Source organism: Pipistrellus kuhlii, unplaced genomic scaffold (assembly GCF_014108245.1).
Source record: "Pipistrellus kuhlii isolate mPipKuh1 unplaced genomic scaffold, mPipKuh1.p scaffold_m20_p_20, whole genome shotgun sequence".
Classification (NCBI taxonomy): Eukaryota; Metazoa; Chordata; class Mammalia; order Chiroptera; family Vespertilionidae; genus Pipistrellus; species Pipistrellus kuhlii.
Window position 1 is genome coordinate 15,268,314 of NW_023425516.1, and position 244,331 is coordinate 15,512,644.

Sequence of the window (244,331 nt, forward strand, 5' to 3'; positions counted from 1 at the left end):
CTTGTCATTCTCTTGGCCACCCCTCTCTTTTACAAAAAACAAAACAAAACAAAACAAAAACACAACAACAATTAAAAAAAACCTACTTTCAGTAATAATCCTAAATGACTAATAATGGCCTGGGGAAAACTAGACAATGAAAATATTATTTTATTAAACTTCATCTAAATAATGATGCCAGTACAACTTTAATGAAAAATAAAACATATTACAGTACAAAAAGATAATGGATTTAATATTTTTCATTATATTAATGTATTTAAGAAAGACTTTTATCCTACATATTGGATTAGCAAGAAAATAAATAATATAGTTTTCGGCTTTGGTCCTTAAATTCTGCAAGTTTGCCAGTTACTATCAAAACTGATTGTCTGCATATTAATGTTCAATTAGCACTACAGACAGATTTGTCTTTGGAGCACAGTCTTGGTGTTCCATGAAAAGGTGGAACTTACATGCACTGAAAGAAGCCAAAGTAAAAAGCTACATACTGTATGATTCTAACTATATTAGTGGCCTGGAGCACAAAATTCATGCATGGGGCAGGGAGAGGCCTGTCCTTCAGCCCAGCTTAAACCCTCTCCAATCTGGGACCCCTGGGGGGATGTCCCTGATCTGGCCTAAACTGGCAGTCGGACATCCCTCTCGCAATCTGGGACCACTGGTTCCTAACCACTCTACCTGCCAGCCTGGTTGTCCCCAAATGCCCCACCACCACCAGCCTGCTCGCCCACAACTGCCTCCTCCTCCCCCCTCAACTGACCCCCTATCAGCCTGCTTGCCCCCAGCTGCTCTTCCCAGCCAGCCTGATCACCCCCAACTGCCCTCCCCTGCTGGCTTAATCGCCCCTAACCACATCTGCCTCAAGCGTACCACCATGGCTTTGGCTGGAAGGATGTCCGGAAGGTCTCCCAGACTAATTAGCATATTACCCTTTTATTAGTATAGATGACATCCTGGAAAAGATGAAACAGTAAAAGATCAGTGGTTGACAGGAGTTAGGGAGGAGGGAGGAATTTATGGAACACAGGTGATTTTTATGGCAGTGAAATTATATGATACTATAATGGTGGACACGTCTTTTGTTTGTCAAAACTCAGAATGGCCTTAACTGGTTTGGCTAAGTGGATGAAGCATTGGCCTGGGAACTGAAGGGTCCCAGGTTCAACTCCGGTCGAGGGCATGTGCCTTGGTTGCGGGCATGTCCCCAGTGGGAGGTGTGTGGGAGGCAGCTGATCAATGTTTCTCTCCATCAATGTTTCTAGCTCTATCCTTTTCCTTTCCTCTATGTAAAAAACAATATCTTAAAAAATAAGAAAAAAACAAAAAAACCTCATAGAATGTACAACATAAATTGTGGACTTTGGCAGGTTTATAGAGAAAAAAAATAAAGAGACAAAGGACAATTTACCTTTCTGGATTTTTTTTTTTTTTTTTTTTTTTTTTTTTTACAATCCTCTTTAAAATCAATTGCCCCCAACAATCCTCTTTAAAATCAATTGCCGCTGAAACCGGTTTGGCTCAGTGGTAGAGCGTCGGTCTGCGGACTAAAAGGTCCCAGGTTCGATTCCGATCAAGGGCATGTACATTGGTTGCGGGCACATTCCCAGTGGGGGGTGTGCAAGAGGCAGCTGGTCAATGTTTCTCTCTCATCGATGTTTCTAGCACTCTCTCTCTCTCCCTTCCTCTCTGTAAAAAATCAATAAAATATATATATTTTTTAAAAATCAATTGCTTCCAAGTAGAATGGATTCCAAGGTTAAATTCCATTAATCTAATATAAGTCAGATCATACTGATTTGAATGTTATTCAAAGAACATATAGCAGGGGAGCTAAGTAGGGGGTGAGGGGGGAGGAACACCTGTAATAATCTGAACAATAAAGATTTTTTTTTAAAAAAAAAAAGACATATAGCGATACATGTATAGCAACTCAGGACACACAGGTATAGCCAGCAGACAAAGCTCCCTTTTTCTCATGAAATCATCTTATAAAAGGATGGCTTTGGAACTGGAGCAGATGTTAGACATTATCTCATGTTCATTCTTCCTTTCATGGGCGAAGAAATGAGGCTCATAATTGACAAGGAGATAGCTGACTGTGAACCTTGAGGTTAGCCACTTTACCAGATGCAGAATGATGTGGATACCGGCTACTATGAGGTGTTGAATCAGATACATTAAAGGAACAATTTATTGCCCTAACTGGTTTGGCCCAGTGGATAGAGCGTCGGCCTGTGCACTGAAGGGTTCCAGATTCGATTCCGGTCAAGGGCATGTACCTTAGTTGTGGACACATCCCCAGTAGGGGTGTGCAGGAGGCAGCTGATCAATGTTTCTAACTCTCTATCCCTTCCTCTCTGTAAAAAATCAGTAAAGTATATATTTTAAGAAAAGGAACAGTTTATTAACGTAAATGCTCTGCTCCACTTAAGTTCATTTCGGAACGCCCAGCAGCCTCCCACGAATGAAAATCTTTCCCAGCTACATTAGACATTTTTCTTAGATCTGTCTTTTGTACCAGGGGGAAAAACACAACACTTGTAAATTACTCTAAGGGAAACATTACTTAACATCTCTTAAGTGTCTCCTGGCAGTGATAGAGCCTTCCTTTCATTGGAAAGGAACTTAGGACAAAGGATTTGCCAGAACAACTGGAGAAAATACATACGGCCATCTTTCCAAATGGTTTTCCCTCCCTGCAGTAAAATGTATTCTGGCGTTCTAAGATGTCCAGCCTGACATTTTTTTATGAGATGGTCAATCAACTAAGGCTATGGCAACTAACTCATGCAAGCACAAAAGCAAAACCAAGAGGGCTTGCTCCAGTCAGAGTTCAGCTGCCATAAAATAAAGTTTTCTGGAGACTTTAAACAGGTTACTTTTATTTCTTTTTTCTTTTTTTCTTTTTTAAAATATTTTATTGATTTTTTATAGAGAGGAAGGGAGAGGGGTAGAGAGCTAGAAATGTTTATGAGAGAGAAACATCGACCAGCTGCCTCCTGCACACCCCCTACCGGGGATGTGCCTGCAACCAATGTACATGCCCTTGACCTGAATCGAACCCGGGACCTTTCAGTCCGCAGGCCAACGCTCTACCACTGAGCCAAACCGGCTTCAGCCACTGAGCCAAACCGGCTTTGGTGTTTTTTGGAGACTTTAATACTAGGAACAACCCCAAGAAATTCCTTTTTCTGAGTCCCAGCTTTTACTGATCCTCGTTTTATTCTGATTAACCTCTTAGATTGATTCTTTGCTGATTCTTACTCCCAGAATATCTCCCTCCCATTACTCTACCCTCCAAAACATTTGATGAATTGTAACTAATGCTACCTTATAAAAATCCTCATTTTATCTTCTTGCCACTCTGCTTGAAAATTTAAATGTAACCCTGACCGGTTTGGCTCAGTGGATAGAGCTTTGGTCTGTGAACTGAAGGGTCCCTGGTTTGATTCCGGTCAAGGGCATGTACCTTGGTTGCGGGCACATCCCCAGTAGGGGGGGTGTGCAGGAGCCAGCTGATTGATGTTTCTCTCTCATCGATGTTTCTAACTCTCTATCCCTCTCCCTTCCTCTCTGTAAAAAATCAATAAAAAAAAAATATTTTTTTTTTAAAGAAAATTTAAATGTAGCCCAGCCAGCATGGCTCAGTGATTGAGCATCGACTTATGAACCAGGAGGTCATGGTTCAATTCCCAGTCAGGGCACATACTAGGGGTGCAGGCTCCATCCCCAGTGTGCAGTGTGCAGGAGGCAGCTGATCAATTATCTTCTCATTGATGTTTCTATCTTCCTCTCTTCCATTGTGAAATCAATGAAAATATTTATTTTTATTTTTTAAAATATATTTTACTGATTTTTTAAAAATATATTTTATTGATTTTGTACAGAGAGGAAGGGAGAGAGATACAGAGTTAGAAACATCAATGAGAGAGAGTCTTCGATCAGCTGCCTCTAGCACACCCCCTACTGGGGATATGTCCGCAACCAAGGTACATGCCCTTGACTGGAATTGAACCCGGGACCTTTCAGTCCCCAGGCCGACGCTCTATCCATTGAGCCAAACCGGTTTCGGCTATTTTACTGATTTTTTACAGAGAGGAGGAAGAGAGAGGGATTGAGAGTTAGAAACATCGATGAGAGAGAAATATCGATCAGCTGCCTCCTGCACCCCCCCCACTGGGAATGCGCCCGAAACCAAGGTACATGCCCCAGACCGGAATCGAACCTGGGACCCTTCAGCCTGCAGGCCGACGCTCTATCCACTGAGCCAAACCGATTTCGGCAAATCTCCTGATCTTGTTGCCTGAATGTGTTACTAAAAATATCAACATACGTAGCAAAGTGACCATCTTATAATGGGTGGGAAGGCCAGTCCCTGGATTCATAAAGACGTGGCTTTTAATTGCCATTCCTGCCAGCTTCCAGGTGTGCAATCTTACATTAATTACATTATAGCAAATTATATCACACACGAGCTTTCTTCGCCTAGAAAAGGGGAAAAGTAATTAGATCTGCCACAACGGTGCTAGCAAGGGTTAAATAGAATTAAAACGGCAAAGTGTTTGGGACAACCTATAAATCAGAGCTGCAGTGTTCAAGCAAAGTGGAAAATCATGATCGATGTTTTATCTCAAAATCAACACAGAACAGATGCGGCCCTAACACTACACCCTCCTAATGGAATGGTCTTCCAGACTTCTATAAACAAAACCAAGAGGAAACAAACCAAACGGCTTCTCGTGTAATGGTAGTCCTTCCTTTTCTGGACACGGCTCCAAACCTTTTGTGAACGTCTTCGGTACTGGTAATTGTAGACAAAAGGAAAATGTGGAATAAAACAGTTCTCATAAATCTGGTTTTGAGTATTTCCCTGCACTGTAATCTTTCAACACATGACAGTAATGAGTGGCATATTAAAATGATAAATATAAGCAGGATGCTTAAGAAAAAAGAACAAAGTGACGGTGGTCCTCAGCCTGTTTTTGGAATAATATTTTTTTTGTTCTAAAATTTGATTTTTGTATCTATCTTTTGTAAAAAAGATTTTCCTCCTGGTTATGGAGATCACATATATCTTACTGAATTATAGTACATGACTCAGGACAATCTTTGTTCCTGCCCTAAGAAAATCACTGTTCACAGTTTAATGCATAAGCTCCCCGTTTTCCCTGGAGTACATACAATTAATTATGTAAACAAGGATGGAATCATATTAAAAGTCCTGAACTTTATTTATAAGGCAACTTTCCATGATAGGACAGAGAGAGAGAGCTCATTTTTTTTATATAATGGTTTTTATGGATGTACTCTGACTTAGGTATCCAATTCGCTATTAAAAAATGACTAAATTATTTCCAGGTGTGTGTGTCTTTCAGCAGTCCACAATGCTTGAACTGAAGTTGCTGGATCAAAGAGAATGAGCATTTTAAAATGTTACAAAATTAAAAAAACAAAACAAAGAAAAACCTAAAACAAATCAAAGTCTTATGATTATTACTAAACTGCCTTCCCTGCCGAAACCGGTTTGGCTCAGTGTATAGAGCGTCAGTCTGTGGACTGAAAGGTCCCAAGTTCGATTCCGGTCAAGGGCATGTACATTGGTTGCGGGCATATCCCCAGTGGGGGGTGTGCAAGAGGCAGCTGGTGTTTCTCTCTCATCAGACGTTTCTAGCTCTCTCTCTTCCTTCCTCTCTGTAAAAAATCAATAAAATATATTAAAAATAAACTGCCTTCCCTGAAAGATCACCCCTTGTGCCCTGGCTGGTGTGGCTCCGTTGGGTGGGTGTCATCCTGTGCAGAAAGGGTTGTGGTTTGGTTCCCAGTCAGGGCACATACTCTGGTAGAGGGCATAGAGCAGGCAGCAACTAGATGTGTATCTCTCTGTCCCTCTTTCTTCCTGTCTAACAATCAATTTTAAAAATCTTAAAAAGAATTAATAAATATGAGTATGAGTGTGGTAGTTTCATGCCAAATACTAGGTTTTTTAAAAGTTATGCTTTTAAAAAAAATGTTTTTATTTATTTCAGAGAGGGAGAGGGAGAGAGACTGAAACATCAATAATGACAGAGAAATCACTGATCTCCTGCACACCCCCTACTGGGGATCGAGCTCACAACCGGGGCATGTGCCCTTGACTCGAATCAAACCCAGAATCCTTCAGTCCACAGGCCAACGCTCTATCCAAACCGGCTAGGGCTGTAACAATCTTCTTTTAATGTCAGCATTACATGTCGCTTAAAACTGCTCTTTTAAGTCCATTGTGGTACTTCTTGCATAATTTATTCTAAGTCCTTTGGAAACTGTCCTCTCAGACACATTCAAAAACAAAACACCTACATTATGCAGCACCAAGGAGAAATATTCCGGGAGCCAGGCTTTTGGCTCCTAGTGTCCATGCTCCCCCTGCTGGCACTAGTGCGACATGCACCACAGAGAGTTGGTTTCTATCACAAAGATTCCACCATTAAAAACAAACCAGGTTTTTCAGGAACAAATTTTTACAGGCAGCCTTTGAGTTACATCGGACTTGACGTCGTTTCGTGGTTATGTCACCATCTCCCATTTACTTATAAAAAAAAAAAAAGGTTCAGTCATTTTAACGGTTGTACATATGTGCTTTATGTTTTTTAAATTACACTTTTATTGATTTCAAAGAGGGAGAGGGATAGAGAGAAACATCAGTAATGAGAGAGAATCATTAATTGGCTGCCTCCTGCACACACACCCCGCCCCCCACTGGGGATTGAGCCTGCAACCCAGGCATGTACACTTGACCAGAATTGAACCTGGAACCCTTCAGTTCCCAGACCAACTCTTTATCCACTAAGCCAAACTGCTAGGTCTGTGCTTTATGCTTTTTACTATTTATTTACCACAAGTAACGGTCAGGAATTGTTATTTTTCTTTTAAATTTTTTCACTGTTTCACTTCATTTCGGCTGTGTATGTGCTCCATGAATGACGTAGGTGCTTATGTAGGTGGGTTCTAACTTACGGCAAAAATCGCATTACGTCACGCTATAGGAATGGATCTCCAATGTAACCCGAGGACCTACTGTATTCTTTATGGATCCCAGTGGCTTTCTTTCTTCCTTTTTGACATATCTGAGAGTCTGTAATAGAAGTTCCAACCTAAACCGCCAGAATCTGATTTTAGATAATAATCTATATATATAAAAGCCTAAGTGACTGGTCAACTGTTCATTATGACACACACTGTCCAGCAGAGGTCAGACGCTCAATGCAGGAGCTGCCCCCTGGTGGTCAGTGCACTCCCATAGCAGGAGTGCTGTCCAGCTGACCGACGGGTTCCATAAACTGAACATAATATAGTCTATTCAGACAATGGACTATTTAGTCTGTTATCTGCTACAACACAGATGAAGCCTGAAGATATTATGCTAAGAAGCCAGACACAAAAGAACAAAGCTTGTTTGATTCCAATCTAGGTACTGGCAAATTCAGAAATTGAAAGTAGATTAGAGTTTACCAGGTAATGGTCAGTTTCCATTTGGGATAATGAAAACGTTTTGTAAATAAACAGAGGTGAAGGCCTGGCCAGTGTGGCTCAATGGTTGAGCATTGACCTATGAACCATGAGGTCATGGTTAGATTCCTGGTCAGGGCACATGCCTGGGCTGCTGGCTCGATCCCCAGTAAGAAGCATGCAGGAGGCAGCTGATGGATGATTCTCTCTCATCATTGTTGTTCCTATTTCCCTCTCCTTCTCTGAAATCAATAAGAATATATCTACACTAATAAAAAAGGAAGTTGCAAATTGACTGTACTTTCGGATGCCCACCAGCCAATCAGGAGTATGCAAATTAACCCAACAAAGCTGTTGGGCTAATTTGCATATGCAGGTGCCAAGCATCTGGGAGTGGGATGCTTGCATCGTTGCCATGGTGACGATGCAGGTGTTTCACACTGCCCCAGCCACTCCGGGCCTCTGGGCAGCGTGGGAAGATGGAAAGGTGGCTCCTGGCTGGAGCAAAGGCGGTGCTGGCAGCCAGGGGGAGGAAGGCCCATTCTTGCATGAATCTTTGTGCATCGGGCCTCTAGTTTAAAAATAAATAAAGAGATGACAGTTGCACAACATTGTGAATGGAATGTAATTAATGCCGGTAAACTGTACACTTAAAAATGGTTGAAATGGTAAAAGTTACGTGTATTTTACCACAATTAAAAAAAAGGGGGAGGGGGGACAAAGTAATAACTTGGACAAATCCTAAAAGCACTGTCCTAAGTGAAAGAAACCAGACACAAAAGTCACATGTTATACGACCCCATGGATGTGAATGTCCAGAATAGGCAAATCCACAGACAGAAAATAGGTCAGTGGTTACCAGGGACTAGGAGGAAGGGGTTGGAGAGGACTGGGGGAGGGGTGTGGTGTGTGTGAGTGCTAAAGAGTACACCTTTTTGGGGTGGTGAAAATTTTCTGGAATTAGTAGTGATAGTTACAAAACTTTGTGTATATACTAAAAACTACTGAATTGTATACTTTAAGAGGATGAATATTATCTACAAAAAATGTTAAGTGACTGGCAAAGGAATAACGTTTTTCTGACAACATGTTAGAAATTCCTTTATTACTACTTATTAAGCACCAGCTTAATACTGCAGAAAATTTCAAATCACCCTTTGACAGTTCGTTCTCCCCACCCCACCCCACCCCCAAATTCTTGATAATGAAACTTTCATGTAAAGACATGTTCTCTTCTCTCTTCTGTATAAAACTTTATGAAATAAAGGCAAAGAACTGTGTACGTTTTGCTGTAAAATGTGGCCCACGGTTGTGGAAACGGTCTGCCCAGCTCTCTTTACTGTCCAGGTCCTGAAAGACTCTTGTTCATGAACTGTCTCTTCACAAAGCAAGTCCACCACTAACGAGAGGGGACAAAACAGAATGCACAGTGGCAGTCAAATTACAACGCAAGTTCAAGGGAAGGCCAGAATATGGATTTACTTAATGTTAAAATTTGTGTTAGTCTGGCGGCCCTTATGTTATACACACTCCTTGAAAGCACATGTAAAAATGTAGAATTAATTTTTTTATTTAGTGACTTACAGGTTATTCAAAATTACAAAGACAGAATGGAGGTAATACATTCAAGATATCTCATGCAAAAATTTTTTTTAAAAAATCTGTCCTATATGGAATCATTATGCACAGTGATTCACTGAGACCTCCTACCATGTACAAGGCACATATTCAAAGTTTAACACTGCAATTCAGAAACTAAAGGTTTTCTTGCAATGAAAGATCTTAGTGTGATTCATTTAATGAAGACTACAGGATAAAAGGTGAGTTAGCAACTGAATAGGCAAAGAGGAGGGTCTTACCTTGCTAGGCTTATCATTCTGAGGATCAAAAACTTTCTCGCAAAGTCTCAATCCAGTCTCTTGTCTTAGCTGCTGCAAATAGGCCCTCATCACTTCTATAATAAGGAGCAGGTGGGACAACACAAAAAACTGTATCACAAATGTGCTCGTGACTGATCCGGACACTGACTTTTGCAATTTATTTCTGTACACTCAAACAGGTTAAGATATAGAAATGACAATCTAGCCCTGACTGCTTTGGGTCAGTGGATAGAGAATTGGCCTGTGGACTCAGGGGTCCCAGGTTCGATTCCGGTCAAGGGCATATACCTTGGTTGAGGGCACATGCCCAGTAGGGAGTGTGCAGGAGGCAGCTGATTGATGTTTCTAACTCTCTATCATTCTCCCTTCCTCTCTGTAAAAAAAAAAAAAAAAAAAAATCAATAAAATATATATTAAAAAAAGAAGCCAAAACCGGTTTGGCTCAGTGGATAGAGCATCGCCTGCGGACTGAAAGGTCCCAGGTTCGATTCCGATCAAGGGCATGTATGTTGGTTGTATGGTGGGGGCTGTGCAGGCAGCTGGTAGATGTTTCTCTCTCATTGATGTTTCTAGCTCTCTATCCCTCTCCTTTCCTCTCTGTAAAAAATCAATAAAAATTTTTTTTTTTAAATCTCTTGAGTGTGGCTAGTAAGAGAATATATGTGCTAATGATTCCACTCCCAATTGTATACCCATCAAGACAAGAAGAGAAGGAGGAGGGTAAAAAGTCAAATGGGGAAACCCTGTGCCACGTAGAGAGAAGTGAAGATACTGTCCTTACCGTCTTCCTGTTTGTTTGCAGGTTTGGCATAAATTGCGTTCAGGGGAAATCCAGGCTCTCCGGGAATGGGAAAATTAGTGATTCCCAGTGTATACATCTCTTTCTCACCTTGGCTTTTGGAATTGCACTAAAAAAAAAAAAAAAATTATATATACACAATATATTTTACAGGGGAAAAATAATAATGTTTTAAATAATTAAAATACAATACACAGAATTACCAAAGAAACCAATTATACTGAAATGCAATAACTATATTAAAAATTTTTTTTTATATTAATAGTTTTACATGTGCTACTTTATTCATGCACTAAATACACAAAATCTTGCCATGGCCCTAATAACTAAATTCTGAAGGAGTGACATGCAAACAATATTGAAAAAAAAAGAAAAAAAATCTTCCCCTCTAAATGCAAAATACTGTGGTTTCTATTGGAGAAAAAGTCACAGGTATTGCTAAGACAACTGTGGGTTGTTGTCCACCTTAATAATGAAAGTAAATGCTAAATTTCAGTTACAGGTTAGTGAAAAGATGGACTCTTTTCCCACTCAGGTTCATGGAGCCCTGAATTCTATCCTTGGACTCCCAAGTTAAAAACCTCTGAGGCAGCCCTAGCTGTTTTGGCTCTGTAGACAGAGCAGCAGCCTGCGGACTGAAGGATCCCAGCTTCAATTCCAGGTTGTGGGCTGTAGGGGCCGTGCAATGATTCTCTCTCATCAATGATGTTTCTACCTCTCTCTCCCTCTCCTTTCCTCTCTGAAATCAATAAAAAATATATATATATTTTAAAAAAGAACCTCTGAGCCAAAGGCTTAACAGGGATATTTTTACTCAAGATTTCTGTCTTAGGAGAAGACATACAATGCCTTATCCTCTGATTAGTCAACTGTACGGTAAGTTTTGAGATCCACATTCAGATATTTCTTTCAAGTTCATGTTCTAAGTCAGAGGAAATATGTTCTATTTGCTCCTAAAGTCTCACTAAGTCTAAAAACCTATCAGTAATTTATTTTCCTAACAGTTGATCATGCAAGTTTCATTACCTTTTGGAGTTTCTTTAGACACTCAGAAATGTAGAGAGTGATGTATATCAAGGTTCTATCAGCTTCATTCTACAGAGGAAAAAACAAAACTTAAAAACAGTCCTGGACAAAGCATATCATTTATGTGGGACAAATGAATTCAAATCTTTGTCTTTCGATTACCAACAGAAAACTGCTAAAGTATAAGTTACTATAACATCAAAAATTCCTTCTCCAGCCCTCGCTGGTTTGGCTCAGTGGGTAGAGCATCAGCCTGTGGACTGAAAGGTCCTGGGTTCCATTCCAGTCAAGGATTGCAGGCTTGATCCCCAATGGGAGACTTGCAAGAGGCGGCCAAACAATGATTCTCTCTTATCGTTGATGTTTCTATCTTTCTCTCCCTCTCCCTCCTCTCTGAAATCAATAAAAATACATTAAGAGCCGAAACCAGTTTGGATAGAGCATTGGTCTGCGGACTGAAGGGTCCCAGGTTCGATTCCAGTCAAAGGCATGTACTTTGACTGCGGGCACATCCCTAGTAGGGGGTGTGCAAGAGGCAGCTAATCGATGTTTCTCTCTCATTGATGTTTCTAACTCTATCACTCTCTCTTCCTCTCTGTAAAAAATCAATAAAATATATATTTTTTAAAAATACGTTAAGAACAGCTGGTCGATGTTTCTCTCTCATTGACATTTCTAGCTCTCTCTCTCCTTTCCTCTGTGTAAAAAAAAAAAAAAAAAAAAAAAAAAAAAAAAATCAAAAATATGTTAAGAAATAGTCCCATTCTCCAATGCAGTCTTCTGAGGCCCGCTTTGTCTGCCTTGTGCTGCTCCTGCTGTCCTCCGTCCCTCTTGCCCCTGGGTTCCCGAGGAACTGTGCCAACAGCTCCTCACTCTGTGTAGGAAGCGGAGTTGCCAGGAAAGCTGAGGTGCGCCATATGGTGGGCTAATTTTAAAAAGCCCTTTCGCTTTAGGATCTCTGCCGAGAACAGAAACACTCATGGCTCTACAGGAGGAAAAAGTATTTCATGTGTGACTTGCTCTTGAAGAGCTCCATAAGCCCAACTCTTATCCTAAAGGAAAACATGGAAAGGGTAATTGGGTGTGGATCCCATGTGGCACACACTTCAGGTCAAAGTTTACACAGATCTGCCCCGCCAGCGGGCCTCAGTGCTTGAGCATCAACCTATGAGTCAGGAGGTCGCGGTTCAATTCCCATTCAGGGCACATGCCCGGGTTGCGGGCTCGATCCCTAGAGTGTTGGGTCTGCAGGAGATAGCTGACCAATGATTCTCTCTCATCATTGATGTTTCTCTCCCACTCCCTTCCTCTCTGAAATAAATAAAAAATATACTTAAAAAAAAAGTTTACATGGATTTATAGTTTAAAAAACAAACTATACATTTCCCTATATTTCAGATCATGTGATATTCAAGCGAGAATGAAATGTGGCAGAATTATAATATGCATCTTTCAATGCATTTATTTACACCTATTACAAATAAAACATGTAAGACCATGCATTAGATACAGAAAACGCTCTGCTAATAACACAGAATATTTAGACTACAATTTGTAGGCCAAGTGTCTACAAATAAAGATTTCAGACCCTGTTTGATTAAAAAGTCAAAGTTTGGCAGGGAGTTCAAGTTTCATATTCTAGAATATTATCCATAAAATGTGTTGACATTTCTTGTTAATTTACTCATAGCGAAAGCTCAAAAATATTTTCCCATTTCCCCCTCTCCTTCTCTACCATCTTCCTCTCGGCCTGATTCCTACCAAGAACTAAGAGAAGGGGAGAAAGGGTGCTTAAAGGAAGGGTCAGGGTCATTGAAGTTTATTTCTCCATCTCAGGTCCAGGATACAGAAATGCATAAAAAATAACATAGCATATAAGATTTTCAATTATAGACTGGTACATTGTAGGTACTTAATTAATGTAGAATAAGGAAACAAAGACCAGATAATAAATCTCAGGCTTTGCAGTTTTTATTACAACCACTCAACTCAACTATTGTGGCGTGAAAGCAGCCACAGACAAAATATAAACAAATGTGTATGACTGTGTTTCAGGAAAACTTTTTTTTTACAAAAAGAAGTGGTGGGCCAGATTTGGCCTTTTGGCTGTCATTTGCCAACCTGTGGTGTAGACTTTGAAAGAAAAAATAAGAAATTCATATTGACAAAGAGTCTAACATTAAGTACTATTCTGGATTTTTTAAAATCATATAATCTCATTTTATTTGAAGCAACCTGACTGCCAGCTCGATCTTTTTTTCCCATCAGAAAATTACTTGAATATTAAAAGCTCTGTACTTTACCTTAATTTCATAGTTTTTGAAGAAGACATTGGCCTTGAAGTAATAGAGGGCTTCATCCACAATATCTGTGTCTTTTGCTAAGCAAGATATAAGGAGAGGGGGCAGAGAACATTAGCTTAATGCAAAACATAACATCTACAAAAGCTACAAAGAAAAAAATTATCCAAGATTAATGAACAAGAGTTTTGGAGATGAATAAAATAAAATGAGGCTACTGAAATATAAAGTCTTTAGAGAATTTCTAGAGAAATATATACATAATTTATTCTTATAGCTTTATTGTTTTTATAAAAATTATACATACTCATTAGAAAGATTAATACTAAACAATTAAAAAAATACATTTTTTTATTGGTTTCAGAGAGAAAGGGAGAGGGAGATATAGAAACATCAATGATGGGCTGCTTTCTGCACGCCCCCTACTGGGGATCGAGCCTGCAACCGGGCTTGTGCCCTTTGACCTGAATCCAACAGGGGACCTTTCAGTCCCCAGGCCTATGTTCTATCCACTGAGCCAAAATGGGCTAGGGCCCAAAACAATTTTTTAAATATATTTTTATTTATTTTAGAGAGGAAGGGAGAGGGAGAGAGATAGAAACATCAACGATGAAAGAGAATCACTGATCGGCTGCCTCCTGCACGCCCCCCACTGGGGATCAAGGCTGCAATCTCAGGCATGTGCCCTTGGCCGGAATCGAACCTGGAACCCTTCAGTCCTCAGGCCAATGCTCTATCCACTGGGCCAAACCGGCTAGGGCACAATTTTTCATTGTCACCCTGATCTCATGTCCCAGAAATAACTATTAACACTTGGTGAACATCATTCCAGACATCTCTCAATGCATTTATAAAAACAGACTGAGACATAAACTAACTTTAATAAAATTACTTAAAAAGCATTCAAAAGAATTTTATTTCAGTGTACCTATGACAGTTTCAGAAAAAAAACCACACCTCTCAACTGTCATTTAGGAACCCATTGGGGTTTTCATACACATCTTTCTGTTTACAAAAACTATGACTTCAAATATATTTGTACAAGCTGTTCTAGGTGGCTAGAGACTGAAAAAAGCCAGAAATACTGTTGTGACAAAGACAAATCTCATTACAAATTTTTTGGCAATTTTTTGTTTTCCTTTTTTTTATTTTAAGAAGGTCACAGTCCCAGGGGCTTGGTATCCGGCAGCTGGTTTCAGCAGAAACAGTTATTTTTATCTCTTGTCCATGCCTGCTATCCCTCTCACACAGCAGAAATGCAAAATAATCCTGCAGTTTTAATACTCTGCCAACATTCAGCAGTCATTATTTCTGCTCATTCCTCTGCTAAAGAATTTCAATAGAATTTGAACTCTAGGTGTGTATTTCTTTTTAAAAAATATATATTTTATTGATTTTTTACAGAGAGGAAGGGAGAGGGACAGAGTTAGAAACATCGATGAGAAAGAAACATGGATCAGCTGCCTCCTGCAAACCCCCCACTGGGTATATGGCCTTGACCGGAATCGAACCTGGGACCCTTTAGTCCGCAGGCCGACGCTCTATATACTGAGCCAAACCGGTATGACTGTGTATTTTTAAAAAATATATATATATATTTTATTGATTTTTTACAGAGAGAAAGGGAGAGGGATAGAGTTAGAAACATCGATGAGGGAGAAACATCAATCAGCTGCCTCCTGCACTCCTCCTACTGGGGATGTGCCTGCAACCAAGATACATGACTTTGACTGGAATCGAACCTGGGACCTTTCAGTCCACAGGCCTACGCTCTATCCACTGAGCCAAACCGGTTAGGGCTAGATGTGCATTTCTTAAAATCTATTTTCTTATCTGAAAAAAGAAACTTCCTCAAAGATTCTAACGGTGTTTACAAAAACCAGCCAGTCCTTTTAAATGTCACCATAGGTGGTAGGGAGGCTACAAGATTCGGAACCTAGGAGGATATTTGGCACATAAAAGGTGTTCAAAAGATATTTGTAAATAATTACATTAATGCTAAGAGTTATTTACCGGTAACTCCCAGCATAAGATTACATTCATCCATAATTCCAATTTGGTTGGAATCCAGTCCTCTAAGGAAGAGGAACAGGTCATTCGTTAGCTGTAGAAATCCCCAAAGAACTGCAAGGGTAGTAATTAGATTAACCCCTTGGTCAACTGCAACTTTTGAAATACCATATGGTATTTTGCACCGATCTGATATGGTTCTTTCCAAGGAATCTAAACCAACATGGACTCTTATTTTTTCTCTGCACTGTAATTCTTTTTAAAAATATATATTTTATTGATTTTGTACAGAGAAGAAGGGAGAGAGATAGTTAGAAACATTGATGAGAGAGAATCATCAATCAGCTGCCTCTTGCACACCCCCTACTGGGGACGTGCCCGCAACCAACGTACATGCCCTTGACCGGAATCGAACCCGGGATCCTTCAGTTCCCAAGCCGACGCTCTATCCATTGAGCCAAACCGGTTTCGGCTCTGCACTGTAATTCTTTTATGTCATTTTTCTTCTCTTTGGTCTGCTTTCTTTTCCCCATCTGTTCCTTTTTTCTTCATTTCAAAATCAAGTAAAGACTATAGTGACTCACCAGGTTTATTAAGTTTATTGATCTTTCAACTGGTGTTGAAAACAAAATTAAATTTATAAAGGTCAAGTCTAACAGTCTGGCAGAAGGACAGAGAGGGCTTCATTAAAAAATTATTAATTAAAACCATGGCCTTGGAAACCATGAATGGAACTCAGTGCAGACCCTTTCTGGGTGCAGGGAAACCATGTATAATATATTACAAATCATACTGGTGGCAGATTATCTCAGAATGTGTCAGAAGAGTCTCAGTGTCTAAAAATGGAGCTTCTGAACAGTAAGAAATGGTTCAGGGCGGGGAGAGGGGGGATGAGAGGAGGAAATGCGAGTATCAAGAAAGAAAGCAGATATAAAATTCAGAATTAGTAATGTTTCTTAGGACATATCTTTTAATATATAAGATTGAGCTCTGGCCCTGACCGGTTTGGCTCAGTGGATAAAGCATCAGCCTGCAGACTGAAGGGTCCCAGGTTTGATTCCGGTCAAGGGCATGTTGCAGGCACATCTCCAGTAGGAGGTGTGCAGGAGGCATCTGATCTATGTTTCTCTCTCATCGATGTTTCTTACTCTATCCCTCTCCCTTCCTCTCTGTAAAAAAATCAATAAAATATATTTTTTTAAAAGAAAAGAAAAAAAAGATTGAGCCCTGGCCGATGTGGCTCATTTGGTTGGACGTTGTCCATGTACAGAAAGGTGGCCAGTTAGATTCTGGTTGGGGCACATTCCTGGTTTGTGTTTCACTCTCACATTGATTTTTTTCTCTCTCTCCTTTTCCCTTCCTGTCTCTCTAAAAATCAATGAAAAAATATCTTCGATGAGGATTAAAAATGAAATAAATAAAAATAAAAAATTTCCCCCCAAGCTTGGTAAGAGAAGGGGTGGGAACATGGCATCCTATAGAAGTAGCAGCCTTAGATTAGTTTGTAAGAACTGACAGTGATAACAGAAAGTGTCAAGATTTAAGCACATTTTCTCTCAACAAAAAAATCCTGGAGAAATTAGCAGCAAAGATAACGACCTATTAGATGCAACATATACCCACAATCTTGGCAGGCCTAAAAAGCAATACCCACCGAACAAACAGAAAATACAACAGCAACCAGAGGCAGAGGACTGAGCCAAGAACTTCCCTGACTTAATGGCAGAGGGTTGTTGGATGCTTCACGCCAAAATCCGAAAATAATGGAAAGGGGTTTCCACTTACTCTCTCTCGGGGCGGGTCCTTTGAACTGACTTCTGATGGGCAGCAGCGCCATGTTGCCAATGAGCTTGGTGTCGGGGTCCATGAGAGAAGAGTGGTAAGCCTACAGTGGAAGCCAGATAAGAATACAGAAACAGAAGCAGAACAAATGTCAGCGGGAAAAACAAGTACATTTCTCGAAAGGGGAGAAAAAAAGAAAAAAGAAAAAAAAGAATAACCCACCCAAGATCAACCAGGGCATGAGACAGAGGGGAAGGTGGCAGCAATATGCAGAGCTGGCTCTCACTGGCTTGTGAAAACCAACTGTTAGCTCTCTAGGAATCTTCAAAAATTAAATTACATAAATTTGTAATAAATTATATTAAAAACAAAGGTAATGAAGATTCAAAGTGCAATACTCATTATTTTTTAAAAATTATTTTACTTGCCGAAACCAGTTTGGCTCAGTGGTAGAGCGTCCATCTGCGGACTGAGGGGTCCCAGGTTCAATTCCGGTCAAGGGCATGTACCTTGGTTGCGAGCACATCCCCAGTGGGGGGCGTGCAGGAGGCAGCCAATCGATGATTCTCTCTCATCGATGTTTCTAATTCTCTACCCCTCTCTCTTCCTCTCTGTAAAAAATCAATAAAATATATTTTTTTAAAAATTATTTTACTGTTGACTACGACGACCTTAAAGTTATTTATGTCTTTTGTATCTTTATGGCAGAAAGAGTACTACGTAATGAATGGGGCGCTACTACACATCTCTTTCAATTTTACATTCAGTGACATCACACTGGGAACTGGTGGGAATAGTTACTCTGCAGAAATAGGCAAACATCATATAAACCAGGAGTACCCACCCATCAGCTGCTGTTAAACCAGAACCCAAGCACTAGTTACTCTGTTCTGCCACTTCCTGGGTTTATATCTTTGACCAAGACATCACTTTTCTTAGCCTGTTTCTAGATTTGTATAGGGAGGAAATATATACTGCCTCAGTGGGGAGGTGTGAGTGAAAGGATGAGGGGAGAAAATCACATTTAGGAGAGCAATATGTATATGATTCCTAGTTCTGGCTTTTTGTAAGACAACACAGGCCCCATTCATGCATTCATTCCTTTAACAAATGATGACTAAGCACCTTCTAAATGCAAGGCTTGATCTCTTAAAGGTGCACAAGACCAGTATGGTCTCAATCCTTGAAGAACTTTCGGGCTAATGGAGAAGTTAGATATTAATTGTGTAACATCAAGATATTAAATAAGTGCTCGGTGTCCAACTGGTATGCTCATAGGTCTGTAGAATACTGGCTTAAAACCTGGCTGACCAAGGCTTTTTGCACTAGTTAAGTGTGCAACCTTTGGGTAAATTACTTAACTTCTCTCAGCCTCAGGTTCCTCCTCTGGAAAATGAGAAAACAATAACATATCTACTTCATAGGATCACTGTGAGGGTTAAATGTGGTAATTTCTATAGAGTGTGTAGCTCAGGGCCTGCTTGGAACACATCAGGAGTCAAATGGTAGCTGTGGGATTCACAGTATTTGCATCTAGAACTATGGCTTGTGCCTTTTTTTTTTTTTTTTTTTTTTTTTTTTTTTTTTTTTAAATCACAGGTATACATCATCTAAAGCAGCCTCCACCATCCCCTTCACCAGCTCCTACAGCTACGGTCTGGTTCCCCATCTATTTTCTTCACAGCATCCGTCCTATCAGAACTTACCTCCTTTATTCTAAATACACTCGTTTCCTGTCCTCCTCCCTATGAGAACGCAAACTCCGTAAGAACAGGGATTCGCTGCCTGAGTCACTGCTGTCACCGAGCTCAGTAATGTTTGTTGTTGAATAATCAATCCCATGTTGTTGAAAACCTCCTTTTCCCTAATCTGCAAAAATGGAGACCTGCCACGACGGCAATAAATCTACCCCACAGAGGCGCTATCAGAAACGAAGAGAAACCAGACCACCATTAATTTTACTCCCATTCTAATGCACAATAAAACCGAAACGTGTGGAAGCCAGGCCCGGCCCCTGAATTTGCCCTGAGGGCCCTGAACCGGCGGTGGCGCCCCGGACGGCGGCGACAGGGGAGGAAGTGGGTCTGACACAGGACGAGAAGCGGAAGGGACCCGTCCCCTGGGTAGGAGAAGGAAGTGGGATTTTAGAAGAAAAAAAAAAAAGGAGAAGCCGGACCCTGGACTAGAAAAATGAAAAATAAAAAGTGTATCCCTTGAGGCTTTGGGGACCCAGCCGGTGTCGGGCTGGGGTTGGGGTTGGGGTTGGGGTTGGGGTGGGGGTGCAGAAGGGGCAAAGATGGTGTTGGCACTGGAGAGAAGGGGCCAAAGGGCTGAGGCAGCCTCTCTCGTACCCACGGCCGACACTCCCCGGTCCTCAATCCCACAAGAACCGGCTGCCTCCCCGCTTCCCGGCTCCGGCTCCGGCTCCCTCTCCCACCGGGTGGGTCCGCCTCTCTCAGCGCACGCTCATTTCTCCCCGCTCTCCCCCATCCTCGCCATCACCTCACGCCCCTGGATCACTCGGGCTCCTTACCGGCATCTTGACGTCTCCCGGGTTTCAACTCAATTAGGAGAATCGGGTTAGAGAGAGGAGCTTCCGGTCCCCGAGCTTGGGAGGGGTAGGCGGAAGTGAACCGGAAGAGGAGCGAGAGGAAGATTGGCGCTTCCGGCCTTGAAGTCCCGCCCTTGGCTGCTGGGGCTGCGGGGACCCGAAGGGGCGCCAGGGGGCGCGCCAGCCCTACGTAGAGGGTGAATGTTGCGCATGCGTGAAGCCTGGAGCTGGAGATGGGTCTTGAGGTTGCAAATCCCTGTGAAGCATTACCTGGGTCACACTATTTTATTTTATTTTAAATATATATATCTTATTGATTTTTTACAGAGAGGAAGGGAGAGGGATAGAGAGCCAGAAACATTAACCAGCCTCCTCCTGCACACCCCCCACTGGGGATGTGTCCGCAACCAATGTACATGCCCTTGACCGGAATCGAACCCAGGACCCCCACCAGTCCGCAGACCAAAGCTCTATCCACTGAGCCAAACCCGTTTCGGCGGTACTGCAATTTTTTGTGTAATGATTAAGAAAATGGACTCTGGATTTGAATTCCAGCTCCTACTCTTATAGGCTGTGTAATTTTGGATTAATCTTTCTAGTTAATCAGTTTCCTCACCTGTAAATGGAGATAACAGTATTTAATTCAGTTTTGTGAGGATGAATGAATTGCATGTAATGTGCTTAGCACTTACATGCCTAGCACATATTAAAGGCTCAGGAATTTTTAAACTATTACTAAGAAGCATCTCATGTTAAAAGACAAATTCATTCCTGCTTTGGCCCGTTTCTTCGGCCAGTTCCTCAGACTGGAATACTTTGCTCCCAGTTCCCACACTGACTTCTAATTTTGGTCTCCTATCAGATAGCGCCTTTGAGGAGGAGCCTTCTTTGACAATGAGCCCAGAGTAGCCAGTTATCGCTTGCCCTTTCATTACTGTTTCTTCTTCCCATTCCTTATCAGAGACTTTTCTGTTATGGTTAATCTCAAGGACCCAGCTTGTCAGCTCCATAAGAATAAGGTTAAAAAAAAAAATAAGGTTTTGTTAAGTTCCTAGTTTATCTCGTGTCCGGCATCTCCTACTTGGGAAATTTTACTAATTCAAAAAATTTCCCTGAGTTATTTCAAATTATGGAGAACAAGAGTGTAATGAAAAGTTAATGCCGTCTCTTTTATTTATATACTAATGGCCTGGTGCACGAAATTTGTGCATGGGGAGGGGGTCTCTCAGTCCAGCCTACACCCTCTCCAATCTGGGACCCCTCGGAAGACATCCCTCTCACAATCTGGGACTGCTGGCTCCTAACCATTCTCCTACCTGCCTAACCACTTTGTGTGCCAGCCTAATAGCCCCTAACTGCTCCCCTGCCGGGCCGATCACCCCCAACTGCCTTCACCTGCAGGGCTGAGGGGACTGGGGGACTCCGGCTGGATGAGGTGGGGCTAAGGGGACTAGGAGCCACCATCTTTGTGAGGACATGGCAATCAAATTAGCATATCCCCTCTTTATTGGCTATGGGCACTGTCATTTGTGAGGGTGTGGTAGTCAATTAGCATATTCCCCCTTTATTAGATAGGATACATATCTTAAAAATTAGTCACTTTTCATTTTTTAATTATACAAATAATATATTTTCAATGTAAAAATTAGGAATACATATAAACAATAGTTTTATCCTTACATATTTTCACCTTTGGATATACATATTTTGTTATAATAATTCCTGCTCCTCCAAAAAGACCTTCAAAAATAACAAAACCAAACAGAAAAAAAATAAAGATAGACTGTTCCTAACTGTACCACAGGTGCTAATTTACATTATACACAAATCTATGTGAATTAATTTCAATTTCAACTTTTAAAATCTAAGTTGATGCTTAATAAATATATAACACTTTAAACAGCAGTAGTTTCAGAATAACCAAGAACTTGATTCAGGTGTGCTGTTGATAAAGAGCCACGTATTATTTTTTTTTTCATTAAAATAATCAGCTTTTTAGTATTGCATCCTTTGAGAAAAATGTTTTGCCGGTTCAGCCACAAGCTCTTCACATATGTACATTTACATATTAGTAAACTCTTCATTCATTCTGACGTTCTTGAAAATATTCATCAAACATAGAAGAAGACTCATCTTCATGTTCCTGACACAAAGGAAACACAAAATAGAAAATACATGAATTTCTCCCAGTTAGACATAGCATGTGCTTACATATTTCTCAGGTAAGGAATGCTCTCTAAAGAACTAATACTCAGTGCTAACACTCAGTGCTGGCTCTCGGTGCTGCACATAGGTAATAGTAACAATATATAGTAACAATATAATATTTAAAGTGTTTATATCTCATTAGAAGCATTTCTTCTTCTTTTTAAAAATTCTTACCTGAGTCATTTTCACTGATTTTTAGAGAGGGGAAAGGAGAAGAGAGGTAGGGAGGAAGATTTTAGGGGTTGAGGGGGAGAGAGAAAGAGAGAGAGACAGAGAGAGAGAGAGAGAGAGAGAGAGAGAGAGAGAGAGAGAGAGAGAACATCTATGCAAGAGAGAAACATTGGTCAGTTGCTTCCCATATGCACACTGGCATGGGATTAAAATCTGCACCTCAGGTATGTGCCCTGACTGGGAATTGAATCCATGACCCTTCCATGCACAGGACCATATTCCAACACACTGAGCCACAGAATAGAGCAAAACTGATATTGCTCTTTGAGCTCAGGAGTCAATTTCAGTAATCACCCAGAGAAGCCCAGGTTACTGCCACCACTAAGACAAAAATTAATTTGAGTTCCTGGGATCACACAGGAGATCAAGGAGTACAGGCAAACATTTTTACTAAAAGCCAATAAATACCCCTAAACCAGAAATTACCTTTGGTTCTTTAAATTCCAAGTCTTCTCCATACTGAATGGCAAAATCAATATGCTGTAATACAATGTTCATGCTTTCTTCATCTGATTGATCATAAGGCAAAAATCGAACCATGCTGTAGTCGTCAATCTATAAGTTGGAGATTTCAGAAAGGGTCATTCTGAAACTGTGCAACATGCTTAATTTTCAACTTATATATTTGAGGTTTATAACCATTGATCATTTGTAGGGGAGGGGAGGGATAGACAGAGACAAAATGGAAAATCCATATTCATTTTTTTTGGTCTGACTTATGAGAACACTAAACTTACTACATAACTAGATACTGTTTCATAGGCATTTATCGAATTCAACAACCACTGGAGACTTCAACAGGGCACAGACAGTTCTGAACTCCCAAAATGGCTTGGAATAATGGACATGTCATTTCATTTACTGGCTATCACCAATACCTGCTTCTAAATTAAACTGTGCGGGGGAGGAATGAAAAAAAAATCAAACTGCTGACTGGCCAGGCCACAGCCTGTCACCACCACCTCCCCATTGCAAGGAAATAGGATTGGATTGTGCTTTCCGTAATGTTGGCCACTGACTGGACATCGATGAGTAACAAAAAATGACAACAACAACAACAACAACAACAACAAAACAATATAACCAGCTTACCAGTCCACATATAGCTTTAGTCAATTTTTTGAATTTTTTGCTTCTAAAGTCACTTGTGGAATCATCTAATAAAGAATACATGTCTGGATCTAGAAACCTTTAAAAGTGAGAAAGAGACCGATGAATAAAAGGAAGAAGAAATCCGATTTACACACAGACAGAACCTCACATGTAAATAAAGCTTAGAAGATTCATTGGGTGTCCGATTGTAATGGGGGTCATGAACTCACTTCTCAATTTCCTTCTTAGCTTTCTTACTCAGCAGGTCCATCTTCGTCATGATGTTAACTTGTGGAATTTCTAGAGAGATCATAGCGCTCAGGGCCGCCAAGATGCCAGAAATAAACTGAAGAAGGAAACAGGAAAGAAAAGATAAATCAGTAGGTGCCACCAAAATTCCTTAGTCTCTGCATGAAAGAGAGAGCAGAACTGGCCTAAATCAAAGAAACACTAATCCTAAAGAAAGGACAGTCCACTAATCAGAGGCTGACCCTTGGTTTCTGAAGGTGAGGAGAAAAAAAGATGTAGACTTAATCTATGGTGGTCACAAGCCTCAATTCAGACCGTATCTTTAACCTTCCTTCCCATAAAAAATTCCTTAAGAGCTATTAATGAGAAATTAAGTTTTAGACAGTTCATAAACTAGACAAATAGCCTTCAGAGAATTAAAAATGCACATAGATAATATGCATCTGCCTCATTTTTCTTGGTAAGTTCTCCATGTAAAAATCACAATTTACCATCTGAAGTGAAAATACATTATTATAATAATTTTATAAGGAATACTAAATAACTCTGGAGTATAGTTTGCGAAATGTTCAGAATCACACAATGATTAAGGGAGCCTATTATCTGCTTGTACCCACGACTGAAATAACAACAGATTTATCCTCAAACCTTAAAAGACTCCACCATAAACTGTGAATCGACCAGAAAAACTCCACAGACTCGAAACTCCCACTGTTCTAGCTGCTGGACCAGCTGTTTCATCACAGGCAGGTGCGTGTACAGCTCGATCTGACCTGCATGAAGAAAATTGCAAGACTATTACAACCAGAAAACGTTAATAAATACAAAAAAAATTTCCCCCATAAGATGGTGTCAAGGGCATGTACATTGGTTGCGGGCACATCCCCATTAGAGGGTGTGTAGGCGGCAGCTGATGTTTCTCTCTCATTGACATTTCTAGCTCTCTATCCCTCTTCCTTCCTCTCTGTGAAAAATCAATAAAATTTATTTTTAAAAAAACACACAAACAAACAAACGAACAAACAAACCCCCTGCTGGAGTGGCACAGTGGTTGAGCATCGACCTATGAGCCAGGAGGTAACAGTTCAATTCCCAGTCAGGGCACATGCCCTGGTTGAGGGCTAAATCCCTAGTAGGAGGCATGGAGGAGGCAGCTGATCAATAATTCTCTCTCATCACTGATGGGTTTTTTCCCCTCTCCATCTCCCTTTACCTCTGAAATCAATAAAAACATATTTAAAAAAAATTAAAATTAAAAACAAACCAACAGCCCTGGCTGGTTTGACTCAGAGGACAGAGCATCAGCCTGCAGACTGAAGGGTCCTGGGTTGATTCCGGTCAAGGGCACATGCCTAGGTTGTGGCCTCGATTCCCAGTAAGGGGCATGCAGGAGGCAGCAGATCAATGATTCTCTCTCATCTTGATGTTTCTATCTCTCTTTCCCTCTCCCTTCCTCTCTGAAATCAATAAAAACATATGTATTTTAAAAACCACACCACCAACAACAAAAAAAAGGTAATAATATATTCCATTTTAAGGGGTCTTACTGGAAGCAATCACAAAATCATGAGGTTCATCACATTTTTTAGTTTTTGCCCATCAAAAGCAAGCGCTACAATTTTGTTAACCAGTGTCGCTCCAATAAATTCAATAAAAAGGAAAACAAGAAAGCGAGTGCTACAAAAGTAATGCAGTTTGGGAATATTCATCAAGATGAACACTTATGACATCTGCACCTTTCTGTGGGTGTGTGTATGTTCAATTAAAAGCAAAAGGAAAAAGTGAGAGCCACCTATGATCAAAGCTAAGTTCAGCTCAAGTCTACAATTCTTAATTTGGCTTACCAAGTCATATGGGTTTCTCTCTCCCCTACCAGCCTCACTTCCAACATTTCCCTTTGTGCACTGCGTGCTTCCGCCACAACAGCCTTTCTGCTGCCTCAAACCCACCTCCGTCCTTCCTGCCCGCAGGCCTACAACACGCTAGGACTTTTGCGTGGACCACAGTCTCCCTCACCTTCGGGGGATGGCCCAGCCTTCAGGCCACTGATCAAAGCTCCTCTCACTTCCCTGCTGTGTGATGGTCTATGCCAGCAGCCGCCAACCTTTCGGACCTCACGGACCACCAGCTGGTGACCGCTGCTCTATGCTATTCCTGCCACAGAGGAGTACTAAGTAACACTTGGGTGGTTTTTGTTTACACCGTCCAGCACTGCCACTGGACTGTGAGCCCCACCGGGGCAGAGACCATGGCTGCCTGGTCCTCTATGGTATTCTCCGTGTACAAAGGTAAGCACTCAGTCAACTCAGTGAATGAGTAGGGCCAATGAATAAGAGCTTTCACTGCAATCTGTCTAACTCCGGGCGACAAATGCTCACTGCACTTTCTCCTGCTGAGGACAGAACCCGCATGACTGTGAGGAAAAAGACACATTTTTAAAAAATATATATTTTATTGATTTTTTACAGAGAGGAATAGAGAGTTAGAAACATCAATGAGAGAGTATCATCGATCAGCTACCTCTTGCACACCCCGTACTGGGGATGTGCCCACAACTAAGGTACATGCCCTTGACCGGAATCAAACCTGGGACCCTTCAGTCTGCAGGCTGATGCTCTATCCACTGAGCCAAACCGGTTTCGGCGGAAAAAGACACATTTAAATGGCTCACCTACCTGGACAGTCAAAAAGGATGTAGTCATCCTCTACGTGGCCAAGGCAGCTCTCCAGCCAGTCGAAGTTATTGGCGAAGTACTCCATGCAAAACACCAGCCCCCCATTGGGGCCGAACCGCAGAGCATCGTCCTCCATCACGTCATCCACCTCGATCAGCTCCCGGATGTCTGAAAAGCACAGGCAGGCCACAGCATAGCAGCACATCCGTCTGAAAACCGCTATCCTCACAAGGGATAATTAACCACTATATAGAAACCCACACATAGGAGATTATTTCTGTACGTGGTTATTCCCGAGAGCAGGGACTGTGGGAAGTAATTATTATAGAGCCAGACAATAGAATCCTATGCAGCCATAAAAAGGAAAAGCTGTTTAAGTATTTGACTATCACCCAACCTCCTAGTTATACTGTTAAGTGAAAAGTGTAAGGTATAGCCGAAACCGGTTTGGCTCAATGGATAGAGCGTCGGCTTGCGGACTGAAAGGTCCCGGGTTCGATTCCGGTCAGGGGCATGTATCTTGGTTGCGGGCATATCCCCAGTAGGGGGTGTGCAAGAGGCAACTGATCGATGACTCTCTCTCATCGATGTTTCTAACTCTCTATCTATCTCCCTTCCTCTCTGTACAAAATCAATAAAATATATTAAAAAAAAAAAAGTGTAAGGTATAGAAGTCCATGTAAGAATCTATCATTTGTGTTTAAAAAAAAAAAAAAACATTAAAAGAGTTAAAAAAAAAAAAAAACATTTAGGGGGCTCACTCAGAGTATGATCAGCAGTAAAGCAGAGTCACTGTAACAGCATTAAGCATGGAAAGTACAGAAGGGAAGGGTAGGGAGGAAGGTCCTTAATTGAATTGAGTACATAAGAGATCACGAGAAAGGATACTGTTGAACATAAGTGGATGTCATCAATTGACATTTAGTCTCATGCTGTTCACCCTGAATCCAGGGGACCATCGATGGATGGACAAGAACAGACCCAGAAATAAGGAGCCACGGGTCAGACTGTTGGACCTCAGAGGGAGGGTGGGGATAAAAGGGAGAGATCAACCAAAGGACTTATGTCACACATAGGAGCCTAACCAGTGGTCAAGGACAATAGGAGGGTGGGGGCATGAGTGGGGAGGGGTGGGGGGTTAGAATGGGGGGTTGAGGTCAAATAAGTGATACCTTAATCAATAAAGAAATAAAATTTTAAAAAAAGAAACCAGGGGACCAGACTGTAGTAATATCTCAGCTTCGGGGCCCAGCAGCCAGCATTCCCAGCCTCCTCACCCCCTAATTTTCCTGAAGGAGGGGGACAGCTCCGCTCAGGACTCACCAGCCATTACGGAATAGTTAAAGTGTTCTTCTGCAGGATCAAGGTTCACGACCTGGACAGACCGATTGAGGGCTTCGCAGTGCTGGACCATGGTGGCACAGTAAGTGCTCTGCAATGCCACGTGGGTCAGGGCGTCAGAGCAGCAGCAATGCAACGTTATCCCTGCACCCCCAGCAGACTCTACACCTGGGCAGTGTCTTGTAGGGACAAAACTGGGCCTCCATCAACCCCTGGGAGCTAGACCAGGGACGGATTAGACCACATGTGTCAAACACAAGGCCCGCGGGCCAAATCCGTCCCGCCAGGCCTTGCAATGTGGCCCGCACCGCGCTGTCATCACTGCACTCCGCTGCGTTTCCATCACAATGACAGTTTATGACTGTTCAGTAAACCATTTGGCCCCCGATTTAGGCTGGATTTTAGATTTTGGCCCCTTCTCTGATTGAGTTCGACACCCCTAGATTAGACAAAACTGGACTCCAGCTCAGATAGTGTGGCTCAGTGGTTAAACATCGACCTATGAACCAGGAGGTCATGGTTTGATTCTTGGTTGGGGCACCTGGCCAGGTTGTGGGCTCATCACCAGTTTGCCAGTGTGTAAAAGGCAGCCTATCAATGATTCTCTCTCATCATTGATGTTTCTGTCTCTCCCTCTCTGAAGTCAATAAAAAAATATATTTTAAAAAACTGGATTCCAGCCAAAATCAGTGGATTGAGCATCGGCCGGCCTGCGGATGGAGAGGTCCCAGGTTCGGTTCCGGGCAGCTTATCGATGATTCTCTCTCATCGATGTTTCTAACTATCTCTCTCCCTCTCTGTAAAAAAAAAATCAATAAAACATATATATTTTTAAAAAATTGGATTCCAGCCGCCACTTAAAAGCTGTGATCCTGAGCAAAGAGCCTTTCTGTACCTCATTTCCCTTATCTGTACAGCCGGATTAATAGGGCTTATTTTAGAGGGTTGCTGTGGAAACAAATGAGGTGTTCAGCGCAGTATCTGGGGCACGAGCATACAATAAATGTAAGCAACTGCCACTCTTCTCCTTCCAAAACCACAACTAGCAGGGTCCTGAAGCCCAGACCGCAGAAGGGAGCTGCCAGGGTGTCAGGGTCCCCGTACAAAAGCCCGCCGGTCCCCTCCTCTGGACCCGAACCTCCCAGCTCTCCCCCCCCCCCCCCCCCACAACTCCTACTTTCCCCTCCTTCTTTCGCCAGATCCTCACCTTCCCGCTGCCTGCGGGGCCCATGACGAGCTGCGCATACCAAGGCATGTCGACTCCCTGAGCCCCAGGGGGTGCCCGGCCCGCAGCTGCCACCAAGCCTGGCTGCCACACTCCCTTCAGCCTTCGCGCGACGCCCCGAGTTCCGGGAACGTGAGCTGCGAACCAATCACAATCCAAAGTTTCGCTTACATGCCACACCTCCGAGTACGGAGCGCCCCGAGGGCCAAAATCCCTTGTGAAACGCGTCCTGGGAAGGGAGGGACGTGTGCGCACGCGCAGAGGTGGCTGGTCCAAACCCGCGGCGGTGAGACCGGGGAAGCCTGGTTGCCTTGGTGATAACTGTTTACGGATAACGGCCAGCGCTCCGCGTTCCTGCGCGGGGAGCCTGGGTCCCTGGTCTGCGTACTGATGGTTGACACCTACGGTGACATTCGAGATTTGCAAATTGGCTGAGGGTCTGGAATACTGAGGTGGAAGACACTTCCTGTTGTGGAGGGCATGTAATATTTCCTTTCCGTGACGCAACCGTTCCCCAAAAAGATGCAAACGTGCAAACAACGCGTAGTCCTCTGAAGAATTCCCGCTCCTCCCCAATGTGACTCTAGGATCGTGGACCTGCCCTCCCCGCTGTCCCGGAGCTATTCGGGGGCAGTGTCCGGAACGCCCCAGAGGAGGCTAGAACCCAGCATCCGCCTCTGCACCCCCAGTATCTCCCGACCTGACGCAAGCGTACTGACCCAGGAGGGGAAGAGGGAAAGCTTTTCCCCCCGCACACAGCTCGCGGTCCCCGCACCCGGGAGGAGATGCTCGGCCAGGGCCCGGTGTCCGCCTGGACGGACTGCAGCTCTTCCGCAGAGCCTCCGGCGGTGGCCAGGACCGAGGGTGGCGGAGGCGGGTGAGGCTGCGGGGCCCTGAGGGGTGAGGGAGGACGGGCACCGGCCGGGTCGTGATCCCCCATGTGGAGGAGGGGTTGGGAGCTGGCTGCTCCAATGCACTGGAGAGAGGGAGGCGGGGAGAACCTTTATTGTGGCCGGGATGGGAAAGAGGGAAGCCGACTCACTGTTTCAAAGGAAGGGTTTCTGAGGAGGGTTTGGGGCAATGACAACGCGGCGACTGCGACAGTCACCTGCGTGCGTCTTTCTGCCCCGAGGGGGCGCTGGGAGGCCTGCTGGGAAAGCGGCCTGGCTACCAGGCCGCTACGCAAACCCGGGTGAGAGGGGGAGGCTGCGGGGACAAGCGTCCTTGGCTCCATGGAGGGCTCCCAAGTCAACAAATCAGTTCCCTGTGTGTGACATGAGCCACCTTTATGTCAAGTGGGGATTCATAATCGTCAGTGAAACAGATGACTATGAATATTAGAAGTACTTGACATTTTCTTCACACAGTTCATTTCTTCATAAATCTGTTTTATTTGGAGCAGGGTTTTACTATTATTTCCTAATGCTGAAGACAGTTAAAGTCACTGCTGGAGGCAGTACCTCCTCATTTCTTTCATCAGTTATTCCCTAAAACAGAGAGCTGCTGGCTGTTTGCCAATGCGGCTCACAGCCACGGCGCCTGCTGCACCCAGGCCTTTTTATTATTTTTATTTTTTAATATATGGTGGATTGAAGACTTCTTAAAGATGAGATGGGGTGTTGTGTTTCTTTTCTGTTCCTCTCAGTGCTTAGTGAAGTGCTGGATCCTAGTATATCAGGAGAATGAACTAAGGAAGGAAGAAGGGAAGGAAGGAAGGAAGGAAGGAAGGGAGGGAGGGAGGAAGGGAGGAAGGGAGGGAGGAAGAGAGGGAAGGAGGATAAGCAAACAGCCATCAGCCCCTCACCCCGTCAGTGGGGGTCAGTTGAAGGTGATCAGGACAGGGGGGGGGGGGGGCAGATTGGAGTGAGCAGGCCAGCAGGGGGGCAGTTGGGAGAAAGCAGGCCAGTGGGGAGGAAGGATTGGGGAGAGCAGACCAGCAAGGGGGGCAGTTGGGGGTGAGCACACTGGCACGGGGGGAAGTTGGGGGTGATCAGGCTGGCAGAGGGGCAGTTGGTGAGCGAGCAGGCCGGCAGGTAGAATGGTTAGGGGCAATCAGGCAGGCAGGCAGGTAGGTTAGTGATTAGGAGCCAGCAGCCCCGGGTTGAGAGAGGGATATCCGACTGTCAGTTCGGGCTTGATCCCTGTAAACTAGCAGTAGGACATCCTTTGAGGCGTTCCAGATTGGAGAGGGTGCAGGTGGGGCTGAGGGACACTCTCCCACCCCCACGCACGAATTTCATGCACTGGGTCTCTAGTTAGGATATATAACCAGAATGACAAGAAAATTTGTAAGACATTCTGTCTGATAGAAGAATGAAAAGTATAAAGCAAATGCAATATTGTCCTTTTTTTTCATTTAAAATATTAGGTCTAGTAATAATTAATGTCGTTTTCTAATACTTTAAATCGAATTTATTTAAACAATACAACAAAATTTATATATATTTTATTGATTTTTTACAGAGAGGAAGGGAGAGAGATAGAGAGCTAGAAACATCGATGAGAGAGAAACATCGACCAGTTGCCTCCTGCACACCCACCGGGGATGTGCCCGCAACCAATGCACATGCCCCTGACCGGAATCGAACCTGGGACCCTTCAGTCCGCAGACCGACGCTCTACCACTGAGCCAAACCGGCTTCGGCAGTATACAACAAAATTTAATCAACAATATAGTTGCCGTTGTTTTCTACTACTTGTGCCCAACGCTCAGGAAGCATTTTAATCCCTCTGTTGTAAAATTCTTGTGATTTTGATGCAAAAAATTCGGTCAATGCATTTTGAGGCATTCTTCATTATTAAATTTTTTTCCAAGAAGAAAGTTTTGCAAAGAACGAAACAAATGGTAATCGGAAGTGGCAATATCAGGAGAATATGCAGGTTGAGGGAGAACTTCCCATTCCAACTGGCGCAGTTTTCCAGCAGTGATTCTTGCAGTATGCGGTCATGCGTTATCGTGGTGAAGAATTACGCCCTTCCGATTAATCAGCGCGGGTTCTTTTTCTCTTAAAGCTTGGGCTAACCTTTCCAATTGGGCACTATACACTGCACTTGTAATGGTTTGGTTAGATGGTAAAAGTTCATAATGAAGAATTCCTTTAAAATTCCACCAAACACACATCACTTTTTTCGCATGCAAGTCAGGTTTTGGCGTGGGCTGCGGAGCCTCATTTTTGTCCAACCATTGAGGCCAAATTAACATACAGCACCCATTCTTCATCTCCGGTAACAATTTGCTCTAAAAACGGCAAACGGTTTTGACGAGAGAGGAGCGAACTGCAAATTGTGACTCTTTGATTACGGTTGTTGTCGGTCAACTCATGAGGAACCCATTTTCCAAACTTTTGGACTTTGCCAAGTGCACGCAATTGATTGGAAATTGTTTTTTGTGAACAATTTAAAGTTGTCGCAAGCTCTTGTTGGGTAATTTGAGGATTTTGCACCAAAAGAGCTTGAAGAGCTTCTTGATCAAAATTGGACACACGGCCTCGACCACTCTTGTCATCTAACGAAAAATTTCCCTCGCGAAATTTCTCAAACCAACGCTGGCATTTTCTGGCGCTAACTGCATCTTGACCAAGAGCACTACAGATGTTTTTTGCAGCCTCACTTGCTTTTCTTCCTAATTGGAACTCGTAAAGCATGCAGTGCCGAATATGCTCTTCATCCGCCATCTTCTTAGCCCTAGTTTTGCAACAAAAACCAAACCAAACACAAACTTTTTCAAGCAAAACTTGTTAATTGCACTTCACACGTTCTGTAGATACCACGTGTTTGAAGGTTATGTCAATACAAGTCAACGCCAAGCAAGATTTTAAACGAATGTTTAAAAACGACATTAATTATTACTAGACCCGATACCTTCTTTAATGCTTGTAAAGCTGTCAGTTACTTGTCGTTACCACCTACTATTTACATCCTTTTTTTTTTTTTTTTTTTTTTTTTTTAACAGATCAGCTGGACATTCTTATTATCAGAATTCCAAAGGTACTGGTGAGTAGAGCACATAAATCAGATAATACCTATAATAACATGATTCAGAGAAGTCAATTCTGCTACAACTCTCACACAAAAGAGGTTTAAAAATAGATTTTATTAGCCTCCTTGGTGATCTTAGTCTTGAAGATTTCTCAGAGAACAATCAGCAGGTACTTTGTCTCCCATGAAGATATCTTACATCGGGTATTTTAAAAATAATCTTTCAAAATAGCAATGAATCTGAAAACTGTGTTTATAACTGATGTTGGTTGAAAAGAAGAGAACACAGATTGAAGGGAAATTTTTAAACAGAACAAACTCAAGGAACAAAATAATTCTTAATGCTGCTGTTTTCCTCTCCCTTGAAGTAAAGGATAGAGTGGCTGGAGTTGAGAGGATAAGATGCCCTCCCAAAGATGTCTCACTAATTTTGGGGAGGGAGCAATTTCAGTTCAATGATATATAAACCTGGATTCACTTTGCTTTTCCTTGGAAATTGTATAGTCCTAACAGTTACCTAAGAAAAACATACATACCTGTAAATATATAGATATAAAAATGCAGACATACATACAAATACACACACACACACACACACACACACACACACACACACACATATATATATATATATATAGTGTTGTTTTCAAATGGAATTGCTGATTCATATGGTCATTCTATGTTTAATATTTCGGAGAACTGCCACACTGTTTCTATAGCAGCTGCACATTTCACATTCCCACCAGCAATGCACAGGGTTCCAATTTATCCACATCCCTGCTAACACTTATTTTCTGTTTGGATTTTTTTCCTTTTTGATAGGCATCCTTATTGGGAATCTCCCTATGGTTTTGGTTTTGACTTCCCTAATGATTAGTGATAGTGAGCATCTTTTCATCTGCTAATTGACAATTCATGTGTCTTCTTTGGAGACATCCAAAGTCTATCCAAGTCCTTTTCCCATAGTTCAGTTAGGTTGTTTGTTGTTTCGAGTGTATTATTTTTAAATGTTTGATTTTCTGTAACGAAATGCTAACAAGCTTTTGAGCAATTAAAATTTTAGACCAGGCTATGATATGCATCTTAGAAATATTTATTAGCAGGGACACAAAAGATATACTCTTAGAGAATTAGCCCACATTTATGACGTCAATAAGGGTTTAAAATTATAAACTTGAGCCCTAGCTGGTTTTGCTCAGTGGATAGTGTTGGCCTGCGGACCAAAGGGTCCCAGATTCCATTCCAGTCAAGGGCACATGCCTGGGGATGCGGGCTTGATCCCCAGTAGGAGGTGTGCAGGAGGCAGCAGATCAATGATTTTCATCACTGATGTTTCTCTCTTTCCCTCTCTCTTCCTTTATGAAATCAATAAAATATATTTTTAAAAATAATAATAAACCTGAATGTTGAATTAGTGTTCATTTTATTGTTACAATTTCCAAATGATGATTTAAAGATCATAACAACATTTTCCAGGTGATTTTTCTATTTGTTGACAAACTAGTTAGTCTTTCATTATGCCAAAACTTAAATAACTAAATTTAAAGTTTAATATAAAAATTATAGTGGCCTTTGTTATCAATAACATTAAAAAACAAAACTGTGCTTATTTAATTCACTTTATTAAGTAAAAACTTTTAACTTAAAATCTGTTCTGCCAGTTTCATTTGTAATAGTCGAAAACTGGAAAAATCCAAATGTCCATCAACAGGTTTCTCTCTCACATCCATGTTTCTCGTTCTCTCTTGCTCTAAAAGCAATTTAAAAAAATTTTAACAGCCCATGCTATTACTCCAGAATAATCACTGACACATGTAAATACATAGACCTTAATAATTTGTTGAACTGATCTTTCTCATGAAATTCACATAATAATGTCCTTGCCTACAGATGGAATCAAAGATGGACACAAAATGAACTCACATATAGCCAAGCTCCAAGAGTTATGGAAAACTCCTCAAATTCAAACAATTCACATCCCTAAATCAATGACAGATGTGTCCTTTGTAAAGGTATGCTAACTACCTACCAATTCTTTACTTAAATACCAATACTCTTTGTATTCAGAGCTGGACTTTTTATTGAAGACTAGAGGCCCCGTGTGCACCGGTGGGATCCCTCGGCCTGGCCTTCGGGGATAGCGCTGAATCTGGCTCTCCACATCCCCTTTGGGCTCCCGGATTGCAAGAGGGCGGTTCTCAAGTGATGCATCCCAGAATCAGGCTCTCTCCTCTCTGGTTCTGGGTGCATCACCTGAGAACTGCAGCTGCCAAGTCACTGCAGCTTGGCAGCTCCTGCAGTGAGCATCTGCCCCAGGCAGTCAGTGCAAATCATAGCTACTGGATTGGAGAGTTGAACTGTTGCTTAGGCTTTTATATATATAGACAAGCTACTTAAGATAAATGATTTTCTTTTTAAAAAAAATATTTATTTTTTACAGAGAGGAAGAGAGGAGGGAGAGCTAGAAACATCTATGAGAGAGAAACATCAACCAGCTGCCTCCTGCATGGCCCTTATTGGGGAGGTGCCCACAACCAAGGTACATGCCTTTGACCGGAATTGAACTTGGGACCCTTCGGTCCATAGACCGACGCTCTATCCACTGAGCTAAACCAGTTTCAGCGAGAAATGATTTTCAACCTTTTATATCTCATGGCACACACAAACTAATTACTTAAAATTCTGTAGCACTGTAGCAGACCAAAAAATATATTTTTTGCTGATCTGACAAAAAAAAAAAAAAAAGGTATAGTTTTGATTCATTCACACCGGTCTGGTATTTTTGTGTTAGCTGTTGTCACTTTTACAATTTGACAATCTAAGGGAAGAGGTCAGGCTCTGGCAGGGTAACGCAGTTGGTTAGAGCACTGTCTGGATACGCCAAGGTTACAGGTTTGACCCTGTCACGGCACATACAAGAATCAACCAATGAATACATAAATAAGTGGAATAACAAATTTCTCTCTCTCTCTCTCTAATAAATAAATAAAAATTAAAAAAAAGAGGAAGGGGGCCAGTGCCTTCAACTAAATAATCAGATATCAAATTCTTGTGGCACACTGGTTGGAAATCACTGACTTAGAGGGTAAGGCACTGCAGAAGACAAGGCATCCAGCATATTGTGTAGGAATATATATATATATATATATATATATATATAATCTTTGGGTCAACCATGGATACTAGAATTTTATTATAGATTTTAAAAAATATTTTATTGATTTTTTACAGAGAGGAAGGGAGAGAGAGAGCTAGAAACATCGATGAGAGAGAAACATCGACCAGCTGCCTTTGTACATGCCCTTGATCGAAATCAAACCTGGAACCTTTCAGTCTGCAGACTGACGCTCTACCGCTGAGCCACACCGGTTTCGGCTTATTATAGATTTCTTATCATAAGAGTTCTTTCAGGGCTTTATGGCCTTCAGATTTTATGTACCTTTATGTAGGAAACTCAATGCCTCAAACATGAAGACACTTGAGGAAAGTTCTATTCTAGAGATAGAAATCCAACCTCATAAAGATTTTTCTCAAAGACTACAAAATTAGAAGGAAGTAAATTGCAATAGCCTTAATACAACTATTGTCCAATATTACCCATTAAAAATTATAGCTGGCAGGGTAGCCTCTCCAGAGCAACACAAATTAGGCTTACTAAAGATTTGTGCCAACTGGTAGTTTTCAGGCCAACCTTTTGAATTTCCTCTGGATTATTACCTATCCAGTTCAGTAAATCCTGTGTGTGTGTGTGTGTGTATACAAGTGCGCACGTGCAGGGCACATAGGTAGTGGAGTCTTGCATTTTAGGTAAGTGTTAACTTCTAAAATCAGCAAATACAGTGAAAATATTAGTCAAAATTACTTATATCAGAGCCCATCAGACTATCCCTCCATCTGTCCAACTCAGTTATCCTTATGGTTCTAGAAAAGACTTAGTTTTTTTTTGTTGTTTGTTTGTTTGTTTTAGTTAAACTAAGTAGAGTAATTGGGTTGCTTTTAGATACTATTGATACTTTATATAAAGGTGAGATGCTCATATTCACTGAGAGGCTCATGGGAATTAAGACTCACTGATTGGGGTGGTGAACATACAAAACAATACACAGATGATGTGTTATAGAATTGTACACCTGAAACCTATATCATTTTATTAACCAATGTCACCCCAATAAAGCCAATTAAAAAAAAGCACCACACACATACACGCACACACATACACCCCAAAACAGCCTCAATGTCATAACAGTGGATTCATATTTTCCTCACTCTTCTAGGGCATTGGCCCTCAAACCTCATTGAGCATCTGAATCACTTGAGTGGAAATGGCAAGCAGAGTCACATGTGCTATTTAAATGGCCATTTCTTTCTCTCTCTTCTTGGCCAAATTAATAGTTGAATTTGCTTAAGTAAAACGTACAGGTGATACACTCTGCTAAACATTCATCCTTTCAGATAAACGCCTATAAATCTTGTTCTGTCTTTTAGCATCCAGACCCCACCATAGGCCAGAAGCATTATCTGTGCAGCACTGATAAGATCTGTAATGTGAACTATCTGAGGGTGTTAATGAAGAGGCAGTACATGCATATGATCCAGCACAACTCTCACAAGCCAGGCAGGTGCACCTGCAATTAGTTTCTTACTAGTTGTCACAAGAAAAGAGAGGGTCGGTCCTCTAACTGAAGTGATTTCTATGACAGGCGTCCTCACTCATCACAGGAGCCACCTCAGTTCTCATCACTCCCAGAAGCAGCATTACCCCTGCACTACGTGGCGACACCAACTGGAGAGAGGGGACTCGGTGCCTTCCAACATCGCAGCGGCATCTGCACCTGAAATGATCATACAGCATTCCCTTTGGCGACCCGTGAGAAACAAAGGAAGGTCTGCTTCTTATTGTTTAAAAAGAGGAAAATGTACCCCAATTTCATTTGAAGGGTAGCAAAATGATATTAAAACTTATGTTCCCTATTATGTTGACCTTTGCTAAGTTCAAAAGCGGCTGGACAAAAAACACAAAAGGATGTTCTTACAGTCCCTTTATTGAGCTGACTGGGATATGCCACATCTTTTAGAACTTATTTCGTGGAATTGTCAACATTTCTTGGTCAGCTAGAGATATGGAAGACTGCCCTTTTCAGTGATTCCCATTCAAATTCAAAATAATGCAAACACTTCCAAAAGGAGAAGCATATGGTTGCTTCTGCACAGGGAAATAGTATGAACAAAAAAGGAGGGAAAATGAGATAAGAAGCCTAATTATTCAACCTGCATAATAGTTAGCTTTGCATTTCAGGGTTAATAAATCACAGGAGAATTCAGGAGGTGAAAGGGCTCTTTGGTGATGCTGGCAGCTTAACAGAGACTCTGTATAGCCTTCCACAGTCATTAGGCAGCTGTTCACTTTGCTGGTTGTGATTAAGATGCTTTTTTTTCTTATAGCTTAAAAACCGGATATGTGTCTAAAACAAGATGTAAGTCGCTGAAGATTTTTAGAAAACCAGGCAGACTGTTCATGCAATCAGGTAAATATAGAATTTGAAAAACAGGCATTTTTAAATACTTAATGCTTAAAAAATAATTAAACTCAATATAGATTAATTTATATTACAGAACCCATTGAAAATTTAGAATGTGATTTGCTTGTACTGCTCCAAATAAAACTAAACATGAATATATTTCTGCTTTCATTTAAAAGAACACACTGCTCAGAAGAGTAAGATTCAAAATATTTCTAATTATAAATTAAGATATAATGTTACCCAGCTGGCATGGCTCAGTGGTTGAATGTCCCCCTATGAACTAGAAGGTCACAGTTCGATTCCCAGTCAGGGCACATGCCCGGGTTTCAGGCTCAATCCCCAGTGTGGGATGTACAGGAGGCAGCTAATCGATGATTCTCTTATCTCTGATGTTTCTATCTCTCTCTCCCTCTTCCTTCTCTGAAATCATAAAAAAAATATATATTTTTTAAAAGGTATAATATCAAGGTTAGAGACTTAACAGAATTTATCATATCAGAACTCAGATTCACAAAAACATGCCTTTTTCCAAGCCTAGCACTTGCTTTATGAGGTAGTGCCATTTTTTTTGAAGGATAACATAGTTTGTATTGCATCAAATAGTTTACAAAGGGCTATTATCACCAATACCATTTTAATACTACTCAACAAACCAGTGGAAGCAAGCCAAGCAGGTGACAGAGCAACTCAGACAAATCTAGACTTGGGAAGGATCGGCATAAAGGATCCTTCTACAATTACGGAATAGCACAAATGAAGAAAACAAAGGGAGAAGAAAGACCAAATGCTCAGAAGTATTCCTCAGAATTGATAAATGGAAAGGATTAAGTGGAAGTTACATCATTTCCTAGTTACTACCACAGTGTGACAGTACCACTTAGCTCTGCTGTAAATACCATACTATGCCTATCTAAGAATTGAAGGAAACTGTAGGGATAAAGGCAAGTCTGGTTCCAAAAAGAACAGCTGGAGAAAACCCCAGGCAAAGGAAAGATCCCTGTGGTTCCTAAGAGAAGAGAGATAAGAAGGAACTTAAGATGGAGAGTGCTGAAACTAATTTCTCTCTAACCAATAGATTTTAAAAATAAAAGGCGCTGGCTGGAGGTAGACTGAGGCAGGGGAAAAATAGAAATGTCTGTAATAGTGTTAACAATAAAAATAAAGTTACAAAGCAAATGAAAAATAGAACTTAGTAACAGAATTTACTGTACTATTGTACATTAAATTGGCTAGAATACAGCACTGGCTATCTTTAACATTAAAAAATAAATTTTTATTGAATTGAGAGGAAGGGAGAGGGAGAGAAAGATAAAACTATCAATGATGAGAATATACCCTGACCAGAATCCAACTGTGATCTTCTGGCCGAGCAGTATTGAGTGTATTATTTTTAAAAGTAAAAGATTTGGGGGAAAGGGGAGTTAAGTTTTGAAAATGTAAGCTATCTGTTTTTGCTAAAGGTTTATTAATAAGGTAGGTCATTTTGAAGGTTGTTCTTATATACAAATCTCAATTTTTAGGATGAAATACGATTTTGTTTCCAAAACAGACATTATAAACTCTTTTTCTTATGTCTTTAGTTTCTACAAATGATTTTGAATCATACACCAATGAAGAAATAAAGGAAGATTTACTAAGTAAGTGTATGCAATCAATGTCAATTGAAGAACAGGGAGAACATCTGATGTTAACTTGACAGTCTTGTCTTATATATTGATAATGTGCCAAAGGTAGGGGTAGGGTTTGTGAATTGTGTCCTCTCTACATTTAGGATGATACTGTTATTTACCATTAAGTCATTAAGTAATTTTGGTTTGTTCAGAAACATTTAAACTATGTAATTGGTTTGATGTAGTTCCATGTTCCAATGTTATTTGTGTAATAAAGTCTCTGTGTAAATATATGCTTTTATTTCTAGCTAGATACAATTAAAATTTTTGTCACTTAAAATTGAATTATTTTTTCTTTAAATCTGACAACAACATTGTATAATTTTCTCTGTGTTTACAATAAGTCCTAAAACAGCAACATTAGAATATCTGACAAATATTTTCTTGATTGGGCAGAGGGAAAGTCTTGAAATATCCTAATATGGCATAGCATTTAATAGAGATAACACCCAGGATTGCAAAATGATGCTTAATAAATATTTGCTGCTTGAATACAACTGAAAAATGGAAATGTCAGTTTGCCCTATTTTATGAAAATTGCTACACAAACACTTGGCCTCTCAAACTAGATTAAGTTGGGGGTGGTTGTACTAATAAGAGGATTCTTTAAGTATATATTCATTCTAGGTTGCTTCCCTTCTAAACATTAGTGTTAAAAAATTTTTTTTGTTAAAACTTGAAAAATGGGGCAATTTAAAGCAACTGTTTGAAGGATCTCTCCTGATTTAATATGTCCATATGGCATATTATTTAGAAAATGAAATCAGAGTCCAACATTATGACCCAGAATATTCTAAGAAATGAGAGAACTCTAAAAAGTCAACTTTAATGCTTGTCCACAGTTTCATTTAGTCTCTCATTTTTATGGCTTTTAAAAATTAAAACAGATTATCAAGAAAGTATAAATGAAAGGCAACTTTATTTCTGGAGAAGAGAAAAATGTATACAAGAAAGTCCAGATTCTTTTCTCTCATGCACTACTTTTATAATAAAGTTCTAAATATCATCTTTGAAGATATTTACAATGATAAGTTTTTCTTAACATGTAACCATTTACTGTGGGGGGACATTTTTTCATAGAAATCATATACTTAAACTAAATAAATTCTTATAGTTTACAAGAAGCTTAGACATTGTATTAACAGAAGACGATATATTTTACTGAAAAATATTATAAAAGTGATACGATTTTGTGGCTCTTAAATGTTTAATTACTTGATTTGAACAGGGGAATTAATAAGAAACAACAACAGAAAAAATCAAGACAGGCCTGGCTTCATGATTTTTTGTATTCGATTCGTTCTACTTTCACATCATCTCCAATTAGCTGATACACATAAGTGACAACTGTAGAAGCCTGGATATCCATCAACACAAATGAAGGAATAATGTTTCTGGAAGGAGATATAAAGAATGTCAGTGTTTTGTACTAAAAAGCCACAGCACTATAAATTTCTATTTTTTTTAATTAATTTATTTATTTTTTAATATATTTTAATGATTTTTTTTTGCCCCCCTCCCTCCCTCCCTCCCACATATCCCCTCCCTCCCCAGAGTTAAATTTCTATTTAATATGACAATTTGGATTCAAGGAGAAATCTGATTGTTAAATATTAAAAAGAATAATCACCAAAAGAATATGGCCAGAAAGGCTATAATTATTTAAATGATTACATTTCTCTTTTATGAAATGTCATACAAGCAATTATTAAATTTATAACCCCCCCCTAAATTCACAAATTCCATACTACTCACGTTTCCAAGGCATTATATGCTCCAGTGGCGGAACCTGGGTTAATGTAGAATTTATTTTCATGCTCAAATGCTTCAAATTTGTGTGTGTGTCCTGAGATAAGAATGTCCACATCAAACTGCCTCTGCAACAGGGCTAGGCTGGCCATATCTCCCCATGGAATAACTTGATGTCCATGGATCAAACCAATTTTGAACTGCCCAACAGTCACAACTTTCTGTTCTGGGTAATTCAGATTCTAAAATAGAAACAGACATACTCTTGTTTAAAAAAACAACCTGCTTTTAAATATTCAGTCTCATATGGGATGTTTTCCTCCACAACCAGCACATTTATTAATTTTTAAAAATATATTTTATTGATTTTACACAAAGAGGAATTGAGAGGGATAGAGAGTTAGAAACGTCGATGAGAGAGAAACATCGACCAGCTGCCTCTTGCACCCCCGCCAAGGGGGATGTGCCCGCAACCAAGGTACATGCCCTTGACCGGAATCGAACCCGGGACCTTTCAGTCCGCAGGCCGACGCTCTATCCACTGAGCCAAACCGGTCCTGGCCAGCACATTTATTAAATATGATTTCTCCTTAGTCTCTAAGGCTGCAACTATGCACATAACTGAAATTTCTCATGCAATACCTTCTTGTGTTTATTTTTATAGAGTATGAATTCTTTTGGGCGTGCTGTAGAAAATGATTATCCCACCAAATTTCTGGGTTTCTTCTACCTAAGAATCCTAGGCATATGGCCTGTACACAGGCTTTAAGTTATATAGATGGCTTAAAGTAATTTAAAATACATAGTACTGCCCTAACCGGTTTGGCTTATTGGATAGAACGTTGGCCTGAGGATTGAAGGGTCCCAGGTTTGATTCTGTTCAAAGGCATGTACCTTGATTTCAGGCACATTCCCAGTAAGGGTGTGCAGGAGGCAGCTGATTAATGTTTCTTTCTCATTGATGTTTTTAACTTTCTCTCCCCCTCCCTTCCTCTCTGTAAAAAAATCAATAAAATATATTTAAAAATAATAATGATTCACGCCGAAACCGGTTTGGCTCAGCGGCAGAGCGGTCTGTGGACTGAAAGGTCCCAGGTTCGATTCCGGTCAAGGGCATGTACGTTGGTTGCGGGCACATCCCCAGTAGGGGGTGTGCAAGAGGCAGCTGGTCGATGTTTCTCTCTCATTGATGTTTCTAGCTTTCTATCTCTCTCCCTTCCTCTCTGTGAAAAATCAATAAAATATATTTTTTAAAAAATAATAATAATAAATTAAAAAATACATAGTACTTAGTATGAACCAGGCACTACTCTAAGGGCTTTATAAATAACAACCTACCTAATGCTTACAAACAATCCTAATGCTTACAACAATCCTGGTGGGTGTGGCTCAGTGGTTGAGTAACATATGAACCAGGAGATCACAGTTCCATTCCTGGTGGGGGCATAGGCTCAGGTTGAGGGCTCGATTCCTAGTGTGGAGCATGCAAGAAGCGCGCGCGCGCGCTCTCTCTCTCTCTCTCTCTCAATCTCTCTCTCTCTCTCTCTCTCTCTCTCTCTCTCTCTCTCTCTCTCTCTCTCTCTCCTTTTCCCTTCCTCTCTGAAATAAATAAAAATATATCTAAGGGGGGGGGGGGAACCCCTAAGAGGTAGATTCTATTCTGACCCCATTTTATGGATGAAAAAAATGAAGGCATGGAGAGGTTAAAATAACCTGCCCAAAGTCACACATTAGTAAGTGGTTGAACTACCAGGGTTTGGTAGCATGGCTCTAGGGTCTGTGACTTGAGCAAATTTGTAGCAAAAACTTGAATTCTTGCTACTGAAACTGTTTTTATTATTATTTTTTGTTAATCCTCACCCGAGGATAATTTTTAAAAATATATATTAATATATTTTATTGATTTTCTACAGAGAGAAAGGGAGAGGGATAGAAAGCCAGAAACATCGATGAGAGAAAAACATCGACCAGCTGCCTCCTACACATCCCCTACCGGGGATGTGCTCGCAACCAATGTACATGCCCTTGACCGGAATCGAACCGGGGACTTTTCAGTCCACAGACCAACGCTCTATCCACTGAGCCAAACTGGTTTCAGCACCCGAGGATAATTTTCCATTGATCTTTTAGAGAAAGACAGAAATGTCGATGTGAGAGAAATACATCAATTGGTTGCCTCCTGCATACACCCTGACCAGGATTGGGGCTAGGGAAGAGCCTGCAACCAAGGTACATGCCCTTGACCTGAATCAAACCCAAGACCCTTTGGTCTGCAGGCCAATGCTCTACTGAGCCAAACTGGCTAGGATTAAAACTATTTTTCGTAAAACACATGCCGGGACCGGTTTGGCTCAGTGGATAGAGCATCGGCCTGCGGACTGAAAGGTCCCGGGTTCGATTCCGGTCAGGGGCATGTACATTGGTTGCAGGCACGTCCTTGGTGGAGGGTGTGCAAGAGGCAGCTGATCGATGATTCTCTCTCATCAATGTTTCTAACTCTCTATCCCTCTCTCTTCCTCTCTGTGAAAAATCAATAAAATACATTAAAAACAAAACAAACAAAAAAAACCTATTTTTAGTAAAACACAAACAGAACTCCTAATGTTTTTAACAAACCAGACCTATATTCTAATTATTGACAAGAAGTTTGCCCCTTCCCTTCTCATTCCTGTCTCTCACCTCTGTGCAACCTCTAGTTTACCCAAACTTTTAAAAATCTACTAAAAACAACAACACTATGGTCATTCAGTTTGATATAAAGAGCCCCATTAAAAAGCAACAATGAAGTTAAATAATTTAGGAAACAATTTATATTAAATACAAAATAAATTTTTCAGACTCAGATTTTTAATTTAAAATCATACACTGTTAGTACTGGCAGGGGTTTTAAAAATCGTCTATTCCAATCTATTACACAGAAGGAAACTAATGCCAGAAAGAGGATGTAATGTGCCTAAAATCTCATTGATAATTAATGGGCAAAGTTGGAACCCCAGGATTTCTAACATTTTTTTCGTTTTGAAAGTCAAATGTACTGAGGAATAATTTACATAAGAGTAAAATTACCCTTTTTAGTATATAATTCAAGGTGTTTTGACAAATGCATACAGTCAAATAAGCACCACCACAATCAAGATATAGAACAAGTCTATGACCTCCTCAAAACTTCCTCCTGCCAGTACTTTAGAGTTAACCCTGGTGACCGAGAGCCATGGCAGGATCTTCAACAGATCAGAGATGTGAACTTCACTTAAAAAGATCACTCTGCTACTTGGAGAACAAACTGGAGGGAGGAAGGGTAGAATCAGGAAGTGGGAAAATAGGAAAGTGATGTGGTCCTTGGAAAACGGTAATGAGGTGAGGATGGTGGTAAGAAGTTCATAACAAAAACTTTATAAACTAAATGATAGTTCTACAAAAAATAGTGACAAAACTACTTTTACTCCGTATCAATTTAGTTAGAACAAGTATTTAATATATTTATTGAGCAATCTAAAATTCAGTGATTTTCAAACAGGAAGGAAGGGTATATATAGTAATTTTATATTTGGGTGGAGGGAGAAGAGATCTTAATAGGTGAGAAACTAGTCTAAAGGATAAAGCTTTATACATGAAAATCAAGAAAAGGAAATATGGCAAAAGAAATGGAAATACATCACCTCATCGAAATCGCCTCTCACAATATGAACATCGCCGGCGAGAGTCTTGAGATAGTCATAGCTCTCTTTGGTGCAAAGGTTTCCAGTGCAGAGAATGTGCTGAATCTTCCCTGGCACCAGCAGCTTTTTGAACTTAGCGGGCAAACTGTTGCACCGGTGTGGGATGTGCAGGTCTCCTAATACCAACACCAACTTCAAAGTGTCAAGGTGAGACAAGGTATAATGTTAAACATTGTGTCAAAGCAAGATGCTCTCTTCCAATAACCCTCTTTTGAATTAAACTAATCAGAGATCCCAGGACACAAAGGAGCAGAGGTTATTCATACAGTTCCTTATCAAAACCATTTAAACAAACACACATAGCACATATGATAACGCAGCGTTTTTCAACCGCTGTTCCGCAGCACACTGAGATGTTGCCTGGTGTGCCGTAGGTGCAGACAAGAATTTTATACTATTTTGTTAATATTTCATAATAAAGTAATTATAAAATACTTTCTTTGTGTTTATTTGATTCCTATTCAAGAGAATTACTTTATATATAGTCAATATAGGCACAGAGTTAAATTTTTTAACATTTTCTAATGGTGGTGTGCCTCGTGATTTTTTTCATGAAACAAGTGTGCCTTTGCCCAAAAAAGGTTGAAAAACACTGTGATAACGTACCCTGTTCTTAAAATCTCGTGTATTGATTCCAGTACACCAGAAAGTTGTAGGTATGATTCCCAGCCAGGACACATACCTAGGTTGCCAGTTTGATCTCAGGTTGGAGGCAACCGATCAATGTCTCTCTCTCTCACATGGATGTTTCTCTCTCACATTGATGTTTTTCCCTCCTTCCCTACTTCTCTCCTTTACTTTCTCTAAACATATCCCAGGGTGAAGATTAAAAAAAAAAAAAAAAAAAAAGTAATGATGGTGAAAAAAATTAATTCTATAATTTATGTTTACTAGCCTGACAACTATTTGGAGGAATAATAGCCAAAATTTACAATACTTGCTACTTAAAACTATTAGCTACGCATTACAGAGGAATAAAAACAACCTATGTTTCACAAAGTTTCAATGGGAAAATTGTGTACTTTTCAATTATAATCTTTATCTTCTCATTCATTAGAAATCCTCATGTCATATATTCATTGTCTAGATTAAATTGCCTATGTGCCTTCTGTTTAATTTCCAAACTTAAAATAACATTTCACAATCTTTCATGTGCATTAGAGCATTAAAAAAAGTCAGCTAAATAAGTGATGACTTTAGTAGGAAGTGGTTTAGAGTTGCAACTGTCTCAGATGACAAAAAAAATTTACACTTTAAAGAATAAAAATTTCAATCCTATAAAATTTTAATGATTTTACATGTAAATATTATTTAACTAAGTCACTTAATATTTAAAGAGGTCATCCTATCCTATATAATCAAAGCCTAATAATATGCTGTGTCCAACTTTCATTCTACCATTCAACCAGTCGCTATGACGTGCACTGACCACCAGGGGGCAGACGCTCCAACCCGTAGCTTCACGTGCTGCTGGGGTCCAGCCCACCAGGACTGGGCAAGCCGGACAGACACATCCTGGAGCCCTCCTGTGGTCCCTACCCAGGCCCGGATCTTGCACTGGTGGAGTCCCTTGGCCTGGCCTGCGCCCTCTTACAATTCATGACTCCTCGGGGGGATGTCAGAAAGCCAATTTCCGCCCGATCCCAGCAGGCCCCCTATGGTGCCTCTAGTTTAAAAATATCTGCCCTCCAAAGGACAATTATTTCATGTTGATTAGTATAAGCACCTTCATTCTATGACAGCACGTTTTCCCACACAGACATCCCATCCATAAATGTACATGCCCTTTAACTGCTTTTTAAAAAGGTATGACTATTTCTTACTATCAAAGAAAACATTAAATATCTAAAATAAGATAAAACAAAATAGTTGTAAATTGAAATTAATCAAAAATAAAATGTGCAAAATGAAAATTATTAAGCTTGATTCATTTTGCAGCAAATATCAAAATGATTACAAAGGAAAGGAACTATTCAGGATGTAGAGTAACTGCAGTAAAATTAGAGCACTTTAAAAGAAGTTGTTAAATAAATTTCTTAAGACTAGATTCAGCTGGTATTTGCTCAAGGACTTACATTGCTTCAATTCAGATGGCTAAAATATCTGTAAAACTAAAAGCACCATGAAGTTTTGACCTTCATTGGTAATGAGTATAAAAGTACCTAGAGATTTAACAATCTTCATCTTTAGAGGGAGATCCCTTCAGATATGTCTTGAAGTGCATAGTTAACATGGGAAGCTGGCATTTAAGAAAAAGGTAAAAAGATATCCTTATTAAAAAAAATTAAGAATCTCAAACTCATAAAGGGTATATGTCTATAACAGATTGAAAATGTTTGGGACTGCCCTAGGTGGTTTGGCTCAGTTGATAGAGCAATGGCCTGGTGACTGAAGGGTCCCAGGTTTGATTCTGGTTAAGGGCACTTGCTCGGTTTTCAGACTCAATCCCATTGGGGGCGTGTGGGAGGCAGCCGATTAATTATTTCCTCCCATCATTGATGTTTCTATCTCTTTCTCCCTCTCCCTTTTTATTGGAAAACCAATAAAAATATATATTTAAAAAATATATACATAGGCCTAACTGGTTTGGCTCAGTGGATAGAGCATAGGCCCGCGGACTGAAAGGTCCCAGGTTCAATTCCGGTCAAGGGCATGTACCTTGGTTGAGTGCACATCCCCAGAAGGAGGTGTGCAGGAGGCAGCTGATCGATGTTTCTAACTATCTCTCTTCCTTCCTCTCTGTAAAAAGTCAATAAAAAAATATTTAAAAAAAAATATATATATATATACACATCTATTTTAAAAAAAATATTTGGGTCTAATAGTGAAATGAGTTGTTCCATCTGAATGAACTAAAAAGAACATTAGTAAGAAATGATACTTTATAATGATTGATAACCTAAATTCTATAATTTACTGTGGATTGTGCCCGTGTGCCCAGATATCAGCATTCTAAAGATATAACTGTATGAAAGACCACACAGAAATTATTTAAAATTTCTAACTAGGGCTGTGGTTTCCTGCAAGTGACAAAGTTCTAAGGGAAATAGTGTCACATGACAAATATCAGACTCTGAGGAATGTCCTTGCCCAAATCCCACACTTTGACAGTTCAGGTTAGACATAGATTATAGTTTTTTAAGACAGCAAAAGATCCTGGAAATGGCAGTCTTGTTAAATTCAAATAAAGAACCAACCCAATCAAAGCATAGGAATTTGGCTAGTTCCTATTTGATAGACTATACAAGGGTGAAAATCCCAGTAGTCAGATACCCAACCACCATTATTAGGAGGAGCTAAGAGAAGAAACTTACTCTGTGCCCAGCCTTAGTGGAATGAAGAAGTTGATTGCAGACAGGGGGAATGAAAAAAAAGGGTGAAACATGACCAATGTTAAAAGAAAGCAACAAAAAGAAACAAACCCAAAAAAACTCATATCAAATGAATATGCAAACAATTGTTAATGATTTCTGAGTGTTATGAAAGAAAATGTTAAAAATCAGCTTTGCTCAAAATACCAAAAGAACCATTTGCTGTATTTGAAACGTGACACATACGCGCATGCATACATACTTGTAAATTTTTTTGCCTCGTCAATTTTTTTCCCTAATCTTGTTCTCCACATGACTCTCATACCCTTTCATTTCCTGCTTATTTAGCATTTTCTAAGACAATTTGGAAAATTAGTCATAGCTTTAACGAAAGCTAACATTTTCTAGATACTTATGGCCTAATTATTCCTCAAGTATATTGATTTTAATTATGTTAAAATTCTAGTTGTAAAATTATGCTGCAGTTTGGGTCCTTATTTTGTATAGATGATCTAATGTATGTAGCACTACAAATACATTATCAAGTGATGAAGTCACCAACTAAAGATGATAATAACAAACACATTCCTCCACCTAAAAATGGACCTTCCCCTCACCTGAATATGCTGCCTGTGGACTCTTGGATATTACTGAGTGTTGAATGTTTTAGTATTCTATGCCAAATAAAAAGATGGGCTAAGGCTAAATTTTGCCCAGTTCTTTCTATTTGACATGAAAAATAATGTGCTGGTGCAACTGCCCTAAAAAAGTGTTAACCTCTCAACAAAAACTGTTACATGTCAAGAAATTTTGTCTTCACAAAGTGAAGGAAAAAACAGGGGGGAAAAAGAAATTTCGTCTTCTCCCAAGGATCACTGTCTCAAAATTACTGTAAAATGTGCTGTTATTTGGAGTCTGGTTTAGAAGAAAAAATCAAAAGTAAGATGAAATCTTTTTACATTTATAAGGAAGTATATACCATAAATCTCTGTCATCTCTATAAGTCATCTCAAAAGCTATGTTTGCCATGGAACCGTGATGATCTTAAAAATACAACGGCTACCCGTCAGGAAGAAAGGTTTCTTTATATAAATCTCATCAACACAAACACCAAGATAATCAGAGTTCCTTTTGAAACTGTTCTTAACGTTTAGGGCGTCAAGAGAGAGCACCTTAGGAAACGGAGTATAGCTATGAGCGAGCCCTCACCAGTAGCAGCTTGGAGAGTTTTCCTGCAGGAAGGACTTAGGGAAGCAACCTTTGGGGGTGAGAGGGTGACGGGCCTGCTTTGGGGCAGGCTGGGGCAATCCGATGAAAGACCAAAGTAAAGCTCCCCAAACTAACCCCTTAAGCACCAAACTCTGGCCCTTTACCCAGAAAAACGTACATAGTCTCAAAATTTCCCCCAAAATTTCAAGGAGTTCACAGATCATTGAGGAATCCTACTCTAAAAAGTCGCAGTATCCACCGAAACCGGTTTGGCTCAGTGGATAGAGCGTCAGCCTGCGGACTGAAAGGTCCCGGGTTCGATTCCGGTCAAGGGCATGAACCTTGGTTGCGGGCACATCCCCAGTAGGGGGTGTGCAGGAGGCAGCTGGTCGATGATTCTCTCTCATCGATGTTTCTAGCTCTCTCTCTCTCTCTCTTCCTCTGTAAAAAATCAATAAAATATATTTTTTAAAAAAGAAAGAAAACAAGGAGTTTGGGCAATTCGAAGGGCCAAAACTGCAGTCCCCGGAGAGCACATCACCACGGTGCCATGGCAGCTGCCACCTTGTCTCAGGGCGAAAGGGACCGTTTTTACCCTCTTCCCCTAGATGGCAAACTAGACCGGGCCAGGGATTCTGCTCGCTACTTCCCGGTTTTCTTCTGAGAAGCCAGCTTTCGCCGACTGGGGGCGAGGGGGTGGGGAGATAACGTGTACACCACGACATGGAACTCGGGAGACGTCAGGAGGCGGAGGGGGGCCGTGCCTCCTCTCCGGAACGGCCGAAGCACGGGCCCCGTGGGCCTCTCCCCGCTCGGGAGGATGGGTCTCCCGGCAGCACCAGCCGGTGAGAGGGGCCTCTTTCCCCCTCGGACGTCCTGGGCATCGGGGGCGGGGGTACGAGGCCAGGGCCGGCTTCCCCCAGAAGTGGCAGCTCCCTCACCTCCCGTGCCCTCCCCCTGGGCCTTCCCAGGCCCGGCCTGAACCGCGCCACCTCCCACCCCCACAGGCCTCCGGGGTCGCCTCAGCCCTCGCCCAGAGGCTCCCGGCCGCTCCCTACGACGCAGCGCCCCGGCCGAGGGCCAGGCCTCGGCCACCGCGGCTGCCATCCTCACCATCCTGTCACTGGGCTCCGCTCAGTCACCGCAACCGCCGCCGCCCTCTTCCTCAGACGCCTCGAAGGCCCGCCCACTTCTCTCACAGCCAATGAGAAAAGGCGTCCGCAGGAGACCGCTGTACGATGACCCGCCCACTTTGTTCACAGCCAATGAGAAAAGGCGTCCGCGGGAGGCCGCTGTACGGTGGCCCGCATAGGCTCTTTCCCGCCGTAAGGCGAAGCTACTTCCGGGGAGGGAGTGGAAGTGGAAAGGGAGGGAGGAGTTCTCGAAGCTTCTGAAGGCGTGGGCAGCACCGTCCCAGTCCTTGGGACTCAGCCTGTTAGGGCCGCAGCCATGCTGAAATGTGGGATGAGCGGCAGCCAGGTTAAAGGTGGAGCGGCCTTTCTTCCCTTCCTACGGAGAAAAAGGGAAAGCCGGAGGGTTACAGGGGCGTTCCGCCATCATCTTATGCTGAACCCTTTGCTTTTTTATGCATAAGGGCCGAGGACACACAAAGTCTGGCCACGAAAATGGCCCTGTTAGTTTCTGAGGGGAAGATGAAGGCCCATGTGCTTTGATTTCTGCTTAATATTTATGTTCATAGGTGTCTACGGAATGAAGTTGAACCATCGGGACAGAGATTGGGGGGAGTGTGGGCCTCAAAATCGGGATGAACTGTGGGGCAGAGTGGAGGATAAAAAATAACGCTTGGACAGAGTATTTTAGTGTCATGGGAAAAACCAGTGTTGTTTTTTTGTTTGTTTTGTTTTGTTTTACTGTAGATCCTACCATTTTTAATTTTTTTATTATTTTATGTTGATAGTACTACAGATGTCTCCCATTCTCCCTCCACCCCCATCCTTTATCCCCCTCCACCCAGCCCCGATCCTATCATTTTTTTAAATTTATGACCTGGGACAAGCTACAGAATCACCTTAGGGCTCAGTTTCTTGTCATCAATTAGATGACAAATAGCATCTTTGCTGTAGCGATGAAAGGAAATGCATGTAAAGAGCTCAATAAATGGGAATGTTCAGCGACGATTATTATAAACTAGAGGCCTGGTGCATGAGACTCATGCACAGGTAGAGTCCCACGGTCCCTAGGCCTGGCCTGTGATTGGGGCTTTCCTTCCTTTGACTGCCAGCCAGGACCCTCCTTCTGTGCTGCCCCCTGGTGGTCAGCGCACAGCATAGCCAGCAGTTGAACTCCCAAGTGGTCAAACTCCCAATGGGTCAAATTCCCAGTGGGTGGAACTCCCGTAGGGATAATTTGCATATTAGTCTTTTATTATATAGGATGGTACTTTGTAAACATGTAAATTACTCCCCAAAAATCTGTATTTGGAAAAGCAATGGTTTCCTACAAACTGTAACCTGAAAATAATCATGGAAAGGCATCTTGCAATGTGCCTGGCTTCCCTGTGTTGAGGACTTCTATGGAGCAGTAATATGGAACAGGAAATTCTCTTTGGCAGTGTATACCTCAATTTTTAATGAGCAATTTATTTACGTGATTGTTTAATTATGTTGAATGTAAACACTGAGGGCAGGAACTATTCCTGTCTTGTTCATCCCTTTACCCCCACTGCCCTGGGGTTGTACTTGGAACATTGTAGGTGCTCATAAATATTCATTGGCTGAATGAAAGGTCTGCATTAGGCGGCTCCAGGAAAATGTGAATGTGAAGTGGGAAAAGGGACAAATGCATCTATCACTCCCCTCCCCACCCTAGTCATCCAGTCTTTCTCAGTTTGAGGTCCATACTCCCAACTCACATACTTATGATTCTTAAGCCTTATAATCTAACTCTATGTTCTGGAATTGTTTCCCTTATGTGTACTTTTCCATAAATTGATCTCTGTGTTTATTTTGCAGCATTCCATTCCATATCTGTTTGCCACATTTTTTTTTTTTTTTTTTACTTATTGCAAGTGTCATGCCAGGTCAGACCAGTCTCTCTTTCTGAAAGGACATCTGTGTTTGGTGGGAAGATTTGGCATCTTTCATGCAACCCTCAAACACCAGAGATGCATCTTGAGAGCTTCTAATTTATCTCATGACTTGCTTTCACCTTGCTACCAGTCAAGTTATTAAAAACCTTCAAACCACCCAAAAACCTTCAAACCACCCTCTCCATTCTTTCTTTGTACACTTTTTCCCAGGGTACAGTAGGGGAAGATACAAGTTGTTTTTGTTTTGTTTTTTTAATATATTTTATTGATTTTCCACAGAGAGGAAAGGAGAGGGATAGAGAGCTAGAAACATCGATGAGAGATAAACATCGACCAGCTGCCTCTTGCACACCCCCCACCGGGGATGTGCCCGCAACCAATGCACATGCCCCTGACCGGAATCGAACCTGGGACCTCTCAGTCCGCAGACTGACGCTCTACCACTGAGCCAAACCGGCTTCGGCAAGATACAAGTTTTAAGATACATTAGTATGGGAGGAAATTGGCTTGCCACAGTAGTTCCATGCAACACTGCAAACAGGAAAAATTTTGTTGGATATTATTTCATATACTCATTTTTTAAATTTATTGAGCTCGTACTACCGTTTCCCCGAAAATAAGACAGTGTTTTATATTAATTTTTTCTCCCAGAGTTGCGCTAGGTCTTATTTTCAGGGGATGTCTTATCTTTCCATGCACTAGGTCTTATTTTCAGAGGATGTCTTATTTCCTGAGAAACACGGTATTAACTTGGCACTTTGGCAATAGTATTATACTGTATTTCTTTTTAAAAAAAATTATTGTTGAAAGTATTACAGAGATTCCCTTTTTCCCCATTGGCCCTCTCCACCCTGCTCCTACCCCCCATAATGTATTCTTAAAGCAATTAGTAGTATTGGTCTATAAACACTATTCTTTTTTTTTTTCTTTTTTTTTTCTTTTTTTTTTTATATATTTTATTGATATTTTACAGAGAGGAAGGGAGAGAGATAGAGAGCCAGAAACGTCGATGAGAGAGAAACATCAACCAGCCGCCTCCTGCACACCCCCCACTGGGGATGTGCCCGCAACCAAGGTACACGCCCCCGACCGGAATCGAACCCGGGACCCTTCAGTCCCCAGACCGACGCTCTACCACTGAGCCAAACCGGTTTTGGCGATAAACACTATTCTTTATGAATTTAAGTTCAATGAATGCTGAAGTAGACCTATGATTTGTTTTTGTTTGAGAGAAAGAATATAAGCAACACCTTTCTTTTTCTCTGTAGTATTTGGGAAAGCAATCCAAGCTCTATCAAGAGTTAGTGATGAGCTGTGGCTAGACCCATCTGAAAAAGGTGTAAGTAACTCATAGACCATTAATTTAATAAGACAAAAGAAGTTTAAGATTCCAGCACAGATTGTATGTTAACTAGGAAATCCAGAAATTGTAATTATCCTTTTCACTGTTCATATTTATTGTATGTATCTAAATATACTTAGAACAGCGATTTTCAACCTTTTTCATCTCATGGCACACATAAACTACTAAAATATTTTGGCACACCAAAAAAATATATATTTTTTTGCTAATCTAACAAAAAAATAAGGAATAATTTTGATTCATTTACACTGGACAGCTATTGTGTTGGCTATTATCATATTTTTAATTTGACAATTTAAGGAAAAAGAGGTCAGTGCCCCTGAATAAAGTCATGTATTCCTTGTTTTAAAAATTCTTGCAGCACACCCATTGAAAAGCACTGATTTAGAGCATAGTAAATTTTAAAATTATGCAGATAAATACAACTAATTTAAATTAAAAGTCACAATGCTAGATATGCTTGTACAAGTGTTTTATGGGGATTGCACTGTTTTTTTGAAAATGGAAATTATTTCTATCAGTTAAAAATTGAGAGAGCCCACATAAAAATATGAATTTCCTGTTTCTCTTGAAAACTCAAGAAGATCTGACAGTTTGGGGCCTGTATTCCCAAATGGAAGTAGTTGGCTGAGACTGACTAACAGTTTCTCCTCTTAGAAAAGGCAAGAGGTTGCTGAGACTGGTTTGGTTCAGTGGATAGAGCATCAGCCTGCAGACTGAAGGGTCCCAGGTTCGATTCCGGTCAAGGGCATGTACATTGGTTGTGGGCACATCCCTGGTGGGGGGTGTGCAAGAGGCAGCTGGTCGATGTTTCTCTCTCATCGAGGTTTCTAGCTCTCTGTCCCTCTCAATTCCTCTCTGTGTAAAATCAATAAAAAATATATTAAAAAAAAAGAAAAGAAAAGGCAAGAGGTTGCCATTTTGCTAGGAACGCTTTTTACTCCCTTTTATATTGCCTTCTGCCACTTTGTACATTAAAGGTAAGGCCCCTGTAGGCATTTGCAATTTTACAATTTCAACATGCAAAATTTTAGATTTAATATCTACATATATTTAATATAGATATGTACACATGTGTGTATGCACATGCAAATTTAATATACAGTGTATAGATGCAGTCCATATAATTTGTAGCCATATAATGCAGTTAACATCTGATCACCTTATTTGAATATTTAATTGCTATATTAAACAAAATAGAATTTTTTAAATTACTAATTTAAAGAAATTTTTTCCCTTAATAGCTATTTTTCCCCCCAGCTTGCTTTAAGGTCTGTGAATTCTTGTCGCTCAGCATACGGATGTGTTCTCTTCTCTCCTGTGTTTTTCCAACATTATCATTGGTCAACCTCAGTAGAAGTGAATGGCACAAAATCAAATTTAAATTGCAAGTTGGGAATGAAGGTAAATATAAGTGGCCCTGGTTGTCTCTCTTATATTATGGAATTATTCAGTATATCAGACAGAACATCTATTCTGTACTTAATACTTGGATTAAATGCAGGTAGGACAAATCTATTCATTTATGAATATGCACACTTTTCTTTTGTTTGTTTTTAAACTAATTAAACATTGAGTATATGCTGTTCCATAATCTTATTTTTATTACAGTCAATTCTGCCCATATTCAGATGTCTGAATTCCCTCGAAAGAAATGTAGAGATGTGCAAAATATTCACCAGATCTGATAAAAGTAAAGTAGTCATTCAATTATTCTGCAGACATGGTAGGTATTATTAAAAATAATGTATTGTGTGTTTCTTGTTAATATTTTTAGGTTTAGAATATTCAAACTGCATGTCAAGAGTTCTCATTACATTACTGCTTAGACTTTGTATAGTTTTATGGTAGGGCAGTTAGAAGTACTTGAAAAAAATTATCTTATTTGTCTCTGTAGACGTATTGTGAGATGATTGATAGTATTTCTTTGTCAGTGACACAAACTTTGCCTGCATACAAACTAATTTTTAATTTAAACAATTGGTTGTTCTCAAATTAACTGGCTGATTGATATTCTATAAGAATGCCTTGGTAATAGTGTTCCTTGGTTCCTTGGAAGAAAGAATAATTCCTGCTCTAGCTGGTTCGGCTCAGTGGATAGAGAGTCAGCCTGCAGACCAATTAGATTCTGGTCAGGAGCACTTACCTTGGTTACAGGCTCCTCCCGGCCCCAGTCCTGGTCAGAGCTTGTGCAGGAGGCAACCAATCATTGTGTTTCGCTCTGACCCTCTCTTCCACTATCCCTAAAAAAAAATCAACCGAAAAATATCTTTAGGTGGTGATTAACAAACAAAAGAATATTTCCCTCTAGGAAAGAAGCATGGTAACTGGCTCAAGGTATCCCTCTCTCTTCCTCTCTGTAAAAAAATAAATAAAATATATATATTTTAAAAAGCATAGCCTTGAAAAGCAATTTAGCCTCACTGAGTTATTGTTTCCTCTTCTTAGATTAAGTACCTGTCCCATAGGGATATTGTGTGGATCAGAGGTAATGTATGTAAAATGTATACCTCAGTTCCTGGCATATAGGGCCATAGCCATTATTGCTACACATTTTTCTCAGAGGAAAATAATTCACAGGCTAGATGTTCAGCTTTATATTCCAAAGGCCCCATTCAGAATATTAGGCCTGGATGACAGATACCGAATCATAGATAGCTGAGCTATAGTGGGCAATCACTATTTTACACACAATTTAAGAAATTAACTGTATTCCAAAAGAATGTGGGAACTCTTTATTGCCTGCTTGGTGAGATGGTCTGACATATTGCCTGATGTCCACTAGGGAGCGATAAACACATTCATTCAGGAATAGTGCTTCTCAATGCTGTGTGCACCTGCCAGATATTAAATATAACTTTACTTAAAAACTTCTTAATATTTTAATTTTGAACCTAAAATTAACAGGTTGTTTATTCTTTTGCAGGTATTAAAAAGACTCACAATGTGTGTTTTCAAGAAAGTCAGCCTTTGCAAGTTCTTTTTGAAAAGAATACATGTAGTAATATACTAATGATTCAACCAAGGTAATGAATTCTCTGTTCTTTTTCTTAAAATAGTATGGTTACAGAGTAAAGAATTAATGTCCTAGAGCTTTTAAATAAGTCACATTTTTGTTTTAAAGCTGATTCTGGACTTGGGAGAAATCACCAGCTAGTATCAAGAGGAAATCTTGATAAAGATAATAGTGCATCAGCGATTTTCAACCTTTTTCATCCCACAGCACACATAAAATAATTACCAAAGTATTCCTTTTTGGTTTGCATCACACCAAAAATTATATGTTTTGTTGATTTGACAAAAAAAAAAAGAAAAGTATGATTTTGACTCATTCATGCCAGACAACTATTGTTGTATTGGCTGTTGTCATTTTTTAAAGATTTATTTTTATTGATTTCTGAGAGAAAGAGAGAGGGAGATAGAAACATCAGTGATGAGAGAAAATCATGTGCCCTGATGGGAATAAAACCCAGGACCTTTGAGCCCGTAGGCTGAAGCTCCATCCACTGAGTCAAACTGGCAAAAGTTGTTGTCATTTTTTAAAAAAATACATTTTTATTAATTTCAGAGAGGAAGGGAGAGGGAGGAGAGAGCTGTTGTCATTTTTAAAAATTTGACAATCTAAGGGAAAAGAGGTCAGTGCCCCTGACTAATCATGTATTAAAAATTCTTGTGGCACACTTGTTGAAAATTACTGTAATTGCCTAATGGTAGCAATAATAATTTAGTGGCCAAGAAAATTCTAAAAATATTCCATCAGTAGCTTTCATCATCAAATGATATCAAGAAAAAAATATATTTTCTAATATTTTGCATTTACATGGTGCCTTCTGTCTGAGTCTTAAAACACACAGCATAAGGAAATTTCAACATTTTTTATATGAACTGATTTTTTCCTTAAGTATTTCCATTTTTCCTCGAGAAAATGAGTCAATGTACTCAATTTTTCAGTTAAGCCAAACAGTTACTTTGTAAGTCAAAAGATATTTTATCCTTGTGTTTTTTTTTAAATTACCAAATAAATACATGTTCTTGAAACACATCTAAAATTTATAGAAGATTGCAAAGATTAAAAAATGAAAATCTTTCTCCTCTACCTGTCCCCTTTATTCCACTGGCAATGATAATTTCTATTAATAATTTGGTGTATATCATTCTAGTTCTTCTTTTTATAGCTATTTTGTTAAATTTATATCCATTTTCTCTGTAACTCTCCCTATAATTATTGTGATCTCTTTTTACCGCCTCTCAAATTAATATCACATACTTTATTATTCATAGTTTTTGATAATATAGTATACATATTATTTTCAAAGAAAATGTCCCACTATTATTTTTGTTTGGCAAGATTTTTTTTTCCAGTTCCTACATCAGTTCACCTAAATCTATCTTATTATTTTTAATGATGATACAATTTTTCATTGTATGACTGATTGGTAATTTACTTATTCATTATCCTCCCTCCCCACAGTTGATGCCTAAAACTGCAGATAGTACCAACCCTATATATATTGTTTTTTTCCTATGCATACAGACCTATGAGAGTTTAACTTCAAATTAGTCACAGTAAGAGGCTAACAATAATAACTAATGAAATAGAACAATTATAACAATATACTATAATAACTGTATGTGAATGTGGTGACTTGCTCAGGTCTCCCTATAGACTCAATGCTTTCTGGTGCATCATGTTGCCATCAGTCAGAACATGTTTTCTGCCCATGTTGTCCACCCACAAGTTCAATGCCTTTTCCCTCTTCACTAAGCACTACCACACCCACGGGGGCTGTAACTTTTGCAGTTCGAGGTGCAACAGGAAATTTCTTTTCCTTCTTTATAACTTCATAGGTAGGAGATTTGTTCTTACCATAGACCTTAGCAACTTCGGCATATGACTTTTTTTCTTTCCTTATCAAGGAGAATTTTTACCTCTTCACTTAAAGGAAGCATTTTTTGGCTTCTCTTTGGCATATCTGAATTGTCAGCATCACTACTTTTGCGATTTGGGGATATTAATAAGTATAATAAGCACTGCAATACCTCGACAGCCTAGCTGATGATAACTGATAGCCACTAAGTGACTAACGGGTAGGTAGCATATACAACGTGGAGACACTGGACAAAGGAGTGAGTCACATCCTGGGCAGGATGGTACCGGATGGCATGAGATTTCATCACGCTGACCGGAATGGCAAGCATTTTAAAACATAATTATTTCTGGAATTTTCCATTTAATATTTTCAGATCACAGTTGACTGGAGATAACTGAAATCCAGAAAAGTGAAATCTTGGATAAGGGGGAACTGCTGTATCGGTTCCAACTTTTTGCCATCACAAACAATGCTGCTAGTAGTACACAGGGTAATGTGTTAGTTATCTGTTGCTATGGAGCAAATTTCCTCAAATCTTGGAGCCTTAAAAAAAACAGACATTTGTTACTTCCTGCATCTGGCTCAAGGTCACCAAGGTTGAAGTTAAGCCATCAGCCAGGACTGTAGTCTTATCTGAAATCTGTGGAGGGAGTTACTTCCAAGCTCACCGACATGGTTGCTGGGAGGCCTCAGTTCCTCACCAGGCAAGCCTCTCCTTAGACTGCCTGATCATACTCACTACATGGTGATGAGAGACAGAGAGACAGAGAGGAGGAGGGGAAGGCTCCCAAGATGGAAGCCATGGTCTTTTTGTATCCTAATCTCAGAACTGCTGTTTTAGACTTCTGCCATTTTCTCTTTGCTAGAAGTGAATCTTATCTGTCCAGCCCACACTCTAGGGGAGGGGATTTATATAGGACCCGAAAACGAGGAGGTGGGAATCAGAGGGGCCTCTTCTAGGCTGCCAAACACAAATAGAGTCCTAGAGATTAAATTTCTGGCTAAAAGGCTTACTAATTTTTAAAAAAATATATTTTATTGATTTTGTACAGAGAGGAAGGGAGAGAGATACAGAGTTAGAAACATCGATGAGAGTCATCGATCAGCTGCCTCTTGCACACCCCCTACTGGGGATATGCCCGCAACCAAGGTACATGCCCTTGACCAGAATCAAACCTGGGGCCGGTTTCGGTCAAAGGCTTACTAATTTTAAATGTGCCTACACACTGATTATCAAATTGCTACCTGGAAAGTTTGTATCAATTTACATTCCCACCAACAGTGTAGGAAAATCCTTCCAAGAAAAGGATATGAACCATCTTTTAAATTTTTTCCAACATAAAAGGTAGAAAATTGTATTAATAGACTTCTTTGTTGTTTTTATTTCATTACTAGGCAGTTTGAGCATCTTCTCATATACTTACTAGCAATTGGTGTTTTTCTTCCCTAATTGCACATTCATGTCATTTTTTTTTTTATATCAGGTTGTTTGGTATCTTGTACAAAACTTCTCCCTTAACACTGGAAATGTTTCCAGATGAATTTGGTAGGCGTTCCTCACATTTTGGCATCAAGAAACACTAATACCAACATTACAAAAATTCTAAGAACCTGTGTTTTTTAAAAAAATCAAATAACACCTCAATTTCAAAAGTTGCTCAGAAGTTATAATGCAATAATAAAAAGGCAAACAACCTAACTAAAAAACAGGTAGAGGATTTGAATAGACATTTTTCCAAAGATGATATAAAATGGCCAATAAGCACATGAAAAGGTGCTCAGCGTAATTATTTTTAATATAGTTTATTAATTTTTACAGAGAAGAAGGGAGAGGGATAGAGAATTAGAAACATCGATGATTGAGAAACATCCATCAGCTGCCTCCTACACACCCCCAATTGGGGTTGTGCCCACAACCAAAGTACAAGACCTTCACTAGAATCGAACCTGGACCCTTCAGTCCTCAGGCCGACGCTTTATTCACTGAACCAAACTGGTTAAGGCGGTGCTCAGCATTATTAATCATTGGGGAAACTCAAGTCAAACAACTTGAAATCTGAATTGTATAGTATGTTAATTATATCTTAATAAATCTGTTTCTAAAATGGGAGCACAGAATGAAAAAGCACTTGGATGTCAAGATAACCTTGAAAGCAATAATTAGTAACCCAGGACAAGTAACAAAGGGAAAGAGAATATAGGCAGCAGATTGCTTGCAAACTTCTACCTTTCAGCTGGGTCTCCAGTATTTACCCCAATTGTATTAAAACGGCTCTGTTTTCTACTATTTCCCTTAGGAGTATGATCCCAGGCCAATTAAAAAAAATTGTTACACAAAAAAAGAACTAAAAGCATTTTATTCTAGTATTTGGTTTATCTTACAGCTTACATGTTTTACTAAGAATTCATTTTACTCTTGGCCTTTAAATGAAGTTACAGTTTCAAAATATAGCAGCTTACATAGAAGAAAGAGGAAAAATTTACATTTTGGGTAAATTTTTCTAAATATAGGCCAACCTATTTCTAGATTAAAGATTTGAGTCCCACCCTAGCTGGTTTGGCCCAGTGGATAGAGTGTCAGACAGTGGACTAAAGGGTCCTGGGTTCGATTCCAGTCAAAGGCACATGCCTGGGTTGAGGGCTCCATCCCTGGGGGGGGAGACATGCAGAAGGCAGCAGATCAATGATTTTCTCTCAATGCTGATGTTTCTACCTCTCTCTCCCTCTCTGAAATCAATTAAAACACACACACACACACACACACACACACACACATATATATATATATATACATATATATATATACACATATATATATATTTGAGTCCCATTTGAAAGCTGTTTATTTTCCAAAGACGGTAATATTTTTATTACATTTCCCAGAGTGCTTGCTGAGGCAATTGTTCTTTTCACATCAAGTCAAGAGGAAGTTACTCTTGCAGTTACTCCACTGGAAGTTTGCATTAAGAGTTCTACTGAGGAATCAATGGGTATGAGTTATATCTGTCATAGTGCTTTAATGTAATATTGTAATATCACTTCCTTGTTTTCTTGATGACTAACCAAGCAGTAAATATTAGTGGCATAATATTTATTTTTGTTTAAAAAGCAGAAAGATGTAGAAAGATCATTAAAATGTTTAAGAGATCCAGGAAATTTACACAATCAGTAATTAAAATGCTTTGCTTTGAAATTCCAGTTGTTTTAAAATTGGGAGAATGGTTACTAAGAAAATTTTTAAAGTTAAGATTTTAACATTTTTCTCATCCTTTGTTATACTTTGTGTTCAGCATAAAGAAAAATTAAGAGGCCAGCAATCCAATTGAGATGACCTTTGACTACATAAGAAAAAGTGTATTTGAATTGGAAATGTAAGGTATATTTCAGACAGCAAATGTATAGGGTAGAAAATATGAATAATTCTTAAGTCAGTTCTTTCAAGAGTTATCTAGATGGAATGGAGAAACTAAGGCACTATCAAATCAGTTTGGTATAAATAAAATGTATGGGGTCATTTTGGTACAAGTTGTTTGAGACTCTTTGACCTTGGATAATTTACAATATTTTGATGATAGCAGTAAAGGAAGAATACAAAGGGAGGAACTATTATTTTAAAGTGAAAAACCATGCCGAAATTGGTTTGGCTCAGTGGTAGAGTGTCGGTCTGCGGACTGAAAGATCCCAGGTTCGATTCCGGTCAGGCCCATGTACATTGGTTGTGGGCATATCCCCAGTAGGGGGTGTGCAAGAGGCAGCTGGTCGATATTTCTCTCTCATCGATGTTTCTAGCTCTCTATCTCTCTCCCTTCCTCTCTGTAAAAAATCAATAAAATATATATTTTTAAAAATAATAAAGTGAAAAAAATAGAACTGGGGATTAAGTTGTGTCAGATGACTTTCGTAGTGTTTAGTTTGTGCCAGCTTCTGTTCTAAATGGTTTTCATTTCTGAATTCATTTGATCTTTGTAACAACTCTGTGGTGTAGGTACTATTATGACCCCTCTTTTCCATCTGAAGAATATGAAGCACAGAGAAACTAAGTGACTTGCTGGTGTCACACAGTTAGTAAGTGGTGCCTGGTGACCTGAGCACAGGGCACAACTCATTTGTGCTATTATTGTTTCTCTCACATCTCCTCTACATTGTTTCTTGGCCCTCAGGAGTGCATGATCTGGGAAATATATACTTGATTAGGGAAGGGTCTGGTTTATATTCCATAATGCCATCTCTGAATAAAGATGGTCATTTAATAACAGACGCTGTCCCTCATGAACAACTTTCTAATGAGTAGTTGTAGTTATGTTTGACTAGAGACCCAATTGTTTAATTCTATTATTGAACTTATGCTATGCCAGCACCCTGGAGTGACATGAGCCTTCTTGTTTGAGATTAATATATTTGTATGGTATTTGTTTGGCCCTTAAAAAAATGTATACCATTTATCCTTTGTTCTTATCCTATATAATAAAGAGGTAGTATGCAAATTGACTATCACTCCAGCACACAAATGGCTGCCACAAGATGGCTGGCAAGGGAGGGCAGTTGGGGGCGATCAGGCCTGTAGGGGAGGGCAGTTAGGGTCAACCAGGCTGGCAGGGGAGGGCAGTTGGGAGCAATCAGGCCTGCAGGGGAAGGAAGTTGGGAAGAACAAACCCTGCAGGGAAGGACAGATGGCACAGCCCAGCCTGCAGAGGAGGGCAGTTGGGAGCAATCAGGCCTGCAGGGGAAGGAAGTTGGGAAGAACAAACCCTGCAGGGAAGGACAGTTGGCACAGTCCAGCCTGCAGAGGAGGGCAGTTGGGAGCAATCAGGCCTGCAGGGGAAGGAAGTTGGGAAGAACAAACCCTGCAGGGAAGGACAGTTGGCAGAGTCCAGCCTGCAGGGGAGGGCAGTTGGGGACAATTGGACTGGCAATGGAGTGGTTAGGGGGTGATCAGGCTGGCAGGCAGAAGTGGTTATGGGCAATCAGGCAGGCAGGCAGGCGAGCAGTTGGGAGTTGGCAGTCCTGGATTGGAGAGGGTGCAGGCTGGTTTGAGGGATAACCCCAATGCATGAATTTTGTGCACCAGGCCTCTAGTACTTACATAATTTATAATCATAAAATAATTTTTATTTATTTTTAAATATATATATATATTGATTTCAGAGAGGAAGGGAGGAGAGAGAAAAACATCAATGATGAGAGGGAATCATTGATCAGCTGCCTCCTGCATGCCCCCTACTGGGGATCAGGCCCACAACCCAGGCATGTGCCCTTGGCTGCAATTGAACCTTCAGTCATCAGGCCAACGTTCTATCCACTGAGCCAAACCAGCTAGGGCATCACAAAATAATTTTTAAAAAGCACAATACAAAAGTCACCTGAAATTCTACTATCCAGAGATGAGCACTTTTAATACCTGTTTCTATATTTCAGATCTAATAGGAGATGGGTTGTGGGAAAGTAATGAAATACCTTGAAGCTATTAAAAGTAATCTTGTATTTGTATATATACACTCTGAGAGTGTATATCAAAGATATTTATTGAAGCTAATTTTGTGGAAAACACAAGTGAAAAAGAGGCAATGGGTTTGAACAGACATTGACATGGCTTGTAATTGATGCTGGGAACTCGGCTGGATTATTGTCCAGAGTACCTGCACATTATGTGGTCTCTTCATTTATTAAAGCATGAAGTCAGCACGAGCAAGTGTTGCAGGATAGAGGAAGTGGATAGAGGATAGACAGGGAGACTATTAGTTGCTAAAAGCCTGGGCCCAGAAACCAGCACCAAATCACTTCATCATGTCCTATTGGTCAAAACAGTCAGAGAGCCCACCCACCCAGATTCTAGGAGAGGGGAAGTAGACATAGACCCTGCCTCTCAATGAAGGAATGCCATGGACTTTATGGATATGGTTAACTTACCACTAAGGTTATGTTTTTATATTCAAACTTAATGAATATCTCTAGAACTAATTGTATTCTTCATTTTCCTACTATATTGAACAGATTTGAACAGTTCTGTATACAGTGAGATGTTTGTGGGTCCACATGAGTTTGAGTTCTTTCAAATTGGGGTTGACACTGAAATAACATTTTGCTGCAAAGAATTGAAGGTAAAGAAAAATTTGTATGAAATTAAATTTTCACTGGTAGTTTTTTAAAGAAATATTTCATTTTTCTTTCTTCTTTTCCTTTTAGGGAATGCTGATATTTTCGGAAGCTACACATGCTCCTATAACCATGCATTTTGATTTTCCTGGGAAGTAGGTCCTTGGGGAACTTTTCTGAGTTTGTTTCTTTTTCTTTTGTTATATGTTAATAATAAAACCATTTTAATCACTTTGAAATTAATTCATACCTCAGGAATTCCTTAACCTCACTAGCAATACGTATCAAACTAAATTTTGAAAGATGCCATAATATATTTTTTAATTGGTAAACTTGATTGAGAAAGATATATGCTTCTGCAGAGTGAAAACATTTATAAATTTGATAGGAATAAATTGCCTAATTAGAAAATAATACATGGCTTAAATCTCTGTGAAACTGTATTTTATATGACACTCCAGGACTGAACTTTCAAATGAGATTGAGTTTGGATAGCCGTTTTATAAAATTAGATCTGATTTCAGCTCTTAAGACTGTGTTAATCGGTGAGAAGACTAAAAGGAAGTCTACTTTTACTGTTTATTTTTATTCCTGAATTAGATATAATTTCTTCATATTTTCCCAATGTCCATCAGAAAATGATTGTGATGTTTGCTCTGACTTTGCCTTTTTAGACCTTTGGCTTTAAGTATTGACCATATGCTATTGGAAGCTAACTTTATTTTGGCTACATTAGCCGATGAGCCAAGTAGAGCATCTTCTCCGCAATCATTGTGTCTATCACAAAAACGAAAAAGGTAAGGCTATGTTTTAACATTTTTATTGGCTGGGAAAAAGCCATTGCCATTTACTCTGAAACAATTGAGGAGTAAAACATTCTATCAGAAATTTTGATGGAATCAGAAAGACTTCACTGTAACAGAAATATCACTGACCTAGCTGTTTGCCCCCTGGTGATCAGTGCACATCATAGTGACTGACTGACAAGTCCTTCCAGTCATTTGTCGTAACAATTGCTTAGGCTTTTATATATTTATTTCAAAGTAAATAGTTTATTCATTTAATTTATATTAATACCTCAGGTCAGATCTGGCAGTTTCAAATTCAAAGGTTGGTAAAAAAGATAACAAGGCCATGGAGTCTATCTCAAGAAAAGTAGCACCCAGAAACCTTTATGCCGATGAGATTCTCTCAAACATCTCTACGTTGGAAAATTCTGGCAGTCCTATAATGAAAAGAGTGAATAGTGACACAGAGGAAGAGCCAGGGTCTTCATCTCTCAGGAAGGTAAAAGAAAAACATTGAGACATAACTGTGTCTCAGTCAAGAATTCTCATCATCTGTCACCCTTTTGTAGTCTCCCTGCTCCAGCCCACCCTCAATATCCTGGAGATACATTTTCTTACTTTTTGACAGTAGAGAGTTGAAACCAATCTGCGATGGAGAAAAGACTGATTTATTTTATAGACCGTTAATATGATTATTTTTTATGTGGTTGTTGTTTTGCTTAATCCCTTCATCAGAGTAATTTCTAACAGTATATTCAAGTAGGGATTTGGATCACTTATTTTAAAGAATAAATGATGATCGTGTATAGCATACATATCTTTGAATAGAAATAATATGCTAGTCATATAGTTTGTTTTCTAAAATAAACGTTCTTCTCATTTCATTTTTCAAATCTGTTTGGAAAACCATTTATTCATAGTGATACAATATAACTTTTACCCCCCAAACATCACAAATTCCTTCATAGCAAAGTCACAGTTAATAACATATAAAAACACCAACATTTTACTAGATTGATGATAAGCTTCACAGAACGCTAACATTAAGCCTTATGAAATCTACTGAGGATAAACACAATTTATTAGAAACAGAAGTATCTCAAATAATGAGTTTCAATTTTACATTTACATTAATATTTTACTTAAGACTGTTTTGCTATTGCTGTTATTATTGGTTTGGGAATATGAGTTTCTTAGTTAGAATTAGAAATCTAGAAGGAGAAATATTGTTTCTAAAAGTCACTATCTTAAGCTGTACAAAAGACTTTTTAGGGCTGTAATATTGCATGGGGATGTTGGGTGAATGTGTGGTGTGTGCAAAGCCCTCTGATGGAGGAAACATTCAGTTCCTTTAAGGAACTGAAGGCTGGCCAGTAAGGTTAGAGGGTAGATAGCCAGGGGGAAACAATGGCACAGGATGAAGCTAATGCTGAGGTTGAGAAACCCTGATGCAAAGGCTGTTGAAAGTCTAAGAGCGACCAGGAGAGTATGGCACAAGGAAGGTACGAGAACGAAGTATCTAAGTAGGAAGCAGGATGAAGACTGAAAATGGCCACTGGCTTAAGGATGTGAGGATTTTTGGTAACCATAATAAGAGTTTCTGTGAAATGGTGATGTCAGGAGCTTTTAGATAGGACTGAATAGGAGAATAAGAAAATGGAGACAGCAAGTGTAGATAACTACAGCAGAGATAAGGCAGGGAGGGAGGAACAGGATGGGACTTTTTATATATTTTAAGGATTAGAGACATTATTTCAAAATGCTTATATTCCTATCCAGTAGAGGGGAGGCTGTGAGGCTGACAAAGAGGAAAGTTTGGGCATTAGCTGGGAAGGGGGTTCACTTCTGTCCCAGGAGGAGGGAAAGGAGAGAAGATGGGAGTGAAGCAGAATTACCTGCAAATATGCCTTTGTCCTCTGTCTCTTACAACCGTGGCGTTAGTTTAAATCATCAGGCAAGGGAGTCAGAAGCAGATCACTGATCCCAAACTGTGTGCCTTTTGGGGAAGGATTCTGTTTCAGAGAATGCATTGGGCTGGTCATGAAAGTTCTGGGTGTTTCATGAACCATCGTCATTAAAGTTAGGGTGACCACACTGGCCAAGTTTCTGAAAAGGGTTATTCCCTGGAGTACTTAATGAGAACTTTTACTTTGAATAAACAGTACAGTTACTCTCCCCGCCCCCTCCCCCGCCCCTCCAGTTTACTTGCAATTTCTTTAGAGCAGTTTCTTCTGACCAGCGAGAACACTGAGACATCCCTTTCAACAGTCTGGCAACAGCAAGTGACAGTGAAGAGGAAATGAATAATGGCAGTTTTTACATATTCTAACATTTAATGACTCCATTTACTGACACACCTCAAACACATTTCACACTTAGTCTATATTGTCTTGGACTCCCTTGAAATGCAGGATGGACTTCTGTTTTTCTAAACATCTTCATCTTGTAACCACAACCATATGTAAAAATGGCTGCTGGTTAACTACATGTAATTTGCTTTAAATCCATTATACGACTTAGAAAGCAGACATTTTCTGTGCAGGAAAAAGGCTCATTAGAATTCTTCAATGCATGTTCACGTTAGAGCTTTTAGCATTTTCTTTGCCAGTTTTATAAAGGCATTTATTTTTTTAAATATATATTTTTATTGATGTCAGAGAGGGAGATAGAAACATCAATGATGAGAATCATTGATTGGCTGCCTCCTGCACGCCCCACACTGGGGATAGAGTTTGCAGCCCAGGCATGTGCCTGACAAGGAATAGAACTGTGACCTCCTCCTTTATTGGTCAATGCTCAACCACTGAGCCATGATGGACAGGCTATAAAGGTATTTAAATGTTCTTCAGCAGTCATTTGGAGTGCACCAATACTTTAAAAAAAAAAAAAATATATATATATATATATATTATTGATTTTTTACAGAGAAGGGAGAGGGAAAGAGAGCTAGAAACATCAATGAGAGAGGAACATCGATCAGCCGCCTCCTGCACACCTCCCACAGGGGATGTGCCCACAACCAAGGCACATGCTCTTGACCGGAATCGAACTCTAATATAACAATAACAATATATGATGTCTGGCCGAAACTGGTTTGGCTCAGTGGATAGAGCATCAGCCTGCGGACTGAAAGGTCCCAGGTTCGATTCTGGTCAAGGGCATGTACTTTGGTTGCGGGCACATCCCCAGTAGGGGATGTGCAGGAAGTTGATCAATGATTCTCTCTCATTGATGTTTCTAACACTCTATCCCTCTCCCTTCTTCTCTGTAAAAAAAATCAATATATATTTTAAAAAGGTCGAATTTCATGCCAAAAAAAGAGCATTTGTGGGAGGTTTTAATTCATTACTGTATTTTGAAGAAAAGTGTTACTAAAAGTTACCATATACTTCGGGAAGCTTATGGTGAACATGCTCCATCTCAAGATACTGTGAATATTGGTTTAAATACTTTAAAAGGGGTGATTTTGATGTATTGTAGAAGACAAACAATATCTAGGCCAACCAAAAGGTTTGAAGACCAACAATTACAAGCATTATTGGATGAAGATGCATGTCAAACTCAAAAACAACTTGCAGAAAGATTAAACATTGCTCAGCAAACAATTTCCAATTGTTTACAAGCAATGGGAAAGATTTAAAGGAAGGAAAATGGGAGCCACATCAACAATGAAAAACAAATGGAAAACCGTAAAGTCATCAGTCAAATGTTGCTTCAACAGCAAGAGTCTTTTTTGCATCAAATTATGACTGGTGATGAAAAGTGGATTTATTTTGAGAATCCCAAACACAGAAAAACATGGGTTGATCCATGTCAACTATCAACCTCGACTGCAAGGCCAAATTGCTTTGGAAAGAAGACAATGCTCTGTGTTTGGTGGGATCAGGAAGGTGTGGTGTATCATGAGCTTCTAAAACCAGGTGAAACTGTTAATACTGATCACTACCAACAACAAATAATCAATTTGAACCATGCTTTGATCATAAAACAACCAGAATGGGTCAGAAGACACAGCAAAGTAATTTTGCTTCATGATGACGCACCATCACACACTTCAAAACCAGTTAAAGACACGTTAAAAGACCTTGCCTGGGAAGTATTAACCCACCTGCCGTATTCACCAGACCTTGCTCCTTCAGGTGACCACTTGTTCCCATCCATGGCACACGCACTCTCTGAGCAGCACTATGAGCAGTACATAGAAGTGGAAAAATGGGGTCTCTGAATTGGTTTGCCTCAAAACAAGAGAAGTTCTATTGGGAAGGTATCCACAAATTACCTGAAAGATGGGGGAAATGTGTAGCTAGTGATGGACATTACTTAGAATAAAGCACTTTTGATGTTTCTCTTAAAATTACCTTGTTTTTATTACAAAATCTACATTATTAACTTACACCAGGTATATAGCTACTCCCTCACTTTGGAGTCTTTTTATATATTGTAAAATCTTAAATCTTATTTGTGATAGCTTTAAATTATCCTGATTTTCAGATGTGATTTTCTGCAGTGAAAAAAAAAAAAAAAGTTTAATGGAAGTGATGCCAAAAAATTATATCTGTATATCTGACATAGGGCACTTACCTCCACTGTCAAAAAAGCCTGGATTTGGAGTGAAATGAGTGTCTCTGTTCTTTTCCCCTTTAAGAATAATCTTGTTACCTGAACAGACTAAAATATCTGGCACAGAAGAATTCTTATGTAATATCTGATGATGTAAGTCTCTCCCTCCCCCAAACCTGTTTAAAAGTCAATTATAACCTGACAAACTAGACTGCTGTAACATCTTAAGTCTTTGTGAAACCACCAAATCCCAAAGAAATGTTAACTGGTAAGCAATTGTACTTCAGATTTTGTGAGGAATTCATAAACAAAGGTGGCTGAGTGGATCAGTCAACTTTAGAACTGTGAACAGACTTCTAACTAAAACCAGAATGAATTTGGCTCTGGTAGCTCAGTAATGAGTCAGAGCTACCCACAATAACCTAATAAAAACTCAAGTTCATCCCAAAATGTTCCTCAGTGAATGAAAATGGGCTTTTTGTGGAAACTGACAATACTCACATAATTGCAAGCAATTCTTTCACGTGTAGGCTAAAGATTTCTGTATCTTATGCTTATACTGGTGACTAACACTGAATTTCACATGATACGAGGGCAACTATAGATCTCCTTGCAGAGGATGAAAGTTTTTGGCTCGCTCTTGGAAAAGGGCAAGGGGTTAGGTCCTGAAGACATCACCATCAGTAATTGCCTGGATGCTGTACTAATCTGTAAAAGACAGTTATACTGTTAAACTGTATTTAATTTGGATTTTAGATTCAGAATGCTACATTTAAATGACACCAGATTTTTCTGTGCTTTCACTTAATACCATGTAGAAGATGCAAAAGCCTTCTCAGCTAGGAAACCATTTGTATTTTACATTGAATTATCTGTCCATTTTGATGAATTTTTGAGTAAAAATTGATGTAGTAAACCAGATGGTGAAAGAGGTAAGGCAGAGAACTAGTAAAAGACAAAATAATAGCTACGAAGTACAGAGTCACTGCTAGGCTAAGAGGGTTCGAAATGAGGACTTGATAGAGACCAACAAACTCAATGACAGGGCTGGCGTCTTATTTAGTTACTATTTCAATTAAAAGGAGTACACAGATTAGTATAAATACTATATTTATTAAATATCTTTACAGTTTTTTTTAAATGTATTTACAGAACTATTCCTGCATAAGTTATATTTCAGACATCCAATTCAGGTCATTGCCTCTTGGGTAAGACAAATAATGATAGTCTCAACAGAAAAAAAGCAGCTCATTAGTATATATAAATTCAAACTTGCTTCATTGTTTAGCCATCTTTGCCACAAACTACCTGATAACCGTTAACATTTTGACATTGACACTGCCAATTTTTAGTTGAGAAGTTCAATTTTACAAAGAATTTAATTTTTTATGAATAAAATCCAAATGTTTTGTTTCATATTTTCAGTTTTATAAGCAGATTTCGTTTTTTGTTTGTTTGATATTGTAAAATTTGTTAAATGCAAAAATGTGATTGTTTCCAGGGAAATTTGATGCTGTAGCTTCTACCAAAGATAGCTGGTATAAGGTGACAAGGAACCAAGAACTTATCCAAAGTACAGACACTTATAGTTCTAGTCAATCTTGTTTACAATCTCCAAAACTCTCAAAAACAAACTCAGTGAATTCCCACAATTCCTGCCTTGTTACTTGATGTGGTAGGTTGGTGGTACTGAAGGTGGTACTGAAGGCTACTGTTCTATCCAAAACAAATGCAGCTGATAGGAGAGACACTCCCATCACGCAAAGCTTGAAATCTAGTTGCTAATCTAGACACAGCCCAACCCTCAGACATACACACCTGGAATGGATTCTTTTGTGATTTAGTACCCATCGACCATGTCAAGCAGTACAGTAATTCAGGACAAATAACTTGTTTTCCCCTTCATTTCTTCTTTCACTTTTTAAGAGCCTAGGGCTCTACTGTATATCCGTTCGGTAAATATTTTTTGTGCGCAGGCAGCTTAAGTTCACAGGAAGAAATAAGGTTCTGATATGTTTAGAGTGCACATTTTAAAACAGAACAAAATAAAAATTTCAAGCATGTGATAAAAATATTGATTTTTTATAATACAGTATTGCTTTATAAATATAGATGGAAAAGCTATAAACTTTACTGGTCTTTGGTGCATCCAGAGAGAGATAATTTGCCTTTTGTAAATTAGAAATCCAAATTCTCTTTTGTTATAAAAGTCCATTACATGAGGCAAATGTGTGTGTCTTTTTTATACTGCTTGATTTAAAATACAATTAACACACACATCAAGTTCAGAATCAGACCCACCAAGTGGCATACCTCAGTCCTACCCCACAGAGGCTTGGGTCCTGTGACTGGAAAATTCCAGCATGGGTCCAACACAGCCTCTGACCACGGAGAGTGGAAGGAGAGTTACTTGATAAGCAGCACTCCAGCTGACCACTGGCAGTCAAAAAATTAAGTGCTTAACACAAAAAGGACAGGGAAAAGAGAAAATATTTTGTATTATTAAATTTACAGGCCAGGTCCAAAAGTTAGTTCCACAGTGAAACTCAATTCTTGTCCCACTAAATTCACATCACTGGAACAAACATGTTGTCAATTTCTAACAATAATTTCTCCAAAAAGACAAGTTGATAAAATAAGTTGTATTAAAACACCACCGATCTAGCTTTACAAAGATTGTGTTTGATGGGTTAAATGAGAGCAAAGCCAGTGACTTAATCAGCACTGCTCTACCAGGAATCAAATGTAGGCATTGGAAAATTAATGCAAAATATATCCAGGTCATAGGCTACACACCTCTGACCAGAAATAATTAGAAATCCAATAAAAGAACTAATGTCATCAGCCCAAGTATAAGTGTACTTCTTGGAACAAAACCTTTCTGGATGCAACTTTCTTTACTTTTTAAAATACACAGAGACTGCAAATATTTTGTGCAAAATAAATACCCCGCCACAGGCCACTCTGGCTTCTGTGTTTTATCAGAGCACAATGGGTTCTCATTACTAACACAGTCTCCCTCCACTCCCATCTCCTCTACCAAAGAACTGTTTTGTCAAGTTAGGGTAGTTAAGGCATTCTGACATGTAATTAAAGGTGATTAAAAATAGATATCTAACATTATGCCAATTTAGGAATAGTAGATAAATTACTGAACGGTTTACAAATGAATAACTCATTCTTATTATAAATGAAATGCCTGTTACAAGCATGATGCATTGAAATATAGTAATGACATGTACATGGTACATGTTAAACAATTTTAAATAAAACAAAAGCTTGACAGTTACTCAAATATACAGTACAATTTCACAAAACAAAATCTTTTAAAACAAGTTGAGGTAACCTCAAACATAAGTTTTAATGCAATAAACCAGGGAGTATGTATCTCCTTTAGAGAAAGAGACTTTCTATATTCTCCTCAAGTAGATTCTCATCAGGTTTAATTGCATTCTTATCTATACACCAATGTTACCTGACTTATATATAAAACATGGCTTTAATTTAAGGATTGCTAACTATATTTTTCTACCACCAAGTTAATGAAGAAAAAGACTGACCCAAAAATATATATCTTTACAGCAGTCGACTTAAACACAAACCTTAAAAATAAGTTTGAACTTGCAGATAATGGGAAAACTGAATGTAGGATAGTTTTATAAGGAAACTATACACTGCAAGATGGCTATTTAGAAACTGTAAACATTAAGCTTGATTCAGAAACCCCTAAATTTCTGTCTAGGGCAAATGCAAATGTCATATCATCACTAGTTTTCCTCATGGACTCTTGTGTTGCTGCTACTGCCCACAGTGCTCCTTCCACATGGACCCCCTGAATTTGGTGCATGCTATACAGAAAGCAAGGCTACTAATAAAGGGTCTGAATGAGACTAGGAGTAGCATGACCCCCAAAATTCAAAATAACAGCTGTCCATTCTCAACCCATTAGGCCTATGGGCCTAGAGCTCCCACACGGGGCATCATGTCAGACAGCTGGGAGGATTTCAGCCATAACATTAAATTCCTTGGCTTTGAGGAGTTCTACAATCTTGAGTAACATTCCCATTAAAATTTTGATAAAGAGTCTCCCTACTCCTGCAGTTCAGGCCACCAGCTTGTGAGTTTAATGAATCAATAAACTGCCAAAACTTTGATCATAGGATCACAATTAAGCATCTTTTAAAAACCACGAAACGTTTGCATCCATAGAATTAAACTGGAAATTTTCTTCCAATTTGTAAGAAAAAAAGTTCCTGGATCAAGATTCCATAATCCAGAGCAATGTTTTAGAGCAGAATTATAAGCTCCTGAAAAATAGGAGTTTATAATGAAAACACAAAGCCACACTCAATCATTATAACAAAGACTGGATAGTACACGTGTAACATTTCTTTTGATGAATAATGTATGTTTCTAGGAGATGTACCATAACATAGAATTTGTGTTAGACTTTTAAAATCCCTTTTACACACTGTAATTTTTAATTCACTTTATCAACATTACTCATTTTCTTCAATACTTCAAGCATTTTTTAAAAGTAATAGCCATTTAGCTTTGAAAACCTCTGATCCCATCATGGAAAGGACAATGAGAAGTGAAGGTCAATCTTCAAATCTTGATTCTCTTCGAAGTTGCTGGCAGATATGAGCTAGTGAATGACAGTAGTGGTTCTTAACAAAGATCTCAATGGGGTCTCAAAAAGACAGGCAAAAAGGCTTACATCACTGGCCATTGAGATCAGTGGCAAAGAATCGTGGTCCTGCCAGCAGGATCAGCACACACGGCTGGGGAAAATTTGGGATGATGGAAGGAAAGGCAGGAGTTGACACCGAGGTGTGTCAGTCTGTATACTCAGCCACTATGGAAAGAAGGACGGTGATGTCATCTGGCTTTCCACCTAAAACAAAAATGAAAATGTAGTCATGTATCATAAAAAGAAAAGTCAATCAAAACTGTAAGCCTAAGTAAGTTCTAGGAGACAAATGCTTGCAATTCACAAAGGTTTGATTTGTCAATATATATGTCAATATGTCAGTGTAGGAAAGAAAGAAAAAAATGAAGAAGACCAGCTGGCATGGCTCAGTGGTTGAGTGTCAATTTATGAACCAGGAGGTCACGGTTCGATTCCCAGTCAGGGCACATGCCCAGATTGAGAGCTCGATCCCCAGGGGCAGGGCTTGTAGGAGACAGCCGATTCATAATTCTCTCATTATTGATGTTTCTATCTTTCTCTCCCTCCCCCCTCCTCTCTGAAATAAAAATATTTTTTAAAAAAAAAAGAGAAATAAAAACACCAAGAAATTACATGTAACTTAACTGACACTTAAAAAATCCCTTCCCTGCTCTTTAAAACAGTAGCACTGATAAAATGGCCACTACCTCCTTTGTTTATAGCAATGACAGTAAAGAAAATCTGATTAAGATAAATTCTGCCTGACAAGAAAGTTACATGTTTCTATGCATAATCCTAATTTGGACAAACATACCCACTGTTTTGAAATTAGAACAATCTTGTATTCTAATCTGCCAAACAGCTATGGCATGTGCTTTTTCCTATTTTAATACTTCCTGGAAGGCTAAGAAATGCTTTATGTGTCATAATATAATACTAGCAAGAAATTGACCAACTGTATTAGTTCTGATATGTTACTACCAACACGTCATCCCAGCTCCAAGACAGAGCTACTGTCCTGCTCCCAAAGTTGCACATCACTTAGCAGATAGAAGGGCTTTTCAAGCAAGGACAGGTTAACATTACTTCCCTCTTCAAAACCTGCTGTGGCAATTTGGCAGGCAAATACTGTCAACGAGTCCCACAAAGCCAGAGGAAGGGAGAAGTGAAATGTCAGACCCGTGAAGGGCAAATGTTAAACTGCTGGGAATGTGCAGTCCTTCCAGGCAGAGCTTGAGGCCTTTTGGGCTGAGGTCCAAGCAGTGCCGTGGTGGCAATAAAGGGCTTCAGATCCGCCTGCCTCCGTAGCCTATGAAGTTCAGCTCTGAAGGGCGTCCTCTGTGGGGAAGACATGATGACATGCACTTGCTCTTGTCTCCCAGTGTTAAGGCCTAATGACCTAGCTCAAAGCCACCGCTCACAGCTAAGAGAGGACATCTCAACAGTCTCACCATAGCGCTCTAGTTTACCTCCCCCCGCAGCCCAGAACGTTCCCATCTTCCTATGTCCCTATGACCTTCCTAAAGATTGCTTACCTCTCACATTCAGTCCGTTGTCACATGCAAACTGTGCAAAAGGTGACATATAATTTGGGTCATAGGCCAGCTCATGAGCTTGCTCAGCAATGCTTCTTGCCGTCTGTTGTATACTTTCATAATTTGAATTCTGAGTTGAAGGATGAGAGAGTTATTTTTATCGTAATGTCTCACATGACTTTTGTATTCAAGTAACTTACAAATATCACTTTTTAAGATAGTAACATTTATCTAATCGGTTTCCACCACTGACGTTTTATTCCAGTTAGAGAAGACAATAAACAATGCACCTTCACTAAAAGGAATGAGCCCATCAGTGCTGCCTGCATACAATGTGAATCAGAAAGTTTTGATAGGTGGCCTTGGGCCCTAAGGTTTGGGTTTTTATTTCTGCTTTTTTTCCCATTTGAAATTCTTAAGGTATTTTTGCTAAAATAGGATGAGATTGAAAGGGCAAATTTTTATAGCACTTTAGGGATGACCTCAAAAATTTCCTGGTTGCAGGCTCCTCCCAAGCCCAGGCCCTGGTCAGGGCATGTGCAGGAGGCAACCAAATAATGATTTTTTCTCATACTGATATTTTTCTCTGTCTTTCCCGCTCTCAAAAAATCATTGGAAAAATATCCTTAGGTGAGGATTAAAAATATAGTAATTTTTTTCCTCTTGCTTATAAATGCACTCCTGGGCAATACCAGTTTTCTCTCAAGAGCTGCCAGTTTCCCTACTGAAAATACCTTTAAAATTTTATATCATGACTAGAGGCCTGATGCACTGAGGGAGGGTGGTTCCTCAGCCTGGCTTGCGCCCTTTCCCAGTCTGGGATCCTTGGGGATGTCTGCCTGACTGTTTAGGCTCGTTCCCTGTGGGGAGTGGACCTGGCAGGCGGACATCCTCCGAGGGTCCTTAGTGGCTACCGCCACTGCTGCTGTGCTTGCCAGCCGTGAGCCTGGTTTCTGGCTGAGCGGTGCTCCCCCTGTGGGAGTGTTCTGACCTTCAAGGGGCAGCTCCTGTGTTGAGCATCCACCTCCTGGTGGTGAGTGTCATATGGACTGATCATACTGCTGTTTGGTCAATTTGCATATTAGGGTTTTATTATATATTTTATTATATAGGATGAAGATTCTTATCTAGCTGTATAATCCCTTACCCTTGCTACTTCAACTTCATCAGTAAAATGGAATGGAAAACAAGGTCCATTTTAACTCTAACATCCTAAGATTCAGAATGGTTTCAGTATAATTGATAATAGGCCTCTGTTTCAATGTTATCTCAGTGAGGGGCCTTCTCTGGACAATCTTTCTAAAACAGCAACCCTCTCTATTCCCTATCTCTTCACCATGCTTTTTCTTATTTACCATAAACACTAGAGGGTGGGGCAAAAGTAGATTTATAGTTGTTAGTATGCAAAATAATTTAACAAGCCCTAGCTGGTTTGGCTCAGTCAATAAAGTATTGGCCTACAGACTAAAAGGTCCTGGGTTCAATTCAGACTAAAGGGCCCTTGGCTGCAGGCTCCTTCCCAGCCTGCGCCCTAGTCAGGGCTCATGCAGGAAACAACCAATTGATGTGTTTCTCTCACACTGATGTTTCTCTCTGTCTCTTTCTCTTCTACTCTCCCTAAAAACCAATGGGAAAAATATCCTTGGGTGAGGATTAACAACAATTAAATAATCCTATCTAATAAATAGGGAATATGCTAATTGACCCTTACACATCTTAAAGATGGCAGTGCCCACAGCCAATAATGAGGGAATATGCTGACAGCCACACCCTTAAAGATGGCAGTGCCCACAGCCACACAATGGCAGCGCCTAGTCCCTTCAGCCCTATCGGGGCAGCAAGTTGGCCAGACCACTCTGTATTCCTGCGTCCAGAGTCCCCCAGTCCCTTTAGCCCCCCCAGCTGCCGAGGGCCACCTGAGGCTCAGGTAACCAGGGCCGGCCGAGTCTTGTGCTACCAGCAGTGGCAGCAGCCAGGTCACCTCCACCCTGAGGGTTCCCGGACTGTGAGAGGGGGCATGCCAGGCTGAGGGATCCCCCATCCAGTGCATGAATTTTCATGCACGGGGCCTCTAGTATAAGAATAAACGATTTCGCTGAAGCCAGTTTGGCTCAGTGGGTAGAGCGTCAGCCTGTGGACTGAAAGGTCCTGGGTTCAATTCCAGTCAAAGGCATGTACCTTGGTTGCGGGCATATCCCCAGTAGGGAGTGTGCAAGAGGCAGCTGATCAATGTTTCTCTCTCATCGATGTTTCTAGCTCTCTATCCTTCTCTCTTCCTCTCTGTAAAAAACCAATAAAATATATTTAAAACAAAAAACAAAAAACTATTTCACATACTCATAACTATAAACCTACTTTTGCCCCACACTGTTTGTTATCTTTTTCTTTGTCTGTATTATCTACTTTCTTCCACTAGAATAGAAACTCCAGAGGACAGGGAATGTCATTTCTGCTCATCACCCTGTCACCACAGAGTATAGTATCACTACAGTAAGCACTTGTTCGTTACTGATCCCCAAAGATGAGGCTGGTGCTAAGGATTCTGTACTCCTGGTCTCAGTTAATTTTCACCATAACCCTATAAAACAGGGTCTTTTGTACCCCCAATTATCAGCTGAGGAAAATGTTGCTTAAAAGGTTTAAAAACTTACTCAAAGTTATAGTAGTTAGCGATAAAAGCATGAGAAAAGGTTAACTTTTCCCAGAGTTACAATTTTTACAAAGCCAAAAAATATGTAAACACTGATTTTCACTTTCTTCCATTCTCTTTATGGGTCAAAGCTGAACTGTTTTATTACTGGTGACAGCTCAGATCACATCAAGACCCCTCACTGCCTGATGCCCTTGACTGCTGCCTTGGCTGGCTATGGTATGATGACTTCTATCTTTCCCAGTCTCCACACCTGCTGGGTTTCTTATGAGAATAAAATGAGAAAAGGGCCAGGATGTAACTCTATTAAATAGCATTAAAATACAATGAAAAATGCAAACTGGACTTTTCCTACCTTTACCACCCTACTAAAAGCCTTTTTCCTTTAAGTTCTCCATTTGTGACTATTTCCATTTACAACTGATTGAAAAATTGGCACTATTATTAGTTTCCTATATTCACAAAACAGTCCTTTTCAAAACTATAAAAAGAGATAAGGCAATTGAATGGAGAAAATTTAACTGCCCAGAGAAGGCCACTGTTTCCAAGGGCCAACCTTTCAGTTAATTACCTTTAACTTTTTTAGCTCCTGCAGGATCATATAATCAGGCATGTTGTCAAAGAGTCCATCTGTTGCTGTCAGGATAATATCTCCTAACTGGACATCAAAAGATGTGCTATCAGCAGCATCCGGGCTGTGACATGAAAAGGGCAAAGTTAAGAAAGCTCTTTAGAGATACCACTCAAAGTTTTCAACAGGCACTATGTTACAATTAATAATGCTATAAAAAAAAAATCTAATTTATATTAGGAGTCAATAATAAGAGCCAGTCATTCTGAAATCCCTAACCTTGAAAACAATTAATTGAACACCCTTATATAAATACTAGAGGCCCGGTGCACGAAATTCGTGCAAGAGCAGACCTTCCTTCCCCTGGCTGCGAGCACCAGCTTCCCTCCGGCACCGGGGCTTCCCTCACAGTCCCAGCTTTGTCTGGAAGGTCACCCGGAAGGAAGTCCGATCTATTAGCATATTAAGCTTTTATTATTATAGATTTCAAAAGCTTAGCTGAAACTACCAAGTAAAACAGAGTGTGGTGATTAGTCATATGTGATTTCAAAGGAGGAAGGGCTCTTTTCTGAGTCAGATGCTAACATGTCTCTAAAATCCTGGTACGAATGAGTCTTTACTTCCTAATTCTTTAGAGCCACATTCCATCCTCTTACTCCTCGTCCACTTATCAGTTCCCTGCAGACCTGAACCTGGCTCTCAGGAGGGTGTGTTATAGTGGAATAACTATGAGATCATGTATATCCCCTAAGAATTCATTCATGGGAAACACATGCAATAATATAATACTAATAATTACTAGTGTATTATTGAAAATTCTATGTTAGTCTTACTAAGGGATACTTATTCTGGCAGAGTGAGGACGGTGTATCTCCCAGAACTTACAAAGTGCTCCACATGCATAAGCATCTATTAGTGTGCCTGACACACAGATCTTCAATAAATATCTGCGGAATGACTGAATGAATGAAGAAACAAAGTGACTGGCCCTCCAAATTGGGGAATAAAAAACACACAAAAATAACCTTTGTGATATGCTGTTAAAGAAAGAGGAAGGTACAGAGAGTGAAAAAGATAACAGTGGCTGCCTCTGAGGAGAGAATGTGTGGCTGGTGGCAGGAATAGGAGGTAGACTTTGCACCACATCGTTTTGCATAAAACTTTTAAAAACATAGATGGGAGACTTTTTCCTTCTCACAAAACCTAATGAAAGCAGAGAATGGGGGGAAAAACCCAGGTGGGAAGAAAACAGAAAAGACCATATATTCAAAGGGTTAATGGCCCCCTGAGAGGCCAAGTCTCAGCCACTTCCAATGTCCAGATTCACTGGCCTCCAGGGTAAGGAAAAGGTGAGATAGATACCTGATAACCTGCTTTAACCTGTAAGTGACAAGAGCCAGGGAAAAACGCATACACTGACCCAGAAGGTGGGACCAGAGCTAAGGTACCCTAAGCGTGACAGGACTCCCCCCCCCCACCCCCCAACCTGTATCAGCAACATGTTATAACAGTTGTGAAGAGAAAACACAAGAAGCTAAAAACCCACCCATGCCTGCTGGGAAATGCCTCAAAAATGCACTGAGAAAATTTCTGGTTCATTGTCTCCTCAGAGGAAAGAAGCAGCACATCTACAAGTTCTATGATGGGCTTTGTCAAGGAACAAATTAATTTAAACATTCATACAATACATATTCTGTAAAAACACCTACTAACCGTAAGTCAAGGTTAAAATAATAGTTTATAGCCAAGATGGATTAATAGCTAAGAGGCAGGGGGCGGGGGGACTAAAACTGGTGGAAATCAGGTTGATTTCTTCTGTGGAATAAAGAGAGAATGCAAGACACTTCACATTTGCTCAGTCTTTGGAAGCTAATCAGATTCTAGAAGTTTAGATTAATGACCAGGTTGGCACTGAAGCTCGATTTTATGCTGAGGTTTTCTTTCCACAGGAGTGTCCTTTGCTATTCTGCCTGTGAGAGACTCACTGCCATTGGACAATTTGTCCTCTTCTCCCAACACTCCCACCCATGAGCTTGGTGTTCTGCCAGCTGCAGTTCTGCCCGTTTTGATTGAACATACTGTGCTGCTGGAAACTTTTGACTGCACTGAAACACGAGCTGAAATCACATGCTAATAAGCTGTCTCTGGGCTCCAGGGGAAGAAACCTCCACCTCATTGGCAGGCCAGGCCAAGTGCTGCCCTAATCAGACTCTCCCAAAGATAGTGAGTGAGATAAGGCACCGCTGCTCTAGCACTCAGGAGCCAAATCAAGAAGCATCAAATAAAGAAAAATTAAAACACTGTTCTCTAAAAACTATTAGCTGAAGTTAATATCTATCAAGTCCTTGGGGTTCTAAGGTTTGCTCACTCCAATATGGTTAATATTAATGTGTATTCCACTGAAGAAGGACCCATAATAAAATATTCTCCCACTTATGGTAATCTGTCTTAATCTGAAAGTAAATAATGCTTACCTCTCTCTAGGAGTCAACAACAGATTTTTTTTTTTCCTTAACAACAGATTTTATTTTATTTTTATTATTATTATTATTTTTTAAAATATATTTTATTGATTTTGTACAGAGAGGAAGGGAGAGAGATAGAGAGTTAGAAACATCGATGGGAGAGAGTCATCGATCAGCTGCCTCCTGCAAACCCCCTACTGGGGATATGCCCGGAACCAAGGTATGCCCCTGACCGGAATCGAACCCAGGACCCTTCAGTCCCCAAGCCGACGCTCTATCCATTGAGTCAAACCGGCTTCGGCTAACAACAGATTTTAGATGGGCGATACTGAATACCTCATTATGTAATATACTCATTACAGTTTAAAAGATGGTAGTGATGCCCTAGCCAGTTTGGCTCAGTGTACAGAGCATCAGCCCTTGAACTGAAGGGCCGCAGGTTCGATTCTGGTCAAGGGCACATGTGTCTCTCTCACATTGATATTTCTCCCTCCTTGGCTCCGTGCCCCCCCCCCCCCTTTCCACTCTCTCTAAAAATCAATGGAAAAATATCATCAGGTGAGGATTAACCAAAATAAAAGATGGTGGAATAATCATTTTATCTTAGTTAGGGTTTAAGATATGGTTTTATAAGAACTATTAAGTAGAGACAACAGATACTTGCTAGAATGCTTCAATTTTTATAAAAGGTTTATCACCCAGTTAACAACATTTATGAATTACCAACGTTTGTCCTATGTCTTACAAGGTTGTTACAGACAATGAAATCTGAGATTGTCTTAGCCTTGTCTGTATTCTGATCTTAGAAAAGATAAACTGTAAAAGTTGATTTTAAAAAGTACTGATTGTATCAATAAGTACTCTTCCCAATTTAAAAATAAACTGAGGGCCCTGCCAGTGTGCTCAATGGTTAGAACAGCACTACACATAGAAGGGTCCCAGGTTCGATTCCCCATTAAGGTCACATACCTGGTTTGCAAGTTCCATCCCTGCCCTGACTAGGGCACGTGTGTTGCAGGAGGCAATTAATCGATTAATCTTTCTCATACATCTATGTTTCTCTCTTCTCCTTTCCCTTCCAACTCTCTCTAAAATCTATGAAAATAATATCCTCCAGTGAGGATTAAAAAAAAAAAAGAATGGCCAGCACCGGTTTGGCTCAGTGGTAGAGCGTCGGTCTGCGGACTGAGGGGTCCCGGATTCGATTCCGGTCAAGGGCATGTACCTTGGTTGTGGGCACATCCCCAGTGGGGGGTGTGCAGGAGGCAGCTGGTCGATGATTCTCTCTCATCGATGTTTCTGGCTTTCTATCCCTCTCTCTTCCTCTCTGTGAAAAATCAATAAAATATATTAAAAAAAAAAAAAAAAAAAAAAAAAGAATGGAGGGAAGGTGTCAAGAAAAAGAGAACACCTCAACAGCATCATCACAGAAAATATCCAAGACCTCTTTTGATTCCATTTCCTGTAGGTTAACTTGGTCCTAACAGGTTCTGCCTGGACTGCAAGCTCTACTTGACACATGTAGTAGGAGGTCCTGAAAATCAGGAGGTTATTCTAATAAATAAAGCAGATGCCTGTTTGTACTTTTCCCTAGTAACATATGCAAAATCTTGCACAGACAATGGCATGCATGAACAATAACTCCAGCAAAATTTCTCCAGCAAAATTTAACACAACTGTATATACCATGTGATCTTGGTATGAAAAATTGATATTTTGTAAGCTTGAAATAGCATTTTCAGTCTTGTAAATTATTGGGTGTTTATCATAATTCAACTGGCTGCAATATCAAGTATATGCACAATATCTTTCGAAGTCAAACTAAAAGGTTCTCCTGATGAGAACATTCTCAATTTCTTTTCTTTCTTTTTTTTCTCATTTGGGAATGGAAATTGCCTATTGCCACTGTGGTTGAGGGGAATAGGAGAGAACCTGTGAGTAAGCCACGCCCTGTTCACACTTGAATGAGCGAAAGGGGAAATTACCTGTCACTCAAGACGACTCCTTCGGCTTCTGGTGGTGCAATTGAGAGCTGGAATGGAGTGTTGAAGTAATGCTGCTGCTCATCTGATCGGTGCACAACTTCGCCACCCCTGACAACCAGAAAGCCTGAGTCGCCCAGGTTTGCTGTGTGTAAGCGGTGGCTAGTTCTGTCCAGCACCACAATGCAGGCAGTACTGCTACCTAGAAACAAAAATGGTCTCCATTTATTTTCTCTTCCAAGGCTGCCTTTGTACACTTATTTTTATCATATTACCTCAAAGAACAACATGCCACAATTTGAACCTTTGATTAAAAAGGATCTTTCTTAGTTATGTTCCATGTCGCAACAAATGTCATTAATAACCTGATCAGGATCCAAATGCTGGGAAAGAAAAAGGAATTTGTATGATCTATAGTAAGTGAGCCATTGATCTGAATTATTCCATTTGCAGAGAAAGAAAACAATAAAAATGGCTGGTATTTAACCGTATTATTTCATTTCAATAGTGCTATTATCTATGCCAAATGCTCAAAAGCATGTTGTTGAGATATTAAGCTTTAATACTTAAATGTCAGAATGAAAATGCTACATTTCCCTGACATTTCTCATTAGTCACTGGTAGGAAGCCTCCACAAAATTCACTAGCATTTAAGACAGGGCACACAACTACAATTTTTAACCAGATTTCCATCTGTTGAGGTCACAGAGAACTTTTATTGGAACTGATTTACTCTGAAGTAACAAGACTAATTTCCCAGGTGGCTTATGGAATCAACCTGTTCACTTTACAGAGAATAATAATGTTCAGATGGAAGAGACCACATTCTAAGTAGAGAGCAAAAGCTTCCATGTACCTTTGCAGCACATAGCTCACATGACCTTCCCCAGAATGAAAGGTTGGTATTACAACTAGTAAGATTACTTCAAGTACTAAAATTTAAACTTATACCTAAAGAAAAAAAGACAAAACAGAAATAGAAGCAGTTGACCAAGAAATACATGAAAAATGACCATCACACTACTATTTTGTCTACTAGTTTAACAAGAATCAAAAGAAGACAATGCATGCTGTTATCAACAGTGTATCAAACATGTTTCTCCCTGTATGTGCCTGGGTCCCCCAGAGTCTTGCCTGGAACTGGAGTTCAGAGCAAGTGGGCGCTTGTATCTCCCTTCGATTAAAAGAGCAGCACATCCAAGTGCCAGCCCTTTCCATGGCCTCCGCACCTCCTACCAGTCTCAATGCGCCTTCCTCACCTCTCTAGCTGTGGAACTTCCTCTCAGCCAGCCTTCCTGCAGTTCTGGGTGATAGTTGTTCTGCTGTTTAGTTGTGGTATTGATGTGGTTGTGAGAGGCAGCAAGTACAGGTGCTTATCTATGCTGTCATCTTTGTTCTCTCAAGTGTTAGCTTTTTAATAGCAACTAAAACTGTGTTAAAGAAATGTATTTTAAAAAGGAAGGATAACTTAAGTCAAACAAGTAAATTACAAGCTAGTATTGAAATTTCTTTAAAAAAAATGATACCAAACTTAAAGAATTGTACATCAAAAACTGAAATTTATTTTTAAAAAAAAGCAATAGTAGGCAAAGGTCAAACTATTAAGCAAAATGAAACAAATGGGGGGTGGAACTATCCCAGTGCTCCATCACTTTTTAGCTATGCGAATGCCGGCAGGTAAGTCACTTATTCTCTCTAGGCCTCAGTTTCTTCCTAACAAAACGGTGAATAAATGTACCACTGAGCCCTATCCAGGATGGTTCGTTTGGTTGGGTGCTGTCCCACGCACCACAAAAATTATTAGTTCAATTCCAGGTCAGGGTACATGCCCGGGCTTGGGGTTAGATCCCCAGTAGAGGGTGTGCAGGAGGCAGCTTATCATTGTTCTGCTCCAAATATTGATGTTTCTCTTTCTCCCTCTCCACTTCTCTCTAAAAATCAATAAAAATATTTAACAACAACAACATAGTACCTATGAATCTAATTCATGGCACTGTTGTGAGCACACAGTAGACTCAATTCCTGTTATCATTATACTATGCACAAACATGCACAGAAAAATAATAGAAAGCATAATCACTAATTTAATTTCTGCTAATATTTTTTTCTAAATGAAAATGTATAACTTAATAATTTAAAAACACTTAAATATAAGCATTGGGCTCATCTTAATGTTCAGAAATTCCAGTTTGTTGTTTTCTATACAGTATATACATGGTTACTAACCTGACATTCTAATGCTATTTAGTCTCTATTCATTAAATGTCAAAGAAAAGCAAAGGTACTGCAACAAACTGGAAGTGCTGTGAGATAACCTACTCCATAGCTTACATTAGACCCAAAATAGCCAATTACCCTTCCTTCTTAACTCAATGCACTGAAAAATCCAATCATTTATCATTAATAGAATCATCATACAAAATATGTTCTGCCCAATAGCCATTTGTCAAAAATATGAATAGCATGGGGCACATGTTCTTGCTCAGTTCTCAATCCCCCTCTTCTAGTTTCTTGGTCACTAAACTCTATAATGAGAGAGGCAAAGGGAAAAATAAATATAAATATCTTCTGAAAGCTGATGGAATCTGAGAACAAAACAAAAACAAAATGACAGATGAGTAGCACAGCCTTGAAATTTTTGCTGCAGTAAGGACTCAGGTTGGTTTATTAAACTCAGATTATCATTTTGCTACAGTTGTAGCAGTAACCCGCTGAGTTAGGATCAAAATGGTCTTCAGGAGAGAAGGAGCTTTAATATGCGAAGCAGTACCAACAAAGGCAAGCCTGGCCTTCCAGAATCCTTTGCCTCTTTAAATTACTGATGTGTGCATAAGGCTCAAGCCCTAACAACTTAATTCTGGGAGAAGAGCTTATCACTCTTAGGTGTTTGGAGAGGAACAAGCAGGCAAGGAGGAAGAGATGCTGAGAACAACAGCAATGAGTGCTCAGATGACTAGCCAATCCAGACAGGCACCCCAGTAAATCCCTCATGCTAAAATGGAAATGTTTTTATCACTTGGCCCCTTATTTTATAAACGACTAAGCCTTTAATGTAGCAAACAGAGAAAAGAATAAGCTTATTAGGGATGACCCCTCAAATTCTTAAGATATGTTGGCTTCATAAGACCTAAATCTACTTAAGGGTTTCTGGGGAAATATATGCTAACAATTAGCCTGTGATGCTAACCCAGATCTAAAAGCAATTAGATATTCTCAAGAAAAAAGTGGTTACTGCTATCAACTTGCCCTTCATATCAATAGTGTATAGCAATTGTTTGATTAAAAAAAAAATTAGCCGAAACTGGTTTGGCTCAATGGATAGAGCGTCGGCTTGGGGACTGAAGGGTCCCGGGTTCCATTCCGGTTAAGGGCATGTACCTTGGTTGCGGGCATATCCCCAGTAGGGGGTGTGCAAGAGGCAGCTGATCGATGACTCTCTCTCATCGATGTTTCTAACTCTCTATCTCTCTCCCTTCCTCTCTGTACAAAATCAATAAAATATATTTTTTTTAAAAATTAGCCAATCTTGTAAATTATCATTATTTGCAATTGTATCTGAGGTTTAATAAAACTCAGCAGTCTGTCTCTGCCAAAATACTAGTATGCTTAAATTTAGTTACAAATAACTTAGATATTGTAGATTAGGTAAGAAAGAAGTGCACGTGTGTCAAACATGGTAACAAAGGATTATTTCAATGTGTCTGTTAGGAGAAAAAACCATAATATTCAATGTAAAAAAAACCTTTGATATGTCCTTAAATTTATTAAGATCTCCCAATTGCATGAGGGTAAACAAAAAGGGAAGTAAGGATAAGGAAAAAATTTAGCAAGAAGAAAGCTTTCAAAGTGCAAAAATAGGATAGCTGCTCTCTGTAATTTGTTATTTCAAGTCACAATAAATGCATAAGGTTACGGGGCAGAGGATTCATGGAAACATTCAGGCCTCTGGAACTTGTTTACAGGTTCTCTTTAGTTGTAAGACACCACTGCACTTGGACCAGCCTATAGGTTCTCTTTAGATGTTAGACTATTAGATGGTATTCTGCAATGTCCTTTTTTCCTTCCACAACATGTTTCTGAGTGCTGCAGGATGCTTTAATTGTCTCCCCTCCACCCCACCCCCACCCCGAAATCCCCTTGCCCCTGGCGCTCACTTGCGCGCGCGTGTCTCTCTCCCTCTCTCTCTCTCTCTCTCTCTCTCTCTCACACACACACACACCTCTCCATTCAATGTATGAAGCAAGGGGTCAGGGGGTTAAGTGGTTTGCTTAAAGTCATATGGGAAGTTGACAGAGAGGTACTAGAAAGAGAATCTAGGATCTTTCACTATGCCAGGCAAGTTCCAAATTGCATGCCCAAAATAGCAGATTAAGATAAAGCAGTATATTGAAACCTCAAGGCAAGATTTCTCTTCTGTTAGAAATAAGCTGGTTAATCACAGCACAGAGAAAACAGAAGATGGCAGCATAAGGAAAAGAAACCATTCTTTAGAAGGATTTAAATTGAAGGTAAAATTCTACAAAGTAGAGCTCTCCATTACTACTGAAAAGAGGCTGATTTTAAATGCGGATGGTGACTGGGAGGGGGGGCATTCTAGTAACCAGAAAGATGCTGGCAATTAGCAGAATATTAACACCCTTTCTGAAGTTCTGCATAGAAGGCTGGGTAAGTTTCCAGGAAACCATTTAACAAATAACTGTAGAAGCTTGGCCAAAGGATGCTTCATTAGTATACCAAATAAGCACTAGGTATTTGTACACTTTCTAATAATAAGATTAACAGGGATATATCTTTTTTTAAAATATATTTTATTGATTTTGTACAGAGAGGAAGGGAGAGAGATACAGAGTTAGAAACATCGATGAGAGAGGGTCATTGACCAGCTGCCTCTTGCACACCCCCTACTGAGGATATGCCCTCAATCAAGGTACATGCCCTTAACCGGAATCGAACCCGGGACCTTTCAGTCCCCAAGCTGACGCTCTATCCATTGAGCCAAACCGGTTTCGGCAATAGGAATCTATCTTGTGCCATGCTATTTCAGTTAACTGCTATTAGTCTGGGGTGTCTATTTGCAACCTGAACTCTCCACAGGTAATCAACTGAGTTTTCCATGGCAGACCTCACTCCTTCCTTCCTCCCTTGGAAAGAACCACTACCCTGAATTACATAATCACTTGCTTTTCTTTCTCCTTTTACCATATTTTAGAATCCCTAAACAATACTTTTTAAAAATAAGTTTGTATTGATTTTAGAAAAGGAGAAGGGAGAGAGAAACATTGAGAGAAATATAGAAATCAATTGGCTGTGTTCCGCATGTCTCTGACCTTTTGGTGCATCAGATAACACTCAACCAACTGAGCTACACCAGCCAGGGCTGCTCCTGAGTACTGCATGCAGCTTTATTTTTACTTATTTTTATTTTTTTAAGTGTACAAAATAGTGATTAGACATTTTTTTTAAGCATAATACCACATTTATTATTTTATTTTTATTTTATTATTTTTTTAATTTTAATTTTATTTTATTTTCCCCCCTCCCTCCCTCCCACTGCATGCAGCTTTAAATCATTCCTTTTCTAAGTGTGTTTTTCTATTATAAATGGACATCTAGATTGTTCCCAATTTTCTGCTATTATAAATAATGCTGCTATAAACATTCGTGGGCCTACTCTTTGATACGCAGGTGTGTTAAGTTTCTCTAGTCTAGGGTATAGATCTAGACATGGAACTGCTGGAGCATAGTTATCTGTTCATGTTTAACTATATTCTACAATTCCAAATTGTTTTCCAATGAGGTTGTACCTATTTACATTCTCTCCAAGCAGTAGTATTTTGTAAGTAAATAGTAAGTATTTAATAGCTTCTTTATCAAACGCTGCTTAAAGGAAGGCTGATTAATTTCTTGGGTTTTATTGTTAATCATTTCCTGGGCATCTTTAGAGAGGAAAGCACATAGGATATCTACTTACCAAGCAAAGGTACTTTATTTTGCAGCAACTCACAGTAGCTTGTGGTGAGGATTCCAATGGGATTACTTGGAACAAACCGTCCTTCTTTTACTAACCGTTCACATGTCCGCATTAAAGTCCCTGAGAACTGAGACGGATCAACTCCATAGTCTCTCCATCCTCCTACACCATCTGCAACTCCTAAAAAAATAAATAATAATAATAATAATGTTTAAAGGATGTTCTTACCAACTTTTCAGGAATTCCTACCTATCTCCTCCTGACAGTTCATTTTACTACATACCAATAAACATATTTACCCTGAAATTCAGAATAAAAAGTGCTCAAGTTGATATATTATATACCAAAACTCCTAAGTCATATTCTCTAACTTAGAATTGGATCTTTCACCACAGAGTGACATTGCCTACCAGCCAAGAGTACAATTTCAGCAGGATTATTATTGTACTACAGACTAGACCTCAGGGGGTGGGGGGAGGACTTCTCCCTCAGCCCAACCTGTGCCCTCTTGCAGTCAGGGAGCCCTCGGGGAATGCCCGACTGACAGCTCAGGTATGCTCTTCCTGGGGAGTGGGCCTACGCTGGCAGTCAGACATCTTAGCGCTGCTGTGGAGGCCGGAGCGGCTCCCACCACTGCGGCTGTGCTTGCTAGCTATGAGCCTGACTTCTGGCTGGGCGGTGCTCCCCCTGTGGGAGTGCACTGACCACCAGAGGGCAGCTCCTGTGTTGAGCATATGCCCCCTGGTGGTCAGTGCACGTCATAGTGACCAGTCATTCCGCTGTTTGGTCAATTTGCATATTAGCCATTTATTATATAGGACAGAAGAAATTTGTGCTATTAATTTTGTTGTATTTTATAAGAATGTAAAATGATTTTTTTAAAAAGGTACTGATGCTAGTGACAATGCAACTGATCCACAGCTGGCAATCATTAAGAATATCAAAAGCCTCAATCTTTTAACTTTAAATATTAGTCAATAACTGTAAAATACAGAACAAATTTAAGGATATATTCCATTTCCTTTCCTCTTCCCTAAGAGAAAACCACTATCCTGTCCAGGGCTGAGCTTTCCAATGAAACAGCCATTACCACATGTTGCCAGTAGTGAGCCTTGAAATGGAGCTGATCCAAACTGAGATGTACTCTAAGTATAAAATGCACACTGGATTTTGAAAACTTGATATGAAAAAAGAGAGTCAGCTATCTCATTAACTTTTATATTGATTACATATTGAAATAATATTTGGGATATAATGTGTTAAAGAGAATACATTATTAAAATCAATAGCATCTGCTTTTTATTTTTAATTAATGTATACTAATAAAGTCTCAATAATAGTAAGAATAATAATAATAAAAAATCCTTCTGCCTGATGTGGAGAACAACAGTGGAAAGAAGGGATGAGTCAGGAGTCTCAGCAACTCCATTGTGAAATGGTAGCAGTGCAGTTAGAGTGCAGGGATTTGGGATCTGGTGAAACAAAGGACTTACAGGTGAACTGGATGGGGTGGAAGGTGGGGGCAGTAGGGGAAAGAGAAGCATGGAGGATGACAGGTCTACCCTACCATAAAGAAGTACCACTTTTTTTCTGTGTTCTTAAAATATATATATTTTATTGATTTTTTTATAGAGAGGAAGGGAGAGGAATAAAGAGCCAGAAACATCCATGAGGGAGAAACATCAACCAGTTGCCTTCTACACACACCCCACTCGGGACACGCCCACAACCAGGATACATGCCCCTAACTGGAATCGAACCTGGCACCCTTTAGTCCGCAGGCCTATGCTCTATCCACTGATCAGGGCTTTTTTTGTGTTTTTCAAGCAGTTGGGAGGATACCTAAAAATTCTTAAGGTAATTTTTTTCTTTCTTATTTCAAGTTTTTATTGTTGACACTACTGTACATGTTCCCCATTTCCTTCCCCAAGAGAATTTAAGAGAGTTTATTTAAAAGATACTTCTTTTGAGGAATTCTTCTATCACTAAGGGTAAGATTTCACCATGGATTTAAATGCAACAATTTATGTTAAAGCACAGAATGCAATTTTAATCCTTGCAACTCCATCTGATGAATCATTCATTCTTTCAAACTACTGCCTGCCCCAGGAAAGAATTTCTTCTTAACCAGTTTCTGATCTAAGAGCCACAATTTACTATATATACCAACTGGCTTCATCTACAAATGCCCTTCACAAGAAAACCAGTAAAATCTGAGATAATGTTGAGAGTTGATCCTGGCACTCACTAAATAATCTGTGAGCAGGTTATAAAGTATGACCTGACACAGTCCTTCAACATTAATCAGATTTCTTCCAGAATAGAGTGCAACCTTTTCAGTCACCTGTTTGCTTTTATATGGGAAAAAGAACTCAGGCAAAATTCCATTGGCTAAATCTCTTTAGGGGAAAAAGAGATTAAAAAACCATATAAACTTTTCAATATAGCTGGGGGAGCGGGAGGGAGCCTTAGCATGTATATATAATTTACTTACAAAGAACAAGTTATATAATATGAAGAACCATAGTTGGGATTAGAATCAGGCTAAAACTAGAATAATCTTTCACATGTACATCTGAAACCTAGTTTAATTCATACTAGGTAATTACTTCTACATTAGCAAAAGCTTCAACCCACAAAAAGAGAGGACACCTTTTAAACTGGAATTAATCCAGATATAAAGGGAAATTTCATTTAGCGGTAAAGAAAACAAATATTAAAAGAGAAGACTGCCGCCTTGGCCGGTTTGCTCAGTGGTTAGAGGGTTAGCCCATGGACAGAAGAGTCTCAGGTTTGATTCTCTAGTCAAGGGCAAGTAACCTTGGTTGTGCTTCGATTCCCAACCCTGGTCAGGGTGAGTGCAGAAGGCAACCAACCAATTAATGTATCTCCTGTTGATGTTTTTTTTTTTTTTTCTCTCTCTCTCTCTCTCTTCCCCTCCCCTTCTCCCCCTCTCTCTCCTCCCTTCTTTTCACTCTCTCAGAAAAAAAAAATAAATAAAAATAAAAATCCATGGAAAGAATATCCTCGGGTGAGGATTAAAAAAAGAGAGATTTCCACAGACAGGGGAGGGTAATAATAAAAGAAAAAGAATGGCAGACAATTAGGTATAGCTGGTGCCTGAGTGAGTGGGGAGTAGTTGAAATATGGAGAGCAGAAGCTGAAATTGTGGATGGCCCAAAATTGCAGACGAAGAACATTAAACTTTATGCTATTGACCCGTGCTGTCCAATATGGAAGCCACTAGCCACACGTGGCTATTGAGTTTGAAATGTGGTTAGTTTGGATTGAGATGTGCTATTAAATGAAAAACACCCTCTGGATTCCAAAAGCACAATATCAAAACAAACAAGCAAATAAATAAAATGTCTTAGTAATACATTTTTTAATGAACATGATGAAATATTTTACATATATTGGGTTAAATTGAAATGAACTATATTTAATTTTACTTTTTTTAAATGAGGCTACTATTGTAGAACATTTAAGATGATATATGTAGTTACAGTATATTTCTACTGGACAGCACTGATATAAATAATAAGTCCACAAGGTTTCAGGATACAAGTGATATAATCCAATCTATACTTTCGGAAAATAATCCTGATAGCAGAGGAGAAAATGGGCTGGGAGAGGTCAGAAGTCAGGAGTCAGCTGCAAAATTTTATCACTGGAAATATAAAGAAATAAATACAAAAGATACCTATGTTCTATTATTAATAGGGTGTTTTTTTTTATCAGTAGGTTTCTGAATTTCAGGGATGAGTACTGAATAGATGATTTGACAGCTGGAAAGGGGGTGGGAATGACTCCAGGTTTTGTTTCTAGTGTACTTAGTTTCCGGTGTCAGTGGAGCATTTTTTTGAGAAAATGTTCTATATGAAATCAGGAACTACGGTACGTGGCTGCTGTTGGGAAGGCAATCTGAGCCCGTGCTTTGGCAAAGATCCGGAACTGACAGTAGAGGGGCAGATGAGATGTTCTGGGAGAGTAATAAATTCAAGGAGATCTTATCTTAGGAATGAGAATTCCTGGCCCAATAGCTCATTTGTGAACTGCATTCTTACTCTAGACATCAAATTACAATCACATATATGATAACTGATGAAGGCCAAGTAATCCAGTTTGTCAGAATGATATAATTTGTTTAGAGGTGAAGAGAGGTGAAAAGGTGGGCTGAGTTAATTAGAAAGACTTTGAACATAGAAGCTATTTCTTTTAATTCCCCGTAATCATCTTATGTCTCCATTAATAACATTCTGTGAGCACACAGTCTAGCTTAAGTGTTTCCTTTGACCCAAAATCCAATTAAAACCATTATTAGATTAAGATAATGGTTACATATCTGAAATCGCTGAGCAAAAGGCTGAGAGAAGACTAAAGGGCACAGAAGATTCCTCTAGTTGTACCATTTATGTAGAAATGGCAGTCTTATGAAGTGGGAAATAATCAATTAGAAAATATTTATGATTTTTATATAATATTTTATGTTTTCCATGGACTGGTTTTCTGAAGTGAAGAATTAAGAGAGGAGAACAAATAATTCTGTTATATCTCACTTAAATGGATACATCACTTCAATATACAATATCTTTTTGTAAGAACATTTAAAAAATTATTTTAAAATTATAGCTATAGCCCAACCATTGTGGCTCAGTGGTTGAGTATCAACCTATGAATCAGGAGGTCACGGTTCAATTCCCAGCCCAAGCACGCATCGGGGTTGCGGGCTTAATCATCCCTAGTGGGTGATGTGCAGAAAGCAGCCAATCAATGATTCTCTCTCATCATTGATGTTTCTCTCCCCGCCTCCCTTACTCTCTGAAATCAATCCTATATATTAATAATAAAAGGCTAATATGAAAATTTCCCCTTTGACAGAGAGTTCGACCAGGGGACCAGGCTGGCTGGCCAACTGCCCATGACCCCTCCCTCCAGCCGGCCCGGCCCCCGATCGGCTCCCCTTTACCCCAACAGGAACTGGGGTGGTTCCTGTGTCCCCTCACCCCAATCAGGGTGGGTTTGGCCGTGCATGAATTTGTGCATCGGGCCTGTAGTAAAAAATATATTTAAAAAAATTATAGTTACCAGGGATGGGCTGGAGGGGAATCAATGGGGGAAGAAAGCGGATATACGTAATACTTTCAACAATAAAGATTTAATAAAAATAAATAAAATATTTCATGAAAATACTAATCCTATCTTTCCAATTGAAATCTTATCTTTCCAACTGCATATGGTGACTTGTGTAACTACAAAAGGATCTCCTTAAAAGACTGAATGAAGCCAACATCTGTCTGAGTCTCTCCAGGACTTATCCATGAGGTTGCCCTTCTTCTTAAAATTTCCCAACTACACTGATCTTCAGATGGCATGAAATTCATTACAAAGCCAACAATTTCTGGAAAAAAAGTGATGCCCAAAAAATAAATACTCAATTTCAACTTTAATATAAGCATCAATGAAGAAGAATTTGGCTCTGGCATAATTTCAAGAATTGGTATTCTAAGGTAACAGCTTTATTCCTTGCATCTTTGATTGTCTTGAGGCATTTATAGGATTCTCATCCCCTAATGAAGCAAGATGGTTCTACAGGATTGTTTTTCCATCAGTGAAACCTCTATCTACTAGGATGGGGTACTTAATAAGTGAATTGAAATTCCAGAGGAGAAACTGAGTAAGAATCTGGTTAGATCACAAGAATTAAATTATAAAAGGAGGAATAAGGATCTGGTTTTACCCTTTCTGCAGCAACTGTTAATCTAATGAGGAAGCTGGTTAGACAGAATTTATTGCAGTGCTACAGCCAGCTTCTTTTCAGATGACGAGGGTCTTCCTCAATCTATAATCTAGAGTTCTCCGAGTCAACCTTATTTGTCTAGAGGCATCACAAACTTGAAGCCTCTAGAGAAAAATGAGATCAGAGTACAAATTCAATTTCTAGCCAATGGAACAGATCAACATTTCTGAAGCCTCAACTATTTGGGCATTAAGAACACTCCCCTGTGATTCAGAACTGTGAAATGTATCTGCAAATAATTATTCCCAAAGGGAACAATAAGGCAGAATTACTGACAAAAATATATGTAACAGTTGAGTTATTTACAAAAGTACAACTTACTTTAACTAACAGTCCTTTCAGTTCTCTAGAGGTGCAAGTATATAAATTACTAGAGGCCCGATGCACAGAATTCACCCAAGAGTAGGCCTTCTTTCTCCCAGCTGCTGGCATCAGCCTCCCTCTGGCCACTGGCAGGCACCAGGGACCAGGGCTTTTCTCTCAGCACGTCTGGAAGGACGTCTGATCTAATTAGCATATTACGCTTTTATAATTATAGATGATGTTCTTCCTGCTGTAATAAGTGATACATTCCCTTCGCAAGAAGTTTCCCCAAAGCATTAATAATACTCTGCATTAATAACAACGAAATCTGCATTTCTCATTCTCCAGAAACCAACCCTACCTCAAGAACTCAAGACCTCTAAGCAGAACAGTTAACTCAACAGCTGAAGCAATGAAGCTGAAAGGATGGAAAGGAAGGTTCAACCTGTGATAAATGGAACTTACAAGCAAAACTGAAATTTTGCTAAAAAAAAAAAAAAAAAAAAAAAGGGAACTAACTATCTAGGAGAGTTAACAAAACTCAAGTATTTGCTCAAAGCAGAAATAAACAGTTCATTTTTATGTTTTAGGATTCCAAACAAAATAGTCCTTTCTAGCTTAGTAAACATGAAATTGCTTAATTAATCAAATTAAAATGAATATGAATATGCACAGTCATACCTACTGTCCAGAATACTTCATTAACTAGAGATAGTAATTTCCAGACTATTCTGGGCTGTTGCTTTGTCTTAAAAAGCAATGAAAATGCTATAAAGAGGGTTAAGAAATGATACTGAGAAGGCAAAGAAACTCATAGTCAACCTTTTAAAAATAAATATATTCTTCCTCTAACTTTAGCTCTTTTGTTTAAATACCAAATACTTAATGTGAAATAATGTGTTTTGGCTCAACTGTGGCTTGGGGACCTTGGGTAGCTCACAGACTAGGGTAAGAATCACTGCCTTCCTACCACACAAACTGCAGAGTTGAAGGTGAAGTCACAGAATAGGTCACCTCACTCCTTTGAGCTGCAACAGTATCTTCCTGAAATGCTAAATGCTGATAGCAATGTTTTTAGGTCAGGAGGAAGCAACAGACAAATCATCTGGGAGCCCCACTTATGGTAAGTTATGAACAGTAGAGGAAGGGCCCTTAGTGTGATACAGAATTAAGGGCTTCTATTGATGCTGAGGCTGGTTAGTTTTTAGATATTAGGAAATGTTATATAACACCAATAACTTACCATTTAAATAAGAAAGTAACAGCAATTAAGTCCAGCTATCTGATGGGTGCCTTTTTGTATTGGCCCTTTAGGCTAAGAGAAAAATTTTCCTGTTTATAAGATTATAGATGTATAAGATTAGATCTAGAATAATGGTCTTAAAGGTTAATTTAATAATTAAAAAAAAAAAAAGAGTCACAGCTGAAACCCGTTTGGCTCAGTGGGTAGAGCCAGGTTCAATTCCGGCCAAGCTTGGTTGCGGGCACATCCCCAGTAAGTTGGAGCTGCCAGCCTGGGCACATGCCCTGACCGGGAATCAAACCTATGACCTTTTGGTGCACGGGACAAGACCTATCCAACTGAGCTACACTGGCCCCCTTTATTTTTTTTAAATATATTTTTATTTATTTCAGAGAAGAGGGAGAGGGGGAGAGAGAAACATCAATGACGAGAGTCATTGATTGGCTGCCCCCTACACAACTCCAATTGAGATTCGAGCCCGCAACCCAGGGATGTGCCCTGACTGGGAATCAAACTGTGACCTCCTGATTCATAGATCAATACTCAACCAATGAGTATGTCAGTTGGGCTTTTTTTTTTTTTTTTTTTTTTTAAAAAAAAGAGAACATAATTCCTTTGAATAAGCCAGCCAAGTGTACACTTACTTTCTAAACACTACTTATGTTCCCCTATATATTGTTTAATTAAGTAATGGTCTTTGAGTGACAGAACAAGTAAATTTTTAAAATCCTTACCCATGGATATCTTTTACTGATTTTGGAGAGAGAGGAAGGGAAAGGGAGAGAGAAATATTAACTGGTTGCCTTCTGTATGCACCCCATCAAACCCACAACCTGGGCATGTGCCCTGAACAGGAACTGAACCCATGGCCTTTCAGTGTACAGATGATGCCACAACTACTGAGCCACACCATCCAGGGAAGGACAAGTGATTTCTTCCCTTCTTTTTATTTTCCACACTTACCATTTTTTTTTTGTAATGAACACATATTACCTGCATGGAAGGAATGACAAAAACTATAAATCCAGTTGGAATTACATTATACATTTAAATTCAATATTAAAAGTTATCCAACATGCCGAAACCAGTTTGGCTCAGTGGTAGAGCGTCGGTCTGCGGACTGAAAGGTCCGGGGTTCGATTTCAGTCAAGGGCATGTACCTTGGTTGTGAGCATATCCCCAGTAGGGGGTATGCAAGAGGCAGCTGATCGATGATGACTCTCTCTATCCCTCTCTCTTCCTCTCTGTAAAAAATCAATAAAATATATTTTTAAAGAAGTTACCCAACATATATTATTGAACATTTTCTATGTGCAAGACGTGGCAAAAGGCAGCTAAGAAATTTACATATAATAAAATATTTCCTGCCCACAGGAACTTAAAAGCAAGTGCTGGTGATTGTGGTAAGGAAAGAGGGTTTGGAGAGGTTCAAGATAAATGGCTAATAAACCAAAGTACATATACATCAATAAAAACAAAAGCAAGGAAGATCAGATTACAACTAACTGAAAGAATCAGAAAAATATTAAAGTTATAAAAACTTGAGAGAGCAACTGAGGGTCTTGTGCTGTGAGTGTTTATCGGCAAGCTGGGAGATAGCGAACACCAGAAGAAACTGCTGGGGGGCTGCTGACAGAGGTGCCCCTCACAGGGAAGCACCCACACAGGCTGTGTCCCTGCCTGGAGCTACCTACCGGCTTGGACGGGAAACCTCGCCATCTTGAGAGGAAGATAGGATCGTGTCAGAGGCCTGAATAGCCACAGCCGCAGCGACCACCAAGCATCTGTGACCCCTAGAACGCGGATCCCAGGCGGCGCGAACACCTGCCCTCACAGGATTGCCCCACTGCTCAGCGAAAAGGTCAGATTTCGCGGGGAGAGGGTGGAGAGCGCTCGCAGCGAAAACAAAAAGCCTGCGCGCACAGAGCGCGCTCGCGGAAGCTGGAGGACAAGGGCGGTGATTACAAGTAGAAGCCCCCGCTGTTGGGCGGTTGTCACCCTTGAAAGTGGACGGGGCTCCTAATAGGGGAGATATCTAAAGAGCAACACATTTGGATCCGGCTCGGAGGGATATCGGAGAGTTGCGGGAGATTGCAGTTGCTCGGACCTGCCCCCTCCCCGCCTCCGAAGTTCCAGCTTCAGAGAGGACGAAGAGAAAAAAAAAAAAAAAAAAAAAAAAGCTGGAGAGGCTCTAGTCTGGAAGTCAACCTAGAAACACTGCCCCCAGAGGCTAATCCACAAATTGACTCTAGTGTAATAAAAACAAAGCAAAACCTGCCTACAAATCAGGACTGGATCATAACAATAGAGGAAGCAAATGACCTTCATTACTGCAAATTTTAATTAAATTTTTTAAATTTTATTATTTTTTTTAATTTTTAAATTTTTGTTTTTTATTTTTGTTTTCATTATTTGCAACGTTTACTCAAGAAACTATTTTTTTTTCTTTTTCCTCACTTGATTTTATCTTGATAATTATTACATTGTATATGTAATCAACATTATTACTACTACTAATTTACCTTTTTCATCTTATTTTCTTTTATTTTTATTTTCATTTCATTTGATTATATATATATATTTTTTTTTTTTTTTAATTTCAGGATTACTGTTCTACAGTCTTTATCTATCCTTCTTTCTCCAATGCTTTATTCTATCTCAACCCTACCTTTATGCCTTCACCCTCTTTCCAATCTTTTCCTTTGATACCCTGTTTATCTTAACCCTTTCCTGCTCTAGATTTCCCCCATTCCTTCTGTCTACCCCCTCCTAAAATTTCACCCTACTTGTATATATCTAATTTCCAACCACCTGCTCCAAACCCATTCACACCTCCCTCGCAGTTGTCCTAAAAACAAAACAAAACAAAAAAAACAAAAGTCTTTCTCTCTAACTCTTTGAAGTTGTATGTTGAATGTTAACTTTACTGAAGTTGTATGCTTTTCTTTTATAAGATTGATTTGCCTATGCTTTTTGTTTGATTGTATGTTTTTGTTAGCTGGGTTCTAGTCACCCTTATTGGTGGTTATTAATATCGCAAACACATTTCTATTCAGTGCCTTGTGTGTTGTACCTGGTTGTGTTGTACTTTGTGCCTTTAAATCAAAGCAGGAGAGAGAGAACTACACAACCAGACATCCTAGATCATGGGGAAACCAAAAAACAGCCCGCATATGAAAGAAAAGCAGGCTTCACCAGAAAAGGAAGTAAACGATATAGAGGCAAGCAACCTACCAGAGCAAGAATTCAGAGTAACAATCTTAAGATGGCTAAAAAGAATGGAAGACAAATTTGACAATATGAATAAGACCCAAGAGGAAATGAAAAAAACCCAAGAGGAAATGAAGATGACTCAAGATGAAATGAAAAATGATATCGCTACTATGAAGAACTCAATAGAAAGCATCAAGAGCAGACTAGAAGCAGCAGAGGATCGCATCAGTGAGCTAGAAGACAAGATGGAAAAAAATACCCAATTAGAACAGCTTCTAGAAAAAAAAAATTAAAAAGCAGGAGGAGAGCCTACGGGAGCTTTGGGACAATGCAAAACAAAACAATATTCGAATAATAGGGGTTCAGGAAGGAAAGAAAACCGAGGTAGACATGGAAAACGTATTTCAAGAAATAATGACAGAAAAGTTTCCTGAGATAGAGAAGAAAAAACCCACACAAATCCAAGATGCTCGCAGAGTCCCAAGCAAAATGGATCCCAGAAGACCGACGCCAAGACATATTATAATTAAATTGGCAAACACCAATGACAAAGTTCGAATCTTAAAAGCAGCCAGAGAGAGACAGAAAGTTACATATAAAGGAACCCCCATCAGACTAACAACTGATTTCTCAACAGAAACTTATCAGGCCAGAAGGGACTGGGATGAAATATACAAAGTCATGCAAAGAAAGGGTCTGAATCCAAGAATACTGTACCCAGCAAGACTATCAATCAAAAATGAAGGGGAAATCAGGAGCTTCACAGACAAAAAAAGACTAAAGGAATTTATCTCCACCAAACCAGCAATGCATGAAATGCTAAAGGGTCTACTGTAAAAATAAAGAAATAGGAAGTGAAGAAGGAACACAGGGGTATAGAATAAAAATGGCATCAAATGAGTACCTATCATTAATAACATTAAATGTAAATGGTTTAAATGCTCCAATCAAAAGACATAGGGTAACAGATTGGATAAGAAAACAAGACCCATACATCTGTTGTCTACAAGAAACCCACCTCAGAAAAAGAGATGCACACAGACTGAGGGTGAAGGGATGGAAAAAGGTTTTTCCAGGCAAATGGAAATGAAAAGAAAGCTGGGATAGCAGTACTTATATCTGACAAATTAGATCTCAGAGTGAAGGACATTAACAAGAGACAATGAAGGCCACTTCATAATACTAAAGGGAGCAATCAAACAATAAGAAATAACCCTGGTAAATATATATGCACCCAATACGGGAGCACCCAAATACATAAAAAAAAAACTGCTGGAGGACATTAAGGGAGAGATTAACAGCAATACAATCATAGTAGGAGATTTTAATACCCCACTGTCACCCTTCGACAAATCATCTAAATAAAAAATCAGCAAAGAAATATCAATCCTAAATGACTCACTAGACCAGATGGAATTAATTGACATCTTCAGAACATTCCACCCCAAAGCCACAGAATATACATTCTTCTCAAATGCACATGGGACATTCTCAAAGATAGACCACATTTTGGGACATAGGCAAAGTCTCTTCAAATTCAAGAAGATAGAAATCATATCAAGCATCTTCTCAGACCATAATGGCATAAAACTGGAAATTAACTACAATAAAAATAATCCAAAGAAATCAAACACATGGAGACTAAACAGCATGCTATTAAACAAGGACTGGGTTACCAGAGAAATCAAGGAAGAAATTAAAAACATCCTGGAAACAAATGACAATGAAAACACAACAATCCAAAATCTATGGGACACAGCAAAAGCAGTTTTGAGAGGGAAGTTCATATCCTTACAAGCCTATTGCAAAAAACTAGAAAAAAGTGTAACAAATGATCTAACTCTACAACTCAAAGAGTTAGAAAAAGAGCAACAAGAAAAGCCCAGTGTAAGTAGAAGGAAGGAAATAACAAAAATCAGAGCACAGATAAATGACATAGAGACCAAAGAAACAATACATAAGATCAACAAAACCAAGAGCTGGTTCTTTGAAAGGATAAACAAGATAGATGGACCTCTAGCCACACTAACCAAGAAACAAAGAGAGAGAACCCAAATAAACAAAATCAGAAATGAAAGAGGTGAAATAACAACAGACCCCACCGAAATACAACGGATTGTTACAAAATACTATGAACAACTCTACTCCAACAAACTGAACAACCTGGAGGAAATGGACATATTCCTAGAAAAATATAATCTTCCAAAACTCAATCAGGAAGAATCTAAAAATCTCAATAAATCAGTGACTTGGGAAGAAATTGAAACAGTCATCAAAAAGCTTCCAGCAAACAAAAGCCCAGGGCCAGATGGCTTCACAGGAGAGTTTTACCAAACATTCAAGGAAGAACTAAAAACTATTCTCCTCAGACTATTCCAAAAAATCCAAGAGGAAGGAACACTTCCAAATTCCTTCTATGAAGCCAGCATCACCCTAATACCAAAACCAGATAAAGACAACTCAATGAAAGAGAATTACAGGCCAATATCCCTCATGAACATAGATGCCAAAATCCTCAACAAAATTCTAGCAAATCGACTCCAGAAGAACATCACAAAGATCATACACCACGACCAAGTAGGATTTATTCCAGGAATGCAAGGATGGTACAATATCCGTAAATCAATAAACGTGATACATCACATAAACAAATTGAAAGACAAAAATCATATAGTCATATCAATTGATGCAGAAAAAGCATTCGATAAAATCCAACACCCTTTTCTGATAAAAACTCTTAACAAGGTGGGAGTACAAGGATCATACCTCAACATAATAAAAGCTATATATGATAAACCCACAGCCAACATTATACTCAATGGGCAAAAACTAAAACCATTCCCTCTAAGAACAGGAACAAGACAGGGATGCCCACTCTCGCCACTCCTGTTTGACATAGTACTGGAAGTACTAGCCATTGCAATTAGACAAGAGGAGGAAATAAAAGGCATCCAAATTGGAAAAGAAGAAGTAAAGTTATCCTTATTTGCAGATGACATGATATTGTACATAAAAAACCCAAAAGACTCCATTAAAAAACTAATTGACTTAATAAATGAATTTGGCAATGTAGCAGGATACAAAATTAATGCCAAGAAATCCATGGCTTTTCTATACACCAACAGAGAAACTGCAGAAACAGAGACTAAAAAAGCAATTCCATTTACCATCGCACCAAAAAAATTAAGATACCTAGGAATAAATTTAACTAAGGAAGTAAAGGACCTATATGCGGAAAACTACACGACACTGAAAAAAGAGATAGAGGAAGATGTAAGGAGATGGAAGAACATACCATGTTCATGGATTGGTAGGATCAACATCATCAAAATGTCCATACTTCCTAAAGCAATCTATAGGTTCAATGCACTCCCCATTAAAATACTAATGACATATTTCACCGACCTAGAAAGAACTCTCCAAAAGTTCATTTGGAACAATAAAAGACTCCGAATAGCCACAGCAATCCTGAGAAAGAAGAGTAAAGTAGGAGGGATCTCAATACCAGACTTCAAACTATATTACAAAGCCACTGTTCTCAAAACAGCCTGGTACTGGCACAAGAACAGACATATAGATCAATGGAATCGAATCGAGAACCCAGATATCAACCCAAATCACTATGCTCAATTAATATTTGACAAAGGAGGCACGAATATACAATGGAGTCAAGACAGTTTCTTCAATAAATGGTGTTGGGAAAATTGGACAGACACATGCAAAAGAATGAAACTAGATCACCAACTTACACCATTCACAAAAATAAACTCAAAATGGATACAGGACTTAAACATCAGACGGGAAACCATAAAAATACTAGAAGCATCCACAGGCAGCAAAATCTCAGACGTATGCCAAAAGAACTTCTTCACTGATACTACCCCTAGGGCAATGGAAGCTAAAGAGAAAATAAACAAATGGGACTACATCAAAATAAAAAGCTTTTTTACAGCAAAAGAAACCATCAACAAAACAACAAGAAAGCCCACAGTGTGGGAGAACATATTTGCAAATGATACCACTGATAAAGGTTTAATCTCCAACATCTACAAACAGCTTATACAACTAAATAAAAGGAAGATAAATAATCCAATTAAAAAATGGGCAATGGACCTAAATAGAACATTTTCAAAAGAAGACAGAAGGAAGGCCAAAAGGCACATGAAAACATGCTCAAAGTCACTAATTGTCCGAGAGATGCAAATCAAAACAACAATGCGGTACCATCTCACACCTGTCAGAATGGCCAACATCAACAAATCAACAAACGACAAGTGTTGGCGAGGTTGCGGAGAAAAAGGAACCCTCGTGCACTGCTGGTGGGAATGCAGACTGGTGCAACCACTGTGGAGAACAGTGTGGAGTTTCCTCAAAAAACTGAAAATGGAACTCCCATTTGACCCAGTAATCCCACTTCTAGGAATATATCCCAAGAAACTAGAAACACCAATCAGAAAGGATATATGCACCCCTATGTTTATAGCAGCACAATCTACAATAGCCAGAATTTGGAAACAGCCTAAGTGTCCGTCAGCAGATGATTGGATCCAAAAACTATGGTACATCTACACAATGGAATACTATGCTGCCATAAAAAAGAAGGAATTCTCATTATTTGCAGCAACCTGGATGGAATTGGAGAACATCATGCTGAGTGAAATAAGCCAATCAATGAAAGAGAAACACCACATGACCTCATTCATTTGTGGATAATAAAGAGCATTATAAACTGATGAACCAAAAGATAGATATAGACAGTATATCAACAAGTAGACTGTCAAATTACAGCGGGGAGGGGAGGAAGATCTGGGAGAGATAATAGATCAACCGAAGGACTTTTATACATGCATATAAGTACAACCAATGGACACAAAACTCTGGGGAGGGAGGGGATGTGTGGGAGGGAGGGAGAAGGGCAAAAAAAAATCAATAAAATATATTAAAAAAAATAAAATAAAAAAATAAAAAATAAATAAAATGAAAAAATAAAAAAAATAAAAAAACAAAGTTCCAGGTTATTTTAAGTAAATAAATGAGGTTTCTTACTCTGTAAAATGTGCTCTCAACTCTATTTAAGAAATTCCTTGATTAAAAAAAAAAAGGTTCTCTCTCATCATTGATGTTTATATCTCTCTCCCTCTCTGTTCCTCTCTGAAATCAATAAAAAATATATATTTTTTTAAAAGTGAAAAAACAAAACAAAAAAACTTAAGTTATGGGGGAGGAGGTTGAAGAGACAGGCATTTCCGGCAGTTACCTATGATTGTGACTAATATGGATACAGTAAAAATCAAGTAATAAAGATGAGGTTAGAGCTTTAAGAGCAAAGAAACCTGTCCTTCAGGTAAATTCAGGTAGATGGCCAGGAATTTCTCACTAGCAATTTTACACCACTAGGGCCCAATGCATGAAATCGTGGGGTGTCCCTCAGCCTGGTCTGCACCCTCACAATCACCCTTGCTCCTAACCACCTGCCTGCTCGCTCCTTACCGCTTGGCTCACTGCTCCTTAGCGCTCTTGTGGAGGCAGGAGAGACTTCTGGCTGGGTGGCGCTCCTGCTCTGGGAGTGTACTGACCACCAGGGAGCAGCTCCTGTGTTGAGCGTCTCCCCCTGATGGTCAGTGCATGATATAACTGGTTGTTCTGGCTGTTCCACCATAATGGTCGCTGGGCACACGTGTGTGTGTGTGTGTGTGTGTGTGTGTGTGTGTGTGTATGAACTAGAGGCCCAGTGCACAAATTTGTGCATGGGTAGGGTCCCTCGGCCTGGATGGCGATCGTTTAAGGCCTATTGGAGGCCAACCAGCTGGGGGGAGGTACCCTGGGAGGTTGGCCAGCCAGTGGGGTAGGGGCACAGGAGGTTGGCTGTAAAAGTGCACTGACCTCTAGGGGGCAGCTCCTGCATTGAGCACCTGTCCCCTGGTGGTCAGTGTGTGTCATAGTGACTGGTTTACCTGTCATTCCAGTTGTTTGGTTGTAATGGTCGCTTAGGCATATATATATAAAGGCCAGGAATTTCTCACTAGCAATCAGCTCAAACAATGCACTGCAGGAATTAAGGCTTTTAGGAGGTCCCCAGAAGGAAAAGACTGGCCTAAGGCCACCAAAGTCCATGTGGTGCACAGACCAGTTTAACAAGTCTCAATGAGGCCATCAGTGCTTTAAATGTGGGGTTTTGTTCAATTATTAGCCTAAGAATAGCTAATAACTAAGTAGTATTCAAACTCAGCAAAAATCATCTCAGTAAAACAAAGTTTAAAATGGTAATTTTTGACTTGAAAGGTAGTGTGTACAGAGACTGGGCAAAAGCACAGCAGGCAGTTTTGGAGTTGTTATAGGCAGTTAGACCTGAGAAGGCAAGGACAATGAATCAGACGCAGAAGGTCACGAGGTCAGAAAACCCTGGGTACCTAGCAAGGGGCAAAACTGGGAAAATAAGAGGTAACCTCATGAGATTCAGACCCCCCCCCCCCAACACACACATTTTCCTCCCTAAATATAACATCTAGGCCTCAGTTGTATTTTAGCTCCAGGCCCCCCAAAACAGCAAAAACAGATAAATGGCTACCTTAGGACCAGCTGCACTGACTCAGGACCCCCTGCCCCAGCACTGACCAATCAGTGGAGACCTGGCCCTGAAAGAGCTCACCTGGAAAGCTGGTGAATATTCCACTAAGACCCTCCCCTGAGACCTCCCCTAAGATTTCCACCTGCAATAAATAGCCTCAACGTAAGGGACTCAGCTTGAGCTCTGTCCCAGGGGAGCACACCCATACCATTCCCTTCCTTCTCTCCTTCCCCCACAGGCATGTATCCCCTACACTCTAAGGAACCCCACTAGACTTGCAACCAGGGGAACAGTGGGCAGTAGCAGTTCATCCCAGGCTAACCCCCTGAACCTCCAAGCCCCCCCTTTCCCTGACTTCCCAGTGAGCCAAAGCTTTCCTGTTGCTTCTTCTATGCCCTTCCTTGTTTCACTGTTTTAAGTGTGTTTTTGCTGTAGCAAATAAGTTCTCTCTTGCTTTGTTGCACTTTGTCTCTTGATTGAAATCTTTCCTTCAAGAAGATAAAAACCTAGGTCTGGTCATTTTGCTGGCAAGAGTTAGATCTGGGTTCAAATTCTAGCTCCAGGACTAGGTGTCCTTGGGCAGCCCTCAGTATTTTCACCTATAAATGGGAATAATATCATGAGCAACACAAGGTTGGTGTGAGGAACTAAATAATGTGTTAACAGAGCCTGCCACAGTGCTCAGCTGGCAGCTAATGGGGGGAGGGGAGGGAGGTGTCCCTCAGCCCAGCCTGCGCCCTCTTGCAGTTTGGGAGCCCTCGGGGAACCCACAGGGAGCAGACCTAAGCCATCAGTTAGACAGCCTTAGCACTGCCGCGGAGGCAGGAGAGGCTCCCATCACCACCGCTGTGCTTGCCAGCCATGAGCCCAGATTCTGGCTGAGAGGTGCTCCACCTGTGAGAGCGCACTGACCACCAGAGGGCAGCTCCAGCACTGAGTGTCTGGTGGTACGTGCGTGTCAGAGCAACTGGTCATTGCGCCATGTGCTCAATTTGCATATTAGTCTTTTATTATATAGGATGAGTTATGCCTGTCTTTAAGAAAGTCCAGCCCTGACTGGTTTGGCTCAGTGGATAGAGCATTGGCCTGAGGACTGAGAGGTCCCAGGTTCGATTCAGGTCAAGGGCATGTACCTTGGTTGTGGGTACATCCCCAGTAGGCAGCTGGTCAATGTTTCTCTCTCATTAATGTTTCTAACTATCCCTCTCCCTTCCTCTCTGTGAAAAATCAATAAAATATTTTTTTAAAGAAAAATCCAAATAACAGGATTTGGAGCAGTGTGTAGCCTGTAGCAATCAGAAAAAAAGTGTCTGACCAGAATTTGTAGGCTACAAGCTTTACAAGCACGGGTCTGGGATCACAACCAAAAGATAATTCCCTCTCACAGATAGTTTATAATTCGTCTTTCATCCATTCATCTTTCCCAGTAACACATTAACCACCATTCAATATTCCATTAAACAAACATTTAACAATAACCTTTTCTTTTTTTATATTTTAAAATAAATATATATTTTTTTAATTTCAGAGAGAAAGGGAGAGGGGGAAATAGAAACATCAATGATGAGAGGGAATCATTGATTGGCTGCCTCCTCCATGCCCCACAATAGGGATCGAGCCTGCAATCCACGTATGTGCCCTGACTAGGAATCAAACTGTGATCTCCTGGTTCATAGCTTGTTGCTCAACTACTGAGCTGGGCTTTTTAAATACATTTTTATTATTTCAGAAAGTTAGGGAGATAGAGAGATAGAAACATTCATGATGTGAGAGAAACATTGATTGGCTGTCTCTTATCAAGCCCAGGTATATGGCCTAACCTGATGTCCTGGTTCATAGGTTGACACTTAATCACTAAGCCACTCTGGCTGGGCTAACAATAACATTTTCAAGCACTAAGAAACACATATTTGTATTCAAAAAAATGCACAAGAAAAAAAAATCACCCATACTTCAAAGAAATGAATGTTTTCTTTCTCCAGAATTGATGCTGAAATAATCTCACTTAAACAAGATTCCCGGGGATTTGTGCACCGGTGCAGGGGGTCCCTCAGCCTGGCCTGTGAGGATTGAGGCAAAATCAACTCTCCAACATCCCCAGAGGGGTCCTGGATTGCGAGAAGGCGATTCTCGGTGACGAACCTGGAATTGGGCTCCCTCCTCTCTGGTTCCGGGTATGCCACCCAAGAACTTCAGCTGCTAAGTCACCACAGCTCAGCAGCTCCTGTGTTGAATATCTGCCCCCTGGTCATCAGTGTGCATCATAGCTACCAGTTGGATAGCTGGATGGTCAGACAGTCAGGCTTTTATATGTATCTTAAATGCCTGCTGCCTACTATGTGCCATGGTTCAGACTTAGAAATTTCTCATTTTAAATGAGAAATAATAACTAGTTATTTAATAACAACTAGTTATACATAAAGAGGCCTAACCATTTTCTTAGGTCACTTTTAATCACAACACCTCTATCATGACTTTCTTCCTCTCCACACTGTGACCACCTTCAGGACTGAGTTTCTTTCACACTGCGAACCATCTTTTCAACCCTGTGTGTTGACCTGGTAACTGGCACAACAGTTTTCGATTCTTACTGCACATTGAGATTACTTTGGAACCCAAGCCCTTTCTGAGTCAGAATGCTCAGAGTGGGCCCAGGCCTTTTAGCAAAGTATGAAAACCAAACTGCAGAGGAGATTCTAATGACTCACTGCTAGAACATCCAGGACTTAGGAAAGGCCAACCGGACACAAACATTCTTCAAGCCAGGTGATTGTCTCTGAAAGCCTCTTGAACCAAGCCAATTCCCCATTTCTGTTCCCAAACTTAATCCTTCTCTTGTATTTCCTAATCTAATTAATGGCAGTCAAACCCACATACACCTCAAGGCTAGAAACCTTAAGAAAGCTATTAGATTCAAAATCTCAAAATCAACTTCAATTCCTCTTTCTCTTTCACCCTTTTTTGGTCCTTTTGATTCTATGTCTGCAGGCCAACTACTTTTCACTGCCCTAGTTAAAGCCCTTTATAGCAAAGACTATTTCAGTAGCTTCCTGATTGGTCTTTTGCCTCTTGTTCTCCTATTACACCTTCTACCATTTTTTAACAAGATTATTATGTCCATGTTACTCTTTTAGTCAAATACCTTCCATGTATATAAACTTACATACTTTTATATATAAAAACATCCTTTAGAAGGTACATAAGAAACTGATAACACTAGTTCTTTTGGGATAAGAACTTTGCAGCCAGGAGGTCACGGTGACAGGAAAACTTTATTGTGCACCCTTTTTAATTTTGAATAGGTACCTTTTGAATTCTGTACCATCTGAGCCTGCTGCCTTTTCAAATCAGCCAAACCAAACTCGTATCAATAAAAACAAAAACATTTATAGCTTCCTAGCAAAAAAGCAAAACAACACCCAACTCCTTAACATGACAATTATGACCTTCAACAATTTGGTCTACCTATATTTTCTAACATCAACTCTCAACCGCCCTCCCATCCCCAACCCACTCCAAACTATTCTCTTGCTATAAACATCTGTAGTTTGGGGAATCTTCTTCTGTGCTGTTGCTGATCCCTCAAACCAGACAGCCTTACCATTTTCCTCCTCAATTGCCTCAATTTACCCCTCTCCTGAGGCCTGACTCTCTGCTTTCACAAAAACGTAATGTGTGTGTATTCTTTTATACTATTCCTGTGTAAATGTGCCTTTCCCACCAGCCTATGAAACTTCAGGGCTGAAATCTGCTTTGTTCTTGGTCTTCCCCACCGCACCTGTCAGGGACCAACAGGAAACAACCAGTAAACAATGAATTCAGTTGGCTGTACTGAAAAGTTAGAATGCCAGTACTCTGGTATACCAACTGTTATGAAGAACTCCAAAAGGAGAATGAACTCCTTATCCAATCCTAGGGTTCCACAAAGTATTGTGCTCTGGGTTAAAGCTGGCTAAAGGATGCTCCTCTCACAGTTAGAAGACGGCCTGATGGAAAGAACCTTGAAACACAGTCTGGAGATGCCAGCACTACCTGCTTTCTTTGACACTTCCTGGCTGTAGAAGACCGGTCCAAATGTTCCGCTAAGCTTTAGTTTTCTCATCTGTGGAATAAGGGGCAGGACAAATTCTCTCGAGTTCCTTTTTTTTTTAACATCTAAAATTCTGAGATTCTAAGTCACACTCCAAGAAAAGGGAGCCTTTTTAACCACCTGACTTAGATGGGAAAGCTTTTCTCCTTTAAGCCTGTAACAAAAAGTCAGGTCAACCGTTTTCTTCAATTTGAAACTTTGATAAAAGTTATAGATTAGTTTTAATTGATTTCAGTAAATTCAAATGAACTGTAAATAAATTTGTATGTATAAAATGTATTCACAAAACAAACTAACCTTGTTATCCAAAGACTGCCAATTGATTGTTCAGTGAACTCAGAGAACATGAGCATGAAAATCAATAAGATCAAAGCTGTCACTAAAGAAACAGGAGAAGTGGATTTTTTCAAACAACACACAAATAATTTTAGACTTTATTATTTCATAGAAACACTAATGACCATATTAACAATTAGTGGTCAACCTACAGGACACAAACAGTTTTCTAGCTCTTATACAAATAGCTCAAATCTATTTTTTTATTCAAACACTGATGTGAAAACAGCACTTCTTGTGTGCTTCATTCAGCACAGCTAACCATTTGCATCTATCTCAAATGACAACACAAATTAATCCTTGATTAAGTGAAAAACTTCCTGGATTATGGCACCCTTGAAAGATCAAAATGTACAATCATAGTAGTATAAAAAAAAATTCCCTTTCTTTTCAAAATAGTCTGTTAATGAGTAAAAAAAAAAAAAAGAATAAGTGCACAATGTGTTGGAACTGGTCTAAGTCAAAATAGTACTGGATCCTGCAACAGAAAGCATTCTTTGTAGTAAGTCACTTGTAGTCTCTGGCAGAGTTTTTGCAGTCATTTTGTAGTCCTTGGGATTCATACCAACAATTCAATCAATTCTAGAACTATTCACCAGCAACAAACTTATTCACCTCTAAAACAACTGTTTAAGAACCTAGTAAATTTATAAATTGTCAAATATGACAGATTCAAGATCCACAATAAGCTTTTTGATGAGAGCAATCTCATAGTAATTAGAAAGGTATAACTTAGCATAACCTTTCTGGAGGGACCTTTGCTAATATTTTTATCAGAGGCCTTGCAAATGCTCATAGCCTTTGACACTCAGGAACGCCTCTTCAGGAACTTAGCCTAAGTAAGAATTCAGAAGCAGACATATTTATTCTAGTGTTACTTGCAACAGAGAATTGGAAATAATCTAAATAACTAAAAATAGAGCACTGGTTAGATAAATTATGGGGTTATACTGCAATGAAGTATGACGCAGTTATACTTATCAGTATGGAAATATGCTAAATTTACACAACATAAAATAACATCATAGAAGAACACATAATGTGTAATCTTCATTTAATAATGTATATACATAAAATTGTATATACACAATGGCTGAGGAAACCACACAGACTATAGCTTGAATTATGAGTTACTGTGCTTTTCTGAACATGTGTTACTTTTTTATACTTTAATACACACAAAGCAAAACCACTTATTTAAAAACACTAGACATGTTGGCAGGAAATTTAGGTTCAAGTCCCAGATATGATACTAGCTGTACTGCCCTTATGATTAGTCAACTTTATAGATGAGGGAACAGACTGAGTGGGAAGAAGAGCAGTTATTTCATACTTAAAAGATTAAATAAGCATTAGCTGGTTTGGCTCAGTGGATAGAGCATCAGCCTATGGACTGAAAGGTCCCAGGATCAATTCCAGTCAAGGGCATATGCCCGGGTTGCTGGCTCAATTCCCAGTAAGGGGCGTGCAGAAAGCAGCCAATCAATGATTCTCATCACTGATGTTTCTCTCTCCCTCTCTCTCTCTCTCTCTGTCTCCTCTCCCTCTTAGAAATCAATAAAAATATATTAAAATAAATAAAATCTATTATTGCTCCCCAACTCTCACCTCAATCCATCCAAAATCCTGTTTGGGATCTTATTCTAAAACATTTGATATCTTTTCTTTTTTAAATTTTAAATGAAATTGGCAAGAGCTGTGCCACTTGCCAACTCACGTTTAAATGAGTTTGTGTTAACAGCCCCACATCCTCTGCAGTGAGTGGGTTAGCTTTTGCAAAAAGTCTTAATTTACTATGCAGTTCTGTGAATTGTGTGAATTGTTTGGTAATAGGAAAAAATTGGATCTGGGGGAGATAGAAAACGATCAGATTTTTAAAATATAGAACCATTCCAAAACAAGATAAAGTACTAGGTTTAATACTAACCACATGAAAAATAATCCAGGGCCCCAATTATTTTGTGTGTGTGTGTCATCCTTGCACAAGGTCCATGCCAATCTTCTCTGTATCGTTTCAATTTTAGTATATGTGCTGCTGAAGCGAGCACCCCCAATTCTTAAAATGAGACTTTGAAAGGGAAAATCACAAGGCACACCATTTTTCAACTGGCTAGAATTTCTGGTTTGAAATGTCAAATTTATTTGAAAAGAAAACATTCTTAACTTACTTACCCAAATCATTTTCCTGAAAATTCTGAATCTAAAGCCCTAGGTGAGTCCCCTCTAAAAAGCACAGAGACCTAAGCTAAGTAAAATGAATTTGACATTTAGCTTGAATTTGACATAAGTGTTTATTCAAAGGACAGAGTTGTAGGTCAAATACTCTAACCTGATATAGTGCCTCTTGAGTCACACAGGAGTACAAACTCCATTTGGATACTGTTGCAACCATTCAGGTTATGTATTGCCCAGTTTCAAAAAAGCAGTGCTAAAGTTCAGAGATCAGCCTCCTCCCATCCATGTCCCCTCCCTGCCACCAAAGCCAACTGTGGTTCCACCACAACCAGATAATATATGCTTCCTACCTTCTGCTATAACTTTTAACCCTTTCACAAAAATGTATTTTCTGAAAAGTATAAAAAGTAATACTTTAAAAATTTAACTTGCTCTACAAAAAAAGATTCATCTAGAATCCTTTAAGGATATTAACAAATTGAGAAGCTGGAATTTAGGAAAATTTAAAACTAAATTTGAATCTCTAGATTAAAGATTATAAACAAAAACAAAATAATATTGAATGTAAACTGTAATTGAAAAAAAATTTTTTAAGAAAACTTGCAAAGGGGATAAGTCTCATTCACAGCATGCTGTCTTTATTTTTTTTAAAAATATATTTTATTAACTTTTTACAGAGAGGGAGAAGGATAGAGAGGTTTTTAAAAAATATATATTTTATTGACTTTTTACAGAGAGGAAGGGAGAGGGACAGAGAGCTAGAAACATCAATGGAGAGAAACATCAATCAGCTGCCTCCTGGACACTCCCTACTGGAGATGTGCCCGCAACCAGGTACATGGCCTTGACCAGAATTGAACCTGGGACCCTTGAGTCCGTAGGCCAAAGCTCTATCCACTAAGCCAAACCGGTTAGGGCAGGATAGAGAGTTAGGAACATTGATGAGAATCATCAATCAGCTGCCTCCTGTACGCTCCCTACAATATTCATTTCCTACCCCAAATCTATTTGCCATCTTTTTAAAAAAATACTTTACTGATTTTTTTTATAGAGAGGAAGAGAGAGGAATAGAGTTAGAAACACTGATGGGAAAGAAACATGGATCAGCTGCCTCCTGTACACCTCCTACTGGATACATGCCCTGACCGAAGTTGAACCTGGGACCCTTCAGTCTGCAGGCTGAAGCTCTATCCACTGAACCAAACCGGTTAGGGTGGCAGCATGCTGTCTTTAAAAACACTATTGTGGTCCTAGTTAGGTGGTTGAGTTGGTAAAGGTTGCAGTTTGATCCTTGGTCGGCTTGATATCTCTCTCTCTCTAAAAACCAATTAAAGCATATCCTTGTATGAAAATAAAAAAAGGAAAAAAGATTGTGAACAAAGGAAAAGTAGCTCTGAAAGTATAACAAATGAGGAAATGACTTTAAAAATAATGTGCCTTATAAGAACCTATGAAAAAAATACAATATATCTACACAGCAAAATGAAAAAAAATATTAGGGAGCAGGAGTTTAAAAAAAATAACAGCAACACAGCCAGCATGGCTCAGTGGTTGAGCATCAACCTATGAACCAATTCGATTCCCTGTCAGGTTACATACCCAATTTGCCAGCTCAATCCCTACTGTGGGGTATGCAGGAGGCAGCAGCCAGTGATTCTCATCATTGATGTTTCTCTCTCTCTCTCCCTCTCTGAAATCAATGTGTGTGTGTGTGTGTGTGTGTGTGTGTGTGTGTGTGTTTATTTATTTATTTAATATATTTTATTGATTTTTTTACAGAGGAAGAGAGAGGGATAAAGAGTTAGAAACATCAATGGGAGAGAATCATTGATCAGCTGCCTCTTGCACACTCCCTACTGGGGATGTGCCTGCAACCAAGGCACATGCCCTTGACCGAAATCGAACCTGGGACTTTTCAGTCTGCAGGCCGATGCTCTATCCACTGAGCCAAACCGGTTTTGGCATGTGTGTGTGTATTTAAATATAACAGCAGCCTTGGCTGGTTTGCTCACTGGTTAGTGTCAGCCCCTGGATTGAAGAATCTCAGGTTCGATTCCCATACAGGCCCACCTACATCAGTTGAAGGCTCGATCCCAGGCCCCCAGGACAAGCATGTGTGGGAGGCAACCACTGTATGTGTCTCTTACATTGATATTTCTTTCTCTCATCCTCCATTCTTTCTAAAAATAATCAATGGAAAAAAGATCTCAGGATGAGGATTAACTATAATAAAATAAAATAAAATAAAATACAATAAAATAAAATACAATAAAAAACAGTAAAGTTCTTCTTCCATCAATCCTGCAACCTTATTTATTACAGAATGACAAATCAGAAAAGACAGGCAACAGCTAGTCAGTAACTTTTTTTTTTTTATCAGAGGCTTCTTAAATGCCACTATCTCTATGAATCCTAAAAGGTTCTTTTACTAAACTCATTACTCTCACATTCCCTTAACATTCTACAATTCTCTCTTAAATGTGAATAATCACATAGATTATGATGAAATCAGGTATATTTAAAATACTGCTGATCTTGGAACTTACATATCTGATTGTTGCCATTAAAAATATTTCCTTTGTAGAAAATAATTATATCAGAAATATATAAAAATGTATTAAACATTACATTCCTCATAAAGTTAGAATTACAATATGACCAGAATGATCCATTTGTAGGTATATACTCAAGAGAATGGAAACTATATGTTCACACAAAAGCCTATACATCAATGTGTCATAGCGGCACTATTCACAACAGCCAAAAAGTGAAAACTACCCAATAGCCATTAATAGATAAACAAAATGTGGCATATCCATATAATGGAATACTATTTGGCCATAAAAAGGAATGAAGTACTATACATACAATGTGGATGAACCTTGAAAATAGTATACTAAGTGAAAAAAGCCAGACACAAAAGATCAAATATGACACAATTCCATATATATGAAATGTCCAAAATAGGCAAATCTGGAGTCAGAATCTAATTTCTGTTGTCAGGAGTTGAGGGAGTGACTCCTAATGGGTAGGGAGTTTCTTTTGGGGTGATGAATATGTTTTGAAACAAGTTAATGGTGGTGGTGTATAACCCTGTGAATATAAGAAATGCCACTGAATTTTTTACTTTGAAAGTTGAGTGATATGGCAGGTGAATTATTATCTCCATTTTAAAAAATTCAATCAGGATCATGTCTACAGGCAACAGGTATATCAGGCTAAAATTTTACTTTCAAAAAATTGTGAATATTGCTGAAATCAGTTTGGCTCAGTGGATAGAGCGTTGGCCTGCAGACTGAAAGGTCCCAGGTTCTGGTCAAGGGCATGTACCTTGGTTGCGGGCACATCCCCAGGAGGGAGCATGCAGGAGGCAGCCAATCCACGACACTCTCTCATCATTGATGTTTTTATCTCCTTGACTCTCTCTCCCTTCCTTCTCTCTGAAATCAATAAAAATATATTTTTTAAAAAAAGAATTACTTTACAACTCAATATTCAAAGTTCAGAATGTACATGGCACAGACCATGCTGCCATTCTTTAAAGAAGTGATTTCAGTCAACTGTGGTTTAGTATGCAGGAGCTTTTATTGTTGCATTTTAATTATGAGTCATAGAGTGAATAAAGAAGTTGTGAGCACACACACACCCTGAAGCAGAAAAAGCATAAAAGGATAAACAATAGCTGAAGTTAGACTGGTTTTGAATTCATAAATCTTGTCAAGAAAACAAGCAGTGTAATAACGGAAAGGGCTGGAACGGGGAGTCTTGATGCTAGCCCTAGTTCTGCCATTAACTACCGTATCGGAGTAACCTTAGCAAAGTCATTTGATCCTCGGTAGGCCACCGTTTTTTCATCAGTAAAATAAAGAACTGGACTCCAAGGTTACTAAGTCTTAAACTCTCATCAGGCTTTAATTCTATTGTTAAGTAGCTTAGGGCTATGGGAGGCCCAGTAATTACACACTAGGCAGCTCCCGCAATTACACACCAGGCATTCTGATATTTTTGTGGACTTAGGCATCCACACTATACAGGGTAAGAGAACTACTAACTGCAGGGAAGAAGGAAAAAGAACAGTGCAAACAGCTCCTGCTGGTTCTGGTTTACTCCTGTTGGACCTAATAAAGAGAAAGCACCTTGGCCAACTTTCCAGTGAGTAGGAGTGGTTCCTATGTCTCACCACACCCATTATAGTTGGTTTTTCCTAAAAGAAATCCAGTGGGACTCTAAAAAAAATGCCGTAAACCATCAAATACCTTTAGTCACTGCATGACTAATAAAACAGATCAATTCTAAATTAAAACAAAACAGCTTTCCCTTTCTAATACAGAAAAAAGTAAACAGCTTTCATCCCACAGTCAAGTAGCCCTAGGTGAGTAGTGAGTTCCACAGATACTTAGCAAAAAGTGTCAATCCAAACAAAATGCATTATCTATAGAACTAAAAAGTTCAAAACACTGAGGTTCAATATAACATGATCATTCAACATAACCTTTTGACATAATTCAGTTTAAAACTCCCAACTTCCAGAGCAAAAAGCAGTATTGAAGACTCGCTGAGATTCATCACCTCTTTCATAGCAAGAGACAATCAGACCTGTGATGACAGAAGGCACCACCATAAGAACTGGTTTGCGTAAGTCAAAGATCAGACAAAGGAGGCCAATGTATGTAAGTTGTTTCAGGTGGCTTCCAAGATGACTTTCCAGAAGACTCCCAAACAACAGGACAGCTCTAGAGAAGACTTCCCCTGATCTGCACAGAACACACGCACACTTTTAAAATAGCTCTTTGTCAAATATAGTTGAAGAAGCCCGGCCGCATTCCTTTCTGGAGGGGAATAAACCTGTGGTTGAAAATCTGGAACCCATGCATGCACCTCTAGATAGTATGTGGATGGACTTCATGGAGTCAGTAAATTCCCTGAATGAGCCTTTGGACACTCAAAAATTCTCAGACTGCACTCCACCGATTAAAGCCAGATATAACACAGAAGAAATCTACTGGACGTGCCCATATGAACAAGACAGGAAGCTATTTGAGGTGCAAAATAACAAGAGGTGCTGTCGTTTCAAAGCAAAACAAAATATGATCTGATGGTCAGAATTCCTTGAGGGTCAGATAGTCCACTCCCTTCATCCTTCAGTCTAGATGAGGAAAATGAGCTGAGAGACTCTTGCCCAAAACCACAGAATCACAGGGCTAGCAAGTTGCAAAGCTGAGTACCAAATTAGGCTAGGTTTCTGCCAAGATGATATGTTGATATTTTTTTTCAAAATGGGTTTGACCAAAATTTCACAAATCTTTTCATAAAAGCCAGCACATAGCAAATCAGTAAGGGGGGAACCTTAGTGGCTCATTATCCCTTATCCTGTTGCACTATGACTGCAATTTGAAAAAGCAGCACAGGTCACAGGCTTATTGAGTGAAGCACTTCTAAATGTAATAGAAAAAAAGATAGCCACTTACAGCCTTTTAATAAACATACTGAATCAAGGTCAAATTGACTTCAGATTTGTAGCATTTCAATCTGCAAAAGCTCCTCAACCTTCCAAGGAGTCTGTCTTTCTCTTTTAAAAGTTAACATCTAGAGTGTTGTTTAAACATTAATTGACTTTTTTTTTTAACCCAGGTAATGGGGTAATTCATAAATTAAATTGAGAGCAACCTTTCCAGTTACATGTTCACAAACATTACATGTAGTAGAAGCAAAGATAATAGGCAGTTATTCTGAGATCAAATTAAAAAGTAATTATTGTCGTAAAAAGTTACAGGACCATTTGTTCCAATGCCAAACTCTGCCTCAGCGTATGACGTTTAAAGTAATCAAAAACTCAATCTCACCTGAGAAGTGAAACAAAGTGACATTTGAACCCGAGTTCAATGACAGCTTGCCCTTCAATTTCAAAGTGCTTTATTTTTTTTTAAATATATTTTATTGATTTTGTACAGAGAGGAAGGGAGAGAGTTAGAGAGTTAGAAACATCGATGAGAGAGAGTCATGGATCAGCTGCCTCTTGCACACCCCCCACTGGGGATCTGCCCGCAACCAAGGTACATGCCCTTGACCGGAATCGAACCTCGGACCCTTCAGTCCCCAAGCCGACGCTCTATCCATTGAGCCAAACCGGTCCTGGCTCAAAGTGCTTTATTAAAAGGCATGTAATGGCACAGGATTCCATGGCATGTCCATGGTCTCTACAGACGTACATTATGGCAAAGCTTGTGATCGACAGTTAGCCCTTTCCTGCAAGCTCTCACCCAGGTCTCCCACCTCCAGAGGTGTAACAGGAATAGGCCTCGGGAAGCACCTGTGGCCTCGAAGGCTTTGACCAGTTCTCCAGGCTTTCTTGGCTGCAGCCTAGAAGAAGGTCTGTCTATTATATTTTGGGTCAAGGAGACTCTTCCTCCACCCTCGGCGACCTCAAGTGGGCAAGAACAGTTTGGGATAATGCACGGAGTGGTTTTTTTGTTTTTGTTTTCATCAGGCCAGGGGCCTCCACTACGAGACTCGGGAAGATTCGGAAAAAGGATGGAGATCTGGTCACAATCGAGGCGGCGAAAGAATGCGGAGGGGCTTGTCGCGGGGCTGTCGGGCTCACGACAGTCTGTCTGCTCGGGATCCAGCAGCCCCAGGCCGGGCGGTGGCGTCAGGATCACTCGAAGGAGCAGAGATCCCCGGGAGACACGCAGAGGGCGGGCGGAGGGAGGGCACGAGAGAGAGAGCGAGGTTACGAGCCTGCAGGTGTCTGGGACGGAGGGAGGGGTGGCGGGAGGGGGACGAGGTCGCCCAGGGCTGGCATAGCCAAGTGACTAAGCGGTGCGGCTCTGAACTCGAGCAAACTGGCCCCACTCTCCGGCCGTGTGACCTTGAGTGCGTGGCCTGACCGCTCCGCGCCTCAGTCTCCCCACCTCTGCAATGGGGGTTGGCCAAGCTGAAAAGGCACCTCGGAGCGCTTGGCATGGCGCCTGGCACCTAGGAAGCGCTCCTTGGCGTGAGAACTACGACCGGCTCGCTCTCGGGCTCCTCTCGCTGCCCAGAGCAAAGAGGGAAGTCCCGCGCAGGGGGAGTCCCCGAAAGGCGGATTCCGGGCTGGGGTGCGAGAGCCGGGCCAGGGGACTCACCCAGGACGTCCGCGGAGCGGTGCCGGGCCACGAAGCACGCGTCGTCCCCGTAGCACGCACCCTTCTTGAGGAGGCCCTTACGGAAGTCCTTGCCAAAGCCGCAGCCGGCCGTCACCAGCCCGTAGTCGCCGCCGCCGCTACCGCCGCCGCCGGCCCTGGGGTCGGTCTGCGAGAGGCCGCCGAGCACGGCGCGGGCTACCAGCCGCCCGTACGAGAGGACCGAGAACATCGCCGCCGCCGCCCCCCCGAGGAGGCGGGGGGCCCGAGGAGCAGGAGGACGCGGAGGCCCGGAGCCGGTTCTCTCTTCAGCCGCAGCCGCGCCGCCGCCGCCGCCGCTCGGGCGCTCCTCAGGGCGGCGCGCGGTCACTGCCGCCGCCCGCGCCCGCCTCGCGGAGCCTCGCACACGCCCCGCCGCGCGCACCGGAGCCAGAGCGAGGTCAAAGCCGGCGGCACCTCCGCCTCAGCCCGGCTGGGGTCCCGGCTGCAGCCACCGCTGCCGCCGCCATCTTCCGCTCCACTAGCGTGTTCCGGGCCGCGCCGGGAGCACCGCCCCCTGTGTGGCCCCGCCCATTTCCCCGCCCATTATTCGCGGCTTAGTCCAAAGCCCCGCCCCTTGGGCTCGGTGCCCTTCGCGGGCACCCGGCTCGAGAGTGCGCAGAAGGGTGTGAACGCAATGCCTCCTGGGAGTTGTAGTCGTTTTTTTAACTTCACTGCCTGGCATCCAGGACTTCGAGGATTTCACCTAGACGTGGGACCTAAATTATTGAGAATTAAGGTGGACTGTTGGACAGTTTTTCTACCCTGTTTTAACCATATCTTTTAAAGGCTATTGTTTTTAAATAACGTCACTATTCATTTTAAAGAAAAACCTGAAAGAAGCTAGGATCAAGTCATGAATATTATTCTGTAGTGTGTATATATATATATATATATATATATATATATATATATATATTAAAGAAATTGAAGTACACATATCTAGTGACACCTTCAGAATTTATATAGTGAAAGCACTAGGGCTGGCAAGCTGGAAGGAAAATACTATACTTTGCATAGTATTTAGGAAGATTAAAGAAAAGGTTGTATGTCCCTATTAGAATGGGATAGGGGGTGTGAATGTGGCAAGGAGTGACAGAGATACAGACACGGCCACTGCAGATATGTTATAGAGAAGTGTTTCAGACTTTGTAGATGGTCCTGCCAAATTGAGAATAAATAATTTCAGGCCCCAAATATCGTTGCCCCAAATCTTAATTTTCTTGTGGATCTACTTGCAGGTCTCCCAACCTCTGGCTGGGTGCCAGGAGAGGTCACGCAGTACCAGAGACTTGCAGAGGGTATGGACCCTTTTCCTCTCTCCTTCACAGCGCCACCTCATCCTGTCCAAAGGACAGCCCTTGGCTAGAAAGGCAGCTCCCCTACTTCTTTTTTTAGTTCTCAGCCCACCACTGACATCACAGTACCTTTTCCAGATTTTTACTATTATTGTATTTAAGCAACCTTCTTCTGAAATTATTTAGGTTGAGTAATAACTAAATTTATTTTTAATATATTTTATTGATTTATTTACAGAGAGGAAGGGAGAGGGATAAAGAGTTAGAAACATTGATCAGCTGCCTCCAGCATCCCCCCCGACCACTGGAATGTACCCACAACCAAGGCACATGCCCCTGACTGGAACTGAATCCGGGACCCCTCAGTCTGCTGTCCAACGCTCTATCCACTGAGCCAAACCGATAAGGGCAGAATAATAACTAAATTTAATGAGGAGTTTATAATCTAATGAGGTTAGCTCACCAAATAACATGCTAGTATGTATGTATGAATGTACATTCAGATTATATATCATGCCTAGAGGTGCTATACCATATATATATATATATATATATATATATATATATATATATATATATATATATATATATTGTATATACACACCAGATGCATTGGTCCTTTTCCAGTTCACTTTTGACAGAAGTGTACTTACCCCCGGGATTTCCATTTCATTCTTTAAATTATTGTGTTTTTATTTAATATACCTAAACTCCTGCCAACCACCTACTTAAAGCACATTATTCTGTTTTATTCTGTTATCCTAATTATTGTCATCATTAAACACTTTTACAGTTTACAATGTGCCAAAGTACTCTATATGTTTCTGACCTTAAGGGTTTTCATAAAAATTGGATGGAATAAATCGTTTCACATGGTGAGTGGCATTTTGTCAAATATGAAGACCAAAAAAAGTTCATTTACTGCATAGAAGATAGAGTGATCCCGAGCGTGCAATCACACCTTGCTATTTTTTTATGGCCCACAACAATTGGAGAGCACCCAGAAGAGGGGGTGGAGCCTTGTGGATCCTCCGCTTGGCATTTATGTCTATGCCAGCTGTGTTAAAGGTTGTTCTTTCGAGCACACACACCACCGTCAAATCCCAGCCGGGCTGTCAGGTAATTCTACCCCAAGAACAAACTTTTTAAAATAGCACGTCCACCCCTTCCCTTGCCTCATCAACTCCTTCAGATCGCTCCTGCCTTTCATTTTCAGGGCATTATTACTAATTTCTGTGTCATTCGCACGGACCGGTTGGATGAGATGAGCAGGAACATAAGCTGTGACTGAAGCTGGTAACCTCCGCTCTGATGCGGAGGCTGTTTTCACAGGGAAGTGATATGGGTGCCTTGAGTTTCTTGCAAATGAGCTTCCTGCAGACGAAGTTGCTCACCAAAGTACAATGTGAACAGAATCCTTTCTCAAAGCTCCGTTGCACTTTTTGGAAAGGAGAGGAGCCAGGGCCTAAGGTTCCCTTTGAATCATTTATTCCAGAGCCAGCGTTGAAAAGTTTCACCATGCCGAAACCGGTTTGGCTCAGTGGATAGAGCCTCGGCCTGCGGACTGAAAGGTCCTGGGTTCGATTCCGGTCAAGGGCATGTACCTTGGTTGCGGGCACATCCCCAGTAGGGGGTGTGCAAGAGGCAGCTGATCGATGACTCTCTCTCATCGATGTTTCTAACTCTCTGTCTCTCTCTCTTCCTCTCTGTAAAAAATCAATAAAATATATATTAAAAAAGAAAAGTTTCACCATGGTGGAGAAGCCAGGAGAGGGTACTTTGGGGAAAACACACACACACACACACACACACACACACACACATACACAAAACAAACAAACAAACAAACAAAAAAACACACTTTTCCCTGCCCTCTCCCTGGAGCACAATTCACTTTTTGACATTTTGCTCCACTTCAAAAGCCCTAACGAGTTTTCTCCCTTAACAGAGTTACATTCTTAACACTTCAAGGATTCCTGGGAGGTCAATTGTCACTCTCAGGGGCGAAGAAGTAGTGAAAACACCATCTGTGTTCCCAGGCACCTCTGTGGCATTAGGAGAGAGTTTTGCACTGGAGTTACCCCCAGCTCCTAAAAAAAGAAAAGTAAAACAAGAGACACGAATTCCCTAGTGAGATTTTCTGCCAGACGGGTACACCGATCTCTTCTGGCTTCTATTTGCTAACCTATTCAAAAGGAGCACTAATGAGATTACGGCAAGGTTTCTCCACCTTGGCAACACTGGTCATGGTGGGGGGTGCCCTGTGCATTGAAAGGGGCTTAGCAGCATTCCTGGCCTCTACCCATTAGATGCCAATGGCATGCCATCACCTCCTAGTTGGGACAACCAATAACGTCTCAGATATTGCCAAAAGTCCCTTAGGGAATAAAACCACCCCCCCCACCCCCCCACCCCCGTCTAGAACCACTGCGTTATATTAATGCCATGCACATAAACAAATAGTTGGCAGAGCACTCTGGGCTAGAGGGGGGGGTGGGGGGGAAGCAGTTGGTGCCTTCATGGCCATCACAGTATAGTAGGAGGGTTAAGATTAAGTAAATATATAGAGAATATAAGCATTAAGGGTTGAGATAAAAGAGGAGTGTGGGAAAGAGAATGGGACCCATTGGGGCCAGAGAGCACAAGGCATCCCATGAAGAGGTGACCTGTGTGAGAGGCCTGAGTGAACAGACTGAGGTCTGCAGAGGGGGTAGAACCATTCCAAGAGGAAGAAATGGAAACTCAATGAATGCAGAGTGTTTGCAAGAAAGCAAGTAGTTGAGGGCAGCTCAACCTGAATAAAGAATAATTAGAAATGAGGCAAGGAAATTAGTTTAGGGACTATTAGGCAAATAGTTTAGGAACTCCTAGCCCATAAAAAGGGATGAAGTAATGATACATGCCTGGAAAGCAATGAACCTTGAAAACATTATGCTAAATTAAAGAAAATAGTCCCCAAAGACCACATATTGTATAATGCTATTTATATGACATGCCCAGAATAGGCAAATCCATAGAGACAGAAAGCAGATTAGTGGTTGCCAGGGGCCAGGAGGAAGGAGAATGGGATGTGACTGCTAATGGGTATGGGGTTTCTCCTTGGGGTAATGGAATTAAGTAGTGGTGATGTTTGCACAAACTTATAAATATACTAAAAACAACAACAAAAAAAAACATTGACCTGTACATTTTAAAAAGGTGAATGTTGCCCTAGCCGGTTTGGCTCAGTGGACAGAGTGTCGGCCTGCGGACTGAAGGGTCCCAGGTTCAATTCCCGTCAAGGGCACATGCCCAGATTGCGGGCTCGATCCTCAGTAGGGAGCACGCAGGAGGCAACCAATCAATGATTCTCTCTCATCATTGATGTTTCCATCTCTCTCTCCCTCTCCCTTCCTCTCTGAAATCAATCTGTATATACAGGAAGGGTGAATGTTGTGGTACGTGAATTACATCTCAGGAAACCAGTTTAGGACCTGTTGTAGAGGGCCTTACATGCTAAACTGAGGATATTTAATACTGGACACACCAAGGGGAGGGGGGAGGTTGTCACCAAATGCTTTTAATACGCCAGTAGTAATAACAAAACATTAAATAATATTACAAAGTATAATAAAATAATTAAAAATAAAATAACAATAGTGATGATGAGAATAATAATGAGAGAACAATAGAGACCGTAGATTGAGTTCTTACCATGTGCTTCACCTCATCATCTGCTCTGACCACCTATTTATTTATCTATTTATTTATTTTTGTTTCGCAAAATATATTTTATTTTACTTTCATTTGTTTTATTTTTCCCCAGGGCCCTGCCCATTCCCGAAGGCATGAACCTAGCTCTGAAGAGCTGAGCCTACCCCATAGACCTAACCAAGCCCCGAACAGCTGAGCCCAATCCCGAAGGGCGGAGCCTAGCCCTAAGAGCCGTGCCTAGTCCTGAATGCCCAGCCTAGCCCTCGGAGCCTAGCTAGCCCCAAAGAGCCAAGCCCAGTCTGGCCACCTATTTAAACACATGACCACCCAACAGTCTCATCTGTGTTTTTCTTCATAGGACTTATTTACTAAAATGTAAGTTCCACAAGAGCAAAGTATTTTGCCTATTTTATTCACTACTCTATCTCAAGTGTCCAGAACTGTGCCTGTTAAATAATAGGTGCTAAATAAATTTCTAATAAGTGAATGCTGTTGAATAAAAAAACATCTTAGCAGCCGAAACCGGTCTGGCTCAGGTCCCAGGTTCAATTCCGGTCAAGGGCATGTACCTTGGTTGCAGGCACATCCCCAGCAGGGGGTGTGTAAGAGGCAGCTAGCTGATTGATGTTTCTCTCATCGATGTTTCTGATTCTCTATCTCTCTCTTTTCCTCTCTGTAAAAAATCAATAAAATATATATATTAAAAAAAAAACCCACAACTTAGCATCTTATTTTACATTTGAGGAAAGGGGGCGAATAGCATGCTCACTTCATAGGAAGCTAACAGGTGGAGCTGGGCTGAACTGGAGAAGTGTTAGATACTCTCCATGACTGTCCTACAAAGCCCTTTTGAAGTAGCCATAAACTAGAATCCATTTTCTCCATCCTATGGTAATAGTATTTTAATTTTCCTTGGAGGAATGAATAATCCAATGCCCCCTTGGTTCATGCAGTTGGGTGGGACTGGACCAGAGGTGGTCACATGACCCAGGCCTGACTAAATCAGAGCATGGCATTCTCTTTTTTACAGTGATTCGTCCAGAGAGAAGGCACATGACCCAAGCTGGGCCCATGCAACTCCATTATGGGATTTTGCTGAAAATATTAAGGAGAAATTCTCATTAGGGTTTGTAAACTGGTAGGATGCAAGCTTACAGCATCTGAAGGACATCTTTGCCACTCCTTGGAAAGAGTCAGCCTGAGAATAAAGGCAAAACAGAGAGACGCAGAGCCCAGAGATGGTGAGAAGCAGAGGCTTGGTGACATTGACATTGATCCAAACCCTGCATCCAGCTTTATCTGAAGAGGACCAATTCCTGAACTCCTGTTAATTCCCTATTTTGTTTGAGTTGCTTTGAGTTTGGCTTACAATACAGTGAATCCTGACAAGTGCATCATGTGACCCAGGTGCCATGGCTACAATTTCTGAGTCAAGAATAAGTACTCACATCAAAGGCAGCTGTTAGAAGGGAAGTTACCCTCCACTTCTTCCCACAGAGAAGAGGGAACTTCGATCCCTCGGTAGAAACACTGCTGAAGAAAAACGGGCCTCTTCCTTTCATGAGAAGAAGAGTAATTTGTCTGATTGGTGGATTTGGGAAAAGATGCCGAGCCTGTTGCCCAGTCCCCTTCTCTTTTTTGATTTCTTGCTGTGGCCTGACATTTGGATACTCGCTTCCTCCTATACTGTGGAGTCTGTCCCTGTGGAGGAGGCTTGCAGTCCCCCACCCTGTGACTGAGTGAATCAGTGTGATCCAGAGGGTGACTGTGCGTGATGAAGCCCTGTTCTCTAATCAGCCTTATCGATAAAACTGAGACTTTAGCCGAAACCAGTTTGGCTCAGTGGATGGAGCGTCTGCCTGTGGACTGAAGGGTCCCGGTTCGATTCTGGTCAAGGGCATGTACCTTGGTTGCGGGCACATCCCCAGTGCAGGAGGCAGCTGATCGATATTTCTCTCTCATTGATGTTTCTAGCTCTCTATCCCTCTCTCTTCTTCTCTGCAAAAAACCAATAAAATATATTTAAAAAATAAATAAATAAAGCTGAGACTTTAAAGCTCCACCTGCCTGACCCATACATCTGCTTCTCAGTGGACTTTGAATTTGGAAAGGCTGAGAAGAGTGTAATTAATTATTCTCTCCATAGCCGCTCCACATGTTAATTTGCTCTTCTGAAACTTTGAGGGGCAGGCATGAAGATTAACATGACACGTGGAGATCCAGTTTCTGATGCAGTCAGGGCTCTCGGCGGAGGTAACTGTGGGTGAAGTGGGTTGTTCACCTGGGCGGTGTGTAACAGCTACCGTTATTCAGCAGGATTTTACCTGGCACAGGCCTGAGGACAAGGGCCTCTGGGGGCAGGCCTTGACCTCACCCCTGTGAGCACAGCTCTGACCTCAGCAGGTGGCCAGAGCAGGGATGAGGTCATGGAGGGGAGGGGAGGGGCGCACAGATTTCTGTTCCAGGGAAGGCCTACTTGAAAGAGGGCAGAACTTGAGTTTACAAGCATTTAGGCAGAAGGCTTTTGCTTCTTGCAGAACATCTTTCAGCAAAGCTTTAGGCTGGACTTTATGCAGCAAAGGCAACTAAATCATTCCTATGTGACGGCGCTCTTGTTGGAGAGATTATAGCCTTCTTAATATGTGAACAGTGTGGGCAGATGCAGCAAAGTCAGCAGCCCTTAATCCGTTCTTCTGTGTGTTGTTCTGGGCTCCCTTCGGGGCCACGAGCAGGAGTGTGACAGAGTACTAAGACAACGGAATTGAATAACTGAGAGGGCAGAAAGCAAGCCTTAAAACCTAAAGTATTTCCTATCTGGACCTTTACAGAAAAAGTTTGCCAACCCCTGCTAGGAAATCAGTCCTTGGGTGGGCTTGTTCAACAATGTCCTAGATGACATTAAAAGAATTGGACTGTCTTGGTCTTATATTCAAATTTTGGGTAATTTTTTTTTCCAAAAGGAGATGTTTTATTGATTTTTTTACAGAGAGGAAGGGAGAGGCATAGAGAGTTAGAAACATCGATGAGAGAGAAACATCGATAAACTGCCTCCTGCACTCCCCCCCACTGGGGATGTGCCTGCAACCAAGTACACGCCCTTGACCAGAATCGAACCTGGGGCTCTCCAGTCCACAGGTTGACGCAGGTTTGGGCTGGGGGACATTTTGAGAGTTAACTCTGGCCTATAATTCCTCAATCCTCCTGTCCACACACTCCAACACCCCTTTCTACATTGATGATGGTTTCAATAGCCTTATCTTTCCCAATTCTTTTCTCTAAATGAAAACCTCCTTTAAAAAAACACAAAAAACACTTCCTTATTTATTTAAAAAAATATTTTTATTGATTTCAGGGAGGGAGAGATAGAAACATCAATGATGAGAGAGAATCATTGATTGGCTGCCTCCTGCATGCCCCACTCCGAGGATGAAGCCCACAACCTGAGCATGACCTCCTGATTCATAGGTCAAAGTTCAACCACTGAGCCATGCTATGTTGGCAGCACTGGAAACCTCCTTTAAAGTGCAAGTAAGCCTGAAAAATTATTGATATTCAGTAATAAGCTTTATATAGAGTCACTTTTTTTTTCTCTCAAGAAGGCATTCTATTTTTGAATAAGGATTCCAGTTAGGGCTTGGGCCTCATACTAGAACATACATATGAAAGGTCTTCAGGGGTGTGTAGGGAAGTCCTCTCATCTTTGAATTAAGTTCCAGATCTGTCGCAAACCACTGAATTCTTAGAAGGCAATGACAGTGTGTGCTTGACCGTGGCTGTTTCCCTGGTTCCTGGCACGTAGGAGATATTTGTAGATTAAATATTTGTAGAGTGAATGATAGAGCCAATGGAAAAGAATAAAGTTAAGGGATTTTTCTCCTCAGGGTCAACTCTGTGTGAAGTTTTGGTGATGAAGGCTGCCACCTGCAGGAGTGAAAGTGAAACTACAAGATTCAGAACTCTGCCCTGGGGGAAATGCAGTCAACTTCAAGGCAAGATGACCTGAGAATCAATTGTTCTCCTTTAGCTTTAGGCAGAATTAACCAATTTAACCAAAATTAACCATTTTGTCCTTTCCAATTAAGGAACTCTACATCCTTTCCTGAGTAATATTTTTAAGCATTTGGTGTGGTTAGTAAATGTCCAGCACCATGTCAGGCATACACAATGTTTCCAGGACATTTCAATTTTTGCAATGTCTTCATCACGATGTGCATTCTTGTCAGATCATGGGTTCCTTTTTTGGGGGATGAAAAACATGCTTCAACAATGTGAGGTTGATGCTTTTGACATTCTCTTACTCCATTTTGTATTGCTTTTCTTTTGGTCTACACATTCTTTCCAACCAGTTTGAGTTTCACAAAAGGTACATGCTTTGAGGCAAGCTCTGGCAGAAATGCCTGCGCCCATGACACGGCAGAATGAAGCACGTTCAGGCCACAAGAAGAATTCACTAACAGGATGCCAGTAAGGGGGGAGTGAAAGCGGAACTACCTGCGGGTCCTGAGGACAATGATGAAAACATGTTTACAGCACAGAAACAGAACTAGAGGGGGGAAGGGGCGCGCGCACACGTGGAGCAGTGCCCCTTAGTGATATAAGGAGGCCAGCTCACTTCCATATTTTGAGGCTTTTTGTCTACAGAAAAATGAAGGATTCATTTATTTTCTTTTTTAAGAAATTTCAAATATTTTAAAAAATATATATATATTATTGACTTTTTACAGAGAGGAAGGGAGAGGGATAGAGAGTTAGAAACATTGATGAAAGAGAAACATCAATCAGCTGCCTCCTGCACCCCCCGCCACTGGGGATGTGCCCACAACCAAGGTGCCCAAAAAAGAATGCCCTTGACCTGAATCGAACCCGGTACCCTTCAGTCCGCAGGCTGACGCTCTATCCACTGAGCCAAGCCAGTTAGGGCAAGGATTCATTTCTTCATTTAATATTTAGCAAATGCTTTTGGCATCCCAAGATTAAAATGCAATGTAAATGTGCCATTATGAGATGACTGAATTTCTGAAAAGTCAACCAATAAAACCACAATGAGATACTGCCACACATTTACTAGAACAGCTATAAATGAAAACAAAACTGACCATACCAAGCTTTTATAAGCATGGGGAACAACTGGAAATCTTATAAATTGTTGGTGGAAGTGCAAAATGTACAGTCACTCTGGAAAAAAGTTGGGCAGTTTCTTGTCAAATTAAACATAGAATTACTGTACACCTCAGGTGTGTTATACACCAATGATTCTTAAATCATGTCGTTTTGATTATTTCTCTTTGTGATATTAATTTAATAAACTCAGTATATATTATGGGCATTCTTCTGTCTTAACGTGTTTCTTGAATAAATACCATAGGTTTCAGTATTTTGACATTTACTTCTGAATTGAAAGATTAAGTATGCAAGAGATCCCGGGTTCATAGCTGGGTACCCCCTCCAAAACAAACAAACAAACAAACAAACAAACAAACAAACAATGAAAGGCATAGCCAACCTCTCTGAGCTGGAGAATCTCTCTACATAAGCCAGTTTATTTTATTTACTTATTATTATTTTTTTAATATATTTTTTAATTGACTATACAGAGAGGGAGAGAGATAGAGAGCTAGAAACATTGATGAGAGAGAGTCATGGATCAGCTGCCTCTTGCACACCCCCTACTGGGGATATGCCCGCAACCAAGGTACATGCCCTTGATCGAAATCAAACCCGGGACCTTTCAGTCCCCAAGCCGACGCTCTATCCATTGAGCCAAACCGGTTTCGGCTACATAAGCCAGTTTAGAATGGAGGGGCTTCCCTAAGTCTTGTGGTCTCCATGCCATTTTGTACACAGTACATTTACTTTGTTTTTACTTTTTAAGACTTATAAATCACTCTACTTATTATTTTTTTTTTTTGTCTGTAAAATGTTAGGTGTTCCTTTCTCCCCCTCTCACAACTCGGTGAACAGAAGTTATCTGGCGACCGCAGGCGACACATCTAAAACAAAAAAGGCAGAGCAGATGTTGACAGTGTGGGGTAGAGAAAATGCAAGGCCGGTGAAGTCATCTCCGTGCTCCTCCGAAAGTCCTTATTTAGTAGCGTTCGGAGAGCCGTTCCGAAACGTGTCCCTCCACCCGTGGCGTCAGGACCTGTGTTGAAAATATCGATTGCTGGCCTCTGCCCTAAGCTTACTGGGTCAGAATTTGCTGAGATGGAACCTGCAGATCTGAATTGTTTAAACCAGTGCGCAATCGGCTTGGGAACCTCAGATCCAAAACACAACCCCCCTCATCGACATGGGTCTCACGCTGACGCTCGTCCCCGCCCCGCCCCGCCCCGCCCGCCGGAAGCCCCGCCCCGCCCCGCCCCGCCCGAAGCCCCGCCCCGCCCCGCCCACCGCCCCGCCCCAGCCGAGGCCCCGCCCCGCCCCAGCCGAGGCCCCGCCCTCATCTTTCTCAGTCTCGTAAAGCCTCGCGGGATACTTCCCATAATGCCCCGCGCCTTGCCGCCGTGGTTGCCAGGCAACACGGTCCCTGCCGCCGCCGGCGCGGGGTTCGACCCGACAATGGGGCCGCGGGGCCTCCCCCGACTCCTGCTCGTGCTCCTGGACTGCTGGGCCTCGGTGAACGCCCAAGCCGGGACCACCCCGGTAGTGACAACGGAGGACTTCAACTCTACGGAAGCAGCCCCGACGACTCCCCGACCTACCTTGTCTGCTAGGGCCCCGGGCACCCCCAGGAACCCCGGACCTTCCTCTGGTCCCAGGCCCACCCCGGTCACGGACGGTGGGTACCAAGTGTCCGGTCCAGGGGATCCACAGTGATCCATCCTGGAGAGGGTAGCCCGGGTGAGGATGTGATATAATAATGTTGGTTAATGTTTATTGGACACTTTATTGTGCAAGCATTCCCAAGTGTTTCATAGGGATCCTCTCAATAGCTTTTAAAGGTAGATAGTATCCTTGTCATACAGATGAGGAAACCGAGGCTCAGAGAGCGTAAGTGGGACAATAGCAAAACTTTGAAAGTACTTGCAGTGGTTTTGGACTACATTAATACTAAAGGTAATAATGAATGAAGTCCTTGCAACTTTGCAGCCAAAGAAGTTAAATCGACAGTTTCTAGGGCCTAGGCAGTTGTGAAAATTAAATGCAGAGGATGCACAGAACCCTGATTCCTGGTGGCCTTAAGTGGATCCTTCCCCTGAATCAGGACTGGGTTGGGGATCTGCCATATGAATCTGATGGTTCTTATGGTCAGGCAGGTGATTTAGCATGCTGGTTCTTAAACCTGTCTAAATACCAGCATCCTTGGAAATTTTTTGAACAACACAGATGTCTGGGGTTCACAGTCAGCTTACCAAACCGGGGTCTTTGTAGGTAGATAGAGCCCAAACGGCTTTCCAAGTGAGCCAGATGACTAGCTACTTTGGGGGAACCCCAGATTGAGGAGTGCTCAAACTGACTAATCTTCATTTCTCCCAAAGTGCAGTAGCAAAAATCAAATGGATATTTGTATGAAATAGGTGTGCGCGCGCGTGTGTGCATTGCAGGGGCAGGGGGCAGTCACTACCTGTTGATTGTGATGCTCTGCATCCATTCTCTCCTTTCTGCAGTTGCTGCTTTGTGTGTCTGTGACCTGTCTCCAGCACACTGTGACGTCAACTGCTGTTGTGATCCTGATTGCAGCTCCGTGGATTTTAGTGTCTTTTCTGATTGCTCAGTTCCAGTTGTCATGTAAGTTTGTGACACATGAAGTTTTGATAAAATGAGACCAAGATGATAAAATTTTGAGAAGTCCATGAAAACCCCCATTGGCTGAAAAACTCAAGCCTGATTTCCTGAAGTTTGTGTCCTTCAGAAGCCATGCTGCCCAACGAATATGTAGAAGCGTATCTGTCCATTATTGCATCCAGCCAGATGATAGTGTAGTCAAAAGAGCAGACAGAGTGCTTTTTTAAGAGTATAATGAAACCTGTGTTCAGGGATTGAATTACATTTCACTTTGATTTGTAAACAGATAATGCAATCACTTTTGCATTAGTGAATTCCTGTTATGTATAGTCTAGGGTGAAAGGTGCAGTTTAATTTTACAGCTTTTGTTTTGGACATAGCAATTGTAACAATAGATTAAATGGATGGTCAAGAAAACTTTGTTTTTTACCTTTCTGATATGCAAATCTCCCAGTTCACATTGTATAGGAAAATAATGGAAAATGACATTCCTAGCCTATTATAAGGTAAAAAAGAATCTCTTCTGAGTGATCTGTTTCTCCTAATTCAGATTTCAAAGCACTTTGAAAAACAGCAGCACTTAAAGAAGTTATTTTATTCAGGATGGGGTAATTATGTAACTAACTTAATTTGTAAATTTAATTCTAGTTAGCTGGGAAAGGGATATTGTATTAAAATGATTCTAAAGCTCATCTGGAAGAATAAACAGATGAGAACAGACAAGAGGTTATTGAATAAGAATAGCAAAAAAAAGAAGAAAAAAAAAAAGAAAAAAGAAAAAAGAATAGCAAACTCTTCTTACCAATAGATTGAAGAATGAAATACACTAAACAATTAAAGAATGGCCCTAGCTGGTTCAGTGAATAGAGCATCAGCCCGAGGACTGAACGGTCCCTGGTTCAATTCTGGACAAGGGCACATACCATGGTTGCAGGCTCTATTCCTGGTCCTGATGGTCAGGGTGCAAGTGGCAACCAATTGATGTGACTCACATCTCCCCCCTCCTTTCTACGCTCTCTAAAAAAAACCTAAAAAAAAAAAAAAATCAATGAAGAAATATCCTCAGATGACGATTAACCACAACAAAAAAAATAAATTAAATGAATAAAAAATATAGGTGAATATTTGGTGTGTGTGTGTGTTTTATTTCAGAGAGGAAAGGAGAGGGGAACAGATAAAAACAACAATGATAATGAATCATTGATTGGCCCCTCCTGCTCATCCCTTAATGGGATCAAGCCTGCAACCCCAACATGTGCCCTGATGGAGAACTGAACTGGGACCTGGTTTATAGGTCAACACTAAACCAACCTGAGCTAGGTGAGCATTTGTTAATCTTAGGCTATGGAATGTCTTTTAAGTATAAACCCACAAACTATAAAAGATTGACAATTTTATTATTTTAAAAAATTAGTCAATTATACCTCAATTTTTAAAAAGGAATGATTGTAAAAACCAATTAAGACTTCTATAATGACAAAAAGACCATAAAATTGAAAGGTAAATTAACTGGGGAAAAGTATGTATAACACATGAAGTATGTATAACACATTACACTTAAAGGAGATTCTTTAAAATATGGGCTCTCATAAATCAATGAAAAGATACACAAATGGCCAATAGGTATGAGCAAGCAACTTACTGGAGGAAATACCAATGAGCAGTAACCATATGGAAATACGTTTAATCTGCTGGTAAATGATAAAATTCAAATTAAAATAGCCAGATAATGGGTTTTTGCCCAGGAAATTGGCAAAGGGTATTTATAAGTTGGATAATATCCAGTCTTGGCAAGAGTCCAGGGAAACTGCAGTCTTTGCGACAGTGTTGGTGAGCATGCATCTTGCCTTTCTGGAGGACAATCTAGCAACATGTCTCAGCAGCCTTAAATTATGTACCTACCTTTTGACCCAGCAATTCTTCTTCAGGGGATATAGCCTAAGGAAATAATTGGAGACATTCATAAATATGTATGTACAGGGATGTCATTATAGCATCATAAAGAACCGGGGGAAATTAGGAACAACCTAAACCAACAATACAGGATTGGTTAAAAAGAAATTAGGGTATCTTAATTAGTTGGTGTACAATGAAATCATCTATAACAATAAAATTGTAATATGATACTTGGTCACCCTGGACGTCTTTCCAGACTAAGCCACGGTGGCGGGGGCTGAGGCAGAGGTGGTTAGGGGTGATCAGGCAGGCAGGTAGGCAGGTGAGTGGTTAGGAGCCAGTGGTACCAGATTGTGAGAGTCGGACATCCCCCAAGGGGTTTTGGATTGTGAGAGGGTGTAGGCCATGCTGAAGACCCCCAACCCCCTCGCCGGGCCTCTAGTTTAGTATAACATTGCAAAAACATATTTTGCTGATATAAATATTGGGTAATATACTGTATATTAAGTGAGAAAAGGCCTGAAAGCATTATGTAGAATATGATCCAATTTCTGTTATATCTCTATTGCCGTATCTGTATCTGTGTCAAACTGATTAGGGTGTGTCAAGTCTGGGATTGGTTGAAGACCTGACTATATAACTTCCAAGCTCCAAAACTTTCAGATGACTTCACATTTTCTAATTTTCACAGTACTTTGAAGATGGCTTTATTCTGAAGAAAAGGAATTTTAGGTCCCTTCTAATCACTTATAAAAGTTCTGCAAAATTTTATATAATTGATTCTGTCAGACTTTGCTGAGTTCATTTACATCAAAATTATACCCTGATCTACATTTCATACTTGACAAGATTCCCTTGAAGGTTCTTCTACTTGTCTTAATATTTTTCCTGTTAGAGGAACATGTTTCAAATGCCAAACATTTTAACACTGAATAAACTAAATAAAAATGGATTCAATTCTAGCATCGCACTTTCATAAATATCTCCCATGTAGCTGTTAACATAGTGCACAGTACAAGCATCTGACAGTTTTACTTTTTCTTTTTTTCTTTTTAAATATATATTTTATTGATTTTTTACAGAGAGGAAGGGAGAGAGATAGAGAGCTAGAAACGTCGATGGGAGAGAAACATCGACCAGCTGCCTCTTGCACACCTCCCACCGGGAATGTGCCCGCAACCAATGTACATGCCCTTGACCGGAATCGAACCTGGGACCCTTCAGTCCGTAGACCGAGGCTCTACCACTGAGCCAAACCGGCTTCGGCGCATCTGACAGTTTTAAAGAATCTTGCTAAGATTGTGTGCACATGCCTTAAAGCTTCTTTTAATGTTATTATTTTTTTAATTTTCAGGGGTGATAGTCAATTTTGCAGCCAAAAAGCAGCCATCTATTCGTTGAATTTAACAGCAAATCCACCCCAGAGAATATTTAAAGTTGTAGACCAGATCAACCCATCTATTTTCTGCATTCATATTACAAACTGTGAGTATTTGATATACTTTGTAAAACTCTGATTTTTTTTTTTTCTTTTATAAGACCTTTTATGGGAAAAGGTCCAATGTAGTTAGATTTTAAGCTGTCCTTCTATGGTTTGGCTGGGGTGTATCTTCTGAGGCTGTTTCCTAGGCAACTGCAAGTAACCTTAGAGACCTGTGGGCATGCACATTTCCTTCACCAGTAAAGGAACTGCTTGCATAGTTGACCTTTGAAATCTCATATTTCATTTTAAAGGTGTTTATGATATGTAGACATGCATAGGAATCTAGATTTATTTAGGCACATGAGGTTTTTTTTTGTTTGTTTTTTGCTTTATTTCCTCCTGGTTTAATGATTGAGAATCAGGTTTAGCTTATGGTTTCAATTTCCGTTTTTCTCTTTTATTTTTACTTAGAATATTTGCATGAAAACAGGATCTTTATTTTTATCTGAGCATTTGGCTCAACTAGGTGACTAGATCCAAAGCACAGGCTAAATGTAAAATGCTAGCGCTCTCAAAGGTCAGACACACATTGATGGTTGTACCCAGTTTAGCTCTGTTATCTTTTGAGAATGTCTTCATATTTTGGCTTTGTTTCCTTATAATTGAAAACGTAGGGGAATGCTCTGTGCTTTGTAACCTGGGGTAGTGACTGGTCCGTCGCTGTCACATTCTTTGACTTAAGAGTGGCCCAGTGAACCTATCAGCCTATTCGCTTCTGCCTTTTCCATAAACAGGTATTCTCCCGGACTTCAGAGGTTGCTGTGTGAGGGTAAAAATAGGATCTTCCATTCCCATAGCCATCGGGATGGAGAAAGTTATTGATTATTCCTGGATTCTGTTGTGCTATTTATCTGTGGCTTTAGAAACCATTGCTTCTACACAGTTAGCGAAATAGGCCAAGTCTGAAGATCCTATTTATTTAATCAGATTCAAGAAATCCTGGGAGAAGTAGATATAGAGAATGATACTTTATTTTTTTCACATGTCTTATTGCTACTAAAGCTGTTTCAAAATTTTATATGCGCTGTATATAATATATATGTATTTTGTACTGATTTAAAATACTTTTTCTAAAAACAGATAAACCTGCATTATCCTTTATTGATCCAGAAGTGCCCGATGAAAACAATTTTGATAAATTGTTGAAAACATTAGATGGTTTTTCATTAAATACAGAATCAGATGTTTCTCTAACAGATGAACCAGATGTTCCAAATACTACTAAATATGAGGTGAGCCATGAACCTAAATCTATTCATCCTGTTGCAAATATCCTGTTTTATAAGTTATTTTTCCCCCCCAGTATGTTCCCAGTAAAATCAGCTACCTGAGATATATAATTCATATAATATACTCAAAAAATTAACGTTTGTGCCTATAAGTCAAAGATCATGAAAATTAAAATTAAGTAGTTGAATTCTAACATAGGAATTATTTTTCATTTTATTTATTTAGTTTTAATCCTCACCCGAGGACATGTCCATTGATTTGATAGAGAGAGAGACAGAGACAGAGAAACATCAGTGTGATAGAGAAACATCATTCAGTTGCACTGGAGATTGGACCTGTAACCTAGACATGTGCCCTGACTAGGAATCGAGCCCAAGACCTTTTGGTACATGAGGGAAAACTCTAATCAAATGAGCCATACTGGCCAGGGCTCTAATGTAGGGTATAAAGTCCCATTTATTGTGTGGTAAACTTGTATTTATCTCTGCAGAATTTGGTTTTTTTTTTTCCACCTCAAGAAATGCAGCAAAGTACTGGAGGCATGCTGCTGGAACAGAGGGGATTGGTGGGATGCCTAATGTTCTCAAAGTTATATTTAGCTGTTCAGACTTGGGGATAATATGTGCTATTTTATATATGTTCTTTAGTAAAACTTTCAGTGTGATTTAAATAAGTATTGCTATCCTATATATAAAAGGCTAATATGCAAATGGAATGGCAGAACGACAGGTCGCTATGGCGCACACTGACCATTAGGAGGCAGATGCTCAATGTAGGAGCTGCCCCCTGGTGGTCAGTGCGCTCCCTCAGGGGGAGCACCACTCAGCTAGAAGCCAGACTCAGGCTAGTGAGTACAGGGGTAGTGGCAGCCCACCCCACCCTGAGTGCACAAATTTCGTGCACTGGGCCTCCAGTTGAAAAATAATTCTCTCTCTCTCCCCTGTCTCTGGCCACCAAGTTCCTGTCTGTAGAGGCATACATCTATGTCAGCTTCTTATATACCCTTCCAGTGGAACTCCTTAACATATTCTTCCGAAGGGATTCCTTAATAAAAAGGCCTGCAATGCATACTAACATGGATACAAAGAAACATGCACCCTTAAAAGAAATGTATGGGGCAGCTATATGTGAGCCCCATTTGGGCAAGGACCATATCTGTTTTTTGCTCATCGCCGTGTTCCTAACGCCTGAAATGCTGCCTGGCACGTAGTAGGTGTCCAGTAAGTGTTGAATGAATGACTTAGTCACTGTTGGCGTTTCTCTTTGCAGTATGGGGTTCTTCTGCAGACTTCAGACTCATTTTTGAGATTTCCTTCTCCCCTCACATCATCTCTGTGCACTGATGATAACCCTGCAGGTAAGAGAGCGGGCAGTTTTCTTTGTCCTTAAAACAGACTTTGCTTAGTTTAAATTTGTAGTAATCATAATTAAACAGGCTTCATGACTAGAAGCAGAGTCTTAGAGTTGAAAGAGGCCTCAAAGATTATGTCGTTCGGTGCCAGAATCTTTCCCACCACACGCAGTCACTGCTTGAGTACTTGTAGGATGGGGACTCCCAACCTGAATCAGCCTGCGGAGTTGTGTAACACCTCCATTTGTAGGGAAGTTCTCTCTTCACTAGAGCTAACATTTGTCAGTAGCTGATATTCATTAAGCACTCACTGTGTGCTGGGTGTGATGTTTAATGCCTCTGAGGTAGAGTTATTGTCATTAGATGAGGAAACTGAGAAACATTCAGTTTCTTGCTCAGGCTCCCCTAGGTGGTGGAGCAGGGGGGGGGGGGGCGGGCAGGGATGCAACCCATGCAGCTGCCTCCCCTGGGTCCTGCTGCTCCTTTCAGGGGCTCCCCAGAGCTGGGGAGCCCTCCTCTTGGCAGTGGGAGGCAGCAAGCCTGGCTCTCCCATCCCTATGCCAGCCTCACTAGGAAGGAGCCAGCCAAGAGTGGGTGATGGCTTGTGGCTTAGTGAAACATCATTTGATACACGAAGGAAAATGTATTCTATTGAAAAGATCCTTAACCTTGTTCACTACAGGACCAGTGTGAATTAAAACCGAACGGAGAGCATTTCCATCTAGTGGATTTGCAGAGCTTAAGAATGTAGGGCTTGTGGGAAATAGGACTCATCTACAAAGCTGGTGGGACTATTTATTGGTACAACCTCTGTGAAGAGCAGTTTAGCAGTACGTATGAAAATTACAAATGAATATGCCCTTTGACCTTGCTGTTCTACTTCTAGGAGTTGGTCCTACAGAAACTCTGGCTCACATGCAAAATAATAGATGGTAGCATAATTTGTGACAGCAAAGCTTGAGACAACTTAAGCATCCATCATGGGGAACTGGCTGAATAACGGCATATCTATAGTAGGATACTAATTATTCCTAAAAAAAAAAAAAAAAAGGGAAGAGGAGGAGACAGGCTGAACTCCAAGATTGTTCAGTGAAAAAAACAAAGGGCAGGATGTATTTTGTGCATTTGTTTCTAAAAGAAGAAAGAAATACTAAAAATACATTTTCACACTTATTTGCATAGAATATTTCCAGAAAAATACACAAGAAACTTCATGCTGAGTGTCTCTCGGGGACTGGGGGGCCAGGGCCCCAAGGGAGACCTCTCAATCCCTTTTTTGTGATCTTTAATTTGGAATCATGTGAATGTGTTACCTATTTGAAAAATAAATTTTAAGCCCTGCCGGAACTGGTTTGGCTCAGTGGATAGAGCGTTGGCCTGCAAGCGCCCTGGGTTTGATTCTGGTCAAGGGCATGTACGTTGGTTGTGGGCACATACTCAGTAGACAGCTGATTGATGTTTCTCTTTCATCAGTGTTTCTGACTCTCTCTCCCTCTCCCTTCCTCTCTGTAAAAAAATCAATAAAATAAATATTTTAAAAAATTTAAGCCCTATTTTAAAGCCATATATCTGTATCAATTTATTTTGTAATTTTACTTCTATTACAATTTTATAGCTACCATGAACAGTTGAAATTTTCATCTTATTTTTTCCCCAGCGTTTCTGATGAATCAAGCTGTTAAGTGCACCAGAAGGATAAACTTGGAACAGTGTGAAGAAATGGAAGCTCTGAGCATGGCTCGTTACAGCAGTCCTAAAATTTTGAGGGTAAGAGTTATTTTGAAGTGAAGCTGATTCGTTAGGTTTGTTTTCTGTTCTTGGTACCCTTTTAAAATATTACAAAGTATAGAATAATTTAGGTACACGATTGACACTCAAATTATAAAATGTCTCCAGTTCCTTGGTATACTCATACCGAACATACTGGGGGAAAATCACTTAAAATAATTTCTATTTTTATCTAGCTAGCTCATATTTTGCTTTTATTAATTTTTTCTTTTTTTTCTTTCATTTTGATGGTAACCAATAATGTCTGTCTCCTGAATTAAAAAAAAAATTGATAACCAAAAACTTTACCAATGACAAAAGCATCTTAATGTCTGTGACAGAAATAATCATATTGGCACCAAGTAGAGATCTCTCTGAGAAACAGGCCAGAAAAGGGTAGAAAATCCGCTTTCTGGTTGGCAGATGAAATAAGTAAGCAGGGAAGGGCAGGAAATAGGATTGCTGGGGAAGGGAACGAGGCCACAGAGTGAGAGGCCCTTTCCTCCTGATAAACAGGGTCCCGAGCCTGATCTAAATAAACGAGAGACGCCACTGGCCCATTTGGTGGATGACATGGAGGGCTGCAGGGGCGAAAGTGGTTTTTAATGTTTTAAACCATGTTTAAAAACCATGGGATTATTGTGAAATCCCGGATCTCCTGACTTTCTCTTTTGGGAGGTGGTGGAAGAGTGGTCTCTGGCATCAGTATCCATCTGGGCTTCAGTTTTCAGAGTCAAGTTCAACCATTTTTCTTCCCTCCCTTCTCATGTCAGCCATCTAGGCCTGCGAATTCTTCCAGCGAGTTTGCCTTCTCAGTTTTCTGGAAGTATTCCCTCTGGCACGCAGGCACAGGTCTCTTCCAGCACAGGCCTCCCCAAAATTGTCTCCTCCTCTCCCTCCCCAAAGCTCCAGTGGCCCGAAAGGGTGGGTGTCCTGTGATTACAGAAGGGAGGTGGAGACCTCCAGGAAGGGGCTCTGGCTGTGTAGAGGAGGCAGGAAGACCACTTAGGAGGCTGTGAAGGATGCTGAGCTTCCAGCGAGCACAGCTGGAAGGGCAGTGAGAGTGACTGGCAGGTGGCAGCCATGTCTTCCTCCTGGGGCTGTGTCACTGGTGACCACATGGAAAACACCGAGTGATGACCGGAAGCGGAGAGGCTTCCTAAGGCTGGCTCTGCTGGTCTGGTCTGTGAAGCTTCCGGTTTGGAGGAGGTGAATATCAAAGGAAAATGTAAGGTTACCTCTTTGCTGATGATATAGATACAAGGAGAAGTAGCTGGCAGGTCTTGATAAAGGATATTGTTTTCCTCTTTGTGAAGTCTTAAACAAGATGAATATGCCTTTTGACCCCCAGTCTGGAAAAAAAAAAAAGCAATAAAAATGATTATTTTTGTTGTATTTAACAAAATTTCTTGTTTATTTCTGTCTAGGTGCCTAATTCAAAAACAAAGGTAAGAGTATTTCTCAGTGGAAAGTTTATTACACAAGCCCTGTGCTTATTAGCAGCCACTCTTCATTCTCCCACCCCCTCTCTCTGTCCCAGCCACCACTAATATATTCTCTGTTTCTGCGGATTTGCCTGTTCTGGACATTTCACATACAAGGAACCACACAGTATGTGACCTTTTGTGTCTGGCTTCTGTTGGTTAGCATTGTGTGCTTAAGGTTCATGTATGTTGTAGCAAGTGTCAGTCCCTTATTCCTTTTTATAGATAAATAATATTCTTTTGTTTGAATATACCACATTTTATTTATCCACTCATCAGTTGATTTACCTGTGGGTTGTTTTCAGTTTGTGGCTATTATAAATGCTGCTGTGAATATTTGTACACATGTGTGTGTGTGTGAGAGCATATGTTTTCAGAGGTAACCACAAGTAAAGTTTTGGTTATATCCTTCTCAAGTATTCTCTCTGTGAACGTACTTACGTATAAATATCAAAGTGAGAATTACATGGCACCCTTTTCCCTCCTTGGCAGTGTGTCAGCAGTGGAGGTTCCTTTCAAGTGTTTTGTTATTTTAACCCGTTCACCTCCGTTGTGGTGTCTTCGGTGATCCAGGACTTCTTTGTTTGCAGGTCCCCATCACTGTCCAGTCGATCGTCATTCAGTCTCTGAATAAGACGCTCACCCGGCTGGCAGACACGCACGTGTTGGAGCCGGTTCTTGTGGACGAGGCGGGGGCTGTTAAAGTCTGCACCAGGGTCGTGCTGGAGGTAGGGCCCCGTGGCTTGGAGAGCTCGGTTAGTCTGTGGCAGACTCAGACTGCGTGGTCCCGAGGGGTCCAACTGGGTGCCCTTCAGAGGGGCTCTGGCCCACGCCGGGCTTTGCTTTTTTTGACGCGGCCTCCTGCCTGCCTTTCTGCTGTCCCCTCCGAGGACACCTCTTTGTCTCTGAAGCAATCACGTGTCGTTTTTCTCCACAAACCTAAGGACTTACCAGAATACATAAAAGATTGTTTTTGTTGCCATTGTTTTGTTCTAATGTTCCCACTGCAGAGAGAGACGGGTTGTATTCTGCCCAGGCCAGCTGATTTGGAACTTACGTAATCGGGCACAGAGAGGCTCAAATGACCCTGCTTGTCAGCAGGGGTGACGCCGAAATAACATCTCCCCTCACCTGATTGCACGGGAGGGAAAAGCTTCAAGTGGAGGAATGGGAAAGCCCTTGCCTCCGCTCTCCATTTTATCCGAGTTATTAATACAGCCACAGAAATGTCACGGGAGCAGGTGTATTTGGAGTGTCGTTTCGTTTTCAGGTGAAGTACAGCCTCACGTACACAGACGCAGGTGAAGTAGCAAAAGCCGATCTCGCTCTCCTTCTGGGGACAGTCAGCGACGCAGAGCTCCCGCTCCAGCAGAAGTTTGAAATTCACTTTATTCAGGCGAGTTTGATCAATTTTGTACAAGTAGCTCACTGCCAGGTGAGAAGAAACCCTAACTTGTCAGTGAAAGACATAATCTCGGCTTAGAAGCACTGCCACACCTGACCCCTTGCACCGCACGAAGGCTTCCTGGAGCATTGGGTTTGTAATGGACCAGGCCGAGGCTGCATCCTCTCCCACGGGACGGAGTTCTTGCAGGCAGGCTTGCTCCTGACAGCATGATGTCCTCCTACACTCAGCAGATACGTTTATAGTTCTGAGCAGGGGAGAAGTGACTTTGTTGGTCGGCGATCCCGGATTTTATTCTGAAAAGCATTTCGTTTCCCCCCTGCCACTGCCTCATCAAAGTGAGAATTACGTGGGGGGCTTTTCTGCATTGTCTTACAGCAAAACACGAAGCCGGTTCCTCTCAGTGGAAACCCCGGTTATGTTGTGGGCCTCCCGCTCGCTGCCGGATTTCAGCCTCACAAAGGATATCCTTTTGGTTCCGTGGAGAAGGTTGGTTTCCCCGTCCACGTGCGTGAGCCACGCTTCCCTTTGCCGCTGAGGGGCCTGTGGGCTGGAGAGGCTGGTCTCGGCCACAGGCTTCCCAGGTGGCTCCAGAGAAGAGATATTTGGGTCTCACTCATGTCTCAGTCACACATGTGCCACTGTTTCCTGAGAACCAGACTGCTGTCGTGCTCGGTGGTTATCCCTTAACTCTCCGTGAATGTCTGGGATCATCCAGACCATGAACAGATATGGACAACTCACTGTTCTTCGGAGCACAGCCGAGCAGGACTGCTTGGCAGTAGAGGGGGTACGGACCCCAGTGTTATTTGGTTACAACGTGCAATCTGGCTGTAAACTAAGGTAAGGGAGGGACTTGTTTCTGGTGGAACTTGCATGTGTTGATCAGAAAATAAAACATCCCCCCCTCACCCCATGTCCATCAGACACATGCCTCAGCTGATGGGAGTGCCTGTGAAAGCTACAATGCACCTTATGATTGTGAATAGGTAGTAGCAATAGTGACAATACATTATAATATAGTTTTTTTAATTTTTAATTTTAATTCTCAGAACCATAAGCCATGCATGGTTCAAAGGAAATCTATTACAACCATTTTTCAAATCAAATGGAGTGGAGTAAAAACCTCAAGGCTTTGTATGTTTTTGTTTTTAAGGATGCATAGCACTTGAGTTCACTGCAAAAATACTTCCCCTAGAAGTCCTTGCTGTAGGTCTGCATTTTCACATACTGCACACAACATAGCAGGCCCAGTGAGAGGAAGCCTGGGTATGATCTGCTTTTAACTTACTGGTACTTTTTATTACTATCAAACATGCACCTACTGTAAAATGTCAAATGGCTCTGCATGGCTTATTTTAAAACAGCAGTTCTTGCCCTCACCTGCCCCACCCCAGAGGTAGTAACTCTTACAGCTGATGTTTTGGAAATTTACCTTCAAATCTTTAAATAGCCTGCATATAATGCTATTTCTTGATATTTTAGTTTTACAGATTACTTAAGTTTCCACTATGGAAGATGAAAATCTGACTCTTTTCCCTTTCACCCCCTATCCCACCATCCACTCACTTCTGACCCTATAACTTGCCAGGGTAATTATGTCATCATTTTGGTTAGACCAGTATGTGCCATTTACATTTTTACATTATTAGTTCTGTTTTGTGGTTGTTGATCCTCATCCGAGTATATTTTCCCCCATTCATTTTTAGAGAGAGTGGAAGGGTGTGGGAGAGAAAGAGAGGGAAACATCAATTGGCTGCCTCCTGCATGTGCCCTAGGGCTCTGGAACAAACATGCAACCCAGGAAGGTGCCTTTGACCGGGAATTGAATCTGTGACCGTTCATGATTATGCCCTAATCACTAAGCATCACTAGCCAGAGCTTATGTTATTAAGCTCTGATCATTTTAGACCAGCATTTGTGAAAGGGAGGTTCAGAATACATTTCCACAAGACGTCAGTAGGGGTAGGACTATGACTTAATATGTTTGGGAAATACCAATTAAAGTTAAAAACCTGTTCCTACTGTAGGACTTCTCAGAGCCTTTAATATGCCAGTGACTTCAGGAGGGACATGGGTATGCAATGGTTCCCAAACTTTTGGCCATGGAACCTTTCTTGTACAGAGCCTCTTGATGGAACACAGTTTGAGAAACATTGTTTTGAATTCATCTCCTTGGCCAACAACGATTTCTCAAAGTTAGAAACACGTTGGCTTCTTTCAGACAATCCCCTTTAGGAGAGAGAGAAAATAAACCAGAGAGAGCATGTGTGTTGTGGAGCCTGTGAAAAATGCTGGTGTGAGCAACAGCCTCATTCCATTGACTTCTCTTTCCTTCTCCAAAGACTGACCCGTACTATCACGTGTCCACTTGTCGCGGAGAAGGTGAAGAACCTGCTGAAGGGCCAGGGCTTCCCGGATTATGTGGCCTCTTTTGGAAATTCTCAGGCCCAGGACGTGCTGGACTGGGTGCCCATCCACTTCATCACCCAGGCACCCCACCTGAAGGTACAGGGGGAGACGTTGAAGGCCGCATAATGGCGATCTCTCTTTCTTCCACTGCCCTCCACCCCGTGGGAGGTAGATGGCTCTGGCAGGAGTTGTTATCAGATGGGCCCGAACCTTGAATACTGATTTGTCCTTGTTAACACTGTTGTCACTGGCCATTGAGTCTGGGATTGGGCCCTTTCCTCTCTGAAGTGGGAATGAAGGTTAGAGTACCTGTCTCATAGGGATTGAGTTAATGAGGTAATTAATATTCATGGTGCCTAGTGGTTACTCCATAAATGGGAATCTGACCATTGGTCAACAATAGTCATTGTTGGGGGTCCATGAGGCCTCGTCTCAGAGAGACTGAGACACCCCCTCATCCACAGCGCTGTTCCCTGGTCTATAAAGGCGGCCCACGTGAGAGCTTTCAATTCAAAAGTTCCCGAGAGTTTAATGGATTTGACGTCCTATAAATGGGTTCCTGATCACATGTGATTCTCCTGCCCACCTTTTCCTTTTGTTTCAGCAGTCAGTGTGGGCTGCCCCATCCCTGGAGGTGTGCTCTCCATCTTACCCTTTAATTGCCCGGCTTTTTCTTGTCACAGTTTCTTCAGGCCTTTCATTATCTGCTTAGCATATTTATAGCCCGGGGACAGTGGGGGTGAGGACTACTCCCCAGCTCGGATCCGCCCTTCCTCCCAGAGACCGGTGATTGCTCAGTCCCCGCTTTTCAGCTGCGAAGTCTTGGCTCAGCTCCGCCGCCTCAGTGAACCAGGCAGACTGCTTCTGGCTTCTTGGAGATGGTTAAGACCTCCAGCTATTACTCCAGCTATTACTGCCCCCTCAGAAGGGAAAACAGGCTGGGAGGAGACGCAGCAGTGAGGACATTGGCACAGCCAGGGTCTGTCTGGTCCAGGTAGCTCAGGGCCGGGCTGGGTTTTGTGCCAACCTTTCAGCAAACCCAGGTAGAAGCAGACAGGAGAGCATCTGCTAAGCTCAGTCTTACCAGCTGCTTGTTGCATCTTCTCCTAATAACAGGATATCCAAGGATCTCTCAGCCTACAGATTGCTTAGAAGGCCATTCCAAGCTAAGGATCCCACCAGTGCCTTTTTGGCAGGCACAGATGTAGCAGGCCTGTTAGCTTTTCATGCCTTGAAGAGATGTGTTTTTAAAAACTTGTTTGTGGAAGATTTCACACACACACAAAAATAGAATAATACAACAGAATCCCTTCATGCAGCTTCAACAGTTATCACAGTTGCCAACTAAAGAGGTCCAGAGGCAGGAAAAAGATGGGGAAGGCCCACCAACCACTGTCCCCTGGCGGCTGCCCAAACAGAGCCTGGAGCAGAGGCCTCAGGCCCAGCTCCCACAGCGCCCAGTCTGAACCGGGCAGCTCCATGGAGGCTCTCAGTTTCTGTGGAGAGCTGGCAGTATCTTTGACAACTCAGACTCTGCCTATAAACCCCAGTGTAACACCTTAATTGCCAATTGATGAAATCAGGTAAATGAAAAGGCGGCACATTTCTTTTAAGTGTATTTTAACATAACATGCAATTGGGCTTAATTTGTCTGTTAGTAATACCATTCTCTCTCCTCCCCACCCAAAGCCAGTTTCTCTCAAGTATCTCGGAGGTATTTGTAAACAGGTAGAGCCATGGTTGGCAAACATGCAGCTCTTTGGCCCCTTGAGTGTGGCTCTTCCACAAAATACCACAGCCTGGGCGAGTCTATTTTGAAGAAGTGGCGTTAGAAGTTTAAAAAATTTGGATCTCAAAAGAAATTTCAATCATTGTACTGTTGATATTGTAGTTGGCTTTGTGGACTAATGAGTTTGCCGACCATTAAGGTAGAGGAAGTTAGAGCAGGCAAGGCCCTGAAGGCTCTACAGACACGCACTGGGCTTACAACTCCCCGCTGATGCTGGCCTCTTTAGAAACCAGAGGAATTGGAAGGAATGGAAAAATTGTGCTTTAGGTGTTAAAATGTTTTTGAAGCATTGAGTACTTTAAAATATGTGCTTTCTTTAAGAGGTTTTTAGCTGAACTTTGAGAGTCTATTCATTCTCTTGTTCAGAACATTTTGTAATACGTGAAACATTTTATAATTAAAACTCCGAACTGCAGATTAAGTTTGACTTGTGGTTGGTGTAATAGCCAAACTGATTAACAGCATTTTGTGTTGTAGGATGTCTGCCAGCTCCCGCTGGCTTTGGTTATAGAAGTGAAGTGGACGAAGTACGGATCCTTACTGAACCCACAGGCTAAAATAGTCAACGTAACTGCAAATCTAATTTCATCCTCTTATCCTAAGGTAGGCCTAACTTTAGTTTCTAGGTATAGGTTAAGACACAATTCCAGACAAAACTCAAGTGTGATAGTAAAATTTATTAGTTTTGAAGAAGATTATAATTAAAATGGAAACAATCTGGATTCTTTAAAAAATATATATTTTTATTGATTTCAGAGAGGAAGGGAGAAAGATAGAAACATCAGTGATGAGAGAATCATTGATCGGCTGCCTCCCGAATGTCCCCTACTGGGGATTGAGCCCGCAATTCAGGAATGTGCCCTTGACGGGATCCAACCTGAGACCCTAATGTCTGAAGGCCGACACTCTGTCCACTGAGCCAAGCCAGCTAGGGCAACAATCTGGATTCTTAAAACACTGTAGCCGTCATTTTCTTTTACTTAGGAAAACCTCCGCTAACAAGGGTTTCGTTCACAGTAGCACGCTTGTTTAGATTTCTCTTTAAAATTCTTACGAAAATTGAGTTGTGATTGACATTGACTTGTTGGGACAACCTGGGTAAAAATTATTTCTCTCATCCAAGTTAATGGCTGATTAGTCCTCCACATACCTATCAGATTTTTGAATGACCAACAGTGGTCAGTGAGGAAGAGAGTGAAAGACGTCCTGTCTTTGTTATCCTGGTAACACGGGCCCCAAGGCTTACAGCACCCTGGCTTTTTATTACAGACGGACTCGGGAAAAGAAAGGACGATTCTGATTTCCACTGCGGTTACTTTTGTGGACGTGTCTGCACCGGCGGAGGCAGGCTTCAGAGCTCGGCCAACCATCAATGCCAAGCTGCCCTTCAATTTCTTCTTCCCATTTGTTTGACGTAAGTCATTAAAGAAAGGAGGCCACACCTCCTCTCCCCACTCATTCCCCTCCTTTTGGAAATTTTATTCTACTTGGTTTGACTTTAAAAGGCGGCACTATCTGATCTTGGTAATTTCCAAAACTCAGCACAGAGATCGTGTGTGGAAGCCAAATTGCACCTTTGGGAAGACGTAGCGAGAACAGACTTTGAAGTAGCACAGGCATTGAGGGTTTATCCAGCTCACTCACCTCCTGCTTTGATGTGAGTTGTTGTTAAAATAATCATTGTTTTTAGTTCAGGTTTTCTTTCAAGTCCCACTGAAATGAGTACAAAAATAGCGAACTATTGTCTAAGCTCACGCAGATAGAATGCAAGGCCTCAGGAGGGGATCTTCCCCCAAATGTCATGTTAATTAGAGTGGAGTCTTGGGTCCAATTGGCATTTCTGTACCAGGCACTGTTGCTAGCGAGCTCTCCAACTGGCTAGCTGGCTCTCCAACTGGCGGCCTGGTGTGGGATGCCACAGAGCAGTTCCAAGCCGTTGAAGCTGGAAAGAATATAGTGGGAGGGTCTGGGGGAAGGAGAGAGTTTATGTTCTACATTAATTGTACAGTAATTGAGAAAAACGTCGTCAGGTGGCGGAACGGGGTGGAGCAGCGAGCAGCTGGGTGATGCAGAGGAGGAACCGAGGACAGCCTCCTTGGGGAACTGCCTCCCACAGGCTGTTTAGAGCCGCTGGGAAATAGACAAGGCCTTTCCAGAATGGGCTGGTAGCTAAGGTAGCTTCTTTTTTTCCCTTTTTTCTTTTTTTCTTTTGTCTTTCAGAGCGCTCATATGAAAGAATGCCTCAGTATTCCCGTAGAACGTGAAAACAAATTTGATGAGATTAAATGTTATTTACAACTAGTGGCTGTCCAGCTTTGTTGTCCATTTTCCAGCAAGAGCCAAGTGCTCAACTCGAGAAATAGCTTATAATACATCCGTGATGCAGTGCAGGTGGGGATGGGACGGGAAGCCCTCGGTCACACCGAGGAAGAGAGAGCGCCTTTCGGAAGACTGTGTCCCTCCAGAGTCCAAGCCGGGTCGGAGGCAAAGACATCAAACCAGCCCTGTCCCGCCGAGGCCCAGGAGGGCCGGTGTCCTCACTCACAGCCACAGCCCGCGAGGCGGTGTCTTCGGAGTGGAGCAGGGACGCCTCTAGTTCACCTCCCCCAGAAGTCCGTGCTGTCTCAGGAGCTTGTTAAGTCTTTCAATTTCTTGTTCCTGTTATTACGAAAGCAGACAAATAACGGAATTTACCCCTGAGCCTCCCCAGGGGCGTGACCCTCGTTCCGTGAGCCCCGGAACAAGGAATCAGTGCGGGAAGGCGGCTGCCACAGTTACAGGGTGTCCCGTGGACAGTGGCAGAGACAAGAGGAGGGATGCCCAGCCTGGCTGGGAAGGAGGCAAGGACGGGGAGGACTTAGCCAGGAGGAGGGGCGCTCCCGGCTCCCGGCACACAGGAGCGAAGGCCGGGCGTGGGGAGCACCAGCTGAAGGTGGGCACTGCACACGGGCGGCGTTTCCCCAGAACGCTCTTACCTTCTCAGAGCAGCTGAACTCAAGGTGCTGGATCTTGGCAGCCAGCTGTATATTTATCTGTTTTAGCCTCAACAGTTGCCGCTCTGAACGTGTCTTAACCGAGATAATTATTCCTGAAAAACAATTGAGGGTCTCAATGATACTAGTTTCTAATTTAACCACTTGAAAAAAATTTGTGTTTCTTATAAACGTGTGCAGTTGGGAAGAGTGCTGACAGATAAGTAAAGGCATCGAACTAGGAGGGCCTGGTTTTTCATTTCTGAGGACCTCGTTGTGAAATACTTCTCTTTGGTTCCCATGGGCCGAAAAATCCTTAAAAATAATCACTGATGCCGAAACCGGTTTGGCTCAGTGGATAGAGCATTGATTGGCCTGCAGACTGAAAGGTCCAGGTTCGATTCCGATCAAGGGCATGTACCAGGGGGAGGTGTGCAGGAGGCAGCTGATCAATGTCTCTCTCTCATCGATGTCCCTAACTCTCTATCCCTCTCTCTTCCTCTCTGTAAAAAATCAATAAAATATGTTTTTTAAAAAATCACTGAGCAGATGAGTATTAAGTTTCTTACCACAGAGTTGCTTCACCCTACACTGCCTAGCAGCATTGTGTGCAAAACCCACAAAGGTGCTGGCTGGCTGGTGCGGCTCAGTGAATAGTGTCGGCCTGAGCACTGAGGGGTTGCCAGTTCGATTCCCAGTTAAGGGGATGTATCTGGGTTGCAGGTTCCATCCATGCCTCAGTTGGGGTGTGCGCTAGAGGCAACCAATCTCTCTCACATAGATGTTTCTCTCTCTTTTCCTCTCTCTGAAATCAATAAAAATAAAGTCACAGCAGAAACATGAATTCTCTGAGACAGAGGCTCACTGTACAACCAGGGTGTGCAAGGCGTAGGCTTTTTACCTAAGATACACAGTATTTCCCCAAGTGTGTGCTCCACAGCCAGGGTCTACAGCATGTGAATAGGTATTACATCCCCAGAGAGTATCAGATTGGTCAATTTGGGAAATATCACAGTTATCAGAGTCTTCATCACACTAACACATGCTGTGCTTTTCTCAAAGGGGGCAGGATCCAGTGCAAATCATTTTTTAGCTCCCTTGCACCCCTTCTGGATGAGGCTCCTCCCCAGGAGGGTAGGATGTGACGAAATTCTCTTCAGGGATTGGTCTAATAGAAACAGGGCCCAAAGGAGAAAGGCAGTTCCTCTGAGGGGACATGTCTCGGTGTCAGTTCTTAGCCACAGAGGCGGTGGTGGAACCCCAGATCAGAACACTTTCCTCTGGACTGCAGGGAAAGGAGGAGGAGACCGGCCTGGAAACCACCACGTGCAGCCTCAGTGTCCCCTCCCAGGCCCGCCTATTCCTGTCTGCTCTGCAGCCCGGAGCGCAGGGCACTCACCGTTGATGATCCGGGCCACCCGCCACAGCCGGAGCAGAATCAACAGGCCCAGAGCCTCGAGCTCATGCTCCTGGAACAGGACGACGATGTCGAGGACAAACGAAACCACGACGACGACAGAGTCCAGGATTTCAAACTTGTGGTAGAAGAACTCCCAACGGAAAACAAATATTTTAAAGGAAACCTCTACCATAAAGAAGGTCAAGATGGCGATGCTTATATAGTGGAACACCTGGAGGAGACAAGGAGGCACAGTGAGAGCAGGTCCGGGCCTCGAGTGCCCATGAGATTTCATTCACTGACCAGTCCCAAGCCCCTGCCAGCGCCAGGCCCTGTTCTCGGGCCGGTAAAACAGCGGGAACAGCGGACAGGGCTCTGCTCTTGGAAGGGCAATTGGCGATGGTAGATTGGAAAACGTCGCCATGCCTATTGGCATAGCAGTACTGGAACCGTGCAGAAACCCTATTTTCTTTCACTGGGCCTTTTATATTTTTCCCTTTGACTCAAACTGGCTTCTCACCCACCTTGCTTAATCATTAAGCCCTCAGAGCAATGAGGTTCTGGTCAGCATCCAGTAGCCTTAGGGACAAGTGTCTTGATTATAGAGACAGAATTTTCAATCAAACTAAAGATAGCATGTTGGCCTTAGTTTCCAGGAAAGCCGAGCAATCCCACCAAACACACCCTTGCCAAATCAGACAGAATGACTCCAGGGCTGACATCAGGACCAGATACAATGATCAACTACCCCCTACCCTAGCACCAACCAATCAGTAGAGACCACGACCCTAACTCCTCAAGTCGTCATGATTCATGATTCCTCCCTTCCCCCTATAAAGTCCTTCCCCTGGGAGCCATGGGGAAGGAGTTTTTTGAGCAGTAGCTCAACTGTGACTCCAGGCATGGTGCCATCTCCTTAATAAATCCCTACTTTCGTGTCTGCAGACTCTCATTTGATAAATACAGGCAAACAGACCCTTCAGTTGGGTAACAATGCCACTGCTTGGAATTGATCCTACAGCTTAATTCACGTGTACAAAGACTTGTAAGGATGCTTACTGCAGCATCACTTGCCAAACAATATTTTCTACGTAGTTTGTAAAAAAAAAATTGACATATCCATTAAAGGGCAGTCGTCAAATGCATTATGGTTCCTCCATATGGAGCACTATGCAATTGTTAAAAAGACTTAAGGCTGATCCATATGGGTTGACTAGCAGTGATCACCAAGTAGATGGTGAGTGAAGAGTTTCCAGATCCTGACTGATAAATACTGGTCTTCAGTAAAGGAACCATTTCCATTCTGAGGCAGGGAAAGTTCAAAGTCAGCTGGGACATAATTTTTGAGCGGGGAAATGCTCAAAGACTATGGGGTCGTGTCAAAGGAGCACAGCAGTCCGCTCAAAGGGCTCACAGTCGCCAGTACTGGGACCATTTGAATATTGAAAAGAATGGCTTATCATTGTAATACACCGAATACATAACACACACAAAAACCCATGCGTCCATAGTGAGTGGTACATGCACATACGTGTACACAGAAAAAAAGGAAAGCTCTTATAAAAAAATACCAACTATGTGATGTAGAAGGAAAGACAATTCAAAATCACCAGTTTGCATCCCCGAGTGTATTCACTGGCTAGCCAATGCTCATGAGTGGATGCTAATTGGCTATTAGATAAGGAATTATTGATAATTTTTAAGATATGAAAATGCTAGTATGGTTCTGTAGGAGGAAGACCTTATTCTTATGTACATAAAACTATTTAGGATGAAGTGTCAATGATGTCTAACTTATTTTCAAATGGTCAGACAATAATACATGGGTGTGTTTGTGGATAGAGCAAATATAGCAAAATGTAGATTTGCCTTTTTTTCATAATAAAAAAGTTGAGGAAAAAGAAGGGCACAAGACTGAGTTTGCAGGTGTGTTATTGATTCTGTTAAAAAAAAATAAAACAGAGAAGACATTCATCCTCGTACGGAAGAACCGGGGCTGCCGCAGAGGGACACCGAAGGGCTGCCTTGGGAAAGGGGCAGCAGCAGGAAGGGCAGTGGTTTATACCTGAAAGGGCATTTTTGCATTATAAATGGACTTTTGTGTTTTTAAAAAATATATGTATTTTATTGATTTTTTTTTACAGAGAGGAAGAGAGAAGGATAGAGAGTTAGAAACTCTGACGAGAGAGAATCATCGATTAGCTGCCTCCTGCACCTCCCCACTGGGGATGTGCCCGCAACCAAGGTACATGCCCTTGACCGGAATCGAACCTGGGACCTTTCAGTCCGCAGACCGACACTCTATCCATGAACCAAACCGGTTTCGGCTGGACTTTTGTTTTTAAAAAAGTGTTGGGAGAAGCTTTCCAGCTCCCGGCTGTTACTGACGATGGGCCACAGGTGGTACGTTTTTGGGGTGTCCAGTGCCCCTTGGGCAGGTGTCTGGGAGGGACTCCGGCAGGAAGTGTGAATCAGGGAACAAACAGCGGCACATCCCCGATGGCTTCAGCCTAGGGACCCCGTCAGAACAGCTAAGGAGAAACGGCTCTTCTGGGGGACGGGAAAGTAGGTAATATTACATCCCGGGTCAGAGCGCCCTCTGGGATCAGGGACACACGCCAGCTCAGCGGCCCAGGAAGCCGTGAAGAGAGAAGAGAAGGTTTCCTGTTGTAGTCAATGCTTATCCATGACTCGGAAAGGAAGATATTCCCTCTGCCCTTGGGCTGAGAGCACCCGATCTGCTCTCGTGCAGTCTCAGGGCGGGCGCCATCCACCCTCCCATGTCCCCTCCAGTACGGGTACCGGAGCGAAGGGGGCGTTAAGGGCTGTGGGCACATACCCGGCCGGCATAGTTGTTCTTGTCTGGCTGGATGATCTTCAGGTCCAGGATGAGCTCGGCCAGCACCAGGAGGGCATCCAGCACAACCAGGCAAATGATGATGACCTGCGCACCCCGGGAAGGAGAAGCCATGAGCCCGAAAGGGAGACCGCCTTCCCTCTTTCCAAGGTTGGCTTGGAAACATCTGGATGAAACCACTAGGGAAAATGCCAAGGATGGGAGGCTGCCAGCTATGGCCCACGCACCCTGAGGGGAGCCCGCTGGGGGCCAGCTCCTCCACAGAAGCCATAGAAGCCCCTCCTCCCCCTGCTGCCTTCCCGGGCTGTTCACCACCTCAGTGCCTGCTACCAGAGCATCTCAGGACAGCTCGCTCACTGACCCTCTGTCACTACTTGTCTTTTTAAAAAATATATATTTTTGTTGATTTCGGAGATGAAGGGAGACAGAGAGATAGAAACATCAATGATGAGAATCATTGACCAGCTGCCTCCTGCACACCCACACTGGGGATGGAGCCCGCAACCCAGGCCTGTGCCCTGACCGGGAATCAAACCGTGACCTCCTGGTTCATAGGTCAACGTTCACCACTGAGCCATGTCGACCGGGCATTACTTGTCTTTTTTTTTACTTGTTCACTGTTTCCAGCATCTCTCAAAACAAACTGCTAATTAATAAAAAACATTTTGCCACGTTTTTGTTTCCCTAGTACTGTGCTTTGCTCTTGCCAGGGTCAGCCCAGAGGAGACGCTCAATCAATAATGGAAAACATGCAGCCTCAGAGGTCTGAGTGGTGGGAGGAACCTCCAGGCTCTGCCCACGTGGGGCAGCTGGGTTACAGCGACGTCCACTGTGCACATGAAACAGCTGGTGCAGAGCCGTGAACACCTGCCCCGACTCAGGTGGGAAACGGAGAAGAGTTATGGGAAAGACAGTCCTGGCCTGGGGGCAGAGGGGGCAGTGGGAACCTGAGTGCAGGGAGTGGGTAATTTCAGTGATGGTGACGGTCCCCGAGATGGAGGTGGTGACAAGTCTGAGGAGGCACTGACGGGTGGAGGTGACAGTGTCAGAGAGACCACAGGGTGACAGGGTGGCGATGGGGATGGGGCTGGCAGCTGTAGAGGGACTTTCTTCCTTTGGAAACTGGGCCATCACTTACTCCTCCCGGGGCCTTGTCCCTTACACTCTCAGGCACACAGATTTTGGCCTCTGAAGGTTCACGTTGCCATTAATTTTCTTGGCAGTTTCAGGAGGAAATTCTACAAGTTCAGGCCTACTAAGAATCAAGCACTGTCTACGTGTTTTTTTTGTTTGTTTTGTTTTTATAATTTCCACCTGTAGCTAATTATTTCAGTAATCAAATGATTTGATGATATGGATGAAATTGCATGGCAAACTGTTTCTCAATGAAGTTTTTATACAGAACAAATTCAGCAGCTTAATAAAGATTCAAGCTTTTGGTGGTCCCCCCCCCCCCTAGCCCCCGCTCTCCTTTCTTTCTTCATCCTTGGTTTTATTTTAGAGCTAAAGGGATCTGACTTAAAGCCAAGGCACAGAAATATTAAAATCAGGCTGCATATTCAGCCATAAAAAGTGATGAAGTACTGATACACGCTATGATGTGGTTGGACCTAGAAAACATTATGCTAAAGTGAAAAAAGCCAGACGGAAAAGACGATCTGTATTGTGCGATTCCATTTGTATGAAATGTCCAGAAGAGGCAGATCTATAGACGCAATAAGATTAGTGGTTGTCAGGGCTGGGAGGTCACTGTGTAATGGGTGCAGATCCCCTCTGGGGGCGACGAAAATGTTCTGGAACTAGATAGTGGTGATGGCTGTGCAACTCTGGGAATGCCACTGAGCGATTCACTTTGAGATGATTAATTTTATAGGAATCTCCCCTCTGAAGGACAGAGAGGCCCAAGGTCACAAAGCTACGATGCCTGGGTCCCCACCCTGTGTTTCCTCTCTTGGTTGTGCCATCCCATGTGTGACAGCAGTTAGCTGTACATCATGTCACCTTGGCCACCTCAAACCATGTGGAGCAAGTGGTTTGCAAGAAAGGGATTCCAGAATCTTGTGTATGCTGATGTTACCAGCACAGATCTAACCCCTGAGCCTGGACCTGTATCCCCCGCTGGGAGGTGGCCACCTTTCTTGTACTCTGCGCCCCTTCTCCAAATCTGGTCATGCCACCCCCTCCCACCCGCTTGTAAACTTCCATGGCTGCCCACTGCCATGACGACTTTCCGGGGCCTCCTCCCTTGCCAAGTGGTCCCCCTTCTCACCACACATATGCCTCGTGGACCCTTCCCAGTCCTGCAACGCTGCATACCTGTTCCTACCTCGGACCCTTAGCAACGGGGCCATCTGCCTGGAAAGCTCCTCCCTCTCCTTGCCCAGCCTTCAGCTGTTGGGGGGCAAAGGGGGGGATGTCACCCCCTAGACACGTCTCTCCCCTCCCCAGGATCCCTCAGAGCCCCTTCTGTTTCCCTACAGAGGGCTTCTCTCCATTGTAACCAGTTTTCTGTCTGGGTGGTTTCTGGAGTGACTGCATCCGTGAGTGGGGCAGAAACGTGTCCACCAGCTCACCACTGTACCCTCCCCCCTACACACACACACACACACACACCACACACACACACACACCACACACACACACACACACACACACACAACCCCCCCCACCACACACACACACACACACCACACACACACACACACACACACACAACCCCCACCACCACACACACACACACACACACACACACACACACACACACCACCCACACACACGTGCTAAGAAACGGCTGTTGAGCGAAGGACTAGACCCCTCTATTATTTCCCCCAGGGCCAGCATCTCTGGGGCCCCAGCTCGGGGGCCAGCTGGTGGGCTGAGTCAGGAGGGGGGCGCCTCCCAGAGGGTCATCCAGGGCTCCCCGTGCAGCTGGGAGGAAGCTGGCTCCTTCCTCCTCCTCCTGAAATTGAGGGTTTGGGATTTCAACCCCAACAACTTAATACCACGCTCTCTTTCCTGTCGCAACCTCAGAGGAAAGCACTGTGCGGGCTGCTTGGCCCGCATTCTCTCTCTAAGCCACACAAAAGCGAAAAGATACTAAAATAGGTTTTCCTTATTTTACCCTGGAACAAAGTCAGCCGTGGGAGAGGCAAGGGCTGCTTCTCGCTGCTTCTCTCTGCTTCTGGAAGGGACACTGGCTCTTGGGCGGCACTGGATTATCTTGGCCCAGGGCCCCCACATGGCTCCATGTGGTGACGGGTGCTGCTTCCCCAGTGTCCCTGGGCCTCCGCCGTGCTCCTGGACTCCTGCCTGCCCACCTGACGGCCGGCCAGACTCCACCTGCTTTTATCCTTCAAAATCCCAGGGCAGGACCATCCTGAACTCTGTAGAAAGCTCCATTCCTTTGCTATTCTTGGAAGCCCCCACCTTCCTCTCACGTCCTCCCCATCACCACACCTGGAAGTAGGCGCAGGGTAAGCCTGGCAGGTGTTTTTGGCGAAGACTGAGACCCCCCCCCCCCCCCAGGGTGAAGGGTGGGTGTGGCCTGGCACCCTCTTGGCCTTGTGGGGCTGGAACGTTCTTTTTTTTTTTTTTTTTTTTTTTTTTTCTGCCTCCAATGTTAACCCTTTAATTTACTTTGTGGCTGTGCGGCAAGATGTGTACAACATAAAATGTACCATTTCAATCATTTTAAAACCCAGTAGCACGAAGTCTATTCCCAAGGTTGTGGAGCCATCGCCACGAAATAGACCCGAACATCTTCATCACCCCGACGGGGAGCCCTGCCTCCATGGGGCAGTCACTGCCCGTCCTCCCCGCCCTCCAGCCTGGGACAACCACCCACCTGCTGTCTGTGCCTATGGATTTGCTCCTTCTGGACATGCCACATACATGGAACCACACAATACAGGGTCGTCAGTGCCTGGCTTCCCGCACTCGGCACCTGTCCTCCAGGTCCATCCTTCCTTTTCGTGGCTGAACAGTGTTCCATGGGGTGGACGGACCACATGTTGTTTATCCACTCACCAGACGACGGGCCTCTGGAGTCCGATTTCATCCCGGAAACACAGGCCCTGCCCTGTGTGCCCGGCTCTGTGTGGGCGCTGGGCCCAGGAGACACCCACCCAGTGAATGAGGCAGCGGCAGCGACGGCCACACACACACACACCACACACACACACACACACACACACACACCCGGCCTCGTGACCCTCAGCGGAGCGCCCTGCCCGCCTACCTGGAACCTGTGGGAGGCGAAGAGCTTCTTCACCCGGGTCCTCAGGTCCACGGGGCGCCTGGGCGTGGAGACGGGGCCCGAGGTGGAGCCAGCAGCTCTGCCCTCCTCCTCCGAGGCTGGCGTGGGCTGCGGCTGCTCCTCCTCTCCCCGCTGCTGCTCCTCCTCCTCCTCCTCCTCCTCTTCGTTCTCCCACTTCTTGTAGTTGATGTTCCAGGTGTGGTAGTCATCCCCGACGACAGTGAAGTGCTTCAGGAACTTGCTCATCCTCTCGGCGGGAGCAACCTTGGCCCTTCGCGTGACGGTCTGAAAGGGGTGGGGGGACAGAGAGTGAGCCCGACCAGACCACGGGGACCCACGTCTCTCTGGCGGGGGGCTGGGCCCCAGGGGTGAAGGCAGCCCCAGAGCTCAGAGCACCCTGCGAGCACGGAGACCGTGAGGTCACGGCGGTTTCTTGTGCTTTTATTTTTGGAATCCAGGCTGTCCGTGTCAGTGAGGCGACAGGAAATGCCAGACCCCAGCGGGCCTAGCACTGTGGTCTGGCTGGCAGCAACCAACGGCACTGGTACTACAACCCAGTTACAAAATACCCATCACGTGGAAAGATCGGAAGAAGGCCGCCTGGTTCAGAGATATCACAACCCGGAAAGCCAGAGGCGAGAGTTGGGAGGGGAGGGGGAAAGCCGAAAGTAAAAGCACCCAGAGTTTCACAGAAAAGTGAAGGCCCGACCTCCCTCTCTGCTTCCTGCCGTGGCGGATCAGTCCTGGGAAGGTGAGAAGCAAACGGATTTTTTCCCCCCTAGGTTCAGCTGATTTACATACACAACGGACAGTTATTTAAAGACCGATGGCCTCAAAGCAAAAAGCAAATAATCCTCCCCCTTTTGCCCAGATAATACATTTTAAAAAAATAAAGTTCAATAATGAAAACTTTCAGGTATGGATACAAGAATAGGCAATATGGTCAGTGGAACAGAAGGGAGCTCTAAGCAGACTCAGTGCCCTGTGGAAACCTGGATGCGATGGTAGTGGCAGTTCAGATCAGCAGGAAAGGCTGGGGAACTTAGGACAACTGGCTTTCCCAATAGAAAAGTAAGTAAACAAAAGACACCCACACAATACAAAGAATAAATTAGGAGGCATTAGCATTAATATATATATATATATATACACACACACACACACACACACACACACAGAGTGGCCAGATTATGATGATCTCTGAATGATTTGTGCAAGAATGGGCCTTCCTTCCCCTGACTATGGCACTGCCTTTGCTCCAGCCCAGAGCTGCCTTCCCATGCTGCCCAGAGGCCCGGAGTAGCTGGGGTGGTGCGGAACACCCGCCCCTGGCCACTCAGTGCCTGTGTATGCAAATTAACCCAATACCTTTGTTGGGTTAATTTGCATACTCAATCCTGAATGGCTGGTGAGTATCGCAGAAGTATGGTCAATTTGCATCTTTCCCTTTTATTAGCTTAGATTAGAGGCCCAGTGCATGAATTCGTGCATGGGTGGGGCCTGGTCAGCCTGTCCAGGTGGAGAGGACGTGGGTGGTTGGCCAGCCTGCCTGCTGATTGAACTCCTGGTCGAGGGGACAATTTGTATATTAGCCTTTTATTATATAGGATATACACTGAGTGGCCAGATTATTATGTGTTCAGAGATCATAATAATCTGGCCACTCAGTGTATATAAATGTATTTTTTTAAAAAAATTTTTTAAAAGTCTTAGAACAAAATACAAACAAGTATCTTCATGACCTCAAAACAGGGAAAGGTTGTTTAAAGCAGTGTTTTTCAACCTTTTTTGGGCAAAGGCACACTTGTTTCATGAAAAAAATCACGAGGCACACCACCATTAGAAAATGTTAAAAAATTTAGCTCTGTGCCTATATTGACTATATATAAAGTAATTCTCTTGAATAGGAATCAAATAAACACAAAGAAAGTATTTTATAATTACTTTATTATGAAATATTAAGTAAACAAAATAGTGAAAAATTATAAAATTCTTGTCTTGTCTGCACCTGCGGCACACCAGGCAACATCTGTGCCGCGGAACAGCGGTTGAAAAACGCTGGTTTAAAGAAGATAAAACTGCTCGATTGGCATGGCTCTGTGGTTTAGCATCGACCTATGAACCGGGAGGTCACAGTTCGATTCTGGGTTGTGGGCTCGATCCCCAGTGTGGGGCAAGCAGGAGGCAGCCAATCAAGGATTCTTTCTCATCATTGATGTTTCTCTTTCTCCCTGTTCCTTCCTCTCTGAAATCAATAATATATATAGAGATATATATTATATATAAATATACATATATGTATATATACACATTTTAAAATTCTGTATTGTTTAAAATATTACATATAGCACTTACATGTGTCTCCTTTTTCCTCCACTGACCTCTCCCCGACCTCCCCCACCCCCAAGCATGTCCCTTACCCCCTACTGTCTGTGTCCATTGGTCTCTTACCCCGACACACACTCACCCCTGCCTTCCCTCTGAAGTTTGATCAGTGTTTCCCAAACTTTTGACATATGTGTACCCCTTCTATAATTTTCGTAATGCTGAGTACCCCTCGTACTCATGAGAACGTAGAATTAGGCGCAGCTAAGCACGGTGCAGTGCATATCCCCACCAAACTCCGGTGCAATGCGTAACCCCACCAGACTCTTCCCGTACCCCTGGGGATATGCGTACCACACTGGTTTGATACTTCTCTGTCTCTGTATCTATTTTTGTCCGTCAGTTTAAGTTCTTCATAAAAATGTATTTAAAAAAAAAAAAAGAAGAAGAAGACAAAATACAAAGAAATGGATAGACCTGCCTCATCAAAACTAAAAGCTTTTCTATCTCACAGACACCCCTACAAAGTTAAGACACACACCGATTGGGGGTAAATATTACAATGTACTTAACAGACACAGATTTAGCGCCCAGAATATAGAAAGAAAATGTCACTTCCAAAAGACAACGCCATGGACAACTAGGTGATGGATATGAAGCAAGTCACTTAAGAGAAAACCCAAATGGCCAAGACGCCCCACTCCACCAGCACTCCGGAAAATGCGAGGTGACGTAACAACCGCACACCTTTCACTCCTCCGATGGCCAGGTTATAAAGACTGCAGCAGCAAACGGTGAAGGCGTTAAACAAGGGGGTCTGTTGAACACTGAAGATAAGAACAGGCCGTGGCACCACCATTTCTGGCAGCAATGTGGACTGCTTTGTCAAGATGAAGTTGTCCATATCTTTCTGAATGATCTAGTGATTCCGTCCCCAGATGGGCTCCCCGCAAACACTGCCCACATGCGCTCTAATCATTGACGTGCCCAAGAATGTTCACCAGCCCTGGCTGGTGTGGTTCGGTGGATGGAGCGTCGGCCTGAAGGGTCCCGGGTTCGATTCCGGTCTAGGGCACATGCCTGGGTTTCGGGCTCGATCCCCTGTGGGGGGCATGCAAAGGGCAGCCGATTGATGGTTCTCTCTCATCTCATTGGTGTTTCTCTCTCTCCCTCTCCCTTCCTCTCTGAATTCAATAAAAATAAAAATATTTTTTAAAAAATAGTGTTCATCAGAAATGTTCACCTAAATGGTAGAAGACAAATGAATCCTTCCTATTTGTGTGATGAAATACTAGACAACAGTTAAAATAAATGTCTCTGTATATCACTGAGGACGTCTGCATGTCAGGTCTGGTCAGGCCTGCCCACGCGTTCAGTGAGGGGCCATGAGTGGCCAGGGTCTGCTCACGGTCTCAGGTAACCAGCAGCCGTGTGCTTGAAAATAGGACTGAAGCTCTTTGGTCCCAGGCCACTGTTCCTTCCGGTTCTGTGGTGCCTTGTACATTTCTAAGCTCCAAATCCATTAAAAGGATACCACCTCTTCCATAAGCCTTTCCTGAATCCCAATGTTTTCTTGTTATGGTAAGTGCGCTGAGACTGTGGGGCGAGGTTGTGGGTGACGTGTGCGGAGGGGGGATGGTGCTCCAAAATGCCACATCCAGGAATCCCATCGGCTCCAGGCTGCCTCCCCTGCCCAGTCTCCCATATTGTTCAAGCTTCAGGGAGCCCCTGACTTGAGACTTCCTCCGACGCGAAGAGGCCCAAGGAGAGCATATAATCTCCCAGGAGTTGAACCTCCTGAATCTGTGCCCATCCAGGATCCTGGCTCTCTCTTCTCCCGACCCCCACTGCTCATTTCCTCTTCCACCGGCTCCCTAGACCAGGCCTTCAGCCTCTCACCCAGAAGACTGTAACAGCCTCCTTATTGATCTCTCTCCTCCAACCCAGTTCTTCCAGCGCACTCTCACCAGCAGCCTGAATGGATTTCATAAACCTTCACCCCTGACCATCGCGCCTGACCATATCACTGCCCCCTGCTGTTTGCTCTTTGAATAAACATCCAAGATCCTTCCAACGATGTACTGGGTCCTGCAAGGTTTGCTGTCATCTCCTGCCCCATAACCTACCCCGGGGCTACCCTCACCCCCTCTGGGCCTCCTGTGGGGTCTTCCCTCAGCCTGGCACACTCCTCTCCCCACGCTGGCATGGCTCGCTCTTCCTCAGCTGGAAGGTCCCTTCCTCAGAGAGGCCCTCCTTGACCCTCACATGTAAATCAGACCCCTCCTTAATTGGATAATCCCTCTGTATATTCTTTACCTTTCCTTTGAGAGCCCTTCAAACAATTTCCAACTAGAAATATTTTTGGTCAGCTGTTTATTACTTCTCTCTCCACACTAGCATTTAAGCTCCATCAGGGCAGAGTTTGTATCTCCAGAGTCTCACATGACACCCGACTTACAAGCCCACCAAGCCCTAACTGGTTTTGCTCAGTGGATAGAGCGTCAGCCTGTGAATTGAAAAGTCCCAGGTTCGATTCCGGTCAAGGGCATGTACCTTGGTTGTGGGCACGTCCCCATTGGGAAGTGTGCAGGAGGCAGCTGATCGATGTTTCTCTCTCATCAATGTTTCTAACTATCTCTCTCCCTTTCTCTCTGTAAAAAATCAATAAAATATAATACATTAAAGAAGAAGAAGAAGAAGAGGAAGAAGAAGAAGCAGCCCACCAAGCGCCTGTCTGCTGAGGGCCCTGGTACCCTGTCTCCCATGTCAAGCTGCGACTCATCTCAGGCTGGATCCTCCATCACTTGGTTGCCAGGGTTGGCTAAGGGGGGGCTACTGGCCATACCTTCCCCCAAAAGCCTCCTGTACTAGCCTGCAGCATGGGGGTGGGGGGAGGCTCCGAGTGCTTTGCAAAAACCACACATTTTACAGAAGAGAAGAGTTTTCCTCCTGAAACCTTGCGACCAGTAAAAAAAATGCAACATTTAGTAATGTGGGATGAAAATATTTCCAGCACCCAGCAGAGCAGAAAAGAACTCTGGTTTTAAGTTTAAAAAATCTGTCATTTCAGAAGCAGAGAAGTTCCAGAAAAGGGTCACAATATAGCTCATCCCGAAAATGCCGTGGGCCTCTGAAACCCACCACCCGCGCCGGACTGCCCGCTCGAGTGCCTCCCGCCCCGAACCCGGCCGGGCGGGAGGACTGACTCAGGGAGGAAGGCAGAGCAGCGATCTCGGTGCCTGGCCTGGAGCGGCCCCTCCACAGTGACGGTGATTCTTCTCCTTCCACGTGGAAAACCCTCTCTCCGCTGCTCTGTCCCAGCACCGTCCGTGAATAGTTCACGTCTTGGCTTATCGGCCGGCTGCCCCCAGGCTTTTCAGTCTCACCCTCAGTCTCACAAACTGTTGGATTTCCTTGGTGGCTTAAACTACACTGAATTATTTCTGTCACTTGCAAACCCAGAAATCTGGACCAGCAGAGTCCCCGGCCGTGGAAACCGCCCATCTCGGTGCCCCCTGCGTTAACCTTGCTGTCCCACTGTATCCTGACACCACTCTCTCTGAGGTCACCTTTAGATCGAAGCCCACAGCTGTGGTTCCCATCCGCTTGACTGTACTGTGTCCTGTCATACTGTTGACTAGTTCTTTTTATTGACTGATTGATTTTTGAAAGAGAGAGGAAGGGAGAAGGAGGGGAGAGAGAGAGAGAAACATCAATGATGAGAGAGAATCATTGATCGGCTGCCTTCTGCATGCCTGCAACATGGGCATGTGCCCTGACTGGGAATCAAACCAGTGACCTCTTGGTGCTTGAGGTCAATGCTCAACCACTGAGCCACACCAGCCAGGCTGACTCAGTTCTTTTTGACAGTCTTGCCTCGTGACTTTTCTCCTATGTCTGGCCACCCTCCTCAGTGTCCTGCGCCATGCCCCTGTTCCGTCAGGTGGAGTCCTTGAGGCTCTGACTCTGCCCTAGCGCAGCTGACCTTCCCCTTTGGGATCTCAGCACACCTGTGTTCTCAACGCTGCTCCTGTTCAGAGTCTTAGCCAGATGACTCGCAGGCTGTTTGCTGGGACCCACACTTCCCTCCTCTGTCCACTTCCCCCATGTTCCCCCAGGGCTTGGCATCATAGCCATCCCGCTGCCAGGCCCAGAGCCAACAGCCATCCCTGGCGCCTCTCTCTGCCTCAAGCTCATCCATATCAATGCAGCCTCTTCAACACGGCCCGCCCTCCACCTTCTCTTTCCCATCTAACCCTTGCCGACTGACCGACCGACCGGACACCTGCACCAGCTCCCCATGCCGCCTCCTGACCCCACGTCCTTTCTCCGCCCAGTGGTAGCCAGGATCCCCTCTCCCCGCTGCCCACCTGGCTGTGCCCCTGCTCTCAGCACCCCCCCCCCCCACACACACACCTGCCTACCACTGAGCCCAGGAAAGTCAGAGCCCTGGTGCCCTTCCAGCCTCCGCCGCACCCCAGCTACACCGAACCTCTCTCAGTTCTGAATAAACTGCGCTGCCTCTTGTTTCTGGGACTTTGCACAGCCTCTCTCTCCCCGCCCCCCCCCCCCCATCTGTCTCACCCTAGTTCCCTCTCAGGCCTTACAAATGTCTAGGAGGCCCTCTTTAACCACTGCCTGCTGGCGTAATGGCCTTCCTCTGTTTCCCCACCATGCCCTTACCTGCGACCACTGTGCCACTCAGTATCGCCTGTCTCCTGCCAACTCCGGGCAGCCCAGGCTCCGCCTCCCTCCGCACAGGGAGGGGCTGCATAAATACCTAACAGGCGCGCTATCCAAGAGCTACCCCTCAGAGATCATCGCATCACAGACCCTCTTTCACACGCGACAGGCGTTGCACCAGAACAGTGACTGCCTGGGAGAGAGGGGAGCAATGAGAAAGCCAGACCCATTCATTCTCGTGAATGTCTATTTTTGCCGGCTCTGAGGCTGCCATCTGTAGGAGGGGAAGTCCCCATGTCACGGTCACCCAACAATCACAGAAAATGGCACTTTTTAAGAAATTCAGGTGATTCCCGATTCCCAGGGCCCAACGTCCTTTAAGTCCCCATGTTCCCGTTCCCCCCCCCAGAGCTCACTTTTGGGGACTCGAGGTGCTTATTTCATCAAAAAACCCCACCCTAAAACTCGGAGACACAACAGCAGCGACATCTATTATTATTAATTATTAGTGATGTTATTTGCTATATTAGCGTAACACTAAGTTCCTAAAAGGCTCTATTTTATTTAAAGTCCTAACAGCCCTCTGAGGTCGAGGCAGTAATTTTGGGTCTCGGTGAGGGAGGAGGCACGTCCGCAGTCACACACTTGGAAAATGGCAGAGCCAGGACCTGCCCCTGTGCGGGTGACTCGGAGCCCCTGTGTTAGAACACACGGCCAAGAAAAAGCCAGGCAGCCAACGACTATATATCCCCCTCTACGTCCAACACACACATAATTGGAATCTCTGAATAAGGAAACCAAAACAATGGAACAGAACCAAGAGTTCAAACTATAATCCAGGAAAACATCCCTGAAATAAAAGGCTTTTAAAAAAATTACTGTCTTGGTAGGCCAAAACTGGTAAAAATGGACAATTTCATGTGATTCAACCTGTGATATATACTAGTTTATTGTTTCAGTTTCTTACATGAGAACTTGCTCATGCAGAATTTTAAAAAATCAACCAAAAAAGCATCAGTGAACTCAGGTCTGTTCTTCCCAAGATGCTCTGCCAATGTGGACTATATGCCAGAGAAGCTGGAATTTTTGAGCAGAAAAGAATGAGCATGTAAAAGGCAGAACCAAGGATCTGAGATGCAATCTTCCCTCCCTGAGCAGATGGGGAGACTGAGGCTCTATAACACGGCAACTGTCAGCGTATCCACAGGCACCGGGGTCTCCTGTCTTCTGGTTCAGAGATTTTAAAACACACCCAGCCAGGGTCAAAGAAATTGTCTCCCATCCCAGCCTTCCCTCCTCCCCCACATCCCATCCATCACTAAATCCTGTGCATTTTAGCATCCAAATGACCCTGAAATATTTTTAATACATTTTTATTGTTTTCAGAGAGGAAGAGAGCTGAAATATCAACGATGAGAATCATTAATTGGCTGCCTCCTGCACACCCCTACTGGGGATCGAGCCTGCATCCCAGGCCTGTGCCCTTGACCGGAATCAAACCTGGGACCCTTCAGTCCTCAGGCTGACGCTCTATCTACTGAGCCAAACCGGCTAGGGCCCTGGAATCTGATAACTATGTCTCCCACCCACTGCCAGGGCCCTGGCCCTGCATCCTCCTCTTACGGGGAGGCTGTACCAGCTCCCACTGCTGCCCCCTTCACGCTCGCATTCCCATCAGCAAACATAACGGTGTCACTCCCGGTGCAGAAAAGGCCTGAGGCTATTGTCCTCGCCAGGCCTGCATGGCACATGGCTGGCATCTGGGAAGCTGAGATTCGGGGAGGGTCCATAGCATTCCCCCACAGGAACCGCTCCCTGTGCCCAGTTTGTGTGCACGATATAGTTTATGTTGCACCCCTGCTTGCCTTCCCAGAGAGTCTACCGTTTTGTGAGGGCTGGACAGGATGCCTCTGTGAGCAGCGCCCAGGGAAAACCTCAGGTCTCTGCCGAGCTTTCCCGGTGGGCAACACTGCGCACGCGGTGTCACAACTGGTGGCTGGAGGTGTTCAGCACGTCCTGTGGGACTCCGTCTGGGGCCTGGTTTCCTCTGGACCTCACCCCGTGTGCCTTTGCCCTTGGCTCATTTAAAAAAATATATATGTCTTATTGATTTTTTCCAGAGAGGAAGGGAGAGGATAGAGAGTTAGAAACATCGATAAGAGAGAAAAACCGATCAGCTGCCTCCTGCACCCCCCGCACTGGGGATGTGCCCGCAACTAATGTACATGCCCTGGACCGGAATGGAACCCAGGACCTTTCAGTCCACAGGACGATGCTCTATCCACTGAGCCAAACTGGATTCGGCGCCCCCCTTTGCTGATTTTAATGTGTGTCCTTTGGCTGTAATACGTCATAGCCGTCAGGCAAGCTGCATGCCGAGTTCTCTGAGCTCTCCTAGCAAAACACTGACCCTGGGTGATGTCGGGGACCTCTGACACACTCCCTTTACTTAAAACACTCCCTGGGCTTCCCACTGCTCTTAGAAATAAAGACCCAGTGCCTCCCGGAGGCCCACGCCTGTCCGCATGCTGTGGCCTCGGCCTGCCCGTCTGACCTCACCGTTCACCACCCTCTGTGCTGGCCCACAAGGCCCTCAGCCTCTGCACCCAGCACGTCCCTTCCACCACAGGGCCTTTGCAAGTTCCCTCGCCTGAAATTCCAGCCCCTCTTCTACTTTGTCAGAGTCTTCTTTAACCCCCTTCAGGCCCTAGACAGTTAGGCTCAGCGGTTAGAGCACCAGCTCATAGACTGAAGGACAGGTTCGATTCCAGTCAAGGGCATCGACCTCAATTGCAGGTTCCATCCCCGACCATGTGGGAGGCAACCAATTGATGTCTCACATCGATGTTTCTCTCTCTCTCTCTCTCTCTCTCTGTCTCCCTCCCTCCCTCCCTCCCTCCCTCCCTCCCTTCCTCCCTCCCTCCTTTCCACTCTCTAAAAATCAATGGAAAAATATTCTCAGAATTAACAACTACAACAAAAGAATAAGCATCCCAGCTCCAGACCAGCTACCTCCCCCGTATCGCTCACAAAGGCCCCTCTCTCCTCCCCTGTGGAGTCAGGTCCTGAGCTTCTGTGACGGTTGGAGTCTGTCATCCCCTTCAGGGCAGAGGCCAGGTGGGCTCCTGCTCGGTGTGACCTCTGAGGCCAGAGGACTGCAGGTTCCCTCTGCGGAGGCCTGGAGGGCCCCGGCCGCCAGCTCGCCGCCCCCCTGACCCCCCCACTCCCCCGCCTTCGGGCATCTGTGCGCGGAGGGATGCCTATTTTTAAAATCAGGGAAGTCTTTAAATAAGCGTAACAGCTTTTCCTTCTCTAGGGTGGGGAGGAAGTTTGAGGTTCACGGAAACCACCACCTGTGACGGCTGACCGGCTTTGGGGGAGGGGCCCCTGGCAGCCCAGGTGCCTCCCCGCCACACCCCGGCCCGGCCCCACGCTGCAGCATTTCTCTCCTTTTCCGTTGGGGTCAGGGGTCCCTCCTTTCTCAATAAGCGTCTGTCCACCCAGCAAGACGGTCACGAGGCTGGGTGGAGACGATGTGGGAAATAATGCCTGCAGTGGTGGGAATCGTTCAGATTCCAACTAGAGTCCCTGCCATTTCTGAGTTCTGGGCAAAGCCCTTTGTAACACATTGCAAACCCTCCAGGAGGCAGGGGCCCGAACCTCCCTTCACAGATGCAGAGGCTGGGAACAGAGAGGCCAAGCAACGTGCCCCAGGTCACACAGCTGGTGAGACACAGACCTGGCCCAGAGCTCCCCTCCTTTTGTTTACAAAAGTGTAGAAAGAAAACGAAAGCGCAGGAAGAGAGAATACGTGGTTATCCAGATAGAAACGAAGATGTATGGGGAGTGTGAGTGAGTCGCCAGGGTTAGCAATGCGCTGGCCAGGACAGAACCCCGTGCATCCGCCTTCCCCGCCTCATCTAGCCTGTGGCCCTCAGTCCGGGCTGCGTGTGGGAAACACAGAAGCTCTAAAGAACTCCGGTGCCTGGGCCTCTCGCCCCAAGACTGTGATTCTGTCGGTCTGGGGAGGCCTCGGGGTTGAGATCTCCCCTGCGCAGCCCAGGCAGAGAACTAGCACCACAATGAACCCAGAGCCTCCGGGAGCCTCGTGGGAAAGGAGCCGAAGGGCTGCGAGGCTTTCTGAGCAGCCCGGCTCCCCGGTTCCCAAGAGGTGGCTGGTGACATGCAATCGTCTGCGATGAGGATGGGTCCGCGGATGGCTGCAAACCCAGCCTATGCTCATGGCCGGGTCCAACCCACCTTCCACGAGTTTAAGTGTTCACTGTAGTCAGGCACCCTGCCAAATGCTTTCCATGCACAATCCTACCTCATTCTCACCACCGCTCTAGCAGGGAGCTAGCTATTGTTCCCACTTTACAGAACAGGAAAACTGAGGCCCGGAGAGCCGGGAAGGGGCAGAGAGGGACTCTGAGCCCCTCTCAGCAGAGCTGGCTACAGCAAACCAGGTCTGAGTCATGGCTAAATACCCCACGGGTTTCTCCCACAGCGCAGTTTTCCTCTCAAAAACAAGGAGAACTGAAAAAAAAATCACAGAGCTCCTAATAGCAATCCTATTAAAAGTTTAAAAAAGCACACAATTAACTCCATAAGAGTACTGAAAGGAACTGCTCTTTGAATCAGTTAAGAGGCTTATTTGCTACCAGTGGCCCTGGCCCAGTCTTCCCAGCTCCCCCCCACCCCCCCACGCCAGAGGCCAGGCTCTCAAATGGCTTCTGGCCCCCAGGAGGTCCGCAGGCGTGTGCTTGGTGCAGCATTCCAACCCTCTGCCTCCCCCGCCGTGTCTGCAGCCTAACACCCACCTCACCCCGGGGACAGGTCCTGGAAGCTTCCCAGCTTCATCCAGGCCCCAACTCACCTAGACTCTTATCCCCAACTTTACAGACCTTTCCCCTAGACCAATTTCTTTCAGTGTGAATACCATGAAAGCATGAGCAAAAGGAAATAAATTCACAATAGTCCCAACCACCAAATTTATCATCATCTATAAGTCTTATCTACCCATCTCTGCCCCTAATCTATGTCTTTACAATTATAATAAAAGACTTCAGATAATGTTGTATCCTCCCCCCCTAATTATATGCACCAGACTTATTTATACCTTTTTTTGATATATATATATATATATACATACATATATATATATATATATATATATATATATATATATATATATATATATAAAATTTGATTTCAGAAAGGAAAGGAGAGGGAGAGAGAGAGAAACACCAATGATGAGAGAGAATCATTGATTGGCTACCTCCTGCACACTTCCTACAGGGAACTGAGCCCACAATCTAGACATGTGCCCTTGGCCAGAATTGAACCTGGGACCCTTCAGTCCACAGGCCAGCACTCTATCCCCACTGAGCCAAACTGACTAGGGCTCTTTATACCTTTTTAATGGCACAGAAACTTACCAAGGAAAAACAGCTCTCACGAGTGCATTTTCTGATGGTTCATTTTTATCACCAATACTAAAACCACATTTTCTCACATTGTAGCATGTCTGAGATCTGAATGTGTTTTACAATTGACCAGTTTCAGTGTGTGTCACATTACATCATGGTAAATGGCAGCACCGTTTCTTCTTCATAGTACCTACCATAATGGTGGGTCAACACTCAGCGGTGTCTTATGTGCTAAGAAACATGGTGCCATAAATTGTACTTTTTCCTTTTTATGGGTCATTTCCTTTCCCATAAGTGAGATGAGCAGGTCTGATCACAGACATTTTCATGATTCCTGATACAGACCATCATTCTTTCCCAGAACAGCTGTGTGGCTCTAGCTGGTTTGGCTCAGGGGATAGAGCATCAACCTACGGACTGAAGGGTCCTGAGTTCGATTCTGGTCAAGGGCACATGCCAGGGTTGTGGGCTTGATCCCCAGTGTGGGACAGATAGAAGGCAGCTGGTTAATGATTCCCTCTCATCCCTGATGTTTCTATTTCTCTCTCCCTCTCTCATCCTCTCTGAAATCAATAAAAATATATTTAGAAAGAAAGAAGGAAAGGAAGGAAGGAAGGAAGGAAGGAAGGAAGGAAGGAAGGAAGGAAGGAAGGAAGAAAGAAAGAAAGAAAGAAAGGAAGAAAGGAAGAAAGAAAGGAAGAAAGAAAGAATAGCTGTGTGGGTTGACCCAGCCCCTCTGTAGACGAAGGAATGAGGCAATTTCACCGTGGCACAACCAGCATCGAGCATTTCCACTTGCTTTTCTGTTTGCCTAGTTTAATAAGGAATTACAAATGAAGGAAATACGGTTTCCTTTGCCTCTCTCTGGTTAGTAACAATAACTGGAACTCACAGGCATTTTTCCTCATTCCTGTTGGAAACACCAAACAATGATTTCCAGGCTGAGAGGTCCCAGCAGCAACTTACCTTTTCGTCCCGGGTAGACATTTTCTTGTCCTCGCTGGGCCTGGAAAATAAGAAAACGTTTGTCCAGATCTGTCCTTCTGCCATCATTTGCCTTAGTATGCAACACTTTCTTACAAAATTTTTAAAAAAAAACTTGATTAAGTATCTGAAAATTGTAAATGTTCAAAGAGTGTCTAGAAGGACATACATCCTGGCTACGTACCAGAAAGAACTGATTCAGGCACCCAGTCAAATACACAAATATTCATAGTTAAAAGGTGGAAACGGCCGAAACTGGTTTGGCTCAGTGGATAGAGCGCCGGCCTGCGGACTGAAAGGTCCCAGGTTCGATTCCAGTCAAGGGCATGTACATTGGTTGTGGACACATCCCCAGTAGGGGGTGTGCAGGAGGCAGCTGGTCGATGTTTCTCTCTCATCGATGTTTCTAGCTCTCTATCCCTCTCCCTTCCTCTCTGTGAAAAATCAATAAAATATATATTTTTTTAAAAAAGTGAAGTACAATCTGGCCAGTGTTGCTTAGTGGTTGAGCATTGACCTATGAACCAGGTCACAGTTTGATTCCTGGTCAGGCCACATGCCTGGGTTTCAGGCTCGCTCCCCAGTAGGGGGCGTGCAGAGGTAGCTCATCAATAATTCTCATCATTGATGTTTCTCTCTCTCCCTCTCTGAAATCAATAAAAAAAAAAATATTTTTTAAAAAAATGAAGTACTGACACATGCTATGATGTCTACAAACATTATGCCAGACACAAAACATCACATATGATTCCTTGATATGCAATATCCAAAATATGCAAATCTGTGGACACAGAAAGCAGATTAGTGGTTGCAGGGGGAGGATTGGGGGTGGTGGGGAGGGAAATGGTAAGTGACAGCTTAATGGGGATGGGGTTTCCCTTTGGGATGATGAAATGTTCTGGAACTAGATAGAAGAGGTGAATATACAGCACTGTCGATGCACTAGATGCCTCTGAATTGTTCGCTTTATAGTGCTTAATTTCATGTTATGTGAATTCACTTCAATTAAAAAAAAAACAAAAAACCCAGACCCGTAGATTACAGTGTGAGATTACTGTGGACAGCAGCAAGGAATCTAAATGTCCACTTATCAGGGGTCTGGTTAAGTCAGTTAAGGTAAGTCTGAGCAGGGGGAGACCCAGTGCCATTAAACCTGCATACAAGGATGAGGGAAGATGTGACAAACATAGTGCCCCCATCACATTATATCACTGCGGGCAGAGCCTGAGCCACCTATGTAAGTGAAAAAATTACATGTGCATTTTTTGCAAGTTTGCAAGGATAGAGCCAAATTCCTCACAGCGTCACTGCTGGAGAGAAAGGGAATGATTTGCGGGTATTTTCCTTCTCTCTGCTTTTGGACAGCCTCAACTTTTACAATGACTATGTGTTACTTCTTAAGAAAATGTTTTTAACACAGTGACCTATGCATGTAGTGCAAAGTTTAAATAATACAGAAAGATATTCCATGGCAAGTTTCCTTTCTACCCAATCTTCTCAGAAGCAGCCACTCTTACCACTTTCCTACGCAGCCTTCGCAAGCACAGGTGTATGGATCCCTTCTCTCTTTCTTTTTTTCCTTAAGCAAACGTGAGCCCCACACTCTGCTCTGAACTTTGCTTATTTCCCTCGAGGGTGTGGTGGACTGAATATTGGCCCCCTGAGGATATCACTTTACTTGGCAAAAGGGACTTTGCAGATGGGATTAAATAAAGGGCCCTGAGAACTCCAGCTGGGCCCAATGGAATGAGAGTCAGACGCAGAAGGAGGTGTGACCACGGGAGGTTGGGCTGGAGTCAGAGAGAAATCTGAGGATTGTATGCTGCTGCCTCTGAAGATGGAGGGATGGGGCCATGATCCAAGGAATGCTGGCAACCGGCAAAGGCAAGGCACAGGGTCTCCCCCAGAGCCCCCAGAAGGAACACAGCCCTGTTGGCCAACGGGGACTGACTTTGGACCCCCGACCCCCAGAACTCTAAGATAATATATTTATGCTTTTTTCCAGCCATCCGGTTGTGATCGTTTGTTCAGCACGTAGGCTGTTTCCCAGTCTTTCGCTGCCCTGTGTTCCAGTGAATAGCCCTGCACACCGTGAGCTACTTTTATCGTTTAAAAAAATACCATCTTGAAAAAAAAAAATTCACCAAGACTTAAAAAAATAAGAGCTTTCTTTCTCTCCCCACAGCACCACGCTCAGAGGCGTTTTTGCTGCTTGATTGGCAGAGCAGTCTCTGCAGCCGGCACAGTCTGACTCCATGGGTTCCTGTTCCAGCCCCTGGGGCCCTCCCCCTACTCTCACAAGACGGGCTCAAGTGGAACCTTCACCACAAGTGAAGGTGAAGGGAAGGAGGAGGGTGCCCTGGAGATTTCCTCCCCCACGAGGCAGGAAACAGAGCGAGCACATACGCTGAGAAGGATCCAGCTTCAATAATTCAAGCAACGGAACATTTAAACCTACCATGACCTCCCCATTAAAATAGACAAAACAAACAAAAATGAGAATACCCAAATGCTCATAGGACTGTAGAAAACCTTGCACGTATTGCTGGGGATAACTATTTTTTTATTATGTTTTTTTTAAAATTGATTTTTATTTTTTTTTAGGAGAAAATTTTTTTATTGCTTAAAGTATTACATTATATAGTAGTACATATATAGTAGTACATATATAGTAGTACATATATATAGTGGTACATATCCCCCTTTTTCGGGATAACTATTTTAAAAGCCATCAGGTGGCAAGTGGCATGTGCCTTCAGAATGATCAGATTCTTGACCTGAAGAGTTTGGGAACTCTATCTCAGAGAAATCCCTTCGAAGCAAAAACAAAACTAAACATGCCATTTGGACAAAAATGTTGAGAGTGAAGTTGGCATGACGGCTAGACCCTGGACCCAGCGCAGAGGCCCCGCGTGAGGGAAGAGCCGGGAGGCAGCGGCAGCAGGAGGGACGGCAGCGCTGAGGTCGGTGGAGAAATGCAGAGCGGGGCTGTTAAGCAATGAGAAGCACTCTGCGTGGTTGCACACACCGCCTGCAATCGCACAGCACGGCCAGAACCGTGTGCCGGGCGCAGTGCTGGGTTCTGGGGAATCCAAAGCGAAGAGGCCAGAAAAAGGCCAGGGCCCAGGAAGGCTGGCGTTGTAGCTGGGGGGACAGATGAGGAACCGAGGACACACTAAGCCAGGTACCACCCCCCAGGGCTGAGCACGGGAAGGCCTGGGAGCGAGGACACCTGGGCTTCCCCCTCCCGCTCAGGAGGTGAGGGAGGCCTGGGGAATGCAGGCCGCTCTGGAATTGGGTAAGCCGCGGCCTAAAGGTTTTCAAACGCCTGCTCCTGCCAGCCTTCCCTCCGAAGGGCCACAACGGGGAGAAGTTGCCACCCCCGGCCTCAGTCTTACTCAAGACGCTTCAGCCGCTGGCGGGGCAGTCCGGAAACCCTGCAGAGGCAGCTCTGCCGCAGGTGAAAGATGTATGTGCTCTCAGGGGGCGGCCATGGGGCGGAGGGGGGACAGCCTGGTCCAGGCAGGCACTAGGCCAAGCCTTCCTACCAATCATCTCATTGAATCTTCTCAGCCATCCCGTGAGGTAGGGACCATGCTAACCCCATGGGACCAAGAAGGAAACTGAGGCACAGAGAGGTGAGGTCCCATGGCTAAGTCCACAAGAGCCCCCTGTGCTCCGACGAGGTGCTGGGCAAAGGCCTGACCACTCCTGGAGTTGAACCCGGCACCAACCTCCGTGCCTGCTTCTCGAACCCCTCACCCAGGGGAGGCGGGTGCTGCTCTGGGGGTTCTTCCTGCAGGACAGCCTCCTCCTGAGATCCCGGCATTGCCTCTCCCTCCACTCCTCTCCCTGGTGGGGGTCAGGGCAGGGATGGGGGGTTCACACCCACCTGGGGTAAGTCCTGGCTCTGCCTCCTTTGTGTGCAAGTGGCCTGGTCTCCGAACCTCCGTGTCTCCACCTGTAAAAGGGCGATGGGTGGCACCTCCTCACCTGTGGCTGCTGCTGCCCGGCCCGTGACCAAGCGAAGGCACCTGCTGCAAACTCCACACCAAAGGGCAGCCCCTCTGCCAGCACCCTCACTTCCAGGAGGGTGGGGAGGGGGGTAACTGGGGACAGGAGGGGCCTTCTCCCAGGCCCCGTGAGTGTCCTCTCCTGTCCTCCCTCCAGTGGACTCTGGGCCCCTGGGCAAGGCAGGGGCTCCAGGCGGAAACCGCAGCTCAGCTGCGGGCACCGGAGCGCGGGCTGGGTCCCGGGCCCCAGCAGGAGGCGGGGGGCCCGCTGTCTTGAGGACTCAGCCTGGGGCTCAGAGAGAAGGGGCTGCGCATCAAGAGGGGGCGCGTCCCGCCCGGAGCACTGACCTCGCAGTCCGCTCGCTCCGGCCGCCGCTGCAAATGCGAGCGCTCCAGCCCCGGCCACCCGCCCTCCTCCCCTCTCTCCTCCCCCTCTCGGCCCGCCCCCTCCGTCCCATCTCCGCCTCTAGCTCTGGCCGCGGCCCCAGCCTGCCGGCCGCCCCCCTCCAGTTCTCCAGCCTCCACCCCCGTCTCCCGTCCCGCTCCGCAGGCCGAGCCGGCGGGGGCTCCTGCAGAAGCACCAGGCCTCGCCCACCAGCCAACCTCGAATCACGAGAATCCCGGCCCCACGAGCCTGCGGGAAGGGGTGGGAGGTGGGAACCGCTAACTTCCTCCGGCGGAATGGGGGGCGGGTCCATCCCCTTCCCCACCTCGCACCCTGGGTAACCGGGCCTGGCCTCTGGCACCCTCCCAGCCCTGAGGGGCGACCCTGAGCATCCGCTATGCTGAGGGAGTGGAGGGCGCAGGATGTCCTCAGAGGGTGGCCAGCCTGGGAGCTGTCAGATGCCCCCGGACGGGGGTGGGGGTGGGAGCTGGAGGTAAAAGGGGGTGCCTCGCTCCAGGGCTGATAGTGGCAGGAGCAGGGGCCTTCCTGCCTGCGGGCCTTGCTCAGGCCAATGCCCCTCCCCTTTGCCCAGGCTTCCTCAGGACTCTTTTACAGCTGACTTCCCCGCTCACACTGGAACCAGTTGCTCCGTTAGCCTCGGTCTTCCCCCAAAGCCACTCATCCCAAGCTTCCAAGGGCAGTAGCTGGCAACCTTCTGCACACACCACACCCTGCTTGGTAGGAGGCGGGCGTCTCAGCTCCCTGGAGTTGAATTATGAGTTCCCCACCAGCTTCTGTAACAAGTTACCACCAACCTAATGGCTTAAAATAACTCATATTTTCCCCCCGGGCCAATGTGGTTCAGTGGGTTGGAGCTTCGTCTTATACACTGAAAGGTTTTGGGTGCGATTCCCATCAGGGCACTTACCTAGGATATGGGTTTGATCCCCAGAGGGAGACAACCAATCAGATGTGTGTTTCCCCGCCCTCCCTTCCTCCCTCCCTCTTCTCAAAAGATCTCAGTTGTGTTACATCTTTATCCCCAGCACAGTGTGGCATATAGCAGGTACTTTACATTCCATGATGTAATTATGCAGATCGCATAAATTAATAAATGAGCATTCAGTGTAATAAGGTGAGGGTGCCCACCATCACTGCTTGTATTCAGCACTGAACTGAAGATCCCAGCCAATGCAATAAGACAAGAAACAAGAGGCACAAAGACTGAAAAGAGAAAATCTGTCATTTGCATCAACGTGACCGTCTACACAGAAAATCCAAGAGATCAGCAGACTAGGATTGGATTCCTGCTGAGTGGGAGGCCCTTCCTAGACACTTAGTATAAGATGAAGGAGCTCCCACCGAAACCAGTTTGGCTCAGTGGATAGAGCGTCGGCCTGTGGACTGAAGGGTCCCAGGTTCGATTCTGGTCAAGGGCATGTGCCTTGTACTACAATACAAGAGGATCCGTGGTTCCAGAAAGACCAGGAAGGTTTTGTTTTCTGGTTTTGGGCAATGCCACCCAGTTCTCTTGCACCTGGGTGTCTCCCCCAGCGCCCACCCTTCACATTTCTCACCATGGAATAAGCTCTGCTTGCTTAAGTATGCGCCAGTCATTGTCCCAGGAACTTTCTGAATGTCCCGCCTGTGAGGGCCATTCTGAGCAACATCTAAGCATGGCCCTTGGGTCTGGGCCTGCTTGTGCCCCAGGTCAGCTGGCACCAAGCCGAGGCAGTGGCCGGTTCAGACTTGCCCAGGGGGAAGAGAGCAGGCTACCTCTGCTGATTTGGGTTCCTCTCTAGGGCAGTGTTTCCGGCTGCTGCAGTTGACCACTTCCCTTCCTGGGGGAAAGCCAGGTGGGCGCTCTAGGGGCCTGTGGGAACGGGGAGAGAGAAGTGGAAGGAGTCAGCCAGGCCCGGGGCTGTGTGGACTTCCCAGAGTTGCATCTGCAGTCTGGGTCCCGAGGCTCCTTTCCAGGCGCAGATGAGTCATCGGCAGCGGGGGCAGCTCACGAGGGCATCTGCACAGGCCTGCGGGCCTGTAGGATCGCAGCTGCACTGAAAGGTCACGGCTCGCCCTCGCTGGCCTGGCTCAGCGGAAAGGATGCCGGCCTGGGCACTGAAGGGTCCCGGGTTCAATTTTGGTCAAGGACACATACGTAGGTTGCAGGCTTGATCCCCAGCTCTGATTGGGGCGTGTGCAAAGGCAACCCATCTACGTGTCTCTCTCACATCAATGTTTCTCTCTCTCTCTCTCCTTTCCACTCTCTAAAAGCCAATGGAAAAATATCCTCAGGTGAGGATTAAAAAAAAAAAAAAAGGTCATGGTTCATGCTGACTTCCTTTTCTGATACTCAACTCAAAACTGCTCCGAAGTTCAGAATCACATGGAAGAAAAGAAAACAAACAAACATAGGAGCTGTTTTAAATGCATAAAACAGAAGGTACTATCTTAGTACAAAAGACACCACCAGAGACCTGGGTTCAAATCCTGCCTCCACCCCTTCCCTGGCTAGCTGGCTGATCTCTCAGTAATTTAGCAAACAGTGCCTGAGTGCCAGCTATGTGCTAGGCTCTGAGAAAATAGAGGTGAACAAGGCAGGCAGGTCCCACCTCTTCTCATCAAGATGATTCTCTACAGGGAGGCGCCCAAAGACCAAGTTATCCTAGCTATACAATAAAAACCTAATATGCAAATTGTCCCCTCCTGTGGTCATTCAACCGGGAGTTCTACCGGGAGATGGGGAGTGTGACAGCTCACTACGATGTGTGCTGACTATGGGGGTGGGGGAGCCATCAGCAATGTGCTACAACCTCTCAGCCATGTGTTGCCTAGGGGCGGGGGTGAAGGGACAGCGGTGAGGTGAGAATGTGGGGTGTCCTCCGAGCTCACTCTCACTCCCCTGGCTACCCTCCCCAGAACACCGGGGCTCATGCAGAAGCACCCCGCCCCCATGCACAGGTGCTAGGCGCCCATGGGGAGCCCGCCCCGCACCCCCGTGGCCTCTTCCGGGTGAGCCAGGCTGCAGCAGGCAGTAGGGCTCCCCGTGGGTTCGCACAGGAGCCGGTCTGCAAGGCTGACTGGGAGAGAGCGTGCTGCCTGACTGGCTTTTGAGCAGTGCCGCTGGGAGGCCCGGAGGCCCACGCTGCACCCCAGCCCGTGGTGTCCGGCTGTGCTCACCACTCCTTTGCATGGGGACTGGGGCGTGGTGACCCAGGCGGAGGGGGGCAGGTGGGGACCCGGGGGCCCAGGTGCTGCCCAGGGCCCAGGGGTCAGCTGGGACCTGCCCTTCCACGCCAGATGCTCACGCCTTGATCACCGGCCAGGCCTAGGGACCGCACGGGTGCGTGAGTTCCGTGCACGGGGCCTGTAGAGGTGTTATGACAGAAATGACCATGGCGCTATGTCAGAGAACAGCGGGGGGATAGAGACGAGGCCCCACCAAAGTAGGATGGTCGGGGAAGGCCTCTCTGTGACATTTAAATGAATACTGAAAGCTGATGTAGAGCCGACCATGAAAAGAGGGGAAAACCTTCTAGGCAGAGGAAATGACAGTACATGCAAAGGGCCTGAGGTGGGAAAACGTTTGGGCTGGTGAGAAATCAAAAGGAGGCCAGAATTACTGGCCCATGGGAGGAGGAGAAGGAAAAGGAGGAAGAGAAGGAAGAGGAAAAGGAGTGGGAAGAAAAGGAGGAGGAGGAGAAGGAGAAAGGGGTGAGAAGGTCAGAGAAAAGGTAGAGGCCATTATTAGGGGGTGGAATTCGTGTAAAAATAGGAGAAACCATGGGTGTTCTAAGCAAGGAGAGAATCACAATTTGGTTTTTTGAATAGTGGTAAAATACACAATATAACTTCACAGTTTAGTCCACTATAAAGTATACTGCTGGTAGCATTTAGTATATTCATAGTGTTGTGCAACCTTTACCACTATTCAGTTTAAGAACTTTTTCATCACCCTAACCGGTTTGGCTCAGTGGATAGAGCGTCAGCCTGAGGACTGAAGGGTCCCAGGTTCAATTCCGGTCAAGGCATGTACCTTGGTTTTGGGCACATCCCCAGTAGGGGGTGTGCAGGAGGCAGCTGATTGATGTTTCTCTCTCATCGATGTTTCTGGCTTTCTATCCCTCTCCCTTCCTCTCTGTAAAAAATAAAAAATAAATAAATAAATAAAATATATATTTTTTAAAAAGTTATTTTTTAAAAAATGGAAGTGCAGGGGAGAGATAATGATGGCGTGGATGAGGATGCTGGGAGTAGGGAAGGAGAAAAGGGCATGGGTTTGGGATCTGTTCAGGAGGGAGAACAAGCAGACGAGAAGTGGGGATGGACTGGGCGTGGAAGGTGAGGAAGAGGCTGGAGCACCTGGGTGCACAGAGGAGCCTGGGAGAGGACAGGTGGAGGGACATACTCGATGTTCTTGATAATGTTTGGTTTGAATTGTCGAAGTGGTGGTGTCATGTGGGCAGTAGGATTTGAGTCTCTAACTTGGCAGAGAAGTTTGGGGTGTGATTTTCCGATAGAAGAAATACACATATTTTGGTCTTCATCCCTGGCTCCTGGCCAGAGCTTCTAAAACCCTTATATTTTCTGAAGTGATAAGAGCAATAGGAACTTCTTTTCTTAAAACACAGGGTGGGGCTCTAGCTGGTTTGGCTCAGTGGATAGAGCATCAGCCTGCAGATTGAAGGGTCCTGGGTTCGATTTCTGCCCTGGGCACATGCCCAGGGTTGCAGGCTCGATCCCCAGTAAGGGGCGTGCATAAGGCAGCCAATCAGTGATTCTCATCATTGATGTTTCTGTCTCTCCTCCCATCCTCTCTGAAATCAATAAAGAAATACATTAAAAAGAAAATACAGGGTAGGGCAAAAGTAGGTTTATAATTGTTCATATGGAAAACAATACAATCATTAATAAATAAAACAATAATACACGAATAATCTGTTTCTCATTCTCATAACTGTAAACCTCTTTTTGCCCAACACTATATATGATTTTGTCCCCACAGCTCTGGAGCATCTCTTGCTATTTCTAACAAGGCCCTTTAACCACACTGTGTTTACATTAATGAGGCGACTTTTGGAAAAGCCCCTAAAGGGATGGGGACCAACCAAGTGAGTAGAGGGATTGGGACTTTAAGTCCCCACCGGCCTCCTCTGGGGAGGGAGAGGGGCTGGAGGCTGAGCTCATTGCCCATGGCCAGTGATTTAATCAGCTGTGCTCTGTAGTGAGGCCTCCATTAAAAGCTGAAGAGGTGCTGGGGGTGGGGGGGCGGGAGGGGGGAGAGGGTGATGGGCCTGCAGAGGGCGTAGAAGTGTGTGTCCATCTCCCAATTCCCTGCCCCAGGCATCTCTCCATCTGGCTGTTCCTTAATTGTGTCCTTTTATAAGAAAACCTTAATTGCAAATAAACCCTTTTCTTGAGTTCTGTGAGCCATTCTAGCAAATCGTTGACTCCAAGGAGAGGGTTGCGGGAACCTCTGCCTTACAGCCTGTCTGTCAGAATCACAGGTAAGAATGTGGCATCTGAAATGGGGGCCAGCCTGAGGGACTGAGCCCTCGACCTCTGGCATCTGGGCTAACTCTGGGCCGTTAGTGGCAGAGTTACTTGGTGTGGAAAACCCACACATTTTATGGTTACCATATAAGTAATAAATGAAGAGAAAAACAAGGCGACTTTCTTTTAGGGGCTGCTCAGGGCACAGCTGGTGCTGAGGCCATGGGCCAGGCTGAGAGCCCCCTCCTCGGTGCAGACAAAGGGCCCCAGGACAGCTAGAGGAGGAGCAGGTGAGGCAGGGGCTGCGAAGGAGACACAAAGAGTAACTGTGAGGTGCGAGAAAGAACAAGGGCGTGTGGGGGCCTGGGAACCAAGAGGAGTGTGCAAAGGAAGGCGGAGGAGTGAATGGGGCAAATGCTGATGGAGTGACTGAGGCAGAGAGGGAGGGAAGTGGAGGAAAAGACACAGAAACCACTTGAGGGAGAAAGACTGCTCGTGAAGGGAGCAGAGAAAGGAGACAATGGTGGGGCCCACACAAAACCCCACCTGGAATGTGAGAACTCCCATGTATTCAGCTCTCACTGTTTCCCGAGCGCTGTGCTCAGCATCTTGTCCGGGTTCCCAGAGAAGACTGAGGCTCGGCAGGTTCACTACAAGGCCACACAGCTGGTGTGAGGCAGAGCCGGAACATGAACTGTGCTCCACAGACGGGATTCTCCATCGACGCCTCCCCTGCCCGTGGCTGGAGCAGTGGGTGCTAATGAGTGTGGGTCAGGTTCTCCAGGCCTCCAGCATCTTCCCTGCCTGTCCAAGTGGGTGAGACTGAACATCGGGAAGAGGAGGGCAGAGGACCCAGGAAATACCTCCTCCTGTTGGTGAGCAGGACCTCACACTGAAGGACTCAGCAGCAGCATCTTGTTCCACCTGCTGGTTACTCATGGAAACTACTCTGGACAATGTGGTCAGCCCTCCCGGCCGGCAGGGGGTCCCACCAGGTGGGCTGCACGTGGGCGGCCAGGTCTGAGTCCCCAGCTTCTCCACAGAGGTGACCAGTGGAAAGCGACCTGGGAGATTTCAGCCCTCCCTGCCGTGGTTGTGCTTCGGGAAAGGGCCCGTGACCCGAAGCCTGGCAGTGAGGCCCGAGGGAAGTCTGCGGGGCCTCTGGGAGGTTTGCTCTTCCCAGGAGCAGGGCAGAAGGCAGCCTCTCCCCTTCCTCCTGTCAAGGGCTGGACATAGGGCCCGGATGGGCACCTGCTTCTGGCCGAAGGGCAAAGTGAGGGGTGGAAAGAAAGCACCTGGGCCCCCGATGTCACGGTTTCACTCACCCCAGCAGCCGCACGCATGCCTGTTTTTGAGATGACGCGTTTCGCTATCGTTTGGGTCAGGGTTACTCACTGCCAGGAACATCCTGCCTTCTTCACCTACATTCGGACATTTGTTGGGTGTTGCTGCTGCTCTGGGCCCATGTCACTTTCTCTTGGTGACAGCAACAACTTCTGTTTGAGGAGCTAACCCCGCTGGGTCTGGTAGAACTGTGTGCATCAAAGTGTCCCCCCCCATTCAGCTGGGAGGTGGGCACATGACACAAATGGAGCCCCCGGAGACAGAGCGCCCATGGCTGCCATCCGCTCACACCAAGGTTGGATCTGGGCTGTTGGTGCTTGTCCTGTTTGCTCCAGTCACCTGAACTGGTTTCTATCATTTGCATCCAAGGAACCAGGCCAGGAGCTGAGGGAGAGGGAGGAGGAAGTCCCTGCTGTTCAGGAGCAGGCTCTTCGTGCAGGAGGCAGAGTGGTGAACCACGTGCTCAGATATGAGGCAGAATGAAAACTGACGTGGCAATAATCAGGGATCATAGAGGCAAGACAGCCGTCTCACCAGAGACCTCACCACGGCTACTCCTTCCCAGGCTTTCCTGATCTGCTGTGTCCCTTCATGCAACACCGAGAAAGGAAAGCCAGCTAAGTCACTCTGAAAGGGGCTACTTGATTAACTTTCTACCCAGAGTACTCAGATTGAATTTCTTAGCTCGTTAGATCTTAGACAAGGCCTCACCAAGTTTGAGAAGGCTGCAATTGTAGAAGGTTGTACCGACACCTTACCGACCGATGCTGGTCTACAACAGGCCTGAAAGCAGCAGCCAGGATTTCTCCTAAAGAAGTGGTTTCAATCCTTTAAGGGGGTCTGGATGGTGGGGGCTGAAGCTGGTGGGGGACAAACAGCCCCCAGTCTCTGCTTCTAACAGAGCTGTTCTGATTTTATTTATTTTACATAGGATGCCTTTCACATGATTTTCTTTAAAGGGTTCTGTCAAAAAAAGTTTGGACAGCATTCTTAGAGGTACCCTGTCTTTCTAGAGATGGGGAGAGAAGGCAAAGCACCTTTCTCAACTCTTGGGATTATATAAATGCAAAAGCAGAGGTCAAAGTTTTAAATGAAATGATATTAACCTGAATAAGATCATAGATTTAAAAATAATCTCCAAAAAATGCACCACTCATTGTGACCAAAATGTGCACCCAATCAATAATTTGCATGCAGCAAATCTTTAATCTTACTAGGTGTAATACTCAGTGACCCTATTAGTAAAAACAGTGAAACACGGTTGCAGCCCTGAAACCAATGTAAGCCAAGCTGGTGAGCAAACTCCAGCCAACCCTGATCCACACTGGATGCCTGCATTTTATTTAAAATTTTATTTATTTCAGAGGAAGGAGAGGGGGAGATAGAAACATCAATGATAAGAATCATTGATTAGCTGACTTCTGCATGCTCCACATGGGAGATTGAGCCCAAAATCTGGGCATGTGTTCTGACCAGAATCCAACCTGGGACCCTTCAGTCTGCAGGCAGATGCTCTATCCACTGAGCCAAACTGGCTAGGGCTGGATCTGTGCATTTTATAATTTATACTGCACAGCCTTCTAATGGGGGTTGGGGAAAATTACTTGAGGATATGATCTGTCAGTCAACTCCAGCTATCCCTTAATCGAAGGGTTAACATTAAACATGAGAAGATATTGTTTATAGGAGGGTTATCATATTTGGAAGAGGTGCTTTTATTTTGGTATAAGGTATGGAATCTGATTCCTCTAGTAGGGGTGTCGAACTCAATCAGAGAAGGGGCCAAAATCTAAAATCCAGCCTAAATCGCGGGCCGAATGGTTTACTGAACAGTCATAAACTGTCATTGTAATGGAAACGCAGCGGAGTGCAGCGATGACAGCGCGGTGCGGGCCACATTGCAAGGTCTGGCGGGACGGATTTGGCCAGCGGGCCTTGTGTTTGACACATGTGCTCTAAAGGCTCATGCAGTTGGTGAGTTAGCAAATCTCCAGCAGATGGCATATGAACTTCCTTCATCCCACCAGCTCACTCTCCTGCCTGCCACACCCACCTAGCTTGCAGGGGTTTTGCAGGAAAGGTCAAGCAGCCAGTCTAAGAACATGACTAGTTACTGTTCTCTTGTTTGCCAGCCCTGAACAACTGGTGTGTGGGCTGGTCCTTTCTGGGAGACATGGTAGTTCCTACCGCACTACTATGGTGGCTAGAAGAAAGGAATATGCATTTATTTTCCCATCCTTGTATTTTTTAAAATATATTTTTGATTTCAGAGAGGGAGAAATATTGATGAGTCATTGATTGGCTGCCTCCTGCATGCCCCCTACTGGGGATTGAGCCTACAACCCGGACATGTGACCTGGTTCATAGATTGATGCTCAACCACTGAGCCACACTGGTCGGGCAGAAATATGCATTTTAAAATGGCTCTTCAGGTTTTTCCTAGTTACACCAAATATGCATCTTGGCTGAACGATGATTACAATTCAACATTTAGTCTCAGCCAATATTAGAGAATTCAGACAATAATGAACTTGAAATCTATGTGGGGGGGAAAAAAACCTATCTTACAACTTAATTATTACAACTGTTTTGGATTTTCCAATGTTTGACATTGGGCAGGAACAATACCTTCTTAGTACTGTTCCTATGGTATTTGCACATTTGTAATACTAAGTAGATGCTTTTACCTGACGCAGGTAGAAGTCTTTTGGCTGGCCCTTCCACCAAATTAAATGGTGTGTCCTAATCTATAGTAATAAAAGCATAATATGCTAATTAGTCCAGATGGCTGAACAGCGGAATGACCTTCTGGGCGACCTTTTAGATGAAGCAGGGTCTCTGAGGACTGAGCCCCTTGCACAAATTTCGTGCACTGGGCCTCTAATAGTAAGATAATGACTATGTCATTCCCAATTTTAAGACTTAAAATCTAGTTGGGCCGAAACCGGTTTGGCTCTGTGGATAGAGTGTCAGTCTGCAGACTGAAGGGTCCCAGGTTCGATTCTGGTCAAGGACATGTACCTTGGTTGTGGGTACATCCCCAGTGGGGGGTGTGCAAGAGGCAGCTGATTGATGATTCTCTCTCATCAATGTTTCTAATTCTCTATCCCTCTCTCTTCCTCTCTGTAAAAAAATCAATAAAATATATTAAAAAAAAAAAATTGGTTGGGCTCAGCCAGTGTGGCTCAGTGCTTGAACATCGATCCATGCACCAAGAGGTTGCAAGCTCCATTCCCGGTCACGGTGTGAACACTTGATCCTCAGTAGAAATCTCTCTCCCTTTCTAAAAACAAAATCGGGTGGCTTTGAGACAGCATGGAGGGACCTGGGGCTTAGTAAAATAAGTCAGAAAAAGACAAGTATCACATGATCTTACTCATATGTGGAATCTATCAAAATAAACTGATGAATGGAATGGATCCAGAGACTTGGAAGCACTGAATCGAGTGTGGAATCTCCGAGGGAAGGCAGGGAGAGGAGAGGTAATTAACCAAAGACCTTATATGCATATTTATATATCTCATGACACAGATGGTGGGGTGTTGAGGGCCTGGGGCTGGAAGAGGTCAATAGGGGTTGGGGAGATGGGACATAATGTAATACTTTTAAACAATAAAAAAAAAAAAAAAATCTGGGTGGTGACAATTTTATACAATCCCTTCATATCAAGCTTGTACAGTGCTTTGACATGCTTTCTGAATATTTCTGGAAGTATGTAAAACTATTGCCACCTGATTAATTTCCAATATTTTGTGTGCCTTATATTTTAAAATTCTTAGGAACTTATATATATATATATATATATATATATTTATATTTTATTTATTTATTTTTTTTTTCAGAGAGGAAGGGAGAGGGAGTTAGAAACATTGATGAGAATCATCGATCAGCTGCCTCTTGTACACCCCTCACTGGTAATGTGCCCGCAACCAAGGTACACGCCCTTGACCAGAATTGAACCCGGGACCTTTCAGTCTGCAGGCCGACGCTCTATCCACTGAGCCAAACTGTTCAGGGCCTTATGAACTTTTGTTAGCTCAGAGTATAAAGTTCTTTCTGAACTTATCTAGGTAACAAATTTTCCTATTGAATTGTTGCTAACTTTCAATTTGATTACAAATTTTCATAATTAACCAAAGTGCTTTATTTAATTCTGTAACATATTTATACTTCAAATAACTGACAAATGACATAATTCCCACAACAGAAATGCCTACCTGTATTGGGATTTATTCAGATATTTGCAACAAATTCAAGCCATGCTTGTTCCAGCTCCTGAAGCTATTGTGATCAGATGGGTAGCAATCTCTGTGTTCACTTAGTCAAGCACAAATTCCAGGGAAGCCAGGAATTTTAAGTATTCATTCTGTTTCAGTCTTGGGTTAAAGTTGAAGGCATTAATAGTGCATCTTCATTTTCACTCTTTTTCTGCAGCTCACATATATAATCCAGCAAGGATGAATGAAAATTGACTTTTGCCTGCACCAAGTTTTCCTGATGTTGCTTTGCATTGCCATTGATGCAAACCTTAGAAATACCTTTTGTATCATAGAGCTGTTTACCAAAAGTGCAAGCCAAGTTGTAGGTACCTTTTGTGGTTTAATCGTCCAAATCCCATCAGGAAAAGCCTGGGGGCAGGGGTCTAGTCTTCTGGTCTAGGCTCAGGTGTGCATCAGATTTGCATAACTGAAAAAAGTGAAGTCATCCACATAGGTTCAAGGCAGCCGATCTACAAAGCTGAATGAGCTTTGGGTCTTTTTTCCAAGAGGTGGGAAATGGGTATACAGAACCCAAAAACCTTTTAACTTTTTGTAGTTCTCTTTTACTGTCTTCTACATGCCCTTATGCAGATCCTAGTTCTATCCAAACTACCACATTCATGCCCTTCCTGGATAGTATGATGCCTTAGTTTACCAGAAAACTGAGTTTCCTTTTAACTCCTGTACCTTCATGGCTCAGCACTCACTTGTTCCTAGTCCCCATGTCTCAAAACACACTGTGTGTTATATGAGAAGTCTCTGGTCTTAAATCAAGGGTGCTGTTCACTGCAAGCTAGTAGATGTGGGTAGGCCTAGTCCATGACTTTAATGGATGGGTTTAAATTATATTATACAGGCTGTTTAGTTACATTTAAGGATGGCTATCACCTATCTTTCTGAATAGTTTTGTAATGGTGCTGTTATCTTAAGAGCTGGAATACATTATAAAACAATCACTTAAAACAAAACTACCATTTAAAATATTACACTAATAATTGCAACTTCATGTTTCCTAGTTATTTCTTTTACATTGCATCTGCTGAAAATTATCCATAAGTGTTCTGTATGCAGTCAGTGCACAGAAAAGCTTAGCTGTCCACAGCTCAGAATCAGGTCACAATCAGCCCACAAAAGGTAGATGACTACTTACAGTCAACCAATTGAGATATTCAAACACATGAAACAACCGAGTAATTATAAGGCCCCAAGTATAACTATTTACTGAATACTATTCTAAATTAAACACTCTTCTGAGCATACGACATTATTTCATTCAATGATTCACACTGAGGGGCTAGGGACAGTTGTGGCTCAGCATTTAAACTCCTCACTCAAATTACACAAGTAGGAGAGAAGGCAGGCTTGAACCAGGTGAAACCACTAGCTTATCAAATAAGAAACATTAGGGTAGACTGGGAATTACAAGGTAAAGCCTCAAGTTCTGTTGTCACATATAAGTTTCAAATTATTCAAAGCTCTTCTAAAACCTCACATCCAAAAACCAAAGATTGACATTGTTCTCTACCTAATCAGTGCCATGCATGTTAGTTTTTTTAAGATAATTTTAAGCTAGACACTCCACACTTCATAACCTAAGCAGAGTGGCCCAATATTACAACTTTATTTTTGAAATCTTAGAAGTGACATAATTGATAATGTCCAGAGCATAGATTCAAGACATATGAAAGTGGCCTTTGACACAATCAATTACTGTTCATTTTCTTCCTATAGTCAAAGAGATCTGGGAGAATTACAGGAAAAATAAAATGCAATGTGGACTTATCACCGGATGTGGAGCAGGAAGGTGCTAGTGCCAAGTCATGGAGTCCCACTTCTCTCACTGCAGAGGGACCCCCGGGCCAGGGACTCGGCGATGCCTCAGGACCGAGGCTGTCTGTGCAGAGGGGAGGCCACCCCAGCACGCCTGCCTCTTCCCTCCGTTGGTTCAAACTGCCCCTCACGAGCAGGACCTCTTCGAACTCCCCTCTGGACAGAGCTGCTTTTACTTAAAATGACGCGTCACCCACTTTTAACGTACTTTGAGAGATTAATATGTGCATGCAACACGTGTGACAAATATAAAGTAGCTCCTGAATTACCACAAAGTCCAGTTGAACCCAGACAAAAAGAAAACTATGAATACAGATGAAATCACAGCTCACCAAGTCCCACACCTCCCCAAATATATTATGGGAGGACAGTTTAATCTCATCATGCCACTTTAGAAACTTAGCTACATCCAGGTTAGAACTCAAAGAACATGAGCATGCACGTTATAATCCATCTTGGGAAAACAGACTATTTGAAGGAAGACAAATTCAAATAGAAATTGTGTGGTTTTCAGAGCAATTTATTCAGTAACATCTAGTCAATATGCCATCAATAGTTCTCCTGTGTGTATTGTGCTGATAAATTGACACTGAGAGGATTTAACAAGTTCGTCATTTAATAAGTCTGAATTCACTTTTATCACATGGTATTGTACACGGTCATCTGTTGAAACAGATTTCTTTTGAACAGATCTTGGGTTTAAAAAAGTCATAGATAATGTAAGTTCTGTATAAACTGGTGGATAGGTAAGTTAGTTCTTTTGTTTTGACTTATAAGCCTCAACTTCACCGCAGAATAAAGACTGTAGGCCAAAGAAAGCATAATCGCTCAGTCGTATAGAACAGAATTGTTTCTATAATTTGGAGCTTTCTGAAGGGACGGGTTCAGGCCTGATGCAACTGTAAAAAGATTACTTAATGAATAGACTATATGGAAATTGTACAAAATGTTATTAATTTTAATCATTAATAGCTTAAACAGCACTATGTTACTAATTGCTATTCAAACTCAAAAACCTGATTTTGGATCCTCAAGAAGGTGGCATGGATACACAAACCATACCTCCTATCCTTGGGGGTGTCAATACATATTTCAACAGAAACTTTGGCTTTAGGAAAGAGTCACAAACATTGAAAATAATGGCTTTGTCATTTTAAGTATAAGGTAGAGGAAAGTGTGCTTTAATTAAATATACATTATACCAGTGATGCTGGCAAGGTTGAAAGTTACTCCTAATGTTGATAGCTATAAAAACCAGTTTGTACATGACAAGACAATGAGAGAAATAAGCAATCCCTTTGAAACAAATTCCTAAAAAAAAAAAATAATAATAATAATGTTCACAGTGATTTGTATCAACAGTATGCATTTTATGACAATAACATATACAGACTGAGCACCTTAGGGCTCTCTTTATATCCTAAAGAAAACAAGCATTTACATTATCCATGGTTTTTACCGAACTGAAAAAAGAAAGTCAATTGTACACTTACCCCTTAGACAGGATAAACTGTCTGGGGTGCACAGATTTAACACCATCATTAAACTTGTTTGCAAAAGGAAGAACTAAAAAACAAAACATTTTTTCTCGGGAGTGAAGTCGTGAAGTCTTTCATTTGCTGTTATAACCAGCAAATGCCATTCATTAACTGAAAAAATGGAAGGGAAGGCCCCACAAACACACTATTTGAGCAAGCTGACCAATACACATTACAGTTTTAAAAATGAAGGCTATATACTATATGTTACAAGTCCCAACTAGGCAGTGTCAAAATGATATCTATTTCTTTGCTTGCTTTGTGATCATACCCCTTGGAGGTGTTACCGGTCTCGTGGCACTCGGCTTCTTTTTCTCTGCAGGCTTTAAAATCTGCAAAGATTCAAACAACAAGTGCATTTTAGGAAATATACTCAACCCCAAATCTTCTTAAGATCTCTTAAATGTCATTCAAATCTTTTATTCAACAGGTTTTGACTTTAAAACTGCCCAACAACGTTGAAAGTCCCAATAGTTTATTAACATGAACCAAGTCAACAAGTAAACATTTTGGTAATAAATGTTATGATGAATAGGTAAGATATACTCTGGACAAATTATTTTGCCTCTGGAAATTTTCCCAAGTTACACCTTGTAGAATAGTTAAGCTACCCCTCTGACATAGGAGAGCAAGGGCTCTGAGGGGACCCTCCCACATCTCTGGGAGCTGCAAGTTCCTTGTTTGACTCCATTTAACTGCACATGACTTCAGCGGCTCTATTTATATTTATGACTGGGCTGGCTTGAAGTGGTACAAGTTTGACATAGGTGAAGGAGAAAGAGAGGGAGCAGCAGACTTTACTTTTTGTAAATGGCTTTTGTGCCGAGTGAAGGCCAAATGATGTCATGGTGCATCAACAGAAGTTTAGTAGAAATTATACCAGAGAAATTTACACCAGGGAAAAGTGGTGGGAGAACTGAGTAATTAATCACAGCACATCTGGCACATGGAGTTAGCACTATTCTCACATGCAATCAGTGATTTAATTAGATTTATAGTAAAGGGGACATCAGCATAAAGAGCTAATGTATTTTTTTTTTAATTTCTTTAAAACCTACTTAAATAATGCAAAAGCAGTTAAATTGGACACTAGGGGAAAGGTTCCATGATAATGTTTTCCTTGAAAGGGGGTTTACTTATTACTGAACTAAGATAAACACTGGTTAAGGGAAAATAAAAATTTAGTCTAACATAAATGAATAGCAAGCAGAAAGCAATTTTTTCCTCTCAGACATAAAAAGAAACAATGTTGAGAACATCCTCTACCTGAAAAGAGCACATTAGTGTTTCATCCACACTCATCATGGCACCTGCATTGTCAAACTCTCCACAGTAATTGGGTGCAGAAAACAGAGTGACCAATTGCCTCTTTGCAAAAAATTCGTATCCATCTTCAACCACCTTGGAGAGAAAATGTTTTCAGTATAAGTAGGTGCAAATTTTAGGTGAGTAAAACCACTCTTAGTTTCTGTTGAGCCTGATATTCTGCAGGTCAACTTCCAGAGACATTTTGCATAAACAAGCAATACCTACCCACCAAAATCAACAAGGAGAATCTTGCTCACACACATGCTCTTAAGTGTACATGTAAAATTCAAAATCAATACCTGATGGGCTCTACATATAAGATCCAAATCATGCTTATGGAGAAATTTTGCAACCACTTCTGCACCAAATGTGAAGGACACTCCTCTGTCATTTTCACCCCAGCCTAAGACATCTTTATCGGGGTCAGACCACAAAAGATCACAAAGAAGACCTTGATCTGGTACATCAGTTGGTCGCATAATTCGCCGAATCTGCTCCATAGATTGAAGATCTGGTGATAAACCTATTAAATAAGAAGAATGTAAAGAAAACCACTTCAGAGAGACTCAACGGCGAAGTTTTAAAATTAAACCTATGGATATGTTTTCTTACTAAGCTCTGAGTAAAAAAACCCAAAAACTGAATTAGCACTGGGATTTATTTTAAGCACTCATCTGTGGGCCCAGTATATTTAAACAGTATATGGGAACAGTTACTTCAACATGCATGAAATTAAAATCCTCTTTTGAAAGGATAAAACACAGACCTGGGGAAAGTCTACCGACATTTTTGGTATTCTAGATCTATGGTCCAGAATGTTAACTGCTGTGCATTTTGTATTTAAAGTATTTTCAGTTCTGTTTTCAAATCACACTGTTACAGAGTCTAGAATTCCCTATAACAAATCAATTGCTTACTTCAGACTTCTATTCAAATAATCCTGGTTGTGCCAAAGTGAATCCATGATCAATGAGAGTTATCTGACAGAGGAAGTCATCCCAATGATAACTCAAAAATGTCAAAATATACCATTTAGAGGAGATAAAAAAAACCCCTACAGTTCCATTTGGAATTAAAATCAGCCCACATACCTCCATGACAGCAAAATATTTTCTCATCCACGATGGCTGCTATCGGCAAACAGTTAAAGCAGTCTGTGAAAGTTTTCCACAGTTTAATGTTATATCTTCTTTTACCTGTGAAAATTTTACGATGGTTAAAAAGAGACTGATGCGTGGCCAGCATGACTGTAGTTGAGTGTCAACCTATAAACCAGGAGGTCATGGTTTAAATCATGGCCAGAGCACATGCAGGTGGGCAGCTGATCAATGATTCTCTTTCATCACTGAAGTTTCTCTCTCTCTCCCGTCCTCTCTAAAATCAATAAAAATATATTTAAAAAAACAAAACAAACAAAAAAAACACACACAACCCTGGACAAAATTAAAAAGCTCTCTTTGGATGACCACCAGCGCTCCCTGAGATCTCTCCTTTGCCCATGTGCTGCATTTGCCAGTGCCAACAATCCTCATCCTTCTTGAAGTCTGCTTTGCTCCTTGATTCCTTAGTCATGCAACATATTCCAGCATCTCCTGCAAGTTCCTTTGCTATGTTGTTGGCTTCTCTAACAAATATTAGGATTTTCCCTTCTGTTGTCTCTGAGTATCTTAACTAAGTCCTGGGCCCCTGCTTTCTCTTCTATTTCTCTACATTCCCCCAACCCCCATTCCATTGCCCAAGGCCACTTCAGATCACTCCAGAAAGATTTAGCCTGGGTAATTGCCAACATCTCTGCAAGCTTTCAAATCCTGGGATTCTGAGCCAGAATCCCTAATGTAGTTTCCTATTATTATATATTAGAAAGTTCAGCCCGACCAGCGTGGCTCAGTGGTTGAACATTGACTATGAGGTTATGGTTTGGTTCTCAGTGAGGACATATGCCTGGTTTGCGGGCTCGATCCCCAGTGGGGGATGTACAGGAGGCAGCCAATCAATGATTCTCTCTCACATTGATATTTCTATCTCTCCCTTTCTCTCTGAAACCAATAAATAAATAAATAAATAAATAAATAAAAGATTTATCAGTAAAGGATAACACACAATTCACATTGTATCCAACAACAAATACCTCTCAGCCTTACCATTATTGCAGTCATAAGGTTAGAAAGAAAATAGTGCAGTGTTGGTTATACTTGGGAAATAAGGCTATCACTTAAACCAGCAGTTTTTATATTGCCCCACAAGAAATACACATTTGAATAAAACATCACCTTAATAAAGTTGACAATAAAAATTTAATAAAACATGAGTAATTGTTTTAAAAGTCTATAAACCATCAAATGAAAGCCATTTATGTCAAGGACACTTTTATGCCCACAAGAAGAGTGGGTGGCAAAATATGCCTGCCTGATGGGATGGGGGCCGAGTAAATACAAGATCAATAATTGAGTCTTCTTAATGACCAAACCCATGCGGCCCTTCTCATTTTTAAAGGCCTTTGCATCAAATAGAAACTGAAAGTGATGTAGCTAATATTCCCACACTAGGACATACTCCCAACAAAGATCATCTGGATTTGAATTTCAATGAAAACTTCAAAGTACTTGTTGAGATAACAGTTGTATAAAAGGAATCCTTATTTAAAAAAAAAAATTTTTTTTAATTGATTTTAGAGAGGAAGGGAGAGGAAGAGATAGAAACATCAATGATGAGAGAATCATTGATCAGCTGCCTCCTGCACACTCCCTTAGGGGACCGAGCCCACAACTTTGGGATGTGCTCTTGACCAGAATTGAACCTGGGTCCCATTCAGTCCACAGGCCAATGCTCTATCCACTGAGCCAAACCTGTAAGGGCACGAATCCTTTCTTAAGTTAGCTGTGAATATCCATCTACTCCTCCCACCGCCCAAAAGAAAATACTAAGAAAAAGTAGATGAAACAAGAGAGAGATGGTATCAACAGAACTATGTGCATTTATGACCAAGTATCTCAATTTAGGTAACCCTTCCTTAGATATAGAAGTACTTACATTCATCATAAAATCCGTAAATTCTATTGATGCTGGCACATTCGTGGTTTCCTCTGAGAAGAAAAAAATTCTCGGGATATTTGATTTTGTATGCCAGTAAGAGGCAGATAGTCTCCAGCGACTGCTTCCCCCTGTCCACATAGTCCCCAAGAAACAGGTAGTTGCTTTCTGGCGGGAAACCACCATACTCAAAGAGTCGAAGCAAATCATAGTATTGCCCATGGATATCACCTAGAAGCAAGGGTTTTGTTAAACAGTGTCTTCATACTTGTAGTGCATTAACAAAGCTTTAAACATTCATTGCATAGCGGCAATGTCTCTAATAAGGACAGTTAAATTTGATAGCTAACACTAATTTCCACTCTTCTACCTAAGTTCAATTAAGCTTAATAAAAAATTTAAGTGTACGTGTAGATCCACAATCCCACGCAAAACTCAACTAATTAATTTATTTTGTGGGAAGATTACTAATGCCTAGGCAGGCCTTCTTGCCAAGTAACATTGTTTTCCTTTCAGGTCCCTGATCAATATCAGATCTCTGACAGCTGAGTCTTCTGTACTGTGTCTGCAGAACCACTGCATTTCTACTGAGCCCTGACTCCAGGTGAACAAAGATACATACTCACTCTACCCTTCAACTCCCCCCTCACAGATAATGCTAGAGAATTTATTTGCTTTATCAATGTAGTTAAATATACTAGAAGAATATAACATTACTCAGATAAAGTTTAGTTCTTATATGGATTATCTGCTTCTATCCTGTAGAAAAAGTAGAACTATAAAGTGGCACCAAGGAGGTCTATTTTTAGGCATAACCAATTCTACTTTAAGCTTAAATATAATTCCTACATATTCATATAATTCAGACCTTTTCTTAGCTCTCCCTTCTGTTTCATTCATTTCCTTTTTCAATGTCTCTATTCCTTCAGCAAAATAATTTTTAGTAAATCTGAAGTACATCTAAGTAAACTAAGCCCATCAGAAGTATTTATTCTAGAGCTGTAATTATTTAACTTAAAGTAGTTCCAGGTTACTCACAAATAGCAAATGATTATGCTGGCTAATATAAGGTATTCTATATAACCTTGCCTCAGTTAATCAATCTCAATCACATAACCAAGTTAGTGTTCCAAGACTTACCACATATTTTGAGTGGTGCTTCAAGTTCTAGTAGGATAGGCTGACTGAGAAAGATCTCTCGAGATTTTAAGCACAGTCCTCTGATTTCATTCTCCTGTAGCTGGACATTCTTACCAGGCTTGGACCCTCTTACTGTAGGGGAGAAAAAACCCAATTACTCAAATGAAGTCAAAATACAATTGAATGTAAAAGTTAAAAAGATACAAACTTTAGGTAACGAAGAGGTAAAATAATAGTTTAGCTTTTTGGCTGGCTTTATTTTCAGGACATTTATAAAGAACATGATTTTAATGCCTAATTAGAATCTTAAATCTTAGCCAGGATTTCAAAGGTTATTCAGTTGCCATCTTCTATACAGATTTAAGACTTGTTCAGGATACTGTGTGTCATTATGGTTAGAAAGGTCTTTTACTACATGCTGAAATCAGACTCTCTGTGGCTTGAGGCCTCAGTTCTGCATCCAAGTCACACAATCAGCCTTGTTTGTTCACCTACAGCCCGCCCACCAGGCCAGCTCTTTTTGCCTCCTGTCTTCTCTTCTCCAGCCTTATAAATGAATTAGTATTTGCACAGCAGGTTTCAGAGATTGTCCTGTTACTGAGATGTTTCTATGAACCACGTTTTAAAATGTGAGGTTGGAATGGCTCAGACCCCCATCTCCCTCCAAATCAGTGTTTTTCAGGTATTTCTTCAGGCCCCTGATTTATCTATGAAAAATTAAGTATTTTGACTTCAATAAAACACATTGTAGGCTTATTATACATGTTTGGCAGTACAATTTCTGTGCCCGCATTTTTAAATACAATTATGCCTCCACAGGGCAAAGGATGTCTGCTTGTGCTGTAAGAAAGGCTTCCCGGTAATCTGAACAGTAAACATGAGCAAAGGGAGAAAAAGTCATAGCATAGCACCAGGCATCCTAAACCCACAAGTACCCACATCAGAGCGCTCTGAGGTCTACTCACTGTCAAAACAAAGCACAAGCTCTCTCCTCTGGCCTGTAACAGTTCATTTTATCAGTCGGTAGGAAGTGTAGGAAATAAAGCAGGCATTCTTTGCATTAGAAATAAAGTGAGAAAACACAGGACCAGACTAAGTATAAAATGCAAGCCTGCATTTTTCTACCATTAAAGCCAATAAAAAGTGACTTAGTATTAGCAAAACCACAAAATCCATCAGATTAAATCAACATTGCTAACTTAAATTTTATTAGTTTTGGAGGCTTTATTCCTATTCAAATTACAAAATCATTTGGCTTAATTAGTTGAATAAGAGCAATAGGCTTAACAGGTTTGTATCCAGCTTTGCTCTGTAACACCTAAGTAACATTACAGAGTGATCAGAATTACAAGTAAAAAAACTGACATTTGTTGAGAATTTTTCCCCATTACAAAGGGCTGTGTCCTCATTTGAGAAACATTGACCTACCTAGGCGAAGCCATTCTACGGCCTGAAATCACCCAAATCCCTCAATTTTCTTTTTTTTTTTTTTAAACATATTTTATTGATTTTGTACAGAGAGGAAGGGAGAGAGATAGAGAGTTAGAAACATCAATGAGAGAGAGAGTCATCGATCAGCTGCCTCTTGCACACCCCCTACTGGGGATATGCCCGCAACCAAGGTACATGCCCTTGACCAGAATCGAACCCGGGACCTTTCAGTCCCAAGCTGACGCTCTATCCATTGAGACAAACCGGTCTCGGCAAAATCCTTCAATTTTCTGAAGAAACAAGTTTTGAGCAGAATTAAACTGTATAGAGTATTTCAATGAGAGATAATGAACAAGAGAGGATCAAATTCTTGAAACGCACAAAAAGAAACTAAGAGTGCGGATTTGGAGCCAGGAGCCCCAAGTTTCTATATTGGTTCTATAGCATTGGCCAAACCACTACTTTAAACCCCAAAATATGTAACTGAACTAAATGATTAGCCAGTCTCTGATCAAACTATGAAACAAAAAGCAATTAAAGGAAAAATACAGTAATAACCTTTGAGGGAAGACACAAAACAAATGCATATATAACACAACAGCAACTGAGCAATAAAAAGTGATTTTTCCACAGCAATTTCTCTCTCTCGCTAAACACACACATGGTAGAGAACTCAAAAAAACACTACCAGTGGAAAGATGATGTGTTCTTGATTCACTGGCCAGAAAACACCAATCATTAGTGATTTTACCACAAGTCAGCCAGAAACTTGGGCAGACAGCCCAGCAGAAAATTTTATTTTTGGCTCGGAGGGGACTCCTTGAAGCTTCTGATTTCAACCTGAATCGTTTTCAGCAGAGTCCACATTTGTGAATGAAGAGCCTACTCTATTTTTCAGGAGTCTGTAAACATTGACTTACACCTATATAGAATTCAGGCTATACTTTTTATATGAATGCTCTAGTAGTAAATCAATGTCATCATATTCATATTGCGAACATGAATTTTACTGGTTTCGGAGGCTTCCCATTATCATCTTTAGATGCAGTTTATGGTAGTTTTCTCTTATTCTGTCCTGGGTGGGAATGCAGAGTTCAGTAAAGAGAAATACTGCTAACAATTAAAAATTATTCTTGTGAAATTCCCCCAGAACTTAGTATATTTTATATTTGAAGAACACAAATCATTAAAAACAACATGGCCTCAAAGCTTTTTAAATCCCCTACAATTAGCTTAAGGGGTAAAATGATAGAAATTCCACCCCACCAATCTTCTACCAACTGGCAAATTCCTGCTCACCCTTCAAGCCTCTCCTCTCCTCATAAGCCTGCTTTCCCTTCTCTGAAATGCTCTCAAACAGCCAGTCACACCCAGCACACACTTGTACTTTGTATTGTGATTGCAAATTCACTTCTCCCATTCATCTGGACCCAGGATAGAATACAAATCCCCCAAACACACCACTTGTTCTCAGAGTACATGGCAGGCACTCGATATTTGTTGCATAAATGAAGTGTGGATAAATCCTAAGTACTCTTGACTTGTGGCATTAGAATTAAACACACTCCAGACTACATACCTATTTCCTACAAGGCTTTACTGGAGTTATTTCCCTAGTTGTAAAAAGACAAGATTATCTTAAATTTCAAGTTGAAGATAATATGTCTAATAGAAGATAAAGATCTCAAAATGGGTTTTGGTAGCCCAAGTGAACACTGTACATATTTCTTAAAAATGGCCATTTCAGCCAACAGCATAAATACGTACTTCTCCATTTTCAATGTCCATAAAATAGAATCATGTATTAGCTGTGGCTAACATCTGCCAAGCACTTTCCATGTGCTGGATACTGAGCTAAGGGGCTTTACATTACTGGATAATCCTCAACAATCCTATAGGTTAGACAATCACCTCCTCATTACAGGTCTGGAGAGGTTCAACGAGAGTTGGTCCAAAGTCAGAGCTTGTAATGACACTAGGCCCAGACCGACTCTAGTTTCAGTGATGCTTCCAACATACATACTATCCTCCCAAGTAAAAACTTGGTCTTCATTAAACTCCCAAATCAAAGTTTTTATAGGACAAACCCCAATACAGCCATGGCTTCCTAAGAAAAAATTGATAAAATAATAATGCACCCTTATACATGAAAGGCATTAAATAAGAATTTAATCATGCAATCTGTTAAGACTATCAGTAGTTATTTACCAACAGGCTACACAAGAAACTTGTCCTTTTTCTCTAGTATTATACCTTACATTAGTGGAGGGCACAGAAAATAAGACAAAATGGGTACTTGGAGATTGTTGTTATAACTGCTCTAACTATTGTAGAACTATCCCCTCCATAAAGATTAGAAAAGTAAAAGATCATCTTAAGAACATTTTATTACCATTAAAAATGGTATTAAAGACAAAGGCTACTATCTTTATCTCTGTGAGCTGAAAGAAAAAGAGTACAGCAGTGCTCAATAAACATCAGTCCTTACTTGGAGGTTTAAAGCCCTCACTATGCTCTGTGCAGGGGAGAAACCTATGTAAATGGGAGATTCATAGGCGGGAAATTCAAGGGTTGTCACCTCAGAATAACTTCCTAAGTAGCTTTTCAAATTATTTCAATTACTGTCATGGAATCCAAAATATTCCAACCAATAAAAATTCCATTCTCCGGAGTGTTTCTCATAAATCCAGGTGTGCCAGGTATTGCAAGGAAATAAAATTAGTAGACATCTGAACATATATAGGCTAGTGATCAATACATTAAAATATTCACCTTAGACCTTTCACATGACTTTTGAGTAAAAGATTTTCTTTATCTTGCTAGAAATGGTGATTCAAAAAAATGGATTATGATTGTTATCAGCAAAGGTGTCCTGAACAAACGTATTTACTTATCTGGCAGATCATAAACTTCCCAGCAATTTTATTGAAAGCAAACTGATAAAACCCTACAATAATAAAAGAATGTCACTGGTGACTATCTGCAATGACAGCTTTCTCTCTCAAGCAACAGTAACTTTTCTGACAGCAGCAAGCAAAGCAGAGATAAAAAAAAAAAAAAAAAAAAAAAACTATGGAAGGAAATTGAAAATTGAAGGTAACTGAGATTATTTATGGGGAATGAAAAAGTATTCTTCTGTCCCTCAATTAAAGGCTCTTTAACTGTTTTGAAAGGTCATTAAAGGAATATCATTAAAAAAAAAAGGCACTAGCTGAAATATAATAAAATTTTAAAATCTAAGAATGGCAAACAAATATAAAAATAAACCAAAAGAGTCTAACAGGTTTGGCTCAGTAGCTAGAGCGTCGGCCTGCGGACTGAAAGGTCCCAGGTTCGATTCCAGTCAAGGGCATGTACCTTGGTTTTGGGCACATCCCCAGTAGGGGGTGTGCAAGAGGCAGCTGATCAATGTTTCTCATCAATGTTTCTAACTCTATCCCTCTCTTCCTCTCTGTAAAAAAAAAAAATCAATAAAAATATATTAAAAATATATTAAGAAAAGAATATGACACACATTCATCTCAATGACAAAATAACCTTGCAATATTGGACAGATTTGAAAAAATTAGACCTGAAACCCAAACAAACAAAAATAGTGAATACTGAAACTTTCCCACAAACTACTGTTCTTTTCTAACACACACACACACCACAAGAATGTTATCACCAGCAGGAGGACTTCCACTTTTTGACCATCTTAATTGTTTTCACCCTCCACCCCCCTTTCTTAGTGGCTAATTTATACTTGGGGCCATTAAAGGTTAAACCAATGTTCTCAAGGCAGATTGTAAGAAGATAGTTGCAAAACAGTCAATGCCCTCAATAAAGCACTTTGAATATTCTAGACCTACAGTGAAGCCAATTTATTAAAAAAATGTTTAACTTTCCATAGTCTAAAAACCCATTTTGATAAAAACAACAACCATGGATTATTACACTCAACATTTGAAAAGAGACATTAATATCAGTGATACCCACTCCCCTCTAGATAATAGGATGCCACTAAACCCTAGAGAAATTGGAGATACCGGATAAATCAAGACTCCTAAGGAAATCATCTGTTCTTACACGCTTTAGATACAGGGTCTGATCCTTAAAAATCTGTCCCAGGATTCTATGAACTCCACAGATGGAATTATCCCTTAATCTTCCTGAATAATACTAAGACTTTCCAGTTTCATCTATAAATCAATTCACATCAGAATATTATCTCCTTAACATTTCAATCTTTAAGGTCTACTATTAGCCTCAGTTGTAAATTAAGTGAAATGATCAAATCCATATAGTATCAATCATTTCTCTGCTTCAAGATCAGTAATTCTCACATATTCAAATGGACCGAATGGCACACACTTATGCAGAACAAGCAGGTCATTATAGTACCACAGTTTCAAAGACATAAAACAATCTCACCAACCTCTACCGCCAGATGGGCTACTAATGCAAGGCCCAGCAGCACCTCTATTTGCCCAGCGGGAGAAGGAATGCCTGTCCTCCTGCTACTGTCAGACAAAGGGGCACAAATAATCTCTTCTGTGCTGTGGTTAAGGACTGGCATAAGTTTAGCTCACGTCTCCAATGAGCTTTCTGTCTTAACTCCAAGGAAAGGATGCAGCGTACAACTGACCTGCTGGAGGGAAGAGGGGGCTCACATCACAGACTTCTTGTAAGTTAAGTGATAACAGCTTTAATCTTTACCAACAAAAATGTCCTATGATAACTGATCCCAAGTAAAGCCTCTAATCATTAAAATTATCTGGCATGAAAGAAAATATAACTGCTGAAGTGTCAATTAGGAAAGATTACTTTTGTTTGCCTTGGTCAGCATTTTAAGACCCCCCCCCATTGTTTGTTTATTATCTTCAGAACCAGGGGTGCTGTCTTTTTAGCATTAGAATGTAAACATGTTTCATATTACACCAAAAAGCTAAACACATAAGTTAAACAATTTTAGAGTTTTAGAGTATCTTCAGATTAACTCTTACACACCAGAGAATCAAATCAGTAAAGGTTTTCCAAGGGCCAGGGCAAAGGTCATATTTAAATCACTAAGGCAAGCCAAGCAATTATGCAGAGCCTGGCACAGTCTTGCAGTGCGAAGTAGCCAGCTTCAGAGCAAAGAAGCTTCTTGCAAATCTGGACGTGAAAATAAGTCGCAACCTCCAGCGATTGGAGAAAAGTGCTAGTTCCTGAGCAAGGTCGCTTACAAAGTATAATCAAAAGTATATTTCAACAAGACAGTAGAAATATCGGACCAAATCAACAGCTGGCTTATTTTCTCTCTGAATTGCTTAAGTTTTACTGTGCAGTTATTTAAATAACCTAATATTACAAAGGAGTAACAACCTTTAGGTTTTATCATCAAGGCAGAGCCTGGACAAAAACTTCCAAGATGGATTTGCAAAGGTGATACTTTGCTTAAAGAAAAACTAACAGGGTAAAGAAAGAACTGCAAAGCTGTACTGACTAAAGATCTAAACCAACATGCTGTTTTTTTCTTAAATAAGACTTCACTTTTAGTACCATCACCAAGCTACTTCTCTACTAGCTGGTACAGTCCACCACCTTAAAAGACAATTGTGAACATGTAAAAAATTCCATCAGGGCCACAAAATTAATCTCCATTTTCAAATATACTTAAGTCTTAAAGTTTTTAAAGCATTACAAAAGCCACAAATTTAATACCAATACTATATATATATATATATATATATATATATATATATATATTCTCAATAGATTATCAGTTTCTTTGCCAATTTAACTTCAATGAGAAAAAAATATATGGTGCAGCTAGCCTATTCATAAGCCATTAAAACACTACTTTAATGGAGGACTAAAAATAACAAGACTTAATCTTAAAAATTCTGTTTCTAATACACAGATTTCATTTTTCCTGTTTTCTCAGTAAAATAAAGCCCATTTTAATCTAGCCACACATTCCTGCAGATATGCAGAATGTAAAGTTTTTGACATAAAAACATGTAATAGTAAAGTCCTTTTCTTATTGCACTGTTTTAATCCACTTCTGAACCACTGCTCCCTCATATAAAGAGCTGTACTAAATAGTATGGGAAGTATTATTTACTTGTTATAATTTCTGGAACTCATTTAATGGGTTTTCCTTTTCTTTCAAGAACGTATAAGAGGAGAGGAAAAAAAAAAAAAGTATAAGAGGAAAAGCCCCCCACACAGAGTAAGCTATTTCAGGAGCTTATTTTAATGACAATTCAAAAGATCTGCAAAAGCCAGAGCTGTCCATTGTTCACCACGCTCTTGACTCCCTCTCACAGCATTTCCAGTCCAACAATATTAAGGACAATATAAAGGCAAAAAAAAGTTAAAGCCCAATCAACTCTATATTACCCAGTGCCCAAATCAAGAAAGGGATTCAAATTCCCCTAAAGCTTTGAATAAGACGTTAGCATTAGACCCGTTCAGGAACCCAAAACGTGGAGCAGCTCACTTTCCCGTCCCTCTTTTAAAAAAAATCCCAACTTCCTCCGTCTCCCAAATCAATAAGAATCCAGTGCCAGGCGGTCTTAGGCCAGCCAAAGTAAAGCTTCATTTCAACCTTGGGGTAACCACCGGGACACCTCCTTCCTTCACGCACAGGGTGAGCTGAAGGAGTTTTAGCTCCTCACTCACTGCCTGGCTTGGAAATGTCATAACTCTGTGACCTTGCTCGAGTGACTTCACCTCTCTGTGTTTGCTCTGAAAACAAACAAACAAACAAAAAAAAAACAGGAGAAAACAATAGCACCTACCTCTCAATGCTGCTGGGAGAACTAGCTAAAATCTATGCAAAGTGCTCAAAACAAAACAAAACAAGCCGGGCACGCAGGAAGCTCCGGTTATCATCGCGGTTGTTCATGTATTAGATGTACGCCCAGAGCCTGGCGCACTGCAAAGATCCTAACTGTCACCATCGCTGGCTGCAAGTTCAGAAAAGAGCGCGGAGACCTCGCCAGCACAGGGCAGCTTTAAAGGAGTTCTCTGGGAGCGCAGGAGGAGGTGGGTCCCAGCGTCCCCCGGAGAGGTGTTCGGAGAACCCCATCCCAGCCCCACAAAAAACACACACAAAAACGAGCGATAGGAAAGAAGCCCGCCCTCCAAGCCGGGAACAGCCCATCCTCGAAGTCGCTTTCCGAGAGGACCGGTACCAGAAAGTACGGACCCCGCCTGCAGGCTGGACCTGGAACCCCCTCTCCACGACACCCCCAAACCCTTCTCTCCTCCCAACGCCGGTCCGGCGCGTGGAGAGCCAGAGACCGGACCGGAAACGTGGGGGTAGGGAGCAGAGTTTTCAAATTTCACGGCCGAGGACGAAGGCTGCGCCCGAGTCCGTGCAATGAATGAGCGGCGCTGGGAGGGCGAGCGGCGGGGCCGAGTGCGGGACCCCGCCGGCCGGCCGGCCTCCCCTCACCCCGGCCCCGCCCGGCCCGGCAGCCCCCGGCCCGAGGGCCAGTTCGCGGGCTCACTCCCCTCTCGATGCTCAAGTCCAACCGGCCTCCCAACTCCACCTCCCACCCCCAACCGCCTGCCTCCCCTCAGCCCGCTCGCCGCCCTCTTCACCTTCCAGCAGCCGTTGGATGATGCTGTCGACGTTGAGTTTATCTATATCCGCCATCGCCTCCCCACCGCCGACCCTCCCGCAGCGGCGCCGCCGGCGGCTCGCGCCCGGGACTCACGCCTCCTTCCCCGCGCCACGAGCACAGAGGCGGCGGTGGCGGCGGCGGCGGCGGCGGCGGTGGCAACAGCCGCGGCGGGTCTCCCCCCCAACCGCCCCGCTCCCTGCTTCCTCCTCTCTCTCCACGGGAACCACGAGAAGAACAAAATGGCCGCCGACTCCTTAGCTAGCCACGGGCGGCGCACGGATGCGCGCGGGGGAGTGCGGCGGCCCGGCCGGGACTTGTTTGTGAGCCATTGGGCGCGCGGGAGGGGGCGGGGCCAGAGCGGGCCGGGGGCGGGGCCAGAGCGCGCGGCTGGGGAGGGGGGCGGGGACGGTTGAGAAAGTAGAGCGCAGCGTTCGGATCCTTCCGCCAAACGAGCTGAGCAAATAGGCCCCCTGGCGGGAGCGGGAGTTGCAAAATTGCAAGCGGGAGCTGGGGCCGGGGAGTGGAGGGGGGGAAAAGATGCTGCTGTGGATGGGAGCCTTGCGGCTTCGGCGCGGGATACTGTCCACTGGGGTCAGATGTTTGCAGACCTGGAATTAGGGATTCCTGGAATTTACTCCTTCAGATAAACCTAGGGTAGAGGTGAAGAGGGAGGAAAAGAAAAGTAGATGGACTTACTTTGGATTCACATTTTGCTGGGACCTGGGGAGAAGGGAAAGCCCTCTTTCAGATAAAGCAAAATGTGAACAGTGATTCATCCTGATGGGTGGGAATCTAGCTATTTGTGCCCGTATGTTGTGTGTGAGTGCGTGCGCGAGCGCGCTCTGTAACTTTTCCATTGGGGGAAACATTTTTTTTAATCCACCTTCAAAAATTGTTTTTCATCACCCTTATGTGTAGATTATCTTTCCCGAACACGGGAGTTATATAATCATGGGGACGGTTACCCCGACTCTAGCGAGCACGAAGCTGAGCCAAAGGAGAATTTGCAGATTTCGCGCGCAGAGCTGGAGGCCGGAAGCGAAGGGCGAGTTTGCCAGGCTCGCATCCCGGGCGGATCGTGAATTCTGCAAACACTTTGTTCCATTGCCTTCAGCCCCCCAAGTTCATCTCTCTCCCGGAGGCCCCCCCAAATCTGCAACCTCTGGGGGCTGCGCGTTGCTTTTAGCTGAGTTTGAAAGTGCAACCCAGAAAAAAAAAAAAAAAAAGGCAAGAAAGTGCAACCCACACAGCAAACACGTCTGCTCTCTTGGATCCTGACCTTTTCATTTTTCTGGTTTTTTTTTGTTTTTTTGTTTGTTTTGTTTTGTTTTCTGCAGCACTGTACAGTTTGCAAAGCCCTTTCCCTCCACTGAGAAATTTATTTTGTTTTTTCAAGGCACGCAGGGTGCACGGATTCCCCACATGCCATCTATTGTGATTGCAACGGGCCCGGCATCTATCCTCAGAAATGGTGTCCTCTGGGGACCCAAGCGGTGCGGGGCAAGGACTCCTCCTTGCACGTGGACCTGTGACCTCTTTGTGCCTGTTGCCAGGGCGTTGAGGCTCAGGGCTCCCCCTCCCTGCTCAGCTCAGCTGCTCATTCTCCTTTCCCCAGTCACCAACTCACTCTCTAGAGCTGTCGCTCTGTTCCCCAGAAGAGACACAAATGTTGTTTGTCAGTCCAGGGAATAGAGCCCAGTTGGTGACATTCTGAGCCGATGCCCAGCGCTGTTGTGAACAGCTGGATGGTGAGTCAGGGTGGCTGCTCTCGGAGTCCAGACTGTGGCCTACTTCAGGGCAGGGTGCTTCATGGCAATAGCAATTAGAGCAGAAGACAGCGATTCATTCAGCAGACAAATGTTTATGGAGCGCCTATTCTGTGCCAGACATTGTTCTAGGCAAGGAAGCAGGGGTGCGCAAGACAGACAAGGCCCTTCTCTCGGGGAGAATCATCTAGTAAGCCAGACAGATAATAAACAAAGATGCAAATAAAGATATCAGCGTCTGATAAGTGCTATGGAGAAAAAAACCAAACAAACACTGCCCCAATTTTCTTATTATATGCCAACAATGATCTCACTGAATCCCCAAAACAACGCTAGGAATTATGTACTATTTCCATCACATCCATTTTACAGGTGAAGAAAGTGAGTCAGAGAGGCGAGGTTGTTAAGGGAAGGTCACACAGGTAGTAAGTTACAAAGCCAGGGCTGGAATTCAGGACAACCAGGAACCAAAGCTCTTTTATATTCAATAAATTGCTGTGAATCCCCAGCACCTAGCACAACTCTGCCACACACTAGGCACCTAACACATGCGGAGACTGGCTGGTGTGGCTCAGTGGTTGACCATCAACCTATTAACCAGGGGGTCACGGTTCGATTCCCGGTCAGGGCACATGCTCTGGTTGTGGGCATGCAGGAGGCAGCCCATCAATAGTTCTCACTCATCATTGATGTTTCTATCTTTCTCCTCTCCCTTCCTCTGAGATGAGTGAAAAAATATATTAAACACAAAACAAGACAAAAGACAAACGCGGAACCCAGTGAAATGATCTAAACATGTCTGTACCCACAATAAGAGGGCTATAACTTTATACATACAAATAGCAAGTGCATTCACATCTGCTGGTGTCATCAGGGCTGGAGAAGGACTTCAGACTGGGCTGGGGCATGGAGAGGGCTTCTGTCCACATACCATTCTCAGCGGGGCCACTCCCCTCCAGAGTCCAGTTTGTTTTTTTTAAATATATTTTATTGATTTTTCACAGAGAGGAAGAGAGAGGGATAGAGAGTTAGAAACATCGATGAGAGAGAATCATTGATCAGCTGCCTCTTGCACACCCCCTACTGGGGATGTGCCCGCAACCAAGGTCCATGCCCTTGACTGGAATCGAACCTGGGACCTTTCAGTCCGCAGGCCGACGCTCTATCCACTGAGCCAAACCGGTTTCGGCCAGAGTCCAGTTTCGCTGGCACATGCCTGAGAAAAGAAGCTGGCGCCGAGCCTGAGCGTGGCAGGAGCTTATAGCAGAGGCCCGAACGCTCCCAGAGCACAGCCAATAGCTCTGGGAGGAAAGAACTGACCCCCTATTGGCCCTTTCCTGCCATTATCAACGTGAATGACCTCCCTAAGGACCAGCAAACAAGCACTTACCAGAAAGGCTGCTGTCTAATCGATGGAGTGTCCCCTCCCCTCTCTAGTTTGCCTGTCTGTAAAATGACGAGAGTGGATTAAAGTATACTTTCCAACTGTCTTCCTTGGATCCACAGAGGTTTTTGTTGTTGTTATTAAATTATGTTTTTATTGATTTTTAGAGGGAGGGGGAGGGAAAGGCTAGAGTTGCTGGAGTGTACTGGCAGGGAAGAGTGTTAGGAGAGGAAGTTGAAGTGGGCAAAGGCTAGATCACGTACAGCCACAGGATTTTATTCTAAGCCCATTGGGAAACCACTAGAGGGTTTCAGGCAGAGGAGGAACATGATTTGATTAATTTTTAAATAAGCTTTTTATTTTGAAATAATTTTAGATTTACCGAGAAGTTGCAAAGAAGTAGTTTCCATATGCCTTTCACTAAGTTTCCCCTTAATGTCAACATCTTACACATCCATGGCATTGCTCTTACTTTTTCAAAAGTCCTAAATCATAAATAAGTTAGATCATAAAATATATAACATCATTACCTAGAGAGCCTCCTTCTTGTATATAAGATATTATTTCAATTTTAAAAGATCCGTTTGGACTGTAGGTGGGCAGGAGTGGAAACTGTGAGATGGTGAATATAGCATCTATGCTCTGAGCCTCAGTTTCCTCATCTGCAAAATGGGGACGATCTCACCCATCTCAGAAGGTTATTGTGAGAATATTGTTTCCAATGCACTTGGGGAGATAAATACTAATAATGAGGACAACATTGGAAGTGATGATAATAATAGCTAGCATTTATTGGGTGCTTCTAGTATGCCAGTCTCTATACTTATGGCCTTTCCTGCATGATCAGGAAGAGCAAATTCTTTTAAAAATATATATATATTTTTATTGATTTCAGAGAGGACAGGAAAGGAAGAGAGAGATAGAAACATCAATGATGAGAGAGAATCATTGATCAGCTGCCTCCTGCACACCCCCTACTGGGGACGGAGCCTGCAACCAGGGCATGTGCCCTTGACCAGAATCAAACACGGGACCCTTGAGTCTGCAGGCCAATGTTCTATCCACTGAGTCAAATCAGCCAGGGCACAATCTTTGGGATGTTCCCAGAAGCCTTCTTTGTGGAAGGGGTTTATTTATTTATTTATTTATTTATTTATTTATTTTTATTTCAGAGAGGAAAGGAGAGAGAGATAGAAACATCAATGATGCGAGAGAATCATTGATTGGCTGCCTCCTGCACACCCCACACTGGACATATTCCCAGTCAGGACATATGCCCACAACCCGGGCATATGTCCTGACTGGGAATCAAAACATCACCTTCTGCCTAAACCAGTTTGGCTCAGTGGATAGAGCATCGGCCTGCGGACTAAGAGGTCCCAGGTACAATTTTGGTCAAGGGCATGTACCTTGGTTGCGGGCATGTCCCTGGTGGGGGTGTGTGCAGGAGGCAGCTGGTCGATGATTCTCTCTCATCGATGTTTCTAATTCTCTATCACTCTCTCTTCCTATCTGTAAAAAATCAATAAAATATATTTTAAAAAACAAAACAAACAAACAAACAAAAAAGACACACATGACCTCCTGGTTCATAGGTCAACACTCACCCACTGACCCACATCAGCTGGTCGTGGAGGGGGTTTTTGACGGTCTTTCCAAATCTCTTGAACCATCCTTGGCTCTCATGGAGTCCATGTTGATATCGGTGTGTTTCTTTCTGAAAAGGCTCCAAATATACCTCCATCTGGACTTACCCAAGAGAAATTAGGATGATTACTGCCTTGCTAAATGTTCCTCAGCTTCACAAAATGACTCACTTCGTGGTGGGGAAAGCAGCAAGCTGTCCTGGCGTCTGGAGGGTGGATTGCACTGTCATTTGGAAAATGACAAATGACTAAGGGAGGCTCACTTTAGAGCAGGGTCTCTCAGCCTGGGCACTGGCGGCATTTGGGGCCAGTTTATCCCTTTGCGGGGACTGTCCTGTGCATTGGAGGGTGTTTAGCAGCATCCCTGCCTGCCACTAGGTGCCAGAAGCACACCTGCTCTCTTCCCAACCGTGACATTCCCAAAATATCGCCAGGCACCACCAAATGCACCCTGGGCGTGTGTGCGTCACAATCGCCCTCCCCACCCCTGTTGAGAACCGCTCCTTTGAAGCATTTGGGGCCTGTGGCAAAGTGGCTTTGAAATGTCATTTTCCTGTCACTCTTAACCCTATGTGTTAACTGCTTTGCCAGAATAGCTTCTTTGACTGCAAACCCTAATAGCCATCATTTGTTCAGAATTTAATATGTCCCAGGCATTGACCTAAACTCTGGCTGTAGTTATATCTTCCGACTTTATTCCCATTTAATCCATAGGGCAAGTTGTTTTTCTCATTGTTTAGATGGAGAAACCAAGATTGAGACAGGTTGGGCGACTTGCCCAAAGATACACAGATACAAAGATACAGAGCCTGGACTTGAACCTCGATTTGCCTGACTCCAGAGGCCACGCCCTCTAACTACTCAGCCTGGCTGAGCCTCTGAGGCAGGGGTGTTAGAAAATCATGGGGGGAAAATATTTTATAAACAAGAAAGTGCCATCCAGTTATCAAGTAGGAGAAGCAGCATGAAGAGAACCAGGTCTGGACTCACACGCTGGAAAAGCCAGGTTGTAGTGCAGAGTCCACCTGTGACTCAGGGTCATTTCAGGCAAGGCACTGGCTTGACACAGTGGATGAAGCACTCTCAGTAAGCCCCACATCCCCCGACATGATGAGATGGGAATGGTACCTCCCAGCAAAACACAGTGCTAAGAACTTTGCATTTGTGCTCTTGTTGAATTTCACCCTCCATAATTATGGAGATAAAGTTCACCTAACATAAAACTGACCATTTTAACGTGTGTAATTCAGTGGCTTTTAATACCTTCACAGTGTTGTGCAAACGTCACTTCTATCTAGTTCCAAAAACATGTTCATCACCCCCAAATGAAACTCCACACCTATTAGCAGCCATCCTGCCTTCCTCCCAACTCCTGGCCACCACCGAAGGAACGGAACTTTTTAGTACTTTGTTTGAACCTCTTCTCCATTCTACTCATTTGCCCTCCCTCTCCCCAGAGACCATCTTGGTTCTGCACTGACCTGGCTTTTTCGCCTGGGAATATTGATGGCAATAGGGGCTGGTGGCTCAGCTTACACGGCCTGTGGATCCTGGATTTGTGTCGCCTGGAATGCTTAGTTTTCCCCTTCCTTTGCCAAGGATCTCAGCCACATGGATGGTTTCTGAAAGAAGTACTTTTCACCAGTCGTGATAAAACATCTTGTTATTTAATAACTAGAGGCCCAGAGCACAAAATTCATGCATAGGTAGAGTCCCTAGCGGATGCTTGCTGCCAGCTAGGGCCTTCATTTGCTCCGAACTGCCCCCTGGTGGTCAGTGCACATCATAGCGAGCGAGCGAACTCCCGGTTGGTTGAACTCCCAAGGGACACTTTGCATATTAGGCTTTTATAGATATAGATATTTTTAAACATTAGGAATCTGAGGCCCTGAGAGATTAAGTGCCTGGCCCAAGATCACACAGGAAGTGGTAGATCGCATGACTTAAACCCTCATCTGCCTGACTTTTCTTAACTGTTAGGTGATCTTGCTTCTTTGATTCTAGAAACTTGACGTCAGGATATGTGCACTGTGTTATTCATTGCAGTGTTATCAGAGCTAACGTTCAGAGGAGGCTTATTTCTGTCCAATCTGTTCTACGCATTTTATGTGAATCATCCTGTGCAATTGTCACAAGGTCCTATGAAGTAAGCACTATAATTATCCCAGTTTACAGATGTGGAAGCTGAGTCATAGGGAGGTTAAGTTAGCAGCCTGTGAGTGGCTAAGCTAGGATTCAAACCCAGGCAGCCTGGCTGCAGAGAACACAGCAGACACTGTCAGTGCCTCCCCCATCTCCTTTCTGTAAAAGCCATTCTGATAGTTCAAACCTCCCAGCCTGTACTCAGCACCTCACTCACCTCCCTCTAGTCTTGGACCTGCTAATTTGTACCAATTGGACTTGGCTCTGGCCACCAGGGCTTGCTGGGCAAGTGTGGGGCAAATCAGAAGTACCAGGGGATCAACATACCCTGGGAGCATCCCTCAAGCAATGACTGATGGGAGTTGGAAGGTAAATACCCCAGCTCCCTCGCCCCTTATACAGGATAACTCCGAGGCATGTTCTACATGGACCCTGGTGCTACTCTGCAGATGGAGCTTGAGCTGCTCACAGTGGTATTTTGCTCGATAAAATGGACCCCTTCATTAACTTCCTTCCCTTCCCTATCTCCCTTCCCTACTCGCTTCTTGATATTTCCTGGAGTCATCTCTCAAATAAATAATCTGCAAAAGAATCTTTGTCTCTGAATTTGTTGTGAATTTTTAGAGCACCGGAAGCTGTGTGTTTTATGTTTTTGTTGTTGTTTGTTTGTTTGTTTTGTGTGTGTGTGTGTGTGTGTGTGTGTGTGTGTGTTTTCATGCAGGAGGGTTTCTTCAGAGGCCTTAGGCTGAAAAAAAAAGAAAAAGAAAAAGGGAAAGCAGTAATATAGTCTACCATGTCTGTTCTCTTGGTAACAAATATTTACTTCTCTCCCATTTACACTTAAAATATACTCCCCCTGCTTTAGCTGGTTTGGCTCAGGGAATGGAGCGTTGGCCTGCAGCCTTGAAGTGTCCCAGGTTCGATTCTGTTCAAGGGCACATGCTTGGGTTGCTGGCTCGATCCCCAGTAGGGGGTGTGCAGGAGGCAACCAATCAATGATTCTCTCTCATCATTGATTTTTCTATCTTTCTCCCTTGCTCTCTGAAATCAATTAAAAAACTATATATAAAACTATATATATTCCCCCTGCAGGAAGACACCTCAAAAAGTCACACTCAATCATGGCAGGATGCTTGGAGTCTAAGTCCTTGTGATGGTCTCTGTGATGCTGGGAGTTGAGTTGCATGCTGGGAGCTAGGAGTTCTGGGTTAGAGTACTAGTTCTGTTGAGCTTTTGGGTACCTGAGTTTGTCTATTAGTGGTGTTTTTTTTTTTTTTTTTTTTTTTTTTTTTTTAATATATTTTATTGATTTTGTACAGAGAGGAAGGGAGCGAGATAGAGAGTTAGAATCATCGATGAGAGAGAGTCATCGATCAGCTGCCTCTTGCACACCCCCTACTGGGGATGTGCCCGCAACCAAGGTACATGCCCTTGACCGGAATCGAACCTGGGACCTTCCAGTCCCCAAGCCGACGCTCTATCCATTGAGCCAAACCGGTTTCGGCTTGTTCTGTTTTTTATCTGTAAAATGGATCCAAGAAGAACACAGTGCTCTGTCTTTGAGGGTTTTCTTTCTAGTTTTCTCTAGGACTTCCTTTAGACCACCCCCTCCCTCCTCATTTTATTTTATTTTTCTAAACAGCTCACTCATGAGATGATGATGCTCACAGGATGCAGGTGGGAGATCTTTTGAGATCCATAAACAGCACCAATTCAAAGCCAGTCTACAAAGGAAGAGAAGAAAAAGGGAAGCCGCGGGGAAAGAAGTCTGAATACAATTACATGAACGGATACATGTGGAGGCTTTGGGAGAACAGTAACTGCGTACAGGGTCTCATGAGGGAACACATGAGTAACACACACGTGTGTGTCCTCACACAGACACTCTGTCTGAGATGCCCGGGCGGCTACGTTCCGGGGAAAACAAGGAAGTTGTTAAGTTACCCAGCTGTTCTGTCTAAATATGTTGCACATCTGGTGGCCTGGAAATCTCTGAGTGACTTTTCACTTTGTATTGAGTGTTATGCTGCCTGGACCCAACCTCAGAACGCTAGAAGAAGAAGAGGGAAAGGAAAAAGGGGAAATGGTGTGTGTGTGTGTGTGTGTGTGTGTGTGTGTGTGTGTGTGTGTGTTGGATTAGAGGGGTTAGGGTAAGAGTTAGGGTGGGGAGAGCCTAAAAAGCAAAGACAGAGAGGGGTGGGGAGGGAAGGGAGAGAGGAAGGGAGAGGAATGGAGACCCAAGCAAGAAGATGGAGAGAGAGAGAGAGAGAGAGAGAGAGAGAGAGAGAGAGAGAGAGAGAGAGAGAGAGAGAGAGAGAGAGAAACACAGTGAGAAAGAGCAATACAGAGAAACAGAGACACAGAAAAGAGAAAGATAGATGAGACAGATTTACGTAGAGAAAGTCAGACACAAACATACAGAGTAAGAGAGAGAAGTTGACAAAGATTGAGAGCCACAGGCCCACATACAGAGGTGGAATCAACTTCACACACACACACACACACACACACACACACACTCCAAGAACTAGATGCACATAAAGAGATGGGCTGCCATTCCACCAAGGATGGGTAGGACAGGGAGATTGAGACGGAGAGAGACAAACAAATATGGCGCAGAGAATATAAAGAGACAGAATGAGAGAAACAGAAAGAATCAGCCAAAGACAGAGATCCACAGGGAGAAAGAAAACAAACCCTGAACAAAAAGAGCCATCAGGAGTTTCTGTTCTGCCAAAACACCCTGGGAGTCAGAGTGTGTTCTGTCAGGCCTTCGTGCAAAGCATTATTCCCAGTAGAGGAAAGAGTGGGCTTTAAAAAATGTTGTTTGATAGAAGTAATTTATTTTATTCACTTTTCCCCTTTTTTTCCTTATAATATTAGAATGTCTGAGGAGCACCGAAGACAGCAGTCAAGTGTTTATCTACATTCCACAAACATCTAGCATCAGTGGTTTCTCTTTAACGGAAGAAAAACAATTTCCATATAAGAATGAGGCCTCTTGATGAAAGCAGTTGGGTGCAGAGCAGACTGCCACGTAGAAAGTGTTAGAACAGGGAAAGGAAATCCCCTTGCACCTGCCATGCTGATGGGCGGTTAGCAGTGGCTTCCTGGAGCTCTGTGTGAAGCCACATCTCAGGGAGAAGCAATGCTGTGATCCATTACTGATGTCTGCCGTGGTTTGGGGGAGGGCAGTCATGGGGGCAGTTTGCCATTCCTATACCAGAATCTAGAACCTGCCTGAAACATTGGCATAGTCTGAGATAAGAGCACAAATGGAGCCCTGGCTCGTTTGACTCAATGGATGGAGTGTCGGCCTAACAGACACTCCATCCAGGTTCGATTCCGGTCAAACCATGTACCTTGGTTTCCGGCACATCTCCAGTAGGAGGTGTGCAGGAGGCAGCTGATCCATGTTTCTCTCTCATCGATGATTCTAACTCTGTATCTCTAGATATGTACAAAAATATGTACAAAAATATATTGTACATATTTTTTTAAAAAGAGCACAAATGGAGGCCCACATACCACATGTCTAAAATATACAAGTTAGAAATCAATTAGAACCCATGGCCTCCCTGGGCTCTTGCTCACGGCCCTGGCAGCCTATGGCTGAAGGAGCAGAGTGCTCTCCTGGCCAGCTTGCCACCTGCAATCCAGAGTGGGAACTGGATATTCAGGCCAGGACAGGGTAATTTCCAGATGGTGATGGATCTGTAGGAACCTAGGATGGGGACTTAGTTAGGCAATCTAACTCAGGATTTCCAGTCAGTTCTAAGCGTCTCTCAAATTATACTTCCCACTTAGAGGAGAGGGAGGGGCATAGTTATATAACATAGTCTAAGACATTGATGGTGGGTGATTTAAAGAGGCCAGCTTTAAATTGAAGCAGCCACTTTACCCTCAGTACCCAGCTCACTATCTGGCACATAGTAGTGCTCAGTAAATATTTATTTTAAAAAATAAATTATTTTAACTATACTTCTTTGTACATGAGTTCATTGAATCAGCACCAGGTCCCACAATGAGGGAAGTGAGGGAGTGACACATGAGGATATCTGGGGAACAATGTTCCAGGCAGTGGGGAAAGCTGGTGCCCTGAGACAGGACTATGCCTGACATGTTTCAGGAACAGCGAGGAGACTGGTGTGGCTGGAATGGAGTGAGAGCCAGGAAAAGCAGTGGGTAATGTGATTAGAGACTAACCCCCATAGGGCCTCATGGTCATGTTAATGGCTTTGGCTTTGATACTGAGTGAGATGGGAGCCATCAGAGGGTTCAGAGCCCCGAACTAATTTACATTTTAAGAGGATCCCTCAGACTGCTGGGCTGAGAGTAGACCAGGCAGAAGTAGGGCACCAATGAGAAGGCCACTGCCGCCCTAACTGGTTTGGCTCAGTGGTTGGAGCATCGGCCTGCGGACTCAAGGGTCCCAGGTTTGATCCCGATCAAGGGCATGTACCTTGGTTGAGGGCACATCCTCAGTAGCGAGTATGCAAGAGGCAGCTGAATTGATGTTTCTAACTCTCTATTGTTCTCCTTTCCTCTCTGTGAAAAAAAAAAAAAAAATCAATGAAATATATATTTAAAGAGAGAAAGAGAGAGAGAGAGAGAGAGAGAGAGAGAGAGAGAGAGAGAGAGAGAGAGAGAGAAAGACACTACTTTGTCCAAGTGAAGGTAGGAGCTGGTGGCTGGACCAATAGCATAGTCAGATTCTGGGCCCATGTTGGATGTTGGAGGCAAGAGAAAACAGAACTGTTTTACTAACAAATTGGCCTGGGATTTGAGAGCCAAGGATAATCCAAAGTTTTGGCCTGAGCAACTGGAAGGATGGAGCTGCTTGCTGCCATTCCCTGAGTCCAGAAAAGACTTACAGGAGGGTCTGGTTTAGAGCAACAGATCAGGAGTTCAATATCAAGCATGGGTCTGGGGCCAAATCATGGAAACCAATTGCAGGCAATACTGCACCGGGTTGCCCTTTCTTTTCTGCTCCTCTGGGGCCTCTCAGCTTCGCTATATTTTGATTCTCCCTCTTCTCTCTGCAAATAGGTTGACTTTGATTATTTTTTTCCACATGCCTCAGCAAGAAAACACCCAACCCTTCCAGATTCCACCAGTTTGACCGCCTCTGCCTCTCAGTTTATGCTTTAGAGAATTTCAAATAGTGTATTTCCCATAATACCAACTATCTCAGGAGATGGTATCTAATAATATTTGTGGTGTACATATATATTTTTTTCCTTTTAACATGGCCATGAGGCCCTATGGGGGTTAGTTTGCTGGGGCTCTGCAGCAAACTCACAGGGGCACCATGAAAAACTTCACATCTTCAATGCACATACAGTAATAGCTGACATCTCTCAGATGCCTCAAGAACTGCGAGCTCAAGGCAGTTTCAGCATTAGATTCCACGATGCTCCTTTCCATAATGTCATATCTTTGCAAGCTGGGTTTTCCGTGGTTGCTGTAATAAAAACAAAACAGAAGAACATACCAATTACTTGAAAGCAACTACTTGAAAATCAACGTGGCCCAGGACATAAGGTGTTGTCCAACCTGCTTCCAACGTTTGAGAGCTTGGGCCGTCCCGACAGGCACACCCATGCCATTAGATATCAATTGTAGTTCTTTAGGAATGAATTAAAATGTTTACCTTTCAGTTCACTATTTCAAAGTCTGCTAAGTTGTTAGGCTATAAAGATTTAAGTCCCAAGTCTTTTAGGTCGTTTGGACCTAACAACTTAATAAACGGAACTTAGGTATTCGATATTTCTTTCTGCTTAGAGCCCGCGTGGCGGGTGGGGAAGACTGAGCGACCAGGTTCCCCACGAACTGAGAAAGTTTGGGAACTTCCGCAGGAGAGCGCGGGAGGGAGAGAGAGACACTAATTGGTTCCTGGCCAGCCAATGGGCGCTTAGCTTTGAATCAGGTGACCTTGGCTGGCCCAATCAGGGACCCCACTGGTCTGGGCAGCGGCAAGGACGGAGTGTGGCCCAGCAGGTGAGCATATCGATGGTGTGGGGGTCTTTTTTTGTTTGTTTTGTGTTTTGTTTGTTTGTTTGTTTTTGTTTTTCCATTAAATATGGCCGCTTCCCTTACCCATACCCCTCACACCAACTCTAATGTAATTGCACAAATCTCACTATAAGTGAGATTTCCCTGAGTCTTGCTGACGAGGGGAATTCCAGAATTCTGGAACTTGGCCACAGTGGAGACCCTTTAGGTCCTTTCAGATCCATTTTGGTGTTTGTCCTTCCTCTCTGACGGTCCCGGCACACTTTGTGGGGGCTCCGTTTTTTCCAGCTGCTCAGCATTCGCGTCCCCATCCCGAATCTGCGACTCCCCAGGTTGTGGCTTTCATGCGGGCAGGCAGGGCCCACCTCCAAGCAGCAGAAGTTGCCAGAAACTCGCTTTCTCAGAATTTTTTTGCAGCCATGTCGACCAATTAGATGCGCCCACCACGGACTTCTAACCTTGTGGTCGGTGAATCAGCTGGGTCAAGGAGAAATTTGGGGGCTGGGGAGAGTGTGGAAGGGGCGGCCCTGGCTGGGTCCCAGGGGCAGTAGCCTCCCTGAGGTCAGCGGGCTGGCCAGGGGACTGACCCGGGCAGGGGTCGGCGGGAGGAGCCGGTGTCCTCAGCAGCCCGGTCCTGGCCCAGGCAGGTTTGTGGCGGAGGTGCCCCGTGTGTGCCATTCCTCTGTTTGTACCTGTTTTCCAACCTCATTTTCCAGCCTTCTTGGCAATTGTGTGGACTCAAAGCTCTCCCTGTAATACATTCCTATTCTGCCGAATTCAGCCAGAATCTGCGTCTGTGCCTGGAGTTACTACTAAAAACGGAATAGATTCTGGAACTCACCTTACTCATTTATTGGTTAAAAAACAAACAAACAAACAAAAAACTCTTAGGGCTGAAACTGGTTTGGCTCAGTGGATAGAGCGTCAGCCTGCGGACTGAAGGGTCCCAGGTTTGATTCCGGTCAAGGGCATGTACCTTGGTTGCGGGCACATTCCCAGTGGGGGAGGGGGGGGGTGCAAGGAGGCAGCTGATCCATGTTTCTCTCTCATTGATGTTTCTAATTCTCTATCCCTCTCCCTTCCTCTCTGTAAAAAAAAAAAAAAAAAATCAATAAAATATATTTTAAAAAATCTTAGGAAATCTATCATATTACTCCATTAAAATGCATTTACACCAACCAGTCCATGAAATAGAGATTTATGCCTCAGAAGTAGGGTTATCCTATGTTCTGGTTTTCTGGGACAGTTTTGGTTTGTAGTTGTTTCTGCCTTAATTATTACCAGCACTTCCTTTGCACCCCTTCCCCACAGTGAGGCAATAAAATGTATGGACACCTTACCCAGAAGCCCCCTGAACACACCCATCCCCCACTGTAGACCTGCCTTTTCCTCAAGTAACCACTATTTGAAAGTTTGCTTTAATCATCCCCCACCCCTTTTCTTTACAGTTTAAACACCAAAAGAATGTATCGTTTAGTTTTACCCGTTTTTGTACTTTATATAAATGGATTCGTATTTTTTTTGTATGACACTCTTCTTCCACTGAATTTTAGGTATGTGAGATTTAAGCTTGTTGGCAAATGACTGCAGTTCATTCATTTTCCTGGCTGTATAATATTCCACTGTGAGCACACCACAGTTTGCATTCTCCTGTGCATGAATATGTGACTTGTTTCTAGGTTTTGTCATTATAAACAAGGATATGGGGAATGTTCTTGTACATGTCTTCTGCTGGACACAGGCAAGCTTCCCTCTCCCAGGGCTAATAACAATGAAAATTGCTGGCTCGTGTAATGCATATGACCAATTTTATAATTTGGTTTTGTCAAACTGTTTTCCACAAAGGAGGTACCAATTGTGCTAGTTTTTTAAGAGCTGCTGTAATAAATTACCACAAATTTGGTGGCTTGAAACACCAGAAATTTATTCTCATTTTTCTGGAAGCCAAAAGTCTGAAATAAGCATCCTCCAGCTGAAATCAAGGCATGAAGGGGCTGCACTTGCTCCGGAAGCTGGAGGGAAGGATCCTTCCTTGCCTCTTCCAGCATCTGGTGACTCCGGATGTTCTGTGGCTTGTGGCTGCATCCCTCCAATCCCTATTTTAAGGAGCTCACGTGGGATGAGTGAGATGGACAAGTGAGTTCAGTGCTGTGACAGAGACAACTCTGAGGTGTTTCTGAAGTATTTGTTGGGAAGGTCAAAGGGGGTTTCCTGGAGGGACATGAGACTTCAGTTGAGACATAAAGAACAAGGTAAGTTAGGTAGATGGGAGGAGACAAGTAAGTGGGAGAGGGTGTCTCAGGAAGAGAAAGCAACAGAGGTAGAGGCCTGGAGATAAGAAACAGCCTGCACATTTGAAGAACAAAAGCAGTTTGATGTGGTTGGAATGAAGAGTGTAGGCAGTTGAAGAAGTAGAAGGATTTTTGTGCTAAGCTTAAGAGTCTGCTTAAAAAATGGAAAAGAAAATATTTTTTAATGAATTAAAAAATGTATTTCAAAAAGATTCATACTTGTGTGCTTATTGTAAACTATTTAGTTATACATTGGAAATCAAAACTTCCTCTAATACCAACTATCTCAGGAGATGATATCTAATAATATTTGTGATGTACATATGTTTTTTTCCTCTTAAAAGATTGAGATATAACTATATATAGGAAACTGTCCAAATTTTAAGTACAGATTGATGAATTTTTACCCATGCTTATACCTGTGTAATCATTACTAAGATCAAGATATAGAATCAGCAAGTTTAGGGGTCTTTCTATAATTTTTTTTCTATTTATAGATCAATAAGCATGTACATATACACTTGTACTAATGTGTATATATATATATATATATATATATGAATATACTAATATGAAGTGTAATTTTATGTATATATAATTATTTTCTTTTTCAAAAATAGGATCATTCTTGACTTAATATTCTATGATAGTCTTTTTTTCACTTAACACATTTTTCTATCTCAATACCTAAAGATCAAGAGATAATATATGATCTAGTTCAGTCATGCATTTATTCATTTACTCACTCATTCAACAAATACTGTTTTTGAACTTATACAGTCTGCTCAGCTGTGCTTCACTGAAGGGATTTAGAGGGGGTGACATAGAGAGAACTGATATAACTAAGCTTTACTTTTGTAGATAGATCACTCTGAAACAAGTATGCTGTCCCTCACTTCCTTTGGTGGAAGAGGAGGGATAAAGCAGTTCCCAAAGGTAGGTGGCAGCTGCATTTTCCTTTTCAAATTATGTGTTTGTTTCCTCAACCACTCATTTCCACTTCAGAGAGACACGTGCTGTCACTAACTCATTACACATCCTTGCAGAGAAAGGGTGGTATATATGAGCAGACACATGTACATGTTTTTTTCATTTAATCCTTTAAAAATTCATATATTCTTACTCAACAACACCTCATAGAGACCACTCATATCGCTGCATAAAAAGCATCCTCCTTCTTTTTTAGTGGCTGCAGTTTTCTATTGAATGGAAGGACAACTTCTGTTTGCAGACCTTGCTGGTGTCTTATTACCTGCCGGACTTCTCTCATCCCTGGCTGGTGGACATCCAGATGGGCTGGGTGGGAGGCAGAGCTCAGAGATCTTGAAATGCTCCCTGGCCTGACTGCCTGTTTGGTCTATTTGCCTTGGAGGCTGAGCTGGGAGACATCCTGTGGCCCCAGGCTGTTCCCACTCTTTGCTTTCAAGAAGCTGCACTGGCTTGTTTATGGTTCTTTCCTTCTTGTTCCTGTGGCCAAGTAGGTCAGCAGTTGGCCTAAGGGTCTTCTTGCCCACATCTGTTCTTGAGCTCTCCCAACTGGGCATCCAGCCATTTCAAGGCTGTCTCAGAGCCCCCAGGCCTGTGCCCATAGTTTCTGGCAGACAGGCTCAACCTTGGTTGTGGAATGAAAGTACTCATTTAATGAGTACCTACTATGTGCCAGGCTGTCTGGTAGCCTTTTACAAGTTAATTCATATAACAATTGCAGAGAAGGTATTGTTGTGCCTATTGTAGGAATGAGGAAACAGGTTTGGATAGGAGAATCAGAGCTGAATAATGGTGATTCCTGAATTTGAACCCACTTACATAAGACAGCTTAGTTTCCCTTGTACCACTGGACTCCCCGAGTCATTCAGCTGTAAGCACTCAATAAATATGTGTGGACTGAATGAATGAGTGAATTTGAGAGATATTTCCTGAGCAGATCCTCTCAAAGACTGGTCTAGGGGCTAGGGATTGAGCAGTGAACCAAACAGCCTTCTTGGAGCTGAAATTCTAGTGGGAAGACAAGCTAAACAAATAAGCAAACACACAAAAATAAGGTAATTAGAGAGTAATAGGAACTATAGAAGAAATATAATAAGACTAGAGGCCTGGTGCACGAATTCGTGCACAGGTGGGGTCCCTCTGAGTGGCCTTCAGGGATCTGGCCAAAACCTGCAGTCCAACGCTTCTCGCAGCTCCTACCTGCCGCTTCTGCTCATCCCGGCCCCACTGTGCCTGCTGCAATCGACTGGGAGAGGCTCACCAGCCATGAGCCCTCCGTCTCGTGCCCTCCCAAGGGGAGTGGCCTGTGAGATTGGGCTGAAACTAGCTCTCCAACATCCCCTGAGGGGTCCCACATTGCAAGAGGGTGCAGGCCAGGCTGAGGGACCTCACTGATGGGCCAGGGAGGGACTGTGGGAGGGCTCCAGGGTGTGTCCTGCCCATCTTGCTCAGCCCCGATCAGTCAGACTCCAGCAGTCAGCTAACCTACCAGTCAGACCATCTGTCTCCTGGTGGTCAGTGCACATCATAGCGTGTGGTTGAGCAGCCTTAGCATAACATTAGTGTATTATGCTTTGATTGGTTGTCAGTTGTTCTGCCATTTGGTCTATTTGCATGTTACCCTTTTATTATATAGGGTGAGGTCCTAGGCAGTGGTGGGGAGAGAGAGGGTGGGTGGGCCAACTTTAGGTAGGGATAGGGTCTGCAAGAAGGTGACCTTTGGACTGAGATTGGAATGGCAAGAAGGAACCAACTACACTGACACAGTAGGTGGTAGGGAAGAGAGGATTCCTGGCAGAGAAACAGGACATGCAAAGGCCCTGAGGTTGGATCAAGCTTGGTGGGTTTAGGAAACAGAAAGAATTTCAGTGTGTCTAGAACAGAATAGGAGGGAGAGTGGTATGAGTGGCAGGCAGGGGCCATATCATGCAGGGGCTTGTCAATCATATAAGGACTTGAAAGATTTAAGTAGGGGGGTGATCTTTTCTCAGACTTCTGTGTAGGCAAGAGAAGAAGCAGGGAGCATAGTGAGGAGACTACTGCAGTCACCTGGCCTGAGATAGTGGGGTCCTGGACAGAAGGTGGGAGCCATGGAGACAAAGGGGAGAAAACAGATCGGGGGTACATTTTGAAAGGAAAGCCAAAATATTTGCAGATGAAATGAATATAGTTGGGTGATGGGAGAGAGAGAAGAATAAGGATAACTCCTTGGTTTCTGACTGAAGCATCTTGGTGGACGGTGATGGAAAAGGAGATGGGGGAGGAGTAGGTTTTGGTGAGGGCAGATAGGGAGCGAGGAGGATGAAATGAAGTTCATTTTGGACACAGGAAGTTGCTATGCCCATTAGACATCCCAGTGGACATATCAGCTAGCAGCTGGATAATGAGTCTGGGACTCAGGGGAGAAGTCAGGCAGGAGACTGATGAGTCATCGTATGGATGGTATTTAAAGCCACTGCAGGGAATTATATGGGAGCAAGTGAAGACAGACCCATCCTCAACAGACAGGAGGGTGAGAGTGCAGGTCACCTGGGGTGAAGGACTGGCTTCCAGAATGGTGACCAAGATATCCAGCAGCTCAGCCTCAAACCCAAAGTTGTCCCAATGGACCCTGACTGAGGTTACTTCAGAGTTCTGGAAGCTGACTCTTAGATGCTGTCCACAGGGCTATTAAAAAAAATATATATATATATCAATATATATATAATATATATTAATATATATATCAATATATATCAATATATATATAATATATATTAATATATATATATATATATATATATATATATATATAAAATTGATTTTTTATAGAGAGGAAGGGAGAGGGATAGTTAAAAACATCGATGAGAGAGAAATATCAAGCAGCTGCTTCCTGCACCGCCCCCACTGGGGATGTGCCCACAACCAAGGTACATGCCCTTGACTGAAAGTGAACCCAGGACCCCTCAGTCCACAGGTGGACGCTCTATCCACTGAGCCAAACCAGCCAGGGCAGGGCTATATATATATATTTTTTAATGTAGACTTTACTTTATTTATTTTTGTTAATCCTCACTCAAGGATATTTTCCCCATTGATTTTTAGATAGAGTGGAAGGGAGGGGAGAGACAGAAAGAGAGAAACATCAATGTGAGCAAGATACATCAATTGATTGCCTCCTGCATGTGCCCCAACCAGGGCCAAGGACCAAACCTGCAACTGAGGTATGTTCCCTTGACTGGAATCCAAACCAGGACTCTTCAGTCTGTGGGCTGACACTCTATCTACTGATCTAAACCGGCTAGGGTCCACATGGCTTTTGACCTTCTGAATCCTGACTCCTTCCTTGGCTGGAGTCCACAGGGAGCTGCCATTCTTCCTTTAGGGTCTTTGCCAGAAGGAAGCCAGGAAACTGGAACAATAAGTACTTCATTCAAGGTCATAGGGGCTCAGGTGGAGCTGCCTCAGAGCCAAGGAGGCAAACCCCCATCCACCCACATTCACGGTGGTTTGGTTTCTCATGAGGCTTTTGTTTTGCCAAGTGGGATATAAAAGCAAAAAAGGACTTCCAGAATAATAAAGATGTTTAGCAAGGGAGGAGTGAGAGAGACTCCCTGAATTATAGAGACTGAGGAGAGGGAAGTTTAATATAGGAAGAAGTTTGAGAACATTTCGCTTATAACGTGTAGTATAATACTATCCTGGGTCTCCACTTGGAAACTTCAGCAAGATCTGCTGTGCATCAAGGCCTTGGAGATTATATTTGTGGTTTGGGGTAGAACAGTATGCTCAGACCGGTCTCTGGACAGTCCTGGGGTCCGAACCACATGTGGGTTATGTTGGGCGTAGTTGTAGGGAGGCTGTGAAATGCCATGAAATGCTTTCTGCTCCAGACTGGAGCTCTTGGAGGTCAGGGAATACATGTAAACTCACTTCTGTGTTCCCAGCGACCAGCTTCTCCACATCTCTCTCTCTCTCTCTCTCTCTCTCTCTCTCTCTCTCTCTCTCTCTCTCTCTCTCTCTCTCTCTCTCTCTCTCTCTCTCTCTCTCTCTCTCTCTCTCTCTCTTAAAAATATATATTTTATTGATTTTTTTACAGAGAGAAAGGGAGAGGGATAGAGAGCTAGAAACATCAATGAGAGAAAAACATCGACCAGCTGCCTCCTGCACACCCCCTACAGGGGATGTGCCCATAACCAAGGTACATGCCCTTAACTGGAATTGAACCTGGGACCTTTCAGTCCATAGGCCAACGCTCTATCCACTGAGCCAAAACTGTTTTGGCTTCTCCACATCTCTTAAATTGTGACCTCAAAATACCATTTGTGTCCAAATGCGGTGAAGGTTCATAAGTTGTGCGGCTGCCAGTATTGGAGATGGACATGCTTCTAGTGTAGGGGTAATTTGAGAGCCGGAAGTGCTTAGATAAAAGCAGAGACAGATGAATTAACTGACAGCATAAATGCATAAGGAACTCTCAGGCTTCTCTTTGTGTTCCCATTTGTGGTTCTAGAGGCATTCACACTCTTATGTAATCTTCTCTTCTTGAGTGTTACCTGTAATTTGCTTTTTAGCTAATAGAATACAGCAAAGGTGATAGCATTTCACATCTGTGATTTCCTCGCATAAGATTATAACAACTGCCTTGCTTGCAGACTCTCCTATGATCACTCTCCTTTGTTGGCTTTGATGAAGTAAGCTGCCATATAGAGAGGTCCACATGGCAAGAAACTGAGGGTGACCTATAGCCCATAAAGAATTGAATCTGAACCTCCACTGAGCTTAGAAGCAGGTCCTTCCCCATTTGAGACTCTGATGAAACCTCTATCCAGCTAATATTCTTATTGGATGATGAAAATTTCTAAAATTGATTGTGTTAATGGTTGCACAACTGGGAATATGCTAAAAAGACCATTACATTTATACTATTTAAATAGGTGAATTTTATGGCATGAATTATATTTCAATCCAGTTATTAAACAACAACAAACACTTTCTTTTCTTGCTATGTAGCTCTGCTGGAATCACCTGGTCTTGGCTCCTGGCTGCAGTTCAGTTCGGGTATGTTTTATATGATTATTCTACATGTCTTTCATCCTCTTTGGATCAGAGGGGTAAATAACAGAGGTACAAAGGGCAAGTTTCTTAACTCCTTGGCTCAGAACTAGCATATCACTTCTGCCCACATTCTATTGGCCAAAAAAATTATATGGCCAAGTCCAAGTTCAACATAAACAGGCCAGGGAAATACAGTTGCTTCACTCTCATGTACTTTAAGGTCATAAGGGAGAAGGGAGTGAAGAGTTGAAAATGATAATCTAATCTATCACACCTTGTTTCTGAGCTCTGGTTAAACATGACATAGACTCAAACTCCAAATCTGGTGTCACCTTAACTCTCCCCCACAATTTCTGCCTGTTCCTGTTTCTTATTTCCTCTTGCTTCTTTCTTCCTCATGGGTCTCCCTGTCTCAGGCTATGTGAGCTATCTTGCTTCTAGCCTGAGTCAAACTCAGATGAGAAGTCTGGCCTCATTTCTATTTTTTAGAATAAATCCAGTCACACTCAGCATTTCGTGCACTTAGCAACTTTGCTGAAGATTTCAAGGCTTAGGGAGAAGGATCGCATGGCATATTGCATAACCTTCCACTGTATTTATGGCTCTACAATGCTCCCATCTCTGCATGGAGACTTCAGGGAAGACTTCCAAAAGGATGTAACATTTGACCAGATCTCGAAGGCTGAGTAAGAGTTGAGCACAAGACAGTGACAGGGAAGAACATTCCAGGGAGAGGGAACAGCATGGATAAAGTGAGGACATGTCTGGTGTAGTTGAGAAAATACAACTATTTGGCATTGCCTGGAGTGGAAGGTATGAGTTGGGGAGTTGTGGGGAATGAGGATAGAATGTTCCACGGGCCCATGAAGTGGCTTGTATGGTATCCAACTAAGCTAGAACTCCTTTAAAAAAATATATATATTTTATTGATTTTTCACGGAGAGGAAGAGAGAGGGATAGAGAGCTAGAAACATCGATGAGAGAGGAACATCGACCAGCTGCCTCTTGCACACCCCCTACTGGGGATGTGCCCGCAACCAATGTACATGCCCTTGACCGGAATCGAACCTGGGACCTTTCAGTCCGCAGACCGACGCTCTATCCACTGAGCCAAACCGGTACTGGCAGCTAGAACTCCTTTTACAGAATTAGCTTCCCTGTATGGTTCTGGGATAGCATTGTCCACAAGAGAAATTTATGTGAGATTTGGAAGGTGGAAGTGAAACTGAAGTCATACTTTTTGTGCTCTGAAGGTTGATGCAGGGCCTCAGGCACTATGGACACAGGTTCCACTTGGTTCTCTCAGTTGTCACTGTGGCTCCAAGTTCATCCTCCCAGGTTCTTTGTGCTCATTCGTGCCAGCCCTCTTTCCTGATAGCTGATCTAAGGAATGCAGAGACAAGATCATTGAATAGACTACCAGCTCCTGCAATAATGTGCAGTCTAATCCTTGTAATCAATCCTTTCTTCTGTGATGTTCATAGTGGTTCTCTGGTCAAACCATGACTAATACAGTCAGGATTGAAAAGACCTCTGTGTGCCACAGTGAGGCATTTGGGATCCATCTTTTAGAATGTCCCTCCTCCCCCTCAAATTTCAGCCATTTGAGGGCCACTGTGATAGAGGTAATGCTCAATGTTCACCAGCCCTTTTTCTTCTTCAGAGATGTAAACAACAAACAAATGATTATATACCAGCAGAAAAAATTAATGGTAATGAAAATAAAATCAAGGCAAAGCAGGGAAAGGGGTCAGAGAGTGACTGGGAGGGAGGTGAGAGGGGTGATGTTTGAATATTTGAGTCTCTTCCTGGGACACTCTGGGATATTCTGAGATAGCTAGGTAAAAGTCCCTGGGAATTTGTTGCTGACACTGCCATCCTTTCTAAGGGGTTTCCTATCAGTGACTCTCCGCACTTCAATCCTTCACACTGCAGCCAACATGGTCTTTCCAGATCTGATCACAGCACCCAGTTGCTTCTCACTGGCTGAGGACGAAAATTCTCACTGTAGCCCGCCAAACCTGCTCTGTCTAGCCCATGCCACCTCCAGCCTTAGCTCCCGTCATGCATCCTCCCATGGCGGGGCCCAGCCAGCAAGGCTGCCTTACTCCTAGCTGCTGGGAATACCCTTCCTACTATTTGCCTGGGTCACATCCTTTCTTCATCTCAGCTCAAATGTCCCTTCTTCCAGGAAGCCTTCCACAGCTGGGTCAGACCTCCGGTAATAAACTGCCATTGACTTCCTGGACTTGCATAAATCAAGCACAAAATGAATCCCATATACTGTATGTGTTTTTCTTCTGATGGCATTGGGAGCAGAAAGATTCCTGTTTCCAACCTGACCTACAGATTCTGGGGCTGGTCTTTTCCACCTGCATTTTTTAACAAGCCCCTGGTGCCTACTACATCAAGAGAAGCCCCCAGTGGAATTCCAGGGTGCTTTTGGGTCCTGTTAGATACTTGCTAGTAGGTGGAGATCCAAGACAATCCGCTAATTTTGAAATCAGAAAAGAATAAAAACTGCCCTCCTCCAAGAAAAACTCACTCTGCTCCTGAGCAGGGATTTCCTGTCCAGGTCAGAGCCCACACATTGAACTGAAAAGGCCTGGGATTTCAATCCTGCCCGGGGTCTTCCCAGTTGGCAATGCCCACTTACCCCACCCCCAGTTACCATCATTAGACCCTGTCCTGTTTCAGGGGAGGCCAGCCTCACTTCATCCAGGCTCCTGGAGTCACGTTGGAGCAGCAAATTAATTGTGCAAGTTAATTCCAGGGCCACCTTTGGCCTCTCAGGAGCACAGATTATTCCTGAGCATTTTGGCTCGCTTCCCAGAAGCAAAAGGAGACACTTATTTACATCTGCCTGATTACTGGGTGTAAAGCAGGTCCCGATGTTCTTTCTGGGCAGCTCCGTCATGTACCCAATCAGTGAACCCGACTGAACCTGAGCACACCCTACCTGGCACAGAAAACAGACTTCCTTTTCTTCCTGCTCATTTGTTACCAGGATGTTTAACTAATTGTTATAACAATCACTAGCATTTATTCCCAATTTGCTAAGCTTTTTATACCCATCAACTTAATCTTCACAAGGACCTCATGAGGCAGAAATGGTGTTACCTCCAATTCACAGAGGAGGAATTGGGTCCGGGAGAGCTATGGCCAAGATTGTTGTGTTTCTCCCAATGTTCCTTCTAAAGTTTCCCTCTTTTAACATAAAAGAAACTCAATTTTTAGCAGGACACGTTAATAAACTAAACAGCATTGAATTGTACACTTTAATGGGTGAATTGTATGATATGGAAAATATATACCAATGAAAGCTGTTTGAAAAAAACTCAGCAGTGCTGAGGATGAGAAACCCTGGACTAGTAGGTAGTTTACAGGAGAAAATTGGGGGATTAGGTTAGGGGACAATGCAGGGCAGGCTAAGAGTTTGAACTTTATTAACATTAATGGGTGACAAGATTAGTAGAGTCATCTCTGAGTATATGTTCATATTTCAAGACTCTTTGGGCACCTACTATGTGCAGGGCATTTTCATGAACATGTAATTCCCATGATGGGTATGTTGTTAGGCCTGCATCCTAATGTGGAGATGAGTAAGCCGAGGCTCAGAGATTCACAGACTTGGAGGCGGCACAGCTGGTAAACTGTAGAGCTGGGGTCTGAATGCACTTGGATTTGTTCTTGCTCCCATTGGCTTTCTATTGCCGTCCACTGACTCTCAGTGAACTGTCCACCTTGGCTCTCTCCTGCCACAGCCCTGGCTGCAGCCTGTAATCCTGGGGACACCAAGGAGGCCCTCTCAGAACGCTGAGCTCATCCCAGGTTGCAGTTGATAACTGGATGGGGACTGGTTGCTTAGCAATGTGGATGCAGGATCCTGCCCTGTTCCAAGGGAATCATCTCTTCCAAATCTTGACTGTGGAACTTCAAGGAGAATAGTCCCAGAAGGCGTGAGGAAGCGAGAGTCTGGAAGAGCAGGGAGAGCAGAACAGCTATGCCGCTGGGGGTAGGGAGCAGTTTGGAGATGGGGATCCTCCTTAAGGGGAAGACAGCTTTAGGGGACAGTGAAAGACAACAAGGAGACCTGGGTCAATCCTATTGACATTATTATAACCACAGCTATGTTTCCTGAATTCTGTGTGCAAGGCACTGTGCTTAGTGCTTTATATTTCATAATCCTTCGCCAAACCCATGCAATAAGCTATTATTATTTCTCCTTTGCAAACAAGGAACCAGGGCTCTTAGAGGTTAATTGACTTGTGCTGTGGAAAGTGGGGAAGCTGGAATTTGACACGCCAGCTTGGTCCCCATTGCAGCCCTGGCCGGGCGCTCGGTGGAGAAAATTTACCGTGTGGCTCCCAAGACCTTATGTGGCGGGCCCCACTCTTCCTGTGACCCTTGATCCGGACATACCATCTTTGCTTCATTTTCTCAAACTCTCCGACCTTGTTCCAGCCACAGGGCCTTTGCATTTGCTGTTCCCTCTACCTGGGAAACCTTTTACCCCCTCCCTGTCTTTATGCGGTTTACCCCTATTCATCCTTTTGATCCCCAGTGGAACATCTTTCATTCATCCATTGATCTAAATATAGTTATCGAGCGCCTCCCAAAGTAGGTAAACATGAATAAATAAAATATAGATGCTCCCAGACCTCTTTCAGCCTACAAGCTAGTGAGAGACAAGCCAATAAGACACCATTGCAAACTCCCACTGCCCTCTGGGAACCATTCCCTGACTCCCCTGCCCTTTTCGCAAGAAGATATCAGAAACCCCCTTTAGATGTACTCATGATCTTTCATAGTGTTTATACCACTAATAGGAAATCAGTAAATTGGGGTGATCGAATAGGGGTGATCAGGCTCTTGTATAATTATTTATTTAATGCTAATCTCCTCTCCTAGGCTGTAGGTTTTGTGAGACCAGGGACTGTGAGACTGTACTGTGAGGGTTGTTACTGTTATTATTAGAGGAAACTGAGGCACAGAGAGTTTAAGCAGCTTGGGCAAGGGAAGGGAAGGGAAGGGAAGGAGAGGAGAGGGAAGGGAAGGAGAGGTGAGGGAAGGGAAGGTGGGGGGGGGAAGAGGAGTGAAGGAGGAAGGAGAATAGGAAGAAGAAGAACACATCCACACCAGGTAGCCCATCGTGGTTATGCCTTCGCTGGCCAGCCAGGTCCCCCTAGAAGTTGTCATCTGTTTCAGAGCCAGGCCCAGCCACTGGGCTCCCTGCTTTCCCTGCAGCTGTGTGGCAGCCTAGGGTTGCACAGCAGGTTGGAAGCTCCTTACATAACATGCTACCCACCAGCTTGCTTTGGGCTGCAGGGAGGGAGTGGGAAAAGGCAGCTTGGAATGTCAGAGGGGCCTTTTGGGATCAGCATTCCAACCTCTGCTTCTTAATTGAGCAAACTGATGTCTCAAGAGTATGATGACATAACACCCGAGTCCAGCATAGGGTTCCTCCGCTCCAGTATTCCAGAGGGAGCACTCTCACATGGCTATGAGCCAATGCCCTGTGATTTCTGGAACCTTCTGTGTGCTCATATCAAGGAAGGACTCTGGCCAGAGAGCCCCAGAGGACAATTTTATGCAAGGCTGGGACCAGGGAACAGGAGTTTGGCATTATGTGCCAAGCAGTGTGATAAGAATATTATATAATCCACATCTCCACTGCAATATAGTGAAGAAGATCCTATTGTCTCTGTTTACATCATTTTGTTCCCTTTCTTACCAGTTTTGTGATCTTGGGCAAGTCTGTTTGTGTTTCTGACCTTTCATTTCTGTTTCACATTTGAAAGATGACGGGACTTACCCAAACGCATGCCAGTAAGAAGGAAAGCCAAATTTGTCCACCCACACATTTCCTGAGGCATTAATATATGAAGACATACTACTAATTTGGGCAGGCAGTAGGCAGAGCTGAATAAGACTCCACTTCTGCTCTCAGGGAGATTACAGTCTCAGGAAGGAATAGTACATGTGGTTTTCTTTCCTGATAGACAGTCCGTATCATATCATTTGGTAAAGGCTGCCTGCTGGAGTGCCACATTCTGGATCTGTGGGGAAAAAGTACTGGGATTGATTAGTAGTGTCTGCCACAGAGCAGCCATGGAGAACTAAGTATTGGCTAGGTCTTGAGATGGAGACATCAGAGGTAGAGTTTGGAAAGGCCTTCCAGGTGGCCAGAGACTGATAAGAGCAAAATAGGGGTTCTGCATGGAGCTCTGCAGAGGTGAGAAAGGAGGGAGGGGAAATAACCATTTGCACTTAAGAGGAAACTTTGGAGATGTGCCCTGAGGGTAAGGAGTGGATGTAGCTGAGAAGAGCCGCAGTGTAGCTGCTTTCCAAACTGGAGGTCTCTGAGGAGACAGCATACAAGGTTAGAGAGCACACAAGCTCTGGATGAAAAGAGACTCAATTCAAATCCTGACTCAGTCATTTACTGAATGTACTAGAGGCCTGATACATGAAATTTGTGCAGAAGGGAAGGGGAGGATGGGGAGGGAGGGGGGGCGGGGTATTCCTCAGCTCAGCCTGCACCCTCTCCAATATGAGACCCCTTGAGGGATGTCTGACTGCCCGTTTAGGCCAGTATTGGGTACCAGGATCAGGCCTAAATGGGCAGTCAGACATCCCTCTCACAATCCAGGATTGCTGGCTCTCAACTTCTCACCTGCCTGCCTTCCTGATTGCCCCTAACCACTTCTGCCTACTAGCCTGATCACTCCCTAACTACTTCCCTGTCAGCCTGATTGATGCCTAACTGCTCCCCTGCCAGCCTGATTGCCCCCAACTGCTCTCCCTGCAGGCCTGAGTCCCCCTTCCCCCCCTCCACACACACATACAACTGCCCTTCCCTGCAGATCCAGTCGCTCCCAACTTACCTCCTTTGCCAGCCTGGTCACCCCTAACTGCCCTCCACTGAAGGCCTGTTCCCTCCCAACTGCCCTCCTCTGCTGGCCATATTGTGGCAGCCATCTTGTGTTGGAGTGATGGTCAATTTGCATATTACTATTTTATTAGGATGATCTGGGGTATATTATTTAACCTCTCTGAATCTCAGGTTTTCTCTTCTATAAAATGGGGGAATGCTATTGGAGTGATTATTGAGTGAAGCCTGACAATAATGACCTACTTCTTTTAGGACTCGGGGGTAGTGCTCACTCAGTAGTCTGTGTGAATGGCACCTCCTGGTACACCAACATGAATGTGTCCTGTGGGACTTGGCAGCCTGGATAAGGAAACGGGGGCCCAGAGAGGTTATGTCAGTTACCTAAGTCACACAACAGAAATGGGTTTGAGCTCAAGTGTGTCTGAGTCCACAGCCCAAGCCTGGAAGCAGCATGCCCTCCTGCCTACCACCAATTTGCCAAATCTGGAAAAAGGTTTTTCTGTGACTAAACTTTGGGAGATTGCTTAAGCTGCAACTTCCCCATGTGGACTTCCCCACAGGGATATGTGGCAAAAGAGCTCATGCCTGTGCAATCCCGAGCACGGGGCCTGGTGCACAGAGAGAGTCATTCAGAACAGGGAGGAGTAGGCTGGCTGGGAGGTGGAACCCCACTCAGAAGCTAAGAAGGCACCCCTAAAAGAGAGAGGGTGACAGCGGCATTTGCAATGGAAGAAAAGCAGATGAGTCTTGAGCCCAGTAGAAAGAGGTGAAGGGGGCTAAGAAAACAGATTTTGGGGTGAGAGTGCTGCTCAGCTCTCAAAGGGGCTGCCCGAGTATCCATCCCCAGGTACATCAATCAGTTAGGGTCCCATAGGAGGCATGGGGGACTGATGAGCATTGATGCAGGGGCTTGTAACAGCTGTGGGTAGGGGAAAAGGAAACCAGCAGGGGATGGTGGTGCTTCTGGAACTGGCAGGAGCAGGGAGCCCCAGTCCTGAAGGAACGAGGGGAGAGGCTGTCCTTGAATTTGGCGAGAACTGTAGTCTTGAGACAGAAGCCGGGCTGTAGGTAAAGGAATGCAGTTCCCATTGGCCAGGCTGCCTGCATCCAGACAACATGGGGCAGCCCCCCAAACCTCACAGACTGGAACTGGGAGTAGACAAGGGAAACTGGGATGCTCTTACCACGAGGAGGCAGGAAAACTGGGCAGATGTTTATCACATGGCCCTGAGAAGGATGATTTCAGAACATCCTGGCCACTCTTGAATGGCCATTGACTTGATCAGCTTTTTTCTGGGACATTAAAATTATGTGGAATACGGTGGAACTTTCAAATGATGCAAATTCAGGGCAGGATAGCTGCTATGTTCGAGCCGGAGATTTTCCCAGAAGGTGAGAAACATACCATTTCCAAACTCCTGCTGTTATTAATCAGCAAATGCCTCAGGAGCAGGTGTGCATGAGTGAATTTTGGGGTCATGGCAGGTAATCCAGTCTGGCCAGGCTGAAGCAGGTGACCCGACTCTCTCTGATCCTGAGCCCCTGAGCCCCTGGATAAGGGGATTAATCTAAATCTCTCCGAGGAGAGGATGATTTTTGAGAAAGCCTGGGACCCAAGAAAGGAAAGTTGGACCTAGTGACCTCAGGCTAGCTCACTGGGATAATTTCGAAAAGCTGCCAGTGTGCTTGAGACCCCCTGGGAAACAGGGAGCTTAAAGAGGCCTGGAAGGAATGAAAATAGGAACTCAGGGTAGGGGGGCTGGGGTGAACTGGGAGTTCATGCCCTTCTCAAGGGAGCAGTTAAGACCCAGTGCTGGCTGGTTGTCACCAGATAGATCCAGCTGGGCTGGATTTGGGTCCTGACTGGGCCTCTTACACATTATGTGACATTGGACAAATCACTTTTCCTCCCAAGCCTCATTGATTTCAGAGAGAAGGGTGAGGGAGAGAGAGAGAGAGATAGAAACATCAATGATGAGAGAGAATCATTGATTGGCTGCCTCCTGCATTCCCCCAACTGGGGACCGAGCCCGCAACTGGGGTATGTGTTCTTGATGGGAATCGAACCTGCGACCCTTCAATCCGCAAGTCGACTCTCTATTCATTGAGCCAAACCAGCTAGGACCTCAGTTGTTGATGTTGTTTTTAATCTGTAAAATTGGACAATAATAGGACTCACCTCATGGAGATGTCCTGAATGAATGAATGTTCACAAACGCCTACCACAGTGCCTGAAATATAGTAAAAAGAACTATATATGAAAATTTGCTAAATAAATAGGTAAATAAGAATCCTTTGTTGCCAGATCTTCCAATCTTTCAAGGGAAGTAAATCTGGAAAACCAAGTTTTAATAATCATATTAATGGCAAACATTTGGGCAGTTTAGAAACACCTTAAATATTGACATAACTTTAAAAAAATATTTTTATTGATTTCAGAGAGGAAGGGAGAGGACTAGAAATATTAATAATGAGAGAATCATTAATAGGCTGCCTCCTGCATGCCCCATACTGGGGATCAAGCCTGCAACCCAGGCATGTGCCGTGGCTAGAATTGAGGGGACCCTTCAGATAGTAGGCCAACCCTCTATCTACTGAACAAACTGGCTAGGGCGACATAGCTTTTTGAAGTACATACTGTTATTACCCCCATTTTACAGATGGGGAAATTGTGGCACAGAGCAGTCACATAACTTGCTCTAGAGTTACACATGGCGAGTGGTAATATTGGAATACAGGGTGAGCGACTGTCCCAGTGGTAGCACTGGAAGTCTCACGTCCCAGGAAATGCTTCCATCTGAGAAACCAGCCTGGTGATCACCCTAGATTCAGACCTGAGTGTGGCTCCAGCTTCCTGCTCTTAACCACTGTACTCTCTTTTCTCTTGCATGAATGCTTCTGAAACCTAAATATTCCCACTGTGGGCCAATTGGCAGTTCCTGGAAGAATCTGAAGTTCCAAGGCATCGGACTTCTCACTTGTTCTAGAGACGTGCCTCGGGCATGACCCACCATTAACTCCACGTCCTCTCTGGAAAATGGGGGGTGGTGCTGAAAATGCCAAGCTTTCAATCTGGTGACTTGCCTCCAAGAGTCACCTCATTTGGACAAAATACACTCCAGGAAATTGTAAAGGATTTAGGAACTTTGTATCAGGAGCCAGGATCAAAGACCAATTATAGAACTAAAGATGCTCCCAGTGATAATTCCGTATGGTGCAGGAGGGGACTGGAAATATCAGCGGGAACATTTTGTAGAGTAGATGATTGTCTAACCACTGTGCTGTACCCCTGAAACCAATACAAAATAATGTTGAGTGTCACTGTAATTGAAATTATTTTAAAATTAGAAAAAAGAAAAAAAAAAGATGCTGCTAGTACTCTTACCACTTAGGAAATTACAAGGGTCTTAGGAGCATCCAGAGCCTTCTCTGCCCCTCTCTCCCTCCCTCCCTAGCTCAGCATTCTTTCCCTGTTCATAACCTGGCTGAGGGGAAGATGATGGAGGGGGGACCAGGACCAGGAGAGAAAGATAGCACAGATGGGGAGTGGGGAGGATCCATTTATTTACTTTTTCAAAAAAGACGGAAGCATTTGGCCCTGCTCCTGATGCCAAATTGAAATTAATGCTGGCTTCACTCCCAGGCTGGTTCCCAGCCCATCCGGAGGGCAGAGTGTCTACAACATTGAAACCAGGAAGGTCACTCGCTTGTCACCTCTTGTCACCGGGGAAGATGGGGAGGAGCTGTGACAATCGAGAGGATATCTTCTTGTGACAACCAAGAAGAAAACGGAATACAGCCCAGGGGACTTTAGAGAAAGGATCTCTCCCAGCGGGTGGGCAGGGTTCTGGGATCAGAGGGGAGTTTGAGGCCCCAAGAGGCCAGCAACAGAGGGAAGCCATCGCCACAGGAGAGGGAGGAGGGGCAGGGGAAGGAACGGGTGTGACAGAAGCACAGGGAGGGCAGGAGCTGGGGTGAGGGCCATCTGGACAGGCGGTATGCAGCTACCACCAGAGACGCCATGCCGAAGCAAGGAACTCAAATCCCCACCACTGGGCCCAGGTACCTCTCAGCTCATGGGCTCTGTGCACCGGACAGTCAGCCAGCATCTCTGTCCCAGAATTCCCCAGCGGACTTCCTCACATCTCATTAGCCACCTGAGGTCTCAGACAGGCTCACTTACTATAAGATTCAGTACTCTTCATTCTATTCTGGAACACAAACCAGGATTTTCCCAGCAAGGAAGATGTGAGGGAAGGGCTTAGTGTGTGGCCAACCTCTGAGCAGGGTTTATACAGGGGAAAATGGCTGCCAGTGCCCAATGCCTATTAGTAAGTCTTTTGTTTCCCAGGAAATTTTGTGTCCAAACTCCATTTCCTGGGAAAGAAACTCTGATTGGCCCAAACTGGATGCTTCTTGTCCAATCAGCCAAAGCTGGAGGGAGGACTGAGTGACATGATATGTCTACATGGAGATTAGGCCACTCACCAGATTCCAGTCAAGGGCATGTACCTTGGTTGCAGGCTTGATCCTTGACCCTTGTTGGGGGCACATGTGGGAGGCAAGCAATTGATGTGTCTCTCATCACATTCATGTTTCTGTCTCTCCCCCTCCCTTCCATTATCTCTGAAAATCAATGGAGAAATGTTCTTGGGTGAGGATTTAAAAAAAAAAAAAAAAAAAGACATTATGGAAGAAGTCAGAATCCAGTCAGACTGCCTGACCCTTATCTATGGATTAATACTATTCTTATCTTGAATGCCATAGGTGGGGTGAAGTATTTCACAATCTTTTCAGGTTTTAAAGTTCTTAATTTGGGTCTGTCAGTATGAAGAAATGAAGGCTCAGAGAAGTCAGCTGACTTTTCTAAGCACACAGCAAACTAGTGGCAGAGCCAGGACTAGAACCTGGATATCTGAACACTTTGTCCAGTGTTCTCTTCATTATATTACTATGCCCTCCCTGCTTGTGTCCCATATTTTGAGAATTATCTTCACAGATCATGACGCCTGGCCCTGGTGATACGGCCAGTAGTGGATATCAGACTGGGTGGATTGGATTCTCTTTCCTGGGGAGTTGAGATTAGGACACTGATTTTTAAAAACTAGGCTCAGATGGGAACTCATGAGAAACAAGCTGATTGGAAGAGGGGAGAGCAGAGAAAATAGTCTTTGAAAAATAAGAGGCCAGGTTGAAAGAGCAGGCTGTTCCAGAGAGCAAGCGAGCGCTGGAGAGAGGAGCTGCCTTCTGACAGCTTTCTAGTCCTTGGTTCTTGTTCCTCCGGGGGATCTGCCTCCCGCTTACATGCAATAATGGATTCATAGAATTTAACCTGTTTTTGGCTGCAAGTAATAGAAATCGCAATCCAGATGGTCTTAAACATTAAGAACACTTGTTGGTTCCGTTAACAAGTACAGAACCAAGGTGGACTTCAGGCATGGTAGGATCAGAGTTCCAGCTACATCGTTCTGCAATTCTCTCTGGACTCTTCCTTCCATAGTGTGTAGGCTATGACCTCACACTGGCTTTCCTCATGACTACAAGACGGCTGCTAGCAACAACAGGGGCCACATCCTTCCTTGTCCCCATAGAGCTAGAGAAAGCATCCTCCCTCTAACCCGGGACTGTAAGTCCTTCCTTTTGACCTGATTAAGCCACTGTCAGTTATGTGCCTATTCCTGGACCAGCTGCAGTCTCTAGGAGAATGCTGTCACAGATGGGCTTAAACTTAGGTTTTAAATCCAATTATTGGCAAGAGATGGCTGTGGTTGGCTAAGACTGATCGAGATCTATTGTGTATGTGAAACTTCCCCTGGTCAGTCATGCTGAGTGGGAGAGGGATGGTTACCTGAATTAAATTGGGATTTTCTAGGAAGGGGGGGGTGGGGGGGGGCAGATGCTGAGAGGCAAAAAACCCCACACACATCATTTTGAATATCAAGCGAGTTTCCGATTCTCGTAGCCACAGAGTCCCTTGGACAATCAACTTGCTGGTCTGTAGCCAAATGCCCTTGCCCAGCCCCTCTGCAGCTCGATTCTAATTTGCTCCTCCATTCTGTAGACTGCGCTGTCGCCAACATTTCTCACCGCTGGCTCATCATTTTGGCAAGCTGGCATCTCACTCTGCTCCAAGCCCTGCTGATGGAGCTAAAGATCCCCTTAGCAGAATTGATTCTGACATGTTCTAATTTTAAAAGCCTTGCACTTCTCTGCATGGGGGATGCTGGAGTGGGTGCCCAGAAAGGTAGAGAGAGTAAATTCTTCTGAGGAAAGCCTATTTTTAACAAGCCCTGAACCTAATTGAACTTAATCATCTGTCGGTTGTTGACACTTGAAATGTGTGAGTCACTGGGCTATGTATGGAGTGGCCCATCAGACAGATGGGAGATATCAGCTTCCAGAAGGACTCACTGTTCATGTTTGGAGCTGTGGCTTCACTCGGGGTTATGGTAAAGCATGGAGCTCTAGAGACAGCTAGATAGCTGTGGGTTCAGATATTGGCTCTGCCACTTACTGCAAAAGTCAGTCTGTTTCTCCAAGCCTCAGCGTCCTCATCTGTAAAATTAGGATGGTTATACTTGTTCCAACAACACTTGTGAACCTTGTAAAAGGAAAGGCTCCTTGTGAGTAACTGGGCACAAACTCATAACCTGAGTCTGCCAGCCACTGCTCACAGAGGCTTCCCAGACATTTCAGGGAAAAGCCAGAGACTGAGCTCTCAGCCTTTTGTTGTGTGTTCCTGCCAGCTCATAAGGGAACTCCTGGAATCCTCTTTCCACCTGAGACCTGCTCCCCCCAATAGGAACTGCTCTGACCAATCAAGACAGTGCTATTTGGACCAATCAGACTGTACAAATTTGGATTTCTCACATGCATAAAATGGGCCAATCAGGAAACAGAGTGGGAACTTTTTTATTTAAAAAAATATATATATTTTATTGATTTTTTACAGAGAAGAAGGGAGAAGTATAGAGAGCTAGAAACATCGATGAGAGAGAAACATTGATCAACTGCCTCTTGCACACCCCCTACTGGGGATGTGCCTACAGCCAAGGTACATGCCCCTGACCAGAATCGAGCCTGGGACCCTTCAGTCCGCAGGCCGATGCTTCATCCATTGAGTCAAACCAGTTGGGGCAAGAGTGGGAACTTTTAAAATGATATATATATTTATTTATTTCAGAGAGGAGAGAGAGAGAGAGAAACATCAATGATGAGAGAGAATCATTGATTGGCTGCCTCCTGCAGGCCCCACACTGGGGACTGAGCCCACAACCCAAGCATGTGCCCTTGATTGGAATGGAACCCAGGACCCTTCAGTCAGCAAGCCGACGCTCTATCCACTGAGCCACCCTGGCTAGGACACAGAGTGGGAACTTGCACTATAAAAACGGGTTCTTCCTTGTGTGGGGAGAACATGCTTTTGATTTCCTCTTGAGGCTGTATTTCCCTGGGTTTGCAAACCTTAATAAAGATTCTCCTTTCCCCCCTCTTTTGTTGACAACTCCATGAGAAGTCATCAAGGCTGACATGGAGCAACTTCTAACCTTTATTTATTCTACTTGGCATTAATATGCATAAATTCCCTTGCAGAAATGTTAGCACTTTTGATTTGGGCATGTTGCTCATAGGTAATATACTGTCCCACGAACATCCTTATGGTTACAATAGGGCTGGCATCAACATCTAGGGCAACATGCTTTCTTGTGCACCATATTACATTCCTGAAACCAACAAAGATGGTGAGTCCTAAGACACATTCGTTCCAAGAGTTTAGGGATAAGAGAATGGTGATCTTAGTATGAATGAACTCAAGGGGCTAGGTGATTGGACAGAAATCACATGAAATCAAAATTGCCATTGAAAACTAGTACTCCCCCCCCCCCCCCCCCCCCATCATTTCCCTTCAAGTGTGGCTCCTTGAGTTTAGCCCCAGAGGTCATGGTCAGCTTGTATTTCAGGGGTATCTGTATATAAAAAATGTTTATCTTTTAAACCAACAATCTGGGTTAGGCCAGTGAGAAGTGCTCAGGCCAGGAGTCATAGGTGCCTTGGGTCAGACTGGGGTTCCCCGTGTCATACTCACCGACCTGAAGAAATCGGATGGGCAGATCCCCCTGCACTGGGGAAGTTCTCTGACATTCTCTCTCGAGTTGGTGCAGGGAAAGCAGGTGAGTGGGCCTGGGTGTGAGAGGCAGCGGGGGCGGGTGAGGAGAGAGTGGGGAAGCCAGTGAATGAGCCTTGCAGTGACCGATTTTAGGAAGGAGAGCAGAGCACGGACTGAGTCCTGAGCACCCTGCTAGTCTGGTCGCTGAGGCGTATGTCGTTCCCGCCTCCCCCGAAAGCTTCCCACCTGTGGGCCCTGCGCCCTTCCAGAGCGTTCCAGAAGAATGCCCGTCTGTGCGGGTCACAATGGCGCCTGTTCCAGGGGCCCGAGACGCCGGGACCTGGGGCTGCGCGCGCAGGACCCGCAGCTACAGCGCCTCTGCAGGCTCCCAAGTAAGTTCCCGGCCCGCGTGGCTGCACCCGCTGTTCCGCAGCGCCCCCTACTGGGCAAAGGCAACGACGTGGCTGTCCCCAGCCCACCCAGACTTTGGGTTGCCCTAACCTTGGGAATATTAGGCCCCCTTCATTTACACATAAATGACAGTGTGTGAGAGAACTCCCAAGAAAGTCCAACAAGCTTCCCTTTCACCCCATAATCATCCCCCAACTTTGATTTTAATCTGTGTGTGTTCCTGCATCCCTGCTTGGCTGGCGTCCCAAGCTTATGGTTAACAGTCCACCAGGTTCGGCAGCCCTGGCTGTTTCTCCAGCCTCCTCTCTCAGAACTGGCATTTATAATCCACGTAGCAGCTTCTCCCTCCCAGGGGCCTGCAGAGCCGTTCA

General features: G+C 42.9%; 9 protein-coding genes, 1 long non-coding RNA gene and 1 pseudogene across 23 annotated transcripts; 4 read left to right on the forward strand and 7 right to left on the reverse strand.

Annotated features, from left to right (window-relative positions):
• Positions 1–8,575: 8,575 nt before the first annotated feature.
• Positions 8,576–19,974, reverse strand: ARPC3 (actin related protein 2/3 complex subunit 3). Of its 2 annotated transcripts, XM_036449355.2 has the most exons (8): positions 19,819–19,974; positions 17,289–17,388; positions 15,531–15,617; positions 13,497–13,573; positions 11,194–11,262; positions 10,150–10,276; positions 9,348–9,442; positions 8,576–8,887 (listed from the first exon to the last, which is right to left on the reverse strand). In XM_036449355.2, exons 1-8 carry the CDS (start codon positions 19,822–19,824, stop codon positions 8,825–8,827), a joined length of 624 nt encoding a protein of 207 aa, XP_036305248.1. In that variant the 5' UTR covers positions 19,825–19,974; the 3' UTR covers positions 8,576–8,824. The 2 variants fall into 2 exon arrangements, with proteins under 2 accessions (XP_036305248.1, XP_036305249.1); XM_036449356.2 differs by lacking the exon at positions 15,531–15,617.
• Positions 19,975–21,432: 1,458 nt separating this feature from the next.
• Positions 21,433–28,996, reverse strand: GPN3 (GPN-loop GTPase 3). 2 transcript variants are annotated; one of them, XM_036449347.2, is made up of 9 exons: positions 28,840–28,877; positions 28,560–28,563; positions 27,615–27,735; positions 26,292–26,459; positions 24,265–24,389; positions 23,598–23,713; positions 23,368–23,464; positions 22,702–22,830; positions 21,433–21,979 (listed from the first exon to the last, which is right to left on the reverse strand). In XM_036449347.2, the coding sequence occupies exons 1-9, from the start codon at positions 28,875–28,877 to the stop codon at positions 21,917–21,919; spliced, it is 861 nt and encodes a 286-aa protein (XP_036305240.1). In that variant the 3' UTR covers positions 21,433–21,916. The 2 variants fall into 2 exon arrangements, with proteins under 2 accessions (XP_036305240.1, XP_036305238.1); XM_036449345.2 differs by lacking the exon at positions 28,560–28,563 and having other exon boundaries at positions 27,615–27,723; positions 28,840–28,996.
• LOC123652852 lies at positions 26,582–26,992 on the forward strand. The gene is made up of 2 exons (XR_006742379.1): positions 26,582–26,721; positions 26,957–26,992. It is a non-coding gene; the product is annotated as an uncharacterized LOC123652852 (long non-coding RNA).
• A 115-nt stretch (positions 28,997–29,111) lies between the features above and the next one.
• On the forward strand, positions 29,112–41,279 carry FAM216A (family with sequence similarity 216 member A). 2 transcript variants are annotated; one of them, XM_036449336.2, is made up of 7 exons: positions 29,112–29,734; positions 32,810–32,850; positions 34,726–34,847; positions 37,321–37,450; positions 37,536–37,719; positions 38,278–38,360; positions 39,938–41,279. In XM_036449336.2, exons 1-7 carry the CDS (start codon positions 29,643–29,645, stop codon positions 40,051–40,053), a joined length of 768 nt encoding a protein of 255 aa, XP_036305229.1. In that variant the 5' UTR covers positions 29,112–29,642; the 3' UTR covers positions 40,054–41,279. The 2 variants fall into 2 exon arrangements, with proteins under 2 accessions (XP_036305229.1, XP_036305231.1); XM_036449338.2 differs by having other exon boundaries at positions 32,810–32,844.
• VPS29 (VPS29 retromer complex component) lies at positions 40,928–51,263 on the reverse strand. Of its 3 annotated transcripts, none has more exons than XM_036449357.2 (5): positions 51,129–51,263; positions 48,810–48,821; positions 45,436–45,627; positions 41,783–42,018; positions 40,928–41,421 (listed from the first exon to the last, which is right to left on the reverse strand). In XM_036449357.2, the coding sequence occupies exons 1-5, from the start codon at positions 51,129–51,131 to the stop codon at positions 41,304–41,306; spliced, it is 561 nt and encodes a 186-aa protein (XP_036305250.1). In that variant the 5' UTR covers positions 51,132–51,263; the 3' UTR covers positions 40,928–41,303. The 3 variants fall into 3 exon arrangements, with proteins under 3 accessions (XP_036305250.1, XP_036305251.1, XP_036305252.1); XM_036449358.2 differs by lacking the exon at positions 51,129–51,263 and adding an exon at positions 49,786–49,804; XM_036449359.2 differs by lacking the exon at positions 48,810–48,821.
• Positions 51,254–67,465, forward strand: RAD9B (RAD9 checkpoint clamp component B). Its single transcript, XM_036449720.2, has 11 exons — positions 51,254–51,314; positions 51,346–51,501; positions 54,333–54,403; positions 55,688–55,831; positions 56,039–56,153; positions 57,354–57,453; positions 62,182–62,288; positions 65,290–65,396; positions 65,482–65,546; positions 66,066–66,188; positions 66,474–67,465. The coding sequence occupies exons 1-11, from the start codon at positions 51,254–51,256 to the stop codon at positions 66,694–66,696; spliced, it is 1,272 nt and encodes a 423-aa protein (XP_036305613.1). The 3' UTR covers positions 66,697–67,465.
• PPTC7 (protein phosphatase targeting COQ7) lies at positions 66,197–121,985 on the reverse strand. 4 transcript variants are annotated; one of them, XR_006742378.1, is made up of 7 exons: positions 121,438–121,983; positions 90,586–90,765; positions 84,618–84,816; positions 80,168–80,291; positions 76,947–77,076; positions 75,460–75,636; positions 66,197–66,616 (listed from the first exon to the last, which is right to left on the reverse strand). XR_006742378.1 is itself a non-coding variant. In XM_036449343.2 (6 exons), exons 1-6 carry the CDS (start codon positions 121,664–121,666, stop codon positions 75,578–75,580), a joined length of 921 nt encoding a protein of 306 aa, XP_036305236.1. In that variant the 5' UTR covers positions 121,667–121,983; the 3' UTR covers positions 71,833–75,577. The 4 variants fall into 4 exon arrangements, 2 of the variants coding, with proteins under 2 accessions (XP_036305236.1, XP_036305237.1); XR_004990006.2 differs by lacking the exon at positions 66,197–66,616 and adding an exon at positions 71,833–72,719; XM_036449343.2 differs by lacking the exon at positions 66,197–66,616 and having other exon boundaries at positions 71,833–75,636.
• Positions 114,072–114,186, reverse strand: LOC118725765 (annotated as a pseudogene).
• Positions 121,986–132,950: 10,965 nt separating the features above from the next.
• TCTN1 (tectonic family member 1) lies at positions 132,951–151,307 on the forward strand. Of its 3 annotated transcripts, none has more exons than XR_004990004.2 (16): positions 132,951–133,242; positions 134,072–134,192; positions 137,440–137,570; positions 138,649–138,800; positions 140,068–140,155; positions 141,807–141,916; positions 143,344–143,364; positions 143,991–144,128; positions 144,671–144,796; positions 145,184–145,269; positions 145,508–145,648; positions 147,151–147,313; positions 149,484–149,609; positions 150,276–150,420; positions 150,556–150,663; positions 151,227–151,307. XR_004990004.2 is itself a non-coding variant. In XM_045585590.1 (16 exons), exons 1-14 carry the CDS (start codon positions 133,023–133,025, stop codon positions 150,417–150,419), a joined length of 1,767 nt encoding a protein of 588 aa, XP_045441546.1. In that variant the 5' UTR covers positions 132,951–133,022; the 3' UTR covers position 150,420; positions 151,163–151,167; positions 151,229–151,307. The 3 variants fall into 3 exon arrangements, 2 of the variants coding, with proteins under 2 accessions (XP_045441546.1, XP_036305203.1); XM_045585590.1 differs by lacking the exon at positions 150,556–150,663 and adding an exon at positions 151,163–151,167 and having other exon boundaries at positions 151,229–151,307; XM_036449310.2 differs by lacking the exon at positions 150,556–150,663.
• Positions 151,308–151,355: 48 nt separating this feature from the next.
• Positions 151,356–177,867, reverse strand: HVCN1 (hydrogen voltage gated channel 1). Of its 3 annotated transcripts, none has more exons than XM_045585592.1 (6): positions 177,803–177,867; positions 173,893–173,932; positions 160,472–160,774; positions 156,217–156,321; positions 153,378–153,609; positions 151,356–152,094 (listed from the first exon to the last, which is right to left on the reverse strand). In XM_045585592.1, exons 2-6 carry the CDS (start codon positions 173,911–173,913, stop codon positions 151,781–151,783), a joined length of 975 nt encoding a protein of 324 aa, XP_045441548.1. In that variant the 5' UTR covers positions 173,914–173,932; positions 177,803–177,867; the 3' UTR covers positions 151,356–151,780. The 3 variants fall into 3 exon arrangements, with proteins under 3 accessions (XP_045441548.1, XP_045441549.1, XP_045441547.1); XM_045585593.1 differs by lacking the exons at positions 173,893–173,932; positions 177,803–177,867 and adding an exon at positions 170,528–170,637 and having other exon boundaries at positions 151,356–151,664; positions 151,982–152,094; XM_045585591.1 differs by lacking the exons at positions 173,893–173,932; positions 177,803–177,867 and adding an exon at positions 170,528–170,645.
• A 13,871-nt stretch (positions 177,868–191,738) lies between these two features.
• PPP1CC (protein phosphatase 1 catalytic subunit gamma) lies at positions 191,739–207,534 on the reverse strand. 2 transcript variants are annotated; one of them, XM_036449332.1, is made up of 8 exons: positions 207,257–207,534; positions 198,251–198,382; positions 197,111–197,341; positions 195,172–195,276; positions 194,380–194,603; positions 194,039–194,173; positions 193,044–193,104; positions 191,739–192,133 (listed from the first exon to the last, which is right to left on the reverse strand). In XM_036449332.1, the coding sequence occupies exons 1-8, from the start codon at positions 207,309–207,311 to the stop codon at positions 192,063–192,065; spliced, it is 1,014 nt and encodes a 337-aa protein (XP_036305225.1). In that variant the 5' UTR covers positions 207,312–207,534; the 3' UTR covers positions 191,739–192,062. The 2 variants fall into 2 exon arrangements, with proteins under 2 accessions (XP_036305225.1, XP_045441551.1); XM_045585595.1 differs by having other exon boundaries at positions 191,739–192,545.
• Positions 207,535–244,331: the final 36,797 nt, after the last annotated feature.

What these genes read in the sequence shown, in the direction of transcription:
- ARPC3 (XM_036449355.2), bottom strand. An exon ending in TGCAAACAAACAGGAAGACG is followed by an intron (nt 9,443 to 10,149) that starts GTAAGGACAGTA and finishes TCCTTATTATAG; the next exon opens with AAGTGATGAGGGCCTATTTG. An exon ending in AGAATGATAAGCCTAGCAAG is followed by an intron (nt 8,888 to 9,347) that starts GTAAGACCCTCC and finishes CCCTCTCGTTAG; the next exon opens with TGGTGGACTTGCTTTGTGAA.
- TCTN1 (XM_045585590.1), top strand. Translation starts at nt 133,023, where the DNA reads ATGGGGCCGCGGGGCCTCCCCCGACTCCTGCTCGTGCTCCTGGACTGC. An exon ending in GGATTTCAGCCTCACAAAGG is followed by an intron (nt 145,270 to 145,507) that starts ATATCCTTTTGG and finishes CTCTCCGTGAAT; the next exon opens with GTCTGGGATCATCCAGACCA. An exon ending in CAATCTGGCTGTAAACTAAG is followed by an intron (nt 145,649 to 147,150) that starts GTAAGGGAGGGA and finishes CCTTCTCCAAAG; the next exon opens with ACTGACCCGTACTATCACGT.
- RAD9B (XM_036449720.2), top strand. Translation starts at nt 51,254, where the DNA reads ATGACCCGCCCACTTTGTTCACAGCCAATGAGAAAAGGCGTCCGCGGG. An exon ending in TCAATTATTCTGCAGACATG is followed by an intron (nt 56,154 to 57,353) that starts GTAGGTATTATT and finishes ATTCTTTTGCAG; the next exon opens with GTATTAAAAAGACTCACAAT. An exon ending in TTTGCTGCAAAGAATTGAAG is followed by an intron (nt 65,397 to 65,481) that starts GTAAAGAAAAAT and finishes TTTTCCTTTTAG; the next exon opens with GGAATGCTGATATTTTCGGA.
- PPP1CC (XM_045585595.1), bottom strand. Translation starts at nt 207,311, where the DNA reads ATGGCGGATATAGATAAACTCAACGTCGACAGCATCATCCAACGGCTG. An exon ending in AGCACCACTCAAAATATGTG is followed by an intron (nt 197,342 to 198,250) that starts GTAAGTCTTGGA and finishes CCTTGCTTCTAG; the next exon opens with GTGATATCCATGGGCAATAC. An exon ending in TTATATGTAGAGCCCATCAG is followed by an intron (nt 194,174 to 194,379) that starts GTATTGATTTTG and finishes TTTCTCTCCAAG; the next exon opens with GTGGTTGAAGATGGATACGA.
- HVCN1 (XM_045585591.1), bottom strand. Translation starts at nt 170,593, where the DNA reads ATGACAGACTCCAACCGTCACAGAAGCTCAGGACCTGACTCCACAGGG. An exon ending in AGAACAACTATGCCGGCCGG is followed by an intron (nt 153,610 to 156,216) that starts GTATGTGCCCAC and finishes TGTCTCCTCCAG; the next exon opens with GTGTTCCACTATATAAGCAT. An exon ending in GGTGGCCCGGATCATCAACG is followed by an intron (nt 152,095 to 153,377) that starts GTGAGTGCCCTG and finishes ATTGTTTTTCAG; the next exon opens with GAATAATTATCTCGGTTAAG.
- FAM216A (XM_036449336.2), top strand. Translation starts at nt 29,643, where the DNA reads ATGCTCGGCCAGGGCCCGGTGTCCGCCTGGACGGACTGCAGCTCTTCC. An exon ending in CAGATGTGTCCTTTGTAAAG is followed by an intron (nt 34,848 to 37,320) that starts GTATGCTAACTA and finishes TCTGTCTTTTAG; the next exon opens with CATCCAGACCCCACCATAGG. An exon ending in CCCGTGAGAAACAAAGGAAG is followed by an intron (nt 37,720 to 38,277) that starts GTCTGCTTCTTA and finishes TTTTTCTTATAG; the next exon opens with CTTAAAAACCGGATATGTGT.
- PPTC7 (XM_036449343.2), bottom strand. Translation starts at nt 121,666, where the DNA reads ATGTTCTCGGTCCTCTCGTACGGGCGGCTGGTAGCCCGCGCCGTGCTC. An exon ending in AAATAAAGTACCTTTGCTTG is followed by an intron (nt 84,817 to 90,585) that starts GTAAGTAGATAT and finishes TTTTGTTTCTAG; the next exon opens with GTAGCAGTACTGCCTGCATT. An exon ending in GGAGTCGTCTTGAGTGACAG is followed by an intron (nt 80,292 to 84,617) that starts GTAATTTCCCCT and finishes TTCATGTCACAG; the next exon opens with CCCGGATGCTGCTGATAGCA.
- VPS29 (XM_036449357.2), bottom strand. An exon ending in TGAGAGGCGATTTCGATGAG is followed by an intron (nt 42,019 to 45,435) that starts GTGATGTATTTC and finishes TTTCTATTTTAG; the next exon opens with AATCTGAATTACCCAGAACA. An exon ending in GCATATAATGCCTTGGAAAC is followed by an intron (nt 41,422 to 41,782) that starts GTGAGTAGTATG and finishes ATCTCCTTCCAG; the next exon opens with AAACATTATTCCTTCATTTG.
- GPN3 (XM_036449347.2), bottom strand. Translation starts at nt 28,877, where the DNA reads ATGCGCAGCTCGTCATGGGCCCCGCAGGCAGCGGGAAG. An exon ending in TTATGGTGGAGTCTTTTAAG is followed by an intron (nt 23,714 to 24,264) that starts GTTTGAGGATAA and finishes TTCCTTCTTCAG; the next exon opens with TTTATTTCTGGCATCTTGGC. An exon ending in CTAAAGCTATATGTGGACTG is followed by an intron (nt 22,831 to 23,367) that starts GTAAGCTGGTTA and finishes TCCAACTTATAG; the next exon opens with ATTGACGACTACAGCATGGT.